The 263,415-nt window shown below is 44.9% G+C and overlaps 3 protein-coding genes across 9 annotated transcripts; 1 reads left to right on the forward strand and 2 right to left on the reverse strand.

Annotated features, from left to right (window-relative positions):
* Window positions 1–846: 846 nt before the first annotated feature.
* ADPGK (ADP dependent glucokinase) lies at window positions 847–39,630 on the forward strand. 2 transcript variants are annotated; one of them, XM_084642397.1, is made up of 7 exons: window positions 847–1,984; window positions 19,713–19,938; window positions 22,033–22,095; window positions 23,534–23,654; window positions 26,880–27,076; window positions 27,894–27,992; window positions 29,980–39,630. In XM_084642397.1, exons 1-7 carry the CDS (start codon window positions 1,785–1,787, stop codon window positions 30,529–30,531), a joined length of 1,458 nt encoding a protein of 485 aa, XP_084498523.1. In that variant the 5' UTR covers window positions 847–1,784; the 3' UTR covers window positions 30,532–39,630. The 2 variants fall into 2 exon arrangements, with proteins under 2 accessions (XP_084498523.1, XP_084498524.1); XM_084642398.1 differs by having other exon boundaries at window positions 848–1,984; window positions 29,983–39,630.
* A 665-nt stretch (window positions 39,631–40,295) lies between these two features.
* BBS4 (Bardet-Biedl syndrome 4) lies at window positions 40,296–138,134 on the reverse strand. 5 transcript variants are annotated; one of them, XM_084642392.1, is made up of 16 exons: window positions 138,035–138,134; window positions 128,612–128,663; window positions 81,588–81,667; window positions 68,128–68,191; window positions 66,997–67,108; window positions 66,218–66,290; window positions 63,705–63,758; window positions 58,847–58,974; window positions 57,252–57,306; window positions 55,775–55,843; window positions 54,424–54,576; window positions 54,101–54,272; window positions 52,795–52,864; window positions 47,583–47,724; window positions 46,287–46,497; window positions 40,296–42,984 (listed from the first exon to the last, which is right to left on the reverse strand). In XM_084642392.1, the coding sequence occupies exons 1-16, from the start codon at window positions 138,107–138,109 to the stop codon at window positions 42,830–42,832; spliced, it is 1,665 nt and encodes a 554-aa protein (XP_084498518.1). In that variant the 5' UTR covers window positions 138,110–138,134; the 3' UTR covers window positions 40,296–42,829. The 5 variants fall into 5 exon arrangements, with proteins under 5 accessions (XP_084498518.1, XP_084498519.1, XP_084498522.1 ...); XM_084642393.1 differs by having other exon boundaries at window positions 40,296–42,981; window positions 138,035–138,133; XM_084642396.1 differs by lacking the exon at window positions 81,588–81,667 and having other exon boundaries at window positions 138,035–138,133.
* Window positions 138,135–147,749: 9,615 nt separating this feature from the next.
* Window positions 147,750–261,045, reverse strand: ARIH1 (ariadne RBR E3 ubiquitin protein ligase 1). 2 transcript variants are annotated; one of them, XM_084642399.1, is made up of 14 exons: window positions 260,491–261,045; window positions 220,809–220,876; window positions 201,554–201,698; window positions 185,187–185,279; window positions 184,768–184,823; window positions 180,199–180,265; window positions 178,178–178,284; window positions 176,483–176,525; window positions 174,460–174,531; window positions 162,563–162,693; window positions 162,399–162,457; window positions 153,511–153,782; window positions 152,511–152,623; window positions 147,750–148,502 (listed from the first exon to the last, which is right to left on the reverse strand). In XM_084642399.1, exons 1-14 carry the CDS (start codon window positions 260,857–260,859, stop codon window positions 148,418–148,420), a joined length of 1,680 nt encoding a protein of 559 aa, XP_084498525.1. In that variant the 5' UTR covers window positions 260,860–261,045; the 3' UTR covers window positions 147,750–148,417. The 2 variants fall into 2 exon arrangements, with proteins under 2 accessions (XP_084498525.1, XP_084498526.1); XM_084642400.1 differs by having other exon boundaries at window positions 153,511–153,771; window positions 162,400–162,457; window positions 260,491–261,040.
* Between the last annotated feature and the right edge of the window lie 2,370 nt (window positions 261,046–263,415).

Consider the following 263,415-nt stretch of genomic DNA (forward strand, 5'->3'; position numbering starts at 1 on the left):
GTAACTTGGACCAACTTAGCTCGCCCCTCCCCTCCCCTCAGTGTAGACCAGGCCTTAGAGGCTCCCAGAGGGTGGTGTGTAATTGTCCCAGAAGGGGTGGGGGCTCAACCTGGTTTTGTGTTGTATTGTTGAAGAGGAACTGCTAGATACTGAACCTGGCCCTTGTTGCTGCCAACTCTGACTGGCAGAAGGGTTACACCTATATTTACCAGTAAAAAACTAGTCTTTCCAAGCCTAGGTATAACTTCCTTTCTTCCACACACTAGCCAGCCACTGACAGTCACCCACTTGCAATTTGTCATCACAAGTATCAAGTTAGTCCATGTTTTTTACATTTCCCATCATTTCTGACATGACTTGTGAATTTTGCCCTTTGTTACAACAGCCACTTCTTGGTAAAAACACACAAATTATTCTTAAATCTATTTTTAAGCCAGTCTCATGACTTTGGGGGGTTGGACTCATGATCTTTGCAGGTGTGCAGTTGGTTATCATGTGAATGAGTGGTTTGGGGTGGGCAAGGGTTCACTGTGGTTTGAGGCATTGTGGCCTGCCCTGATGCCCATGAGACATTACACAAGAGCACACAAGACTAGCCCTAGACCAAATTTGTTAAACCTTTGAGTACGTTATTTTTTATTGCATTTGTATCCCATTTCACGACTTTGATGCATGATTTGCATGTGTGATTTATCCCTGTCATATAAGATGATAAATTTGCATGCTAGCATCTGTAAATCTGTATTTAGTCATGCCACATATAAGCAAATAAAAAAAATTCGTTTTCTCTAAGCTTATAGAAACTTTTTAATTTTACAAATAACTGAAATGTACTAACTCAAGAAACTGAACTGTGCACCAACTTTGGGTGGATCAGTATTACTGTTACAACAAGTGATAGCCTGAGACTGTTAACCTTAGTCCTTCCATTCAAAAGGTTGCTTTTCTCACCTTTGTCCTCGCGAACTGAAGCACAGCATAGATAGTGGTTTAATGGATATCTCTGTCATCTCATTAAATATGTCTTTTATTATTTGCTACTTATACTCTTCAAATCTTAAAACACAAGTACACTTTCATAATTAGACAATAAAACAAAGTTCACAATACTGCAGCTGGACGTGAGTCATCTCACTTCATTCTTTAGATCTCATTGACTGACGGGCACAGCAACCCGAGCCTGGCACCCCCCCAAACCTGGCACCCCAGGTGGTCACCTGCCCCTAAAGCTAGCCCCGGGGGCACAGAGCCAGGCTGCTACTAGAGGCCTGATCCATGTGCACGTCTTGGACTGTCCCTCATCTCCAAAGGAAATTTCTCCCCGGCCCTCCCTCCTGGTGGTATATTCTTGTTCCCCTTCTCTCTATTCCCCTGTTGGTACATGCACGCTGGTTGTCGTATTCCGCGGCCACTGCCGTATTCTAGATGCGCGGCTGCGCAGCCGGAGCCCGTCTGGGGTGACTGGGAAGTTACGTACATACCGGTGGGACGGGTTGCGCTGTTTCTATAGAGCTGGTCGCTATTCCCTAAACTGTTTAAGGCAGGTCGGGGCGCGTCCCGGAGTGGCGTTACGGAAATAGCGTAGGGAGGCCCCGCTGGCCGTCCATTGATTCCTGCTCCTAGGACGTGGCGAGTCCCAGGCAGAGTCGCCTGATCGAGAAGGCAGGTCGCCTCCTGAGGAGACGCTGGGCTGGGGCCAGACCCGCCTGCCGGGGGCCGCCGCGCCCCGAGCCGGACAGCTAGACCCCCGGCCGCTGCTGCCGGGCCGGGCTCGGGACCCCGCCATGTGGCCCCGGGCGGTGTGCGTGGCCCTGCTGGCCCTGGCCGCGGGCTACCTCTTCGTGCGGGAGCCGGAGCTGCCCGGCGCGGCGCTGCGCTACCTGGCCGGCAGCCTGTGGGCCGAGCCGGCCGAGAGCAGCATGGCGGCGGCCTGGGAGGCGCTCATCACTCGGCCCGCCCGGCCGTGGAGCAGAGTGGCCGTGGGGTGAGTCACGCCGGACGGCGCGGTTCCCTTCCCGGGCGGAGTCCTGAGCTGGGCCCTGGGCCCGGGTCCCTGGGGCTGGGCCCTGCCGGCGTCACCCCGCACCTAGTGCCGCGCCCCCCCGGCGCCCAGCTGTTGGCGGCAGGGCCGTGGTCAGGGCTAGCGCCGAGGCGGAGACGCTCTCGCCGGAAGCCGGGGCGACGTGCCGGGCGAGCTTTGCCTATCAGGGCAGACTCTCGCGGGGAGCCAGCCCAGAGGCCGGGCAGCCGCTGTGAAACAGACGCAGGCCTGCTGCGTCGTGTCCTAGTTTGTGCTTTGTCAGCGTGTGGGGCCTATTTCCTCTATCACCGCTCACAGCTGCTACGTTGCAGGACTGCAGACCTGTTAAGAGGTTATCTCAAAATGCAAGCTAAAAATAGAAAATAAAGCTAGAAGTGACACTGGGACCAGTGTCCATCCCTGGGGCTTACTGTATTAGAAAGTAAACGTGAAGGGCATAGCGTATTACATTTATAATCAGGATTTTCCTGCTTATGGGTGTTTTTTTGGAGAGCTTTATTGAATTTGTTTATCAGAAGTGAAAGTTGTTTGATTTCATCCTGATCTCACAAATTTACATCAGTATTAAACTCTGCGCAAGAGATCTGAAAGGGAATAGACAAGTAGGCTGTTAACTCTTGGTCAGGTGTGTTGGCAGAGCTGTGTGAGAGGCCAAGACTGTACAGACTAGTGTCTTTCTGCTTTTAGAGACCACTTGTGCAGAAAGCTTCATGGCTTTTCTATTTTTGATCATATTTGAGAGTATATCTTGGGTATAGTGCAGGCGGATAAGCCATCGGTTTACTTTCCTGTAAAAGGATTATAAAAGTCACAGGACTACTGAGAGATCATTAGATAAAAGGATCTGTAGAATCATATTTATCAGGGGTTGAAAACCCCTCTCGCTGAAAGTGAGTGCAAAACTTGGACATATTAGTGGGCTGAATGGCTGGTTAAGGAGCTACAGGCTCATTCCCTGGAGGTAGGAGGTGAGAGCAGAGAGTAAGGAACATGTGGGGATTAGGATGACAAAGTAGAGCACTGAATGAGATTTTTGTGGAAGCAGGAAGGAAAGAAGTTCAGAGATGGAGGTAAAGAACTTGGTGTAGAGCAGGAAAAAGGAAAATAAGGGATGGAGGGAGAAAGCAAAAGGAAATGGATATAGATGCAAGAAAATGCAAGAAAACTCCCTGCTAATAAAGACGAGAGGGTATAACGAGTTCAGAGGTATTAAATTATGTTTAAATTAGGGCTATTAAGTGATTAATAGTGCAATTAATCAAGATTTAAAACAATAATAGAATACCATTTATTTAAATATTTTTGGACGTTTTCAAATATTGATTTCAATTATAACAATACAAAATGTACAGTGCTCACGTTATTTTTTTATTACAAATATTTGCACTGTAAAAAACAAAATAGTATTTTTCAATTCACTTAAGTACTGTAATGCAATCTCTTTACCATGAAAGTTGAACTTACAAATGTAGAATTATTTTTGAATGCAGTTATTTTTTGTAAATAAAATATAAAACTATAGAGCCTACAAGTCCACTCAGTCCTATTTCTTGTTCAGTCAGTTGCTCAGACAAACAAGTTTGTTTACATTTGCAGGAGATAATGTGGCCCTCTTCTTGTTCACAGCATCACTGAAATTAACAGGTGTTTACATGGCACTTTTGTAGCCAACATCGCAAGATATTTATATGCCAGATGCGCTAAAGATTCGTATGCCCCTTCATGCTTCAACCACTACTCCAGAGGACATGTGTCCATGCTGATGATGGGTTCTGCTCAATAACAATCCAAAGTAGTGCGGACCGAATGCATATTCATTTTCATCATCTGAGTGAGATGCCACTAGCAGAAGGTTGATTTTCTTTTTTGGTGGTTCGGGTTCTGTAGTTTCCGCATCCGTGTGTTGTTCTTCAGAAAGCATGCTCCACACCTCATCCCTCTCAGATTTTGGAAGGCACTTCAGATTCTTAAATCTTGGGTCGAGTGCTGTAGCTATCTTTAGAAATCTCACTTTGGTACCTCCTTTGCATTTTGTCAAATCTGCAGTGAAAGTGTACTTAAAATGAACAACATGTGCCGAGTCATCATCTGAGACTACTATAACATGAAATATATGGCAGAATGCGGGTAAAATAGAGCCGGAGACATACAATTCTCCCCCTAGGAGTTCAGTCACAAATTTAATTAACGCCCTATTTTTTCAATAAGTGTCATCAGCATGGAAGCATGTCCTCTGGAATGGTGGCTGAAGCATGAAGGGGCATACGAATGTTTAGCATATCTGGCATGTAAATACTGTACCTATCAATGCCGGCTGCAAAAGTTACATGCAAATGCCTGTTCTCACTTTCTGGTGACATTGTGAATGCAATGGGAAGCTGTTTCTCCCATAAATGTAAACAAACTTGTTCGTCTGAGCAATTGGCTGAATGAGAAGTAGGACTGAGTGGACTTGTAGGCTCTAAAGTTTTGCATAGTTTTGTTTGTGAGTGCAGTTATGTAACAAAAAAATTTCTACATTTGTAAGTTGCACTTTCACAATAAAGAGATTGCACTACTGTACTTATGAGGTGAATTAAAAATACTGTTATCATTTTTACAGAGCAAATATTTGTAATAAAAATAAAAAATGAGTAGTATACACTTTGTATTCTGTGTTGTAATTGAAATAAATATATTTGAAATCATCCAAAAATATTTAATAAATTTCAGTTGGTATTCTGTTGTTTAACAGTGAGATTAAAACTGCGATGAATCATGATTAATTTTTTTCAGTTAATCACATGGGTTATCTGCGGTTAATTTACAGCTCTAGTTTAAATAATCAAGTTCAAAGCTCACTGTACAGTACGTGTTTGACTCACCAGACCATGAACCCCCTTGTTGCTGGGTGTGGCATAGCATACTGTCCTCCTTAGGCACCCCCTGTTGACAGCCGCTTTGGCCACATAGTGGTTAGCTTCTTCATGTGACTCAGCCCTTTGGCCTGGTAACATAGAGTCCCACCCCTTCTGGGGTATACCAGTAGTCCAGCAAACAGTAGTCCATCCACCTTGTGTTGGGCCTTTAGTCCAACTGTGGACTCACTAGTCCTTACCGCATATACAAAACAGAGTTTTAGTAGTCCATACCCCTTAGAGGGCTGGTAGAGGATCCCAGGTCCTCTCTCTCCCCTGGATTCCAGTCTAGGGACCCTTTAATAAGCAATCAAAGCCAGACAAAAAAGATTCCCTTGCTGGCTCCCTGGATCACTTCCTATCTTAGGCCTTTGTCAGAGCCTCTTCCAGGGCTCCGAGTGTATCAGCTCCACTGTAAGCTTCTTCCACAGGCTCACTGCAGAGCTTCTTAGTACTTTATTCCACCTAGCTGGTTCTGCTGCTGCTGGAGAGTTTTTACTCCCCTAGAAGGGCAGGCCCTGGCTCCACAGGGCCCTTTCAGACTTCCACCACCATCAGTACAGAGAATTCTTGGCAGACTCACTTCCCTTCCCAACTACCTGGGGCTTCCTGTTCCAGGCCAGCCTGTCTGCCTTCCAGGAGGCTCTGTATGCTAGCAGTCCAACTCAGCTTCATGATTGTAGCCAGCCTTCTATCACTGAGAGCCTGCTCTCCTTCTCATCAGCCCCCAGCTGAGCTGCATTGTTCAGCTCTTTTAACTCCTCCCTCCAGGCTTGATACCTACTGGAGGTGTAACAGCAGGGTGGTGAGGCTGATTGAGCCCACAGGCTCTCATTAACTCTTTCCAGAAATCAATAGGTGGGTTTGGTATGCCCCATCAGACTGACTGATGAAGTTGCAACTCAGGGCTTGTCTACACTAGTGCTTTAAAGCACTCAGACTTGTTGGCTCGGGGTGTTAAAAATCACCCCCCTGAGCGCAGCAAGTCTGAGCGCTTTAAAGCGCTAGCTAGTATAGACAGGCTCTGAGCGCTGGGAGCAAGTGGAGGTGGATTACCAGAAGCGCTGGGAGAGTTTCCAGTGTATCCATGGCCCAAATCAATACTTGATTCTACTTCCTTTACATTTCAGGGCATGACAGCACAATTAGACCTTGGCTAGTTGACTAATCCTCAAGTATGAAGTAATTTCTTTTCTAACCCTAAATTATTATTTTGTGGCTGGTGTTAAAACAGTTGGGCAGGGTACAGCTTGGTGATTTGAAATTGTATCAGAATGAAACTTTTCACAATGATGCAGATATTCCCTAAAAATAGTAAAATAGTTGACGTTGACAAATACAGTGTGAGGTTATTTTTGGTGTCTGATTTTTTTTTTTTTTTTGCCATGCTTAGAGTGGAAGAAAACATCATTTTATAAACCACTTAGTTCTCAGTTTGAGTCTGCTTTAAAGAGGCTGATCTATTGATGCATACACTGAACACCTGTGGCCTCAAATTTAATAGTGCTCAGACTATACAGAGGCATTAATGTTAAGGGAGTACATTAACAGCATGGAGGGTGTGGTAGAGAAATGGGGTGGGAGGCAGAAGGAAGATATCTGGAAAATTATTAGAGGTGTAGGAGCAGCTCTCACTTCAAACAACATAACTGGTTCATGTCCTTATTGCATTGTTAATGGTATAGTAAAACACCAGGCTGCTGACCTTTGCTCCGGTGGCTTTGACGTAGAAATGTTGGTTGATCTTACTGTTTCTTCATTTCCACCCGCCCATTGTGTGTGAGGACTGTAGCTTCTATCGTATATAAGCTCATTGCAGGATACAGAGGAAAGGTTTCTGATAGTTCACAAAGTATTTCAGCTCATACTCTGAGAACTCGCCAGGCCTTTAATGTCCTTTAGTTTGTGTCTTGCCTGATTTGCACTGCCCACAAGCGAATGCAGCAAGAAAGGTCACTGAGATGGCGCAGTGCTTAGTGAGTCTGCCTACCACTTTTATCCTTCTCATTCTTGACTGAAAGTGCATGTGTAGGAGCTCAGGTATCCAGGTAATTAGGGCCATGTAAGAACATAGTGTAAACTGAATGTGCTGCAATAGCTGTGTGGATGGCTAGAAATCCTGGTATGGGGAAATGATGTGATTGAAAGCTGCGTTCAGAGAGATGCTAGTATAGTAATTGTTGAACTTGCCCCAGTAATTATGTCCTTCCTTGGTATCTGAGAAATGCTGACAAACATAATGAATAAAAATGTTCACATAAACATTCCTTAAAATATGCCAGTGATCTATGCAAGGCTCTTCTCAAGGGCTGGAACCATCGTGGGGGTAGAATGTGTGTTCCCTCAGCCCAGCAACCCATTCTGGCCAGTCAGAGGTGTAACACTGATCATGCTGGCAGCAGTCTGGAGAAGTGGGCACTGTGTTGTGTGTAGTTTTTTGTTTTCCATATTTTTCCAGGCCTTTGAGATGAAGCTGGGCAACGGGGGCAGGAGAACCTTAAACAAATGGGAAAGAGTGAAAAAAAAGAAAAGAAACCTAAGGTTGTGGGGCTGGTAGAGGAGTCAACAGAACCAAAAGTTCAGGAGAGAGACCTTGGGGAATGGGAAGCAAATTGTTTAATTTTAAGGTGGAGATTGTATTTGCATGACTTTCAGTTAATAATCAGTTTAATGGTACTTCTCCAGTTCCCTTTAAACCTCCCCCACCCCCTTGAAAAGTGTGACCATGGGTGCGTCTGGATTTTTCTTTTTCACCTTCCCCACCCTATAGAAAACAACGAAAAACAAATCCCAGAGTGGCAACTATCCTTGAATTTGGGTGTTAATCTTTGGTGGTACCATGCACTGTCTTACCAAGAGTGACAGATTTGTAACTACGAATCTTACGGTTGTCTACACTTAAAATGCTACAACAGCACAGCTGCACTGCTGTAGTGCTTCAGTGTTGACACTTTCTATGCCAATGGGAGGGAATTCTTCTGTTGACCGAGTGCTCTCTACACGGGGACTTAGGCCTTGTCGAAAATACAACTTTACAGCTCTGCAACTTTCTCGCTCAGGGGTGTGGAAAAACACCCCCCATAGCACTGCAAGTTTCAGCGCTGTAAAGTGCCAGTGTAGACAGTGCACCACCGCTGGGAGCTACGCCCCTCGTGGAGGTGGCTTTTTTATAGCTCTGGGAGAGCTCTCTCCCACCACTGGTGCTGCAACTACGCAGCCATGTTAAAGCACTGCCGCATTAAGTCGGTGGAGTGCATCCACAATACCGAGGCTAGTGTCGACTTTCGGAGCGTTGCACTGTGGGTAGCTATCCCACAGTTCCCGCAGTCTCCACCGTCCACTGGAATTCTGGATTGAGCGCCCAATGCCTGATGGGGCAAAAACATTGTCGCAAGTGGTTTTGGGTACATGTCGTCCCTCCCTCCATGAAAGCAACAGCAGACAATCGTTTTGCACCTTTTTTCTGTGCGGGTGCCATACTGATTTCAGCAGATGGTACAGTAGGACTGCTAACTCTCGTCATCAAACAACGGCTTCCACTGTCACTCTGCTCTCCTGCTCTGGTAACAGACAGTGCAGTAGGTCGGAAAAACTGGTCTTCCGACCACCGCATCTGCTGCCACTCTGCTCTCCTGGTGGTCTCGCAGGTCCTCTATCTGACCGTCGTCATCCGCCGCTTCTGCTGCAACTCTGCTCTCCTGCTCTTGTCTCACCATACCACGGTAAGCATGCTGTCTGCTCAGCTGTTGTGTCCTGGCAGCAGACAGTGCAATAGGTGTGCAAAACTGGTCATCCAACCTCCGCTTCCGCTGCAACTCTGCTCTCCTGCTGTCCTGCCGCTGCCATACCATGACAAGCATGGAGCCCGCTCAGATCACCAACGCAGTTATGAGCATTGTAAACACCTCGTGCATTATCATGCAGTATATGCAGAACCAGAATCTGCAAAAGGAGGCAATGGCAGCGTGGTAACGAGAGTGATGAGGACATGGACACAGACTTCTCTCAAAGCACGGACCCTGACAATTTGGACATCATGGTGGTAATGGGGCAGGTTCATGCCGTGGAATGCCAATTCTGGGCCTGGGAAACAAGCACAAACTGGTGGGACCGCATAGTGTTGCAGGTCTGGGATGATTCCCAGTGGCTGCGAAACTTTCGCATGCGTAAGGACACTTTCATGGAACTTTGTGACTTTGTATTCCCCTGCCCTGAAGTGCAAGAATACCAAGATGAGAGCAGCCCTCACAGTTCAGAAGTGAGTGGTGAGAGCCCTCTGGAAGGTTGCAACACCAGACAGCTACCGGTCAGTCGGGAATCAATTTGGAGTGGGCAAATCTACTGTGGGGGCTGCTGTGATCCAGTTAGCCAATGCAATCACTGAGCTGCTGCTGTTAAGGTTAGTGACTCTGGGAAATGTGCAAGTCATAGTGGATGGGATTCCCTAACTATGGTGGGGCAATAGACGGAATGCATATCCCTATCTTGGGACCAGAGGACCAAGGCAGCCAGTGCATAAGCCGAAAGGGGTACTTTTCAGTGGTGGTGCAAGCACTGGTGGATCACAAAGGACATTTCACCAACATCAACATGGGATGGCCGTGAAAGGTAGATGACCCTCGCATCTTCAGGAACTCTGGTCTGTCTGAAGAGCTGCAACAAGGGACTTACTTTCTAGACCAGAAAATAACCATTGGGGATGTTGAAATGCCTGTAGTTATCCTTGGGGACCCAGCCTACCCCTTAATGCCATGGCTCATGAAGCCGTACACAGGCACCCTTGACAGTAGTCAGGAGCTATTCAACTGTAGGCTGAGCAAGTGCAGAATGGTGGTAGAATGTGCATTTGGACATTTAAAATCGCGCTGGCGCAGTTTACTAACTTGGTTAGACCTCAGCGAAACCAATATTCCCATTGTTATTACTGCTTGCTGTGTGCTCCACAATATCTGTGAGAGTAAGAGGGAGACAATTATGGTGGGGTGGGAGGTTGAGGCAAATCGCCTGGCTGCTGATTACATGCAGCCAGACACCAGGGCGGTTAGAAGAGCACAGCAGGGTGCGCTGTGCATTAGGGAAGCTTTGAAAACCAGTTTCATGGCTGGCCAGGCTACGGTGTCACAGTTCTGTTTGTTTCTCCTTGATGAAAACCCACCCCCTTGGTTCACTCTACTTCCCTGTAAGTCAACCGCCCTTCCCTCCCCTCCCCTCTTCGATCATCACTTGCAGAGGCAATAAAGTCATTGTTGTTTCAAATTCATGCATTCTTTATTAATTCGTCACACAAATAGGGGGATAACTGCCAAGGTAGCCCGGGAGGGGTAGGGAAGGAGGGAAGCACCGGGTGGGGTGGGGAAGGAGGGAAGGACAAGGCCACATTGCACTTCAAAACTTATTGAATGCCAGCCTTATGTTGCTTGGGCAGTCCTCTGGGGTGGAGTGGTTGGGTGCTCGGAGCCCCTGCCCCCGTGTTCTTGGGCATCTGGGTGAGGAGGCTATGGAACTTGGGGAGGAGGGCGGTTGGTTACACAGGGGCTGCAGTGGCAGTCTGTGCCTTCCCTGCACCTCAACCATACGCCGGAGCATATCTGTTTGATCCTCCAGTACCCTCAGCATTGCATTCTGCCTCCTCTCATCACGCTGCCGCCACCTCTCCTGTTGCTTCAGCCATCTATCCTCTCGCACGCCCCTCCTGTCCTTGCGTTCATTTTGTGCTTTCCTGGACTCTGATGTCTGCCTCTATGCATTCTGCTGGGCTCTTTCAATGCGGGAGGACTGCATGAGCTCAGAGAACATTTCATTGCGAGTGTGTTTTTTTTTTTCACCTTCTTATCTGCGCTAGCCTCTGGGGTGGAGATGATAGTGGCAGCATTGAAACATTTGCAGCTGAGGGAGGAAAAAAGGGAGAGTAGTATTTAAAAAGACACATTGGCCATTTAAAACAAGGGGCTGATTTTTTGGGTTAAGGTTGTAGCACAAACCCAACTAACCCCCCCCCCCACACACACACAATTCTCTGGGATGAGCACTTCACCCCTCCCCCCACCACGTGGCTTACATCGGAGGTGATTTCTTTTCAGCCACAGGCAAACAGCCCAGCAGGAACGGCCACTGAATGTCCCCTTAATAAAATTCCCCTATTTCAACCAGGTGAGGAGGAGGGAGTTGTTGGGAACACTGGGGCATGGCCACTAGGTAACTCGAGGGGATGGAAGACCATGAGTGTCGATGAAGCCCCCTCGCACTAGGCCCCGGTGTCCTTGGCCCCCCCCCCTCCTGCCTGGAGGCACTCGCAGCAGCTCTGCGTGCTAGGCCCAAGTGTCCTTGCCCCCCCCCCCCCCCCCCCGCCTGGAGGCACACACAGCAGTTATGCTGAGAATCTGCAACAGTATGTTGCAGAGTCAGACTGCCTGAAACTAAGCAAGGCCAAATAGGGGAGATATGGAAGAACAATGCTGAATAAAGCAGCTTTATGTATAGTTTAACAAATGATACAGAGAATCAGGGAACTAGCTGGGAACTGGATTGGCTGGCTATATGGATACTTGGAGCAGCTTGCTATTGGATAAGTATGCTGGGAAAAAGGATGTATAAAAGCCTGTGTAACTTCCTGCTCTGTTGTACAGGATTTGAGATTCAAATCTCCCTGTACCTTTTTGAAGCTTCAAATAAACTTTTCTGCTTCTCCACCCCGTTGTGATTATTGGGTGTAGCACACCGGGTAACGAACCAACTCAAGCTGTTGTTCAGCCTCTCGGCACTGGGTGCCGGTAACAGCTTTTGGCGTCCCTGGGTGGGCTCGAGGCTGCAATTTAGCCTTGCCCGGACCCCTCCTGGAGGTCGAGGATTGCGGCGAGAACCGACGCCCAGCGCGCACCGGTGAGTTCATCGGGGGCCTCGGAGGAGACGCGATTTGATCGACCCCAGAGGGCACAACGGTGCAACGCACTCATATAGTGGAGAAGCAGTTGTGGACGGCGGTGAAGAACCGGTCCCTTAGACGTGGGGGAGGAGCAGCTGCAGGACGGCGGTGAAGAACCGGTTCCTTGGATAAGGTAGGAACCTTTTAAAATCTGGATTATATGCTCTGTTGGAACCTGGGGACGCCCAGAGTTACCCTGTAGGTATGGGACAGGGACAGAGCTCAGGGGTTAGGGCACGGTGTATGCCCCTAGAGTGCATTCTAGCAAACTGGAAGGTATTTGGTGCGGATCCGATGACTAAGAGCCAATTAAAATGATTCTGTACAGTTGACTGGCCTCAATATCAACTAGAGGACCAGGAGTGGTGGCCACCAGGAGGGTCAATTAATTACAACACGATCCTTCAGTTACTCCTGTTCTGTCAGAGAACAAGGAAATGGAATGAACATATGTATGCGCATTTGTTTCTGACTTTATGTACTCGACCAGATATTTTACAGCGCTGTAATCTGACTCCAACTGGTTCGGTAGCAGCTAATGTTAGTCCCCAGACCCCCACCCCCACTGTAATGGCAGAGCCGGTGTCCCCTTCGGCCCCTACACCCACACCTTGTAAGTCCCCAATGGTTGGCCTATACCCCTTAATCACCGAAACTAAAGTCGCCCGGTCTGGATCAGACAGGCGTCCTGCCACAACTATGCAGGTTTATACTCATGTGCCCTTTAATCCTGTGGATTTGGCTGCTTTCAAAGCACAGGCAGGATAGTTTTCCACCAACCCAAGCAGGTTTATATCAGTCTTTGAGGGGTGCCTCAGTAGTCACAAGCCGGACTGGGACGATTGTAACGTCCTCCTGCGAACCCTATTGTCTGAGGTTGAAAGACAACAGGTTGTGTCCAAGGCAAGGGAGGAGGCACAGAGACGGTACGACCGGGATCGTATTAATGTCCCTGACCCGGATGCACAAGTCCCCCGAGCAGACCCCAGGTGGGATCCAAATGATCATGGGGATATGACCCGCCTTACCTCCTATAAGGAGTTGCTTTTACATGGACTCCGTCACTCGGCTGTCCGACATAAAAATTGGGCAAAGCCATATGAAGTAATGCAGGATTTAAAAGAAAGCCCAGGGGCCTTTCTACAGCGTATTCGGGACACCATTCGACAGAACACTAATGCAGACCCCGATGATCAGGCAACTGAGTCAATTATTAAGGGAATTTTTACAAGCAGAGCAGCCCCTGCTATTAAGAGAAAGTTACAGAAAAAGGAGGATTTAATGGGTATGACCATGGCACAAATTTTAGAGACTGCAAACCGAGCTTATAGTCTGAGAGAGACAGAGAAGGAGAGAAAGCAAGTGAGATTGATGGTAACAGCGGTACAGGCCGGCACTAAGAGAAGTGGCCGGGGAGGAAGGGGCCGTGGACACAACTGTCCGGGCCTGCAGGAGAGACGACTGGGTCGCAACCAGTGTGCCCTGTGTCAACAGGAGGGACACTGGAAAAATGAGTGCCCAAAGAGGAAAGAAAAGGGGGGTGCCCCTATGATGGCGATGGTGGAGCAGGAATAGGGGTGTCAGGGGAGATGGACCACCCTACCCCCGGAACCCCGAGTAAAGATGCGGGTGGGAAGCTCAGAAATAGATTTTTTAGTGGACTCTGGAGCGGCCCGAATTGCCGTAAATCAGCCTCTTCAGTTGCCAGTAGCAGATTCCCTTACTGTGGTGGGAGCCACAGGCAGGGACACCAAGTGCCCAGTGTATGCCCCAGCGGAATGTGCTTTGGGAGACAGGACTATATCCCACAAGCTGGTATACCTCCCTGAGTGTCCAACACCTCTGCTGGGACGGGATCTACTTTGTCGCCTCGGTGCCACCCTGCATTTTACTGAGGACGAAATAACCCTTACCTTACCCCCTGAGAATGCCTGGATCATGACCCTTGCAGTTGAGCCCTCAGCCATGCAAGCCCCAGAATGGAGTCCGTGGGAAGACCAGGTGTACCCCCTCGTGTGGGCATCAGGGATTTCAGGAAAGGCCACCCACCAGACCCCTATTACTATTCAGCTCATACCAGGGAAAGGCCCAGTGCAAGTAAAACAGTATCCAATCAAGAGGGAAGCCAGAGAAGGTTTACAGGAAACTATAGATCGATTCCTAATGTATGGTATTCTCCGGGAATGTCAGTCAGCCTGGAACACTCCCATTCTACCCGTACAGAAGCCTGATGGCACGTATCGGCTGGTACAGGACCTAAGGGCAGTCAATGAACGGGTTAAGACTCTGCACCCTCTTGTCCCTAACCCGTACACCTTATTGGCTTCTATAGGGGGACAGTATACCCATTTTTCAGTCCTTGATCTAAAAGATGCTTTCTTTACCATCCCAGTTGCCACCCCATCACAGGAGATCTTCTCCTTCGAGTGGGAGGACCGAAAAAGGGTTAAAAAGCAACTTTGCTGGACAGTGTTGGCCCAGGGATTTAAAAACTCTCCCACCCTTTTTGGCCAGGCTCTGGCCAGGGACCTACAGGAGTGGGATAATGAGGAGGCTCTCCTTCTGCAGTATGTAGATGATTTGTTAATTGCCACTGTGGGCCAAAAACCCTGCCTTAAAGCCACCGTGAGCCTCCTGAATTTTATTGGACTCCGGGGATATCGTGTAGCACGGAGTAAGGCTCAAATTGCCCTCCCAGAGGTACGGTACCTCGGGTTTCACATACGGCAAGGGGAGCGTCAGCTTTCAAGCGAAAGAAAGGAAGCTATCTGTCAAGTTCCTACCCCAAGTAACCGTAAGCGGCTCAGGGCATTTCTGGGTATGGCAGGCTTTTGCAGGATATGGATCCCAGAGTTTGGACTGTGGGCTAAACCCCTGTACGACTGTGTAAAAGGAGCAGATCATGACCCCTTCTATTGAACCCCAGAGGCTGACAGGGCATTTAAAATCCTAAAAAGAAAATTGATGGAAGCCCCGGCTCTGGGCCTGCCAGATCTCTCTAAGCCATTTCAGTTGTATGTACATGAACGAGGGGGGGTGGCCCTAGGAGTGCTTACACAGCTGTTAGGAGCATGGAAGTGTCCTGTGGCTTATTTTTCTAAGCAATTGGATCAGGTTGCAAAGGGTTGGCCGGCATGTTTACGGGCGGTCGCAGCTACTGCCCTATTGCTTGAGGAAGCTGAGAAGCTAACATTGGGAGGGGTTATGCAAATCTATACTCCCCATATGGTCCGAGCCTTATTAGATGCAAAGGGAAGGCTTTGGCTCACCAGGCTCGGATTGCTCGGTACCAGGCTAAGCTGTTAGAGAACTCTGAAGTCACCCTACAGCCTTGCCCCTCCCTTAACCCAGCCACTCTCTTGCCAGAAACAGAGGAACAGAAACATGACTGTTTAGAGATCATAGATGTCCAGTACTCCAGCCGTCCGGATTTAAAGGATGTACCTCTCCCAAATGCAGATTATGAGTGGTACACTGATGGTAGCAGTACTGTAATAGATGGGCAAAGGAGGGCGGGTTATGCTGTTGTGACCCTCCATGACACTGTGGAAGCTGAAGGTTTGCCTGCTGGGACCTCTGCCCAGCTTGCCGAACTAATAGCCCTGACCCGTGCACTTGAACTGTCAAAAGGAAAGCGGGTCAACATTTTTACTGATTCAAAGTATGCTTTTGGTGTGCTGCATGCTCATGCTGGCCTATGGAAGCAAAGGGGAATGCTGACAGCCCAAGGCTCCCCAATCAAGTACGGGCCCCAAATCCTCCGGCTCCTAGAAGCCATACAACTCCCCTCGGAAGTGGCGGTGGTACACTGTAAAGCCCATCAAAGGGAGGATCAAGATGTGGCCAGAGGTAACGCCCGGGCAGATAGAGAGGCTAAGCATGCTGCCACCCTGCCATCCCCTCAGGCTGAAAACGCCCATATACATGCCCTTATCCCATCAGTAGGGGAGCTTCCAACCCCTCAGTACTCTGGGGGGGAGAGACAGCTAACTGACAAACTCGGTCTCCGGGAAAAGGAGGGATGGCTTCATTCCCCAGAAGGGAAGGTCCTCTTACCAAAGGGCCTAATCCGGCCAGTGCTGCAGAAACTACATCAAACCACTCATGCTGGCAGGGAAACACTTATCCAGCTAATGGGAAAATACTTTATCACTTCCGGACTCCGACCCCTGGCTGCCCAGGTACAAGCAGACTGCTTAGTCTGCCAAAAGAATAACCCCCGACCGGGACATCCTGTGCCACCAGCTGCCCTAGAACCCACTCCGGGCCCCGGACAAGTGTGTCAAATAGACTTTACTGAGTTTCCCCGGACCCAAGGGTTCAAATATCTCCTTGTTATAGTGGATCGGTTCAGCGGATGGCCAGAAGCCTTCCCATGCCGTAACTGCACTGCCAGGACAGTGGCCCTCAAGTTTGTTAAGGAGCTCATTCCTCACTTTGGACTCCCCCTGTGGATGGAATCTGACAATGGGACACACTTCACGTCAAAAATCATTCAAAGCATCTCACATGCCTTACAGATCCCCTGGAAACTCCATACGCCCTGGAGACCGCAAGCCAGTGGTGTAGTGAAGCGTACCAATCAGACCCTTAAACGGCATCTCTCAAAAGTGTGCCAAGAAGCCTCACTGCGATGGCCTGATGCTTTGCCCCTCGTCCTACTCCGTATCCGCGTTCTCCCAAAGGGTAGATTAGGGCTCAGTCCCTTTGAAATTATGTTTGAAAGGGCATGGCCCATGAATGGCACCCCGGTTCTGTCAGGGAAATGGGAGTTGGGTAATGTTTTTTTGTCACAGTATATGTGTTCCCTGTCTGCTGTTCTCTTGTCTCTTCACAGGTATACCAAGGATTCCCAGCCTCTCCCCTTGGACTCTCCCGTTCACTCCTTACAGCCCGGTGACTCTGTGCTTGTTCGCACCTGGAAAGACGAGCCTCTCCAGGAAAAGTGGAAAGGACCCTATACCGTCCTGCTGGTCTCCCATACAGCGGCAAAGATCGAGGGACACAAGAACTGGATCCATCACTCTCATCTGAAGGCAGTACCTGCCCCCTCGTCAGCAGAACAGTGGACTGTCCAACCTGCTGACTCCTCATCTAGTGACGATCTCGGGCTAAAGCTACTGTTTAAAAGACACAAATAGCGGGCTGGGGTTTGTCGTCTTGGCTTGGTGGTTTATTTAGCCTGCTATTGAAATTTCTCTTTCCTGTATTGCTTGTATTACTGGTATTATGCTGTGCGGTATCATGTGTCAGGGCCCTTTTGCAAAAGTTAATAAGTCATTCTCTTCAGAGCTATCACAAAGTGCTTATGCAAAGTCATATTGTAAAAAATAAGTAGCCCAAGTGAGAAAACTCAGAGCCAAGGCTGTTGAGTGTTCTCAAAGGGGGGAGTTGTTGGGGTATGCTGGGAAAAAGGATGTATAAAAGCCTGTGTAACTTCCTGCTCTGTTGTACAGGATTTGAGATTCAAATCTCCCTGTACCTTTTTGAAGCTTCAAATAAACTTTTCTCCTTCTCCACCCCGTTGTGATTATTGGGTGTAGCACACCGGGTAACGAACCAACTCAAGCTGTTGTTCAGCCTCTCGGCACTGGGTGTCGGTAACACCATGAATGATATCACTCTCCTGAAGATAACACAGAGAGATAAAGAACAGATGTTGCTTGAATGCCAACAAACACCAGGATCATACGCTGCTATGCTTTCTTATGCAATGATTCTAGACTACATGCTACTGGCCTGCCATGGTAAAGTGTCCTACCATGGAGGACGGAATAAGGCTACCCTCCCCAGAAACCTTTTGCAAAGGCTTTGGGAGTATCTCCAGGAGAGCTTCATTGAGATGTCCCTGGAGGATTTCCGCTCCATCCCCAGACATGTTAACAGACTTTTCCAGTAGCTATACTGGCCGCAAATGTATCCCAAGTCTTCAGGGCAAATTAATCATTAAACACGCTTGCTTTTAAACCATCTATTATATTTACAAAGGTACACTCAACAGAGGTGCCTTTTCTGCCTTCAAGGTCCTGGAGCCCGAGTTGAGAGGATACTGTCTCCAGGGTGATCAACAGTTCCTGGCTGTCGGGGAGAATGGTTTCTCCACTTGCCTGGTATGCGCTATTTTCAACCTCCTCCTCCTCCTCATGCCCAAAATCCTCATCCCTGTTGCGTGAGACTCCCTTGCAGGAGTCCACGAACAGGAGTGGAGTAGTTGTAGGGGCACCCCTTAGAATTGCATGAAGCTCATCATAGAAGCGGCATGTCTGCGGGTCTGACCCCGAGCGGGCATTTGTGTCTCTGGTTTTTTTGGTAGGCTTGCCTGAGCTCCGTAAGTTTCACGTGGCACTGCTGCGGGTCCCTGTTATAGCCTCTGTCCTTCATGGCCTTGGAGATTTTTTTTCAAATATTTTGGCATTTCGTCTTTTGGAACAGAGTTCTGATAGCACGGATTCTTCTCCCCATACAGTGATCAGGTCCAGTATCTCCCATTCAGTCCATGCTGGTGCTCTTTTGCAATTCTGGGACCCCATAGTCAACTCTGCTGATGAGATCTGCACAGTCACCTGTGCTGATCAGCTTGCCACGCTGGCCAAACAGGAAATGAAATTCAAAAGTTCGCGGGGCTTTTCCTTCTACCTGGCCAGTGCATCGGAGTTGAGAGTGCTGTCCAGTGGAGCTCTCTGGGATAGCTCTCAGCAGCCAATACTGTCAAATTGTGTCCACGCTACCCCAAATTCGATCCAGTGATGTCAATTTAAGCACTAATCCCCTCGGGAAGGAATACAGAAATTGATTTTAAGAGCCCACTAAGTCGACAAAAATGGCTTCGTCGTGTGGACGGGTATAGGGTTAAATTGATCTAATGCTGCTAAATTCAACCTAAACTCATAGTATAGACCAGGGCTGGGTGTTACTGCTGATCTCCTGAGCCATCTAGTCTCCCTTACAGATGTATTTTGGAATACTCATTTTTAAAATGAAGGTTTTGTATTTCTAGGTATGAGTATACGTAAGTATAAGCACTGTTACTGATTCTGTTCAGGCTCTTGCACCATCATCGCCACAGTATCAGAGTGCCTTTTAGAATGGCAGAATTCTCTGGGGCTATAAACAAGTGCCTGCTCCATGCTTACATGTCAGACATTTTGCATACGTATGCTCGTCCATCTGTATGCACCATTGAGATCTTCATATCCCAAATAGATTTTCTCACGTGTAGCAGAGAGTTGACTGACTTCTTTGGGGGTTGGAACTGTGAGCAAATATAAAATGGTAAAACCAGGGTCAGAATGGAAGACCAGTGTCCTCAACGCTCCTGAGAAGTAAGAAACGTTCCTTTATTCTACACTGGAATGTGATAAAGAGGGAAAGTCTTTATCAGACAGAACCCAGTTCCAATCCAGTCCAGTCTTGTTTCTTTTCCCACCCTGCATCCATTAGCAGGTAATAAGCGCTGCTATTTTGCCCATTTTGTGTTTCATGCCTGTGTGAGGATTGAATAAAATACACAACATGGCATTATTAGAGGCAACAGCTTTGTTGCACACAAGTACCTAAAACAAGGAGTGTTACTCCAGTCCCTGTTTTAATTTGAACACAGAGTTGAAAATCTGTCCCTAGTCCACAGTCTTTTAGTTGAATAAAAATGGGTCAAAAGCAGGCCACTTTGTCAGTTAAAGCAATGCTTGATGCATTTCTTGAAGCTGCTTGTAAAATTCTCCAGAATCCGAGTGCTAACAAATTCAATAAGCCAAAACACAGCAACTTTCTCCCAAAACTTTTAGAAGTCCCCCCCAAGTCTTTCTTTCTCTGTTTTCCCAGCTCACTTTTCCTTTCTGTCCTCTTTTCCCAGAGTCAATGCCTGTGTAGATGTAATCCTCTCCGGTGTGAAGCTGTTGCAGGCACTTGGTCTTGATCCTGGGGACGGGAAAGATCATGCTGTCTTGAATTCCAGGAAGGACCTTAAAGAAGCCTTCATCCTTTTCATGCAGAAGGGGGCAGCTGCTGAGCGCTTCTTCAGTGATGCGGAGACCTTCAATCACATTGCACGAGCAGCCTCAGAGTACCCTGGGGCACAGGTGTGTTCTCTATTTTAGGGCTAGTCTGAGAAGACTTATCCTTTGTACATTGACAAATTGTATAGCAGCTTTCATGTCCCTTTTCATCCTTCAAAATGATAGTGCAAGATGTTCAGGAAACAAAAGTTTACACTGCTGCTTTACTATATTAGTTGGCTTTAAAAAAACTTGATCACTTTATGTGAAGCTGCTGAGAATCTAAACACTCTGCTAATGTACAAATTCTTTCTTTGAAAATGTAATTCTTCTCTAACTCTGCTTATCTGGTCGGATCCTAAATTGCAGAATGTTGAGTTGTCTTTTCTTTCTGCACATCCCAGCCTGCCAAAATCTGCATAGCATATACTTTGGCTCTGATAGTTTAAATGGCATTCACAAGAATGCTGTTGAATATAACCTAGGCAACAAATGAAATGTCTGTTTTATGACAGAGGGGCAAAGCTGATACCACAAAGAAGGCTCTAACTTTTTTAAATGGTGCAGGTGGTGAGGGGGTGGATCCAAGAATAATGAACTGAAAACATTTCCATAAATTTCAGAAGCTCCATGATATAAGGCTTGGAAATGCACATCTCTCTGGCATTAGAGCTAAAGAGAGGAGGCAGTCTTTGTAAAACACCCGTCTCCTAGTTGGTTCATCTGCTCTGACGTACATTAAGACTTCTGGAGTTTTTTGCCATGTGTCCATTTGACACTTAGTGTTAAGGTAGATAATTTCTGCAGATTGTTTATGCAGAGTTTTACAAATGCTCTTCCGAGCCAGGAAAAGCTCTGAATTCTTTTGCAGCTGACTTCTTATTCTAGGTTTCCATGGTCTTCTGACCGTTTTGCAACTTTGTCTTTCTGTTGCCTGTTTTGCACCTTGACTCTCTTGCCCAAGGTTTGATTTGTAACTGAAGTTTTCCTTTGTCATCACTCCCTCTTTCCCTTCTGTTTTTCATTTTCTGTCACTCCTTTAAATTGTTAACTCCAGTCATTTCTCCCTGTCAAATGCATTACATTCTCCAAGCTTTCCCAACCATTGTTTGAACACTATTGTGATACCATGGGTAGTACATATTGTTCCGGTCTAGCATGAGCTGTGAAACCCAGAGCACCATTTTGGATTTGTTCATCTCAAGAAGCTTTACAGGCTTTGCTCCCTATATATAGGGTCTATCGAGCATAGGTAGCAGGCTCAGGAATGTTCAGATGGAGTCCAAGTAGAAGCCAAGCTGTTTGTCTCCATAGGGCCCATTTGTGTGGAGGGAGTTGATGGGTTCACTAGACTTTCAAGTGATCCTTTATCTAGATGGTTCAATCCTCTTTATTTCATTTTTCTCTAGTCTCTGGCTTTCCACCTGTTTTTCTCTTAAAACTAGTTCTCATAATTCCTATAGCTTTTGATGAACTCCCTGATTTCTACACTGCAAGGTGGGGAGAAGTTGAAGATAAAAAACAAGCTCATATTGTGGTTTTGGTGCTTTGTGGATCTGGTTTTGTACATGTTCACAGTGACTGGATTATGAATTTCACAACCTTTGTCTTGTGGTGCCAGTGGTAGTAAATTTATCTGAAGAACTCCATATCTAGCAAAATGGTATCGATAGAAAGTGTTAATCACAATAGCTCAGTAAATCTTGCTTTATTTTTCAATTACTTGGAATTCTGGCACCGGCTTGGCTTATGATGTCTGTCAGAGTCTCTCTCATTTGTGTACATTGGCCTTGAGCTCGATAAATCTTTTTTATATCTTAAAATGATTGTTTGCACAGCTCACTAATAAGGATAGAACATATCCCCCCCCCCCCCAAATAAAAATAACAAATTAAATGGACAGCATTTGGGAATGCTTAGGGGGTGAACAAATTGAAATGTATGGTCCAGTGGTCTATCAGAAGGCTAATACTGGCTAAATAACAACATCCTGGGACAAAAATTGTTAAATTGGAGAAAACTGTGTTGGACAGTGAACTATGGAATTATTCTGACGCAGTCCCATCAAAGCACATGGTTAACTTCATTTGTTCTGACAAAGTTATTGCAGATATGTAGAACTCCATCTATAAAACTGTTAATAAAAAGGATTACATTCATATGCTTTATCTCTTACAGCTCTATGTGGGAGGAAATGCTGCCCTAATTGGTCAGAAACTTGCAACAAATCCAGACCTGAAGGTAAGTGTCTCAAAAACTTGGTTTTATTTAATTGTTTGTAATCAGGCTCCAAACCACTTGTAAGTATATTCTGGGGATCACACCACTAGATTATGTTCCTTAGTGGAAGCCGAGTCTGACCCAGAACAACTGCTTGTTACGCTACACAGAGAGGAAATAATTCTGGTTTGTAAGCTTCTCTATATCCAGTATATTTTGTCTTAATTATAACATTCTTTTTGCTGCATCCCATGAGTTAGTCTTTCTATCACCACTGGTTATATATTGATGTGATCTTTAATAGACAAATATGCATGATTGGGTGGTCTTGGTCCTCCTTTAATTTCTGCTATTCTGTATGAAATTCTATGAAATTCGAGAACTCTTTATGGTGCAGTGAGTGGGAGTCAGATGGTTTGTCTGAAACAAATTCACCCATGGGTGTATTTGATGGCTCTCGGTATGGTACTGTGGAGCAACTGCCACACTTCCTGTTTTAATCCTGTGATGCCTGAAGGTGGGGTTTCCATACAATACAAAATACAGATATTCATTCTAGGCAATATTGTTTCATATAGAAATTTAGCTATATTAATAAGCAAATCAAGTCACTGGGTGAATGTACTAGCAATTCACCATGGTTTCAAGTCTCATCTAAGGAAACGCTTCAACTTTAGAAGATATTTCTAATAGGCATTTTTTCTTGTCACAGTTATTGCACAGTTTAGCAGTCTTTGGAGAGTGCCCCTCCCCCACTCTCTTTCTTAGCCCTGGTCTACACTGAGGGGGGGAATCGATCTAAGTTACGCAACTTCAGCTACGTGAATAACATAGCTGAAGTTGATGTACTTAGAGTGACTTACTGTGGTGTCTTCACCGCGGTGAGTTGATTGCTGCCGCTCCCCCGTTGATTCTGCCTGCACCTCTCATGGCGCTGGAGTACAGGAGTCAACGGGAGAGCGCTCGGGGGTCAATTTATCGCAACTAGACTAGACACGATAAATGGATCCCTTCTGGATCGATCACTGCCTGCGATCAGAAGGGTAGTGAAGACCATACCCCTAGACTGTATTGGAATATTAAGGGTGCTGCAAGTAGGAACAGATGTGCATTATTGGAATAGTCTTGAGAAGCTTGAACAGCAGTTGATCATCAGCCCCTCACTTTAATGGCTACCAGTTTCATTATTCAAATCTTCAAAAAAAATATTAAAAAATTAAAAAACAAGCCTTGAGAAAGTATTGTGCACTGTCTGCATACATGCCCCTCCTGCCCTCCACCATTACTGCTAATCAGACAGGTGAGTCAATCTGGGAGCCGTCCATGGAGTGACTTTGTTATCTTCAGAAAAATATGAAGAGTGCTACTTAACACGAGTACAGAGACATGCTTGCAGATTTTGCTCATCAAGGACATGCCACTGCATCCTTATTTAGATTGTGTTTTGTTTTGTTTCTAGATCCTTCTTTGTGGTCCAGTTGGTCCTAAACTCCATGAACTACTTGATGATAATGTAATTGTCCCACCAGAATCTATGCAGGAAACTGATGAATTCCACCTTATCTTGGAGTATCAAGCAGGTACTTTGAATATTGCAGCACATTGAACATTAAAGCGGTAAAAGGCTTATTAGGTCTAGTTCATTGCCAAATATTTTCCACTGCCGCCCAATCAAGGATTTCCAGAGGTTTGTTTGACTCATCAACTCAAAAAAACAACTTAAAAAAAACCCCACCTCCACCAAAACTCTGTGTAGCTGTTTCATTAATCTTTGGGATTTCTTTCTGGTGTAAATTCAACACCAGATATACAGATTCCAGAATTGGAGTGGTGGTGACAAGAGGAGAGAACCAAACTGTAAAATGAGCTAGAGTAGAGAAGGCAAGGAAAAATGGTCCCATTCTAAAAGTCCTACTGTACACTGAGGAAATGGTGGGAATGGAACCATATTCATTGCATCAAAGCAGGCGAGTCATCTTGTCTTTTCATACTATCTTAATTTTATCTTTTCATACAATCAAGTTCTACATCTGCTATAAGATGGTTTCCTTATTAAATAGTTCACTTAGAGCATGAAAACCACTGCATTAACCGTACCTTTCCCGTTGCATGGTGATCCCCCATAAATTGGAAGATTGTATTTAGTCGTTTGGGAGACCTTTGAGGAAAACCTGGCCATGGCAGTAAGTAGCACGGACGATTCACTAAGTGGCACTGTGTCCCTGAACCAGATGCCCCAGATGCCTTGGGCACTGTGTTCCTAGAGAGTGCCATCTTTGGAATGCAGTGTAAAACCAAACTATTGACCCTTTGTGGTCACTGTATCATCTGGTAAATATGCTGATCAGATCCTAACCTGGGGGAACTACATCTTGCCTCTTAAACTTCCACCTATGGTTTCATAGCTATTCTTCACTTTCCTTCCTAAAACCTGTTGTGCATTTTCACTGATTCAGAATAGCTGCCATAGTCCATTCCCAGTGTTGTTGCATCAGATCCCGCTGTAGTCTATAAATTGTTTTAGGATCTTTCTGGATGAAGGGGGCTATGCAAAGAATACTTGATTGCACCTAGTTATTAACGTTATCTGTTCTCATTATGTTTTCCTCCCTTTCTAGCTCTTTGTATGTCCCAGTAGTAAGTCTGTATTGGTAGGTGATGGCCACTTGCATAGAACCGGACATCTAGCTACCTGTGAATGTGTCTTCTGACAGAGGAGATCACCAATCCAGAGCTTCCTTATTTGTCTTTTAGATTGTCTTTAGCTTTGGAAATATTTTCAGGAACTAATGCTGTACCATAGCCTGTCAGATTTAGCTGTAATGAAAAATATACTGGCATAAGCCTGCCTCTCAAGTTGAAGTGGCTTTGGCTTTACAGTAGTAGATCTGACTTAGAAGTCTGTTGTAGGACACCAATTTACAGGTGAAATGATTGTCCTGGTTTTTACCAAACTTTCAGAGATTTTAAAAAACCAAAACCTATGCACTGTGGTGGTGAAGTGTCAAGGTGATAGATACCTTATTCAAAACTCAAAGCTTTTTCTGATTTTATAATTTATTTTTAAGCTTTCTGCACATCACTAAACTTGAGAATTGTGTAAATTATCAGGATTAACAGCTGTCAGTGTCGGAGCTAATCCGTTAGCTCCATCCGTTCTGTGAGCGGTGGTAGCCTGCTAGGTGAACAAACGTCTTAAACTGTTTTGAAACTCTCTTTTCCTTTGAACTGTGGTCCCTACAAATGCTATATCCTGCTCCAGTGCTGCAATATTGCTATCCTATCAGATTTCACCATGAGCTATGTACTTCTGTTTGTTGTAAGCTGAGGAATGTAAATAGTCTCACCATTGCCCTAAAACAGTATTAGCTTAGAAGGTTTGATTAGAAGTGTGTATCCTAAGCAATGTCTATGGGTATAATTACAAAACACCTGGACTTCTATGTTAACATTAAAATAGACTGATAGCCTTCCCTAAATTCAAAAAGAGGCACCATATAGTCTGAACTCTTTCTGCAGGTGGCTAACTGTAACCCAAGGACTAAGAATATTTGGCTTTCTTTTGCATAGTGGCAGTGAACAAGACGAGTGACAGCTGTCTTTTCCAAACAAAAGCTGAGCAGGACTTTCATAGGTATCCGAAATGCTGTATGTGTGGTTAAAAAGTTTACTTTGTCATAGCAGCAGGTTCCAGAATGACCCCAACACTTACAAAAGCCTAGGCTAATTAAACTCTCTAGTACTTCCCTTTTTATTGCATCCTGTTTGTATGAACTCAGAGCTTTCTTCCTCAAAGTTTTTTTTCTTCCTCCAGAACTCTCGATATGGGCCAACTAACCACAGTTGACATGTCTTTGTCTCACAGCCAATGGAAAACATGCTGCTTGCTTTGTGTAGATCTTGTTCTTCCTCTGTTCCGGGAAGCATGTATGAAGTACACATTCCATATGGATGATGGGCACCTTTTGTCTTCTCCTAGACGCTGCTTTGGTGTGAAATGCACTGCTTTGTAGTTCCCTTGTGTGAACCAGTTGAGCTATGGATATTGTGTCCTCCGTAGACCTTAACATACTGCACTGTGAAGCTCTTTATAACATTTTCCTGATGGGCAACTTGAGTTAAATCCAGTGTTGTTGACTAGACGTCGGCATGAAAACAGTCTAACCAGACTCTGATTTCATTCTCTGTCAGTCTGTAAGATCTGAGCGAACAAACTCACTCACTGGCTCTCAGGCCTGGAGGTTCTCTCCCTGATTACCTCATAAATGCTCCTGCTTGGGCAACTTTCAGTTTCATGACCTTTTCTCCCTTCAAATTCAATACAAGTAATGCTTTTTGGTCCTTCCGCCCAGCTCTATCCCTACATTCTCCATCCCCTTCAGACTGCCCCACCCTGCCACAACCCATTTACCATAGCTGGTGTATGGATTTTTTGTGTGTACTCCAGTGTTGAGGTTATATCTGTAGATAGCTGGGAGTTAGTGCACAGCTGACCAGTAAGACTGTGGTTTGTATAATCTGTGTCCCTGTTAGACTCTCACAAAAATTTACCTAATTTTTAACTTTTCCTCAGTGTCCAGAGGTACCCAGTGGAGATGGGTGGAACCATTTTGTATATATTCAGGCCTAAATATGATGCACAGCTCAAGTGTCAAGTATTGATTAGGTGGTGAAACTCTGCCTAGCTAGGCCTCTAGGGAGCCATGACAGCTCTGATTGGTGCTGGGATTCCAGTGGGGATCCAGAAACTATCCTCTAGTTATTTGGCTTAATTGTTTTGTTGTTGATTGGGGATTTCGTCCTAGGTGAAGAATGGGGACAGCTGAGAGCTCCTAATGCCAACCGCTTTATATTCTCCCATGACCTATCAAATGGAGCCATGAACATGCTGGAGGTGTTTGTGTCCAGCCTGGATGAGTTTAAGCCAGACCTTGTAGTGCTCTCAGGGCTTCACATGATGGAAGGGCAGAGCAGGGAAGTGCGTGAGAAGAGACTTCTGGAGGTAAGAACCTGAGCATTGTACCATCTCCTTAATTCCAGCCCCAATAAACACTGTAGCACAAGGTGTTGACTTCCTGAGATTTCAGCATGCAGTTACAGGATGTCTTTGCTCGATTCGCCGGCTGTTCTTCCTGCTATTGTGGGCCAAAGGCTTGTACTCTAAAACCATACAACTAATATCATGAGCTCTAGTCTTATGGGTTGGTTGAGATCCTCTAACACTGACATTACTGTTTGTTGAATCCAGTGGAGTCTTCAGAGAAGAAGCTGCCACGCTGGTGGGTAGACTGTGATGGATTTATCTCGTTATTGGAGCCTCATCCGGTGGCTGAATGCACTGTGTTCCATCCCACTTTAGTATAGTCAAGGCTGCAGCTGAGACCCTTGTAGTCTGTAGGCAGTAGCTGTGTCAGGTAATCCAAAAGGGATTCTTTCCTGCTTGAAGCAGAAGGAGTTGCACTGAGCCTCTCTTGTGTGGAAGTTGCTCTTTGTTTATCTTACAGCTGACTGCCTCCTGATTCAGTGTGTTCTCTTGTGCTTCAGGAACAAGCAATTGGGGCTCCTTAATGTCAGGAAAGTCTTGTGCATTGGGCAGTTAGACGAATGTGGGATTGGATCTAGATTACAGTCTGATGCTGTTGTGCTCTAAGATTCAGAAGGCTAGAGGCTACTCCTGTTTCTTCCTCTGATCCTTTTGCCAGCTAGATCATTTAGAAATCTGACTACATCCAGACATGAGCAGGTTAGGGTGCCTATATTTGAGCCCAAAAGCTTTTATTCTTCTGTTTCTTAAAGATGTCTTGCCTTTCCTTCTCCAGGCTGTGACTTCCATCTCTGATATCCCCACTGATATCCCCATACACCTGGAATTGGCCAGTATGACTGACCAGGATCTCATGAGCAAGATTATGCATCAGGTAACAAAAATGACAGGACATGCCCACTTCACTCCCTGTCTGTACTCCATCACTGGTGCAGCACACAGACTAACTGGTGGGTGATCATAAGTGGAAATTTAGGATTGGAGTTGCCTCTTCTGAGAGCAATGAGTATCTTAGGTATAAAACCTGCAGAGCCATTTTGTACTTGTATTCCGGCCGAAGTCACTGCTCTGCTGAGGTTCCCACACTCAACAGTGCATTAACAGGAGATGTGTAACAATCTATGATTTCATAATTGGTAGTAGACCAGAGTGTTTTCTTTAGTATAAAGGGAATATCTGTCTTGGAAACACCTTAATGGAATATCCCACTGAGAGGGTATCAACCGATGGTCTCAGCCAGTCAACTCTGTTTTCCTAAATGTGCTGAGGTCAGCGTTATGTGATGTGTGCAAAAATGAATGTGCGCAGCAGCTGAAGTTGCATGATTTACTGTAGGGAAACACTTGGATTCTCCTGCCTTGTTGCTCACAGCCATAAACCTCCTTTGCAACTGCTGTAGGGAAATGACCCAAGTCATGATAATTCAAATGCACCCAAGAACTCTCTGTAGATTCAGATGATTTGACATGAGTAATCTCAGACAGTTGTTTCAGATTTAGCAGCCCCATAGCTTTCTGATAGAACCATTATTTGAACTGGAACTGGTTTTAAAAAAATACTCAGGCTTCTGAAGCTTCTTTCAGATGTTGTTGCATACATACCACTCAATGCTCCCTCATTTAGAGAGATGTCATGCCTTTTAGTCCCCAAATTACGTATGTTTTAGCTTGGAAGGATTAGATTTTTATTTTTAAATGTCAATAAACATAAATTTGACTGTGCGTGCACAAACCGACATATTTCCATCAATGACCATCAAAATTTACAGACAGGCAAAATAAGAAAAATGCTGCTTGAGAAATTATTAGTTTGATTTAAGGCGCTGTTTACTTTGTATATTTGAACATGTGATGTTGACAATTTGTGTTTTAATGGTTATAAAGCTTTAACTTTTTTGAATCTCAACATCTGCTGTGATTAAATAATTGTTTGAGCCCCCTCGTAATTTTGTACAACTGTGAAGATTTAAATCGCTGAAGGTAAAAATAAATGTTTAAAACCCATAATTTTGCACAATTGTGAACATCTAAATAGATAAAAATCTAAAAAAGCTTAAAAATAAACATTGATATTATCTGTCAAAATTATAGGGAAAAAACTGAATTCTGCCAAGCCTACCTATGTTTCATATGGATTTCGTATTCTGTTACTTTCATTGTTGAAAGTTATTTATATTGGAAATAAAATGACGAAATTGAGGCTACAGAAAGTTATCTACACTGAAGGAATGAATTCCACAGCATGTTACATTTCTTGCATGAATAATTATTTTGTGTCCCTTATTTTGGTTCTTTGTCAGAGGTTGTGTCCCACATTTGGGCCTTGGCAGATTGATCCATCTCTTCCAAACTGCTGCACAGCTGTATTAAGAGGAGTGAATTTGCATTTTTTTTGTATTCATGTAGTAGAAGTGAGTAGAGTTTTGGGTGGATGTTTTTTAGTTGTATTCTGTTTTTGCTCCTCTTAGATAAGGGCAAAGCTAACTCATCCCAGTTTAGACATGATTTCTGTCCCGTTCACAGCCTCTGTTGTCACTGGAACCTTTCCCCTTCTTTCTCCACAGGTATTCAGTTGGAAAGTAGAATGACTGCCTTCTTCTGTTGCCTTAGCATAAATCAGTTGGATAGGTTGCTTGTGCAGAGAAATATGCTTCAACCTTCCCAAGAAACCAAATTTATTTCCTCCCCATGTGCATGCAATCTGTGGCCCGAAGGGCCAGGAGCCCCCCACCCCCACTCCCTTATGCACAATAGCTAAAAGTGTACTGTGACAACATAATATTTTTAAAATTAGGAAGCTGGGAAATCTGAGTCTACCTCTAAGCCTGAAAAAAAACATGTAGTTCACTCTGTTTCTGTTAGCAGGTCTTCCCCCTGGTGAACTCTGTCGGGCTAAATGAACAGGAGCTGCTGTTCCTCACCCAGTCGGTCTCTGGTCCTCATGCCTCCCTTGCTTCCTGGAATGGAGTTCCAGATGTGGGCATTGTCAGTGACATCCTTTTCTGGATCCTGAAGAAGCATGGAAGGACCACGGACAAGGCATCTGATCTTACCCGGATCCACTTCCACACACTGGCCTATCATGTTCTGGCTACAGTGGATGGGTATTGGGGCAACCAGATAGCAGCTGTGGCTGCTGGAGCCAGAGTGGCAGGGACACAGGCTTGTGCAACTGAAACCATTGATACTGACAGAGTCTTCCTTAAAGCTCCCTTGGAGTTTGTGACCTCCCACACAGAGGCACCCTCCAAAATCTCTTTAAATCCAGGTGATCCAGTGGCACAATGGCACAGAGAGGGAATTTCATTCCATTTCACCCCTGTTTTGGTGTGTAAAGATCCCATCCGGACCGTGGGACTTGGAGATGCTATTTCAGCTGAAGGACTCCTATATTCAGAACTATACCCTCAGTAGCCTATGGAAACGAGACACCTTTTTCTCCAAGAATATAGTGTCTGAGGAAATATGGTGTTCTTCAGGGGATTTCAGACAGTGTGGTGGTGGGTGGAATTTGGGATATTAAACAATCTCTGGATATTATCTGAGAAGAACCAAAGAATACATTCCAGCCACTTGGCAGTGACTTGAGAGTGTTTCTCATGTTAATGTAAAAGTTGTAGTATTTTAATTCAGAGCATGGCTTTTTGTCTTTGTCTTAAGCATGTCAGGAGGAGGGAAACTGATACTAAAATCCCTCTTTGGAGCAGAGTTGTTGATTGTTAATTTAAGACAGTCTTGTCTATAGTGCTTGAAAGCAAGGCAGCCAGACAGAATTTCATGCTTATGAATCCCAGGGAATACACAGCAGTCCTCAGCCCTGTCTTGCTTCTGATAAAGCAAAAATAAAAGGCTCTTGCATTATCTCCTAGCAGCATATTGCTACATGGCAAGAGCAACCCTTCCACTTGCTCAGTGTTGTGATCAAATTGCTTATTGACAAAATTACCTCTCAACCTCAGCACCCGAAGCGTAGGAGGGAGCAGAGTAAACAGTGCTGAAATGTGATAGGTCCTGTACATATTCACTAAATGCACAGAGCTGGAGAGCGCTTTACTGGAAGCTCTGTAAATTGTTTTGGGTATCTGTGCAGGTGGGGATGCTAGACTGAACACACACAAGCTCCTTTTTAATTTCTGGGTAGGTCAGAGTAAGATATTGAAGACCTGTCTTTTGGGAGATAGCTTAGGTGCTTGTTTATCTTAAAATGAGCCTCAAATATAAGTGTGGCTTAGTTGCACAGAAATTGCCCTGTTTTTCAGCTAGCAAGGCTCACCATTTATGCTTTTCTTTTTGGTGTATGTTCATGTCAGCCTCATCCTTCAGTTTATGGATAGGCTATTGCTGATGATGACTTGATTTATTTTTATGCTAGTGCTGTTGCATAATTTTCTTGGACACGCATATCTTTGATTTGGAGGGGTCTTGTTCTTTCGGGTGGTTTCTGGATAGGTAAGTCATTACTGGTTTTAAGGTAGCTGAACTGACCTGTCCTTCACATGCTAGAAATCCTCCTCGGGTACAAGTGAGCAATGCTAGGAAGACGACTTCCAGTAGAGATTAGAAGGTTTTTTTTGGGGTGTGTAGCACAGTTAGTTTATTATGAATCGCCTATCTGCATATAATTCCACTGCTTTGGGCAACCTCAGAAATCACAGGAACAGAGCATGGGCTTCTTACTATCAGCACCACAAGAAAATTGCCTTGTATTGTAGCATATATTTAGCTTAGCATTTTTTTTTATTAAACATGTTGCTAAGAGGACCATTTTTCTCTTGGTAGCACTTGTCTCTATAGTATTGTGCTAAGGCTTTCTCTGTTGCCTGCTTCCCTTTGAGAATTAGCTGAAACTGTAAGCCTACAGTTGCACAGAAGCAAAATACAAGTCTACTTCAGTGCTGATTGAAAACTCAACATGACTGGCATGTCTATGTAATCCAGTTTCTTTCCCCTGCTACTGGTATGTAAGACTCACAACTGCAGACCCTCTGCATTCAGGAACTGATTTGTTAAGTTTAAAAATGCTGGACTCCAAAAATTTTGGTAAAGGTACAAACAATGATTATACCAAGTAGCTGCAAAATTTGCTGTGTGTGGAGTCTGAAGAGACTATGCTAGGGAGAGGATGTTTTTAGTTGCCCTATGAATGAAAAGTGAAACAGATTGCTGCAGTCAGAAGCAGCTTTAATGAGACTTTTTTTTTTTTAAAGGGAAGTCTCTCTGTCCTTAATCTGTCTCAATCATTGGACAGAATTCTACTCTTACAAACCACAACCTGTTCAGCCTGGACATGCATTTGTCTCAGCTATTTAGGCCTACCACAAACATCATCAAGAAAACCAGAATATCTGTAGTATCTAATGGAGACAGGTTAGGACTTGAATCTTTCATCCCTGCAGCATAAAGCTTGGTACAACTGAATGATTAAAAATCTTCCATCCGTAACAGTTACCCTCCAAGCCATGTCTCCTGTGTAGCACAGTAGATCTAAGTTTTGTAGCAGGGACCCTAGAGCATGTAGCCCTGTGGGAATTGTATAAGTCAGCAGCACACCTATTTCAGGCCAAGTCTGTAAAAGCATCCCTGTCCTGTAAGGGGACCAGATTGAATTTCTCAGAGTGAATCAACCTGATATAGTTGGCTGCAGTCATGGTTGGTTGAGTCTGGCAGCACAAACCTCTTCCCATATATTGTAAAACTAGCAGGATGTGGCTAATGCCATTCTCTCCTCATATTGGTATTGCTGTCTATGGAGTTTTTCTGTAGGGAAAACCAGAGGACTGATGTAGTGTGGACTTGTGGCTCACACACATTTAAAATCAGATAAGCCCCATAGGGTGCTGTGTGAGGGTATAAATTAGGAGCTGTTGCATGCCTTCCTGACACCACACAAAATGGTGTCCAGTCCACTTATAACTACTGTTGGCTTGGGGATTCAGAGAAAACCCAGAATGGTGGAAAATTCTCTCAGAGGAAAGAGTCTGCAAAATGTGAGACAAGATGAGCATGATGGTCCCTACTGGCTTTAAAGTCTGAGTCTGTCAAGGTTCCTTCCCCACTCTGAACTCTAGGGTACAGATGTGGGGACCTGCATGGAAAACCCCCTAAGCTTATTTTTACCAGCTTAGGTTAAAACTTCCCCAAGATACAAACTATTTTACCTTTTGCCCTTGGACTTTATTGTTGCCACCACCAAGCGTCTAACAAATATATAACAGGGAAAGAGCCTGCTTGGAAACTTCTTTCCCCCCAAAATCCTCCCAAGCCCTACACCACCTTTCCTGGGGAAGGCTTGATAAAAATCCTCAAAAGCACAAAAATCCTCACAATTTGCATAGGTGAACACAGACCCAAACCCTTGGATCTTAAGAACAATGAAAAAAGCAATCAGGTTCTTAAAAGAAGAATTTTAATTGAAGAAAAAGTAAAAATCACCTCTGTAAAATCAGGATGGTAAATACCTTACAGGGTAATCAGATTCAAAACATAGACAATCCCTCTAGGCAAAACCTTAAGACACCAAAACAGGAATATACATGCCATTCAGCACAACTTATTTTATCAGCCATTTAAACAAAACAGCATATCTAACTAGATTACTTATTAGCCCTTTACAGGAGTTCTGACCTGCATTCCTGCTCTGGTCCCAGCAAAAGCAACACAGACAGAGAGAATCTTTGTCGTCCCCCCCCTGCTTTGAAAGTATCTTGTCTCCTCATTGGTCCTTTTGGTCAGGTTTCAGCGAGGTTATCATAGCTTCTTAACCCCTTTACAGGTGAAAGCGTTTTTCCTCTGGCCAGGAGGGATTGAAAGGTGTTTACCCTTCCCTTTATATTTATGACAGAGTCTCTTCTGCATCACCAGGGCAAGAGGAAGGAACCAGCTCTGTAGTGCACATCCTGCAGTTGGTGTCTCATTCTAGCTTCACCTTGCGGTTTGACATTCATTTCAGTCATGGAACTTGAATAAGAGTTCATTGATATCCAAACTCCTCCTCCTCCTTCAGTAAATTGTATCTTCAGTTTTGAAGGACAGCGCTTTACTATTTTTATAAAAAAGGCCAATTTGCTTCTTTGACACTAACAGGTCTGAGGCACCTGCCATTAGGAGAAATGTACATTATTGTGCAACCTTTGTGAACATAGACTGTGGGCACAGAAGCACTAGCACTACCAAAGACCGTGCATCCTGCCAATTTAGGAATTAATCCTTTGCTTTGGCAGGTGCAAATTTATTCAAAGCCAGCAAAGCTATATGGATTTTTGACTTAGAGACAAAAGAAAAATATGTACAGGCTGTTGGTTACAGAGCAAGCCTGACTACTGTGATATTTTACATGTGTCTTCGAAAAACTAGTGTCAAGACCTTAGATTTTCAGGACAAAACCCAAGATTGCATGGGCATAGGGCAGATTCTGGCTTAGAAAGTGTATATGAAAATCCTGGAGTTTTAAGATTTATTTTTTGAAAATATGTTTTAACTATTTTGACTAACCTCATTAAATAGGCAGATCCCACAGACCAAAACGAACACTTAAAATTCTACCCATCTTAAAGACCCAGAACCTGAGTTTCTTTCCATGTAGAGGAGTTCGGCACTCAGGTCATTCCATAGAGACACGACCGACTTACACCCAGTAGGGTCTGAACTTGAGTGCGTTTGAATTTAGAAACAAAACCCTGGAAAATGATAAACTACTTTTTACTCCCTTGTTTTTTGATAGTAAGATTCTTTCTGACCCACTAATATTTCTTCCTGGGCTTTCTTGTGACCTGGCATAACTGTGTTGTGTTTCCACTTTAATATGTGCTTTGAATTAGAGCAGCTTATGATGGAACTGATGGTGCTCTTGCCATATTATGAAGCAGCCACATGATACTTTAAGGTTAGGCAGCTTGACTTAATCTCACTGGTTCAGTTACCAAATTTCCTTAGTGAGAATAATCCTTAATCAGTAGGACTTAATGGTTGACAAATGTTGCCACTATCTTCCTGGCTACCTGTTGAAAGAGCCCACACAGTAACCAGCTGAAACTGGAAGGCAGCATCCTGCAGTTCTTCACTCCATGCTTTCTGTGCCCCAAACCAGCTCCACTTAACTCAAATGTGCCTTTCCAGGCCAAACAATGGAATGCACAAAACATGAGTTTCAGCCAGAACATTTCTCATACACTTGTAGGGCACTGTATGTCCACGAGCGTCTCCTTCCTATATCTGATGCAATAGTGCTAGCTCTTCACTGCTACTTGGTATTTTGAACTGCCTTTGTTGAGTAATAGAAGTGGAAAAATTACTCTCACTATTCCCAGTGCTATTTCAGTTATCCCAGCTGCAATGCCATTGTTACCAGCTCTAAATTATACTCAAAGCTGTCTTATTGCTATGAAACTTTGAGCTAGAAAATGAATCAGCAGAGTTAAATGCTGGGGTTTTTAAAAAATTTTTTATGAGCATTAAAAAAAAATCCCCCCAAACCATAGCTTGATTTTTGTAGAAGATTAAGCCCTGTATTGTGGGCATGTGAATGAATTTCTTAGCCCAAAGGGCTGTAAAAAATCCAGTACTTGTTTCACTTTTGTGAAGGGAACGCTAACGTATCAAATATGCTTTAAAATAATTTTGAAACTGTTCTCACCGGCATTTCTCTCTCTTCTCTATATTACTATGAATCATACTATGAAACCCACATAGGTAGATGATCCAAACCTTGATTAGCGTTAGGCTCCTGAGCAGGACTTTCCCAGCTATTCTGTAGGCTAGGGAGTGTCTTACCTTCCAACTGCTGCTGACACAATACTTGAGCTCAACAGCATGGTATTAAGCCAGCAGGCCTGTGGCTGTTAGTTGCTGGTTAAGGGCAGCTGCATTTGTGATGTGTTCATTTCTATCAGTATCCAGCACAGAATTTGCTTAGCCATACAGCTGCAATATTTACCCTTATCCTTTCCTAAGTTTGATAAAACAGTCATTTAAACTTTGCTGTAAATTGTTAAAAATAAAGTCTGGCAAAAATAGCTTGTGGATCAGTTCAGGGCAGATAGCCCTTGAAGTTGCTTCGCAGTGTCCTTGGTGCTGTGATGCCTGCCCTGCAAGGATAGAGCTGATTCCAGACTCAGCCATTTAAATTCTAGAGCTCCATTTTTAAGGGCTGTTTTCTTGCCACATGAAGATACCTAGAAGTGTCACTAAACTACTTAATTTTCTTCCTGTGTCTCAGACCTTTCCCTGTGCAATATGGGAAAGCTGGCTAAGTCCACTCTTTGCTTGCTAGGCCTTTCTTTTAAAAGGAAGGGGGGGAGGGGGAAGCAGTTCCTGAAATTGTCCTGTCATTTACCTTAGCCTTTAGTACCTTTCAGTAGAGACTGCATCAGCTGATGGAACCTAGTCTACTGATTTCACTTAGTCGCAGTTGTGGAGATGCCAATTCTGTGTATCTACAGACACCTGTGGTGCAACCTGCAGTGTATGGGTTTGTCTTTTTGTCTTTCTCTCAAGAAAGTTATTTTAAGACTGGTTTGCTTAAGGTATAGGCTGCTGCTTCTGGCATGTGTAACACTGCAGTACAAGGGATTATAAGCGAAATAAAAGGCATGTCCTGTGTTAGACTGTGAAATCCATTGGCAATGGCTGTGCTCTGCCTTGCTGATTTACCTGTTGTAATTATGTGTTGAACTTTCAGGAACAACTGAGTAATTATGTGCCACAGGCAGTTTTCCAATCATTTTCTGAAATATGGTGAAGTGGCAATTGGGAACAGACTCTTGAGAGAATGGCAAAAGCATAGCATAAGCCAGCCTGATTACATGAGTAATCTCTACCAATTTCTGCATATTTTTTTCTCAGAGCTTATTGCGTAGTGGGGAAGAGAACACTCTTCATTTGTAGCTATCCCATTGGTTCTTTGCATTAATCTTGAGATATCTGGCATAGGTGCTGGTATACATGCATAGAGCAAATTCTTTTGAAGTGGTGCTGTCAAGTACTTCTGGCTCAAAACCCAGCTATTGGAGGAGGCTGGCAGTGGTGGTGCTTCCGTTTTGAGAATATAGGTAACTACTCACTAGCTAACAAACATAATACAGTGCTATTAGACCGTAGTCTACTGAAGAGCATGAAGAGCACACATGCAGTAGCTGTACTCAGTCTGGATACTGCACCAGGCAGTTATCAGCAATAAGAAATGGCTGAGCAAGACAGGAACTGGTGCTTCGCAAAGCAGATCCACCTCCTTTATTTTCCTTTGCACTGGGTGAGACTTACTGTTTACAGCCCTTTGTCTTTCACCAGCCAGCTAAAGCAGAGGCTACAACAAAGTACTGTGTTTGAATGACAGATGTGAGACTACAGCAGAGAGATTACTAAATAGATGAGACAAGCCCCCTTCCAGCTCTGAGTGGGCTTGGGAAGTCTAAACAGGATATATGAATGGTGTTGGATCCCTTCTTGCTGCCTTCTCTCTCTTTTCTTAATAGAATATACACCCACACAGGGGCTTGGCTGAATTTGATTTTTTATTTTTATTTTTTATTTTTGACAGATACTGATTCTTAAAGCTTTTTTTTTTTTTAGATTATCAATTAAAATTTTCATGGTTGTGGGAAATTACTGGGCAGGGGGGGGTCAGAGTAATAATTTAATGACAATATTAATATTAGTTACTATTGAGATTCAAAAAGTTAGTTACCTAAATGGCACTAATGCAAGCAATACAATATGTTTGATACACATTAAGGTGGAACTTTAAGTAATTCTCAGGCAGTATTGATTTTACTTGGGCTATCTAAATATCCATCATCGGAGCTGGAATTACTTTTTCATGGGTTTCTGTGTGTACAGTGAGATCAGTGTTTACTGACATGTACAGATAAGACTAATCCTTCCAAGCCTAAATACATACATGGGGCTGGTGCCATCTACATTGGGTTTATAATAGGAATGTTCTCAAATTAAAATATAACCAAACTACATAAGAACAGCCATCCTGGATCAGACCAAACATCCATCTAGCTCAGTATCCTGTCTACTGGCAGGAGCCAGTGCCAGGTGCCCCAGAGGGAATGAACAGAACAGGCAATTGTTGAGCAATCGATCCACTGTTATCCACTCCCAGCTTCTGGTGAAGTGAGGCTAGGGACACTCAGAGCATGGTGTTGCATCGCTGCCCATCCTGGCAAATAGCAATTGATGGACCTGTTCTCCATGAACTTATCTAGTTCTTTTTTTAACCCTGTTATATAGTCTTGGTCTTCACAACATCCTTTGGCAAGGAGCTCCACAGGTTGACTGTACGTTGTGCGAAAAAATGCTTCCTCTTTTTTGTTTAAAACCTGCTGCTTACTAATTTCATTTGGTGACCCCTAGTTCTTGTGTTATGAGGAGTAAATAACACTTCCTTATTTACTTTCCCACACTAGTCATGATTTTATAGACCTTTATCATATCCCCCCTTAGTCATCTCACTTCCAAGCTGAAAAATCCCAGTCTTATTAATCTCTCCTCATATGGCAGCCATTCCATACCCCTGATCATTTTTGTTGCCTTTTTCTGAACCTTTTCCAAGTCCAATATATCTTTTTTGAGATGGGGCGACCACATCTGCACGCGGTATTCAAGATGTGAGCGTACCATGGATTTATATAGAAGCAATATGATATTTTCTGTCTTATTATCTATCCCATTCTTAATGATTCCCAACATTCTGTTCACCTTTTTGACTGTCGCTGCACATTGAGTGGATGTTTTCAGAGAACTAGCCTCAATGACGCCAAGATCTCTTTCTTGAGTGGTAACAGCTAATTTAGACCCCCATCATTTTGTATAGTTGGGATTATGTTTTCCAATGTGCATTACTTTGCATTTATCAACATTGAATTTCATCTGCCATTTTGTGGCCCCGTCACCCAGTTGTATGTTCTAATGAAGTTTCTTGCATAATAGCTCGAGATATAACCCTTGACCAGACTGAAATCTCAGGGAATTGTGGGATGTCAGACTTCTGTCTGTTGGGTTTCCCCAAGCAAAAGGAACAAACACAGGTTGGCCATTGTGGACACAGCATCTGCTATCTCAGAAGCAATGGGAAAGGCATATATGAAACTAGCTGTGATTTTTTAAAACTTAATCTGGGGTCATCCTGCTTCGGGAGTGGCAGCTGAAGAACACAAGCCATGGCACCTAGGGGTGAATGATCTTGTTAAAATGCAAGAGCCAAAAAGCTTCCTTAAGAACTTCTCAGGAAAGCTGCTGTTCAACAATACAAACTAGTGTCTGAGCCTATCTTTTTTTCCACTGTACAATATCTGTGAAGCATGGCACAGGAAATTCTGTTTCTGTGCAGTTTGACTTGGGGGAGGGGAGAACACACGGGGGAACCTTCCTTGAGGTAAATTAATGTGTCTTTTCTATTGTAAGCATCCTGGGACTTTTTATATGCTATGCTTTGATTTTTGTAGTGCATTTCTGTATATAGTTTGTTACGCTATTTCAGTAAAGCTTTTTTTCCAATCAGCTTACAAAGTTGTCTGTCTTCTTAGAAGGGGCTCTGCCAAGTGCAAATCCATCTTCCTAGTTTGGAACAGCATGTGTCTGACTTAGTTCTAGGCTACTTTTGTCTGAAATGACAGCCTTTCCTGCATGTCCTTTCCCTTAGAGCCTATTATTAGAGCCCTATGTGGGCACAAAATTTGTATCTGCAGCCACTCCGCAGACATGGTCCATGGATATCCTCACGGGTGGAAATAAACTGGTTATCTGCAGATTTGCAAGGCTCTATTTATTATAGCACATGCTCTTATGAGGTGGCTTAGCACACCTGGCTTTTGCCTACGCGGAAACTAGACGGGACAAGGTAAGCTGGTCTGTGGTGTGGATGTGCTCAAAAGAAGCCAGGGGCACCAATGGCTCTAGAAATCCAACTCTCAGCTCTTTCTGACCTGCTGTTGTTTCCCTCTTACGTACCTATTTATGGAAAGAGAAGGAAAACTGTCACTTCAGTATTATGTTTCAGCCAAGCAGCTTGTTTTGGGGGGAAGGAGAACAAAAACAGCATAAATTCCACTGAAAAATCCCTACACTTACCTTTCTTTCATTACCAGTCTAGCCTCACTCTCCATCAGCCAGGTCAAAGTTGGAGAGTACAGGGAAGCGACTACTGTGAATCCATTGTATACAAAACCACGTCCTGCGCTCCAATTCAATTTATTATCCTCATCATCTACGGTCTCTATTTACACATTTAAAAATTTCCCTCAAAGTTAAATTCCCTCTTCCCCTAGCCCAAGTCTAGAGACTAACAAGGTCCCACAGTCTGATTCCACAGAAGGAGAATGCTGTCCCCAAAGGTTATTTAAAACACCTCTACCATCCATGTGTGTACTCTGTAAACATGAAATCCTCGTTGTAAAAGCATCAGACGATCTTAGCATCCAGGAGCCTAAAAAAGGGGGCTACACACTTCTGGGGACAGGGCAAGTAGGGTGTAGCTCTTCAAGTATCTCCTCTCTCCTGAAGATCAAGGTGTATGGCTCCTCATGAGCCACACGACATTGTGAAACTGTCAGTGGGGCAGCAGCTGCTTGAATCAATTAAGTGTAGCAAATGTATTTCATAACCTGCTAGAAACAGGCCTTTCCCCACCCCTTTCTTTCCTCTGCTTCCACAGGCACTGTTCAGAGTAAGATTAAAAGTTCAACCAAACAGTTCACTACCAGTAAGACTAGTATTTGGGACAGTGGGAGAAGCCCCAGTCTTCCTGCTTCAGTGGATCACCTTCCCATGGGCATAGGCAGTCACCATTCCATGGTCTGGTCACCTATTTTATGTACTAACGCAAGGGGCTGTTCCCTCCCTAGTCTGAAAGGGGTTTTAATGTAAGGTACAAAGCAGTACATCAACAAGAGGGATTAAAGCAACTTTGTTTTGCTTATCAAGTCTGCCTCTGCCCACATTTAACTATTGCACCTAAATGCTGAAGAAACTGCACAGAGAGGTTTGAAGGGGGATGCTGAAGCTGAAGCAAACTGTTTATTTAAAAAAAAAAATTCTCTCCATACTTTAGAAGTGAAGAAAACTCCTTGCCCCAGCTTTGTGCTCTTCCAGTAAAAATCAGTCCTCTCACATGCACCCCATGGAAATGACAGTGACATTCAGCATGACTATTTCAATATAAAACTGCAACTAACAAGATACTAGAATGATCAGTTATGATTTCGGTAAGTTGCTTCCCGTTTGTCTTGTCTACTTAAATTGTAAGCTCTCCAGAGAAAGAACTCTGTTTTGTACAGCCCCTAGCCCAGGGGGGCTTTGATCCAGGGGGATTTAACTTATGTGGGAGGGATGGAGGGAGGACATCAGAAGGTAAGTGACTCTAAAGAAATAGGCTAATTCTCAGTTCCAACACATCCTCATGCCTGCTACCACCCGGCTTTCCTGAGACCATGAATCTACTTTTCAGGAAGAGAACTCTCCACTGGTGTAAGTTCCCAAAAACTGTAACTTCCCCAGGGATGCTGGAAAAGGCAGAAATTAAATCAGCCACTATTTCCAATTCTGTTTGGCTCTGTCAGCCTGTCCCTTCTCACTTAGTGACTGTGGGAATGGAATTGGTTCCAGCCCATCACCAGCAGAACAACCTGCTCAAGGTGCTAGTAACTTCCAGGAGAGCTGGGTGTTGAAGGCAAATTACTCCACACTCTTTAAAACTCCCACCAAACTGAGGCAGCGTGTTAGTAGGGTATCAAAGTGCCCCCTGCCTGCTGTAACTCTGCCAGCCAGAGCGCCCTGGAGTGAAACCAGCAAGAGACTTACATTGTGGATGAAAGTCCAGTCTCCTTTCATTTGCTACCAGCTAACGGGTGAGTCATTTACAGAGAAGTCTGCTCCCTCCCAGTCCCTGTCACCTCTACCTTGCAGGACTGACAGCACTGCAAACAGCTCTGAGGGAGGGAGCTCCTCTCCCAACGTACCAGGCAGGTGGCCTTGCAGCTAGCTGCCTGAGGAAAGGGGGCTGGAAATGCTTTCCCCAGGTTTATGGACAACCCCGACCAGAGGCTGGGCTTTGGTAAACAGGCATGCAGGTTGCACACATCTCCCTTTGAGCAATGGAGAGTGGCCTCTCCTCCAGGCCTGCGTTCAGGGTTGTTTCACTCCTTGGACTGATCTGGCTTCCACTCACTTGTCCTGTTAATTTTTCTAGCTTCTCCCCTCCTTCAGTTCTTCCACTGACCTTACTACAAGAGGCTGGTAGAGCTTCCTCTGAGCCAGCTAAAAGGCTCACTTGCCAAAGGGGCATGATCCTCTCTCGGTTCTAATTAGAGAACTGATCCAAGCTACTGCTTTAAAAGCTGCACAGTCACCGTAGTTGGCCCTCGCTAAACCATCCTATTGACTCAGCCCATCTCAGTGACTCAGCACCTACGCGCTGTGTGCAATGCTACAGCAGCCCCTCCCTCAAGGAAGTAAGGGATTGCACCTCTGTTCTCCCATGCAGTAGCACAGCAGCACGAGTGGGCAGCTCATCAGAACCTCTTCTGGGTGCCATGGAGCAAAGAATCACTGAGACAAGGATGAGGCCAGGTGGTAATGTCACTGTATCGGCATCCAGCTGCATTTTGCCTAAGCTCACGGTATGCTTGAGTTAAGAGGTGGCAGCGAAGATTTTTGCTCCCAACAGCCCAGCAGGCCCCCATGCCTGCCCATCCCATCCAGTGCTGCTGTTCTATTCTGTGGTCAGCCTGCTTTTGCGCTTCTCTTTTCTCCGTTCTTGGGGCTCTGTAGGGACTGTGGTCTCTTCGGGGCCTGTTTCTGAGCCCGGTTCAGGTTCCAGAGGCAGCGACGGGGGCTTTGCAAGGGGAGCCGATGCTCCAGCACCTGCTGATACAACACAGGGTTACAGCCACAGTCCCATACACTCCTCTTTATGCCACAGGAAACGGCAAATAATTGTTGAAGCAAAAGGCTGTGCCTGTGCTGGACCTAGGCATGTTGTCTGAATTTGGATGGATTATATGGACTAAAGGCATTAACACAGCCCAGTCACATTAACACAGCCCAGTCACTGTCCAGCACTGGCCAGTGTTAAACAAGGCTTGGCACACAGAGACCTCAGCCTGCTCAGTACCATGGCAAACACCATTAAAAACCCTTTGTACCCTTTCAGTACAGAGACAGTAAAAGAAGGAAAAACAGTGAAAGCCTTGGAAATGTAAAGCGTTAAGTGAGGCTTTCATTAAAATCCCTTGTTCCCTTTCTCTTCAGCTGGAGGGAGGTTTAAAAGGACTCCTCCTTGGTTTGACAGTCTCTTTGATGGTATCACAGATGATAACAACTCCTTGTTGGGAACAGAGAAGTTAGCTGAGGTGAACTGGAGCTCTTGTTATTGCTGCTGTTGGTAAAGTCCTCTCATCCCTGGTGGTGGCTGGGTTTCAGCTGGAGCTGGCAGAGGTGATAATATTGTCTGGGTCCCTCTCTCTGGCCTTCTCTCAGGAGCAGGATAAAGAAGGCCCGGGGTCCCATGATGGTTGGGCTCGCTCCAGTAGCCTCTGATTGTTCTTCCCTGCTTCTTTTTGTTCCTTCATACTCTTCCCACAAAATCTTTCTTTTAAGGACTCCGAAAGGGAGGAGTGGGTGGAATACCCCAGCCCAGCCCCACATTATTGTGTCCACCAGTTAGGCCTAGTATCCGACACATCAGTTGTGGTTCATTAATTTCCAGCTCTGCATCTTCTGTTCTTAACAAGCACCATTTCAACAGTAAGCGGGGAAGGAGCTGTAAGGGGAGTGGGGGTAAGGTGGTGCTGGCTTAGAGTGGGTTTGGGAGGCATGGGGGGAGTGGGAAAGGCCAGAGGCAATGCATGGAGTGGTCACGTGCCCCCGCAACCTTTCACTTGTGCTCAAATGTTACATGTCACCTCTTGTGTGTTCTCTTCCTTCTTCACATTATTTCTTCTCTTTCCTATTCCTCTCCTTTTCTCTTCTGTCTAATAAGAGTTTGGCCTAGCTGGCCAAGACTGCATATTTTGCAACACTGCTGTGAGCCTGTGCCCAGAGAGGCAATGAAAAGCAATGCCCTGAACAGCCCGAGGCTGGTACAAGTTGGCCAGGTATCAGAGTGTCTGATGGGACCATGTGCTGGGCCTGTGTTTTTCCAGCAATGAGTTTGCAAGTGAAAGTCAACACCAGAGACAGAAGTTGCATTTTTATCTTTGCTGTTCTTTTCTGTCTCCTTTTGTCTGTGTTTGTCCTGTTTTGTCTTCTTAGGAAACGGGGTCGGACTTTAGCAACAGCAGCAGCTGCACCCCAGCTCAACTAACTTCTCTTTTCTCCCCAAAAGACAGTTAGTACCATGTTGATAACTCTTCTAAAAATGCTCTCCAGATAAAGGGAAAGGGCTATTGTTAAAGTGAAAGCCTTGCTTAATGCTTTACAATTCAAAGGCTTTAACTGTTTTTCCTTCTTTTTCTGTATCTTTACTGAAAGGTTACAAAGCCATTTAATGGTGTGTTTGCCATGGTACTGGGCAGGCTGAGGTCTCTGTGTGTCAAACACTGATCCGTGTTTAACGCTGTTTCATGTTGGACAGTTTCAGAGTCATGTTCAGACCTTTGACTCTTTGGGACCAGTGACCAGGTAGACCCTGAGGCCCCCTGCTGGAGGCCTTGTGGCCCTGCTCCCCAGAAAAGAGCAACAGAAAGGTCCTCCAAGCTGCCTAGAGTGGCAGCGGGCTGGATAGATCAGTCTGCTGACAGGGACTGGGGGAGTGAGGAAGGAGTAGCTTCTGGCTGGCTGCTGGGATTCAACTACTATGGGCCACGGGGAAGTGGCCCAGGGAAATAGAGCAGCAATTACTAAAGAGACGCAACATGGGGCTGCTATACTTAACAGGTTCCCTGGGTTGGGACCTGAACACTGGGTGGGACTGGGTTCCCCCCACCAGCCACTGAGGAAAGTGGCTACACCATAAGGAAGGGAATTAGAACTGTGGCACCCCAGGGAAGGGAGCTGCACTGCGACTGACTCAGCAGGGAGCTGTGGTCAGTGAACTGAGCCCAAAGGGGTGGCTCAGCAGGAAGCTGGGGTCACTGAGGACTCAAGTTGGGGCAAGAAGTCCCCAGGGAAGAAGCCCTTGGGGCACTGCTTAGTTCCAGAGTAGGAGCCTTGCAACCTAGCCGGATCAAGCGAGGGTACCGTGATGAGCCCTGCTGGACTGATTAATGACTGAGCCCAGGGAGGGCTGCAGAGGACACACCAACTGAGGGTACCACAATGGGCCCTGCTGGACTGTTTTAGAAGACTGATCCCAGGGAGGGCTGCAGGACACTGGGGATTGTGTACCCTGGAAGGGGTTTTGTTGCACACATGGACAGTGTGAGACTCGGCCAGAGGGCCTGAGGAGCACAGCAGCCAACGGGGCACTGTGAGCAGAAGAAATTGAGAACGCTGCAGGCACACACACACTCAAGCAGGGGTGCTTGTGAGAGGTGAGTGTACGCCATTTCAGGACCAACTGTTCCATCCACATTAACAGAACACGCCCCAACAGCTTCAACAAGGAGTAGCCTGGCTCGCTGTCGCCCATTGACTGATGATGATTTTATTCTATTTTCTATCTGCAGTAGGATGGAACTCACTAAAAGGGAGGGGTCTGGCTGCTGCTAGTGTCACCTGGAACAACTCAGTGTTTGTTTTGTGAATGAGAGGATGGCCCTCCTCCTTCTTCTCCCCTCTACCAGGAGCCTGCCTCTCTCTTCTGCCCCCTCCAATCTCAGCCATCTGTTTTCTAATGAATGAAGACAAGGGATCCCACTGTTCACACCACCTCCTTCCCAGAGCCAAGGGAGGAAACTTATCTCATGGTAACACACTGGCCAGCATGGCTGGGGCAGGAAGAGAAACGGTTAGATTTCAGCAACCTTACGGGAGCACTACGCTATAACGCAATGCTCGTACTCGATAGGAAGAACACACTTGTTCCACACAACTTAACTCATGGAGTTGGTCTTGTCACATGCTAAGTTCTTGTGCCTATATGTGCCACCATGTAAGTGTCTTGCTAAATATACTCCATAATCCAGGGTACAGGGAGTGGGACAGATGTGCCCACTTGGCAGTGAATTCTTCCGCTAATCCCAACACCCTCTCCTCTCATGCCATACAGAGATGCAAAAGAGACCTACCTGTAGAAAGCTGCATAGTCTTCCCATACCCAGCTGCTGAAGACATGGCCTGACCCAGGGCTTGGTTCGAGCCCAGAGGTTGCTGAGTGCTGGAGGGTTTGCTAGATGTAGCGTTTCGCTGCTTTGATTTGGAATCTCTAACAGGTTTAGTCCAGACTAGACTCTCCCCTGCCTGAAGGGCAGCTCCCACCTTCTGGGCCACATCCACCATCTTCTCGTGCAACAGAAAGAAAGAGAGGAGAAAATCACCACCAGGTACACTTTCGGCAGGAGCCAGGGCAGCAGCGCCTGTCCAAGCAGGGACCACTATGCCTCAGCTTCCATCTGTGGGTTTTAGCAGCGGCTTCACCCTAGAGCTGGGCTTACAGCAAGGACGGTGGTCAGCTCGAAGGGAACATGACACACAGTGTAAGGGTTTCCCAACAGGAGATGGCAACTCACAGTGGCCTCCACTCTGATGGTGAGCACAGGAGTAAATGATGCCCCTCGCTGAAGGTGCACAGCCTGCCTTTCTTGAAAAAGAATGCACTACCCCACAGCTCTACACTCAGCCCTGAGAAACCTGGGTGAGGAGGAGCTGATTGTGAAGTTTTCAGATGAGGTAACCGACCTCTTCCCCAAATCTCACAAACTCAGAGGATGGGAGCCAGAAGTAGACACTGCATTTTGTTTCTTACCAGGAGCTATGAGCTCAGATTCCAGTGTCACAATACATTGCGGAGTTACACATAACTGGTTAGCGCAGCCACAGTGCTGTAGTGAAGCACAGCTCTGATAATCTATTTGTTTCAGAAAGAATCCTGACTTTTTGTTCATAGATTGAAAAGCCTATTTTAATAGTAGAGAGGAAGCAAGTAGCTTTCACTGGGTACCTGGTCCGGCTAGGTGTGTCTAGATAACTGATCCAGTCTCTATTAACTGGACTCAGGTCCCAAAAGGTATAGGGACGCTCCTGCTCACTGGATGCCACTCAGGGCTTGTTTACGTGGTGGGTTAACATACTGTACGGAGGTGTGGTTTCTGAAGAGCACTGAAAGGTTCACATTAATTGGGCCATGCAGACCGTCCTGAGGCACAGTGAAGGTTCCCTAACGGTTCTGACCCAGCAAGGGTGCACTCCAGAACCGTTAGGGACCCTTCAGTGTGCCCCAGCAGGGTCTCCACAGACCAATTAATGTGCCACACATCAGTGCACTCCATCCCCGTACAGCACATTACGCCACCAGGGGGACAAGTCCTCTTACAGCACGGGATCACCAGCTACTTGCTTCCAGCTGGCTGTTCTTATTAACATACTTCAGGGTCAAAGTCGAGAGCGCTGTTCTCCTTCAGGGAGTTGACCTTCTTCTCCATCTCGTGGTACTGGCATAGTGCTCCCTTCTTATCCCCTTGGTTGTAGAGCAGCACAGCGTAGTTCAGATTGACCAGGGGATTGCACCTGCAGCAGACAGCCCACAGGATCAGTAACATACACTGCCAAGAGTAACATTCTTAAATCTCAGGTGAGAACTGATTCTGATACTACCACTGTGCCGAGCTGGCTACACCCAGCAAAGCTGGAGATCCCACACTACCAAACAGCCTCCAGGTACTCTGCATATGACCATGGCAACCTTCCTGGGAAGCAAGTGCTCAGAGCGATGCAGTGAGATTGCTCTAGTGTTACTGTTAAGGTTGTTCAGCTGTTCCTAGTTGAAGCCCCTGGTTTCCGCTGCTCCTAACCTTTCAGGCTGACATGCTCTATGCTTGATCTCTGCTGGAAAGCAAGTTGTTTTTGAAAGACCGAGCACATTTGGTTCAGCAATACTGAAGTAGGAAAAACAATACACTTTCCCCACCCACAAAAAAATTGTGCAACATTTGGGACCAGCTCGACAGACCAAACAGCTGGGGCGGTCACTTACAGTGGAGTGCAGGAATGGCCCCAATGAGATGCCATGCATGAGTGTGTTTTGGCTAAGAGGGGGTTTGCTGCAGAGCTGCTAGAGAACACCAGGGCAGGGTGAGCTTCTGTGCTTCTTGGCAGGTGTGTAGCTATGGAAGCAGCTGGGGAAGCCTGGCTGACAGGGGAGCCATGAACACAAACTGGGTTTGTGTGCACAGTTGTATACAACTTGCTCTAAAATGGCAGCAGGCACCCACCAGTTTGGTGGGGAAATTTGTGCTCAGTGAACTTTGTGTACCGAGCAAGTGAAGTATTCCATGTAAACCTGGTTTCAGCGTAACAGCCGTGTTAGTCTGTGTTCACAAAAAGAAAAGGAGTACTTGTGGCACCTTAGAGACTAACCAATTTATTAGAGCATAAGCTTTCATGAGCTACAGCTCATGTTGCATCCGATGAAGTGAGCTGTAGCTCATGAAAGCTTATGCTCAAATAAATTGGTTAGTCTCCAAGGTGCCACAAGTACTCCTTTTCTTTTCATGTAAACCTGGTTTCAATGTTAATGGCTCCTTCGACTGCTTAGCCTCCTGCTAAAGTCCCTCTCGCCAACCTAAACCTGGTTGGCCAAGTGTTTGTGTGTCCAGATCTGCAGCTGGAGTAAGTGCCTGTAAGTGGCACTTCGAGCTGCACTGTGCAGCACCTCTGCACAAATCTCCTCCATGTCTCCCATCCCCTGCCCCGGGGGAGCTGGGTGAATTGGCAGCTGTGAAGTCAGTCTGCTTGTCAACAGGGGGAGGTAGAAAGCATCCTATGGACCCCTTGTCTGAGCACCCACAAATCTTAATGTGCACAGTGGTTCAGTGGTGGGTGGGTCTTTACACTGTGCTGGGAGAGCCCTACTCTGATCCATATAAGGCTTCTGCCACTCTGAAGATCTGCAGGAGAAGGGCTCTCTCCTCACAACTGTGGGACAAGACAAGCTGGTGGCGTGAAGCCGCACGGTTCCAGGTTCTGGAATTGACACATGCCACTGACAGTGTCTGACAAGCCAGCAGAGTCTCAGGATGCTGCAGAACAAAGCTCTCTCATCCCTTTTTCCCATCTTCCTTCCCTTCTACCCAAAAAGTTGAAGTTCCATGCAAGGACTATGTTAAGAATGTGGCATTCCCCGATGTTGGAGTGCTGTGCTGTGCTGTGCGGTCCTATCACTCTCTGGATGCAATGCTGAGTGTTTATTTCAGAAATGCAGTTTGGCTCCCAAAATTCTCATTTTCCAAAGCTTCCAGGCTCTTAGGTAACGCACAGAAACCCCATGCAGTAGCTTTCCCTCTAGCAGTCCCTGCAGTGCTCTGACAGTGCCAATTGTGTGGGCAAGCTAAATGAGCAAGACAGTTGACTCCCTCTGCTCTCTGTTGGTGTATGGACATCAGTGGCCGGGTCCCCTTTCTTCCTTGAATAGACAACATGGCTTACATTCTAACTGAGATTCCCATATTTTGCCTGAGGGATGCACTGAGAACTCACTAGGAGTCTGAACACGGCACTATCTTTGTAGAAAACTGAGTAAAGTGTGTCTGCCTCCTCTTGGGTACAAACAGGTGATCCACTGAGACAACAAGTCCCAGCAGGCAATGCTCTGTCTTGATTCAAGTGGTCTGATGCTTGCAGTTCATTCTGACTTGCAGGCTGAGAGGTAGAGGGCCATGGGCTGTGTTTGGCCAGGACTTCTTTAGAATCAGAACCACCTTCCAAGGGGAGGAACACTAATAAGTGAGTGCATTAGAGGCACAATTTATAGTTGTACTTCTCCTCCAGGGAGGATGACCTTGCATGTAAGAGCAAGGATGAACCATCTGCACCTATCGCAACAGATGCAGAGCAAGTGCGCAGTGCTTCTGAACACTGATCAATAAAGTCGTGTCAGGAAGCTGGCACCCATTCCTGGTGTGAAAAGAGGCTGTTGGTGCCGGCCAAGGAGACCAGTACCTTTACTCTCTTCTACAAGACAGAGGCCGCGCTCTTTGTGAAAGGTTCGAGTGCTGGAGACTGAAGCTTTGAAGATTGTCTGATAAGCAGCAAATCAGACTGTGTGCTGACCATGACCAGTGTTCCCTCTAATTTTTCCTACCCATGTGCAGAATAAATTTTGTTATGTGCACCAAGAGGGAGGTGATGTGTGACACATCACCTTCCTATTGGTGCACATAACAAAATTCATCTTGTGGGGTGGGGCCGAGGGTTTCGGAGTGTTATAGGAGGCTCATGACTGGGGCAGATGGTTGGGGTGGGGGTGTGGGTTGGGGTGTGTGAGGGCTCTGGCTGGGGGTGCGGGCTCTGGGGTGTAGCCGGGGATGAGGGGCTCTCGGCTGGGGCAGAGGTGTGGGGCAGAGGGCTCTGACTGGGGGTGTAGACTCTGAGGTGGGTCTGGGGATAAGAGGTTTGGGGGTGCACTAGAGCTCCCCAGGGCTACAGTGGAGAAAGAGGACTCCCCTCAGCTCTCTCTCCTTGCAGCAGCACCTGGGATGGCGGGGAGAGGCGCCTCTCCCCCGGCCACGGCAGGGCTGGGCTTGCTCAGGGCTGGGGGAGGGGCACATGTCTCCTGGACACGGCAGGTCCAGGGCCAGGCTGGGTCGGGGCTGAGGCGCCTGTCCCCCGGCTGCAGAAGGTCCAGGGCTGGGCTGGGTAGGGGAAGGAGGAGGGGCGCCGCAGCAGGGCCGGGGCTTGGGGAGAGGCATCTCTCCCTGGCACAGTCTTGAACGCCAGCACGTCACTTAATAGGCAGCTGCGCAGCCACGCAGCTTAGAGGGAACATAGGCCATGACTATGGGTCATGGGTAAGCAATGCGACAAAGCTGTAGCGAAGGAGACTGTTAAAAAGGTGATCTGATTGCGTTTAGGACCTAACTTATTAATTTCCTTTAACACAGAAACTATTTCTAAAGCACTGATCCCACATCTAAAAACCTCACTGCCTCTGTCAGAGCCCAGGAAATAGATACACCCTGGAGAACAACCTTTATGCAAAAAACACTGGGGTGGGGGTAGGCAAGAGCTGATTTATAAGAGCTGTCCCCAAAGAGCAGAGAAGGAAGTGGACAGGTAGGACAATCATTACTTAAGGAAGCAATGGGAGAAAGGAGACCCATATATTAGCCACTGTCAGAAAGAGGAGACCTCTTTTATAAAGACACCCACAAGGTCCTTTTCTTTCCAGACTTCAGTCTGGCACCCAGAGGAAATATCATATGCTGCTGCTATAAAAATTATTTATGGAGATGGAAACAGAAACTGTAGTCATCTCCCCAGCCAAACTGTGTGAGATATGCCAGAAGAGAATACCCATGGGAATGGGATAACTGGAGAAAGTACAAGGGATGTCAACTGAACAAACCACAGAGATCCAACGCTTAAACAGCCTGAGTTTGCCTCCCAGCAATCAATGGCCGTTGGTTTGAATGTCAGCTTTGATGCGGTTTTGTTTTTCTGCTAATTCTACATGGCTGCGGCATCATGAGAGTGCCAGGTAGTTAGGCAGCATTTGTAAAGCTGAATTCTAATTCATGCGCTTTGATCTACCCACAAAACACAGTACCAAGCAGCCTGAATGCGCTCCTTAACTCATCTGATCCCCTGACAAATCACAGAGGGCTTAAATTCTGAAAGCTAGGAGAAAGAAAAAAGGACTTGGTGGGCAGTGAATTTGGTGTGAATGTTTGTTTCATACATGCAGCATGCTCCCTTATTGTAGGGGTGTTCACAAGTTACCAATGACATGTTATTGGCAAAGGTGCAGTTTTACTCTGAAAAGCAACTCAGTAAAAAAAGCACAGTGGGGAACTGTGTATCTTGTCTCTCAATAACTCCTGTCTAAACGTGCTCAGTTTATGAGCTTTCAAACAGTCTTGGGTTCCCTAAGTCAGCCTGAGATTTTCCTCCCTACACCTTTTCACAAGTAACATTATGCAGGCCCCATTTCTTCAACGAGATTGCATGGTTGTAGTGGAAACTGAGGGCAGGATTTGTCCACATGATTTGACCACAGTTAACAATTCTGCTGATGCATGAGTGGGAAGAGACTCCAGCTCTCTCTCCCAGTGCTGTGTAGGGCTAACAGGAGTAAGAACTTTGCTACTAAAGCGAGCAGGTCAACTCTCAATATGTATGTGCTGAGTGAGGGGCTGTTTCCACGGTCACTTTGCAGAGCACAACTGCACTAAAATATCAAACGTGTTTAAAAACCTGCTGTTCTTTTTATAGGCTTTGGAACTTCCATCATTGCTAAGGCTCCATAGAGGAAAACTACCCGTCACCACTGCCATCCGGCTGTAGAGAGAAGAGACTAAAAGACTGGTGCTGTGTGGTTCACCTTGTTGCCATTACAGATTAAATTGTTTACCATTAGTGAAGGCTCTCGTTATAGCCCTATTATCAGTATTATCATAATGTCTAGAAGCCCCAACCAAGATCAGGGCTCCATTGCACTAGGTGCTGTACGTAGACCTAATGAGAAATGGCCCCTGCCCTGAAGAACTTACAATCGAAAGAGACCAGAGGGACAAAAAGGGAAACAGATGAGCAGTGGGGGGGAAGTGGCTTGCCCAAACGACCATCAGGATTAAGACTTACTGGTCCAGCGCTACAGCTTGCTCATAGGATCGTTTTGCATTCTCAACATCTTCGAGGTTTGTCAGAGCCACTGTCCAAAGAAACACAGGAACACAAATAAGCTCGCTAGCAATGCAAACCCTCCAATTCACTCCTCTGAAATAGACTTTTCTGCTTTCCCAGGCATAGAGCCTATTTGCAAAGGATAGTTCTGAATGTCAATGCTTTATTCCACTGCTCTTGGAGCCCCTACATCTGAATCAGGAACAGCAATGACACCTCCACAGGAACTGATTTTAAACTCTTTAACTAGCATGGGACATACATTCTTGAGTTGGAAGGTTCCTATTAAACCTGTCAATCAAGATTTTTGTAGCCAGCTGTGCCTACTCCACGGCATGCCTTGCTTGTATGCAGAAATCAACACCACTATGAACACTTCCCACACCCAGCCAACTGCAGTAAAGAAAGTAAATGGTGAATTCTCTGTAATTTGAAGTCTTTAAACTATGATTTGAGGACTTCAATAACTCAGTCAGAGGATATGGATCTATTTCAGGAGTGTGGGGGGAGGGGTTTGAGGTTCTGTGGCCTGCAATGTGCAGGAGGTCAGACTAGATGATCACAATGGTTCCTTCTGATCTTAAAGTGTATGAGACCAGAAGTTGAGTCCCAGTCCCAGAAAGAAGAGAGACATTAGCGATCTGTCTGGATTTTAGGAATCCTGCAATTAAGGTACCTGCTCAAAGTCAGGGCTTCTATGCAGGTTACCCAGATCGTTTCATCTCCCAGTGCCTCTGCCAGAGTAGGGAGGAGAACAAGGTGAATCCCCCTCTTGAATGTACACAATCCCCTTACCACTGGAGTTGCAATGCCTAGTTTCTAGTTTTTCTAACCTTGGATTTAGTGCTGGTGAGGAGTGCCAGACTGAGGATACCACAGAAACCCCAGTGCTCTAACCCAGAAGTCATTGCATGAGCAGCACCAGTGCAAGCTTCTCTGCATCACCCCACAATGGTCCTCCCATAAAAGCTGGGACCAGCCATGGTGGTTTGGAGGACGTAGTCACTAGCCTATAGCAAGAACTGTATTTCAGTGAGTGAGAAGGCGTTGACTTTTGGTCACTGAAGATCTGATTTCAAACCAGTCCATGACCTGCTGGTGAAAAACTTCTGAATACCAGAATGCTGAGTTATCCAGTCTCAGATAACAACTTGCACCACCTCTTGCTTTCCCACCTTAAAATCTGATATTTCCCAAAGATGATATTCATGCAGCTCTGTGGGGTAGGAGGAAGGGGAGAGGGCAGGAGGGAAGGGTCATTTACCTGCCAGAAGCATGTAGAGATCTCCCATCCGGGGCTGGAAATTGACAGCGGCGCTGAGAAAGTGGAAAGCAGATGCATACTGCTGCATTGTCAGGTGGACTAGCCCCAAATTGTACAGAATCTTCCAGTCAAAGGGAGCTAAGTAGTTGGCTCGCTTCAGGCAACTGATAGCCTGCAAAGAGGAACAACACTGCTAGTAACATACCCTGAGTGGACAAGACTTTCTCCAGTCTCCGCCACAGAGGGAGGATCCTTGTTTTATATTTGTTCTTACACAAATCAAATTAAATATAGATGGAAATGGAAGGGAACCAGGCACTTACTGCCACGTATTTCTTCTTGCCGAAGAAGCACATTCCAATGTTGTTCCATAATGGGGGGCTTTCAGGCATGGTGTAGGCTACTACCCTGTACTTGGTGAGGGCTACATCAAAATCTCCGTGAGTCTGCATCATACTGCCAGCTGCCAAGATAGCCTTCAAAAGAGCTTGACAGTGAGTGGTTGAGGCACTGGGCTTCCCCAAACATGGTGAGGAGAAAATGCTACAAAGTTATTAAACTAAAAACAAGACCAATGGTCTGAGCGGAGATTCTCTTTGGGGAACTCTCTGCTAGAGGCTTCCAAAGTAAGAACAACTGGGAAATCTACATCCTGGCTGGGAGAGGGCAGGGCATTGGGAAAGGGTCCCATGCTTTCCACATCCTCTTTCCTGATCAAGGTGGCTAATAAACGCTGCATCCTGACTAGCTAATTCTCTTTCAGTGATTCACAATAAAAGCTTCCAGAAGTCTGGGTTCTGAAAAGGTCCAGATACTAATCATTTCTTTCATATGACAAACTGGAACAGAAACCTTCCCAGGGCAACTTAAGGGGAGATGAAAACATTCCTTAACTCCAAGGCATGTACAGCAAACCCTGGACAGTTCACACTACTGGCTGAGGGTGACACTGCAAACTACTGAACGTATGTGATTAAAAAGAAAATCAAAGATACTGCACCAAAATTAACTTAGTTTAAACTAAACTACATTTGTCCAATAAATTATTTGTAATACTTCACAGCGAGCTAGCGTAGAGTCTGGAAAAGTAATGTAGTCTTCATCATAATAATACTTGGTTTGTATTTATTCATTGCTTTTCCATCCATAGATCTCAAAATGATTTACATTATCCCCATTATTCAGATCTCATCCTCAACTAGCTAGACCAAAGTTACCCTCCATTATAGCTGGGAGAGAGACCATGTATGAATTACGATCTTTGCAGACTAGCAAAGGAGTGATGTTCCACCACACCATCCTTATTCACTTGTGTCTGTGCTCTGCTCCAGAAAGTCGCAAAGGTATACTGAATTCCCAGGAATGTGGTGCACAGCGCTCGTGATGAATTGCAACAGTTTGAAGTAATAGGTTAGAGAAAAGTAATTTCCATTTGTTAAAAATTCTTCTATGAAAAATATATGAAACTTTCCATTAAAAGCAAACAGGCCCCATAGATAATATCCTCTATCCCCATCAGATGGAGGTCACAGAAATGCATTTTGGAACAAGCTTTTTAGGAGCTTGGCCTCCTTCTCAGCCCATGCTCTGGTACTGGGGATATTTTACACAAGAATTAGTTTTTACAGGCCTAATGTCATCACTAAATTGGCTAGTATATATTCCTCATGGTACCTTATAATTGGTGGGATCATATGTAAGTGCGTTTCCAAGATGTTCAAATGCCTTCTGATAAACCCCAAGCTGGGAAAAAACAAAGGAGTGTCAGAAATGCAGGCCCAGAAGGGTTAAATGTGCAGATGATAAACAGTGCTTTTGGTTATCACTTAAAGTAAGGGATTCATAAGAGTTAGCTTTATTCTGTTGCAGTTACACTCTCACATGTGCAGTGTTCTTACTTCACAATCCACAACCAGCTGGAACAAAATGGATTCCTCTGATAACAGAGGGAACACAACTCAACCCAACGAAGACTGTCTAGCCCAGAAACTAGATTTCTATATAGTTTGTGTTGGGGAATAAGAACCATCTGGAGAGTTTTTTCTACAATGGAGCAGGGACTGACTTCCTGAGCACTATAAGCCACAGCACAGATTCCCTGACCACTTTTTCTCCCTCCCCATGCCCTCCACAGCACCCTTCCCTGGACAGAAATGCCCCAAAGTCTATCTGCTTAGACTGCCCTCAACAACTGAAGTAAATGGGACTTGAGAGTGCTCAGCAGCATTGTAGGCCCATACAGAAGTGAAGCTAACCCTGACCACATGCTTAAGTCCCACTGGCTTCAATGGAGATACTCAGGAATTGCACTGGTATAATTAAGATATAAATTCAACCCATGGTGTCTCATGTTGGTCCATGAATTTATTCAAACTCCATTACCTTCCCCTTCCCCCACAACTGCACCAGTGCCTATTAACAGAAGGCGTCTAACCCCTGCTGTGACTCATGGAGACAATCAAGACTGGCAAGGTATTTGGAATGAATTTTGGAGTCCAGGGATGTGATACACCACAAAAAAGCAAAGTCACAGTGTGGACAGTTGTGCAAGTTTCTGCCCATGCTACTCTGCCCAGGCACCATACTTTGCTCTGCCTCTCCTGCTCCCTCCACAGCTCTACTGATGTCCTTCAATCTTGGCCTGCAGCCCCCTTCAGCAAAGGATGACAGCTGTACCAAATACTGCAATGAGGAGGTAATTTGGGAGACAGATGATCTTTTGCTCATGACCCAAGTCCCTAATGATAAACGTGCCTGTGTTATTTAAATCAATTCCGATTTTCTCCAAGGTGCATTAGTGTTAAACAATTTCATGGCTGCTTTTCTAAGAGAATAACTCGCTAAGCTCCTTCCCCAGAAACAAGGTAATGACTAGTCATGTTTTACTGTACTTGGAAGAGTGAGTGACACAATTAGGGCAATAGCCAAATAGAATTCCTGCTCTGGCTCAGAACTAGGAAATCAAGTTACTTCCCTTCAGGAGACAAATGAGAAAAGAAGAGATAGAGGAGCAAGCTCCATCTTGTCTGATGTGCCCTTTTGAGAAATATGTCAAACTCACATGGAGATGAATAGAAATTTACTCCATATGCAACTGCCAAGCCATTTAAAATATAATTAGGTCCACATAGTAGCCAGCAGTGTTTTGTACCTGCAAATAGAGTAAACCCAGGGTCGTAAGGAGCTCTGTGTTTTCTGGAGAAAACCTGAAATACAAAACCCAAAGTTTTACAATTCTTGGCAGTACTAATACAAGGTGAAGTGTGGAACCCCTGAGACTCCACTCAATGTAAGAAATATCCCTGTTACTACTGCAAATATAACCAACTAATAATATCACCTTCACCACCACATGTTATATCTGAGCACCTCAAAATGTTTTACAAAAATTAATCACTCCTCATGCCCCTCTGGGAAGTAGGTAATATTTTATGTGGGTAAACTGAAGTGCAGGAGGTTAAATGACTTGCTTAAGATCTCAAAATCACTGTCAGAGCTGGAAACAGATCTGTTTTAACCACAAGATCACCTTTCCCAAGGCAGAATGCAGGCAATAGCTTTGTGGCTGATGGGTAACTTACACTACCCCATTCAGCTGAACTGAGAACAAGACAGACTCACCCCAAATGGACACTTACAATGAATGTGTCATGTATTTTCAATTGCAGTTTATGATTCCCAAGCCCTCATCTCTAACTCTACCTCATGTACAGTTTTGTAGGCTCTTTAAAAAGGCTCCACATTTTCAAGGCCTTTCAAGCAAATAATAAATAATGAGCAGCAAAGAGAGAAAAAGCAGATTGGGGACACCACATACTAATGAACTAGCTGCTTATACAGAGAGTTAGGTTCCACACCCCAGTTTGGAAGGTGCATTGTGCTAACACCTAGAGGTCTCAACCAGGTTGAAATCCCGTTGTACAAAGTGCTGTACAAGGATAAAGCAAGGACTGTCCCTTCCTCAAAGTTTGGAATCTACAACAGGCAAGGCATATTAGGTTGTAACGTCTTTTGTTCTCTGTTTGGGTATGATAATACAAATAATAAATTACACCACCGCCAACGGGGATGAGAAACAGGAGAGGATGGGGATGGGGTAACAAAACTAATAGGATGCTTTAGCTCAGACTAGCTGTATGCACAGTTCCAATGAGCAGCAGTAACTGCCAATTTTCTTTCCTGGACATCTGTCCACTATGCAAAACCACTGCTAATTTAGCTGGTGTGGGACAATGCAGATCAGGATTGAGGGACTGGGCTGGAAAACTTACAGCACCAGCCTGGCTCTAGCCAGGCTATTAGATCCTCACTTTCATGCATCAAAAATTCACCCAGTGAAGTATATAACAATCCAGTAAGTTCAAAATAGCTGTTGATTGCTCACTGCTCTTGCCAACAGTAAAGCTGTGACAGTCGTGAGCAGCAACCATTCAGCTCTGTGTTTCAGGCTTTAGCACATGAATCATGGGACTGGAGAAGTGGATTTTGTATACATTTGCTCCCAGCACCTCCATTCATTTCTTGGCAAGGGCTCCACTCTTCTCTTGGCAAGGGCTTCAAAGAGGTACCTCTATCCCTGACACATTGTCAGCTGGAGTAAGAGCACTGCAGCCAAGAACAGAGATGGTCACACAGATGGGAAATCCCAGATCTGCCCAGGAGCATTGTCATTTTAAAATCATCAGACACATTCCTGAATTCACCAATCAAAATTCTCCTAAAGAGGTGGGGGGATGAAATTCTTACTCCACTGCTTTCTTATAGACTTCGATGGCTTTGTCGGTCTCCCCTTGCAGCAGGTGAATTTTTCCCAGCATCATGTATGTCAGATCATGCCTGTTGAGCTGCAAGGCATCGTTCAGCTGGTCTTTTGCCTACACACAAAACCACACACAGAACAGAGAGAGTAAAATCAATGTGGTTGCAGAGTTGACAGTGAAGCAATGACCCAAAAGCTGTCAGCTGTGAGAACCAACCCTCGTGTTACTACATGGAGGGAAAAGGGATCAAAGGCTCCAGCCAAGTTTGAAGAATCTTATTATAAAGGCCCAACCTATGAGGTGGTTGTTGAAATGAGCTCTGCAACAGGAGTCATGGGTTTTTAGGGAGAGCACTTCAAAGCTGAGCACTTGAAGTCAAAGCAAAACATATTGATCTGCCAAGAGAGATACAGAGGCCCATTTGTTCCTGTACAGTATCCGAGATCCCTTGGGGGCTGCTAAGTTTGTTCCCTTAAAATATGCATTTACAGTTCACTTCACTGCAAAATGCTCATGCTAGCAATGAGCCAGGATTGCCATGTAAATGCAGAAAGAATTCAACAGCTCTAGCCAGGCACACGTAAATCCCCTCCAATGGGGAACACTTCCAAACTCTTATTACTGTAACATCTTCCTCTTCCTCCCAAGTTGAGCCAGTGGGAGGGCAATAAAAGTTTGCAGCTTTCTAGCACATGGCACATTAAAAGAAGAGATGCTGACAAGGTAAAAGACAGAAAAGGATTTATGCAGTACTGGATATTCATTACCAGCAAATGTTAAACAGCCAGCCATCTCCACAGGCTTCATTATATTTTATAGGTCCATGTGATGTTATGTAAAAAGTATGCACTCCCCAGAGGTAAGGCTGTCAGACTAATGGGACACTTTATAGGCTAACTGGTCCCCAATTTGAGATACCTTTTTCTTTCAAAAGTATTCTGATATACTTATATTTTCCCCATAAGCCAAATGAATGAAGGGACATCATCACAGATGGCAGGTCACAGATATGGACCTACCTTCTAAACATCTCGCTGTTGCTTTGCAATGATAGGGAAAGGTGTATGAGTAGAGCCCTGCAAATCTCTGGATGCAGATATCCACGGACCATATTTGCAGATTGTGGATCGGATGCAGATACAAATTTTGTATCCATGCAGGGCTCTAAGTATGAGCTCAATACAAAGACTGCAGTATTCTTAACAGAAGCAGTTTTAAAGGAGGCCTGACCTAACTACAACCTTGCTGTGATGTGGACTGTAACAGATACAGTGAGTCCACCACCCTGGCTTGATGGTGCACTTAGATTGTGTAATTCAATACTGATTTTAAGACGAATACAGCTCCCACTTGAGGCAGCAGACAATATTTTCTCTCTGCCAGGGATTGATTAGTAAGGGAATTTTTACATTTTTAGAGGCAGGGAGTGGGGAGATCAAATTGGGAACCAATCGTTCCCTTGAAATTCTGTGTTTTCCATCTAAAACAGACACCTCACAAAATCAACACCAGCAGCTCAGTTCTCATCAGGGGAAGCTATGCAGTGACACCTAAGTGAGTAGCATGAAATGACATATTTGGAGGGAGTGCAAGGGGATCAAGAGTCCAATTTCAAATTTCCTAGGTGTTCTTTTATTAGTTGCTAAGCCCCAAAAGCACTGCCAATGCATCCACCCCCATCCAGCCACTCCACAGCAGCAGAGCTGCTCTGTGACCTCTGCTCCAGGCTTCCTGTGGGAGTAGCTTCTGCACCACTAGCAAGCCTGCCATGGAGGCAGGGAAAAAGATGAGCCCCTCCAGCTCAGCTGCTCTACAGTGCACAGGACCCCTTGCTACCTCCAACATGGAATCTCCAAATCCTGCCCTCAGCCCTGTGCAGAGCCCTTTCTCAGCCCCTGAGAACTTCCCACCACTGAGCCCAGCTGCTTGGACCATATGCTGGGGCCAGGATTTGGGCCTTACACCATTTCCATCTTCAGGAAGGTACATCCCATGAGTTATAACCACCTCCATGAGGCTAGAAACTCATCTACACCTTTGTAAAAGGTTCCAAGACAGGAGGAGCATCCCCTGGTGTCAGAGCATGGTTTGTTATCCAGCTAGACAGGCAAACTCTAGGGGTCATCTCAGAATGGCTAGAAGACTTCTTTGAAAAATGGAAATACTCTCTGGAAAATCCTAGTTCAGACAAGACCTGTCAGATCCTGTCTAGACTAGAGTTCTTGGTCGTTTTGTAACCCAAATTCACTGGTTGCCAGTTTACTCAAGTTAATTCCCACAACTGCAATGGCAAATATAAACACCCCACATTGCTTTTAAACAGGAAATGAAGTTTATTCTATGGCTTAGCCTAGAGTGAGCCACCAACATTTGGGAAGATGTCCACATTTTCATTTATAGTCCTGTTGGTTAACTTGAATGAAGTGTCAATCTTGAGTTACAGCATGACCAAGAAGTCTAGTTTAGACAGGGTCTAAGAGGCTTACACCATCCCCTTTTGGCCACCTCCAAACCTCATTTCACTCTGCACACTGCCAGGGGATACATCTGTTAGTTACGGACTCATTAGTGGCTGATTTGTAAAGGGCTGAATGCCAGAATTTTACTGATGTAGCTGCTCTTGTGAGTTTATAAACAGAGAGCTCTGTTGGATTAACATAGGTGGAATAAATAGGCCCAAAGAAACAAAAGTGTTAACATGACCTTCAGAGTATGTCTACACTGCAATTAAACACCCTCCCCACTCGCAGGGTCCCAGAGCTCAGGCTTCAGCCCAAGCATAAATGTCCACACTGCAATTTTATAGCTCCGCAGCCTGGGCCAGCTTGCATGGGCCAGCTGTGGGTGTTTAAATGCAGTGTAAATATAGATTCATAGATATTTAGGTCAGAAGGGACCATTATGATCATCTAGTCTGACCTCCTGCACAACGCAGGCCACAGAATTTCACCCACCACTCCTGCAAAAAACCTCTCACCTATGTCTGTGCTATTGAAGTCCTCAAATCATGGTTTAAATACTTCAAGGAGCAGAGAATCCTCCAGCAAGTGACCTGTGCCCCATGCTACAGAGGAAGGCGAAAAACCTCCAGGCCTCTTCCAATCTGCCCTGGAGGAAAATTCCTTCCCGACCCCAAATATGGCGATCAGCTAAACCCTGAGCATATGGGCAAGATTCATCAGCCAGATACTACAGAAAAATATACCCTAACCGTGCAACATTAAACGGTTTTAAACAAGGTTTGGGGTTTGGTATAGAGCCTGCTTAGTGCCACGGTAAACACACCATTAAAAATCCTTTGTAACCTTTCAGTACAGGTACAAAGAGGAGAAAAAAACAGCTAAAGCATTAGAAATGAAAAGTATTAAGTGAAGCTTTCATTTTAACATCTCTTGTTCCCTTTCCCTTTAGCTGTAGAGAGTCTTTAGAAGAAAACTCTGCTTTGTTTGACAGTTGTCTAGACGGTATTAAAGATGGTAATAACTGTCCTTTGGGGGAAAAGACAAGTTAGTTGAGATGGACTGGAGTTGTCATTAAAGTCTGATCTTGTTTTCTAGAAGGCAAAACAAGACAAACACATAGAAGGGGAAATAAAGAAACACCAAAGATAGGAAATACAATTTCTGTCTCTGGTGTTGACTCTCACTTACAACCTCACTGCTGGAAAAACACAAGCCCAGCACACAGTCTTATCAGCCACTGAGAGAGTTGGCAAACTTGCACCAGCATCAGACTATTTAGGGCATTGCTTTTACCTGCCTCTTTGTGGTCACAGATTTACAGCAATGTTGCAAAATATGCAGTTTTGGCCAGTTGAGCCAGACTCTTATTCGACATAAAGCAAAAGGAGAAAGATAGAAAAGAGAAGAAATAAGGTGGGTCAAGAAAAGAACACACAAGAAAGGGTGTGGGGCAGATGAAGTCTCACATCCCAGGTAGAGATTTAGCCGAGCCGATGGAGGTGGCAGTGTCATCCGGCTCCCTCTTTCTGGCTCAGACTGGTCAGGCATCTCTCAGGATTAGGATGAAGAAAGTCTGGGGACCCCGGAGACAGTGGGGATGGCAGCCATGATAGTGAAACTTGCTCCTTCCCTGTCTGTCAGCCAGCATTGTGGTAGCCACTCTGCTCATTTTCATCTCTCAAAGTCTCTTTTTGAGAAACCCAAAAGTCAAGTGATGGGCAGATTAGCCCGTTGTTATTTTGTCCACCAAATAGGCCTAATTTCCGACAGACCTATTTTGGTTCACGGATTTCCAGTCCCACACTTCTCTTGTTTACTAGGCATGATCTCAACAATCCTTGAGGTATGTCAATAGGCCATTTTGTGTGGACTAATTCAGATTTGTTTCTCCATTTTGTACCTTTTCCCATCAACATTTATTGGTATTGTGACATTTTATAAAACTTTCACTCACTTCTTATAGTTGAGCTCCAATTAGGGTAAATTTGTAGACCCGATTATCACAACAGATCAAACATTTGAAACAGCTAAGAAACTAACCTGACTGTACGTGATCCCTTTATCAGTAAAACTACTGAAAAGAGAATCAGGTCTCTAGTGATGTGTTAAGGCTTGTCTATATGGTGGGATAATGTGCACTAGAGGGGTGTGAATTCTACAGCACGTGAATTCTGTTGCACACTATCTGGCCTGTGTAAACCCTGCTGGTGCTAAAACTTCCTTAATGTGAGAAGTTTTAGCGCACACCAGCAGGGTCTACATGGACTAGTTAGTGACAACACGTTGGCGCGCATTAGAATTCACACCCATCTGGTGCGCATTGCCACACCATGTAGACAGGCTCTCAGTGATTTGTTTGGACAAGACAAGAACTTGAGTTACCTTGTTGAAATGCTTCAGGTACATGTAGCACACGCCCAAGTTGTGGCAGATCTCCTACATATAAAGGAAAAAGCTGCATAAGGGTGAACTTGGCACTGGATAATCAGAAAGAGACTAGTAACAGTTATTGGTTTGGATGGGAACCTCCATGGACTTTGTAGTTCAGAGAACTCGCTACACTTCAGCCATTTTGATAATCTATTTGGCTTTATCCTCAGCATAAAGAAGTGAGCATCCCAGGGGAGGTGACAGCAAGAGAGCAGTGAGGACAAAAGAGGGAAGGCCTGTGCAAAGGGATATATACTTGGCTGAGACTGCACTGGATTCCCAGTGGGGAGATATGAACCTATCACATGTGACCTCTATTATACCAAGAGGCGTTCTCAAAACATCCCTAGCCTATGATAAACCCCATGATTCAGGGGATGTGTGTGAAATTTTGGCCCAACTGGACACAATTGGAAAGTGGGCCTAGCTGACCAGAATACAGGTCCTATACCAGAGAGGCTGGGATCCTTTCAGCATCCTAGCTATGCTGGTGGCACCATAGGAAACATTTACACCCATCCAGTTCATGGCTAAGAATTTGTTAACAGACAAGCTACATGCTGTCTTTTCGGGGATGGGAGGAGCTATGCCAAGCAGCAGAGCACCCCCACAAGTTTCCCTTCTTCCTCTGCTAATAATGTACCCCACTTTACCAGTGTAGAAATTCTCTACATGCACTAGGTAGATCTCTAGCAGGGAGAATGCAGTCTATGAAATATTTTACCCTCCTATCACAACAGAATGGCCCTCTCCTACATACAACCCCTCCAGTTGTGAAGAATGGTAAAGACACAAAGCGCAACTCAAGGCTGGGTTAAGTTGGTAGGGTGCTTCCATACAAGGAAAGTGGAAGTATCAACTCTGACTCCAGCACTGAGCATGTTATGGAGATACCTGTCGATGCCTGCCAGACGGGGTAGTAAACCATAGGTTTAAAGCCATGCCCAGCACACGCCACAGATAGTTTGTTTACTTAGGGCAGGATTACACTGCAATCAGGAGGTATATTTGCAGTACTTGGAGACATACTCAAACTAGTTTTAATTTAGCTAGATCAAAGCCAGCTCACGGAGCGACAGCTGTGAAGCTGCAGCAGCATGGGCAGCTGCATGAGCTAGCGCCACCCGCCTAGGATGCAGCTGCCGTTCCTACTGCCGTGGCATCACTGCTATTGCTACTCGAGCTAGCTAGGCCAAAGATAGCTGGGGTGGATCTACACAGGCTGCAATCACATCTCCCAACTACAGTGCAGACCTACCCTTAGGAAAGAATGGGGTTGAAAGGCAATCCATTTGATAAAAGCAGAGCTGGGTGACAATTTTTCGCCAAAACATTTTCCAGGTAAAAATGCAGATTCGAAGACCCCAAAATGTTTCCCAAATTACTGCTGGTTTTGCCAAATCATTTTGGTGGGAAAAAAACAAACAAAATTTAAAAAAAAATCAAAACGTTTTGATTTTTCAGTTAGAAACAACTTGCATGTAGAAATTTCCTTTATTTTTATTTTAAAACAAACTATCAAAAAGGTTTAATATTGGTCTACGTCAAAATCTGTTGTTTACGTTGAAACATTGCAATTTTGTCAAAATGAAACACCTTGTTCAACCCCAAATTATTCATTTACTTTTTTAAAACACTCTTTGATTCATCAAAAATTTTTAAAAAACACTTTCGTTTTGATTTGAACTGAAACTATTTTTAGATTTTTCAGAATTGCCAGTGACCTGAAACGTCCATCATTTGCACAGCTCCAGGTAAAAGTTGTACTCGCTGTTCAGCACAGAGTGGGTGGAAGAAGAGAGAGTGGTACCAAATACCCACACATATTGGGCCTAATCTATAGAAGTGCTGAGCACCTAAAGGCACAGATGAAGTCAATGGTGCTTGAGCCTCTGGGAATCAGGCCCGATATACTTTGTTTTAAGCATGCATATGATCAATGGCTTGCAGCATGAGAGCCCATGTGCAGAAACACAGCACTTCCCTTGGAGTCTCTTTCTCAAGGAGCTGTGAACCACAACCTCTCTCTTTCCTTACCTCCCACCAGCTCACTTTACACTCATTGCTCTTTGCAGATCTCTTCTTTCAGCTCTTCTCCTAGTTGGGAGGGTTTTATTTATTATTAGTCCTGTAACAGTGGTCCTGAATTTTGCAAAGACAGACATCACTCAGTGCAGCCCATTGGTTATTTGGGGGTGGTTTTGCACTACTTTGGGTACCGCTGGAACAAGTTACCCAATTACCCATAGGATGTCAGTGGTACTGGAGGGTTTCTGGGCTGGACAGGTGCTTCCCATATCTATCCTTAAAGTAATCTAGCTCAGTGTGTACTGAACATGGCTATGCAGGGTTTGACAAGAAGGCTTTTTTCCTGCAGAATACAAACATGCTGCATGGGTCTATGTTTGACTGTGACCCAAGAAAGATTCTAGTGAACTACGTATGGCAAAAGGCTCTGTACTTACCCAATCCTTCTGGTTGAGTTTAGCGGCTTCATTGTATACTTCAATAGCTGCTTTGTGTTTCCCCAACAGAAACCTGTGAAAGAATTTCAATTTTTACTTTTCTCTGCCATTTAAGCATGAGGCCACACTGTGCAGCCACCAACCTACCAGCCAAGGAGATTATTATTATTTACATACCCCATAGGTCTGCACACTGCTTTGCAGTCTACCAATGACATCTCTCTGTCTTAAGACATCTACAATCTAAGTAGGAAGAAGATCTCTTTGTAGTGAGTCAATGCTGATCTCTAGCAAGCCAGAGGATCACTGCTGAGAGAAGTGAGTGCTCTCTTCATGGGCATGAATGCACTGCTTCTGCAATGCTCCCTTTGACCAAGGGAGAAAGGCGCCTAACTATCTTTGCAGATCTGGGTCTAACTCCCAAAGAGACAGGTGCCCAACACACAATCACATGCACACAGGCAGGGCTTGGTGGTACAAACCTGCACAGCACATACCTGCATTAACAGCTCTTGATCTAATCATCATTATTACTTGTCCCCAAGCATTAAAATACAATGAAAAAAAAAGTCATGAAAGAGCATCAATGTTTACAACTAGACAGATGCACTGTGCTAGAGATCCTAATTTAATAGGGAGTTCTCGTCTATGGAAACCAATCCAAGTGCTGATGGTGAGGAAACATACTTGGGATCTAAATGGTATTAACTTTGCATCTGGAACAAAGCTTGCCATGTCCTGTGTGACACTTCAGAGTGTGGGAATAAAATGACACTCACAGTGATCGCGCCACCTGTTTGAGGTTGTCAGCACTCTGAGGATTTAGAATGGAACATGTCTGAAAAAGTTCTAGGGATTCTTGAATCTTCCCTTCTAAGCGAAATATCAAAGCTGCAAAGCAACACACACAAGGCAAATTAGTTCATTACTCTGTAGGGAAGACAAGCTGCATCACTGGCAGGCCTGGACTGTACAGGGAGGACAGATGGACTGTAACAGTTTCCATTCAGATGCTCCCTGTATTACAGCAACATAACCAGAAACTCATATTTGAGTAGGCTGAGGTGCCAGCACTGACTGAGCTAGGGTGAACACAGGACTGTGTTTGCTTCGAGGCTGAAAACCACTTTAGAGGGGAGGGAGCCCTAAGTCTTCAGTAACAGAAAGTCTGAAATTCTCTTAGCCCCTGAAATGTTCCAGTGTACTGCAATTTGAACTGCAGCACTGATGCTCACCAATGACCTTCAGATCATCCCCCTGCCTACATTCTCCAACATGACACAGGGAACGTCAGCCTTCAGGGCCATGTTCCTTTACAAAATAAATCTCTTTCTTTTCATCTCGAGAACAGATTGTGGTACTCTAAAGAATCGAGGGTGGTTTGAGATAATGCTTTTCATTTTCATAACATTCCAAGGCAATGAATGTTCTGACTGTGTAAGCAAACACAGCAGCCACTATATACTGAACATTAATGCATCCTTAAAGGAAACCATAACCAAACAATTACCTTAAAGAATATGGCTCTAACAAAAAACACATTTCACATGACACAGTCAAATGCACAGGGCCAATTATAACCAGAGCCAAGCATCAGCAGTTCCAGGAAGATCTGAAGATATCGGATTACCAAGAAAAATCCATGTACTCACAAGAAGAACCAATCTGTTCATTAAAGTGATAACCATGGATTTGAAAATTAAACCAGGCAAGTAGAAACATTTCAGAAGTTATAGCATGTCTATGCACTCAGTTATAGCATGTCTATGCACTCAAGCACATTTTCATAAGTCCTGCTAGAGTTCACATATGGTATTTATATTTGTGGACTGTTTTTTTTAAAACAGGGAATTGCATTTCAAACCAGAAGTAACTCAGTAACTTATTTACATAGTCTTCATCTGGCATACCTTGAACATAGACTGCATATTCACACATTCCCTGAGTCTCGTGGAGTTGCTCTTTGATAGCAATCTGAAACAATGAAGTGAAAATTATATAAAAAACAGAATTCCTGTCGCAAGAGCATCTCTTGGACGTTGAACTTTATTCCCTTATATTAAAGAAACAGGCAACCCAATAATATAATAGTTTACAAAAAACCCTATAAAAATCTTTCAGATACCAGTATTTCAGTAAAGAAAAACTACATTTAAGGTGATATTTATTTCAGGCTGGCTAAATATCCACCCCTAATCTAGTTGGAAAGCATGTTTTCTATGTACTGTGATTAACTCAACTACACTACACCAGTGCTCATAACACAAAGGCACAATATCTTCAGTCTTTCATTTACCCTGAATTTAACAAACTGAATTTGAAAACAAACACCATACAATGCCTTACTGCACTGCTCTTGCTGATTTCCTTCCACTTATCTGGCAAACATGACACTAGGTAACTTCCACATGCGATATAACAACACTAATGTTCATGCAATCAGAGTTTGTGCTCTGAGCTACCCTGTAAAATGACTTCTGAAAATAAGTGTTTCCACTTCACCCGTCAGCTGTAGCAAATTCCTGGGGATAAACTCCAGTGCTATTAATGTTGTAGACTTCCAGAATTTTAACAATGTTGCTATCAAGAACCATAACTGAAATTCTCAATACTTGTAATTTGCAGAGCTCAGCTTTCCAAGAATGTTTACTTCCATCACACAGCACAGACTGGAACTGAGAAACTGTAGGCAGTGTGTATGGATGTGTGATTTTTTTAAAGGAATATTTTTCATCACTCTTCTGGGTGTGAGGGAAGGTTGTTCACGATAAAGATGGTAACCATACAACAGAAGAACAGGGAGAAGAAGGTTGGGGAGAAGAAATCCAAGACAGAAACACTCTATCAGGGAAAGTTTCAGTAAAAGCCCATTACAGTCTATATGGGAGAACAGCACTGGGAGCACTGTGGTCCTTTTACTATTGCTCCCTACATTCCTATAGATAATTAGATATTCCCCAGAGAAAATCCCACATGGAATTTATAAAAACATCCCGCGCTAACAGAGGCTTCCACTTGAGGAGCTTTGTGAAGAAATGAATAAATTTGGAGCAGCTGCAATTGAGTCAACAAAAGCAGAATGAAAAAGTGATACTTCTTGGAGTAAGGAGAGGAAGGGACTGATAAAAGTGTCAAACCCTTACTGGCTCTGTTCATGTGACTGATGGGTCCGGGATCAGGCTGGAGATACTCCATAGTGCCAGCTGTAGAGTTAATTCTACTATACTCTGGTCATGTAACAGAATGAAAACATTTCAAAAACCAGATTGGACCTTTGATACGACAAGGAGTATGACTAAGAATTGATTGCACTGGTCTGTCACAGAGGAAGGGCTCTGAGGTTTCTCCCTCAGTCACAAATTGGCTCCTTAGGAATGGAGCAGATTGGAGTGGGAGAGGTGGAAAGGGGACTTTGTCTCATTCCAGTCTAGCAGTAACTTGGTGCTGCTCTGATACTCCTGCCAGCAATGTTATCAGCATCAGCAACCCCCACCTCAAGCAAGGAGCTGAATGAAGGGAATGGAAATAAGGGGGAAATTGACCTAAAATCTAGCTCATAAGGAGTTTGAGGGTGTGTGAGTGGGGAGGTTATTACAGTGAAACCTTATCACTGTGAAATGTTTTGTGAAAATGAGGACACTCTCACTTTAGCAGGTGTGGATGGAAGATGCATATGCTAAGATCCAAGGGGAAAGAAAACCAGTGGTGAGAGAGCAAGACAATACAAGAGAAAAGAAACCCCAGGCTGCCCTTCCCCTTGGATTTGCATCTGCTGATCTTTTAACTAACAGACTCCTCCCACAAATCTGCAATGTTGCATGTACAGATTAGATAAGTATTAGATGTTCATAAACAGATCTCTCAGCAATTTCTAGATACCCCATTGTAACACTAGAACTTAACATAACTGTAGTCAGCCATTTTGTGTGTCCAGTCACTGCTAGCTGAAAACCAAACACCACATAGCTAGGAATAATTTTTAGGACTCTAAGAGACAAGGCCAAATAGTTGCATGTTTGTCGTTTTGCTAATTAAAATGGGAGGAAGGGAAAATGTTAACCAACCATAAAAGTAAAAAAAAGTAAATGAATAGCGATCTTGTATTTGGGTGCCTCTAATATATAAGTTTATTATGACTAGAAATATTAGGATTTTTTATTAATAAAAATAATAAGCAATTTGCTAAAACTAGAAAAACTGGTAATGCACTAGGGGTTACTATAATTTATGTGTTTTGTAAAAGTTAGCTATAAAAAAAGTAAAAGTAAACACCTCGGAATAGCCCGAGGAAGCGTCTCTTTGGGCAAGGAGCTGACACCTAAACTCCCCAGCAGCTGGACGGAAGGAGGGCCCCCAAAAGTCTAGCTGTTGATTACTCAAAGCCATTTCAAACTTTGGGTAACTATGAAGTTTTGTAATGCTCTAAAACCTACTGCTACAGCATGAGTGTATGTATGTGCTTGAAAGCTAATAAAAAAGTAGTTTTGGGTAAAAGAACTCATTTGTACCAATCCTTTATCAGACAGAGGAGCTGTGTCCCCATGGATTTATTCCTGAAGAGAAACAGTTAAGTTACCACTGCTTTGGGTTCAGAAAGCCCTCTTTGATTATGGAAAGCACATTTTTCCATCCACACCGTATCAGTCTCAGATCAAGAGAGAGCAACAGATAGGTCTCTTTTAGAGACATTTGATTAATTCTTTAAGCCCTGAAAAATCACATAGCAAAAGTGCTTGTGCTAAAGACAATGAACTATAATCCCAGTTTTTCCTCCCCAATTTTCCTTAACTTGCTGACAGAATTTAAGAATCTTGGAAGAAGATCAAACAATAGGGTGAATTTAATGAATTAAAAACGTGTGGTTATTTTAATTATTCCTTCCTTGTGTGTAACAGAAAATGGAGGGGATTTTAAAAATGGATGAAGGGGGAAGAAACTGGATTTGAAGCTGCAAAGTAATCTATGAAGATGCACACATGAAGAGCTGGATTTCAAAGTGAAGTCTTTGACAATCTCTGTTTATTCTCGAGTAAGTGTGTATCTGCATCACAAAACTACTGCACATAGTCTGGCACCAATGCCTATGCTACTGACTGTATAGGAAAAGCAGAGGGTGTCGCAGCCTAGGGCTTTGTACAGAAGTTTGTCTTGCATCTGGCCAGCTCCAAAAGCATCAGGATTTAACAGCCAGTACCATCAGTCTCTTATTTCAACAAGCAGTAAAATTCGCCAAAAAACTCAGAAACACCAAAACAAAATTGGAGGGAATGGAAGTGTAAAAGTACTAATTAAGTTAACCCTTTCATTTCTGGAAGGTGTGGGTGACGGAACAAGTCATTCTGCATTGATGATTAGCATCATTGGTAAATACGGGGATTTAAAAAACTCTTTAATAGACAGAAGTCAGGGGGGAAAGTCAGGCAGAATTCAGGTCAAAGTTATGAAAATCAAGAACTAATGCACAGGAGGATGCCTCTCTCTGAGAGCTGATTAAAGGAATGACTTGCCATCAGAGTTTACTCTGGTGTTACAGAACAGAGTCACTTCTTAGCTAACCCTTGACAGGGCAACTGTTCATTCAATAAACATTGGAGCAATAATGGATTTTTAAGGAATAACCCAAACTATATTTAAACCTCGTGCTCTGCAGTGGACTAGATCACAAGGGCCCATGACAATGGGAGGGTCTGATCCACTTATTTCCTCATTCTTTAAGATGCTAGACCTTCATATACTTCTTTCTGGAGTCTGCTTTGTGAGTGTGTACTCACAAGTGTGTGCACATGAGCACATATATGAGCAAGACAGAAAGGGGTATCCTTTTCTATGCTGTGGCCCTGACCAACCCTTCTGACTTTGTTCTCAATGTTTCATTTTGGGAGCCACCAGGAAGGACTTTACAGACTATTGGGGCTTCACAGACCAGCGTGAGAGCTACTGCTTCACATCTGATCTACAAAGGAAAAGAAAGTTAGGTTCCTCTTTAAATGCAACCAGATTAATAGAGAGGGGAAGTGATTTTTATTCAGACTGTCAGCACTGATTTTGTTTATACCCATTTATCTCCAAGATTTGAGAGAAAAGCTTTCTGTGTTAAGGATTCAAAGCGCAACTTCAGTTAGTAGCTGAGTGAGCTCCCAGTCAACCAAGAAGTTCTCCAACAAAGATAAGAGAAGCCAAGACCTGACATCCCTGACATTTCTAAAGGGATGGAGAAGGGGGGAAAACAAGCAGGAGTAGCAAAAACCAATCCAACTGCCAATTCCCCTCCTCCTAGCCTTTTGCAGGTCCCCTTTAATGAACTGTGTTAGTCTTGTCTAAAGAACATACTGTTTAAATGACTTAGATAATTTTTTTTCACTTCAAGGTCCAAGAGACACAGACAAGGTTTTCATCTCAAGGCCAAAAGACCAAAAACATCAAGACACTTGATAACAGCCTTTGATAGGCCAAGAGACTATTTACACTTGATCTTTACTACACTTTTTGTCTGCTCTGCATTACAGTTCTGCACCACTGAACAGTTCCAACCTATTCACCAAACTGAAGACATATCAAAAAGTGCAACATATGTGTAAAATGAATGACCTGCAATCAAGCAAAGTCAAGACCTTTCCTCTCATTCTCTTATGGGAGATGTTTGCTCAATGCAATGTCTTTCTGTTGCCTCTGCAGTACCTTTGAGAGACTCTGCACTATGCAATAGAGTTATAATCATCTGGGAAAACCTATTTGTCACTAGAGAAAAAGGAAAGCCTGTATTCATTTTGATATTTGAGTTTTAAAAGGCAGTAAGGAGAATCAACTGGGAAAAAACACAGTTGAAAGTAACTGTTGTTCTTCAAGATGTGTTGCATGTCAGTTACACTACAGGTGTGTATATGCCTTGTGCACCGGTGCCAGAGAGTTTTCCTTAGTGATACATGTGGTACCTGCTCACTATCTAGCTCTTTGTGCTATGAGTAAGGGTATAAAGGGCGGAGTTGCTCCACCTTCAGTTTCTTCACACTAGAACCTGTTAGTAGGCTCTGATGCATCAGGGAAGGAGAGTGGGTCATGTAATGGACATATGCAACACATTTTGAAGAACAGGTAAGTAACTGTTTTTTAGTTATTTGAGTGCTTGCATATGTCCATTACACTGTAGGTGACTACCATGCTGTTACCTCAGGAGGTAGAACTCAGAGCCTCATTGGAAGAGAGACTGTAGGACCAACTGGCTACATTTGCATCTTACCTTGAAGCGGCAGGGAACGCATAATGTCTGATGAAAGCATGAACTGAGGACCACGTTGTTGCTGTACTGATGTCCATGATTGGGACATGTGCCAGAAACGCCATTGAGGTTGCATGTGCTCTGGTTGAGTGTGCTGTGAGTCTATCAGGAAGCATTACTTCTTTAGCAGCATAAGTCACCACGATGCAGCTGGTGATCCATTTAGAAAGTGTCTAAGTTGTGACTGGATGACGCTTCATATGTTCTGTGTATGGCACAAAGAGCTGGGAAGAGGCCCAAGAGGGCTTTTCCTATGCAGGTAAAAAACCAACAAGCGACAAACATCGAGAGTGGTGAGCCTTCTCTCACCCTATGCACATGCAGCTTTGGAAAGAAAACTGGCAGATATATAAATCGGTTCATGTGGAATTCATAGATCACCTTGGAGAGGAACTGAGGGTGTGATCTAAGTTGGACCTTGTAGAAAACAGCATACAGTAAATCAGTGACCAATTCATTCAGTTCACCTACCCTCCTGACAGAAGTGATGGCCACTAAAAATGACACCTTTGCTGATAGGTGTAAAAAAGAGCATAACACCAAAGACTTGATGAGAGGTTCCATAAGTGCAGACAACAACAAATTCAAATCCCAGGAAGGTGTTGGTTCTCAGACCGGTGGGAATAATCTCTCCAGACCATTCAAGAATCTGGTAGTGATGAGGTAAGCGAAGACAGTCTTGCCATTTATTAGAGGATGGAAAGCTGAAATGGCCACAAAATGTACCCTAACAGAGCTGAATGCTAGATTGAACTCTAAGTTTCAAAAGACAATCTAGGATTGACTGAATGCTGGCCTGAGTTGGACACACATTATGGGAGGCTCCCCACATGAAGAAATGTTTTCACTTAGGTAGGCAGCTCTGGGGGAAGGTTTTCTGCTATTAAGAAGAACGTTCTGGACAGCCACTGATCAGTGCACTTCCTCTGCACTCAACCACTGATGAACCATGCTGTGAGGTGCAGTACCAGAGGATTCAGGTGCAGCATGGATGCATGTTCTGCATTAGGAAGTCTTTGGTCACTGGCAGTGGTAAGGGTTCCTGAGAGGACAGTTTGTGGAGGTCTGAATACTGCGTCTGTCTTGGACAAGCTGGAGAAATAAGGATCATTCTCCTGTGATCTTGCTTGAGTTTGATGAAGACCCTGGGAATCAGAGCACTAGTGAGAACACATAGAGGAGGTCCTCTTCCTCCAGAAACAGGAAAGGTTTCAATACTGACCGACGGCTGTGACTTGCCTTAGAAGAGAAATGGGGACACCTCCTGTTTGACGGAGTCATAAATAGTCCCATGGACAGAAGGCCCCCTGTGTGAAACACCCAAAACTAGAACGTTCGTGTTGAGAGACGTTTGTGATCCAAATTGAAGGATCTGCACAGACAATGCACCAGGTCATTTTGAACTTCTAGTAGGTGAGATGCCTTGAGAGTGACCGAGTTCCAAATAAACAGGTTCCATAACTTGACTGCCTCCTGGCAAAGGCTGTTGGACCTGGCACAACCTTGCTTGTTCCCATAAAAACACTACTGTGGTGTTGTCGGTGAGAACCTGGACAGTCTTGCCTTGGATGTGAGACTGGAACTACTAACATGGATAAAATATCACTTGCAACTCTAAAACATTTATGTGGAGCCTGGCTTAGTGGGCAGTCCACAACCCCTGGGCCTGGACGGGGCTTGGATGTTGTCATGGCTGATTCCCCACTCTGGCACTTTGAGTGAAGAAGTTGGGGGCCCACAAGGACTCTAACAATTTATACTGGCCACTCCAGGCTGGTATTAAACTCCCAAGGTTACAGCTTCTCTCTGACCTTGGATGGGTAAATGCTGCCACTACCCGAGTGCGAACCCCCTCCCCCCCCCCCCCGGCCTTTTTGAGAACCTAGGAAGGAGCACTTGGGAATTCCTTCCTGTGGGGTACCCTCAAGCCCTTTCACCCTCCCTTTGAGGAAGAGCGGAGAAAGAAAACAAAGGAAATCAGCTGTTGCCACCAGCTAATTAAACAACATATGCACAAACCTCTTAGGACACAAAAACCCCATCCTGTTCTTAAAAAAGGTAAATTTTATTAAAAACAAAAAGAAAAAAATACATCTGGAACTTAGGCTCTTGCTAGATTTAAAAAAAGCAAGTATAATAATTAAACATCACAAATGGTTTTCTTGAGATCCAGCTTAAAGGTTACAAGCAAAACAAAAGCACCTAGGGTTAGCACAGAGGAGTCCACAAGCCATATAGAAATAAAAGAGATAAACCTAATCGCATCTTCCTAGACATTTCTTGGTCTACTTATATAACTGTGGTTTCAAATTAGGAGTTTCTAGGTATGACCTGATGGTTTTCCATACCTGGCTGCATTGCTGCTCTGTGTCTCCTCTCTGGGAGAACAACCACAGACAAACAAAGGGAAAGTTTTTCCCAATTTAAAAAATTCTACCACTCCCATTGACTCTTTTGGTCAGGTGCCCACTCCCTTCCTTTTACCTATGGGCTTTTTTAACTCTTTACAGGTAAAGCATGTAGAGAACAGCTATTAACAGGGATTTGGTAGCTAACTGGCTGGTTGAGTTTCCATAAAAGGGAGCTATCTCCCCCACTTCATTTATCACAGAGGTGCTCCCCATCCCATGACTAAGGCGTCTGTTAACATAGTCATGGATGGGAGAGGGGGAGAGAAGGGAACTCCTTTGCACACATTGGATTGGCTCATCCACCAGTTCAGAGAAGACAACACAGTGTCTGAAACACAAACCAGCTCGTCTCAGTGGTGACTCTGAGGATGATAGACCAAGCTGAGCCATGCCTGCAGCAGTCTGAAGTCTGGTGTGTGGGGTGACGTATATACATGCTGCCTCATGACCTAGAATCCTGAGGCAATCCCTTACAGTGGTCTGGGGATGCTCCTTGAGGAAAACGCATAGGTCCTGCAGAGTTTGAAACCTGGAGAGAGGCAGAAATGCCCTGGCAGATGTTGAAATAGGTATACTGTAAGTTAAGGGTAGTATACCAGTCTCCTGGACCTAGAGAAAAGATAATTGTGGCCAGGGAAAACATCCAGAATGTCTTCTTGACATACCTGTTCAGGTTCCAAAGATTTAGGATTGATATTAGACCTCCTCTGGCTTTGAGAATGAGAAAGTGTTGGGAACAAAAACCCCTGACCACTGAAGAGGGGGCATGTCTTCTATAGCTCCCATAGAATGTAGAATCTGCACTTCTTGCCTTAGCACAGACTTGTCAGAGGGATCCCTGAAGAGAGACTGGGAAAAGGAGTGGGAATAGCAAGGAAATGCAAGGTGTATCCTGATTCCCCCGTGCTTAACACCCATTTGTCCAAGGTGATGGACTGCGCCAGGCATGTAGGAAATTAGATAACCTGACCTGGAAATGCAGGGAAGGGCCAGAGAGATCTAGGTTGGGTGACATGCTGTCCTCAACATAAAAGAGTCAAATCTTCTGGTTCAAGCCCTTGGGATGACTCGAACCTGAAGGAAGTGGAAGGCATCTATGTCCTCTGCAATCTTTGCTTTCTTTTAGATTGGTCAGCCTGACGGAAGAGGTAGCATTGCAGTCTAGACTGGTATGGAGAATAATATTTTGTCCTCCTCATTGCCAGTAGAGATTCAAGGATTTCAGAACTATTCTCGAGTTCTTCAGGGTATGCAAGGCTTGATCTGTTTTGGATGAGAACAAGGAATACCCTTTGAAGGGGAAGTCCTCAGTTGTCTATTGCAATCCTTCAGAGATGCAATCAGGAGGACTGGTGCATTCTTAAAGTTGTCACCATGACCTCGGCTGCAGTCTACCACATCCCGGAAAGCCTGCAGAGATGAATGAGTGATGAAGCAATCCTCAGCCATGACTAATTCAAACTGCTCCCTTGAATCTTCAGGCAGCTTGGTGATAAAGTGGGATATAGCTTCCCAGTTGGACAAGCCATAGCACAACCAAAAGGCATGTTAGCTGGCAATCTAGAGTTGTAGACTGGCAGAAAAAATTATTCTATGGCAAAAGAGCTCAAGCTTTTTTAGTCTTTTTTGTCCTGGAGGTAGGCTTAGCCTGGACCTAACGACTTCTCTGATTCACTGTGGCCATTGTTAGGATGTAGCTAGAACTACTCAAATCCCGGGGATGGAGCCTGGTATTTCCGATCCATTCATTTGGCCACCAGAGAAATGGAGGAAGAGGTCTGGCATATCGTTTCAGTTGGCTGCATGATGGCATTGTTCACAGGCAGGGCTACCTTCCCTGCCACAGAAAGATGGAGAATGTCAATGAGTGTGTGTGTATTCTCCTCTACAGGTTCCAGAGAGGCTGCCATTCTCCTGAGTAACTCCTGGTGTACTTTAGTCATCCAGTACTGGGGATGATGCCTCCTGTGCCAGGACCTCATCATGTGATGAGGAAGAGGTATGAGGTGTTTGCCCCCAAGGCAACTATTAAAGCCAACCCCGGTACAATATCAGGCCCCAGGCTTGTCTGACCCAAGTGTCCCAATTCTTGGACAATCTCTTCTCAAAGCCACAATAATGATAGCAATGACGAGAGTAAGCTTTAGACTCTGGGTACCAGGACACCTGAGAGTTGACTTATCTTTGAAAACTCGTGGCGAACCGGGGAAGTCCCGGATGACTGGAAAAAGGCTAATGTAGTGCCAATCTTTAAAAAAGGGAAGAAGGAGGATCCTGGGAACTACAGGCCAGTCAGCCTCACCTCAGTCCCTGGAAAAATCATGGAGCAGGTCCTCAAAGAATCAATCCTGAAGCACTTGCATGAGAGGAAAGTGATCAGGAACAGCCAGCATGGATTCACCAAGGGAAGGTCATGCCTGACTAATCTAATCGCCTTTTATGATGAGATTACTGGTTCTGTGGATGAAGGGAAAGCAGTGGATGTATTGTTTCTTGACTTTAGAAAAGCTTTTGACACGGTCTCCCACAGTATTCTTGTCAGCAAGTTAAAGAAGTATGGGCTGGATGAATGCACTATAAGGTGGGTAGAAAGCTGGCTAGATTGTCGGGCTCAACGGGTAGTGATCAATGGCTCCATGTCTAGTTGGCAGCCGGTATCAAGTGGAGTGCCCCAAGGGTCGGTCCTGGGGCTGGTTTTGTTCAATATCTTCATAAATGATCTGGAGGATGGTGTGGATTGCACTCTCAGCAAATTTGTGGATGATACTAAACTGGGAGGAGTGGTAGATACGCTGGAGGGGAGGGATAGGATACAGAAGGACCTAGACAAATTGGAGGATTGGGCCAAAAGAAATCTGATGAGGTTCAATAAGGATAAGTGCAGGGTCCTGCACTTAGGACGGAAGAACCCAATGCACAGCTACAGACTAGGGACCGAATGGCTAGGCAGCAGTTCTGCGGAAAAGGACCTAGGGGTGACAGTGGACGAGAAGCTGGATATGAGTCAGCAGTGTGCCCTTGTTGCCAAGAAGGCCAATGGCATTTTGGGATGTATAAGTAGGGGCATAGCGAGCAGATCGAGGGACGTGATCGTTCCCCTCTATTCGACATTGGTGAGGCCTCATCTGGAGTACTGTGTCCAGTTTTGGGCCCCACACTTCAAGAAGGATGTGGATAAATTGGAGAGAGTCCAGCGAAGGGCAACAAAAATGATTAGGGGACTGGAACACATGAGTTATGAGGAGAGGCTGAGGGAGCTGGGATTGTTTAGCCTGCAGAAGAGAAGAATGAGGGGGGATTTGATAGCTGCTTTCAACTACCTGAAAGGGGGTTCCAAAGAGGATGGCTCTAGACTGTTCTCAATGGTAGCAGATGACAGAACGAGGAGTAATGGTCTCAAGTTGCAGTGGGGGAGGTTTAGATTGGATATTAGGAAAAACTTTTTCACTAAGAGGGTGGTGAAACACTGGAATGCGTTACCTAGGGAGGTGGTAGAATCTCCTTCCTTAGAGGTTTTTAAGGTTAGGCTTGACAAAGCCCTGGCTGGGATGATTTAACTGGGAATTGGTCCTGCTTCGAGCAGGGGGTTGGACTAGATGACCTTCTGGGGTCCCTTCCAACCCTGATATTCTATGATTCTATGACTTCAGAGTCTGATGATGACTTGGATAACCAGGGTGGCGTGGTGCCTGAAGGAATGTTTGGCAATCTTAATCAGGACCTATGTCAGGAGCACGGTACCAGTGACAGCATGGATGGCTTCCTGGCTGCTGTTAATATGTGGTGTAAGGAATCCAGAGCCGGTCCCACACTAGTGGGCAGTATCGAGCCTAAGGCAGACAGTTCCATGGATGAATGACGTGCTGCCAATGATCTATTCTAGAAGGCTACATTGGTACTGCACAAGGTCTTTGCTTTGAAGCAAAGGCAATGGCAGCACTGACAGGCATAGTAAGTCTCTAGCCGTGATGTAAGCCTCCTTCATAGTTGATACCAACATGAGCTGCTGATCTGTAGTGATCAGGGAAGACTGTTCTGTAACCATCGAAGTAGCCTGTCTTGATGGTCCCTGAGAGGGCACCGGAGCTGACGACTTAGGTCTCTGAGTGACCCGGTACCGGGGAGTAGCAAGCCACAGGGCATCCTCTACCTTTGGTACCTGACTGACACCCTGTGGAAGAATCCTGCACCCTAGATGTTGAGAAGCCGGATGCAGACTTCTGCTTGGGCTTTTGAGACTCTCTAGGCCTTGAAAAGGTCGGACCCAGAGATGGGGATCTTCTGAGACCTCTTTCAGCTGATATGACCAGGAGAGCACTTCAAAGAGCTTCCTCTAGATGATCAAGGTGGCTTTAGTGTTTTAGTTCTAGTCTTTAAGCCATGAAAGATAAAGCACCCATCTCTGATGTGGCCCTCACCCAAATACTTGAGGCAGTAGGAGTGAGGGTCATTAACAGGCATAAACTTCTTGAATTCTAGGCAAGGTTTGAATCCCAGGGACCCGCCAGCTGGAAAAATCCCAAAAGTAGGGCTAAATCAAATGAAATAAACTTAAAATTATAAAGGAATAAAAGAAAAGAAATCCAAAGACTTTTGAGAAACACTAGTTAGATCTCAGAGTGGTAGCCATGTTAGTCTGTATCAGCAAAAACAACGAGGAGTCCTTGTGGCACCTTAGAGACTAACAAATTTATTTGGGCATAAGCTTTTGTGCGCTAACACCCACTTCATCAGATGCATGGAGTGAAAAATACAGTAAGCAGAATATATATTATAGCAGATGAAAAGATGGGAGTTGCCTTACCAAGTGGGGGGTCATAGAATCATAGAATATCAGGGTTGGAAGGGACCCCAGAAGGTCATCTAGTCCAACCCCCTGCTCGAAGCAGGACCAATTCCCAGTTAAATCATCCCAGCCAGGGCTTTCTCAAGCCTGACCTGTCAATGCTCACGTGCCAATTCAATTAAGGTGGAAGTGGCCTATTCTCAACAGTTGACAAGAAGGGATGAATACCAAGTGTATTTTTCACTCCATGCATCTGATGAAGTGGCTTTTAGCCCATGAAAGCTTATGCCCAAATAAATTTGTTAGTCTCTAAGGTGCCTTGTTGTTTTTACTAGTTAGATCGAGTAGTAGTTCACAAAGAGCACTAATGATCTGACCACCAACGGTAAAGAGGCATGTGGCCAGGGACGGGACCGTCCCTATGGTTACTGCTAGGGTAAACTCTCTGGCACTGGTGCACAAGGTGTGCCCATACCTACTGTGAATGCACATACGCAAGCACTTGAAGAAGAACTTAAAAGTGTACAGATTTGTAAACAAGGCTAAATATAGCCAAAGTAGTTTTCACATTTGCTTTACCTATATTTTCTCTCTGTCAATTCAGGAAAGAATGTAGTTAGGACCCATACTACTCTCTACCTAAGAAGACTAATTCGGCAAATACCATTTTTTCCCCTTATGTTTTATACCTAGAAATGCTAACCAGAGGTCTAGATCCTTAAGTACTATAAATTGTTGTAGCTCCATTGAGGTCGATAAGAGCGACACATATTAACACCAGCTGAGACTCTAGCTGAACACGTTTACCACAACTCAGACTTCCTATAGAAAATACAGATCTGGCTTAGGAACTAAACAATGAAACCAGTAAACCATTTCCCACTGACCAGCTCTTACCTTACACGCATCATAATCTTTGCAGATATAGTGCAGGTGTATCAGCCAGTTCCTTCTCTCCAAGATTGGCAGCTCTGGCACTGTGTGGAAAACATTAGCAGAACACACATAACATTGAGAAATGATCTGGCAGAGAACACTCATGCATGTAGGGTAACCAGATGCCCCAATGTTATCAAGACAATCCCGATTTTAGTGACTGTGTCTTATATACGCAACTATCTCCCGCCCCCCCCAAAAAAGTGTCCCGATATTTCACACTTGTTATCTGGTCACCCTACACACATCAGGCCAGAAAAATATCTCTTTGGTAGGGAAAGTCTCCACATGCAGGACAACCTAAACTAGAACTGCACCAGGGAGCGCTATTAGTCTCTTGACTCAAAACCTGGAGTCTGCCCTTCAGTGTTAGAAAGCAAAAGGAGTTCCAAACTGATGGATAGAAAATACTGTTCAATAAATAGTCTAAATAAGCCTCTTTCACTGAAAACTCAAACAATAGCACTTCATAAGACGTGAGACATCTGCTCCTTCCAGCACAGCTTGCTGGAGCAAACAATGCTAACACCCTGCCTTTGCATACATTGTAGTCTAATGCAGCAGTTCTCCAACTTTAGCAATCCGAGGACCCCCATTTTGATTCAAAAAATTTTTGCAGACCCTGAAACCCCCGCTCAGCCCCAGACCCTGCCCCTACTGCAACACTTCCCCCAGCTGTGAGAAGTAGGTGATGGGAGGGAGAGGGAGGAGATGAGGGAGGGAAGGAGAGCAGCTGATCAGCAGGGCCCGCAGACCCCTGGAATACCCTCGTGGACCCCAGTTTGAGAAATGCTGATCTAATGCCAACAATAGTTTGTTGGGTTTTGGGCTTCCACAGATGCAGAAAGAGCTTTGGGAATGGACATGCTAGGGAAGCTGATAATAATTTAAAGAAGCCAAATTTACTTCTTTGAAACTGTGCAAGATTACAAAATGTCACACCTTTGTGGGATATGGTGAAGCCACTGATGAAAAATCTCTTTGATGTAGTGAAGAAGAAAGAGAAATATGCTCCACTACATCAATTCTAAGGAGCCTGCAGCAGTCATGGCAAGTCACAAATGGGTATTGCTTGGCTGGTAATGCTCATGTTGGGTTTAAAAGTTTAACCCATTCCTGTGCATTTCTTTAAGACTTGAAATATATTATTTGTTTGTCATTTCTGCAGTTCAGATGCTGGTAGCCCAGACGTAACCATAGCAACTGGCAAAAAAGCTAAATGCTTGCAAGTCAGTATAATGACAGAAGAGTAGAAGCAAGGCAAGACAAAGATTGTTGCAGCAGCAGGAAGGATGATAGAGCACTAGGACACCTTCCTCCCTGTCCCCACCCCGTGGAATGCAGACCCATCTACACAACTGTCAAACTGAGGTGTGCACTTGGCTTTCATAATGACAGCACAGACAGATAGGAATACCACTTTAAATTTTCCATAGCAACTGCCACCAGCTTTCAGCACAGGTCAAGATCAGCTAGGAGAAAGAGGAAATCCAGCAGATTTCAGAAATCCAGAGTGAGTCAAGGCAGGAGATCCAAGTATCATCATCTTTTAGAAACTTTTAACTTAACTAATGTAATTTACTAATTTACTTTTAACTTCATGATTTGCAGCGAATAGGAAACATGCATTCTGTACTACCACTGTGGCGATCTCTCACAGCTCATTCCTTCAACGTGTGAGAAGCAGAGTACTTAAAGAATGCAGGTTAAAAACAAGTAAAAACAGCACCATCATCCACCTCCCGCACCCCCGCAACTTTAGCTGACAAGTTTCTCCAACTGTGTTACAAACATCACTTTGAATAATTGAAATGGAAAGAATTTTTAAAAGCCAATTTGTTTTTCACACTGCATTCCCAGACAAATCTATATTAAGATGGCAGTACAGTTAAGAACAGCAAACATCAGTAATTTATGATAACACACACTACAGGGATGATTTAATTATGGCAAAAAAACAGCATTTTAAGGCCCAGGAAATTCAGAGTTAGACTTAAAAGAAATCAAAATATGTTAAGGTGTGGAAATGCACAGTTGGGCTCCCAAACAACCTTAACTCTGCCCTGTTGTGGCACTATGCAATGACCCTATAAGTATGTTTAAGATTAAGGTTTTTTCACTGTTATTTTTAGTAAAAATCACGGACAGGTTGCGGAGAATAAAACAAAAATTCATGGGAGCCCAGGACCTGTCTGTAACTTTTACTGAAAATAAACAGGGGGAGGGCTGGGGATAAGAGGGGAGAATGACAGCTGATTGCAGAGCCAATGGCCATTATCTTTAAAAACTCATGGTGATCGGGGGAGGTCCTGGATGACTTGAAAAAGGCTAATGTAGTGCCCATCTTTAAAAAAGGGAAGAAGGAGGATCTGGGGAACTAGAGGCCAGTCGGCCTCACCTCAGTCCCTGGAAAAATCATGGAGCAGGTCCTCAAGGAATCAATTTTGAAGCACTTCAATGAGAGGAAAGTGATCAGGAACAGTCATCATGGATTCACCAAGGGCAAGTCATGCCTGACTAACCTAACTGCCTTCTATGACATGTGATATAGCATGACCAGAGGGCAACAGGAGAGTACTTTTTTTTTTTTTTGAAGCAGAAAAGAATTTTATTTGTGTAACACTTACAAGGAATCACCAAAAAGGATAAAGCAAAACTATGCAACAAAAGCAAACACAAGGTATAACACAGCAGCCTTCAGGAGGGAGAAGTGTTCAGGCCAGCCTGGGCCCAGAGCGGGGGGGCTTCCTCGACACTCGTGGTCTTCCACCCTCCTGAGTTACCTGGTGGCCGAGAGCGGGGGGGCTTCCTCGACACTCATGGTCTTCCACCCCCTCGAGTTACCTAGTGCCACGCCCAGTGTCACCGATTATTCCTCTCCTGAGAGTGCCCGACAAGATGGGGCACAGCTGCGGGGTGGGCGGTTTGGGGGGGATGTACACCACGTGTGATACGACCCCTCCTAGGTGACAGTAATGATGGTATCCACAGCGGCAACGGCTGGGACTGGGGTCTCTCGCTCTTCCCCTCAATCAAAGGGTCAGACGGAGGGAACCGGACGGGGTCACCGAGCAGAGAACCTCGGACAGCGCCCACCGCTCCTCGAAGGCGTCAAGGGAGTCGGTGGACGCCGCCCAGAGGAACTCCGCCCGGATACGTGAATGTACTGAGGATCGGAAAACGGCCCCACAATCGCAGGACGCTTCATTAGCCAACCTCCTCTCTCTGGTTTTATAAATGGCTGTTTTAGCTAGGGCTAGGAGGAGGTTAACCAGGAGATCTCGCGATTTTGTGGGGCCACGGATGGGGCCACGTGTAAATAAAAAGGTGAGGGGAAAAGTGTAGCCAAAAGCATAATAAAGTATTCGTGAGGAGCCGGAAAAGGGGCTGCAGCCTGGCACACTCTAAATATACGTGCGCCAGGGTTTCCCTCACGTTGCAAAAAGGGCAAGTATCCGGGATGGGGGTGAACTGTGTCAAAAACACGCCCGTGCTCACAGCTCCATGAAGGAGCCGCCAACTAATGTCCCCGACAGGCCTCGGGAACAAGGTGGAAATCAGGCTGGCCCATCGGGGTTGTTCACCCTCCAAAGGTGGCAGGAGGTCCCGCCACTTTGTATTGGGGCGGGACACCAGGGTGTGAGCGTGGAGGGTGTGAAGCGTGAGTGTGTATAAATATTTCCGTGGCGCGATTTGGAAGCTGACCGGCTGCAGTTCATGCAGCTGGCTCGCAGTGAAAGGGTAAGGGGTTTGTTGGGATCTACAGGGTAGGGGCCCAACTGAAAGATCCGGCGGGCCTGGGCTAGAGGGTGGGCGGGGTGTGCCCTCGCACAGGGCTCGGTTGAGATAAGCCTGAGCAGCGGGCGTCAAGGCGGCCATCACCTCCTGAAGTACGCGCTGGGGGGTACGAGGTCTGGAGAGCCCCATGCGCCCAGCAAGCGTCAGGGGATCCAGCCAGTCTCCCCAGTCGTAGTCCGGGAGGTCTCCGATTCTCGTGACTTCTGCCAGGACCAAACTCTGGCGCACCGAACGGGACTCCGCTGCCTGCACACGGAGCTGGGGGTTGTGTAGCACGGGCTCCGCGAGGAGATCTGCTCCCACGGTGGCCACCACGGACCTGGTCGTTGAAAACAGTTTCCAGGTCAGGAGGAGGTCCTGGTAGAAGACCGGCAGCCCGGAGAGGTCTTGCGGAAAACCTCTCCGACAGAGATAAAAGAGCTGCCAGTCGTATCGGAGCCCTTGGAAGCGGTGCAGGAAGGCATGCACCAATATGCTCCATGTCGAACTACCTGCACTATAAAGGAGCCTCTGCAGGGCCTGGAGGCGGAAGACACGGACCTGAGTGTGCAGACACTTCAGGCCCTGCCCTCCGTCCTTCAGGGGTAGATGAAGAACCCCAACAGGGGCCCAGTGCATTCCTGACCAAAAGAACTCTAGAATCGATGTCCGGAGGTCGGTCAGGAAACCTGGGGCCGGGACCAGTGTGTTGAGCCAGTACCAGAGCGTGGACAGGACTAGTTGGTTAAGCACCAGTGCTCTCCCTCGGAGGGAGAGACATCGGAGTAGCCTCGTCCATTTCCGGAGCCGCTCTATCACCCTGCCTTCTAAATTTTGCCAGTTCTCCGGCGGAGAAGGGTGCGTGGTAGAAAGGTAAACTCCTAAGTAGAGCAGTGGGCCCGTGTTCCACCGGATGGTCTGAAGCGCGGGTGGGAGGGAGCTCACCTGCCACCAGTCCCCCACCGCCAAGCCAGAGCTCTTGACCCAGTTGACTCGGGCAGAGGAGGCTGCCGAATAGATGGCCTGGCAAGCCTCCATCCGCGCCAAGTCCCCCGGGTCCTGGACCACGAGGAGCACGTCATCGGCATACGCCGACAGGACCAGCCGCAGCTCTGGCTCCCACAGCACCAACCCCGTCAACCTCCTGCGGAGGAGACAGAGGAAAGGCTCGATCGCCAGAGCGTACAGCTGGCCCAAGATGGGGCACCCCTGCCGTACTCCTCGCCCGAAGCTGACCGGTTCGGTAAGGGTCCAGTTGAGCCTAACCAGACACTCCGCGGAAGCGTACAGCACCTGGAGGAAACTCACAAACTGAGGTCCGAATCCAAACGGCTGCAGAGTGCCCAGGAGGTCCACTCTATCGAACGCCTTCTCTTGATCAAGAGACAGGAGGGCGAACGACAGACCGTCTCTACACCCGAGTTCCAAAAGATCTTGGACTAGAAATAGGTTGTCAAAAATGCTGTGACCCGGGACAGTATAGGTCTGGTCTGGGTGGAGCACGTCCGCCATCACAGACCCTAGCCGCAGCAAGATTGCTTTCGCTACGATTTTGTAGTCCATGCTAAGGAGCGAGACAGGACGCCAGTTTCGTAAATCGCGGAGGTCCCCCTTCTTCGGCAACAAGGCGAGCACTGCTCGCCTGCACGAAAGGGGGAGGACCCCACCCTGCAAAGACTCAGCCCAGACAGTGGCTAGGTCTGGGCCAAGGATGTCCCAGAACGCGCGGTAGAACTCCACGGTCAGCCCGTCCATGCCCGGAGATTTATTGGTGGGCATGCGACGGATGGCTTCCGAGAACACGGCCAGGGTGAGAGGCAGCTCTAGTTGGTCTCGGTTGCCCACACTGACCGTGGGAAGTTCCTCCCAGAGCACCCTGCAAGCGCCAGGATCGGTCGGATCCGGGGAGAAAAGGCTTGTGTAGAAGTCACGGGCCCTCCCACACATCTCCACCAGATCCGTGAGGGGGGCGCCGTCTTCTGCTAGAAGGCAGGTGACGTGTTTCTTGGCCCCCCTCATTTTTTCCAGGGCGTAGAAGAAACGGGAGCCGCGATCCATCTCCCAAAGGAGGCGGATGCGGGATCGAACAAAGGCACCTCGGGCCCGATGGTCCTCGAGAGCCTGGAGCTCCTCCCGATTCTCCCGGCACGCTCTGCAGAGGAACGGTCCTCAGGGCTGGCGGCCAGACGCCTCTCCATCTCTAAGACCTCCCGTTCCAACTGCTCTATCACTCCATTTCTCCGTCGGCTGGTGCCCCGGGTGTAGTCACGGCAGAAGAGCTTGGCACGCACCTTCCCTAGATCCCACCATTGCCGCGCCGAGGGAAAGGCATGCCGCTGCTCTCGCCAGGCCTGCCAAAACTCCCGGAAGGACGTCACGAAGCCCTCATCCTCTAACAGGCTGTTGTTAAAGTGCCAACAGGCTGGTCCCGGCCTCTCTGCACGGAGGGAGGCCGTTATCGTGGCTAGATGATGGTCGGAAAATGGGGCCGGCCAAATGTTGGAGGAGTGGGCCTGTGAAAGATGGAAACGGGATAAATAAATATGGTCCAACCGAGAGTGGTGTGACCGACGGGCCTTCACCCGGACAAAGGTGAACATGGAAGCATCATCCGGGTGGTGGTCACGCCAGACGTCTACTACGGAGTGATGTTCGACTATTTCTCGGAGAATGTTCGCAGCGGCCGGGCTCAGCTTGTCCCCTGAGCGGTCCTGTTCCTCGAGGGTGGTGTTAAAGTCCCTTCCCAGGACTAAGCACTCGTGAGAATCTAGGGTGCCGAGGAAGTCGGACACCCGCTGATAGAATTGCGGTCGCTTCGGGCTCGTTGTCGGGGCATAGATGTTAACGAGATTGACCACGAGCCCCTCCATACGGACTCGGAGATGCAGCAGGTGGCCCGGCACGGCCTCAGTGACCCCTAGCACCTCAGGCCGTAGGTTGGGGGAGAACAGGGTCGCCACTCCAGCTTGTCGGATCATGAAGTGGCTGAAGTAGACCCCGTCCCCCCACTCCAGCCGCCAGCTATCCTTGGCGGTCGGATCCGTATGGGTCTCCTGCAGAAAAACCACAGAGCACCCCCCCTTCCCGAAGGTAAGAGAGCACCTGGGACCTGCGGAGAGCCATCCTACAGCCCCTGGTGTTCAAAGTTGCAATAATGAGGAGCGTCATGCGGAGGGCTGGGAGGGGTGGGGGTTCCTTGTTGGCGGGGGTGTTTGCAGCCCCCGGCGGGTAGTGCAATAATCCGTGACCCATCCCGTAAGTGAGTAAATAGTCACGGAAGCTGCGGGCCCGCCCGTAGGCCGCGGCACTGTGCCTTCCTTTCCCTTTACCCTCCTTTATAAGGGCCCTTGTGGCCTGGAGGATTTGATCAAAGTCCCCCCATAGCTGGAGAGCTAGCTGAACCCTGTTGCGGGAGCCACGGATGTCTTCTAAAAACTGTCGCAACGCTTTTCGCAGCTCATGGGGGGGTGGGGTTGCGATTTCCGGGTTATTCCCTGGTGGGGCTCTTGGTGCAGCCTCGTGGTCCGTTGAGGTGGGCAGGCAGGGTGCAGACCACCGACGGGGCGTCTGACAGGCTAAAGTTATTAGGTCCGTCTCAAGCCTTGGGGTAAAAGAGGATGGCGGAGGGAAAATTGCAGCTCCTAATGGGTCGCGGCAGGAAAATGCGAAGACTGCTCCTTGCGGGGGATCCGCAAAAAAAGGGAAAGAAATAACCCCAGGGGCGGCAATAGCATTGCAGGAGGAGGTGGATTGGGCAGGGACAGGGGCGGGGGCGGGGGCAGAGGCGAGGCTCTGGGCTTCAGGAGGCAAGCAGCTAAGAGGTGGTGCCTCCCGAACAGATTCAAGGGTTAAGGGGGTGGGGAGGGGGCTCCCAGTGGTGCTAGGCACAGGCTCTGTGGTGGATTTGGCAGCCATGGCTTCAGGTGGTCGACCACCTTCTGCAGGGTGCTCGCCCGGGAAGGCGGTTAGGTGGAGGGAGCATGGGAAAAGGGGGACTGAGGTAAGGTTGCCCAGATCGAGGCCAGCCGGCAGTAGGTCATTCTCTCCCTGGGTGACCGGGGTCAAACCTAGGGCCTCGATCTCCTCATACATGGAGGAAAGGTCGTCTTCTGCCACCCCGGGGGACTCCCCTCTGGAGCCCGCTATGACGGTCGCTTCGTGGATCGCGGGGGGTTCGGGTGATATTCGGGCAGAAGGGGCTTCCTCAGGGGTCTCGGAAGGGAGGGTCTCCCGTGGAGGGGAGATTCTACCTTCCAGTGCTATTTTGTCTTCCCCTCCTGACACCGGTGGATGGATCTCTCTCGTGGGCATAGCGGAAGGCTCAGTGTCAGTGCCTCCCTTCCTGGTCTTCCAGGGGGCCTCTGCATCCTATGGGTGCAGCGGAGCTCGAGCCTTCCGCTTGCCTCGCTTTCCCTGGACTAGGGTCCAGCCCTCCATAGCATCCTCTGGGGGCTGGTTAGCAGGGGTCGTGTCAGGGGGCAGAGGCGATGGTTCAGAGGCTCGGGGGGGTTACGGTGAGGCAACATGGGGGGGGCGGTTCTCCTTGGGGCGGGCCGTCTCCTATGCCCGGTAATATCTTTGCTGCACCCTCCTCCATAGGCTCTGCTGGATTGTTAACAGCAAGGGCGGGGCTCCCTCACTTGTCTGGGCGTTGTAGGGGAGGTGTCTCTTTGGCCCGGGCAGGAGAAGCAGTGGATCGAGCAGGAGGAGGGGTGGTTTCAGATGTCGGGTGGCCAGGGGCGTCGGCAACGACAGAGCCGATGTCCTGCTGGGTCTCGGGGGTCTCGGGTGCCCCTCCCCGCCGGGCCAAGGGGCAGTCTCTTCGGACATGCCCCGCTGATCGGCAGAGGTAGCACCGGGCATAGTAGACCCGATAGCGGGCTCTCTGGTAAAGGACTAGGAAGGACCCCTCGAGTGCCTCTCCGTCACGCACCGGCGGCGGCGGAAGAAGCTGCACTTGCCGGAGGAATGAAAGGATGTGACGGAGGGTGGGGTCCTTGCAGCCCAACGGGAGAGGGCTGATGACAGAAACGGGTTTCCCAAGGGTGGAGAGAGCGGGTTACGGGGCGGCATTGGGTAGAAAAGGAGGGATGGAGGTCAGGACTAGGCGGACACCCAGGTCTTCTAGCGGCTCCAGGGGGACAAACACACCCCCCCCCACCGCCAGGCCCTTCTCCACTGCCTCCTGGGCGGCAACCTCCGATGCTAAGAAAAAGACGACCTTCCCGTACATTTTGGAGGCTGCCAGAATAGCCGTGGGTCCTACACCCTCGCCAACACCTGCACGTATGTCTCCATGTGGGGCAAGGCGGGCACCAGGAGGCAACGGACGCCATGCTTCCTGGTCATGGTGGGAAAGGAGCCCCGGCCGCTATTGATGGTAGTGGAGGCGGGGGGTGGGTGAGATGACGAGGCGGCAGGCGGGGGGGGGGGGGCTGCCACCGCCCAGGCATACGCCCTGGAGGCCGGGGGAGGTATGCTTGCAGAGCTGGTGGAGGGAACAGCGGGGAGGGACGCCATGGTTGATGATGAGGCCACAGACTTGGGGGCAGCCTCTGCCATGGAGGGCTTGGTGGTTGTGGCGGGGCCCTTCCCCTTCTTCGCACCCTGGCCTTTCCGGCTAACCAGGGGGGCTTTCCTAGAATCTGGGGGGGCGGTGGGCGTAGCAGCGGTAATAGTCGCCCTGGTGCATCCAGCTGCCGATGCCCCAGCGGGGGCGGTGGCAGGTGTTTTGGCAGCAGTGGTGGGGGGGAGACTTGGGGGTTGGGCAGGGGGGTAGGTGGGGGAGGGGCAACTGAGGCTGTTAGAGGGGCCTCACCCCTCTCATTCCCCGCCATCGTGAGCAGGGAGAGACGGGGAGACACCAGAAGGAGGAGGAGGGAGGGGGAAGCAGATTAACCACTTCTCCCTGTTGGGCTGCAGGCAGGGGCAGGGACAAATGGGTCGGACTGGACAGGGGAAGGAAACAGGAGTTGGGTCAGGTAGTGGGGCAAACTGTGGGGTTGGCAGTCCGGGGGGCGGGGAGAAACGCAGACCCACACGTGTTTATCCAAAGAGTCTTGTTTGGTCGGCTGTTGTGTCTGGTCCGGATGATGGAATTCAAAGCAAGCAGTTGAGGCTAGAGGCAGATGGCAGGTTGCCAGCAGGGACTGACGGCGGGCAGCCATGACGGTTGTAGTAGTGTTGGGGGGGACACTGATGGATTGGGGGGCAGCTCCGTGCTACACCCCCTGTGCCCCTACAAATGCAGTTAAGACACAGTCAAACTCCCCCCACACGAGAGTACAGTTCAAAAGTTACTCAGTCTTACGGCCCCCTCCACGACAATTTGTAGCTTCCCAGGGTGATGTCTCTGTCAGCTGTCTTCTCTCCCCAAAAAAAAAACAAAACGAAGAAAATGAGTCTGGCCAGGTCGCGGGGGGGGGAACACCTGAAGCAGGGGCAAAAAGCAAGGAAAGCCCAGGTCAGAGGACAGCAGGAGAGTGTAGAAGGGGGCCTTATTCCCTGTAGAGGGAAGAAAGTTTGCTATAGACTAATTAAAGCACCTGAAGCCAATTAAAGCACCTGAAGCCAGTCACATGATAAAAACAGCCCTGCTTAATTCAGACCAGGAGGAGTTGGAACAGAGAGTAGTTTGGAGAAGTGCCATGGCTGGCTAGAAGACCAAGACCCTAGGTAAAGAGACATCAGGCTTGTGCAGAGAGAGAGAACAGGAAACCCCACAAGCTGAAGAGCAGGAGAGGGAAGTAGCCCAGGGGAAGGAAGCACTAGTTCAAGTGGTTTACCACTATCGCTAGGGCCCCTAGGCTGAGACCTGGAGTAGAGGACGGGCCTGAGTCCCTCCCTCTCCACTACCCTTCTCTGTGTTACTAGTGGGACAGTAGATACCCTAGTTCTGGGGCAGGAAACTGTGCCCTGAACCCCCCTCACCCCTCAGAAGAGGAAGCGTGGGACCCATCATAATCGTACTGGCAATTTGCCACAAATGAGATAACTGACTCTGGATGAGTGGAAAGCAGTGGACGTGTTATTCCTTGACTTTAGCAAAGCTTTTGATATGGTCTCCCACAGTATTCTTGCCAGCAAGTTAAGGAAGTATGGGCTGGATGAATGGACTATAAGGGGGACAGAAAGCTGACTAGACCATCGGGCTCAACAGGTAATGATCAATGGCTCCATGTCTAGTTGGCAGCCGGTATCAAGCAGAGTGCCCCAAGGGTTGGTCCTGGGGCCAGTTTTGTTCAATATCTTCATTAATGATCTGCAAAAACAAAAAGGAGCCTGGTGGCACCTTAAAGACTAACAGATTTATTTGAGCATAAGCTTTTGTGGGTAAAAACCCCATTTCTTCAGATGCATGGAGTGAAAATTACAGATGCAGGCATAAATATACTGACATGTGAAGAGAAGAGAGTTACCCCACAAGTGGAGAACCAGTGTTGACAGGCCAATTCGATCAGGGTGGATGTAGTCCACTCCCAATAACAGATGAGAAGGTGTCAATTCCAGGAGAGGCAAAGCTTCTTTTGTAATGAGACAGCCACTCCCAGTCCCTATTCAAGCCCAAATTAATGGTGTTAAATTTGCAAATGAATTTTCGTTCTGCTGTTTCTCTTTGAAGTCTGTTTCTGAAGTTTTTTTGTTCAAGTATAGCTACTTTTAAATCTGTTATAGAATGTCCAGGAAGACTGAAGTGTTCTCCTACTGGCTTTTGTATGTTACCATTCCTGATGTCTGATTTGTGTCCATTTATTCTTTTACGTAAGGACTGTCCGGTTTGGCCAATGTACATGGCAGAGGGGCATTGCTGGCACATGACGGCATACATAACATTAGTAGACGTGCAGGTGAATGAGCCCCTCATGGTGTGGCTGATGTGGCTGGGTCCTCTGATGGTGTCGCTAGAGTAGACATGGGGACAGAGTAGGCAACAAGGTTTGCTACAGGGATTGGTTCCTGGGTTAGTGTTTCTGTGGTGTGGTGTATAGTAGTTCAGGTTGGAGGGCTGTCTGTAAGCGAGGACTGGCCTGCCACCCAAGGTCTGGGACAGTGAGGGATTGTTTTCCAGGATAGGTTGTAGATCGTTGATAATGTGCTGGAGAAGTTTTAGATGGGAGCTGTACGTGATGGCCAGTGGTGTTCTGTTATTTTCCTTGTTGGCGTGTCCTGTAGCAGGTGATTTCTGGGTACCCTTCTCGCTCTGTCAATCTGTTTCCTCACTTCCCCAAGTGCATACTGTAGTTTTAAGAATGCTTGATAAAGATCTTAGAGGTGTTTGTCTCCGTCTGAGGGATTGGAGCAAATGCGGTTGTATCTTAGGGCTTGGCTGTAGACAATGGATCGTGTGATATGTCCTGGATGGAAGCTGGAGGCATGTAGGTAAGTATAGCGGTCAGTAGGTTTCCGGTATAGGGTGGTGTTTATGTGACCATCACTTATTTGCACTGTAGTGTCCAGGAAGTGGATCTCTTGTGTGGACTGGTCCAGGCTGAGGTTGATGGTGGGGTGGAAATTGTTGAAATCCAGGTGGAATTCTTCAAGGGCCTCCTTCCCGTAAGTCCATATGTTGAAGATGTCATCAATGTAGTGCAAATAGAGGAGGGGCACTAGGGGACGAGAGCTGAGGAAGCTTTTTTCTAAGTCAGCCATAAAAATGTTGGCATACTGTGGAGCCATGCGAGTACCCATAGCAGCGCCACTGACTTGAAGGTGTAAGTTGTCCCCAAATCTGAAATGGTTGTGGGTGAGGACAAAGTCACAAAGCTCAGCCACCAGGTGTGCCATGGCCTCATCAGGAATACTGTTCTTGACAGCTTGTAGTCCATCTTCATGTGGAATATTGGCATAAAGAGCTTCTACATCCATGGTGGCCAGGATGGTGTTTTCAGGAAGATCACCAATGCATTGTAGTTTCCTCAGAAAGTCAGTGGTGTCTCGAAGACAGCTAGGAGTGCCGGTAGCATACAGTCTGAGGAGAGAGTCCAAATAGCCAGATAATCCTGCTGTAAGTGTGCCGATGCCTGAGATGATGGGGCTTCCAGGGTTTCCAGGTTTATGGATCTTGGGTAGCAGATAGAATACCCCTGTTCGGGGCTCTGGGAGTGTGTCCACGTAGATTTGTTCCCGTGCTGTAGTAGGGATTTTCTTGAGCAGATGGTGTAGTTTCTTTTGGTACGCCTCAGTGGGGTCAGAGGATAGTGGCCTGTAGAATGTGAAGTTGGAGAGTTGCCTGGCAGCCTCCTGTTCATAATCCGACCTGTTCATTATGACTACAGCACCTCCTTTGTCAGTCCCTTTGATTATAATGTCAGAGTTGTTTCTGAGGCTGTGGATGGCGTTGCGTTCTATATGGCTGAGGTTATGGGGCAAGTGATGCTGTTTGTTCACAATTTCAGCCAGTGCACATCTGCGGAAGCACTCTGTGTAGAAGTCCAGTCTGTCATTTTTGACCGTCAGGAGGAGTCCACACAGAATTCTTCTTCTTGTAGTGTTGGTAGGAGGGTTCCTGTGGGTCAGTGCACTGTTCAATGGTGTGTTGAAAATATTCCTTAAGTTGGAGACGACGAAAGGCTTCCAGATCACCGCAGAACTGTATCATGTTCATGGGGGTGGTGGGGCAGAAAGAGAGTCCCTGAGATAGGACAGACTCTTCCGCTGGGCTAAGTGTGTGGTTGGATAGATTAACAATATTGTTAGGTGAGTTGAGGGTACCACTGTTGTAGCCCTATGTGGCATGTAGGAGTTTAGATAGTTTACTGTCCTTTTTCCTCTGTAGAGAAGTGAGTGTGCATTGTAAATGGCTTGTGTCATTTTTGTAAATGTGGAAGATTGGTTTTGTATGAGAGTATGTCCCTCGATACAGTAACACGGCTACCCCCTGATACTTGACACCATGCAAGGCACTAAATTTAGCTGTATGGCATGGAAATCCATCAATCTCAACAAAAAACTCGCACAGATACAGACAAACATCATCTTCCTCTCCAAGTACAAACAGATGGACATCATACCAAATGGACTGAAGGTAAAAAATCCATTGCAATCATCATACTACACCGACTATGGTGAGAGACTGTGCCACACACTCTCAAGGAAACTGAGGAACCATCTGAACAGCACCCTGTACCACAGACAGAAGATCAAGAATGAGCTCTCAAAACTGGAGACCTACCAACACTACAAGAAGAAGAATTCTGCGTGGACTCCTCCTACTGGAAGGTAACTCCCTTCTCTTCATGTGTTAGTATGTTTATGCCTGCATCTGTAATTTCACTCCATGCATCTGAAGAAGTGGGGTTTTTACCCACGAAAGCTTATGCTCAAATAAATCTGTTAGTCTTTAAGGTGCCACTGGACTCCTTGTTTTTGTGGATACAGATTAACACAGCTACCCACTGATACTTGACATTAATGATCTGGAGGGTGGCGTGGATTGCACCCTCAGCAAGTTTGCAGATGACACTAAACTGGGAGGAGTGGTAGATATGCTGGAGGGTAGGGATAGGATAGGATACAGAGGGACCTAGGCAAATTAGAGGATTGGGCCAAAAGAAATCTGATGAGGTTCAAGAAGGACAAGTGCAGAGTCCTGCACTTAGGACAGAAGAATCCCATGTGCTGCTACAGACTAGGGACCGAGTGGCTAGGCAGCAGTTCTGCAGAAAAGGACCTAGGGGTTACAGTGGATGAGAAGCTGGATATGAGTCAACAGCGTGCCCTTCTTGCCAAGAAGGGTAATGGAATTTTGGGCTGTATAAGTAGGAGCATTGCCAGCAGATCGAGGGACGTGATCATTCCCCTCTATTCGACATTGGTGAGGCCTCATCTGGAGTACCAAGTCCAGTTTGGGGCCCCACACTACAAGAAGGATGTGGAAAAATTGGAAAGAGTGCAGTGGAGGGCAACAAAAATGATTAGGGGGTTGGAGCATATGACATATGAGGAGAGGCTGAGGGAACTGGGATTATTTACTCTGCAGAAGAGAAGAATGAGGGGGGATTTGATAGCTGCTTTCAACTGCCTGAAAGGTAGTTCCAAAGAGGATGGATCTAGACTGTTCTCAGTGGTAGCAGATGACAGAACAAGGAGTAATGGTCTCAAGTTGCAGTGGGGGAGGTTTAGGTTGGATATTAGGAAAAACTTTTTCACTAGGAGGGTGGTGAAGCACTGGAATAGGTTACCTGGGGAGGTGGTGGAATCTCCTTCCTTAGAGTTTTTTTAAGGTCCGGCTTGACAAAGCCCTGGCTGGGATGATTTAGTTGGGGATTGGTCCTGCTTTGAGCAGGGGGTTGGACTAGATGACCTCCTGACGTCCCTTCCAACCCTGATATTCTACGATTCCATGAAGCCCCATGGTGGGAGGGGGGACTGACAGCCCAAGTCCTGTCATGGGGGAACTGACAGCCCAAGCCCCAGCTGCAGGGGCGCACAGCCCTGGTTCCAGCCCCAGCCACGGGCACACAGCCCCGGCTCCAGTTGCAGGTGCACAGCTGCAGCTCTAGCGCAGCCGTGCACAGCCCCAACTCAAGCCCTGGGCGTAGCCATGCAGGCGCACAGCCACTGATAACTGAAGCCAAAAAGTCACAGAGGTCCGGTAAAGTCACAGAATTTATTATTTCTGTGACCGCCATGTTAAATCATATCCTTAATTATGTTTAAGGCATTTTAGCGTTTGTGGTACCAGATTAGATGAGCCTAAGTTTTGAAGTGTTTCCTTTTTCTTCTCCTTTGGGTTGCTATAAGGGCAGAGTTAAGGTTCTTGCTTAAATAGTTCTTGATTTGTTCAAAGTTGTAGATTCATCAGGAGGTCTGGCAGGATACAGCTGTCACTTTGCAATCCTCTTCAGTTATGCAGGGTGCCTACAGTTCTATAATGTCCTTCATGTGCAAGTTACCTAGGCTGCAATAGTCCAACAAAAGTTTCTCCTTATAGGACATTGTTGGCAAGGTTATAAACTAAGATATTGTAAATCACAAAAAGTGTAGTAAATTGGCCACTACCCAGTTCTAAATCCCTATACATATTAGACTGATATGGATCATCAATATTTCAGCCATAGTCAAAACTGTAATATACTTTGCTAGTGTTGTACTGCACTGAGCAAGAAAGCCTAGTAATACAGTTTAAAATTAGAGCATTCTAGTCCTCCCATCTTTCCAAGGCCACAAAAGACAGACCACTTTAAGTTAGGTTTCCCACCTTTCCAAACAGATAAGAGAGCTAATTTTCTCAAAGATATTTTGATAAAGAGCATAGTAGTACGATAGATAAAACAAGGAAGAGTAACTATCTTGATTATATTCATGTTTACAGTTAACAGAGATCCTTCCAGTGCAAGGGGTCAGTGGGCATTTTCTGAAGGAAAGGGAGATAATTTACAGATACAAGAGAAAAGGACATGAATTCCTAACTGTTTCAGTGTCCCTAACTACAAAGAAAGGGCATACAGCAATTGTTTTTTCTATGCCTCAAGGACTACTGGTTCAATAGCCAGGTATTTTTCTATATTGATGATTACCACAGAACATCTGAACTAGAGAGAGCTGGGCTGGCAAGCAACAGCAGTGTGTCATCTCACATACAGAGACTTTGTAATAGCCTAAAAAGCACGGTTTGACCAGACCAACCCCTGGGGGTTGCAGTGAGAGGTCAAAGAGCAGAGATGCATGAGGGCACCATGTCTCAACCCTCTAATGAGTTTGAAAAAAGATGATCTGGAACTATTTATTATAGCAGCACATTGAAGACCTATACATGGCATACTATATATTTGGAATCCCATCCTAATTAGAGACCGAAACATATACTCTCACTTGACTTGATCTCATGGTATTCTCAGCACTGACAGACACTATTGAATGTGGCTGGGCCCTTGCCAGGTTCAGTGGAGTACATTTATCAAGCTACTCATGCAGGTTCTACACCATTCCAGCCAGACATAAAACAGACTTATCTGTGAAGCAGTTTGTCCAAGACTCAGGTCAGAGTTGGCCTGAATTTTTACCTCTGTGTTAAGGAGGGAGACTGCTCTGTGACTTTCACCCTAATCTTCTCTCTTATGGGATTACAATAGTGCAAGTCTCATTCAGCGAATCAGGCAGCGAGTTTGGCATCAATGTATGCTTGAATACTTCAGTCAACACAGATGCCAGATTCTCCAATGTGGTTTGATGGAATCCAAAGGGGAATCCATCCAGACTCACTGCTTTCCTGGTGGCCAGTGATTGATTGCACATCCCACTTCCACCTATGTGATTTTTCTTTCTGACAGTGCCTCTTTAAGGAACTAATTATAGTGGAAAACACAGACAGAACAGTATAAGATGTCCAGGACTGTGTGTCTTTGCAGCACTGTCATCTCTCTTTATTTTGCTTGCCCTATTATAGATTTTTCTCCAAGGACTGAAACTCAGAATTCATACCTTCTGTGAAAACATCCACATGAAATTAATTTTGTGATTCTTCATATTGTGTAATTGCAGCATATATATATATATATATATATACACACACAAGCCATTAAACAGCATTCTTCAATTTTAATTAAAGGCTTATGAAGCCATTGGAGTGTTAGAAATATCTTGAAAGGCCCAAATACAGGGAATGAGATATCAGAAGAAATGATTCCAAGAGCAGCAATCATTCTCTAGAAGAAGAGGATGCCAGGTGCCAAAAAGAACTGCCTTTATACTGTGAACATGGCTAAAGTACACAGGCCTTCAAATTGACTTTTCATTTGTCCCTACATTTTCTCAGTTGTGCCAGCCGAGTGGGGGACCTTAGCATTGCTCCAGCTCAGAGCTTTGATCAATGGATGGCCAGACATTCCTCTTGGGGTGGAGAAGAGATTCACAGATGCCTCCTGCACCCAAGCTCTCAGCTGCTGGCCTCACTAGCTGAAGAACTGAACTGGGGCAGAGTCATGCTCACTATGCTCATCTCTCCTAGCACCTCTGTTTATCTGAGATACTTTGAGCCCTGCTCCATTTCACCTTCCCCCGCAAATGAGCTTTAAAAGCCAAGCTTTAGTGGATTGAGGTGAAACTGGGAGGAAGACCACCAACCATGACAAGAGGCAAGTAAACAGGAGTCACAAGGAGATAGGGTCAAGAGGAAGAGAGAACCACCACACAGAGGACATGTTAAAAGATGGGGACCAAAACCCAAAATCTCATAAAATCCCAGAACGTGGACACTGGGAAGAGAGAGAGAGACAGTACAAACAGAGGAGAAGAATTTCATTTCAGAATCAGGATTCCTTATTAAATGTATTATTTGTATGCAGTAGCACCCAGAGACCCTAATCTGAGCCCCATTGTGCTGGACATGGTACACACATATAAAGAAAAGATCATCCTTTCCCTAAAGCTTACAATCTAGACGTATGAAGAGACACAGCCGGTGAAGATAAATGAGGAGGAGGACAAGATAACAGGGAAGCCATCCAATTTATTTATAATGAGCAGCAGTCTTAGTACGCTCACTTCCAGCCATCATCAACAGGGGATTGTACCTGAGTTTCTCTCAGCTTCTGATTTAACTACTTATTGCAATAAACTAGGCCAGTAGCCAGAAGAAATTCAAAAATAAAACCACTTCATTAAATTTTTGAATCCTCTCATTTAAGGGTGGGTTTGTGCATGTGACTCTACCTTGAAATTAAAGCCCTCTGTACATTACTTACTGTACTGTCTCTAACAGCATCTCTGTAATGGAATGAAACTTGGCAACTCCATTAGAGATCTTGGATAAATCGAGATGGGCTAACATTGGGTATACACTTTGGTACCAAATTTTTTTTTTTTTAGCAAGAGAAAAAATAATTGAAAACGATGGATCTGTTGTACTATTAGAGAGAATAGGAAACATTGAATTTGGAAATGGATTCAACTGCTTTTTGCCAAGTTCTAACTAAAAAGGCTACATTTTAAAATAAATCATGCAATCAATCCCTAGTAGGAGCATGGGCTTTTAGGTGTTTTTAAAATTAAGAGAAATTGACATAATTGGCCAAGTCCATCCCTCTTTAACTACTTTTTTTTTTTTTAAATTAATGGGATTATAATAAGGATGAATTTGTCTCCAGTGTATTTTAGCTTGAAATTCTAGCCCCATTGATGTCAATGGAGTTTTGCCACTGACTTCAGTGGGGCCAAGATTGCACTCTGAATGTACTGAATAGTTCTTTTGTCAGAGATTTTTTTTATTTCTAAAATCCTAGCTGCCAACTGACTTTACAATGAACTCATGCCAGTGTATGGGCAAGTGCATGGAGAGTACATTGTCATATCAATAGAAGTCCATGGAGGCTACGTTGAGATATCAAAGTAGTAACAGAAGTCACATTACTCTAAGGGGCAAAAATTAAAAATCAAAAAGTGGCAAAAATTAGTGCTGGTGGAAGGTGCTGACAGTTCTTGAACCTGAAGACCTCCGTGTACCTATTGGGGATTTACACAATGGATAGTGACAGTAAAAGCTTTTCACATACTGCCTTGCACCAACATGCCTCAAACCACTTCTGCAGCAAATATTAGCAGAGAAAGGAAAATTCAGTCTCCACCACCCATTTGGTCCAGACTTTACTGCAGCGGTTAAAATTAATGCCACTTGTAGCGGGGTGAACAAGAATCCAAGCTGACCTTAAGAGTTATCTGCAGCTTTTATATACCACTTGTCACCATGGCAGCCAAGTGCTGCACAAAATTAATAACAAAAACCTGAACAAAGAGGTGGTTTTCTCTCTCTGCTCCTTTAGGGCAAACTTTGTGTAGGGTTTTTTAAATGAATTGGAGCATTGATGGTATGGGAAGGCTCTGTTAAAAAGGTAAGTGCTATACCTTGATCTGACCATCTCCAGAGTTGAGTGGATGGACCAGCTCAGGGATGGCACAGGAGTTCAGTCATTGTGGCCCATTAAGCTTGTGGTCTCTCTGTTGACACTGCCCACAAAGGGCGGTGGGGAACTAGTGTAGTGGTGATGCTGACATATTACAAGTCAGTAATAAAAAGGGATGCCATAATCCAGTGTTTGTGTCATATTGACCAATTTAAAAGCTTCCATTTATACAGATACCCCCTCCAGGGATCAAACATGGTGGGGAAAGAAATCTTATACATGCTCATTTAGAACATTAATTATTTTAAACTAAGTTTGGAATGTTGCAGTAATTCCATAAGCATTCTGAAATTCGAGAGATACTCTAATGCCTTATAGCAATGATTGTAATTTCTTAATCTACTGGAGCAAGACAACTGCAGTTTACATTATTTTCAGAATTGTCATGTAGTTAGGGGATGGTTAAGTACTGGGCAGGACTGTTAATAACATTCCAGATTCAAGCCTCTTGCTTTCATTGCCATGTTTATTTAAATCCTGGAGGGAAAGAGGGTTGCAAACATCTGTGCATTTCTCCTTCTTGCTTCATCTTCCAAATCTGCCAGTGCAGTGAATTAAAATACAATTTTATAATAGTGGTAATAATGGTAACAAGGATCTTTTAAAGAACTTTAACATAACAAAATAATAAGGCACAAAATCAAAGAGATACAATGAACTCCTCAAAACATCCAATGGATTGCTTTCTCATCAGTAAAGTACAGACGGTGGATAGAAAATATTCTTTAACTCTAATACTGAGATTTTTAGATTTAGAAACAAATCTACTGCTTTGCAGGTGGTGAATGTTTTGGGAATCCCTTGCTGGGCAGGTAAGCAGATGGACTTAACTCAGAGATTCAGCTTCTCTCCCAAAGGTTTATAATCAGGCTATAACAATACAGTAAAAGCTTTAAAAGAAAACCAATACAAAAACACAGCCCATGATATACAGAGACCCATCTTTGGGGGTTCTTGTGGCACCTTAGAGACTAACCAATTTATTTGAGCATAAGCTTTCGTGAGCTACAGCTCACTTCATCGGAAGTGAGCTGTAGCTCACGAAAGCTTATGCTCAAATAAATTGGTTAGTCTCTAAGGTGCCACAAGTAATCCTTTTCTTTTTGCAAATACAGACTAACACGGCTGTTACTCTGAAACCTTTGGGGGTTGAGGACCTCATAATCAAGGGCACACTGTCTTCAGAAACTCATTAACGCGATCAGAAAAATATCTCAAAATATAAAAACACTAAACAGGACATTTTAGATACTGCACACCACACAGTGAGTATATTTGCATATAAAATTACACACACAATGCCTATACAATTGCACACACATGAAAAGACGAGAAATCTCTTTTAAACCTTTCTGCTCCTTGACCTGTAGCCATCCTCTCTTTGTTCACTTCCCCCTTCTTTCTATTTTGCAAACTGAAGCCAGAGCAGCTTTAAATCAAACAATAAACCTGTATGGTGTTTAGTTATTTACAGTCAGATGGGGTTAATAAAACTTGTCATATGCAATTTTGATGCTGGCAAGAAAGCCATATTTCAGAGCTGTGATCTCACTATCATATATTAATAGCTACACTTTACACAGAAAACTGGAATGAAACTAAAAAATAATTTAAAAAAACAGTTTTAAACAAAAAGCAAACTTTCCTGACTCTACACCTCCCCCTAGTGGAAAATAAGTCATAGTTAAATACAAGAGCTTTCTGTTGCTGTAAAATAGTATCTTCAGACTCCCTCAGTAAGCTAAAGGAAAAAATTGCAGAATTTCTATTGTTAGGCTACTTTTCATAACTAACAAGATATTAGCCCAAAGTTAAATAGTCTGTGGCTCATCTAAGACAATTACAACTCTGATTTACTCCAAATAAAAGTGTTTTTATTTGTAATTTGCAAATAGCTCCATTGATTATTTTAAAAGGAACATTTTGGCAACAAATACTGCTTACATTTCACCCATTAAAGGGGGATAGGGATGATCTGAAAATAAAAAACCTTTGGCCACCTAGCCCTTCACAGTTGCCACAGCCATTTGAAAATTCACAACATTAGAACTCAGTGAAAATAGAACCACTGGAGTTACTGAAGAATCTCCACTAGTTGTTAGCAGCATAGGGCTGGACAAGTTCTGATATCATTCAACAAAAGTCAGTGGCACACATGCACTTGCCTGTGTATTACAATACAAAATACTATTTCAGATTCAAAAACATTAACATGGGTGAAACTAAATTACAAACATATGCATCTTAAAATAAAAAATTTGAAAAGTATTTGCTTTTTCACTTTCCTGCCAGAACCTGAGCTCATAATTCTGTGTTTCCCTGCCCGAGCCAATGAGATAAAAAACAAAACTGCAGTGCAGGGAGCTGCATTCGTAACACAGAAACAATGAACTTGAGCATTATCAGTAAGAAAAATAAGAATCTAAAACAAGCACTGGCATTTTTTTTTTAAATGTCAAGTTCATCTGGAAGGAGAACGGTCTTTACCATGACAGTTAGCTCCCACCATTCTTGAGGGTCCTCTAAATCCTGAGCTCAGCCTTGAAAACATCTCCTCCTATTTAAAGAATTCTATCCTCAGATCCTGTCTCATGCTCACCATCTTGCTAGCCAAAAAATGGGTGGAGCTCCCGTTGGGCTTCCCTTTTGGTCAATGGTACTGCTAAATTGGACAGAGAAGAGGGGTCACTGCTGAGTACTCAGGTTCTATTTATTTCATTAAGAATAAACACAAGGTGATGGTACTTTTAATGTTACCAAGCATCAAAGTATATCTTACTTACGTCTTTTCTTTATTATTTCCTTAGGCTATGGCTGTACTACAGTTTAAGTTGAAATAAGTTATGTTGTTCAGGGGTGTGAACTAGCTACCCCTTGAGCAACATAATTTATGCCAATTTAAATACCAGTGTGGATAGTGCTATGTCAGCAGGAGAGCTTCTCCCACCAACACAGCTACCACTGCTCGTGTGGGCTGAAGTAATTAATAGGAGAGCGGCTACACAGAGAGCTTACAGCTGTGCAGCCATACACTCTAGTGTAACCTTAGCCTTAGACTGTGATAGTACCTATACTATGCTATGTGTTTTCTGAGACATAAAAAAAAGACACAGTACCTATCTCAAAGAGCTTAGACTCTTAAAGACAAAATAACTGGACAAAGGTGGAGGGAAGGAGATGAAATATGCATGTAGAATGGACAGAAGGTGGTTGGATGCTGTGTAGTTGTAACCATGTTGGTCCCAGGATATTAGAGAGACAAGACGGATGAGATAACTTTTATTGTATCAACTTTTGTTGGTGAAAGACAGACTTTCGAGCTACACAGAGCTCTTCTTCATGTCTGGGAAAGGAACTCACAGTATCACAGCAAAATGCAAGGTGGAACAGATTGTGTAGCATATGTAGCTGGCACATACTGTAAGGGACTGATCAAGGTAGAATGGCCTGTTAACACCTCTGCAATGGATGCATCATTATTTTTGTATTTACTTGCATAAACTATCCCAATTGCCCTCCAACACATCGATTATTAGCTGGCTTATTTATTGTAGGTTTCCCAGCAGAAAAGGTTCTTGAGGAGGGTTTTGAATTATCAGAGGGTAAGTTGCCTGGTGCATTAACTCAGACAGAGTATTCCATGCATGGCGGTAGAGTACAAGACACAGAAGGTGGCTGTGGGAGAAATGGATGAACGGGGCAACAAGATCAGCATCACTGGCAAAGTGGAGGTCTGAAGAGAGATACAAAAAAAGACAGGCTCAGGTAAGCAAAGAGGGGTGGAGTTACACTGTGTACTGATGGTAAGAACAAGAAGCTTGATGTGGTGGTGGTGGTAAAGTTAGAAGAGATAGTTTAAGAGTTGGTTGACATTGCCAGAGCACTGAGCAAGGAGGATGATCTTGGCAGCTGTGGTTTGAATGGACTGAAGTGGGGGCTAACTGGTGTTAGGGAGACCAGAGAGGAGGAGGTTGCAGTTATCCATATGGAAGGTTTAATAGGGCTTGGAAGAAAGCTTTGACTGTCTGAACAGAGAGGAAAAGTCAGATATTAGAGATGCTGTGAAGCAAAAATGGCAGGATTTAGACACAGTCTGGTTGTGAGGGAGGGAGCAGTCAAAAATGGCTTCCTGGTTGTGGGGTTCAGTGACAGGAGGATGGTGGTGGTGTTGTCAGTAGTGTTAGAGAAAGAGGGATGGGGAGAGATTTGGAGGAAAAAATAAGGAGTTCAGTATGGCCATGTGTGATGGATTTGGTCACAGGGACCCTCTTGGGACTGTCACCTATGTGCTGAATTTACCTCTGAGCCCATTTTCCCTGCCAGCTTGGGACTCCAGAACTCTGCCTTGTTGAGCCAGACACGCTAGTCTGCTGCAACACAGACCCAGGTCTGGGCCACAAGCCCAAAGCTGCAGACTTTAAGCAAAAACTGCTCAGCAGGTCACCTATCTCCAGCACCCAGACACCCAGCTCCCAATGGGATCCTAACCCCAAATAAATCTGTTTTACTGTGTATAAAGCTTATACAAGGTAAACTCATAAATTATCTGCCCTCTATAACATTGATAGAGAGATATGCACAGCTGTTTGCTCCCCCAGGTATTAATCACTTACTCTGAGTTAATTAATAAACAAAAGTGATTTTATTAAGTATACAAAGTAGGATTTAAGTGGTTTCAAGTAATAACAGACAGAACAACAAAAGTCACCAAGCAAAATAAAGCAAAAACTTGCAAGTCTAAGCCTAATACCTGTAAACAGTTTCTTAATGTAAAATCTCACCCTCAGAGATGTTCCGATAAGCTTCTTTCATAGACTAGACTCATTCCTAGTCTGGGCCCAATCCTTTCCCCTGGTACAGTCCTTGTTAACAGACATCTTTGGTGGAAACTAGGCTTTTCTCATGACTGCAGCCCCCTTTGTTCTGTTCCACCCCCTTTTATAGCTTTGGCACAAGGCGGAAATCTTTTGTCTCTCTGGGTACCCACCACCCCTTCTAAATGGAAAAGCATCAGGTTTAAGATGGATTCCAGTATCACGTGACATAGTCACATGTCCTGTGAGACCGCATGCACCCACGAAGGTTTGCAAGTAAACAGACCATTTACAACCAATTGTCCTAATCAATGGGAGCCATCAAGCTTCCAAACAACAATTACAATAGGACCCCAGAGGTATACTTTGTTCCTAGTTTCAGATACAAGAATGATACATTCATACAAATAGGATGAACATACTCAGTAGATTATAAGCTTTGTAATGACACCTTACGAGAGACCTTTTTGCATAAAGCATATTCCAGTTACGTTATATTCACACTCATTAGCATATTTCCATAAAACATATGGAGTGCAACGTCACACCATGTTTAGTTTAATTTGGTGATGTGACATTCATGAGGAGATGTCGGAGAAATAAGATGAGATCCAGGACTGGCTAAAGAGAGATAGGTGAAGAGTGAACGGGAGATTTCTGCGTCATTAGCTGCAGTTGTGAGATGCGATCGCCCAAAGAAGGACAATGACAACCCTGTCACATCCCTATGGAAAGTGGAAGAGGAGAACAGCGCCTATTCTATAAAGACACTGAAGGTATAGCTATGCAAGGAGAGAACCAGGAAAGGAAAGCAGCAGAGAAGTCAAAGCAGAACAAGCTAGCAAGAAGGAAGGTATGATCAATAGTGCTGAAAGCAGCAGAGAGGTCAAGGATGAGGATAGAGAAGAGGCCCTGTGATGTGGCCAGGAAGGAGTTATAAGAAATTTAGATGAGAGCAGTTTCAACAGAGTAGAAAGGGTGATAGGCAGATTGGAGAGGATCCAAGATGGAGGTGGAGAAGGGAACCTGAGTCAACAGTTTGATGAGCCGTGTATTATGGGAGGCAATGTGAGAAAAAGTGTAGTGTTTTTTGACAAAGAAAATGGGAGAGTGAAAGAAGAGAGGACAAATTGGTGGGGAATAAAATCTGCATGGTCTGTAAATCACAGGTAGGGAAATGGAAATGGACAGCTAAGCACTGTCCCAAGGAGCTGCATATTCCTTTTCAGGATTATTTTTGCAATACTGATTCCAAAACTCATTGGTCATAAAATCCTGCTTGAAGAGTGGTTTGAAATGGAGATCACCATATGGAACCACACCAGCAAAGGGAGACATCTTGCCTGTTCAAAACTGGCAGTCTTTACTACCACCTTACAGTGAGACACTTACTGTGAAAAGGGCAGCTTTGTGTGATAACGGAAGCAGCACAGGCTGTGCAATGAGATCAGCAGTAAGGTCTAAGTGGTGCAGTTTTGGACATTAATATCAATAGATGATTACCATGTAGACTATCTCCCTCTTGAAAGAAACACCTGTAACCCTGAATAGATATTACTATTGTAATGGGCATAATCGGCTTATTATTTATACTAGCCGGAGTACTGGATTTGATCAGTGTTGCAGAAGTGTCCAGTCTAATTCTCTGTTCCCTTTCAGAAAGATTCATCCTTTGGCCTGAATTCTTCTGTGCTGGGTCTCTGCTGAAAGGTCTTTTTTGTGTGGTGGACCAAGCTAACGCCATTAAGCCATTTTCCAGTTATGATAAAAGAAAGAAGAGGTGTGGTCATTCAATAATGACTTCTTTGAAAGTCACATCTGATATGTAAATAATCCCCAGTAAACTATACTTGCTTTGCTAAATGTAAAAAAAAGAATGTGTAACAGTGAGGTTTGGCAGCAGTGCCTATAGTTTAAGGTGTCTAACACTTTCCATTATAAAACCCAGTTTTCAGTTGTTTATCACTGTGCCAAACTTTAATCATTCCAGCTAAAATGTTCCACATCACATGTCCGTCTCAGGCTGAACTTTTGCCTGTGCAACCTTTTTTTCTCCCCCTTGTGTGTATGCATTATGATACAGTCTTTAATTGCATGATTACATACGTCCCATCCCACCCCCACCGGCAATCTGCCCCATTCAGTGCACAAGATAGACTGGGCTCAGGCAAATGAATCACGACTGTGCAGTGAATAAAGCTGTTTACAGGACCCCTGCCTCACCGGTTGCAGAAATTGGAAGGCATACACTGAATGATGCAGGAAACTGCAGGAAGAGAAAGGGTGGTTTCTTTTAAGACAGTCCAGTGCTACCCTAGAGAACTGGATACTATCCCTGACTCTGCCACAGAATTTTTATGTGCTGCTGGGCAAGAGAGCTCTCCTGTGAACATATAAAGTGCTATAAAAATACTAAGTTCTCTGAAAAATCACACCGTAGGTATCTTAAGTTGAGCACCCAAATTCAAGGACACTTGACAATTTTGCCATTCATCTCTCTGTACCACAGAACCCCCTTGTAAACTGAAGATAACACCATTCTACCTAACAGGGGTGTTGTGAAGATAAATTCTTTAATGTTTGTAATGCTCTCAGACACCTCACTGATGAGCGCCATAGAAAAGCCCATGAGGAAAGTAATAATTCTATAATCAACACAGGATTTGGATAGTATAAGATAAATAAGGCTTAGGCCACACACTGAATGATGAGGATAAAATATTGAATAATTACCCATTCAGGGAGCACCTTTGTGTCTGTGCACTGATTGAGGTTGTGGACATGGCCAAAAAACTGAATATGAGCACGTCATTGAAGACTGTAGCATAACACATATGTACAAGGGTGGTGAACTACGGTTGCAGTGCAATCTTAATTCTGGCACTTCCTAACTTCTGAGTTTGCAACGTTAATGTTCTCTCAACATAGGGTTTTTTGTTTAGCTTTGTATGTAATTAAAGTTGTGAATGTTTGAAAATGCAGGCTTGAGAATGCAGACTGGGAAATATTGTTTACTTTTAAATGGTGCACATAAAGGTAGATGTAAAGCTGGTAGGGTTTGTAAACTACACAAGGGAATTTTCTTGGGATTAAGGATTTTTCAAGGACATTGAAAACCTGGGAGACTAAGGCTCCTTCTTTGTACCCCCTCACTTTTCTCATTCCTATAACAAAAAACAAATAAAACAAAACAACTTAGGAAATTGCATAAAATAAATAAATAAAACCTTTTATGAATTCAGCAATGGCAAAGTTGCACACTTAAACAATTAAAAGCCAGGAAATCATCCTTAACTCTGCCACCTGCTGCTTATATATTACCATATACTCTTTGATTATATGATAAGATGTTATCTGAGATTCAATGTTTATCTAAAGTTGTAAAAGTAGGAAGCCTCAATCATTATCTAAGTATACCTCTTAACAGACCTGCGATGTAGATACGGATCTTCATTTTTACAAGTTGGGAAACTGAAACAGAATGGCTAAGTGAGTTGCCAACAGCTGCAGAGTCAGGATTACAACTCTGAACTTCCTGATTTCCAATCCTGTGCTGAAATCACAAGGCAACACCAACCTCAGCAGAAAAAAAAAATGATGCTACATTATTTGAGAAACAGTACTTGATCATGTAATTACAGATTTTAATGTACTCGCACAAGAGTGCACAGGTATATTGGCACAATGAACCTTCACTTTGACATTCCCTGACTTTTGAGTAGTTTATGTTACAACCATGACTTTTTCTGCATTTAAATCTATGATAAAACCTACAGATTTACTGTAGTCAGGAAAATGCAATGAAAATACTCTAGATAAGAAATATTCTACCAGGAAAAAAACCACCGAATTTAAATCTCTATTCCACATGGTAACATTTACATCAGATGTAGAATCAAAGTGCACAATTTCAGTAAGGTTAAAAGAATATTTCATATATATTATACCAGAAGCATTTACTCATATTTTAAATTATTTCCCCCTCCAGGATTATGAGGTCCGGATCGGCCAAAATCTTATTTCAGTTTGTAACTCACAAAAAGTTGGATAATAATTTGGATGATGATAATAGTGAGCTCTTATAGAGCACTTTTCATCACCAGATATCAAAGTGCCTTTCAAAAGGTCAGTATCATCATCCCCATTTTACTGATTGGGAAACTGAAGCAATGAGCAGTAATGTGACTTATCCAAAATTACTCAGCTGGCCAGTGGCAGAACCAGGAATAGAACACAGGGCTCCTAAGTTTCCCTATTCCCTAGCCCAAGATACTGTGTTTTGCAGTCACATTTCTTTCTGATATTTCTTCTAAGAAGTTCTTTTCTATTTAGCACACTTTACAAGCATTAATTAATTTAATTCAGGGTGGTCATTTTTATCTGGATTTTTCAGGCAGAGTTTCACTCTCAGAACTTCAAAGGCAGCTTTGAATTTGATTCAAAGAATGGATTTATATTGATTTGAAAGTATTAGGAGTTCAAAAATGACAAGCTCTGCAATGCACAAAGTCAGCTTATCAGGGTACTAAACCATTAGTGATATTCAGTGGGTTGGTGGGTCTTACGCTTACTGGTGGATTTGCTCACCTTGGAGCTTCACGGTGGCCCTCAGTTTGGCCGTTTTTGTGAACCCACAGTCCAGGTCAACTCCTTCTGTGTCTGATCAGGAGTTGGGAGGTTTGGGGGGAACCCGAGCTTGCCCTCTACTTCGGTTTCCAGCCCAGAGCCCTGTGGAATACAGTTGTCTAGAGTGCCTCCTGGAATGGCTTTGCGACAGCTACAACTCCCTGGGCTACTTCCAAATGGCCTCCTCCCAACACCTTCTTTATCCTCACCATAGGACCTTCCTCCTGGCGTCTGATAATGCTTGTACTCCTCAGTCCTCCAGCTGTCCGCGTTCTCACTCTCAGCCCCTAGCGCCTCTTGCTCCCAGCTCCTCACACGCGCACCACAAAGTAAAGTGAGCTCCTTTTTTAAACTCAGGTGCCCTGATTAGCCTGCCTTAATTGATTCTAGCAGTTTCTTGATTGGCTGCAGGGTGTTCTAATCAGCCTGTCTGTCTTAATCGTCTCCAGAAGGTTCCTGACTGTTTCAAAACATTCCCTGTTACCTTACCCAGGGAAAAGGGACCTACTTAACCTGGGGCTAATATATCTGCCTTCTATCACTCTCCTGTAGCCATCTGGCCCGACCCTGTCACATATCCCCCACCCTCTGCTCAACACGACGGGGTTGGGCAATTTGGGACTGTCATAAATATAAAGGGAAGGGTAATCACCTTTAAAATCCCTCCTGGCCAGGGGAAAAATCCTCTCACCTGTAAAGGGTTAAGAAGCTAAAGGTAACCTCGCTGGCACCTGACCAAAATGACCAATGACGAGACAAGATACTTTCAAAAGCTGGGAGGAGGGAGAGAAACAAAGGGTCTGTGTCTGTCTGTATGCTGCTTTTGCCGGGGATAGAACAGGAATGGAGCATTAGAACTTTAGTAAGTAATCTAGCTAGGTATCTGTTAGATTATGATTTCTTTAAATGGCTGAGAAAAGAACTGTGCTAAATAGAATGACTATTCCTGTCTGTGTGTCCTTTTTGTAACTTAAGGTTTTGCCTAGAGGGATTCTCTATGTTTTGAATCTAATTATCCTGTAAGGTATCTATCATCCTGATTTTACAGAGCTGATTTCTTTACTTCTATTAAAAGTCTTCTTGTAAGAAAACTGAATGCTTTTTCATTGTTCTCAGATCCAAGGGTTTGGGTCTGTGGTCACCTATGCAAATTGGTGAGGATTTTTACCAAACCTTCCCCAGGAAGTGGGGTGCAAGGGTTGGGAGGATTTTGGGGGGAAAGACGTGTCCAAACTATGTTTCCCAGTAAACCCAGAGTTTACTGTTTAGAGTTTGGTGGTGGCAGTGGAGATCCAGGGACAAAGGATAAAATTAATTTGTACCTTGGGGAAGTTTTAACCTAAGCTGGTGAAAGTAAGCTTAGGAGGTTTTCATGCAGGTCCCCACATCTGTACCCTAGAGTTCAGAGTGGGGGAGGAACCTTGACAGGGACATTAGCCAGTGTACTCGTGACAAGGCATCTGCATTGCTATGGTGGCTTCCAGCCCGGTGTTGTATGGTGAATTGGAAAGGTTGTAGGGACAGGAACCATCTGGTCACCCTTGCATTCTTCTCTTTATTTTGCTGCATCCACTGGAGGGGTGCATGGTCGGCCACAAGGGTAAACAGCCATCCCAGAAGGTAATAAAATAGTGTTTCCATGGCCCATTTCATAGCTAGGCACTCTCTTTCAACCACGGCATACTTCTGCTCTCTCGGGAGGAGTTTCCTGCTGAGGTAGAGGATTGGGTGTTCTTCATCTCTGACCATCTGCAATAGGACAGCTCCCAATCCTACTTCAGATGCATCTGTTTGTAAAATGAATTCTTTGTTGAAGTCTGGGGCTATAAGCAAGGGGTTACTGAAGAGGGCTGTCCGTAGATCCATGAATGGTTTCTCTACAGCATCTTGTCCACTTCACCATGTCTGGACCCCAGGCTTTTGTCAGGTCTGTCAGGTGACTCGCTCTGGTAGCAAAATGGGGAATAAATCTTCAGTAGTACCCCACCACACCCAGGAATGCCCAGACTTGCTTTTTCCGATTTGGCCGGGGCCAATTTTGGATAGCCTCTAGTTTGTTTAGTTGGGGCTTGACCATGCCCCTTCCCACAATGTAGCCAAGGTATTTAGCCTCGGCTAGCCCTATAGCACCCTTGGCTGGGTTGGCTGTGAGGCCAGCCCGTCGTAGCGTGTCCAGAATCGCTTCCACCTTTCCTAAGTGGGTTTCCCAGTAGGGGCTGTGAATAATCACATCATCCAGGTATGCCGCTGCATAACTGGTATGGGGCCATAGGAGCTTGTCCATAAGATGCTGAAAGGTGGCAGGTGCCCCATGCAGTCCAAAAGGAAAACCAGAATATTGAAACAGACCCTCTAGTGTAGAGAATGCCATCGTTTCTTTCACATCCTTGGCAAGAGGAAACTGCCAGTATCCCTTTGTTAAATCAAGGGTGGTCAAAAAATCGGGCATTTCCCAGGCAGTCAACTAACTCATCGATTCAGGGTATGGGGTATGCATCAAATTTGGATATCTCATTCAGCCGGCGAAAGTCATTACAAAACCTAGTGGTGCCATCGGGTTTGGGCACCAACACAATCGGGCTTGACCCCTGACTTTGGGACTCTTCGATGACTCCCAGCTCCAACATCCTTTTTACCTCTGCCTTGATCTCCTCCTTTTTTGCCTTAAAGTTACCTTTGCCCCAGGGTCTGTGATAATGTGGTGATATGCTTCGGTGGTCCGACCTGGTTGGTTGAAAACACGTCCTGTATCGTTTGATCATCTCAGTTACCTCCTTCTTCTGGTTTGGTGTCAGATCAGTGGATATCCTGATCTGCTCCTGCATGTTATTTCCCTGGATCGGGGTCTCTTGGGCCACTACACATACCTCTCGTTGGTGCCAAGGCTTTAAGAGGTTAATGTGATAAATTTGTTCTTGTTTCCGGCGTCCTGGCTGCCGCAACTTGTAGGTTACTTCCCCCACAGGTTCAACCACCTCATAGGGCCCCTGTCATTGCGCCAAAAGCTTGCTTTCTGCTGTGGGTACCAACACCATCACCCGATCCCTGGTTGGAACTGTCAGACTTTTGCCTGGCAATTGTAATGGGTTTGCTGGACCTCCTGTGCCTTTTCCAAATGTTCCCATACAATAGGGGTGACCCGGGCTATCCATTCTTGCATCTGCAACACATTGTCAATTATATTTCTCCCCTCATTGGGTTCCTCTTCCCAGATTTCTTTTGCGATATCTAGTATGCCACAGGGGTGACGTCCATATAATAATTCAAAGGGGGAAAACCCAGTTGAGGCCTGAGATACCTCCCAGACTGCAAACATAAGGTAGGTTAGTAGGGTGTCCCAATCCTTCCCGTCCAGACTTACCACTTTCCTTATCATTGCCTTGAGGGTTCGGTTAAACCTTTCTACCAGCCCATCGGTCTGCGGATGATAGACTGAAGTTCTTAAGGGTACGTATATGGAGCAGCGTATACAGGTCCTTCATTAGCTTCGACATAAGTGGGGTACCTTGGTCTGTTAATATCTCCTTTGGTAGCCCCACTCAGGCAAAGATCCCCACCAACTCTTTAGCTTTCGTTTTGGAGGCCGTGTTCCGCAGGGGGATGGCTTCTGGGTAGTGAGTAGCATAATCCAGAATGATAAGTATATATTGGTGGCCCTGGGTTGTCTTCTCCAGGGGTCCCACTAGGTCCATGACTATTCGCTCAAAGGGGACCTCTATGATGGGAAGGGGTACTAAAGGTGCCCTCAAGTGGGGACGGGGACTGTGTGGCTGACACTCCGGGCAGGACGCACAGTACCTCCGCACTTCTTCATGTACTCCGGGCCAGAAGAATCGTCGTAGGACTGGTGCCAAGGTCTTCTCTACCCCCAAATGCCCCCAAAAAGATAACTATGGGCCAGACTTAATACAGCATTCTGGTGTTTTTGAGGTACTAGGATCTGCTGTACCTTCTGCCCCTGTACTGGTGCAACCCGGTATAAGAGATTCTTCTTCATTATGAAGTAGAGTCCTGGTCCCTGGGTTTTCCCTTCCATGGGGACTCCATCTATTTCGGTCACCTCTTTCCTAATATTGTCGTACCTTGGGTCTTCAGCCTGGTCCCGTCCAAAATTTCGTCTCCCGGGGCTAATCTGCCCAAGATCTGGGGGCCAGTCTCCATTGCCTCTGGTTCAGAGGCGTTAGGGTGTGGGTCAGACTCGGGTGCTTCTCCCTTCTGGGTGCCCTCCTTTTCAGCAGCTCGGGTCCGCCTAACTACGAGAGTGACCCTCTGGCTTTGGGCCAGTGTTCGGGTTCCCAAGGCCTTAACTGCCCTTCTTTCCCTTTTCGTCTTTCTACCCTGTCTGGCAGTGGAGAACAAATCTGGGGATATTTCAGAGAAGATCGGGGGTTGACAGTCTACTGTGGATGCCTCACTAACTTCAGGGCTTCCCCCTTTCTCCGATTCCCCTACCGGGAGTAAGTCTCCAAACCCTGGGAAGTCCCTCCCTATGAGCACTGGGTATGGGAGTTTAGGGACTACCCCTACTGCTACCTCAGTAGTGTTCCCCTGAATCTCGATTTTTACTGGGATGGTGGGGTAATAACCAACTGTCCCATGGACACATGTTATCCCCGTACATTTAGCCCACAGCAGCTGACCAAGCTTCACGAGCTTCCCCGAGACAAGCGTGATAGCACTCCCCAAATCAACCAGTGCCGTGGTCTCTATCCCATTTAGCTTCACTGGTCTGGTGTACATATGTGGGGTTAGTGAGACCCCCACAAGGTGGATTAGGGAGCATGGGTCTGCCCAGTTCCCCAGGTTACACTGCATAGGGACACTGTGCAGCTATGTGTCCCCACTCCCCGCAGGCATAACATCTGTATGGAGCCCTAGGCATTCCCCCATCTCTTGGTTTGGGCAGTCTAACATCACAATCCTCTTCCCCCTCAGTGCTCCGACTCTTTGTGGCTTCTGGTGGGCCTTCAGCCCCTCTCTTTTTCCACCTGGGCTCTCCTTGCAGCCCAGTCACCTGAGCTCTAGGGCTTGGTGCTGCTAGTTTAACCTGGGGTGCTTCTTCCTTAACTGGTTGGGTCTGCCGCAGCCTCTTCAGGCAAATCATAGTAGGCTTCTGGGCCTCCCCACACAGGAATGGAGCAAGGATGCCAGACCACTGTTCTCGGGGCCAAGCCTCCCACAGGGCTGTCCTCTCAAAGACCAGGAGATATGCCTCTTCATCATCCTCCCACGTCATTTTCTGCAGCCAATTGCTGGCCCGCATGAGCTGCGTCCCACCATGGCTGCGGTTCAGCTCTGTAAGGGCCTTTACCTGGTTTACCAGTTCCCGCAACATAGCCCGGTCTAAAGCAGCCTGGTCCATCAGCAGGCAATTAGTCTCTTGCTGCAGCCGCCCTACCTCCTGTTGGGCGGCTGCCTGGACACGGGTAGCCTCCTGCTGGGCAGCTGTGGCTTGCATCAGTGCCCACACTACGTCCTCCACTGTGGTGAAAAAAAAAAAAAACCCCTCTCCCTTTCCCCCCACCCAACACCCTCCTTTTTCCGCTGTGCTGTGCACACCAGATCCCACTTCTGACACCAGTTGTGACAAAGTTCCTCCTCTACCTTGGTGGGTCTTGCGCTTATTGGCTGATTTGCTCGCCTTGGAGATTCACGGCAGCCCTCAGATTGGCCGTTTTCGTGACCCACGGTCCAGCTCAACTCCTCCTGTGTCTGATCAGGAGTTGGGAGGTTTGGGGGAAACCCGGGCTTGCCCTCTACTTCGGTTTCCAGCCCAGGGCCCTGTGGAATGCAGCTGTCTAGAGTGCCTCCTGGAATGGCTTTGCAACAGCTACAACTCCCTGGGCTACTTCCCCATGGCCTCCTCCCAACACCTTCTTTATCCTCACCATAGGACCTTCCTCCTGGTGTCTGATAATGCTTGTACTCCTCAGTCCTCCAACAGTCCGCGTTCTCACTCTCAGTTCCTAGCGCCTCTTGCTCCCGGTTCCTTACACGCGCACCACAAATTGAAGTGAGCTCCTTTTTTAAACTCAGGTGCCCTGATTAGCCTGCCTTAATTGATTCTAGCAGTTTCTTGATTGGCTGCAGGGTGTTCTAATCAACCTGTCTGTCTTAATTGTCTCCAGAAGGTTCCTGACTGTTCTGGAACATTCCCTGTTACCTTACCCAGGGAAAAGGGACCTACTTAACCTGGGGCTAATATATCTGCCTTCTATCACTCTCCTGTAGCCATCTGGCCTGACCCTGTCACACTCCCCTTCAAAGACCAGCTCTATGCCTGTCCAAAAAATAATAGACTATCAATACTGCTGTGTGTTAAATGCTGACACAGACAATTTAGCTGGACAAAAACAACAAATTGCTTGAGAAGATTTCAACATCAGAGTCTAAAAAGCAAACTATATTCTGACATGTTAGCATTAGCTATGAAAACTTTATAGAGGTCATCCAGGTGTGAATCATATCTCTCCATGCTGAAGAAGTAACAGTTTTAAGCTATACATAAGGACAGTTAAAGTACCAGTTAGTGTACAAGTAGATTAAAACTACAGTTTTAAGACCTTTTTACATTACATGCTTCCCATATTCCCATTAAATTTATCCACAACAGCTAGTTCCTACTATACGGTGTTATTACTTACACATAGGACACTGGATCCTAGTATTTTATCTCTGATAAACCTGTTTTATCAATTGTTTTAAACATAGTGCAATAACTTGCTTTGTCTCAGTGATGGAGAATACATTAAGGCAGAATGAAATTCAGTTCAAGCACTAGTGGCTCAATGAGGTGTTTTGACCAGCTGCCATGTAAGCTGTACAGAACAGAAGCAAAATTTATCTAATGATAATGATTTACAGGACCTGAAATATCCAGACACACCCTTTATTCTAAAGAAACAAACCAATATCCAAGGCCTATAAATAAAATTAGGCCCCAATTCACAGCAAAGCCATTCAGCAAAGTTTAGCTTATGCTTAGTGTTTTGCTGAATTGGGGACTTAGTGAATGTCCAGGTCCCTAGGTGTGATGTTTGGAAAAATCTTAATGTTAGTTAAGGATGCTAAGTAACAATCCAGGAGTTACCAATTTCCCTGAATCGAAAGGGTTAATACAGTTATTTCTCTGTATATTTTTGGGTGTTGGATTTTTTTTTACTGGGTTGGAGTCCTTGTGAAAAAAGGATGTTGAGAGAGCTCTAAACTGTGATTCCCTGCTGTGATGAGCATGGTATAAATGCCTAGCTAGATAGATTTTATTGCATCGTATCAGATTGAAACTCCCCTACATTGCTATGCCCATTAAATCTGCCTCCACCCTGCAATACCATATGCTACTCCGTTAGCAGCAATTGTATAGGACTTAGTTCTAGATTATAATACTTACATTATATAGCATCCTTAATCTACAATATCAAAGTGCTTTGCTAGCATTAGTGAAACCCTACCTCATTTTTGTGTGGTAACTAAATATTATACCTATTCTGTAGATGGGAAAATAAGAGGTGAAGTGATTTGCCCAAGGTCACAGGAAATCAGAAGCAGAATTAGGAACAGAACCAAATCCCCCGCTCTAACCACTAGAAAACACTTCCATAAACTATCGGAAAGGCTAGAAATTGGGGGAACACTTCAGCTTTTATATCCACTGCTTCCTTGAAATTTATAATAGAAGATGGTCACTTAGAAAATGATCTACAGGAATCCATTTTGAGTAAGCACAGCTCAAGGAGGGTATCTATGCAACAACCTGCTTCTTCATAATCCAACAGAAGTGTATGCTCAATATTCACTGTAACGTAACTGGACGTATACTGTATCTACTGCATTCAAAAACACATTCATTCAGGTTCCCGTTTAAAGCTTTTCTATCCTGCTGTAAAATGCCATTGATATGTATGAGCCAAAGCCTGGATCAAACATTGTTGTATGACTCAAAATGTATTTAAAGTTAGTCCACAAACCTATCAGCCGTGACTAGACTAACAGGAGAGGCCAAACTTCATTTTCTAAATAACCTTTTCCATGACAAAAGGAAATAAATTGGAGTTATGTTCCGTAAGATCAACAATACACACTGGGAAAAGTGCCTTCTCCCATATAATATTATCAGTTACTGTAAAATGATTTGATTGGACTGCTTGAGGAAAGGAAATTGGAAAGATGGGAGCCAGTCAATTTCAATTCAAAACCAGTAAAGCATTTCAGAAAATATCTGATTAACTTAAAATGCAGCAGGGAGATTAAAATCCTGTCTCAGCAGGCTGATATTAACTCCATCCTGATTTGAGGAGCAGAGCTCCCTTTATTCTATTACCATTTGCTTGGGAAAAATAAATAACACAGAGAGTTATTGATCTTGATGTGGCAACAAAGGGAATTGATTTTCAGAGCAACTCTCCCCATGGAGGATAAAAGACAAAATAATGAATAGTTTTAACTACTAACACGTCAGTTCCTGAATAATGGTTGCCACAGAACACGGCTCTGAGTTGTTCACTTCCCACCAGTCTCTTTAGGGTTAGATTTAGAGATTTCTAACCTGATTCCAGCATCAGCTCCCAACCCCAAAACCTGCCCCAGACCATTTATTTATACACTCACAGAATGATCTCATCATTTCCTTTTTAGATTGAACTATCTGTAAAAGAGACACCCTTTAATCTCAACCTTCAAGTCTTCTGCTGTCGAAGAGCCATGTGACAGGTTAGCCCTGACAGGCAGATAATTCAAACCACAATTCTTTCAGCCCAGGGTAAATCTTTTGTAAAAGGAACGTAAAAGCAGGTTGGAAGATGTTGGTTCCAAGTTTCTTACTGCTCCTGTCTTGTAGCACAAGTTTGCAAAGACAGGAGCAAACTTTAAACTTTGCATCAAAATGAGGAAGCCATCGCAAAAACACCAGGGGGAAGTCTCTGGATTCTAAAGATCTGTAGTAACAGTATTCAATGGAGCCTTATCTAGGACAGTAGTTTTCAAACTGCGGGTCGCCACCCAGTACTGGGTCATGGAACATAAGGTACTGGGTCACCACAGCTCTGGCCAGCACCGCCGACTGGGCTGTATGACAGGTGCGGGCCAGATGGCTACAGGAGAAAGATAGAAGGCAGATATATTAGCCCCAGGTTAAATAGGTCCCTTTTCCCTGGATAAGGTAACAGGAAAGGTTCCAGAACAATCAGGAATTTTCTGGAAACAATTAAGGCTAGAATCAATTAAGGTAGGCTAATCAGGGCACCTGGGTTTAAAAAGGAGCTCACTTCAGTTTGTGGTGTGTGTGAGGAGCTGGGAGCAAGAGGTGCAAGAAGCTGAGAGTGAGAAGGCATACTGCTGGAGAACTGAGGAGTACAAGCATTATCAGACATCAGGAGGAAGGTCCTATGGTGATGACAAAGAAGGTGTTGGGAGGAGGCCATGGGGAAGTAGCCCAGGGAGTTGTAGCTGTCGCACAGCCATTCCAGGAGGCACTCTAGACAGCTGCATTCCACAGGGCCCTGGGTTGAACCCAGAGTAGAGGGCGGGCCTGGGTTCCCCCCAAACCTCCCAACTCCTGATCAGACACAGGAGGAGTTGAGCTGGACCGTGGGTTCATGAAATCAGCCAAACTGAGGGCTGCTGTGAATCTCTGAGGCGAGCAAATCCGCCAATAAGCGCAAGACCCACCAAGCTAGAGGAGGAACTTTGTCATGGTTGTTAGAAGTTCCATTGGCGGTGCTGCCTGGCTAAGGCAGGCTAGTCCCTGCCTGTTCCGACACTGCACTGAGCCCCGGAAGCAGCCAGCAACAGGTCCGGCTACGGGGGGAGGGGGGGAGGGGGCGGCCTGCGGGGCTCCATGCAATGCCCGCGCCCAGAACACTGGCTCCACACTCCCATTGGCCGGTTCCCAGGGGGCGATGCCGGCAGGAGCCAGAAGTGCTGTTGGCCGCTTCCAGGGCGCAGCACAGCCCGCAGTGGCAAGACAGGCAGGAAGCCTACCTTAGCACCGCTGCTGAGCGGGAGCCGCCCAAGGTAAGCCAATCCCCTCCCCCAGCCCTGAGCCACGCCCCAAACCCGGAGTCCCTTCCTGAACCCCAAAACCCTCATAGCCAGCCCCACTCCAGAACCTGTACCCCCATTCCAGAGCCCTGACCCCCTCCTGAACCCCAAACCTCTGCCCCAGCCCTAAGCCCTCCCCAAACCCAGATCCCCGTCCTACACGCCAAACCCCTCATCCCTGGCCCAGCCCACCCCAGAGCCTGCACCCCCACCCCAGAACCCTGACCCCCTCCAACACCCCAACACTCTGCCCCACCCTGAGCCCTTCCCACACCCCAAACCCCTCATCCCCAGCTCCGTTGCGTCGCGGGCATCAACAATTTTCTTCAACTGGGTCGCCAGAAAAAAAGTTTGAAAACCACTGATTTAGGACCAGGTCACTTGCACACTGTATGTAGAAATAGCTAATTTATAACCAGCTTTTAAATTGTTTCACAAATATGATCCACAGTCTGGAAAAGAAGTTTAATAGCAGTCTTCTACCCAGCACAAACAAAAGCAATCTTATGATGTCAATTCAGCATAATAAATAATAATAATACTTAGCTCTTATGCTGAACTTTTCACAAGTAGATCTCAAAGGGGAGATCCCCATTTTACAGATGGAGAAACTGAGGCACAGAAGGGTAAGGACTCTCCAAAGGTGCCATAGCAGGACAGTGGCAGAAATAGGAATAGAACCCAGGTTTCCTGAGTCAAAGTCCAGTGCTCTGCCCATCAAGCAACACTGCTTTTATTAGGCATTGATAGTCAGACTGCATATATTGGTATGTAAAAGAAGACATTATTTCAGTTCTTCCTTTCTGTATCTTTAGTCCCAAATGGATGCAGCCAGCAACCATTATTGTGCAGGCAGAGGAGAGGGAACTGTGCTCTGAAACCCATTCCCTGCCTCTGCTCTTCTGGAGAAGTGGATTTGCTCAGCCAAGTTCCGCTCAGATACTAGGAGTGCCTCATTAAAAAAGTGCAATGTTTCTGATAGTGCCGTTCCCTGAAACTTTCCAAGAACTGTACCATACCTGAGGAGCAGCAGCCTTAAGTGGAAGAAAAAAAAAAAAAAAAAGACTGGGAGGGACAGATGTCTACAAATTGGAGAAAGTTCAGAGGAGAGCAACAAAAATTATTAAAGGTCTAGCAAACATGACAAAAAAGGAAAGATTGAAAAAATCGGGTGTGTTTAGTCTGGAGAAGAGAAGAGCAAGTATGTAAAAGGTTATTATAAAGAGGAGGGCGATAAATTGTTCTCCTTACCACTGAGGACAGGACAAGAAGCAATGGGCTTAAATTTCAGCAAGGGAGATTTAGGCTAGACATTAAGAAAAGCTTCCTGATTATAAATGTAGTTAAGCACTAGAACATATTACCTAAGGAGGTTGTGGAATCTCTGTCACTTAAGGTTTTTAAGAACAGATTATACAGACACTAATACTTAGGGCTGGTCTACACTAAAGATGTAAGGCAACGTAACTTAGATCGACTTACAGTTGTGTCTACACTGCACTATGTCGACGGGAGATGCTCTCCCAACTACTTACCTTCCGCCTCTGGGGGAGGTGGAGTACAGATGTTGACGGGAGAGTGCTCTGCCATCGACTTAGGGTATCTTCACCAGACCCGCTAAATCGACACCACTGCATCAATCACAGCAGTGCAGATTTAGCCATAAGTATAGACAAGCCCTCAGTCCTGCCTCAGTGCAGGACTAGATGACTTGAATGAGAATACCTACTACAGTAGGGCTATCTTAGGGCAACAGAGTAGAAAGTAAGGTCACTCCTCATTCTTGCAAAATACTTGCCCCATAACACAAAATAATTCACATTCACTGAGGTGACATAGCCAGGCTCAGCTACAACCACGTAATAAATCCAGTTATGTGATTACCATATCTGGCCAACCCAGAGAAAACTTCCCGATGGGCACTGTACAACTGTTAATGCCCTGAGGCCCTAAACCAAAATCAGGGCCACAGTGTATCAAGTGCTGAACAAACAGCTGACATTCCAAGGCCCTGATCCCGCAAGCTGCTGTGTGCAGGTGGATACCAGAGCCCTACTGAAGTCAGTGAGGCTCCATGTGGGTACAGAAGTTCACTCAGTCAGAGCAGCTTGCGGGGCTGGATCTGTGATTAACAAATTAACTGGTCTCCATCAATTTGTAACTCTGCTTGTACTGATGTTGATTTGATTGGGAAAGTGCCACAAGGTAATGTCACCTTTTCAGGCTTGTGTATCTTGACAGCAGTGCTCCTTTAAAACAAGTACAAACACCTCTTTATAGAGCAAACCTTATGCACATTTCTCTAGCCCCTGAATTTAAATCATCATCTCTTCAGCTGAATTAGAATAGGTTTCTTGGTTAATGCAGGAGCCTCATCAAGAGACTCTAGTAAAGTACTAGAATGAATCACTGAAAAGTAATATTGCTGTGCTTCCCCTCACGTAACTCCTCTCCATAAAAGTACACACCATATACCACTCTCCCTTCCCATCCTTACCCGCCCTCACAATCACTCTCTCTCTCTCTCACACACACACACACACACACAGAGAGAGAGAGAGCACACACTGTTATGTTAATTCCCATTACAAATCTTGCTCTTGCCCTCATTTTCCAGAGATTAACAAACAAGCTGATCAAATAGGCTTCTGCTCACCGCACTAAAAGCAATGCAGGCAAACAGTATCTGGCAAACATGGAGCCTTCCAAAGCTTTCCACTCAAACATTACCTGAGCCACACCATGTATTGCAGTGAGGATGCCCACCTTCAGCGCAAGGGACACTGCCATGATGAAAAAAAGAGGCACAGGCCTGATTCTCCTCTCCCAGCAGCATACATTCTGCATAACTGCTGAAGTCAGAGTTACCCTGGTGTGGAAAGGAGAATCAGGCCTATAAACAAGAGGAGAATGTTCCTGTTTTTCTTTAGTTGTCACTTAGCCAAGCTACATGTATGTTGATCTCAAATCTTTCCTCCCAATTCCATTGATCCAGCCCTCTAATCAGAGATAAGCAACAAAAGTAAATTCCCCCTCATTTCTCAAGATCTTCCTGACAATGAGGTGCCCAGAACTGAATACAATGTTTCAGGCAGGGTGGATAAAAATCAATGATTTAAAAAAAAAATTGGATTTTTTAATTTAAATGAGATTTTTCTGATAAAATGGTTTTTGAGGGAAAAACCTATCTAAAGATAGTTTTAATTAAGATACATTATAGCTCAAAGATATCTCATCCTGGAATAGGGATTATAAATTCTAATTCTATAGTATGAGACAATATATTCTTGTAATGTCTAAGAAAAGTTTTGTAAATGAGTTCCAATAGTTCATGGATTAGGGACCCAATCTTATGGGGTTCCAGCCACTTCTGTATAGATTATTTAGGTTAATCTTTCTGTCTATCCAATGGGACTCAGTGATCAGTCTAGAAGATACCATCAGAGATACTTAGTTTTGCAGTTCTCAAACTGTGGATTTATGTCTCCAGAGGTAACATGCTTGTTAACAGCAAAAATGTTTTAAATAAATATAGAGAGGTGAGAAATAACAGACCTCAACCCTATTGTCCCTCTGCAAATTTGTGTACACAGAGTCAATCCCTTACCTCTCTCTAAAAGTGCAAAGTTTCAGAAAGTTCAATGAATAGAAGATTGTTGGGGGCAGAATAGAGCTGGACAAGGAGAAGTAGTCTGGAGATAAATGTGAGAAGGAGGGACAGACAGTAGAAACAAAAGTGAAACTGTTTGAGCAGCATATTCCAGAAATCTTGAGATCTTTCTGCATGTAACCTTCATTGATTTGAGATCTACCATACCATTCTCTCACTAGAAGGGAAAACCTATAATGGCAGCAGGCCGTAAGAGAGACCCAGTTTGGGAATATTTTTAATGAAGTTCCTCTACCTGTGGGTAAGACAGGCATGCGTGCAAAATGCAAACAGTGCAACAAAGAAATGCAAGGCCTGGTTGACTGAATGAAACAACATCATGGGAAGTGTTCCTTCTCAGGAGGAAGCTGCATTGAAGATGATGAAAGGAACATGTCTGAACATGCAAGATCTTCAGGTTGGTACATTTTTTATTTCATACTTCTTTCTTAAGGACTGCCTGTCTTCCTTCTGGACTATTCTTGAATTCTCACGTTTGAGCAAAAAATATAGTTGTTACTCTATGGTACTGTCATTTTAGATGTAGTTGTGGTAAAAAATAAATAGCTGAAACAGGCAGATCTTCCTTTTACGATTTCACCTTTAAAGTCGTACTGAGTGTTAGTGAGTGCAATGAGTAATACTAAATGAGCAGTATTGTAATAATAATTAAATAATTAAATAACTGCACTGACTTATTTTGTTTAGGAGAATCCACCCTCAGCATACAGGATTCTGAAGACTATCTACCTTCAAGATCACCATCATTTTCTATAGTTTCAGAGTTATCTGCCAATGATAGTGTTTCAGTCACATCATGTATGTCACATAGCCACAGTATATCATCACCTGTAGCAAAAAGAAGAAAAATTTCCATCATCCAGAAATAACCATAGATACATTTGTGATAAGAACCAGCAGATTACAAAAAGAGGTAATTGATGAAAAAATTGCCCAGCTTGTTTATGCAACAAACTCTCCTTTCCGTATGATTGAGAACCCACACTTCATTAGCATGGTTCAGTCATTAAGACCAGGATACAGTCCACCCAACAGAGCAGATGTCGCAGGCAAATTGCTGGATAAAGTGTCTGAAAGAGAAATTGAGCAGTGTGCAAAAGGTCTAGAGCAGTGGTTCCCAAACTAGGGGCGCCGCCTGTTCAAGGAAAGCCCCGGTGGGCTGGGCTGGTTTGTTTACCTGCCGCGTCCACAGGTTTGGCCGATCGCGGCTCCCACTGGCCAATGGGGGCTGCGGGAAGGGCAGCCAGCACGTCCCTCGGCCCGCACCGCTTCCCACAGCCCCAATTGGCCAAGAACGGCTAACTGCGGCCAGTGGGAGCTGTGATCGGCCGAACCTGCGGACGCAGCAGGTAAACAAACTGGCCCAGCCCGCCAGGGGCTTTCCCTGAACAAGCAGAGCCCCTAGTTTGGGAACCACTGGTCTAGAGGGTGAAATTATTAACCTGAGTCTTGACTGGGTGGAGCAATGTCCACAATGATCCTGTTGTTTGTGCTCGTGTGACAACAGACGAAGGGAATGTCTTCCTTACAGAAACAATTGATACATCAGGAAATGCACACACAGCAGAATACTTACAAGAAGTAACAGTAAAAGTTATAACAAACTGTGGGGAAAAAAAATCAAATGTCTAGTATGCAGCTTGGTCACAGAATGCTGCAAATGTATCCAAGATGAGAAGAAATTATTTAGAAGGGAGCGAAGAGAGTCCCAAGATAACAACATACGGCTGCAGTGCTCATTTGATGCACCTCCTAGCCAAAGACTTCAGTGTTCCAGAAATAAAGGCTAATGTTGTTGAAATTGCAAAATACTTCCGTAACAACCACTTTGCAGCAGCTGCTCTGAAAAAAGTGGGAGGAACCAAGCTAACTCCCCCACAAGATGTGTGACGGAACTCAGTAGTGGAGTGTTTTGAGCACTATATCGAGAACTGGTCTAAGCTGATGACAGTTTGTGAACAAAATCATGAAAAAATAGATGGCACTGTCACAGCCAAAGTTCTCAACATTGGGCTTAAGAGAAATGTTGAACACATGCTGAGCACCCTGAAGCCTATTTCTGTAGCCGTGAACAAAATGCAGGGAAACAGCTGTTTTATTGCTGATGCTGTTGAAATTTGGAAGGAACTGGGTGAGATCTTAAAAAGAGAAATATGCGATGATAGAGTTAAATTACAAGCATTAAAAAAATGAATGGGACAAGCACTATCTCCAGCTCATTTTCTTGCAAATATTCTCAATACTCGGTACCGGGGTCAAACTTTAACTGCTGAAGAAGAGGAGTTAGCTATGACATGGACATCCAGCAATCATCCCTCCATAATGCCAACTATCATAAACTTCAGCGCTAAGGGTAAACCATTCAAGAAATATATGTCTACTGATGATGTTTTAAAGAAAGTCACAACAGTCAACTGGAGGAAGTCACTTAAGCACTCAGATTCAGAGACTGTTGAAGTGATAATCTCACTTTTAACAGCAGGAGCTGCTTCTTCTGCTGTAGAAAGAATATTTTCTTCCTTTGGACTAATTCATTCCAAATTGAGAAATCATTTGGGACCTGAAAAAGCAGGAAAGCTTGTTCTTCTTTTCCAGATTATGAACAAACAGGAAAATGAAGGTGAAGACGACTGAGTTAGCTGCAGAAGCCAATATTTTAAGTTTCTCACGTTGACCTGGCTGACATAGTCGATTTAATTTTTTTTTTAATATTTCATTTAACTATTTTAGTTTAAAACAAGTTTAACAAAAACAAACCTGATTTTAAAAAACTTGAATGTTTAACTAAATTCAAAAATTCATATGCTTGTTTTGTTAAATTATTATAAGTTTGCTGTTGAAGAAAAAATCCAGAATACATAACGTTGTTTTAGTTAAATAAAACAATTTAAATATCAGTCTGGTGATGTTTTCCTCCTAAAACAGCATGGCAAGAAAATCCTCTAAATATTAATGATTAACCTGTTGAATTGGAGATAGTTCATTTCTCAATAACTTCATAAATATCTGCTTCAATTACCTTTGGTAAATGAAATAACCAAACAATCATTCATTTTCTGATATAGCTGTAATACTAATCTGAAAAGTTTTCAAAATAAATCACTTTAAAAATGTATAGTGTGTATCTTCTAAAAATGAAACGTACATCTATCTCTGAGTTGTGAACAATATGTATTAAGGTTATAACAACCAACAAGAATGCACTTTCATGTAGAAATCCATGATTAAATCAAGTCTTCCTGACTAGTGATTTAAATCAAATCCACCCCGGTTTCAGGTGTGTTCTGACCAGAACCACATCGACTATCCACCTACCTGCTGCCCAAACAATTTATTGTAAAGTCCTATCTGAGTATTTGGCTACTGTCACCCCTACATTTCTTTCACTATCACTGCTCCAAGTGCTTCCCTCATTTGAATTTTCACTAAGTTTTCAGAAAATCCCTTAATTATTAAAAAGCTCATTTCCAATTCCACTTTAAGTTCATATAGCAGACTGAATGATGTTGGGTCTTCTGGGACTGAGAGGTAGGCTCTCAGTTGACACAGAGTAGTCTCTTACCCTCAGCAGTTCTCCCTGCAACTCCCAGGTGTTTGCCACTGCCTCTCCCCATGACTGCAGCTTCCAGCTTGCCAGCTCCAGTAGCCACTGTGCAGGGAGGGGGCCCAGTGGCACCATGTGACCAAGCGTGGCCAGCAAATCCTGGCAAAAATCTGGGGGGCAATGTGACCCCGCATGTCGCCTCTGGCTTCTGCCCAGCAGGGATGTGGGGGTCTCAGGGCTTCAACCACATGGGACATGCCTGCCAGGGCTCAGGGATTCAGCAGAAGCAGGGCTGAAGTCCTGAGATCCCCCTCCCTGCAGGGCAGAAACCCTAACCCCACCACCCTGCCACAAGGCTGAAGACCCAAGCAACTGGCAGGCGAACCCCAGCTCTTGAACTACGGAGGGTCAGTAAGTTTGGCCAACACTGCCATACACACAAGTGATTAAAGACCAGATGGTGCAATAAATGAGTATACTTGCTTTTCACCTCTGCAAACAAATGGTTCATATACAGATTGGTTGTGTGCTTCTCAGACAGGTTCACACATTACGGAGCAATCTTTTTACGTTGTCCTACCTAAGTAATACTATTGTAAGTACATCCTTAAACAAACCTTTTCTTGGGCGGGGTTTCTGAGGTTCTGTAGCTATTGGGAATGGTGAAGCCTGAAATGATAGAAAAGGACAGTGTTAAAATGGCAAGGCTTCTTCAAGGAATTGCCCCCAAAAGGACATCTGGCAAATGTCAAAGCAAAAATAGCGGCATCTCTGCTAAACAGAATCTACTATACCAGCCAGATGCTAGTCATTTCTGTTGGAAGCTCAATCCAGATTTTTGCTATTTGTGTAGATTGAGAAAAATCTCTGATTTTAATAAGTACAAGTGTGTTTACTGCTGGCTAACATCAATATAGTTAGTGAACCTACATTTATTAGGGTTTGGGAAGTGAGAATTACATGGGCATATTTTGCTTATTGAAAATACAACCATATAAAAAGCTCCTTAAAATCAAAGAGGGAATGGCAGAAACCCATTACACAAGAACAATAGCTGCTTACACAGCTAATTACAGCACTGGGTATGAAGTGATTTGGGGAAGGAGAATAGAAGGTTCTCTGTAGTAATGAGTAGTCCCATGAGACTCACTGGAACTACTCACATGTGCAAGGATTTTCAGGATTGGGCCCTAAGGAAAGCAGTCCTAACATCAACTGTGAGAGGCATTTGATTAACAGGGTATTTCAAAACGCTCTCTGTGCTGTTTTGAAGACATCACTGGTAGGGTCTGGTGCTGGAATAGGGTGGTCTCATTCTTGTACCCTAGCATACCTAGCATTTTCTGGATCAGGAAAGGTAAGCTGTGGGAACTACTCTGCTGTGATCTGGTGGGGAGATCTAGTAACCCCCTTTCTATTCTTGGCACTGGCAGATGGAGGATACATTCTTAGCATCCCTAGCCATTTAGAGACATCCACGCCCACTGCTTTTGATGCAAAGCTAATTGTGAAATTATTGAGCCTTAGTGAAGATGAGATCTTTTCTACATTGAGAGAATATACACTAGGATCATAGCAATGCACTGGAGCAGATTAAAGGCACACCGAGCCCTGCACAAAAGACAGTACACCAATGTTTGATTCTAAACACGTCAAAATCTCAAGCAGAAGAGTGCTGTTTGTAGCAGACCTCACAGATAATGTAGGTATCCTGTTGACAGCAAAGAGGAGATAATTATTCATATAAAGATCACAAAAATCCTTTTGCTGTTCTTACATTTGACTCTCACCATGGAGAGAAGGCAGACACTTAGGAAGTTAAGGCAGCCATTGACAAAAGGGAAACATCCTTTAGACAACAAAAAGCATAACTGACTCAAAGTAGGTTTTTACAGTCAAAACACTGAACAGATCTACTTCCTGTTTGCATCTAGGATCAGATCCGCTATTTTTAGTAATCAAAGTTAGGAGTAAAAAAGCAATCAAACCTACAAGCCAATACAACTGAGCTAGACGGGGAGGAGGCATAGCTCAGTGGTTTGAGCACTGGCCTGCTAAACCCAGGGTTGTGAGCTCAATTCTTGAGGGAGTCATTTAGGGATCTGGGGCAAAAATTGGGGATTGGTCCTGCTTTGAGCAGGGGGTTGGACTAGATGACCTCCTGAGGTCCCTTCCAACCCTGATATTCTATGATTCTATTCCATCTCATGCATCACCAAGAGTTAAGGTTAAGACCAGCTTTCTGTTTAAAGCTTGACTCTAAGTGCTCTAAAATCTGCCTGTTTACTTTAATTGCTGTGAAATCAGATGTCTCAGGGTTCCGTTAGTGATCAAATTTTGGAATCATTTGATCAAGAGGTTCTCAAAATATAGCCCCTGGAAAAAACCTGCTTTTCTTAAAGTTGACACATTCTGACAATTTGAAGTGTTGTTGTAGCCATGTTGGTTCCAGGATATTAAAGCAACAAGGTAGGTGAGGTCATTTTTATTGGACGTACATCTGTTGGTGAGAGACAAGTTTTCCAGCTACACTGACCTCTTCTTCATTCTGGCAATGTTTTTTGAACAGCCCCAGAAGAACAGCTGCCATAGGGATTAAACCAGGGCTGAGATCACGCACCCTTCCTCCAATACAGTGCCTGGCACCCACCAGCCTTTTGGGAGAAATCAAATTCAAACATTATTCGAAGAATTTGCTTCTCCAGTTAGGTGCATAACACGCAGTTCTAAGGCTCATGTGCGTAACAGATCAGTGGTTTTCAAACTGTGGGTTGTGACCCAGTACTGGGTCGCTGAATGTAAGGCACTGGGTCACGGCAGCTCTGGTCAGCACCGCCGACTAGGCCATTAAAAGTTCTGGTGGCGGTGCTGCCCAGCTAAGGCAGGCTAGTTCTTACCTGTTACACCTCACTGCACCCCGGAAGCGGACAGCAGCAGGTCCGACTCCTAGACAGGGGGGCCACAGGGCTCCGCACACTGTCCCTGCCCCGAGCACCATATCTGCACTTGCCTCTCTGGTAGTGTCTGAGCTGCTCTCCCTGCAGTGGAATGCGTCTTCCACAGCAACTGGCAGTAGCTAGGTTGATGGGAGAATTCTTTCACTGACCTAGCCATGTCTACACCAGGGATCAGGTTCATTTAACTATGATGCTCAGAGGAGTGAATTTTTCACACTCCTTTGCACCGTAGCTATGTCAACCTAACTTGTAAGCGTAGATCAGGCCTCAATCTAGGACAAATTTTTGCCACTTACAACACTGGAGACTGTGGCAGCTCTTTTGTAAATCTCCCTTTGGCATGCCAGTGCCTAGCTGTCTTGGGATGGCAGGTCTACAAATTGTTAATCAGACACTCAGAAAAGAGTTAAACAGAAGTATAGATATAAAAGTAGAAAAGCTTGCTTGCTCGCTCTCAATTGACTAACAACTCCTTTCACTTCCATAGTTCAGACATTCAGTAATGCAAAAAAATCCACACACCAGTCTTTCCTATTAGGCATTTTCTTATAGACTCACAAAGGTGGGTGAAGAAAGTGATTTACTGTGCCATGTCCTGCCACTTCCCATGGCCCAGTATAAGATCAATCCCTACAGTACATTTTCTACTGGTTTGGGGAGTCCGGGCTTAAAGCGTCTGAATCTCATGTTTATGTCATGTTACTACTCCCCAGCACACTTGTTGGAAGTGCTGAATCCATTTAGATTGGAGTATGGCTATTCTTCTCTTTTACACTGGAAGCAACTCAGTGGAGAACAAGCAATACTGCTGAAGCTTTGTGTCCCCCCTGAGGTGATTAAAAACTCAGAATTCCAATGATGCAGCCTGCTTGTCAGGTGATATTAAGAGACCTTCTCCACCTCCCTGGGGCAAGGCTGACAGATTCTATCTTCGGGAAAGTCTTAGATTCAGTGAGGAAACTAATTATGGTGACTAAATTTCTATTCTAATCAGTTCATAAATCTCTTTCAGGTCTCCAAAGATTAAAACATAAGCTGATTACACTGACAGCAGACGGTAACGGAGTTGGACTCCTGTCAGGTGTCAAGGCAAAGGAAAATTCTCCAGATAAAGGAGAATACCCTTGCCCCTGTTGAAAGCTAGAGTAAGACTGAATGCCTATTACATTGTGAATATTACTGTCCACAAAAATAGCACAAAGATAAGAAACCTTTTTGGGACATTTAAATAAATAACATGGGAGAACAGATCTAGCACAAGCAGTGAAGCGACACGTTTAAGTTTTGATGCTACTTTGTGATAAGCATTGTATTTTTCATAGACCAAAATGTCAGTAGTTTCAGACTGTAATGCCAAACTCAAACATTTTTAACGACATGCTCAAGTGATTTAAATAAAACTAGGTCACTCTCAGAGCATAATCCTTTTACCAGGTGTGTCATGCTGAGCTGAAACACAGCAATCAAACGATTAAAGACTCAAAATTAAATTGATTTTCCGATGAAAATCAATCTTGGGATGAATTCTCTGAGAGCCACATTTCTAGACAAACTCTGCAGCTGTGCTTACCAAAATGTCTATAACGTTTAAGATCAGTGGTTCACTCCACCTCTGAAAGGAAGTGGGGATGGATGCCCTCCTTACAAACCAACTGCTACAGCACAGTACTACTCTATTGACCAACACCTTACTCCACCAGTATCCCCCAGGTGTATTCAGAACCTGCTCATTCCAGTGACTACATTTTATTTACAATAGCCTGGCAGAGCCCTGAGTGAGCAAGCTGGATTCTGTTCTAAATCACTCATCATGAACAGAATTGTTAATGGACTTCACAGAAATATAGGCCTGGAAAGGATCTCAAGAGGTCATCTAGTCCAGAGCCCCTTGATCTGAGGCAGGACCAAGTAATCCTAGATCATCACTGACAGGTGTTTGTCTAACCGGTTCTTGAAAACCTCCAATGACGGGGATTCCACAACCTCCCTACATGACCTATTCCAGTGCTTACCTCTGCTTATAGCTAGAAAGTTTTTCCTAATACCTAACCTAAATCTCCCTTTGTGCAAACTAAGCTGATTACTTCTTGTCCTACCTTCAGTAGGGGAGGACATCTGATCATGGTCCTCTTCCAAACAACCTTTTACATATTTGAAGATTGTTATGTCCCCAACTCCTCTCCCCGAGACTTCTCTTTTCTAATCTAAATGTGTCCAATTCTTTCAACTTTTTCTCATAGGACAGGTTTTCTAAACCTCTTATCATATACGTAGCTCTCCCCTGGACTCTCTTCAACTTGTTCACATCCTTCTTAAAGCCTGGTGCCCAAAACTGCCAAGTAGAGTGGAACAATTACCTCCTGTGTCTTACATACAACACTCCTGTTAATACATCTCAGGATAACATTTTGCTTGTTCATAACAGTGTGAACCGAATGAGCCCACCTTGACTTTCAGAGCTGAGGCCGAGAATGAAGTACTGCCAGAACAAACTAACAAGAAAAAAAAATCAAATAAAATTTTACTAGCAAATTGTGTTTACTTAATCTAGAGATTAAAACATAGAGCCCCAAAATGTGTTTTCAGAGCAGAACCACCCTTTAATGAGAGATTACTGTATTTTCAGGATCATCTATTTAGTTCTGTAATGTACCCACTGTTTTACATGTCAGTGCAAAAGCTACTCATGAACAAGATTCTGTATGGGAAGTTAAGTGATAACAGCAAGGTTGAGAAGCTAAAATGTAGACGAACTTCGGAAAGAAACAGTTATTACCCTTTTATTATTTTAAAGACAAATAAAAAAAGAAAGCTTGCAAACCCCATTTACATACATTCTCAAAACAGAAACTGTATTGGTTGCAGCTGATAAGCTGCATCTTTCATAGCCTTTCTTCTGCTATCACCACTGTCAGCACAGAGTTCCCCTCTGTCCATTCTTGGGAAAAAGTAGAAATGGAAGGAATGTGGGTAACTTGATGCCTCAGTGAGAGACTTTGGCTAGTTAGGAAATTAATAATGGAATAAGGAGAGGCCTTTCACATCCAATTCACCAATGTAAATTTGACTCAAATTAAAGTAGCTGTTATTTGATGACTGTTTGGTGGCCCATGTGAAACAAACTGGGTGATCTCCATCTAGTTCCTAGTGAGCAAATGTTCACATAGCAGTAATTGTCCCCCTTGTTGACTGTTCCACTAGAGAGGTAAAGAACTGAATGGGTCTTGGAGACTGAACTATTCCCTCACTCCTAAACATGGTCCCTCCAGGTCAAAGCTGAGGAACATTAATACGGTAGCGTGGAAGCTTGTATTAAAGTTGTCTATTTAGGTTTTGTAGATAAGGAGTGTTTTGATCTACAGAGCTACCAACCAGTCACCGGACAGAATTAAAACCCATCTACACTAAAAAAATTATTACCTATATCACAGAATCATTGGAAGAGACTTCAGAAGGTCCAACCCCCTGCTCAAAACAGGAACAATACCAACTAAATCATCTCAGCCAGGGCTTTGTCAAGCCGGGCCTTAAAAACCTCTAAGGATGGAGATTCCACCACCTCCCAAGGTAACCCATTCCAGTGCTTCACCACCCTCCTAGTGAACCAGTGTTTCCTAATATCCAACCTAGACCTCCCACACTGCAACTTGAGACCATTACTCCTTGTTCTGTCACCACTGAGAACAGGCTAGCTCCATCCTCTTTGGAACCCTCCTTCAGGTAGTTGAAGGCTGCTATCAAATCCCCCCTACTCTTCTCTTCTGCAGCCTAAATAACCCCAGTTCCCTCAGCCGCTCCTTGTAAGTCATGTGCCCCAACCCCCTGATCATTTTCGTTGCCCTCCACTGGACTTTCTCTAATTTGTCCACATCCTTTCTGTAGTGGGGGGCCCAAAACTGGACACAGAACTCCAGATGTGGCCTCACCAGTGCCAAATAGAGGGGAATAATCACTTCCCTCGATCTGCTGGCAATGCTCAGACTAATGCAGTCCAATATGCCGTTAGCCTTCTTGACAACAAGGGCATGCTGTTGACTCATATCCAGCTTCTCATCCACTGTAATCCCCACGTCCTTTTCTGCAGAACTGTTGCTTAGCCAGTCGGCCCCCAGCCTGTAGAAGTGCATGAGATTCTTCCATCCCAAGTGCAGGACTCTGCACTTGTCCTTGTTGAACCTCATCAGATTTCTTTTGGCCCAATCCTCCAATTTGTCTAGGTCACTCTGGACCCTATCCCTACCCTCCAGTGTATCTACCTCTCCCCCCAGCTTAGTGTCATCCATGAACTTGCTAAGGGTGCAATCTAGCCCATCATCCAGATCATTAATAAAAACAACGAGGAGTCCAGTGTCACCTTAAAGACTAACAGATTTATTTGGGCATAAGATTTCATGGGTAAAAAACTCACTTCTTCAGATGCATGGAGTGAATATATATATATTGGCACATGAAGAGAAGGGAGTTACCTTACAAGTGGAGAACCAATGCTGAAGGCCAATTTAGTCAGGGTGGATGTAGCCACTCCCAATAATTGATGAGGAGGTGTCAATACCAAGAGAGGGAAAATTGCTTTTGTAGTGAGCCAGCCACTCCCAGTCCCTATTCAAGCCCAAATTGATGGTGTTAAATTTGCAAATGAATTGTTGCTCAGCAGTTTCTCTTTAAAGTCTGTTTTTGAAGTTTTTTTGTTGAAGTATGGCTACTTTTAAATCTGTTATTGAGTGTCCATGGAGATTGAAGTGATCTCCTACTGGCTTTTGTGTGTTACGATTCCTGATGTCTGATTTGTGTCCAATTATTCTTTTACGTAGAGACTGTCCGGTTTGGCCAATGTAAATGGCAGAGGGGCATTGCTGGCACATAATGGCATATATCACATGAGTAGATGTGCAAGTCAATGAGCCTCTGATGGTGTGGTTGGGTCCTATGATGGTGTTGCTAGAGTAGATATCAGGACAGAGAAGGCAACAGGTTTTGTTAAACGGATTGGTTCCTGGGTTAGTGTTTTTGTGGTATGGTGTGTAGTTGCTGGTGAGTATTTGCTTCAGGCTGGGGGGCTGTCTGTACGCGAGGATTGGCTGGCCTGCCTCCCAAGGCTTGTGAGAGTGGGGGTTCGTTTTCCAGGATAGGTTGTAGATTGTTGATGATGTGCTGGAGAGGTTTTAGCTGGGGGCTGAACGTGATGTCCAGTGGTGTTGTGTTATTTTCCTTATTGGGCCTGTCCTATAGTAGGTTACCCGTCTCAATCTGTTTCCTCACTTCCCCAAGTGGGTATTGTACTTTCCCTGACCATTTTCTTGTTGCTAACATACCTGTAGAAACCCTTCTTGTTACCTTTCACATCTCCTGCTAGCTGCAACTCCAGTTGTGTTTTAGCCTTCCTGATTAACCCCTGCATGCTTGAGCAATATTTTTATACTCTTCTCTAGTCATCTGTCCAAGTTTCCACTTCTCATAAGCTTCCTTTTTGTGTTTAAGCTCACTGAAGATTTCACTGTTAAGCCAAACTGGTCACCTGCCATATTTGCTATTCTTTCTGCATATTGGGATGGTTTGTTCGTGCATCCTCAATAAGGCTTCTTTAAAATAAAGCCAGCTTTCCTGGACTCCTTTCCTCCCTCATATTAGCCTCCCAGGGGATCCTGCCCATCAGTTCCCTAAGGGAGTCCAAGTCTACTTTTCTGAAGTCCAGGGTCCATATTTTGCTACTCTCCTTTCTTCCTTTTGTGAGGATCCTGAACATAACCATCTCATGGTCACTGCTGCCCAGGTTGTCACCCTCTTCTACTTCCCCTACCAACTCTTCCCTGTTTGTAAGCAGCAGGTCAAGAGGAGAATGTCCCCTGATTGGTTCCTCCAGTAGTTGAATCAGGAAGTTGTCCCCAACACTCTCCAAAAACTTCCTGGATTGTCTGTGCACTGCTGTATTGCTCTCCCAGCAGATGTCAGGGTGACTAAAGTCTCCCATTAGAACCAGGCCCTATGTTCTGGAAACTTCAGTTAATTGTTCAAAGAAAGCCTCGTCTACCTCATCCTCCTGGTCCGATGGTCTATAGCACACGCCCATCACGACATCACCCTTGTTGCTCTCACTTCGAAATGTAACCCAAAGACTCTCAACAGGCTTTTCTCCAGTTTCATACTGGTGCTCTGAGCAATCATATCGCTCTCTTACATACAGTGCAACTCCTCCACCTTTCCTCCCCTGCCTGTGCTTCCTGAACAGTTTATACCCATCCATGACAGTGCTCCAGTCATGTGAGCTACCCCACCAAGTCTTTGTTATTCCAATCATAGTTCTTTGACTGTGCCAGGACTTCCAATTCTTCCTGCTTGTTTCCCAGGTTTCTTGCGTTCATGCTCATGCCCCTAAGGTAACTATCTGATTGCCCTACTTTCTCAGTATGAATCAGGAGGCCCCCTCTGTTGCACCCTCCTCCTTGTGTTTCCTCCTGGTATCCCACTTCCACATTTACCTCAAGGCTTAGGTCACTGTCCCTGTCAGAGCAATAGTGCACCTGGGCCGTTTTCAGCACTGGGTTAGGCAATCATCTAGATAATGTGGTGGGAGAATGCCAGCACCCTGTGTCTCCAGCAGAGCTTACACCAGCATTAGTACCGGTGCAGCTGCCCTGTTGTTGCGTCACAGGTACTAATGTTGCATCTGCACCCCTATCCCCATCCCCCCTTGTAAGGGTCCCTCATTTGGCGCCTCCCACCCCTCGGGCTGGCTCCCCCACGAGGGCGCTTCGATTGGGTATGAAATCTAATTTCCAGGCGCAGCCAGGCCGAGCGGGGCCCTACGACGGCTAACGCCGGGGGGAGGGGGAGCCTCCTTACAGACGAGGCTTTGTCTGATCTTTTCAGCTCTGCACCGCTGAGCGCCGAGGGCCCCGTGCACAGCAGAGCCCCGCGAACCAAGGCCCCCGCTGCCGGAGCGGCGCTAACGGGACTTCAGGGCTCGGCGGGGAGCTGGATGCAGGGCCCCGGCCGCGCCTCAGGGAGCGGAGAAGAGGAAAGAGGGCCCCGACAGCAAGCTCCCAGCAGGGAAGGGGGTTCCTGAGGGTCCCCGGCCCCCCTCACCTGCTCGGCTCCGAGTCTCGGCTCCGCCATTGCTCTACCCCAGGATCCCGCGAGTCGGAAGTTGTCAGTTACCATGGTTACTAGCTGACCCGGAAGAGCTTAGAGGAAGAACCATAGAGAGGAGTGAATCGCTGACCCGACAATCCGCAGCGCGCGCAGGAAGGAGCCCCAGAGAAAGCCCCGCTCCTTGCAGAGGCTGCGTCTCTCCGCCTCAGGCCGGGAAGCCCCGCCCCTACCCACACTGGCCTCTAGGGGCGGGGCCGGTAGGGGCTTCACCGCTGCGTCCAGCCAATCGCTGAGCCACCCCTGGGGGCTGCCCTGGCAACAGTCCCCTACTGGGTGCTGCGGCTGGTGCTCGGCCCGGCTGGCTGGGAGCCGCCAGCAGACACCAGAGCTCGCGGGCACTAGGGGGCTCGGGGGTGACAATGTAGCGCCGCCGAGTGCTCGCCAGGGCGGAGCGTGTCCTGAGAGCGCGTCCGCCGGGAGCCAGTCGCGGGGAGTCCCCGCCTGGGGGCGGGGCGGTGAAGTGAATCCGGAGCTGGTTGCGGGACCGATCCCCAGGCTGGCCGGGGGGAGGGAGAAGCCCGGGCTGCCTGGGGGAGCGGAAGTGAGCCGAGGACTTTGCTCAGCTGTCCCTCCCAGGGGAAGGGGCGGGTAGAGGGCGCAGGTAACCCGACTGTGGCACAGGGCCCGCGGCCCTGCCTGTCAGCGCGGTTGGGGCAGGCGTGGCGCTCGTTATCAGTTTTCGCTTCCAGTTCACTGCAGGGTTGATTATTCCTGTGTAGTTTGTTATGTAAAGCCTAGGTCTGTGCTTTCCCGCTGTTTGTATTCAGCGGGTTGTAGGGGCTAAGGCCTCAGAGCACGAAGGCAGCACTTCTAGCCCACTGATTTGAATGAAGGGTCCTAAAGCCCTGATTTGAATGAAGGGTCCTAGAGCCCTCTGAGGAAGTGAGCTGTAGCTCACGAAAGCTTATGCTCCAGTAAACTTGTTAGTCTCTTAAGGTGCCACAAGTACTCCTTTTTCTTTCTGAGGATCTGGGTCTACCTTGTTTTGCCTTAGCTAGTGAAGACTACATTATTTAGAATAGCAGCATAAAAGAATGGGTAGGGCAACAGAATTTAAAATGTAAAGTACTCTAGTCAATGGGTGATCCTATGGCAGTGGTAAAGCCTGGGTGAACTTAAACCAAAGCTGATAACAGTAAAAGCTTGAATTATTCTACCCTCTGTGGACCCATTTCCAATAATGATGATACAAAAATTTCCATGAACTTCAGGGAATGCAGGATCAGCTCATTATACTCAATGGAGCCACATCATTGGCTAGAATTAAGGCTAGAGTAGTAATTTTCCTTCTGATTTTGCACATGAGCAAGTCTGAATAAAGAACATAAAAGAACTAATTAAAACCGAATCTTCACACTTAAACTGAGTAAACTAAACAGCATAGATAGAACTCTGAGACAGTCGCTTCAACCAGTACCGGGTTTACAATGGCGCAGGGGCGCCAGGTTCACACTTGGAAGAGGCCCACAAAGGGTTAATCCAGCCTGGGCCACAGCCCAGCAATGTGAAGAGTCAACAACTTCCTTGCAGCAGCTGAAACACTCAGCAGCCTAGGGAGCGCAGTGCGCAGGTGCAAAAGGGACCGGGTGTTGCAGGGTTTGCTGGGAGTTGTAGTTTGCATGCCGCAGGGACTCTGGGACCAGCGCTGGAGCTGCACTACTAATTCCAGAATGTCCCGTGTCATGCTACCAGCCACCCCAGCTGAAGTGGTCACACCGGACCGAAAAGAAACCCCAAGCAAGGAAATGGTCTGGTGCAGGGAGAGGTTCCTGGCGCTAATCACGCTGTGCTCCCCTCCCCCTTGGAGCTCCTGGCTCCCCCCACACCTGAGTCTCCCCCACTATCCTGGGGCGGTGGGGAGCGAACGTGATGTCTGGGGTCTCCTGGGCACTGTCCCGACCCTGCACTTCAGGGTGGTGGTAGTTGTCTGTGGTCTCTGGGAGGAGGGGGGGTTGTGATAGGGGGGCTTGTCAGTGCTGGCTGCTGCACCCCCTGCCAGTGGGAATGCCCAGAAACTGCCCCCCTGCACTCTGGGGAGGGGAGGGAGCACAGCCCAGTTTTGGGGGAAAGGGCAAGTTAGGGTGCAATGGGGGAGCTGGCAGTGATTCTGTGTGGGGGCTGTAGGAGAAGAAGCGTGTTAAGGTGAGGGTTGGCTTGGCAGATGGAGGAAGGGGAAAGTCTGGGTTGAAGGTGGGGGTTGGCTCAGTGTGGGGGAGGTAGCAGAAGAAAGGGAGGTGACAGCCCTGGGGTGAAAGTGTGTGTGGGGAGGTGGGCAGTAGCAGGGAGATTGAGAGCCTTTGTTAGGGGGCAGTTGTGTGGGATGGGAACAGTAGGAGGGACCGGGGGGAGCAGGAGAGCCCAGGTGTGAAGATTGGGGTAGGAGCTTGAGGCTGGATTGTGGTATTCTTTGTGATAAAGTCTGTGTGTGTGTGTCTCTCAATGGCCCTTTCTCCCTGCAAAAGATGGGCACCAGCAATTTACCTTCTCACACTCTGCCCCAAAGTTTTGTAAACATTATTGTACCAAAGTAGAAAATGCAGCTTTCAAAAAATGTATTTACGAAACATAACTTTGGGTGGAGCAGGTGGTGATGGGGAGATGCAGGTGCGACACCACTGACTGCTACATCCAGGCTTAACGTGGCTCATAAGTGTGCTAATTAAGCACTTGTGTTCAGGGCCCCAAGCAGGTCCTGAGTGTTTAAAGAAAAAAGAAAGAACTAACAAACAATCCCCCTCCCACACAAACCAAATTCGGTGGTGTTCTGGGTACATTGATGTTAGCCAAGTTTGTTCTCTGTGGGCTGAGTGGAGGTCTCAGTTTGACTTCAAATATCTTGTTTTTGAATAAATGTTTTCATTCCCATCCCAGCAATACCACATTTACTATGGCATCAATGGTGCTGTCATGCTGGGCCCACACTTGGAAGGGGCTGATCACAACCACATAGAGGCCCACAAATAAGTTTGGTGCCAGGCCCACAAAAAGTTAATCTGGCCCTGACTTCAACTGAGGCCTGATCCTTAAAAATTAGCTTGAGCTAGCTATGTTATTCCATGTTATGAAAAATTTATAGTTATGTGGACCTAACCGCTCTCATAGAGAAAGCTTATGAGGAGAGGCTGAGGGAACTGGGATTGTTTAGTCTGCAGAAGAGAAGAATGAGGGGGGATTTGATAGCTGCTTTCAACTACCTGAGAGGTGGTTCCAGAGAGGATGGTTCTAGACTGTTCTCAGTGATAGAAGAGGACAGGACAAGGAGTAATGGTCTCAAGTTGCAGTGGGGGAGGTTTAGGTTGGATATTAGGAAAAACTTTTTCACTAGGAGGGTGGTGGAACACTGGAATGCGTTACCTAGGGAGGTGGTGGAATCTCCTTCCTTAGAAGTTTTTAAGGTCAGGCTTGACAAAGCCCTGGCTGGGATGATTTAATTGGGGATTGGTCCTGCTTTGAGCAGGGGGTTGGACTAGATGACCTCCTGAGGTCCCTTCCAACCCTGATATTCTATGATTCTATGAAAGCTGACAGAATAATTCTTCCCCCATCTAGCTACCATATCTTGAAATGGATTAATTGCATCGACACATAGAAAAAAGCTTCCCTCCATGTAGGAAGTGTCTATACTACTGTGCTGCAGTGCCGTTGTAGTAGCTGTAGCATAGGGATGCCCAAACTCTACCATTAAACAGCAGGAAAACTAAGTTGTAAACAGTTCATAACAGCCTGTAGGAGCCATGTGTATCCTATAGCTTGCAGGTGCTAGTTAGAAGAGAACACCTACAGACCTTGGCAGAAATGGCTGTGAAAGTCTTAACACCTCTGCTGTTGGCTGCCTTTCTATTCACAGAACTGGGTATCAGCTCTGTGAAGAAAAGGTAGCATTGCCATGGAAACCACAGCCACCAGCTGAGTTAGAATCTGTTGCCAGGATCAGCTGCTGGTTTACAGGAAAATGCCTCTCTCTACCTAACCCCTAACACCCACCATGCTGTTAGAACTTAAGGGAGGAGAGTTTACAAAAAATATTCAAGCAGCTGAAAGGAACGAGGTTTTAGTAGAGCTACCCTAGGTTTCCTTCATAGGAGGCTAGTTACCTGGCACACTAGCAATCCCAAGGTGGCTGAAGGCACATATCCTAAACAAAGTGGAGAGAGTACCAATACCTGGTACAATCAGCCATGAGTTACCGGCAAGCTATATAGTAAGTTATTGCTTATGTATGAAGTATGGCTACTTTTCACACTCACCAGTAAAACCAGCCAGACTAGTAAGAAATAGAAAGCACTATCAATATGCAAGTTTGGAGAGGCCAGCATAATACAGGGAAATTTGTTCTGCTCTGAAAAGTGGCTATGTGAAAATAGCACCTTCCTTGACAGTTGCCTCCTATGTGCAACCATAACTTCTAAAATGCCTCCTCCCACGCCCTTTTTGGGCCTGTGTAGCCACCTTAGCATCCTCGACAACCCTAAAAGTGGCTGGATTCTAGTCTTGTTTATCCTTTCAGAATTGCTTACCAAGTTTTAACTACAGGCCCAAAGTCTGACCTCAGTTACACTACATAATGCTGCTGAAAGCAATGGGCTCAATTGGCTGCACTATATGCAGAGTGACCTGAACAACCTCTTGCAGGTGGTGATGTATTAGAACAGGGGCGGCCAACCTGTGGCTCTGGAGCCGCATGTGGCTCTTCAGAAGTTAATATGCGGCTCCTTGCGTAGGTGCCGACTCTGGGGCTGGAGCTACAGGTGCCAACTTTCCACTGCTCAACCCCAGGCCGTGCCACCCCTTACCCCAAGGCTCCTGCCCCTTCCTGCCCCCTCCCCTGAGCCTGTTGTACCCTTACTCTTCCCTGCTCCATCCCAAAGCCTCCTGTACACTGCAAAACTGCTGATCACAGTGGGCAGGAGGCACGGGAAGGAGAGGGAGGTGCTGATCAGCAGGGCTCCCTGCACACAGGAGGTGCTGGGGGAGCTGATGGGGGCTGCTGACGTATTACTGTGGCTCTTTGGCAATGTACATTGGTAAATTCTGGCTCCTCCTCAGGCTCAGGTTGGCCACCCCTCTATTAGAAGATAAACCATCTTGACTCATGCATCCCCAAGCTGGGATTGCTGGGCTAGCAGTTAGAAAATCTTTTCACTTATAAAATGAGCAAGTTCAAGCTGCTATCAGACATAAACCTAGAACCCCATAAGGGCACGCAGTCACTAAGGGCCAGATTGTCAAAAGGTACTTGGCACCTAACTCCTATTGAAATTCATTCAGGCATGTAAATACCTTTGAGGATCCAGGCCTAATTAGAAAGAAAAAGTGGCTAGTCAAACAAACTAAATCAGTGGCACTATAGACAACTGAAAACATGCTTGTGACTTCTTGTCAAAGATTCCTTTACAGGCTAGACCTGGACTGAGACAAAATTGAAAGCCATTAAAACCAAAAACCCACAGTGAGTGGGCTCAAGTTGGCTAACTAGTGATACTCTAGTAGTGTTAAAAGCTAAGTGGCCCCAGCAAGCTCGTTTAAATGGCTTGTGTATTCTTATTGTATGGTTTACCTTGGGAGAGAGGGGTTCACATGTTCTGGCAGGGCAGTGATTCCATTGCTCTCTCCTTTTGGAGCTTACCGAAGGTGGGTCTTTCAGACAGAGAACAGTATATCACAAAAGCACACAGGGAATTTTTGTGATGTTTTCAACCAACTAGGGACATAGGATTTTTAAATTCTGAAATGATGACATTTAACATTCAAATTTTCTCAATTTAAAACATTTTTGAAAAAAGGGTTAATTACCTCACCCCAAAGTTTTCATTGCTTTAAGCTCTTATAAAAGAATGAATCCCATTTCCCCATCTAATTGTTTATTCTTTTGAACTCAGAAGTCATTACACCATTTCCCCTACCCCAAGTAAAGTAGAGACAAATGAAAAATCAGTAGTCAATTCATAAGAGGGGAGGATGATACCCAGACACTGGCATTTCATGTAAATACAAGAACTCCAGCTTTGGATGCAGAGGCTAAACAGCATTATTATTGAAATCTGTAGTATGAATGCCATGGCTCTTTGCAGCCAGATGTCAAACATCAATCACCAGGAAGGCTAATCAACTGCAAGCTTCTCCAACTACTGGAGGCTAAAAAAGGCCCGTTTCTAGAATGACAGTGCAATTTGTTCCTGTTTTGCTCTAACTGTTGGAGGAAGCCACCCAGCTCTGACACACACATGCCTCTTTCCGCACATGCGGGTTTCAAGGAGACCGGCACTACTGATTTTATGGGCTGCCACCATCTCTGTGACTGGTAGTATGTTTATAATATATGGATGTTAAGAAACTTAATTGTACTGGACAACTCAGCCATGGGACTGACATCAGTATCTGAGTGGACACTTGTGATGAAGTAGGAATGTTCTTAACGTTTTCTCTGAATACTGTGTGGGTGCCTCAGTTTCCCCTAGGCATTTCTTAAGTATCTAGGTGGTGAGATAAGGGGGTGTGATTGTTGCAGAGCCCTACAGGGCCAGTGTGATGCTGTCTGCACAGAGAATGGCCGACACCCTGTCTCTTGGCAACTAATGGCCTGGGCCCCTCCTCTGCAAAGGTGCCAACTGAAGGTGTTGGAGAACAAAGAGATCAGGTGGCCTCCTGCCCCAGGAAAGAGACAAAAGCCAGAGGAGGGGCGGGAGAGTTTCAGTTTGGAGCTGGCTGGGGAAATGGAGGGAGGCCCAGATGGGGCTCTGGCCTCCCTGCCCCCCAAGCCAGACCTGATTGAGGGGTCCTGTTCTCTGTACCTACAAGCTTTGTTTTAGACCATGTTCCTATCGTCTAACAAACCTTCTGTTTTACTGGCTGGCTGAGAGTCACGTTTGACTTCAGAACTGGCTTCCCAAGGAGCCCCACGTGGGTGGACGTGCTGTGGGAAGCGCACGGTGTGGAAGGGGCTGCTGAATGCTCCGAGGTCAGACTCAGGAAGGTCGAAGCTATGTAAGCTTCTTGCCCTGGAGACAGTCTGCTCTCAGAGAGGAGGCTCCCCCAGAGTCCTGTCTTCGTATGGAGTAGTTCCAGAGCATTGCCCAGGATCTCTGTGACAACACTTTAATAAGAAAAATCCAGACACATATACTGTGATGTCAAGGTCACTATTTTAGATAGAGATGTGTCATTCAGTAGCTCACCCAGGCAAGCTACGAATAGGGCACCCTACCTACACCACCACTCAAGGTACCTGAGGAATTTATGACAAACACAAAAATAACTAATGAAATAACAAAATAAAAGTTTATTAGCATTAGGAATGCTTTCTCTCCCTCTGTAACCTTAACATGGAACAGTCCAGCAGTTACAATGAAATTGCCTAACGGTTATTTCCACAGCATGAGGTGCTCTCTCTATGGAAAATTGGAGGTTAGGAGTCCTGGATCAATCCACCCACCAATCTGATTGTCTCACCGTACGCAAGTGCTTAATAGGGCCCGGTCAGCTGAGAGCTCAGTTAAGATAGTGTGTGTGTGTGTGTTTTGTGGGGGTGGCTCTACAGCACTCTTAACTAACTTCTAATGCAACAGTTGTACTAAAACAGTCATTGATCCAGATAGTATAGAAACCACTAGAGCGGCAGTGAGTTACAGGGGATTTAGGGTTCTGAAGGCAAGCTACTAGTGTTGCTGTTCTGCTTTCTGTTCGTAGGACCCTGTCATGAAGTTAGCCCAGTGTAATTTATTGAGGCCCATTCACAATTTTGCGTATTGCTGCTGTCAAGCATCCAGTCCATGCATCCTAATTGCAAATATTTGCCCTTAAAAGAAGGGAAGGGCCTGCCAGCTGATGTGAATGATCAGTCTCAGACTGGGCAAGGGACTCTGCCCAGCTGGCATTACTGAAAAAGATAATTTTCAATAAATATGGAGAATTAGAGTATTGAAAGCTGGGATAAAGGGTCAGCAAGTGAACAGTGACAGACAGCCTATGCAGAACTTAAACACTACATGGGAGATGGTGGTTTTAATCAGTTGTCTTAAATGAGGTCTACAGAGATCAAGATTTAAGAACACAATAAATCCCTTCATCTTTAGGAGCTGAAGTTCTTATGTGTACAGTGGGTTTCAGGTGATGGGACAGTAAGCAAATAGGATAAAACCTGACCCCTGGAAATTTCAACAGCTAACTGAGGAACATTTCTTTTCAGGGGACCCCCCACCCACCCACCCACCCAGCACAGCTACTTGTGCCCCTCAGTTAGCTCCAGGTGGAGATGCTATTTTAGGAAACATTTTGATTTACATTTTTAACCTGAAATATAGATTTTGGGTCTGATGTTTTCAAGAGCCAATCAATAAAGTTTGGGTGGCAGAAAGCTGCAAGGATAGAGCAGTTTTAATGAGAAGTGAGGCCAGATGATGTCCTTTAGTGATGTCCTCGTTGTTGTGTGCCCAGCCTGTCAGAACAGAGCTCTTCGCTGTACAGACATACACCCTCGGATTAATTTCCCTCAGAGCAGCCTTCTAAAGAAAAGGGTACAGGACACAAGTTGTGAGGGTGCATGTGGTCATTCTGCTTCAGTGCAATTCTACAAGAGGGCTTGAGGAAAACAAGCCCTTTCAGGGGAAGCTGATGCACAGCAGGAGTGGAAGTGCAAAGTTAACCTGCTGCAGGTGTCAGCATTTAGCAGCATCCTCTCCAAGGGCAAGAAAGTTGAAGGAAATGGCTAACACCACCTCAGCAGAAACTGGTGTTTTATATTAGGGACCTCTCTGTAGACTGCCTCAGCTACCCCTCTTTATTCCTTCCCCCTTCACTTGGTAGGTTATCAGCAAGCTTTTAGAACACTGGCCTGGTGAAAAATACCACAGAAGGGATTCCTATACAGAAGTAAATTTAATAAAACCACCACCAATTGTGTACTTTAACATAGCTCTTGTTACAGAAATAATAAAAATGGACTCAGTAGCTAAAACTCATTAGTTCTTACCCCTTTTAATTGAAAAAATATCCCAATGATTTCAATTGCTACTGCACTAGATGGAGTGTTTAATACTTGCCAGGACAGTTTGCCCAATAACTGAGCCCAAAACAAACAGACAATTCCACCATCTTCCTTTTCAACGTCACGATTTGTAATAGTGTAAGTGAAACTTAAAAACAGCAAGGAATGTTCCATTTGATAGCTAAAGGGGGAGGGAGAAAAGATCCACAGTTGAATTCTTTCAATGCTCTTTAAGAAGTGGCGTAAGAGAGAATCCCCCTTTTCCTCCATCAAAAGAAAAATTCCTAACACACACTTCCCATGGATTTGAACATCAGCCAGGTTCAGAGCGCATGTCCTGGGTGCATGGGAATGGCTAGGTCTGATTTTGGTAACATTCTGGGTGAAAAAGACAGCATCCTGAATCATAACATACATTCATCTCTAATGAAATGCACACCAAGTTAATCAGTTTGCATTAGGAGCTGGAAATTTGAAGGGGTGGTTCCGTTGCCAGCAATGGACACACAAACCATGGAGGCCAGGGAATCAAAGATGCAGGAAGAGGAAAAACTCAACTTTTCAGATAAAAGCCTTCAAAAGAGTCACTACACCAGCACACGCTTCCCCCACCCCAATCCCAGGGCTAAAAAAAAGCAAACAAAGAAAATGCACAGCAAATAGACATAATCTTGAAGATTTTTAAAGAATAAATATTTTTTTGTAATTAAACATTATGCAAACACGTGCCACGCTTGCTCTTTGTCCATGCATATGCGCTATATACAATTTTGAAAAATACTGTGTTGTCCTCTTTTTGTTTTAAAAGTCATATACAAAGTTTTTTCCTTGCTGTGTACCCCCCTCCTCCCCTCCCCGAGAATCATCTTTACAATGAGCCAATCAACATTCATTCATGAACTTGGGTGTGTGAGAGGAGGGGGGAGAGGGAGAACCCCTTACCAAAGTACATCAAAATGGCTGGTTTGGACATGAAAAGCGGTGTCAAGAAACTGGTTTAAATTTCATCTGTACTACACACAGGAAAAAAAGAAAAAGAAAAAAAGGAGTCGGCTTGGAGAATGAAGCTACGTTACAAGTTAAAGTTGGAGGGTTTTTTTAGTGCGTCTGTCACACTCTTATTGGCCGCCTAGAATACTGTTGTACAATGGTTTATCTACCTTTTTTATTACAATATAATTTACTTAAATTTTCTGTTAGCAAAACAGAATCCCGGTACTACAGACCCAGCGGTGTAATAGGCATAGTGCCTCTTTTTGTGTGTGTTTTGTTTTAATTGCATGAGCACTCTAGATGGTAAAAGTTTTCAGAGTTCATTTTATGCAGGGCCAGTCTCAGTCCTCAATGTACTCCCACAGGTCCTTCTCATAGCCTTCATGCACATGCTGCAACAAAACCCTTCGTCGACTCTCGCAGTATCTGCAGCAAAGGGGGAGAGCACATTGAGATGCTGGTTAGGAACTGCATGTACACAAGTGACTGTCATGCTTTGACATGGTTTGACAAGGCCTGGGAGTCAATCAAGATGTCTGTGAGGTACACATTATAAACATGCGTAATATAGTGCTTTGATCTGCAGAGAAGGAAGTCATTTGCAAAGCTAGCTCAGCATTATCCCTATTTTACAAGCTGAAAGATGGACACATGGAGGGGTTGTGGCATACCTACAAGCACAGCACAGGTTAGTGGCAGAGCTGGAAACAGAAGCCAAGTTCTGCTGACTCAGCATGGTGCCCTAGCCACTGGACCACGTTACAATGACAGACGAGAAAAGCCAATATAACACAAAGACAGGGTCCAATTTTGTTCAGCTCCAAAACAGTAAAGATGGAAGCAATAAAGACAAAGCAATGGCTGGTTACCCTAGCTGGACCAAGAGAGTCTGTCCTAGGAATCACAACCACATGTGCCTGAAAAGTTTACACACTATGTCTTAAAAAGACTCTCCAATCTGCACACATTCAAAACAGGATGTTTTCCCTGTTGGTGAAGCAGCAGTTAACACCGATCCCAGAGCTAGGTACACTCCTACCAATATCAATGGCATTGGGGCAAAGCAATGAATCAGAAGGAATCATGTTAATTTCAGATGTAGTAGCCAACTAGAAAGATAAGAAATAAGTCTTCAGTGTCATAGAATCATAGAATATCAGGGTTGGAAGGGACCCCAGAAGGTCATCTAGTCCAACCCCCTGCTCAAAGCAGGACCAATTCCCAGTTAAATCATCCCAGCCAGGGCTTTGTCAAGCCTGACCTTAAAAACCTCTAAGGAAGGAGATTCTACCACCTCCCTAGGTAACGCATTCCAGTGATTCACCACCCTCTTAGTGAAAAAGTTTTTCCTAATATCCAATCTAAACCTCCCCCACTGCAACTTGAGACCATTACTCCTCGTTCTGTCATCTGCTACCATTGAGAACAGTCTAGAGCCATCCTCTTTGGAACCCCCTTTCAGGTAGTTGAAAGCAGCTATCAAATCCCCCCTCATTCTTCTCTTCTGCAGGCTAAACAATCCCAGCTCCCTCAGCCTCTCCTCATAACTCATGTGTTCCAGTCCCCTAATCATTTTTGTTGCCCTTCGCTGGACTCTCTCCAATTTATCCACATCCTTCTTGAATTGTGGGGCCCAAAACTGGACACAGTACTCCAGATGAGGCCTCACCAATGTCGAATAGAGGGGAACGATCACGTCCCTCGATCTGCTCGCTATGCCCCTACTTATACATCCCAAAATGCCATTGGCCTTCTTGGCAACAAGGGCACACTGCTGACTCATATCCAGCTTCTCGTCCACTGTCACCCCTAGGTCCTTTTCCGCAGAACTGCTGCCTAGCCATTCGGTCCCTAGTCTGTAGCTGTGCATTGGGTTCTTCCGTCCTAAGTGCAGGACCCTGCACTTATCCTTATTGAACCTCATCAGATTTCTTTTGGCCCAATCCTCCAATTTGTCTAGGTCCTTCTGTATCCTATCCCTCCCCTCCAGTGTATCTACCACTCCTCCCAGTTTAGTATCAAAATTCTATGATTCTATGACATTGACACATTTCTGGAGATAATCCCTTTTTACTGGCTATGCCAAGTTTTGCCCTCTGCCCCCTCCCACTTGCATGTTAGGGACAAAAAAACCTTTACTCCATTACTTGCTTCCCAGTACAGCAGGTATGACCATGTCACTAATTCCATGGCTAATCAGTGCAGCTTGACAGCACAGGTGGAATACCACCAGCAGAAAAACAATTAGCTGAGCCAAATCCATTCAGCTGCACAAAAATGTTGAGCTGCAGTATGAAAAGCTAGAATTTAGGAACCAACTCATGAGTTAAAGGCTCCCACTGAGGGTAGAGAGGCATGTGACAAGGGCTGCAAGTTCAGTTTCCAGGCACATTTGTCTGTCAGTGTCATCTGAAGGGCTCTCACAGCTGAGTCTTCTGCTCCGCAAAAGCAAAATACCTGTCGTCCTAGCTAAGGCAAGATACACATTAGCAGAGGGGAAAAAAGTTGTCTCGTAGGTCTATTGCAGGAATCTTCAAAGAGCCAACAATCCTTGATTACATATGCTACCATACCTAGGAACAAGAGGGAAAGCCACAGAGCAGCAGCACTCAGAATTGTCTTGCTTTAAATTACAGCCTTAACATTAACACTCAGCATCTGATCCAGCTGACAGATTTATTTGAATGAACCTATTCTAGTTCTTCCCATTGGTATCAGCTGTTGGAATGTAAATCATAGCACAAAGTCCCACTGATTTAATGGAACATGTGATAATGGAACATGCACAGTAATTGCTTTCCAATCTTCGGTTATTTTGCTGGCTTTTTCTAACTCCTGTTTTCCAGAAATGTCATGGGCATCACAAGCTGATAGGCCAAAAACAGCTAGAGCTGAATGAACAAGGTGGACATTCATTGGAATTCCCCAAAGAATTCTTTAAAGCTGCACGATTAAGGTAGTATCTGGTTAATCAAGGACCTGTGCGTGCTTGGAAGGCCACACGGTCTCCCCAGAAATATAAAGGCAGGTTTGGATGCTGTGTTTTCAGGCAATCCAGACCATGTTTAGTCTTAATTTGCCTGTCTGTTTTGGATAGTTGATAACAGAATAAATTTTAAGAGCAACTGCATCAGAGCCAAAGTAAACAGCCTAATGACAGAACAAGTTAAAAACTACTCAAAACCAGAGTCCAACGGAAATGTTCCATTCTAGTAGTGCTGCCAGCCACTACAGGAATGGGCGGAACCTCCATCATACGATCATTAGTATTTATATTCACAGGGGAAACTTCCTAATCAGTAGAATTCCTTTTACTTGTGCAGTGGCTTGCTTTTCCTGCTAGATGTATCAGACATTTAGTAACTCTGGCCTGTTGCCTTAGAACTGAAGCCCATAATACTGTAACCCATCTATGTTTACAGTTTTTATTTTTCCATATTGTAGGAGCACTTCCCAAGGACTTTCAGGAGCAGTGGGATAATGTGCCCTTTAAGCCCCATCTCTCTAAGAGGCAGTAGTGAGGGAGTACATGACTCACCCCCTTTTCTTGCATGTTGCTCTTCTCTCACTATAGCCTTGAGGGGGAGGAATAGCTTAGTGGTTTGAGCATTGGCCTGCTAAACCCAAGGTTGTGAGTTCAATCCTTGAGGGGGCCATTTAGGGATCTGGGGCAAATATTGGGGATTGGTCCTGGGGTTGGATTAGATGACCTCCTGAGGTCCCTTCCAACACTGATATTCTATGATCCTATTCATTGGTTAGCTTACAGTCAGGGAGAGAAAAGATGCAATGGAGTCTAGCTGCCCAACTACAAAAACATTTTGGTTGACTCATCTCAGGGCAAAATTATTGGAAAACAACATTAAACCAACTCATCCCTCTCCCTTCACTACATATGAATCTTCCTTGATCTTTTTCAGAGCCTCCTTCCTTGCAAAAACTGCATGGTCCAAAGGCAACCACACTTTACAGAGGAGCCTTATCTACACTAGGAACACTCTGAAAGTTTCCCACCACTGCTCAACAGAAGAGGAGTTAACAGTGCTGAGAGTCCTGCTGTGGGCTTCCCACCAGCATCACAGTCAGTTCAACTTGCTCCCAAGAGGGCTAGATGACTATGCTGTAAACTGTGCTGGCAGCCTGTCTTCACTAGGAATCCCGCATTGCTAATGCTTGCTTGGTTTGTGTGTGTGCAAGAGATCAGCCTTCTGCTGCTTGATTAGCTGCTGGTAAGAGATTGGCTGCTGATCAAGAAACAGGGCAGAAGGCCAATGAGTGAGACTCTCGGAAGGGATAAGGTCTGGGAGAAACTTGCGGCCTGGTTGTTACACATGCACTCTCCACAGGCTCTTACCTACCAAACCAAAAGTGACCTACAGAGGGATGATGTCAGGGTCTGTGCAATATAGGACACACACTCATTTCAAAGTGTACCTGTACTTATCTTGTACTTTCTGCTTTATGTCTTGCAGCGAATCTTGGGATATATCTCTCTCCAGGTACCCAGAAAGCACCTCCGTAGCATTCTCTAAGTCTGCTTGGTTATTCTGCAAAGACAAAGAGACCAGTTTTTTGTAGACACTTCTTCAAATAGTCTAGAAATCCTGACCTAAACGAGAAACAGGTGGAGACAATTAGATTGGATAACACTTCAGAGAGTGCCCCTCTACAGATCAGAGGTGAGAAGGAGAATTCATTTCACAATTCAACCAAAAGTTACTACAGATATTCAAAATTTCCTTTACATTTTTTGACATAATGCTTGTTTCCTGGTTTGGTTTTTCTTGCAGGGCAAGCAGAATCTCCCCCCTCCCATCCTTTATACATCTAATTCCGCTCAACGCTAATATCCTCTTTGCTGATAAGTCCATAATCAATGACAAAGCACAGCTTTGAATATTGGTCTTTACGCTCCTTCCACGGACTGTAGGGCCATACAGCATTTTGCTTAGGTCCTGCATGAATAATGGTGTATGGTTTTAAGTTAACAGCCACCACTGCTTCTATCTATGTAGCATAGACTCAGGGACTGTTTTGGCTTTTGACCACTATTTTACTGCTACTGCCCTGAAACCAAGCAATATTGGATAGATAAACAATGTTAAAGCGAAGATCTAGGTGACACTTTCAACAGATCAAACCTAAAACTTGCTTTTTGTAGGTCTCATAATACAGTGATTACTGTATAGCATGAGACAGCAGTTAGACAATGATTTACAGTGCCAGTTTACTTTACTTTCCCCTTTCCTCAGCAGGGAATGCTTCATGTGATACTAAATGACCTCTGATTATTACAGCCTCACCAGCACTCAAGAATACTCAATAAACCCACATCTGTATGGCCTCTGAGTAACTCCTTTCATTGGATCAAGTCCCCCCCATGGTAGTAGTGTTGCTTGCTGGGAGTAAGGAGCACAAAGTGTATTTTCCCTACCTCGAAGATAATGGACTGATTATTCTTTTTGAGGTAGAAGGCAAAGACATAAGTGTACATGAGTGTGGCACGACACTGGCAGAGGACGTCAACTGCTTTCTTCAGGAACTGCACCTCGATCCACGACATGTTGTGCTGCTGCATCTCCTCCATTTTCTGCTTCACCTGAGCATAGAGTTTGTGCTCAAAGCGCAGGCTCTGCATGTGGTTCATATAGCGGTTGCAGTAGAACAGGTACCTCTGCAGGGCTGCTCTGGATCGCTGTGTTAATTCCCATTAGGGAAAATAAAATAAATAGTTACAACAAAGTAATGGCTGAAAACTAGGAGAGAACAAATAGTCTGAAGGAATTCAAGTCTGACCAACAGAACAGAGTTTCCATTCGGAAGATGTTTTTGCGCCTTTCAATAGATCAGGCTCAGATGGGACCCTGGCACCACTGAAACACACCCAGTCATTGTGCAGGTCTGAGTAAGCAGGTCCACACCCTCTGGGGAAAATCAGGTCAAAGAGGGCGTTAGCACTGCAGGAGGAAATCCCAACCCATGGCATCTAGAAGAATAATTAAACCACATTCTAAAATACAATCCATTTACAGTACACAGGCACACCTGGGTTGTCATGCCAAGCACTGAATGAGGCAGGGAGAAGAGAGGAGAGCATGGAGGAATGTGCTACTGCATATGCACAATAGCAGGTTTAATTCTGACATTTACTAACTGCTGAGTGCTTGATTTTGCTTTAACAATCCAATGTAGATTTTTGTAGGTTTTTAAAAAGAAAAAACATTCTATTTTGCGCAACTAACACCCTAGCCCAATTATCAACAAGGTTTGAACTCTGGACCTTCTGCACCTGAGCTAATAGAGTAACTTCAGTAGCTGTCAGCAGGAGTAGGTTGTTATCCTCTATGGAACAGCCACTGAAGGACAATGAACACCACATTGAAGGCAGTGGGTTATACATGCAAGAGCTGCCCCATTTTACAGACAGCACAGCCAAATGCAGATATGGCAGCTTCTGGGAGGCAGCATGGTTAAGCAAGTGAGACTTCAAAGTAACAGCCGTGTTAGTCTGTCTTCGCAAAAAGAAAAGGAGTACTTGTGGCACCTTAGAGACTAACCCATTTATTTGAGCATAAGCTTTCGTGAGCTACAGCTCACTTCATCAGATGCAAGTGAGACTGTGTTCAACTATGTAGGAGATAACAGGTCTCTTCCCAGTTCTGTCAGAAGTGACCTTGTGTAATCTCAGGGGAGTATGAGGCTTTGCTCTTAATAAAGTTTGTGAAGCGTTCAAAATTAACACCAACAACAGTCAGCAAGGAAAAGACAGTTACCTTTTCCGTAACTGGTGTTCTTCAAGATGTGTTGCTCATGTCTATTCCACAATAGATGTGCATGCTCGCCACGTGCACTGGTGCCAGAAGCCTTTCCCTTAGCAGTACCTGTATGGGAGCGCCCCATCCACCCCTGGAGTGGCACCTCCATGGCGTAGTATAAGGAGAGCTGCGTGTTCCCCCCACCCTCAGTTCCTTCTTGCCAGACAACTCCAACAGAGGGGAAAGAGGGCAGGATGTGGAATAGACATGAGCAACACATCTCGAAGAACATCAGTTACAAAAAGGTAACTGTCTTCTTCGCGTGATTGCTCATGTTTATTCCACAATAGGTGATTCCAAGCTATATCTGTTGGAGGTGGGTAGGAGTTCACAAACTCTCGGGACAGAGCACAGCCCTGCCGAACCCAGCGTCCGGGAGACAATCACACAATGTGAGGTGAATGTGTGAACTGAAGACCATGTGGCATCCCTGCAAACGTCCTGAATGGGGACATGGGCTGAAAAGGCAGCCGACGAGGCTTGCACCCTAGTTGAGTGTGCCCTCACAATCGATGGCGGAGGGATTCCCACCAGATCATAACAGGTATGGATGCAAGAGGTGATTCCATTTGGAGAGCTGCTGAGTGGAGATCGGCTGACCCCTCATGTGTTCTGCCAAGGCAATAAACAACTGCAAAGACTTCCTGAATGGCTTAGTCCGCTCCAGGTAAAAGGCCAGAGCCTGTCTCACATCCAGTGTGTGGAGGCGACACTTCTCACTGGGTGCATGGGGCAGAGGCCTGGCAGGAAAATGTTGTGACCCATGTGGTAAGCAGAGACCACCTTCGGGAGGGAGGGAGGATGTGGGCAGAGCTGGACCTTATCTTTATGGAACATCGTGTATGGGGGCTCGGAGGTAGGGCCCTGAGTTCCGAGACCCGTCTAGCAGATGTGACCACCACCAGGAAGGCTACCTTCCATGAGAGGTGCGACCAAGAGCATGTAGCTAATGGCTCAAAGAGGGGACCCGTCAGCCAGGCCAGCACCAAGTTCAGGTCCCACTGACGGACTGGGGGCCTAACATATGGGAAGAGACTATCCAATTCCTTAAGGAATCGGCCAGTCATAGCATGGGAGAATACCGTGTGCCCCTGTACCAGCGGGTAGAAGGCCGATATGGCTGCCAAGTGCACCTTGACCGATGAGGGCGCCAGGCCTTGGGCTCTAAGGTAAAGGAGATAGTCTAAAATGAGCTGGATTGGGCCAGCCACAGGGGAAACGCCCTGCTCAGTCGCCCATTGGGAAAACCAAGATCACTTTGCAAAGTAGGCTCGATGTGTGGAGGGTCACCTGCTTTCCAAGAGGACGCACTGCACCCCTTCTGAGCATGCCCTTTCCTCCCAGCATAACCATTGAGCAGCCATGCCGTGAGGTGTAGGAAGTGACCCTGGTCCTGGCCATGGCGGAGTGACCACCAGGCTCGTGAGGGTCCAGTACCAATGTTACCTGGGCCACGCCGGGGCAATCAGGAGGACCCGGGCCCTGTCCGTCTTTATCTTTTCCAGGACCTTGCTGATCAGCAGGATCAGGGAGAAGGCATAGAAAAGCTGGCCTGACCAGGATACGAGGAAGGCATAGGAGATAACGCCCATTCCCAGCCACCCCCCGGGGCAGAACTGGGGACACTGGCGGTTCTGCCAAGTTGCGAACAGGTCCACCTGGGGAGTTCTCCACTCTTGGAAAAATCTGTGCATCCCCTCTGCGTGTAGAGACCACTCGTGCTGAGAGGCGAAGTCTCGGCTTAGGCCGTGAGTTCTGGGCATCCAGTAGGTGGCAGGACTGTATGCAAATATCATGGGCTATACAGAAGTCCCACAGCCTGAGGGCTTCCTGGCAGAGGAGCGGGCCCCGCCTTGCCTGTTGATGTAAAACATCAAGGCCGTGTTGTCTGTGAGAACTCTGACCACTCTGCTCTCCAGGTATGACAGGAAGGCCACACATGCCAGCCGGACCACCCTGAGTTCCTTAACATTTATATGAAGGGCAAGGTCTTGCGCAGACCACAGACCTTGGGTCTGAACATCCCCCACATGGGCTCCCCACCCCAGGTCCGAAGCATTGGACACCAGCTCCACTGACGGGGGCCTGCCCCTGAACGGGACCCGGCGGAGCATGTTCCCCGGGGAGGACCATCCGTGTAGGGAGGCGATCACCGGCTCGGGCACAGTGAGGACCTTGTCCATCCTGTCTCTGGCCTGGGAGAACACTAAAGCCAACCAGAGCTGGAGGGGCCTCTTCCTGAGTCTGGCGTGGTGAACCACATATGTGCATGCCGACATGCGACCCAGGAGCTGGAGACACATGAAATTTTGTGACTGTCGACAAGCCCTTTCAGGGTCTCGAATCTGTCCAGTGGGAGGGAGGCCCTGGCCAGCGTCGCGTCCAGGACCGCCCCGATAAACTCTATACCCAGGAGGGATAGGGGTGGAGGGTGGTTGGACGGGGTAGAGGTAAATAGGAGGGCGTAGCCCCAGGAGATGGTGTTGAGGACCCACCGGTTCAAGGTCAGCCGCAACCACTCTGGGAGGAAAGCACACAACCGGTTGGAGAAGGGTAGCTTTATTACGCGTGGATCCCTGGTGTGAACTGGTAGGTCGCCCCCGGACATCCCGTCAAAACTGACGTTTCCCCGCCTGTTTACCCTTGGAAGACCCAGGCTGTGGGGCAGACCGGGACTGCCTCTGTGGGTGTTTCTTATAGTCCTGCGACTTTTTACAAGTATTTAGAGTATTTAGAGTGGATGGCCTGGGTGGGAACCTGCTGTGGCTTAAACTTAGGTCTAGCTGGAGCTGGAACAGAGGCCAAGTGTCTTAAGCATAGTGTGGGAATCTTTCAGGCTGTGCAGCTTTATGTCTATCTGTTCCGCAAACAGGGCCTTGCCATGAAATGGGAGGTCCTGCAAGGAGTTCTGCACCTCACTGGACAGCCTAGACAGCAGAAGCCACAAGGAGCTTCCTCATGGACACCGCAGAAGCCATAGACCATGCAGCTGTATCTACTGCATCTGACACTGCCTATAGGGTTGCCCTGGCAGCCGTCGTACCCTCCTCCACCAGAGCTTTGAACTCCTTCCCATCACGCTTCTGGAGGGAGTCCTCCAATTTGGGTAGAGCGCCCCACAAATTGAACTCATACCGACCCAGGAGAGCCTGATGGTTCGCCACCCTTAACTGGAAGCTCAAGGACAAATAAACCCCTCCCCCAAATAAGTCAAGCTCCCTGTGGTTGACTGACTTGACCACCGGGGAGTTGGGGGCAGGGTGGGTGTACAGGTATTCATACCCCTTGGCGGGCACAAAGTACTTCCGTTCAGCCCTGTTAGAGATGGGAGGCAAGGAAGCCAGGGTTTGCCACAAGGCGTTTGAAATTTTTGCCAGCCCTTTGGGGAGTGGGAGAGCCACTCTGCCCAGTACCGAGGCTGACAGGACACTGAAGAGGGAGTCTGAGGGTTCCTCCAACCTCCTCGGCCTGAAGGTTGAGGCTTGATGCCACCCTTTTCAGTAGTTCCTGGTGGGCTTTAGAGTCCTCCTGAGGGACAGAGGGATGAGGGGCCATAATCGCCTAATCAGGGGAGGGTGAGGAGGCAGGCGCAGTACTCTGCGTACCCACCGGAACCGGGGGTCCCACCACTTGGTAGCCTTCTGGTCATGGATGCGAAGATGCACATCCCACTGACTCCTTCCAAGGAGGCTGCGAGAGAGAGGTCAACGGCTGTTCCAAGGCTCCGGCCACTGAGCGAGCCCCGACCAGGGGCTGCGTCGGGGCCACGGGGCCCATTGGTACCATGGTGCCAGCCAAGGAGCCCGGTGCCACTGCACATGCTCTGGTACTGGCGGAGCAGGCTGTTCAGCCTGACTGGCCTGTCCTATCGATTGACGGCTATGAAGGGAGGCCGGGATGGCATACGACCTGTCGCTGTCCCTGTCACTGGACCAGGAGGAGAGTCGTCGTTGGGAACGGTGCCGACCATGAGACCGCAATCCCAACATGGAGGAACGGTACCGCAGGTAGAAGCTGCTCCACGATTGGCTCCAGTGGGCGGATCCGTGACAGCGAGGTGCCGGTGATCGATGCCCAGGACTGCAGGAGCGGTGCCATGGTGGGGTCCTGGAGCGAGACGATGAATGGGAACAGAGTCGATGTTTGTGTAGCGACTGGCTACAGCAGCCCCTCGGAGATGAGGGCTTTTGGTGCCATCTGTCTCAGTCTCAACGGGGCCCGCTCCTCGAGGCAGAGCGGTGCCTGGAGCCCCTGTTAGTCAGAACCCAGCCAGACAACCTGGTAGGGGTCAACGATGACCGGCGTGGACTACGCACGGGGCGGTCGCTGAGCAGCGAACAGCGTCGGGAACATTCCCTCTACCGCAAACAGTACCGAGCAGGGGCGACTGTAGAGATCCCAGTGGTGGCTTGCCTTTGGACTGGGGAGCCAGAGTTGGTGGTCCCCGTGGTACTGGCAGGGACATAATGTCCTGGACCACTTGCAGGGCCTCCGGCGTGGAGGGCATCTGGGGAAGCCTGCTCCAAATGGGCTGGGCTACTCCGCTCAACCTGAGTTGGAGGCCTGGAGGCCGATGGGGACCAAGGACTGCCCAACATGGGTTTAGCCTCTCCCCTGGTCTTGCTCTGGTGCCGCAGCGGAGAAGGCCTCTTCTTAGCCTTCTTGGCATGCCCCACTGATGGGGAGTGGTGCCGACTGGTAGATGGCACCGAGGGGTTGCCGTGCACCGACACCGTAACTAGTGCTGACTCGGAGCGGCGCACTGGAGTTGGTTAATGCCGACTCCATCAAGATAGCCCCGAGCCGAATGTCCCTTTCTCTCTTGGTCCAAGGCTTGAAAGATCTGCAAATCTTCCAGCGATCACTGAGATGGGTTTCCCCCAGACAGCGCAAACAATCTGCATGCAGATCACTCACTGGCATCGGCCACCTACAAGTGTCACAAAACTTAAAGCCCGGACCCAGGTGCACTAAACTAAACTAATCTGACTCCTTCAACTACAAGTGCTACAACGAATGAACGAACGAAGAGTTCTAGAGGAAAGCTGCAGACAAGCTGGAGCAGAGCAGTTCCAAAGCACCTTCACTGGCAGCAAGAAGGAACTGAAGGTAGGGGGAGTGCGCAGTGCCCCTTATACAGTGCCATGTAGGCTCCACTCCAGGGATCGCTAGGGGCACTCCCCTTTGGGTACTGCTAGGGGAAAAACTTCCAGCACCAGTGCACGTGGCGAGCATGCACACCTATTGTGGAATACACATGAACTATCACTCAAAGAAGAACATCACTCTAGAACCTCACTTGCTCCCAGCCAAGTGTATCTTCATTTAAGTCAGTGGTTCTCAACCTTTTCTAGGTCATGACCCACTTCAGAGTTTCAGAAGGTGCGGGAATCAAATATATATATGAATAAGGGGGTGGGGGGGGGAACCCCAGGTTACAACAGAAGTTTTGGGCCTCCCATTCCCATCTAGTTATGGGAGAGGGAATGCGGTCAAAGAGTTCAGGCCTTAAATCAAAAGATATTGAGATCGACAAGGAAGAGGCCATGTCAGCAGCAGGAGAAGGAAGAGCAGGGGTGTGTCCCCAGCCAGAGGTTTTGTTGTATGCACATGTGACCACAAGAAAATGTGGGGAGTAGAAACCAGGAGTGGGAATTTTGTTCAGCATTAAATATTAAACAGGCACCCACCTTGTCCCTACAGCATTAAAGACGCTCAAGAAAGGCAGGCTAGCCCGCCAGGGTTGGCCCTAAACAGTTTACTATCCTTCAAAGCTCATTTTATCCAATCCCTTAGTGGATTTTTGCCAAGCAGCAAAAGGCACCCCTTTGACCACAGGGCCATCCCTTGGCAGATTTCAAATCCCTGCTGCAAACCAAGACGACATTAGAGCAGCTCAAAAAAACTGCCAGAAAAGTTTTAATAACGGGAAGAGTTAGGCAACTGTATCAGAGGAGTTGTTACAATTCATCTGTATTGATCTGTATTGTATTGTTATGGGTCATCTGGTATTACATACCCTTTAAATGGCACTTGAGAAGTAGGCATACAAGCTAAGACCTTAGTTAGCATGCATGTCCTTACAAAGCCAGCTACCTGTAGGGAAGCACAAGACTGCGTGCATGCTGGCACCCAAAACACAAAATCTAAGGAAGAACTTTTTTATTATTTATTTTTTAAAGGAGGCCCTCTGTTCCCATTGGATACCTGAAGATATCTGCCCCCATTTCAACCTTCGATCCTTTGTGGCCACTACTGCTTCTAAGTGGAAAATAAGATTGTCACTCAAAACCCCAACCAGACCAGAATGGTGATTAATCTCATCTCTGTCTCAGCATCACTGCTAATCCCTGCCATTCCATGCTGTTAGACCCACAAAGTAAACCCACATCTTCTGTAAAGTTGTTAGACACTCGATAGACCATTGGGATGGTCAAAATCATCTCCTTATGGACATTCAACAATTGTTTTCAGGAATTTAACAGGAAGCGATACGCTGTGGGGTCATTTCATTCCAGTATGTGTGTACAGCGCAGCACACAAGGGCCTTATCCTGACTGCAACCTCTGGGTCCAACCCACAAAGGAAATTAATATCCTAATTAGAACACTGATTTACACCCTTCCAAGTTAAGTGCTGGTTATAGGTTACTACAATGTGGTTGTAAGAAATAATACTTATGACCAAGATTGATTGTACAGCCAAAAATATTTTTTTAAATTACATTTTCAGATTAGCAGCTAGAGATAAAAAATTAAATAGTTTCACTATACTGATATTTACACTATATCAAGGAAAAACCTAATCTCAGAGTATGGGAAAGAGGTGCATATATTTAGTATGGAGAAATGCATCACTGATGAATAATACAAGCATGAATCACATGCATCCTAGTGTTCTTTTCACTGGCAGATTAGCTGAGGTACTAATGACATGCACAGGATAAATATGAGGTACAGAAGACGGCTTATTATATACTTCAGTACATGTTACAGCCATTTGTAGTACAGGGTGTTTCAGGAAATATGCTAGTTACCAGCTATAGGAATACTTAGCCAAAGTGGGTGAAATGAATTGCTGCAATCTGCTGTACACAGGGTGCAATCCCTCCCTGTTTGTGAGAGTCCTCCTGGTTGTACTACCCATATTCACACTACAATGTTTAACTCAGCTGCATGTATACCCAGGACTTCTATTCAGTGAGCCTGCCTTTCACGAACATCTCAGTGAATGTGATGCATGCAATCAGCAAACCAGCAGGCAACAAGAATGACAAATAGCACAGTTTAAAATGTTCTGAGGACATTGTACATTGACCTTATCCCAAAAGGAAGATTTCGTTGTGATCAAATTTAAATGTTTTTTGGAGGTTAACTGTCAACCTTCACTATTTGTGTATTTTAACAAGAAGTAACAATATATGGTAGTTAAAGGTTTACGAAGCCCAAAAGAAAATGTTCCTCAAAACTAGATGTTCTTTCAATGCCCACCAAGAGTTATGTACTCACCTCCTGTGCATCTCTTGCTGCCTTTGCATCATCCTCATTGTAGCGATTACAGTTGTACCTGAAAAAAAGACAAAGACTGAGTTCATGGACTGAAGTTAAAACATGTAGAATGTTGGCAATATAACTGCCCTATCCTTCCACCAGATTAAGGTTCTAAACCTACCAGGCAGATCCATGTGGCTCCCAAGGGCCAAGACACACCCAGCAGAACTCTGCTTTACAGTTCTGGTTCCGACAGACCATGTGGTTGCAGCCTCCATCTTTTTCAATGGTCACATGGCATTTTGGGCATTCCTGTGAACAGAACAGATACTACGATCAATGTTAGAAGCAGGCCATCTGCTCAAATCTTTCCGATCTTGTTAGAACACAACACAAATATGGAACCTAATACAGCCAACTTGGTTCACAACAGAGCTGTGAAAAATTACACACCCTCAGAAATGAAATGGGCAGGAAAAAGTCAATATGATCCTCTTCCCTCCTGAGTCAGGCCCCAAGAAACTTTCAAACACTGGAAAAGGCATAACTATAAAGCTTGAAGAATGACTCATCTGGTTACATGACTAGTCACTGTAAGTTGACTTGCCAATATTGCCCTGGTACTTCAGGGGAAAAAGGTAATTTTATGATCATTAGTAATATCAACAACTGCCCTACTACTACCAGCAACTAATAAAGTGGCTCAAAGTAGACTAAGTGTGCTTCACACATGTTGGGAGATTTACCTTTTTTTTTTTCTTTTAAACTTTGAAGACCAAGGCTCAGATAGGCCAAGATAGACTTACACCAGCAAGACTTTTTGGATTGGCTGAAAATTGTGAAGTATTTAACATTTGGCTGCCACTTATAGAAGCCAATCTGTGTTGATGTAAACTGTTATTTTTTTTAAAGTTGTCCCCAACATGTAAAGAGCTACTGTACTCAAATGTTTCCTCTGTTTGGGCAGAATGTCTCAACATCCCAATTTAGGCAGTGGAATTTGTTTTGCAGACAGTTCTTGTAATGAACACCAGAACTGCTTTCGCAGCATGCTACTTTCTTCACAGCAAAACTTTTGGTCTACTCCAGCATGTACACTCAATATCAGAGATCAAAGTGCCCTGGAGGCGGTCTTGGATCAGTGACAACAACTGTGATCACATTTCATCTAAAAAAGTATCTGAAAACCTCAGAAAAAGAAAAAAGTTCCTCCTTCTGAAGTTCAGCCTCCCCGCCCCATCAACTAAACAGGCCATTAGTTCACCTTCGCACAATATGCCTACAATAAAATAGAATGGAATTAATGATTTCCACCTCATACACACTTTCCCCGTGGTGATTTTCACATTCCTGTTGTACTCTCCTCTCCCCCCACATGCCACCCCAATCAAGGCCTTGCATTACTGCAAGGGATTGGATGGTAATCCCTCTGGAGTCTGCCGACAATTTTCAGTTGGCTATCAGGTAAAGGGGTGCCAGGAATGCAGCACTGACCGTGGCAACCCTTTCCAAAACAGATTTTCCTAAACCCAGGGCCCAGCCACATAAACCATCAACATCATTAGTAAGACACAGTCTCATCCTTCATTGTATTCATGGGCTACCTTCCCTCTTACATGGTATTGTCAGGAAACCAAACACATTTCTCAGTGTAATTTAATGATTGCTACATTACACACACACAATATTTGCTGACTTGCCTATTGTGTGGTAAACAGTTGAAGCAAGACCCAGAGAAAAACATTTCCAGGGCCTCTCATAAACCAATATGCAAACTGCTATGTGGCTGTAGTAATAGCGAGAGTGAGAGTGTGGGTACAGTCAGCATTATCAGCTAGGGGAACATCTCTACACTTTATTTGCCAACCTGCAAAAATACCAAGAATATGATTTCTATTTCTTGCACTCTTGGGGGATAACTGTGCAGTAGAGAGATGCTCTACAAGGGGCTAAAATAGATTTAAAATTGGTTTACAGTTATTATTCAGCAGTCACTTCATTTATTTCAGAACACAATTCCACACACTTTGTGCAAAGCCACTTTTACAATCTGAACTTCAGTTTTGCTCATTTACATTTCAGGATTGGAGTCTTGAGACAGAAATAGGATGTTTCTAAATGTAACTCCTGGCTTGGGAACAAAGAAGAGAAAGTTACTCACCTTGCAGTAACTGAAGTTCTTCAAGATGTGTGTCCCGTGGGTGCTGCACTCCAGGTGACGGTGCGTCCCGGCGCCGTTGATCGGAGATCTTCAGTACCAGTGCCTGGTCGGGATGCACGCACTCAGTTGGTATCTCCCATCTCATTGGAATCTTCCTGAGTGCGTGCGTCCCACACCCTCCTCAGTTCCTTCTCTACCGTGGAGAAATCATACTAGTACTCCAAAGTAGAGGGGAGGAGGGCATGGAGTGGAGCAACCACAGGTACACACATCTCGAAGAACTTCAGTTACTGCAAAGTGAGTAACTTTCTCTTCTCCTTCGAGTGCTGTCCCTGTGGGTGCTCCATTGTAGGTGAATGTGTAGCAGAACCCACTATGGTCAGTGTGACTTTGGAGATGCTGCAGTGAGTACTGTAGAGAGTACTGTATGGCCTACTATGGTGTCTGCCATGGTATCTTGCGTGATAGCACAGTGTTTGGCAAATGTGAGTTCAGAGGACCATGAAGCTGCTTTACAGATGTCAGGAACGGTAACGTTATGTAGGAAGGCAATGGATGTCGACATAACTCGAGTGGAGTGAGTTCCAATGCCTTTGGGAGGTTGAATATTTTGAGTACTATAACAGGATCTGATGCAGTTAGAGATCCACTTGGACAGATGTTGCTTAGAGATTGTCTCCATTACTGAAAGATCGAAAGGTGCAGCTAAGAGTCGTGGAGACTTACAGAATGGCTTAATCCTGTCTAAATAAAAGGCAATTGCTCGCCTGATGTCGAGAGTATGCAGAGTTGACTCTTGAGGAGTCTAGTGAGCTTTAGGATAGAAAGCAGGTAAGTATATTGGTTGGTTAAGGTGGAAGGTGGATATCACCTTAGGGAGAAATTTAGGATGTGGTCTCAGAGTGACTGTGTCTTTGGAGAAGGTTGTTTAGGGAGGATAGGCCATCAGGGCGCTTATTTCGCCTACTCTCCTTGCTGATGTTATTGCAACTAAGAAAGCTACCTTCATGGACATATGAAGAAGAGACGAGGTCGCCAAGGGCTTGAATGGCAGTTTCATAAGACCATGAAGAATGAGGTTAAGATTCCATGTAGCTGCTGTTGGGTAAATTTATGGGTAGAGATTTTGTAGGCCTGTGAGAAATCATTTTATGGTGGGAGAGTCCGTTTTTGACAGGAGGACATGCGGAGTAGGTAAGGATACCACGACTGTCTGGCCCAAGCCGGGGCAATAAGTATGATCCGTGCATTATCGTCTATGATCTTCCAAAGAACCCTGTGTAGCAGAGGGATTGGTGGGAAGGCGTTCAGGAGAGAGTTGGTCCATGGGATGAGGAACACATCTCCTAGGGATGCAGTCCCGAGTCCTGCTCTGGAGCAAAAACAGGCAACATTTTCAAATCTGGGTTGTGGCCAAGAGATCTATTGACAGGGTGCCCCAGAGGGAGAAGAGCTGTTGAAGTAGTGCGGGGTGCAGTTCCCATTCATGTTCTGTCGAAAAGTGCCTGCTGAGTGCATCGGCAGTGGCAGCTGAGTACGTATGAGGCAATGATTTATACTGATGTTGTGTGCACCAATTCCATAGTTGGATGGCTTCCATGCAAAGGGAATGTGATCGGGCCCCCCTCCTTGTCTGTTGATGTAGTACATACATGCTATGTTGTCTGTTAAGACCCGAACAGATTTGTTCTTTATGAGGGGAAGAAAGTGAAGGCATGCTCGTCACACTGCTCTGAGCTCTAAGAGATTTGTGTGTAGGTGCATCTCTGATGCAGACCACCGGCCTTGTGTTCTGTGTCCCCCTAGATGCACTCCTCAGCAAATTAGGGAAGCATCCGTGGTGAGCATGAGCGTTGGGGATCATTGCTGGAAGGGAACGCCCGTGCAGAGGTTTTCTAGTCTTCTCCATCAGTGTAGGGAAGCTAGAACATTGGGAGGAGGAGTTAGCAGCGTCCCTAAGGTATGTCTGTTGAGTTTGAAGTTGGAGTTGAGCCAGCCCTGAAGACATCTCAGGTGTAGCCTGGCGTGCTGGACCACGAAGGTGGTGGCTGCCATGTGAGCAAGGAGCTGTAGGTAGATTCTTGCTTGTGTCCTGGAACGAATAGAGAGCATGCATATCAGTTGTGTGATAGTGAAGAATCTGCGATTTGGGAGTGAGGCTCTGCTTCAGATAGAGTTCATTGAAGCTCATCTGGACTCAATCTGTTGGATAGGTGTCAGGGTGGATTTCTGGACATTTATTTGGAGGCCTAGGCTGTGAAAGAGAGAGATGGCAAAATGGGTAGCTTGAGGTGTCTCGCCATAGGAGTTGTCCTTGATGAGGCAATCGTCCAGGTAGGGAAAAAGCGCGATTCCATGTCTGTGGAGATGAACCACAACCACGGCTAGAGTCTTGGAAAAAAGACTCTCAGCGCTGTGGAAAGGCCGAAAGGAAGAACTCTGTATTGAAAATGGTCGTGACCAACTGTTAATTGTAGGAAACGTCTGTGAGCTGGATGAAATTGGTATATGAAAATAAGCATCTTGTAGGTCAAGGGCTGTGAACCAGCCCCCTTGATCCAGTGCAGGAATTATTGTGCCCAGTGTGACCATCTTGAATTTTTGTATCCTCATGAATTTGTTCAATCGGCATAGGTCCAGTATAGGCCTCCATCCCCCACTCTTTTTCTGGGTCAGAAAGTAATGGGAGTAGAACCCTTTCCCTCGATGTTGTGTCGGCACAGTTTCCACTGCGCGTAGTTGTAGAAGGTGAGTTACTTCTACGCGAAGTGAGTGCTCGTGAGAGGGGTCCCTGAAGAGGGACAGGGAAAGGGGAAGGGTAGGATATAAAGGAGATAGAGTAACCGGACTGAACTATTTTGAGGACCCAGCAGTCCTGTGTAATCCGCTGCCAGGCATGTTGGAAACTCTGGAGGCGGTGTCCAAACAGGCAAGTAGGCAGTGGATTCAAGGGGAGGTCCTGCAGACCCTCGACCAACGTTTCAAAATTGTTTATTACCCGGTGGGTGGGAGGTGGTTGCTTGAGCTTGATTTTGTCTGCGCTTAGGGATTCTAGCACGACTCCTAGTTATGTCGTATGATTTGGGTTGAGGCCAACAATACTGTTGTGTGTGTGGTCTTTGGTAAGGTTGGTATTGTCATCTCCTGGGAAAAGATGGGTGAATGCCCAGGGTGTGCAGTGTCGCTCTAGAATCTTTCATGGTGTGGAGGAGTTCATCCGTTTTTTTTTTTGGAGAAAAGTTTATCCTTATCAAAGGGGAGGTCCTCCACTTTGGTCTGTAGATCTTTAGGGATGCCAGATGCAGAGCACCATGAAGATCTGCGCATAACCACAGCAGTTGCAGTAGTACAGGCTGCTGTGTCTGCCATGTCTAGAGCTGCTTGTAGGGGCTGTTCTGGAAATTAACTGGACCTCAACCAGGATTGATTTGGAGTCTGCTCTCCTATCCTCTGGAATGTAGGAGGCAAATTCGAAAAGTTTACTGTAATTATTGAAGTCGTAGCTGGCAAGGAGGGCAGAATAATTCGCAATTCTGAACTGTAGAGTGGAGGACGTGTAAACCTTGCGACCGAAGACGTCAAGGCGTTTAAGGTCCTTGTCTTGCGGAGTGGGCTGATATTGCAGCTGTTTTATCCGTTGTGCAACTGCATCCATGACAAGAGAGTTCGGTTGTGGATGAGAAAATACGAAGTCAGCGTCCTTAGCGGGAACATAGTATTTACATTCAGACTTTTGCAGGTTGGTAATAAAGAAGCTGGAGTTTGCCAGAGTGTGTCAGCTGGCTCCAAGAGTGCCTCGTTTATGGGGAGCGCGATCTCTGAGGGTGCAGAGGGTTGAAGCATTCTGAGGAGTCTGTGTTGTGTTTCCTGAACCTCTTCTAAGGGGATGTCTTGATTGATTGCCACCCTCTTGAAAAGTTCTTGGAATTGTTTACAGTCATTCACATTCTGTGGAGGCAGAGGGAAAAGGGCTCGGTCTGGAGCTGATGGAGCGTCAGCGGTCGGTGAGTCAGGATACGGTCCGTAGCTCATGTTCTCAGGAGAGGGTTCGGGCACTATAGAAGTGGACGGAGCTGGAGATCGAGGCACAGAAGGAGGTAGTGGTTCGGTAGAAGAGGTCTGAAGGTGAGTGGTAGGAGGATGTGGCCCAAGGGTACCACTGAGGCCAAGGGTCTGGTGGAGGAAGAGAGGCAGGTGAGGAGAACTCCACCTGCTGCTGTACATCAGGTTCACTATCAGTAAAGGTAGCCAGCTCAGGTGGGGAGAGTGACTGTTCAAAAAAATGAGCCCTGTGTGTCCAGGAGCGGGGAGTTAGGCTCAGGTGGTACTGAGAGGTCACCTTGAGTGAGAAACTGTTGCTCCTGCTCCCTGGGCTGTGCTGAGCCTGAACTGTGCTCTAGCCCATTGTCAATTGAAAGCCTCACTGGTGCCCTGGGGCTTATGGAGGAGCCCCGCTGGGGGTCTGCTGCTGGTGCGGGAGGCAGGTTTAGTGCCAACGTTCTTCCCAGCACGGGGACAGAGTGCGCAGTCGGCACTGCGGCTATTTTTAGCCCGGAGCGGGTCAGTGCTGACGTTCTTGTCTGCACTGGAGCAGGGCGCGCAGTGCGCACCACTGCTATTTTTAGCGCTGAAGTGCTCACTGCCGCGGAAGCCCTCCCAGCACAGGAGGTCGGGTTCCTGCCTCTGCAGGAGCCGTGGCTGGGGTGCTGTGACAGCCTGAGGCGCCTGCCTTCTGCGCTGTCAATACAGAGAGTAAGGATCTTGCGGGAGACCCTTTACCCTTGTTAAAGTCTCTACTCGGAGACTGTTGCACTTCTTGCCTCTGCTACAGAGAGGGTGAAGCCATGCTCCCAATTGGCTCTGATCTGGCCCAGGAGCATGAGGGAGAGGGTTTAACTTTCCCCATCTCCGAAGGAGGCTGCAGAGATTTTTCCATTTTAAGCCATTCAGTCACAACAAAGCCCTGGTCTTGAGGCTTGCACAGTGAAGACATTTTGCAGGGACGTGTGTTTCGCCAAGGCACTTCACACATCATGAGTGCCCATCAGACCTTGGCATGGAGTCCTGACAGGAAACACTTCTTGAATCCTGAAGCCCTGGGCATATTGAATTGGAAATGGCAGGGGAAAGTGTCTCTGCGGAAAACAAGCCTGAGGTGAAAAGGTTTTGTTTGTTTTTTTAAACTAAGTAACTAAACTATGTAACTATTCTAAAGGAAGGGAAACAACTAGGATGCAACTAATAACTATTTCTATGTTCTTTGTTATTGTTTCCTACAAAGACCAGGGAAGAGAAGCAGCACTGCCCCGAGTCCCATCTTCAGCCTTGGACGGTTGAGAAGGAACTGAGGAGGGTGCGAGACGCACGCACTCAGGAATATTCCAACGAGACGAGAGATACCAACTGAGTGTATGCGTCCCGACCAGGCACTGCTACCGAAGATCTCTGATCAACGGCGCTGGGACAATTTGTCACCTAGAGTGGAGCACCCACAAGGACAGCACTCGAAGAAGAAGAAATGTTATTTCTCTGTTTCAGTGCACCGTGCAGCCAGTCAAACTTCCTTAAGCTCCCCGACCCAGGTTAGCCATGTTGCATTAGAACCAAGTGAACAAGCCGGTAACTATTCTCCCCAATTCCTCAGAAGTGTCGGGGAAACAATTTCCTAGGTGCTAGGCTGCCCCCCACCCTGTCATCACGATAGTATCTAAGCACCTCAGCCTTTAATGTACTCATCCTCACAACACCCTAGAGAGGTAAAGTAACGATACAATCTCTGTTTTACAGATTGGGAATTGAGACACTGAGTGTCAAAGGGTAGTGCCCAAGGTCATGCAGGAAGTCTGTGGCAGAGAAGGAAATGAATCCAGATCTCCAAAGACCCAGGCTAGTGCCATAACCACTGGACCTGCCCTCCTCTAAAATGTTAAGTTTAAACTTTCAGACGTTTAAATGCCTTTCCCATCATCCACCTGTGATCCCTCTTCCTAGGAAAAACCAGGAAGAGCAAGCAAACTTTGCAGTGTGACCCAAAGGTCAAATTCTCACCAGAACAGTCTCCTCCTCTCTGTCCTCAAAGTTACACAGGAAGCAGTTAGCTCAAGTGCCTCTGATCTCCATGGTATCACACCAAGAGAGAAGTATCTCCACCAGGCTCTAATGCAACTAAGGCTTTCTAGGTTAAAGACAATGACTTAAGTTGCACCAGAAAGCTATTACAAAGCTAGTGCCCCATGACCTGCACTAGTTTAATTTTTTATTTTTATTACGGTAGCATCCTAGCAGTGGACCATGACATTCGCTCTTCAAGAAATACCCCTCAACTAACAGTCTGCGGCATTCTGCATAGTCCATTTTTAGGTGTTGCCCCACATGCAGTAATCCTATTATGACAATGGCCTGGATTGCTGAGAGGAGGTCACTAGACTAAAATCACTGCCTTTGTGTTAATTAAAAGGTGCTTTACCCACTGTTGGTTCCTGGCCACCTGGAAATAGCTGGAGATCCAGGAGGACACCAAGTTTGCAAAACAGTAATAAGAGAACAGATTTCCTACAACAAAGGAAGCAAACATCAACCCTGCTATTTCTTGCAGTTGGCTCCCCTACAGCACAACCCAACTCTTCCAGGTTGAATCATTGTCAACTTACCCTAATCAAAACCTTGATCCTAGCAGGACGCTGGACAAGCCAACCAACCACACTAGCTAAGTCTAACAAAACAGAAATAGAGCCAAACCATTCAGAAGAAATCTCAGTCCTTCATTATCTCCACATTCACATAAATAGGGTGCGTGACAAGATAGAACCCTGTGGGACCTCACGAGAGCCCACAATGCAGCTGAACTGTTATCCAACACAACACTCCAGGTCATATGAAGGTGAAGAAACTGAGCCACTCAACAGCAACTGTATCCATGCCAGGGTCTCCAACTTAGCAGTAATACTTCACGGTCAATAGTTGAAAAGACAGCTGATAGACCCAGGAGAATTAGACGTTTTGCTTTCTTCCATCACCAGAAACCCAACCAGCCAAGGAAACCAGAGCTGCGTCGGTCACATTCAAGCCTAGAACTAAATTGACCAGAATTAAGGAAAATTGAGTACTCTATGCACAAACAAAGACTCTTCAGCACTTTCTAACCTTCTTTGGGAGATGGTTAGAGAGAAACTGGGTGGTAACTGGTGACACTATCAACTTCCAGAGAGGATTCTAACTGCTACTGTAAGAGAAGCTGGGACTGTGTCACTGCATCCTTCCAATCCCATCCTCAATAAGGGCCCCAATATCTTCACTGGCTGAGCAGCAAAGGGATTCTGATGCTACTCACAGGTGGTGACCAAATGCTCCTATAGCTTCTCCATGAATAAAAATGGCCAAAATTCAGAGTTTCTAAACAGAGATGGAACCATCCTATCCACAAAGAGCAAAGAAAACTCACATCAGTAAGCGAAAGTGATCTAGAAGAATAAAGCTGAGAAGGGCACATGGGAGTCTCAGTATGAATAGTTACGGACAAGAACCTTATGATGCCCTGCCAGGCTATCCACCGGGTGACCATATGGCTAGGAAGCATCCACCTGTAAGGGGCTTCTTATTCCAGTTCTATGAGCCACAGAGATTCAGACAGGTCTCCAGTCCAGGAGGGTATCTAACATTTTAGCTTAGAATGGGGATTTTAATGTCCATTTTTTCCAAGGGAGATCGTATTCTCTCCCTCCTGCCATCTTCCTTTAAATGCAGGAGAGTCAAAATTAGATTTACCACTTGGATACTTTTCACACTTGCGTGGAAGGTCTCAAGACAGCTAAGCCACAATTTTTGCATAATCTTGCTGAGACTTATTAACATATCTGTTTATATTATGCTGCTACATTAAAAAACAGCACATTTTATGTTACTGGTCCAACAATTAACCAAATACTGGTCCTACAGTAGGCTGCTCTAGAGTGGAAGTGGGTGTCTGGTGCATTTTTAAGAGCGCTGAGGAAGACCACCTCCATCTTTCATGATTAGAAGAGAGACAGGAAGTATTTACAAAAGCACTTCATGGTACTACCAATCCTCAATGCTACTTTAGATTAACACAATACTAAGTAGCAAAGTCTGTTGCGCCTGACCAGACGTCCTGATATTAGGGACTTTGTATTATACAGGCAACTATATTTCCCGCCTCCCAGAAAAAATATCCCAATTTCTCACACATGTTATCTGGTCATCCTAATTGTGCATCTAAATCTACGATGCTTGTGTCCCCCTAACCTTTCAGATTAAGTAAAAATATCCTAGAGGAAAACAATATATTTTTGATGATTCCATTAAAGCTACGGAACCAATTTCCTTCAAGCTTGGCTTTAGTAAGCTCTAAGGAGCAAGCAAAGTTTGAACAAAGCGGTGTCTGCTGTTGTATGTTTCAGAACAGTAGTTCTCAAGCAGGGTTACATGTACCCCTGGGGTACACAGAGGTATTTCAGGAGGTAGATCAACTCATCTAGATATTTGCCTAGTTTTACAACAGGTTACATAAAAAGCACTAAAAGTCAGTGCAAACTAAAATTTTATACAGAAATGACTTGTTTTATATGCTCCAGATACTATACACTGAAATGTAAGTACAATATTTATATTCCAAGTGATTTACTTTATAATTATATGGTAAAAAATGAGAAAGGAAGCAATTTGTCAGTAATCGTGTGCTGTGTACTTCTGTATTTTTATGTCTGATTTTGTAAGCAAGTAGTTTTTAAGTGAGATGAAACTTGGAGTACACAAGAAATCAGATCCTGAAAGGGGTGCAGAGAACCACTGCTTCAGAACACATTAGGAAATCATTTTATTTTCCACAGAATTTAAAAAAAAAAATTCATTTTACTGAGAAATTCCTAGAAGTTTGCCGAGAAGCAGAGCACAAGCATACTAAGTTTCAGAATTTGAGCCAGTCAGAAAATGAACAAGGTCTTGCAATGGAAGCACCACTTCAACTGAACATCTCAGTACACTGGGTAGTTCTGCTCCCACTAAATGTAACTGATTCTACTTAAACAGAAAATAAGCAATGCACGCCCCAGACCAGGAGCAGCTGTCTGCAGCAAACAATGCTGTTACCAGATTACACTGCAAAACTAATAAGAAAACAGACTGGCCATTTCCTAACACCCCCGCCTCCCCTATTCACAGCAAAATCTCAAACACATGCACACAGCCTCTTGTCTTCACAGGCAAAGGCCCAGGTTTGCTCCTAAACTACATTCCCCACATGACAGTTACATGTTTTGCCTCCTTGCTACCATGCCAACCCTTGTTTTGACTCCTCACAAAGCACACAAAAACAGACCACTGAAGTTTTATGTAAAGTTGGGCTGGCTGGAACCAATATATTTGCATAATAAAATCTTAACAGCTGGTCTACCAGTCTCCATCTGGAAACCTGCCCAACAGAAATGAACAACTGCTGAAAAGCCAAACACCGTGGGGGGGGGGGGGGGGGGGGGGGGAGGTTAAAGGCAGATGTAAATTAACCCAGCCTAACCAAGCCATGGGTGGCATAGAAGTCTTCCACACTTATAACAGAACGAAGCACAGTTTTGCTGAAGGACATAATCAGTGCTGGACAGAAGCCCTAAAAGCAATAGCTTCAGCTTGCTTTGGGTTTCCAATTAACTCTTTAGTACAAAAGCAAATAACCAAATGCCACTCCCTCAGCTATAATATGAAGAATCTTACACATCCATTAGCAGAAGCATTTTTGCTTGCACCTAGGGTGATCATTTTCATCTTACTGGTGTCGTTAGCGTTTGACGTTGACAACAACACTGTGCTGTGGTGGAGCATACTCCTAGTGCTAAAGGATTACGCTAATCTTCTGGCTTCCATCAGGGCTTCTGTTTAGTATGTTTATGAAGCAAACTGAAACCAACCTTTGTGTTTGCTGCAATCCAATTGGAAGTTTCACTGTCATCATCACACTTCTTAATCCACTTCTTCAACCACTGTTCAGAAAGTGAAAAAATAGAATCCATAGACTTTATACAGTTTAAATCTATCTTGCACAGACATTACATTAAGCTAACACTAAGCACTTAACATAAAAAGGAGAGCTGCAAAGGTACACCTGAATGACATCATTTGCCAAGCAGGGTGGAGTGAGCTTTAACTTGACAATTCCTTTTGTGGCAGAAAATTAGTTTGCCAGAATCACTAGATAAACCCTGGAAAAGAGTATTATAGAACCACAGAATGCCATTGACTAGGGACTGCATTACTTGTGAGTCCAGAACAAGAAGTTTTTGGAAGGTAAGCTCCGGATGTAACTTGCTTCTGTGCAGGCTCTGCCCCAATACCAACATGGTCCAGTTAGTAGGAGCACACAGACTAAAGTCTCAGTTTCCCTTTGCTATTCTACCAGCTAAGAAAAGCAAGAAAAGAGTACTAACGCTATCTTTTTGCTCTTACACATCAGCTGTAATATTCTGGCAGGCTGTACAACAGGGTTGCTTTTCTTCTCTAATGATGTGTATTAACCCGATTTGCTATGTTGGGTCTCTGGGGATCTCCATGCACTACATTCCATCGACTAGCAATGTTCATACATTTCTCTGCATAAACTCAAAGATGCAAAGCTTCCACAGGATAAGTCTCCTACGATGTCCTAGCTACTTTTATGTCATGAGAGAATTACATATTATTCCCTCCCATAAATTGTTTTTTGTATTAAAGCTGCTGAATGTGTTGCATTTGAGATGCACATTGGGGCTATTTGGAAAGCCTCCACACCCTTTGCTTTCACATACTTCCCTACATTTCTAGGAGGAACACTGCTAAGTCAATGGATTTAAATTACTGAAGAAAAAAATGGGACTTCTTATACCGTGTAGATCAGGAACTGATTGAACTTCTCATGGAAATGCTGATAAACTGAGCTACAACCCCACCACCCTCCTTTACTGCTCCAATGGTAGCTAACTGGGGATAGCTCAGTGGTTTGAGCATTGGCCTGCTAAACCCAGGGTTGTGAGTTCAATCCTTGAGGGGGCCATTTAGGGATCTGGGTCAAAAATTGGGGATTGGTCCTGCTTTGAGCAGGGGGTTGGACTAGATGACCTCCTGAGGTCCCTTCCAACCCTGATATTCTATGATTCTATGAACTGCACTCATTCTTCCATTTAAGATCTTAGATTTTATTCTCTTTAGGGTATGGAACAAGTCTTCCTGTGTGTCTGCACAGCGCCTAGCCCAAGAGGGTCCCACAATCTTGATTAGGGCCTCTGGGTGCTACTGTATTAAAATAATCATCCATCTTTTCCACAGATTGTGCTAGATGGCAGGGGCACCTGAAATCAGGACCACTGAGATTCAATATTAAAACCAGAAGCAAGCTATGAGGTTACTAAGGTATTAAAGCACCCACAGGAGTGTTGTGAGAACAGGAATACTCCTTGTAGAGTGAAGCGTTTATTCCGGAGGTCGCCCATCTCTACTGATGTAACATTATCCTACGACAACAGACTCTTCCACATAGCTGCACTAAAACACTCTTTTCATGAAGGCAACGCCGAGTGGTGACCCTGAAGACTGCTAACAGACTTCAAGTGCTGCTTGTTACTTCCTTGATATAAAGAGGGAGAAGCCTACAGTGCCCCTTAGTGTGAGCATAGGCGTAGTTCGACTTCTCAGCTCCAGTCAGGCCAACGGGACCACATGTGGGTGGGCAAATTCTGTGCCTGCCCAAGGCTTGCAGTTTGGAGGCAACGCCCCCTTTACACCTCCCCAAACTAAGCTCATAGGTGCGAGTGGTTATTGTACGGCAGCTATGGGCTCATACCTAGACACTGTAAATACCCACAGTACCACGCTACTTTGCTGGGGGTCCTGCAAGGAGTTTGACTTCCCCCTTTAGTTCTGCAAAGCCATGGGTTCAGCGAGGAAGTTGGACATGCTCACCTTGCACTTAACAGGATCATGCCAATTTTCACCGCAGTTAAAGCTGTACGTGAAAAAGAGAATTAATTCACAGAAGTTTAGCGATCACACTATGTAATTAAATCATAACTCCATTAAAAACTTACTTTTACAGTAGTTTTTGTCTTTTGGGTTACTTCACTGAAAGGGTCTGGGCACCAGATCTTGCTGAAGATAATTACTGTAAGCGTGTTTCAGTTAAACTAAAACGAGGAGTCCGGTGGCACCTTAAAGACGAACAGATTTATTTGGGCACAAGCTTTCATGGGTAAAAAACCCACTTCTTCAGATGCGTGGAGTCCACTCGAAAGCTTATGCCCAAATAAATCTGTTTGTCTTTAAGGTGCCACCAGATTCCTTCTTGTTTTTGTGGATACAGACGAACATGGCTACCCCTCTGATACTCAGTTAAACTAGAATCCCATGCCCCCTGATGGGTGCATGACACACTTTAGAGTGTTCCCAAAGGGGCCTGGCTACTAACATTAGATCTGAAATGGATTAGTTTTCCATCCAGACGTATAAGGCTGCCTTGTAAAATAAAACAGACATCTGGACTCCTAATAAAAAGCATAATGCTGAACAAAAAAACTTCGTCTATGCATAGCCCTTCAAATGGCTAGAGGGGTATAAAAATGGACTCCTTGGTTTATAGGGAGTTTCTATGTCTAACTGTTTTCAGACTCCCCTCCGAGAAGTGTTTCCTCTACTGAACAACATCTGTTTGAATGAGGTTAACTGCCCTAAGAGTTTGCAGACTTCCATGTAATTCAGGTCTCAAGCAAAGTTCCTTCCCAAAACATTTCAAGAGCATTTAAAAACTTGTTTCTTGGCTTTTGGCTACAGCTGTTGATTCTCTCATTGAAAGTGAAAAGATCCAAATTAGGGTGAAAGCCCTTTAAAAGCACTTTATGCACAATATAAATAATAATCCTTTGCTATAGGTGCTCCACATATGAGGCGCTCTCCCACTTGGCAAACGGATTAATTCAACCTTAACCCGCCTGTGAACATGAACTACCTTCACTTTAGATGGGATACCAAGGTAGAGAGAGGATGACTGAATTTTCAAAGGCCATTGAGTGAGTATGGGACTGACTTGATTCTCAGTCCTAGGTTTTACCCACAAGATGACCCTACATTGTTAACATGTTAATTTTGCCATTTCTAAAATGAAATTCCAGTCATTTATCAATACATTTCCCAGCTTTAGCTTTTAATTTCATACATGCCCATCACCAAGTGCTCACAGAATGATTTGGTTATGAGGGAACTGACTTAAGCAGCTTCAGTTTGCTCAACATTACTCCCGTTCCTTCGTTAAATGAATCAATTGAGGGAGAGAATCCAAGGGATTTGGAATTGCCCCAGAAATTTCTCTACAAGAGAGATTTCTCCCCGTCAGCTCCTAGACATTTTCACTTGGAAGACATTTTTATTTTCCAATTAGGAAGATAGGCAAGAACATTTTCAAATGAAGCAAAAGAAAGATGAACCACAAAACTAATCCTTGCTTTTAAAACCTCTCCCCTCCTTCCAAATGGTTACTAAGCTCTCCCCCCTCATACTGGCTCCTCTGGCACAAACAACTTCTCAAAAAGATATTTATACTGTACTTAACTCTTAACTTTTGAATGGTCCTTGAAGCTCTGAATTAATTCACAAGAGTGTTCTTACCAAAACTGACGTCCACATTTGCAGCGAACAGGTTTAGCATCAGGATACTGAACTTTAACAACATGGTGGCAGTCTGGGGCAGGACACCATTTTAACAGTCGATTACACTAGAAAATAAAGTGAGAAAACATGGCACGAAGAACTACCAGGAAAAGGACACTCACCCTAACAAATCATCCTTCCCCCCTGTATCCTGTTGTCTCTGTATCCTTTAACCTTGAGTGTCTTCGGGTATGTTTATGTTGCAATTAAAAAGCCACAGCTGGCTCATCCCAGCTGACTTGAGCTCAGGGGGCTCGAGCTGCAGGGCTGTTTAACTGCGGTGTAGACTTCCAGGCTTGGGCCAGCCACGGGTGTCCAACTGCAGTGTAGACATACTCTTCCTTCTTAAACTCCTATTCACAGTGGCCTCGCGTGTCTGCTTATTCTACATGTTCACTCTATCCCCACAAAACAAGTGACTGAATAAATCAGTCAGTCAATTACTTCACTGTTGCGTCTCCTTTCTGAACAAGCAGTAGTGTGAACAGTTACTGCTGTTCCACTTTTATCTCCTATATTCTGAATGTATCTACTAGGCCACCTGGAAGATACTTTTCATGAGGCAAGTGTTTAAGCTTTCCTTTGGGGAAGTACTGGTCAAACTAACATCTGAGCAGTTTAGCCCCTCTCCCATTCTCTGTGCTGCAGTGATACCCTTTTAATGAAACACTGTCTACCTACAGCCGTGTTCAGGAACTCACATTTACAAGCCATACGTATTCTCAATCCCTCTGGTAACACATCCCACTGCTTTGTTTGCATTTTTACTGCAGCCACCAATGGACTTCTAGGACTTCTTCTAACCATTATAAACCCTTGTGCATTGTAACAACTGTGCATCTCCAATGCTACATCAGTGCAATGTCAAGAAGGCCGATTTAAACAAGAGTCAAGAAGTGAACGTTATTGTTTGACTGCAACCTTAACTTTCCCAAGCTATTTCTGATTACTGAACAGGCCATTTACAGTATATCTGAATATTTGTAACACAGATGCAGTGAGGGAGTTAATACAATGAAAATTTCCCAACTTGCATCTTTAAATCTTAGTTTCTGTATCTAGATTTATTCATTTATTTGTCAGTTATGGAGCCCATAGTTAACAGAACACTGAAATATTTTATTCAAAATAGTTATACATCATCATGTCTTACAGACTGACACTTGGGGTACCCGCTACATTTTAATGCTTGGTGTGTCCTGGTTTTGAGGCTGAAAAAAGCTTACCCAAATACACTGATTACCATATTGGAAAGACAAGAACCATTAAAACCTTCTCAGGACTTCTGTAACACTTACTGCATTTTGCTCATCTACTGTGACAGTAATTTTCTAAATTTTTAAGTAATGTTCCATTGTCTGTCCCACTCACCCGCACATACCTTTCTGGGTCATGTGTCTTCCTGGTACACTGTGTTTAATACTTTCCCCATAATTGCACATAGCTTAAACGGTTTATAAACACTTGCTGCAAGAGCACTACCTTGTTACAACTGATTAGAACATCTCCTGTACAGAAGTCTATAGCCATTAAATTTGGGCAGCTCTTCATTTTCTGCTGACTTGGAGCATACTGCCAAAAAAAGAGTCGATGCATGCTCAGCCTTCAATGAAAAATGCCTGCTCATTTCAAGAAAGTGTTGCCATAGTAAAAGGAAAAATTTTGATTACTAGCTCTCACATGCATATATCCTATCACAATTTAGAAATCTACATTGTCCCCTACCACAAGAGTACCCGACCTAATTAAAATGAAAAGGTGTTAAAATGAGCCTTTAGACTTAAACAGAAGCAAGCCCCCGTCCCGCAACACCAACCATTGAGCCATAATTCAATCAAAAACGTGTCCAACACACCACTATAAATGGAAATAATCAAAGCTAGGTATCAAAGGGGTCTCACTGTATCTGTGTAGAAGAATAAAAAGATTAGAACAGAATTATTTCTTTCATGAAAGAAATTCAAATAAAAAAAACTCACCTCTACAAAACTATTAGTTATTAAATGCTGGTACTTTAATTTAACCTTTGAATCTGTGATCAGACGCCTATGGAAAGGAGAGAAATGCAGAAACATTCATTGTAGTAGAAAACTCGTTTATTTGCACAGTCAACAACTAAAGAGACAGTGTAAGAATGTAGTTGTTTTCCCATATGCTTGCAGTTATACAAACATGTATCAGGATCCACAATCCAGGAACACTTATCTGTTTCCTATTGTGTAACATTACAACACAATACAAACACTTTGAACCTTACTGCTTTCACTTTGGATTCTTAATACAGAAGCACAAATGAAAGTTGTACAGTTCAAGCAAGACTGTTTTGAGGAGCATACCTGCATTTTTCTCAGGCTTTCTTCAAGAGTCCAGGGGTACAGTAAACAATTTTGCTAATTTCTATTAATGTCAGGTTTGCACGTTTCCTATAAACTGCTTTCAAAGGTTCCAGATTGCACTTGCTGCACTGGAGACCAGCACCAGGTATGCCCAAATGTTATTTGGATTTCAACTGAAAGTTAACGTTTAAGCTGATGATCATTAACAGGATATTGCTGATATAGTCATATACAGAAAGGCAACAAGCTAAAGCTGCAAGATCAGCAAAATACATGGTCTTCTGGACAGTGGCAAAAGCAAATAAAAACTCACTAAGTTAATCATTTCAGTTGTTTTAGGGGAGTTTGGGAGCACTTTCAGTTATATTTATTGATCCAATCTGCATGATTCTGGGTTTTACAACTATGTTGTGTATATATTGAGCTTAGAACTGGTGCATTGTAAATAACGACATTAAATTATGTATTACTGGAAACACAGATACAAGACTTTAGGACTGTCAATCAGTTAACTCAAGCGATTAATGCAAAACAACTAACTAGATAACTAGTGCCAATATTTGTAATCAAAAATATGAAGTGACCACTATATACTTTGTACTCTGTGTTGTAACTGAAATCAATATATTTGGAAATGTAGAAAAGCATCCAAAATATTTATAATACTTTTACATCGGTATTCCATTATTGCTTAACCGACTTAATTGCAACCTTTTTTTTTTTTTTGGCAATTAATTGCAATTTTTTTTTAAATCTCACGATTTCCTTTTTTTTTTTTTTTTTTTGGTAATTTGACAGCCCTAATGCCTTCATGTGTACAAGGCAGAACAGTTATGACTGCTTGAGGACTAAGACTGAATTTCTTTTTTAGTATTTAAAATCTCAACCTATGAAGTTGGAATGATTTACACTTTGCACAAGTTATTGTTAAAAACAATCACTTTGTAATCACATACTGGAATAAACACGAAAAAGCTTTGAATGATTTTACTACATACAGTACATGCACACCAACCTGTTTATATCTGGAGGGCCACTTAGAAGTAAGTAAATATTATAGTACCTAGCTCTTATATAGGACTTTCATCCATAGATGTGTGTTCATTTCATGGTGTAATCAAAGGAGCTTTCACATACTCATATTAATAATAAAGATTGAAATGAACCTGCATTGAAGTTCACACCTCTGGGATGAGAATAGGAATGAGAAATTTCAGCCCCAAATTTTCCAAAAGCTGCACATAATCAAAGACAAAATTTAGGATGCAAGAGCCACCCCAAATGTAACTAGAATACAGCTAGTGTGACACTAGAATCCCTTATATGTGTTGTTTACCAAACTAGGCAAAGAAGCCACCTTCACAATTGCACCCTGCTCCTGTATGTAGGATTTGGAAGTGTCACCTTAAAGTGTCAACTACATTTCTATAGCGCCATTCACCTGAGGATCACAAATTCCCATAAGGTGGTGGGTGTTATTTGACAGACAAGGAAACTGAGGCAAACAGGGTCAGTGACTTGCCCACAGTCACAAATCAGTAGTTATTTGGAATAAACCCCATCTCTTTCCAATTCCCAGCCCCCATGCTCTAGCCAACTAGCCAAGCTTCCTTCCTTCCTTAACAAATTAAGTTACACATACAGACTGACCTCACTGAAGGAATCAAGCAGGAGAAGCAGATGCTTGACAATTTGTTACCCACTAACCTCTCCTGGCAACAAAGGGACGGGAAATAAATGCTATATACTGGGGGAATGTTTTTACAACAGCTCCATTAAACTTCACCTAAGTGGTCCTTTAACTTTGTGGTAGTTTTCTTTACCAGCTGATAAGGTTTAAAACATTATTACATTACCAAATTTCTTGCTGTCTAAGGAATTTAAGACCTAGAGCAGTAGAAATATAGCAGGATGCATATGATATGGAAAGAGATAGCCAAATTTGGATCATAGCACCCTATATTGAAAACTCAACTGGTGCTGTCTGCTCAGTAGTGGCCTCCTGACAATACTTTGATGAGGGTTAAGGGGCATGAGGATCACTAGTGACTGCAGACATGGTGCGGATAAAAATAAGGTCCTAAACCTGGAGTGTAAGCACTTCTGACTTGCTGCATCCTCCCCTTTTACAGAGTTCCTCAACACTGTCCTTTCAATTTTGTCTGAACTTTCTTAGCACCAAATGGGAACGAGACCTACTGTCGTACTATAAAGTTGTAGAGAAGCTGAGAAGGCAGATTCTAGCCAGTTGCTACTGGACAGCAGTACTGTATTACTTTATTACTGGCACCAGTAATAAAGGCAGCTTGCTGTGCTTATTAATGAAAGCAACAACACTGCATGTAGGTTAAAGCAATTACCAGCAGCATTAGATAGGGTGAGGAAGGAATAGAACAGATTACCTTTAGCTGGTTTGAAGGTCTTGAAAGATTTAAGACAACCTTCTTCCTTCTCCCCCACAAGATCAATAGCTATAAAAGCCATAGGAAGCATAACTGACAAGAATATAGCTACACAGTGATGGATCTGGGAAAGTCTATCTTCACTGCTGAAACTGGCTTGCTCACAGGTAGCGAAGCTTAGAGATCCCACTCCTTCATAGACTGGGGGAAGGTAGAACTGGGTCTGTGCTTTCTCTGCTTTTATGGTGGTTAAAGCAGCCCCCAAAATTGTTTTTTCTTTTCAATATGCTTGCTTTTAAGAAATAGAAATTCAGGTCCTGTGGAGTCTGGAAGGCTAAGGTTGGAGAGCTTGAGAAACGGTGACATCACATGGCCTAAGAATGGAAGTTGGTAGGGAAGGGCTTTTTAGTCAGACTATTAAAAACAACTTTTGTTTGCAGCTGTTTAATTCTAGTTACTTAATAGCTTGAAGCCTCTTAAAGGTTGAGCATCCTTCACACTTTCAGTTAAGGTGTTACACCTCCAAGACCTTCCAGAGATTAGGGAAGAATGGAAACAACAGGGATTTAAAATCCAAGTACTTGTTCAGCTAAAAGAGTAATTCCTGGGTGGAACTAATATAGACAGCTCCACTGCTACAAGCTCCTAGTGTAGATACATGCCTCTAGGGAAGTCTCATTTTGCACTGCTGTATTCTAAGTCACACTGGTGGGTAAGTTTGGATCCCAGTAATATAAGATCCCTACAAATAAAGTCTACTTAAAAGGTGGAATCTAAAATACTATGCAAAAACTAAAATTAAGTGTCACTGCAACACAACAATGTGCCTCTCTCCCCCCCACCACACACACACACACTATTTCCTTCCCAGTCATGGCTGGTTATGAAGACATTTAAGAGCAGCTTTCCACTTACTGTCAACCCGGTTCCCCTTTATGATTGACTCAATGATGCCTCCATGCACACTGACACTGCAATTCACTACCTTGGAAGCAAGTGATGTAAAACAACAAACTAACATAAATGAACAAGTCTGGCTCCAGGCAGGAGGAGCAGGCTGAAAAGGAGAAAGCTCCAATTCAGATGCTGATCTGGCATGAAAAGTTAGAATGGACGTAACTGAGGTTTAGGATTATGAAGGGTATATCTGTTCAATAATAAAGGTGTCACCTCACATAAAAACAAGAAAGGCAAACCCATAGAATTCATTGTCGCATAAGGCTGCAGTCACTTACTGTAGCTGGTAATTTTATGAGCAACACCACTTATGACACTGGCTAACATAAAAGGGTAATTGAATCTCATGACTCAGGGTGTAATTAATACAATTCCCTATGAAGGGGTCAGGAAGGCATCTCTCACATCTTCCTATGTGGAATGGGTAGCACAACAGAGTTGGCCAAACGCATTACAGGAGTGCTCTTCTGAAGCTTCAAGTATTTTTCACTGCCCAAGGCAGAATACAGGACTTGATGGACCAGCATGTTGACCTGCTGTAGGAAGTTCTATATTCCTAGTCAGATGAGAGGAAACTAACAACTGTACAAGCAATTAACTGGGGTTTTGGTGACAGCGTGCAAGTGCTTTTATTCTACTTGTAAGTTTAAGAAGTGTGGCAGGGATTCTCCCCTCTAACACAGAGCTGAGAATTGGACACCAGTACAGGGCAGTTCCTTGATCAATCTCTTGACACATTCAGACTTTAAAGGAGCTTCGAATGAGCCATTTCATAGATACAATATTTACTGGAGGGGCAAAATGGAAAAACATTAACAGAGGAAGGGTGACATCCTTCAACTGTGGTACTTACATAACTGTATTGTCGTCAACTAAGATATCACAGCCATGAGCAGGGCATGAAATAGTCTGAAAAAGGAACAAACTGATCAAGTAAGGTCTTGGAATGGTTTTTTTGGTGCCCCTTTACCATCATGAGGAACCCCACAGGATTTTATTGCAAACTAGCCATATTTGCTCAACAAAATCAGACCTCCAGATACATCAGCCAGACCCACCTCTTTGAGCAGCATGATTACGTTCAACCAGGGCTGAGATGCTTATACAGAGTCCATACAGTTCCCCATGAAACTCACATGCACTCTGTAGATGAAGAACTCAACCTCCAAGATTTGTTTATTCATTTTTGTTAGAAAAGACTCCTGCCTCCATCCCATCCTTCCCTCTTCCCCAACACAAGACCAGCACAAGTCACACAGATCCAATATTTACCTGTCCCATGCCTTCCTCCATTATTTTGGTAGTTAAATATTCACTCCAGCACTGCATACAGAACTTATGTCCACACTCTAGGCCAGTAAAGTACTGCAACAACAAAGACATGTGACACTGTATCCATTCTGTCCTTCCTGGAGCTGTGCAGTTTTGCTCATTTCATCTCTTACTTGCAGTACAGAATCTGACTGTTCCAACAATACCATATTGTTTACTCTGCATCATTATCACACCACTACATTGTTACAGCAGCTTTAAATGTGCTCTCAATGTAGCTGCAGTCTGCATCCTTAACAGCAACAGGAAAAATGGAGGTATACGATTTGCCCCTCCCTCCTCAAATACCTCTAAGTTGTCCTTCATTTTAGGTTATGTCTACACGGAGCCAGGGGTGTGATTCCCAGCTTGAGCAGACGCACTCATGCTAGCTCTCATTGAGCTAGTCTGCTAAAAATAGTAGTGTAGCCATGGTAGCGAAAGCAGCAGCACAGATTAGCCCCCATCGAGTATAAACCTGCCCAGACCCCAGGGCTATGTTCTTGAGGCAGCTAGACCATGCCTCCATTGCCAGTGCTACCACAGCCACACTACTATTTTCAGCATGCTAGCTCAATAGGCGCTAGTGAGAGTATGTCTACTTGAGCTGGGAACCACACTCACACCTCTATCTAGATATGGCTTTTGATTTATGCACCTGGTATGAGAGAGCTTTTTTCCCCTATCTTTATTACTGTAAGGCTGCTATTCTGTCATGGAGGTTGCAGAAATCATGGATTCTGTGATTTTGGCAACCTCTGGTTACTTTTGCAGCTGGCAGCCCTGGGAACAGTCAGCCCCCGGAAGCGCCCAAGCACTGGTCCCAGGAGCAGCCCTGGAGGCCAGCCGCACCAGCCAATGCTCAGGCGGCCACAGGGAGCCCCCAAGCAGTGGTCTTGGGGGCTGCCTGGAATCAGCCACACTAGCCACTGCTCAGGTGGCCCCAGGGAGCACCCGAGCAGTGGTCCTGGAGGCCTTGCAGCAACAGGTGGTTGGGGGCAGTCAGCCACCGCAGGGGCTAGCCGTCAGCCTCCGGGGCCCCACGAGCTGCTAAGTTTTAGTCAGGGGTATTTATATAGTAAAAGTCTTGGACACGTCACAGGCCATGAATGTTTGTTTATTGCCCATGATCTGTCCATGACTTACTAAAATACCCATGACTAAATCTTAGCCTTCACTGTAAGTCACTAACAAATGCTGCACCATGGAACTAGGGTTAGAGTTAAAATGATACCCACTGTTTTCTTTCCTGCACTCACATCCCTCCACTTGGAGGGCACACTCAGTCGCTCACAGTTCCAGAATGATTACCAACCACATTCTGCCTGAGGCAGATAAGATACTGCCCATGCAGGTAGAAGCAGAAAGGAATAAAGGGGGAATAGGATGCGTTATGGGACTAATGTCGAGTAACAGGAGTTTATAGCATTAGAGGTCTACGTGAACAGACGTATACAGTTAACTTTCAGAGGGGTAGCTGTGTTAGTCTGTATCAGTAAAAACAACAAGGAGTCCTTGTGGCACCTTAGAGACTAACAAATTTATTTGGGCATAAGCTTTTACGGGCTTTCACCCACTTCATCAGATGTATGGAATGAAAAAAAGTTAACTTTCAGTATGTCAACTTGCTTGGTAAACTCTTCAGTCCCTTTAGAACCCAGATGTTCATCTGATCAGAAGGCTGAAGAACCTATTGTTAGAAATAACTTACCAACTGAGATTGAAACAATGTTAATCATGCAGACGGTGATCCAGCAAGGACAACTTTGACTTTGTATGCATTATCCTCTACACCAGTGGTTCTCAAACTTTTGTACTGGTGACCCCTTTTAAATAGCAAGTCTCTGAATGCGATTCCCCTTAAATATATAAAAAGTGTTTTTAATGAATAACATCATTATAAATGCTGGATGCAAAGCGTAGTTTGGGGTGGAGGCTGACAGCTTGCGACCCCCCCCCCCCATGTAATAACCTTGCGACCCTGAGAGGTCCCGACCCTCAGTTTGAGAACCTGCTCTATACAAGGTGTGCCAAAACAACTTGTGGGACTCAAGTGATTATGTTTGGGGGGGGGGGGGGAGGAAGAGAGAGAGAAGAACTAAAGAACAACAAATAAGATTGCTAGAGAGAGTAACTTTGAAGTGACGGTACTATATAAATGAGACTCAGATAGGACAATTATGTTTAAAATCACAGGGGGGAAAATATCTCCTTCACTACCACTGTGCAAGTTCTAATTTCATATCATCTGAGGATTGAACCCTCATTTTATATGCTGCCTGTAAAGCACCATATACTTGCGTAAGGCTATACAGATAATAGGGTGTCTCCTGGACAGCAGGATGATACAATAGAAGCAAGATTTTGTCAATTAAAAGACCTTCAACTTGAAAAAAATCACTTTCAGAAAAAGTATTGTTACGAACAACACTGAAGATTACAAGTTTTATGTTTCTTTACTTTGGGCATCTGACACTGGAGTATAGTTTACCCTTCCTTCACTAGCATGACCACCCTACTAAGGTACCACTCTGGGGGGCACTCACCTATACACTCTTCTCAAGGCCCTGCTAGAGGGTCCCTTGGCCTCCACTAGAGCTGTCTAGATTAGTAGTTCTGCCTGGAGTCATCTCAGGTCCACTCCTCCTTCCCCTCTACTAACCTAGACAGCTCAAGTGCAGGCCAAGGGACATCTACACAGGGCTTTGCCTTTAAGTGGAAGCTTCCTGTGGGAGAATACCTTCATCTTCTGTCAGCACTCAGTTATCAATGATGCAGGCAGCTATAGGGCCATAATCTCCACATGGGAGAAGACCTGCTTCAGTTTTCAATTATTATTTGAACATCTGATTCAAGACGACATCTGAGGCTCTGCGAACATTCCTGTGCTCAAACAATGCTCCCCTGGGGATGGAGCTTCAGTCGATTGGCAAGGAATTCCCCCCGAGGTTTTGAGAAGTCTCTGGTACATTTGGGTGGAACTATGGGAGACCAAAGATTTGAAGATTGTGCTGGTTTACTCCAGATCTATGGTTACCATGGCACAGAAGGTTCATCTGCATGGGGTGGGGGTTCACAGCCTAAAACTATCATTAACAAGGATATCCTTTAACTATCCTTATCCAAGCAACTATACCAAAAGAAACACTGTCCCCAGAAAAGAGATAAATGTGTGTCCTTAGTGCAAGACTGATTTTGATAGCTTCCAGCAAGTAAGCTGATAGCTCCCTATTTCATGGTCAGTCACTGCCTCCTCCCAAGCTGTACAGAACATCTGCTTCTCTATCTAGCCATTTCTTTACTTTGAGGAACTTCCCTTCTTGTCAGTCAGCTTCAGACAAACTGAGAACCACCAATAAAGCTGCCCCCTCCCCACACACCCCTGGCAATTGATACAGCTGATAAATAACTATTCTGTTCCAAAAATGGCATATCATGGGCAGACATTACCTTACTTTCACCTTACCTTGCTATACTGATGAGATTCTAATGACCTCATTTGGGGGGCCAGGAACAGAGTCATTTTCCTGCTTTTTGCTTATGCATATTTGCAAGAATTCTAGCATCAGTATTTTACTACCTTTTGATATCAGTGTCTGCTCTTTTGTAAGCAATAACTGAGCAAACACAGCAAGGACTCTGCTGATCCAAGACTGACATTTTCCCGAGCAGCATTTTTCTTCTTTAGTAAATAGCTCAGTGAAAGGTACCACAGTGACAGATCCAAGGAAGCCATCTATATGTCCACAGAATAAGTGCATCGCCTGGACTACAGAACAAGCTTCCCAGAAACACTACCTGTTAATGCTCCCATCAAATTTGACCTGAAGGGACACTGGGGCGGCAGAGAGGACTGAGTTCTGTCTACATAGTCCTTTCAATTCTTGTCCTCACCTCGAAGACTGCCAAGAAGGGGTCACAGTGCAATTAGTGACTGGCTGACACCTATCCATTAGGAACCAAACAGACCAACAAGTTTCACTTAGGCCACCAAACTGTCACTGCTGGATTCAGACTTGTGATATAGCAGCAAAAGGCTCTTAGAATCAAAGAATATCAGGGTTGGAAGGGACCTCAGGAGGTCATCTAGTCCAACCCCCTGCTCAAAGCAGGACCAATTCCCAATTTTTGCCCCAGATCCCTAAATGGCCCCCTCAAGGATTGAACTCACAACCCTGGGTTTAGTAGGCCAATGCTCAAACCACTGAGCTATAGTCCCAGGACCTCTTCTCCAACCGGTATTCCCCACCATTCTCAAAACATGTATCATGGTGGCCACCATTCTGCCAGTTGAAGTTGGGATTCAATAAAAATCTCTCCTGAACAGGCCAGATGGGTTACTATAAAGGAACACAAAATTTACACTCCCACTAGTCAGAGAAGGCAGAGTGTGACGCCAGCTGCGATCTCTGCACCACAAGTTGTCTCTCGTGAATTTTTAGCACTTCTTAAAATTTAAAACATCTGAAATCCCCAGCATTTTAAAAGCAGGAAGGAATTCTTACCAAAACTGCAGTGTTTTGGATCACCTAGGAAAGAAATCAAAGCTGTTCAAAATTAAGGAGGTAAAGAATCTCGGATTTTTAGGTTAAATGTTCACCTTTTAAAAATATCTATTTCTATCTATATATATATATCCCATAGACTCATAGGACTGGAAAGGACCTCAAGAGGTCATCTAGTCCAGTCCCTTACACTCAAGGCAGGACTAAGTATTATCTAAACCAGTAGTCACCCATCAGTCGATCGCAATCCATTGGTCAATCCTGGAGACTCTCCTAGTCTATCACTGTCTCCGGTGATGCAGCTGGGCTCCCTGGTTGCCCCGCCCGACACCACTCCTGGAAGCAGCCAGCATGCCCCTGTGGCCCCGTGGCTGGCAGGGGTCCCTGCATTGCTCCTGTCTGTAAGCACCGCGCCTGCAGCTCCCACTGGCTGGGCACGGGGAACTGTGTCCAATGGGAGCTGCAGGGGGCTGTGCCTGCAGAGAGGAGCACCCCAGCAGCTGCAGGGGCACACTGGCCCCTTCCAGGAGCGGTGTGGAGCCGGGGCCGCCTGAGGTAAGTGCTGCCCCCTTCAATGGGAAGGTTCTGAATGGCTCTGCAGCATTAAGACCAGGAGTAGCATGAGTACAGCAGACCCAGCTACACTGGACCAGCATTTCTCTTCCACTACCCAACCTGCAGCCTCCCAGAGCCAGCTCCCCATATGCCCTCCTGCACCCCAAGCCCCTGCCCCAGCCCTAAGCCCCTTCCTATAGCCAGCACACTATACTCCCTCCTGCACCCCAAGCCTCCACCCCAGCCATGAGCCCCCTCCCAGAGCACCCCGACACTCTGCCCCAACCTGGAACCCCCTCCTGCACCCAAACTCCCTCCCAGAGCTTGCACCCCTCACCCCCTCCCAAACCCCTGTCCCACGCTCAGCCCAGAGCCCCCTCCCACACTGCAAACCCCTCGACCCCAGCCCAGAACCTGCACTCCCTCCCATACGCCAACTCCTTGCCCCAGCCTGGTGAAAGTGAGTGAGGGTGGGGGAGAGGGAGAGAGGGAGTGAGCGGGGCAGGGCCTCAGGGAAGGAGTGGGGTAGATTCTGGGTTGCCCTTAAATTCAAAAAGTGATTTGGGCATAAAAAGGTTGGAGACCACTGATCTAGACCATCCCTGACAGGTGTTTTCTAACCTGCTCTTAAAAATCTCCAATGATGGAGATTCCACAACCTCCCTTGGCAATTTATTCTCCCAGATCCCTTTCCATAGTACTCCTTCCTAGACAGTCATTTCCAATTTTGTATGTACACATCTGATTGTTCCTTTCTAAGTGGAATACTTTGCATTTGTCCTTATTCAATTTCACCCTTTTTACTTCAGGCCATTTCTCCAGTTTGTCCAGATCATTTTGAATTTTAATCCTATCCTCCAAAGCACTTGCAACCCCTCCCAGCTTTGTATTGTCCACAGATTTGTAAGGGTGCTCTCTATGCCATTATCTAAATAACTGATGAAGATATTGAACAGAACCAGATCCAGAACAGATCCCTGTGGGATCCCACTCAATATGCCCTTCCTGATAACTATTCTCTGGGAACAGCTTTCCAACCAGTTATGTGCCCACCTTATAGCAGTTCCAGCTAGGTTGCATTTTCCTAATTTATGAGAAGGTCATGCAATACAGTATCAAAAGCCTTACTAAAGTCAAGATATACACCAACTACGGCTTCCCCCATCCACAAGGCTTGTTACCCTGTTAAAGAAAGCTATCAGGTTGATTTGACATGATTTGCTCTTGACAAATCCATGCTCACTCTTACTTATCACTTTATTATCTTCTAGGTGTTTGCAAATTGATTGCTTAATTATTTGCTCCATTATCTTTCTGGGTACAGAAGTTACGCTAACTGGTCTGTAATTCCACAGGTTGTCCTCATTTCCCTTTTTATAGGTTGGCACTATATTTGCCCTTTTCCAGTCTTCTGGAATGTCTCCTGTCTTCCATGACTTTTCAAAGCTAATGACTAATGGCTCAGATATCTCCTCAGTCAGCTACTTGAGTATTCTAGGATGTACTTCATCAGGCCGTGGTGACTTGAAGATATCTAACTTGCCTAAGCAATTTTTAACTTGTTTTTCCCTATTTTAGCCTCTGACCCTACCTCATTTTCACTGGCATGCATTATATTAGATGACCAATCGCTACTAAACTTCTTGGTGAAAACTGAAACAAAAAACTTCTGACATTTCCACATTTTCTGTTATTGTTCCTCCACCCCCCATTGAGTAATCCCTACTGTCCACAGCATAGCCACAGCCCCAATGCAAAAGCTTCAATTCAAATCCAAACTAGGTGGTTGACAGTGACCTCAGGCATGAACAGAGACCCATGCCTTTCATTAAAAAAAAGGAGAGTAAAGGGCCTGGTTTTCCTGCACCATTTCCCCTAAATTCTTCATATGCTGAAAAAATGGAGAATCTCCTTCCATTTTGCCTAAACTTTATACCAGGGGTGGGCAAACTTTTTGGCCTGAGGGCCACATCAGGGTTCCAAAACTATATGGAGGGCCGGGTAGGTAAGGCAGTGCCTCCTCGAACAGCCTGGCCACCACACCCTATCCACCCCCTCCCACTTCCCGCCCCCGACTGCCCCCCTCAGAACCCCTGACCCATCCAACCCCTCCGCTCCTTGTCCCCTGACTGCCCCCTCCTGGGACTCCACCCCCATCCAACCTCCCCCGCTCCCGTCCCCATCCACACCCCCGCCCCGACAGGCCCCCGGGACCCCCACGCCTATCCAACCGCCCCCTGTCCCCTGACTGCCCCCCCCCCGGGACCCTCTGCCCCTTATCCAACCCCCCCACTCCCCGCCCTCTTACCATGCCGCTCAAAGCGGCAGGACTGGCAGCCACGCCAGCCGGACGGAGCCACCCACGCCGCTGCGCTGCCCAGCAGGAGTTCACAACCCCACCTCCCAGAGTGCTGGTGACACGGTGAGCTGGGGCTGCCGGGGGGGGCTAGTCTCCCTGGCTGGGAGCTCAAGGGCTGGGCAGGACGGTCCCATGGGCCACAGTTTGCCCACCTCTGCTTAATACCCTCACCCTGGAGGTTTTCCCTAACACTATCCTCTTTCCAGCTAAGCTAAAGACTAGACAGTTCTCCTACTGACCCTGATGCCACTGCTCTCAAGGTACTTTTATATTACAAAGGAAAGCAGAAACACTAAAGGTGAGCACCCAGACTACCCGAGGGAACAGGAAATGGAGCAAATGGAACACATACCAGGGAGCACACGGTTTCAATATAGGTTTCAGAGTAGCAGTCGTGTTAGTCTGTATTCGCAAAAAGAAAAGGAGTACTTGTGGTACCTTCAAGACTAACCAATGCACCCGATGAAGTGAGCTGTAGCTCACGAAAACTTATGCTCAAATAAATTGGTTAGTCTCTAAGGTGCCACAAGTACTCCATTTCTTTTTGTTTCTATATACTGGTCCCAAAATGGTGACAGGGAGGGGACCTGTAGTCCTAAGTTTTACCTTTGCTGTTCATAGCACAGTAACTTTATTTAACCTCAGGAGTTTCTTTGGCTACATGAAAATCAAGAATATTAGGGTTGGAAGGGACCTCAGGAGATCATCTAGGACCAATCCCAAACTAAATCATACCAGCCAGGGCTTTGTCAAGCCTGACCTTAAAAACCTTGAAGGAAGGAGATTCCACCACCTCCCGAGGTAACCCATTCCAGTGCTTCACCAACCTCGTAGTGAAAAAGATTTTCCTAATATCCAACCTAAACCTCTCCCACTGCAACTTGAGACCATTACTCCTTGTTCTATCATCTGCTACCACTGAGAACAGTCTAGAGCCAATCTCTTTGGAACCCCCTTTCAGATAGCTGAAAGAAGCTATCAAATCCCCCCCGCATTCTTATCTTCCACACCCTAAACAATCCCAGTTCCCTCAGCCTCTCCTCAGAAATAATGTGTTCCAGGCCTCTAATCATTTTTGTTGCCCTCCACTGGACTCTTTCCAATTTCTCCACATCCTTCTTGTAGTGTGGGGCCCAAAACTGGACTTGGTACTCCAGATGAGGCCTCACCAATGTTGACTAGAGGGGAACGATCACATCTCTCGGTCTGCTGGCAATGCCCCTACTTATACAGCCCAAAATTCCATTCGCCTTCTTGGCAACAAGGGCACACTGTTGACTCATATCCAGCTTCTCATCCACTGTAACCCCTAGGTCCTTTTCTGCAAAACTGCTGCCTAGCTACTTGGTCCCTAGTCTGTAGCGGTGCATGGGATTCTTCCATCCTAAGTGCAGAACTCTGCACTTGTCCTTGTTGAACCTCATCAGATTTCTTTTGGCCCAATCCTCTAATTTGTCTAGGTCCCTCTGTATCCTACCCCTACCCTCCAGCGTATCTACCTCTCCTCCCAGTTTAGCGTCACCTGCAAACTTGCTGAGGGTGCAGTCCACGCCATCCTCCAGATCATTTATGAAGATATTGAACAAAGCCGGCCCCAGAACCGACCCTTGGGGCACTCCACTTGATACTGGCTACCAACTAGACATGGAACCATTGATCACTACCCGTTGAACCCAACAATCTAGCCAGCTTTCTATCCACTTTATCGTCCATTCATCCAGCCCATACTTCTTTAACTTGCTGGCAAGAATACTGTGGGAGACCATATCAAAAGCTTTGCTAAAGTCAAGGAATAATACATCCACTGCTTTCCCCTCATCCACCGAGCCAGTTATCTCATCATAGAAGGCAATTAGGTTAGTCAGGCATGACTTGCCCTTGGTGAATCTATGCTGACTGTTCCTGATCACTTTCCTTTCCTCTAAGTGCTTCAGAACTGATTCCTTGAGGACCTGCTCCATGATTTTTCCAGGGGCTGAGGTGAGGCTGACTGGCCTGTAGTTCCCAGGATCCTCCTCCTTGGTGCAATCACATACACCAACTCCTCTAGCACGCTCGGATGCAGCGCATCCGGCCCCATGGACTTGTGCTCATCCAGCTTTTCTAAATAGTCCCGAACCACTTCTTTCTCCAGAGAGCTGATCACCTTCTCCCCATGCTGTGCTACCCAGTACAGAAGTCTGGGAGCTGACCTTGTTCGTGAAGACAGAGGCAAAAAAAAGCATTGAGTACATTAGCTTTTTCCACATCCTCTGCCACTAGGTTGCCTCCCTCATTCAGTAAGGGGCCCACACTTTCCTTGACTTTCTTCTTGTTGCTAACATACCTGAAGAAACCCTTCTTGTTACTCTTAACATCTCTTGCTCGCTGCAACTCCAGGTGTGATTTGGCCTTCCTGATTTCACTCCTGCATGCCTGAGCAATATTTTTATACTCTTCCCTGGTCATCTGTCCAATCTTCCACTTCTTGCAAGCTTCTTTTTTTGTGTTTAAGATCAGCTAGTAATTCACTGTTAAGCCAAGCTGGTCGACTGCCATATTTACTATTCTTTCTACACATCCGGATGGTTTGTTCCTGTAACCTCAATAAAGATTCTTTAAAATACAGCCAGCTCTCCTGGACTCCTTTTCCCCTCATGTGTCCATATGTCAAGTGTCAGTATGAAATTTCCAGAACATTATCTGATGCCCCCTCCCCTTCAACCCTGACCTGTGAGAACCCCTAGTCCAAGAGCGATAGGCAATGCAGTTATTACATGGTTTTGACCAATACGCTACTGCCACCTGTGCTGAGCTTGGTGTGTGTAAAACCCTCCACACTTAACTCACTGGTATTCCCATGGTGGTACAGGAAACAGAACTGTCAAATAAAGTCTGTCTTTGTCACTGCTTTAAAATTACTTACGGAAGATTTACTGGAAGCTGAAAGAACTGAAGCAATTACACCCCCCCACCGAAAGCAGAATACTGAGACAGTCTATTTGCCTGGGGAAATGGAAGGCAAGATTTTACTGAATAGGAAGCTTATGAAGAGCTCCGGAAGACATGTATGGAGGCTGACAAACTTATTCCAAGCACAGGTCTGGAAAGACCAGAGAGCCAGGAGTAACACCACACCATATTTCCACACTTTCAGCTAGATCAGCAGTTCTCAACCAGAGGTCTGGGGCCCCCTTGGGGGCCACAAGCAGGTTTTGGGGGTCTGCCAAACAGCGCTGGCGTTGGTCTGGCTGGAGCCCAGGGCAGAAAGCCGAAGCCCCGCCGTGTGAGGCGGAAGCTCAGGGCCCTGAGCCCCACCATCCAGGGCTGAAGCAACTTAGCTTTGCGGGGCCACTTGTGGCATGGGGGCCCAAACAACTGCGTTGCTCGCTGCCCCCCAAAGCCAGTCCCAGCCTTTATATGCAGAAAAACAGTAGTTGTGGCACAGGTGGGCCATGGAGTTTTTATAGCATGTTGGGGGGGGGGGGGGGGATCAAAAAGAAAACGATCTAGAATCTTTGAACTAGGTAACTTCCCACTGTGATATTGAGGAAGTAGTGCCAATCCCTCAGCCAGGAAAACAGTCCAAACAATCCAGGTCCTGAAAGTGTGAAAATATTAACTTCATGGGTACTGGCTAATACCCAGATGTTTAAAAGCAATGTGTAGAGAAGGGGCTATGGCAGATATCACAGTGATGGGCAAGTGTTGTGGGGTAGCAGGCCAGAGCAGCTGCACAGACAGGCAGCCAATCAGAAAGGGCCTGTGGGGAGCCAATCAGGGCTGGGCAAGAGGCAGCCAATCAGGGCCAAGCTAGGCCCTACATAAAGGCTGCCCAGGCAAGAGGCAGGCAGTCTCTCCCGACCTTCGAAGGAGGTGGTCTGTCTCCTGAGTGAAGGAGACCAGCACCCAGGACAGCGCAGTGCTGGGCAGGCTTATGGGAGCTGAGGAGAGCTCCAGCCCAATACCTGCCAGGCTGCAGGCCCTGATAGTAGGGCCTAAAAGGTGCAAGGGGGCCAAAGGGGAAGCAGCCCACGGAGGAGAAGCGGACAAGGGGAGTGAAGGAGGGCAGGGAAGCTGCATCAGAGGGTGCCTGGGTCCCCCCCTTGTGCTACACCTGTCCGTTAGGAGGGGCCATAGCAGACTACACCTGACCCCTGATAGAAGGGATTAGACTTTGGGGATGTGGTTGGCCACTGCAGCTGGGGTGAAGAGAGAAGACTGCTGTTAACCCCCCCCCCACCCCCGCAAGGGGGCGAGGGTGGACTTGGGGGCACTGCTGGAGGGCAGTGTCCTGAAAAGGACACTTGGAGCAACACAGGTCGAGACACCAATTGAGGGTGAGAGACTGATGGGACACCACCAGCAGAGGGCGCTCTGCATGAACTGAGCTAATTCCCAGAGTGAACAGCAGGAGGCGCTGCAGTGGTGAGTCCCAACCCCAGCACAGCAAGGTATAAATATGTAGTGGCAGTAGGGATATGGGCAGGAGGCTGGAATTGAATTTACTATGCTCCACTTTCAATGTAGAACCCTGGAAAGTGTTATTTTATTTTGGGAGGGGTGGGAAGGGGGGGTGCGCATGCGTGCGTGCGCTCTAAGAAGTAAGGTGACCTGTAAAGGGGGGAAGGGGAGATTAGACATGTGCCCTTTCTGTTTCATCATGATAGATAAAAGGTACTCAGTTTGTTTAAGGTGGCTTCTTTGCTTTCTTAGAACTCTGTATTAGGAACGTTAAGTTTGGCTGTCCCTGGCTTTGCTAGACTTGCTGGAACTCTCAAATGAACACAGATATTTAAAAGTAAGTAAAGATGTCCTTTCTCAGTTATTTAAGTTAGGAAGTTTAATAGTCTGAATCAAAATCATTTCGCTCTTAGCCAGGCTTCATTTTCTCAATACTTCAATGTCATAACCCCACCAACTCTTCAGTCCCCAGACTTTTCCAAGGTAGACTAGACATGAATTTCTAATGAAAAAGTATGAATTTCTACTCCCAGATTTTTAAAATATCTTTATACAACAAAGCAGATCCACACACTTTTCTCCCTTGCAGTTCACCTTTAAAGGTGAAGAGGGAGTGCAGAAGGCTCTGAAGATACGAAAATGAAGAGGAATGGGCAAGTCTATATTTCCTCAACCATTTATTTGCATTTCTGGAGACAATGTTCTATTTCTTACTGGCTAGAGTACCCAATGGTAAATTCCTCCAGTGCAGCACAATGCTGAGATTCTCGCAGGTGGTGGAATCTGTACATTGCTCTTCCTTCCACACACAGCTCGCACTGCTCATTCTTCACTGGGGAAAGTCTTGCAGCCATGTCAGTCAACAAAACAGTACTCTTTGTCAAGGCAGCTCATAAAACCAAAGTGCAAAATGGAGACCTGAAAGGTAGGCTAATAAAGACACTCAGTATAAAAATGGAAAGCTCTCATGTGTTGCTTATATAAAGGTTTTGTGCTTTCAAAAAAGATCAAACCAGAGTGCCATTTATTTTTGAAGTTCATTCCCACTTCATATGTAACTAAGTTCAAATAAAGAAAACCAAGTTCCTGATGGATGTTGATTGCTGGCAAAGCCACAGACAAGCTGAGACTTCTGTGTTTCAGAGACTTTTATTTTTCTTCCCATCTTATCCTCCCTCTCCCTGTTAGTTCTGTCCATCTGTAGCATTACAACACCTAAACGGTCAGCTTTCTGGGACGGAAATTGTCATATTGTTTTTCTGCACAGCACACAGCAGCCCTGAAACCTTGATACAGATAGCTTACACTTGGGAAAGCAAACTGCCACAACTTCTCAGGAGGCTGAACTACAGCCACTAGAGAACCATTCCACCTAGCTATTCCACGAACACAGACCCACTGTGCATATAGTGTACAGAATTAGATAATTCCACATCTGCTAGTTTTAGTCACTGCAGAAGACTGTATAATTTTATTTTCCAGACTTTTTATTTTCCCTAGACTCCCCATTTCAGTTTTATTCTGTTATGTACTCTTTTTAAAAGTTTTCCATCATGCCCTATTTTAGTTATATCCATCGGCTTCTCCTCTAGTGGGGTTGGGTTTTTTTTGTTTTTTTTTAAGAACACTGATTTTTAGACTCATGACATTTCTTTGCATGGCTCATTGTATATGTGACCTTTTAAAAAAATAATCTGATCTAATGGTTTGGTCTGTGTTTTACTGAATGGCTTTACTGCATTGCTGCCCACAACCTGACACCACCCCTTGAAGTGTACCATACTTAATCTATCTGCAAATACGCAATTGTCAATATGCAGCTGGAATGTAACAAGCTTAACTCTGGATACATGACAATGGTTTTTAGTGCAACCTTTAATCAGGCTTTGTTACTTAACACCTTGCTTTCATTGCTCAAATGTTCTGCCACAATCTTACCTGAAATCAATCACTTATATATGAAAAGATTTAGTGCATCACAAATTTAAATAGTGCATCTCAAAGTGACTATATTTTAGCTATACAGTAGAACTTAAGAGTTCCAGACACCTCAGGAATAGAGGATGTCTAACTCTGAAATGTTCCATAACTCTGAAGAAGAGGTTAGACTTCAGCTGCACCGGGGGGGGGGGGGGGGGGGGGCGGGGTTCTGCCCCACAGGATCACCAGGGCTCAGTGCTTTAGAGCTAGGGGAAGCACAGGGCTTCAGCCCTGCTCTGTCTTTTGGGGGGACACCAGAGGCTCAGGGCTTCAGCCCCCCAGCTCTGTTCCCAGCTGGGGTGGGGGGAGGAGAAGGAGGAAAGAATGAGCCAGCATTCCCACCTCCTGTCTAAAGCCCTAAGCGCCGGTGCTCCCAAGGGTCAGAAGCCCCAAGCCCTTTCCCTCAGAGCCCTAACTACGCCCCGCCACATTCCCCGGGGCGGCTGCAGCCCCAACCCCCCATGGCTGAAGCACTGAGCCTTTGCTCTTTTTTTGGTTTGCACTGCTGCCTGATTGAGGGCTTACCATTCCACAGGGTGTCTGGTTCACCACTAACTAACTCTGGGGCTCATATCTTTGAGGTTCTACTGCAGGGGTGGGCAAGATTTTTGGCCTGGGGGCCACATCTGGGTGGGGAGATTGCATGCAAGGCCACGAATGTAGGGCTGGGGCAGGGGGTTGGGGTGTGGGAGGGAGTGTGGGAAGGGGCTCAGGGCAAGGGCTCGGGGTGCAGGAGGGATGTGGGGTGTACAAGAGGGCTCAGGACACAGGGTTGGGGTGCAGGAGGGGTGCAGCAGGGGGCTCAGGGCACGGGTCTGGGATGCAGGAGGGGTTTGGGCTCTGGCCCAGCGCCGCTTGTCTTGAGCGGCTCCGGGGTGGCAATAGCGCACTCAGGCAGGCTCCCTGCCTGCCCTGGCCCCGTGCCGCTCCCGGAAGCGTGCCAGTCCCTACGGCCCCTGGGGGCGGGGAAGGGAGGGGGCAGAGGGCTCTGCATACTGTCCTCATCTGTGGGGCTGCAGTTCCCCATTCCCAGCCAATGGGAGCTGCGGGGGGCGGTGCCAGCAGGCGAGGGCAGTGCACAGAGCCCTCTGCCCCCTGCTCCACAGGGACGTGGTCGGTGCGGGGCCAGGGAAGGCAGGGAGACTGCCTTAGCTCCGCAGCGCCACAGGGGTGGCAATCCCACAGACCGGATACAAAGCCCTGATGGGCTAAATCTGTCCAGCAGGCCATAGTTTGCCCACACCGTTCTACTGTATCTGCATAAAATAATCAGAACTGGCATTTGCAAAACTTTGAAGTTTGAAGACGTGCTTGTACCCGTTTTTGCTTCTGATGAATTACCATCCCATCCTCAATTCATGTTCACATTGCAAATATTAGGCCTTAATTAGAAATAACTAATCTTTGTTACCATCCACTGGTAGGAAAAACCTAGATTTAGTCATACGGAGTAGCACAGCAGAATTAAGAGAAAATTATATCCTATAGTCTGAAATCTTTAATTCTCAAGAACAGTCATCCCCCACAAATATGGTCCTATCACAGTTTGCAAACTTGAAACCTGAAAAGTAGTGTTCACTTTAAAAAAATTCATTAGAAACAGCTTATTACACAAGTTATTCCTCTGCAGCGTTCCAAACGCTACACTGCATCCTTGTGCTTGTACATGAGATCCAAAATCGCAAACTGATTTGAAACTGATTTCAGCAAGATGACAAGAAACTATGGTTAATTTTCATTGTAAACAAAACCTGAAATAGTTAATTTTGAATTTGGGTTTATTTTAAAAAAAGTGATTAAGAGGAAAGAAATTGGGTTTTAAACATTCTGTACTGAACTGAAGAGCAGGAATTAAAAGTAGAAGATTCCTGGGGAGAAAGGGGGGAGGAGGATTACATAATTCCATAGTCCCTGCCATATCAATTGGATTTAATGTGCTGCTATAGGATACTGGGGCCTACAACAGATTAGAAGTTTCAACCCCTAGTGCAGTGGTTCTCAAACTGTGGGTTGGGACCCCAAAGTGGGTCACAACCTGTTTTAATGGGGTTGCCAGGGCTGTTAAATTTGCTGGGGCTTGAGAATGAATCCAAAGTCCAAGCCCCACCATCCAGGGCTGAAGCTCTCAAGCTTCTGCACCCCCTAGGGTCAGGGGGAGGAGGGCACGCCTCAGGCTTCGGTCCCCCTTCCTAGGGTCTCAAAGTAATTTTTGTTGTCAGAAGGGGGTCGCGGTGCAATGAAGTTGAGAAACCCTGCTCTAGTGACTTCAATGTCCCTTTGAAAAGGCAATTTTTTGTTTGGAGCAGCTTTCCTATTTCTCAGTGCTTACACAGGTTTTAAGTGGTAACATATTTAAAGTAATCAATTTGCCCATAAAACATGCAATTAAGTTTTCACTCTGACTAAAGGCAATTCTTCAGTTTAAGAAGAGAGACTTCATTGAGCTATAAACAATTGCCCTGTGCCTTGAGCTGCCAGGTACTCACCGAGTTGGGGTAGTTCAGATAGCAGATCTGACAAGGCATGTCCTGGGCTGATGATCTTGTGTTCATCTGACGTGTTCGAGACTTTTTACTTGGGTTAATTACATGACACTCAGCAAAAAGCTTCTCCAGGTTGCCATCAAAATACCTGCATGATGCACACAGGAAGGGGATGAGAATGTAACCACCACACTTAAAAATATGAACAGAAATAAAACAGAGGCAATAATTATCTAATAATTCTTTTCAAAGAATGTAGACCCTAATTTTCGATTAATTAAAGAATTTTGCTTGTACCCGAGGACAATTTCAATTCAAACTCTGTGTTAGTGTCTTTGATCAGGTTGTGCTTTTGAGTAAATTGTATTAAATTTACAGTTATGTCCAGAGTTTCAGGAAAACACTGTTCAAAGCCCTATTATTTTTAAAAAGAATAGGTCCAGACAATAACCCTTCATTTGAACACTGGTCAGGACTGTACTATAAAGACTTAGGAAACTAGCAAATGTATAACTTAAAGGAGATTTGGGGTCCTGAGTCCATTTCCCGTGGAAACGTATGGGTGTGTCACAGGGCACTGCCAAGTCCTCGTGTGCATTCCAGCCAAGTTAGTACACAAATCTGAGGGAGATGAAGACCAAGCATATGTTTAACCTTCACTTCCTATAATAAGGTAAAACTTAGATTGTGTGATTATGAATTTGAGTGACAACTAGGTATTGCCTGAATTGGGAAACAGGAACAAAGGCATCCTTCAATAAAACTGCACAGGACAATTTGATTCATGTCCAGTAAAGTAGAAGTGATGATGTGTTTTGGAGTCAAAACGCTGGTTAGGTTTTCTGACAGTCACCTGCTATTTAAAAAAAGCAAGTTGTTTTTTTAAAATTGATATTGTATAGGGCAATGAGAATGAGACAGGCAAACAAGTTGACAGGACAATTTGATTAGAGTGCTTCAGTCCCACAGACAGCAGTTTCCATCCTCACAGCTGAAAGCCTAATTGGCAATTAGCGTAGAAAGCCACAGATGAAACCACAGAGAAAGTCCAAGTGAATGTATATTCCAGTGCCCTTTGATCAAAAGAAGCTTAAGTTAAAGGGGGAACAGGAAGAGTTCTTCATACAATTCAATTTCTTTACACTAGTTTGTAACACCCTTGGAGCCTTTTGCGCCAGGTAAATAAGACTGAGACAGAGGAAAGGTTATCTGGTTTATTTTGTCTGTGAGCTCCAGCCTCATCCACAGGAAAGCTCCAGAACAGTAATCATGTCCTTATTCAAAGGAACAGGCCTTACTCAGACAAGAAAACAAAAGAGACCAACGCCAGGTCTACGCTACACATTTACCTCAGTGTAACTACGTTGCTCAGGGAGGTGAAAACACACACCTTGAGTAACAGTTATACTGACCTTAAACCCCATCTGCGCCGTGTAGACAACACTACGTCAGCAGAAGAGCTTCTTCAATTGACATACCTACTGCCTTTTGTGGAGGTGGAGTTAAGCTAATGGGAGAGCTGTCTCCCGTTGGCTTAGACAGCCTTCACCATAAGCGCTGCAGCTACCTGATGCAAGTTTGTAACGTAGATCTGCCCCAAGCATGTAACTTCTCTTTAGCTTTTACTGACAAAATCCATCCCAAGGTCTCAGGCAGAGTTTGTACGCTCCATTTCCCTGCATCACTGACCTAACCCGGCATTCAGGTTTGCAGCAAGTAAAGAAACTGTGGGTAGAGCCGGTAGAAAAATATCAAACCTGTCAAAGTTATTTGTTTGCCAAAATCTGATAAATGTTCTGACCAGTGCTAGTTACGAATTAGGCAAAGGTTCTCTTTTCCTATTTTAGGATTGTACTGCAATTTAAATTTTCCAGATAAATATTAGATATTTAATACCACTGTGGAAGTTACTGTGCTTACTTCTGATGGCAGATTGCAGCACCCTACTCTGTCACAGTACCACCATCAGATCAACTCAGGGAAGCGGAGAGCTACTTGATATAATAAAGCAAGTGCATCTGGCTCAGAATTTAGAATCCCCTGTGCAATTCACTACCTTCAGAGGGTTTCCCTAAGTGAAACTGGCCCTATAATTAGAACTTGTAAACAATTCTGGGGCACAAGAAGCAGAATTCTTCCTAAAAAATTCTACAGGGAGCTAAGTTTGAGACAAATGTTGAAAGTCTCTCAAGCCTTCAAATCAATACTGTGACAAATGAACTATGGCATTTATATAGCCCCCCATTATTCTACTATCAAAATGCCTTACAGTCTAATTATTTTATTCTCCCAACACCTCTGAGGTATGGATAAAAGAGGCACAAACACTAAGTAAGTTGCCTGTGATGGACCAGAAAATGAACTAGGTCTCCCAAGTTGTAGGTCAGCACCCTAACTACACCCTCTTTCCTCTCTAAATTATTCCTGGGGGAATTCTGTGCCACTGCACAATTTCGCCAAAATTAACGTGCATGCAGAATTTCCTTTCCCCCACCACGACTGGACTCGGCAGAGCCCAGCTTCCTGGCAGCTGCAGTTCCCAGCATGCCCTGAGGGAAAGAGGACGGTGTGCAGGAAAATCAGTCCAAGCCTGGGACCGAGCATCAAGCTATTTCTCCTTCTAGGACTCTGGGAGCATGAGGGAATTGGTGTAAGTATCTGGGCTAGGGGTCCTCATGGTTGGGCTTTGGAGAGGAGGGGGTTCAGGTGTATTGGCTGGGGGGGCCCACAGGTGGCCTCGGGGGGGGGAGGTTATCTGGCCCCCCAACTGGACTCGGGGGGAGAAGGGGGCAGAGAAACAGGAACTGGGTTGTCATAGAGGTTTCTTTAACTCTCTACTACTGGGGGAATTTGTGTGTGTCTGTACTGTTACAGACACACACACTTGCTGACAGGTATTTGGAAATAAATTACTAAAATAATTGAAATTGGCATGATTATGACAAATAACATTTGCAGAATTTTAAAGTATTGTGCGCAGATTTTTATTTTTATTATTATTTTTGGCACAATGTCCCTCAGGAGTATCTAATCATCATCAACATTCTAATATGAAGTGTTTTATTAGTTAAGTGGTGTCCCAAGCAGAGAGACTTCCATGCTCGGGACAGGTTAAAATACACTAATAAAACAAAAGGAGAAAAAATTTTCCACGAGTGATTTTCAGTTTGCCATTATTCATTCTTCATCTTCATTCCCCACCCCGCTTCCCTTTTAAAAAAAGCACCACTTTACTACCAAGTCTCACAGCCACTGCTACCCGCCCCGCCTCCTCCATCACAAGGCTGGCAAGTTGAAGAGCACTTTGGCAGAAGAGTTCAGGAAGATAATCATTCCCTTCTCTGTGAATTACAGAGCAGCAAGAGGATTTGACTTTGAAAACACATCAAAACATCACAAGTTCTTCCATGAGGCTGTGGCAGTTCCAGGTGACTCACCAAGCCAGACAGATAAACTCATTTCATTGCAAATGGCTCAACATGGGGGAACAAGAAGGGCAATTTGTTGTGACAGCTCTTCCCCCCCCAAAAAAGTTAGACAGTTAAATCTAATCCAGGTGGCGATTGCCCTAAAGTTACCACCATCCGATAGGTTTCAGAGTAGCAGCCGTGTTAGTCTGTATCCGCAAAAAGAAAAGGAGGACTTGTGGCACCTTAGAGACTAACAAATTGGATAGTGATTCAGTAGAACTGGATTTGATTGTCTTAATTCTATTCCCAGCAGACATTTGTCCATGTAGCTAGGTGTGTGGAGAACCAGTCATGGTTAAAGAAAATCTTTAAAAACCACATTATTTAATTTGCCCCAAATCAAGGCACCAGAATGCTGGTCTCTAGTGGGAACTACAAAGCCTCCTCTCACTGGGCAGTCCAAGGTTCTTGCTGCAAAGAAACAGCCTTCTCACACAAAATCTTCTCACGACAGCCGGAAGAGTAACTAGCTAACCTCTCCTTCCTGTCAAGTGGGGCTAACGCTGCTTCAATTGTTCTAGAGCCCAGGAGTTTTCAGCAATTCTCCTCGAGCTGTACATGTATTAAAAGGCTTTACACACCAAATTAAAAGCCTATTAATAGTTTGTAAATGAAATTCTATTCTCTACCACCATTAAGGGTAGGAATTCTGCTTCTTGTGCGCCAGAATCATTTGCAAGTTCTAATTACAAAGAAAGGATGTAAAATGAGAACCAAAATTGATTCAATGAGCCCAAAAGGGATGTCAAAACATTCACAAAGGAAGAGATACTAAGGACATGAGCAAACGTCTTATGGTATAATCATAGAATTGGAAGGGACCTCAAGAGGTCATCTAGTCCAGTCCCTTGAACTCAAGTATTATCTAGATCAGAGGTGGGCAACCTACAGCCCGCGGGACTGTCCTGCCCGGCCCAGCCCCTGAGCTCCTGGCCCAGAAAGCTGTCCCCCAACCCCCGCAGCCACGCTGCTGTGCTCTGGGCAGCAGGGCTGCAGAGGCTGGCCTGACCCGCTGTGGTATGTGGCATAGCTGCCTGTCCTGGTGAGGCTGTGCTGCCAGCCACCAGTGCTCCAGGCAGAGTGGTAAGGGGGCGGGGAGCAGGGCGGGGCTGGATAGAGAGCAGGGGAGTTTGGGGTGAGGGTCAGGGAATGGTGGGTTGAATGGGGACAGGGGTCCCGGTGTGGGCAGTCAGGGGACAGGGAGAAGGGGTGGTTGGATGGGGCAGGGGTTCCAGGGGGGGCAGTCAGGAAGGGGAGGGATTGGATGGGGCAAGGGGGGGGTCCAGGGGACCAAGAGTGGAGGGGTGGATAGGGCAGGGGTCCCCAGGGGGCCATCAAGGAATGGGGGATTGGATGGGGCAGAAGTCCCAGTGGGGCCGTCGGGGTGAGAAGAGTGGCGGGGGGGTGTCAGGGGCAGACCATGCCTGGCTGTTTGGGGAGGCACAGACTCCCCTAACCAGCCCTCCATACAATTTCAAAACCCTATGCAGCCCTCAGGCCAAAAAGTTTGCCCTCCTCTGATCTACACCATCCCTGACAGGTGTTTGTCCAACTCTCTTAAAAATCCCCAATGATGGAGATTCCACAACCTCCCTAGGCAATTTATTCCAGTGCTTAACCACTCTGACAGTTAGGAATTTTTTCCTAATATCCAACCTAAACAGCCCTTGCTGCAATTTAAACCCATTGCTTTTTGTCCTATCCTCAGAGGTTAAGAACAATAATTTTTCTCCCTCCTCCTTGTAACAACCTTTTATGTTCTTGAAAACTGTTCAGAAAACTAAGTCAGAAGCGTCCTCTTAGGGCTCATTTATTCCATGTCCCCAATGTAGTATCACCTATAACAATACAATACAGCTAAGCTATTTTCTCAGCGTGTAGAGTACCTGAGGCAAACTACAGAGGACCCTACCTACAAGCTGGTCATAAATGTTGCAGCAAGGACTCTGATTTGTAGCACTGTGGTGCCAGAGATTCAGGTAAATTTAAGAATGGAGTTTTAATGAATTACACTTGTGTGAGATGGCATTCCAGCAGTGGTGTTGGAGAACGGGCTTTTGATCCCTGGGGAAGTGCTGGAGATATTTTAGGGATCTGTCCCCTCACAAGAAGGTATTGAGGCTTTTAGGAGTAGGATGGGGATGTCTCTCTCCCCCACTCTCCTTTAAGGGCAGGCTGGAGACATGAACTTCTAGTTTCCCCATCCCAACAGCCAACTGTTACCCCACTATTCCAATGTCAATATCCTCCATTGCACCCAACAAATGAGCATATTAATTTGGCATTACTCCACACCAGTCAGCAATTTAAATCATGCTGACATTTCAAATGTCATTAGGGTTATGAGTTAACATACCATTAAGATAATGGGGACAATTCACATCTGTTACAGCAGTTGTTTGCAGCAGTTTGCAGACTCAGATAAACACAGCGTAGGCATTAGAGCTCAATGTAAAATTTCTGAATTCTGTAGGAAGTGGTAAATTTGGGAACAGAATAGATTGGGCGTTGGCATGGTTCTTTGATGTTAGTTGAGAGACCACACAGCTTGTAATTCTCTTCAAATATAGTAAAGATATGGAGCCAAAAAATCTAGAATGCTTTAATAAATAAAAACTCATTGCATACCCATTATATTTGTTTATTTTATCAATGTCAAGTCAACTAGCAAGTCAAGTATTAGGCAGGCCAAAAGAATTCGAAGAGCAACTAGCGAAAGACAAAAAACAGCAAAAAAAATTTCATGTACATCAGAAGCAGGAAGCTTACCAAATAATCAATGGAGCCACTGGACAATCAAGGTGCTAAAGGAACACACAAAGAAGCCTAGGCCATTGTGGAGAAATTAAATGAATACTTTGCATCCATCTTCATTACAAAGGAAGTGAGGAAGATTCCCACACCTATGCCATTCTTTTTAGGTGACAAATCAGAGGAACTGTCCCAGATTGAGGTTCTGGAACAAACTCAAATTATACAGTAATAAGTCACCAGGACCAAATGGTATTCACCTGAGTTCTGAAGGAACTCAGATATGAAACTGCAGAACTACTAACTGTGGTTTAAAGAAAAGGAGTACTTGTGGCACCTTAGAGACTAACAAATTTATTTGAGCATAAGCTTTCGTGAGCTACAGCTCACTTCATTGGATGTGATGAAACTGTGGTATGTAACCTATCACTTTAATCAGCCTCTGTACCAGATGACGGGTGGATAGTTTATATGACACTGAATTAAAACAAAAAAAGGCTCCAGGGACTCTCATGGCAATTCAGGCCAGTAAACCTAACTTCAGTACCATGCAAATTGGCTGAAACTATGGTAAAAAACAGAATTATCAGACACATAGATGAACATGTTTTATGAACCCAGTTATACTTTGGGCCTTCACATCCCCCAACAATAAGTTCAACAGCTTCATACAACACGCAGTGAAGTAGTACTTTATGTTGGTTTTAAATCTGCTGCCTATTAATTTCACTGAGTGACCCCTGTTTCGTGTGTTATGTGAAGGGGTAAATAACACTTCCTTATCATTTATTAACACCTCCACATCATTTATGATTTGATAGACCTCTATCATCTTCTCCCTTAATATTCTCTTTTTCCAAGATGAACAGTCCCAGTCTTTTTAATCTCTCCTCATATGGAAGCTGTTCCGTACCCTCAGTCATTTTTGTTGCCCTTCTCTGCACCTTTTCCATTTCTAATATATCTTTTTTGAGATGGGGCAACCAGAAATGCACACAGTAGTCGAGGTGTGTGCATACCATGGATTATATTTTCTGTCTTATTATACATCCCTTTCCTAATTGTTCCTAAGATTGTTAGCTTTTTTCCACTGCTGCTGCACATTGAATGGATGTTTTCAGAGAACTAGCCACAATGACTGTAAGATCTCTTTCTTGAATGGTAACAGCTAATTTAGACCCCATCACTTTGGAAAAAATATTCCCAACTAGATTTACAACGCAGATTTTGCAATTATCAACAATGAATTTCATCTGCCATTTTGTTGCCCAGCCACCCAGTTTTGTGAGATCCCGTTGTAATTTTTCACAGTCCCTGTGGGACATCACTGTTTAACCTCTCTCCACTGTGAAAATGGACCATTCATTCCTACCTTTTGTTTCCTAGCCTTTAATGAGTTACTGATCAATTAGAGAACCTTCCCGCTTATCCCATGAATTCTTACTTTGCTTAACAGCCTTTGGTGAGAGACCTTGTCAAAGGCTTTCTGAAAGTCCAAGTACACTATATCCACTGGCTCAGCCTTGTCCACATGCTTGTTGACATCTTCAAAGAATTCTAATAGACTGGTGAGGCATGATTTCCATTTACAAAAGCCGTGCTGACTCTTCCGCCCCCCCCCAACATATCATGTTCATATATGTGTCTGATAATTGTGTTCTTTACCATAGTTTCAACCAATTTGCCTGCTACTGAAGCTAGGTTTACTAACCCATAATTGTCATGAGAGTTCCTGGAACTTTAAAAAAAAAAACTGTCATATTTATTATCCTCCCATTATCTGGTACAGCGGCGGATTAAAATGGTAGGTTACATACCACAGTTAGTAGTTCGGTTATTCCATATTTGAGTTCTTTCAGAACTCAGTAACCGTTCAATTGATCACTTTGTTCCAAAACCTCAAGCTGGGATGGTTTCCTCAGATTTGTCACCTAAAAAGAATGGCTCAGGTGTGAGAATCTCCCTCACATCCTCTTCAGTGAAGACTAGTGCAGATAGTTCATTTAGCTTCTCTGCAATAACCTTGTATTCCTTGAGTGCTCCTTTAGTACCTCGATTGTTCAGTGGCCCCACTAATTGTTTGGCAGGCTTCCTGCTTCTGATGTACTTAACATTTTTGCTGTTAGTTTTTGTTTCTTTTGCTAGTTGCTCTTTGAATTCTCTTTTGGCCTGCCTAATTACATTTTTATACTCTACTTGCCAGAATTTATGCTTCTTAATATTCTCCTCAGTGCAATCTGATTTTTAATGGATATCTGTCTCTAACTACCTCTTTTACTCTGTTTAGTCGTAGTGGCATTTTTGGCCCTCTGTTTTTATTACTGTTATTATTTGGGATATACATTAAGTTTGAGCCTCTATTATGGTATTTTAAAAATGTTACTATGCCACTGGCAGGCATTTCACTCTTGTAACCGTTCCTTTTCTGTTCAACTTTCTTCATTTTTGTGTAGGTCCCTTTAAGGGAAATATTATTGGGTGGGTTTCATGGGTATTCCCCCCCCCCACAAGGATATAAAATTTAATTTCATTATGATCACTAGGGTTAAGATTTGGCACAGGGATTTTTATTAAAGTTCACAGCCCTGCAGCCTGAGCCCCGCCACCCGGGGATGATGTGGAAGTCAGAGGTTTGTTAAAGTCATGGATTCCATCACCTTCGTGACCAAATTAAATCCTTTATTACTGAACTGTTCAGTTATATTCACCTCTTGGACCAGAGCCTGTGTGCCATTTAGAATTCCATCATGAATTGCCTCTCCCCTTGTGGATTCCAGGACTAGCTAGTCCAAGAAGTAGGCATTAATGGTGTCTAGAAATTTTATCTCTGTATCCCATCTCGAAGTGACATGTTCCCAGTCAATATGGGGATAACTGAAAACCTCTACCCTGTTATTACTGGGGTTTCAGTTTTCGTAGCCTCTCTAATCTACTTTAGCTTTTCACAGTCACCGTCACCATTCTGGTCATGTAGTTCATAATATATTCCTACTGCTGTATTATTATTCAAGTATGGAATTTCTATTCATAGAGATTCAATGGTACAGTTTGATTTATTTAAAGGTTATTATTATATTTGACTGTTTTCTTTCATATGTAGTGCCACTCCTCCAGCAGTATGACCTACTCTGTCATTTGTATATGTTTTGTACCTTGGTATTACTGTGTCCCATTGATCATCATCTTTTCACCACTAGCCACTACTTTTCACCTGTGGTTGTCTTCCTCCTCTAACTGGCAAATTAGTAACAATTTCAGAGCAACTATTTCCCCTCCCTCCTTCCTTTCAATTTTTGCCAACAGCAGTTACTACACAGTTACAATGTGAAAAGTTTAAAAATGATCCTCAACACGTCATACTACACTAAAGGTTGGGGATAAAGCTCACTCAGACACACAAGTAAACTGGAATTCCTTGGCAAATTTCAGAGCAGATTTGGAAGTACTGAGATACCTCCAAGTACAAGTCACATGTTCAACTTTCTTCAAATCAGTTTCAAGCATTTTGGTAATACATGATCCTCAAAAAAAGGGTCAGGGATTTAGTACTGCCAAAAGGAGCCTACCGGAGTCAAAATCATGCACTGGTGGGATTGACAGAAGGGAGATTCTGTAGGCCAGAATTTGCTCTGACAGTTGTGCACCCCATTAGGTTTCAGAGGATTTGGGTGAGTAACTACCCCTTTAATTGGAGCTTTGTAAACAATTCTGATGCACAAGTAGTACAGTTCAGCTCACTCTCAGCTATGCTGGGATCTGGAAGGCTCAAAATAAATGAAATTTTTATTCCACCTATTTCCTGCTGCAAGACTTTTAGCCACATCATTTTGAAGAAACTGATGTGACTATTTAAATACTCTTGGATGCTGCGTGAAGAGAATTACAGAAATATGCAAACAGACAATGAAGATGTATGACACGGCAATTAGTTACAAGGATTTGGTAAAAAGGAGTACTTGTGGCACCTTAGAGATTAACCAATTTATTTGAGCATAAGCTTTCGTGAGCTACAGCTCACTTCATCAGATGCATACTGTGGAAAATGCAGAAGATGTTTTTATATACACAAACCATGAAAAAATGGGTGTTTATCACTATAAAAGGATTTGGTAGACAGTTTGGATATCACACAGAATATCAGAGTTGGAAGGGACCTCAGGAGGTCATCTAGTCCAACCCCCTGCTCAAAGCAGGACCAATCCCCAATTTTTGACCCAGATCCCTAAATGGCCCCCTCAAGGATTGAACTCACAACCCTGGGTTTAGCAGGCCAATGCTCAAACCACTGAGCTATCCCTCCCCCCTAATCCAGGTCAACGTTTTTGAAAACCACATTTTCCTAGTATAGGATTACTGTATTTGTGAGTCTCTCACTCTGGAAAGTGACTATGTAAAAATAGCACCTGCTTACTGAAAGAGATCTGCTCCCTGTACGCATTCAGTGATATCCATTTGTTTTAATGACATTTTTGCTTGTTGCAGAAACATAACTAGAACAGAAGATAATGTCAATCCCGGAAGAACAGCACAATTTACATTCCACTGTAAATAGCAACGTATCAGACAAATTTGTATGAAAGACCTTCAGGCTAGGGCATTTAGTCATTTCTCAAGCTCTGAAAATCTGAGTAGAAACAGTCTGACATGAAGTAGTAACTTGAGTCCTATGTAGTGTCTCCAATTGAGTGTTTCTTACAAAGCTGTAATGCTGTTTATTACAATGTTGTATTTTTAAGTTTTTGCATTAACAACTATCAGAGCCAGATTCCTGTGCAACGGAATTATATGAATTCTAATTTGGGTAAGCGTCCATAAATATAGTAAATGAATTCCCACTTATGAGTATGTAGGATATCAGCTATCCAGCACTGAATCATGGTTTTAATATCTAGTTTTAGAACTAGAGAATTTAAATCAAGTCCATTCTTCACACTTGATAGAATTATGCTCGCTGGGGAGTACAGGCATTAGGGAGTCCATCTTTTAACTAAGACATTCTTGTTGCCCGTCTAGTCTATATGAGGTTCAAGGACACTATTAGGAAAAACTATTTTATATTAAGAAAAACTACTTCACTAGGAGGGTGGTGAAGCACTAGAATGGGTTACCTCGGGAAGTGGGGAATCTCCATCCTTAGAGGTTTTTAAGGCCCAGCTTGACAAAGCCCTGGCTGGGATGATTTAGTTGGGGTTGGTCCTGCTTTGAGCAGGGGGTTGGACCAGATGCCGACCTGATGTCTCTTCCAACCCTAATCTTCTATGAATCTATGATCCCCTTAGTAACAACAAGGCTCACTCTCAGAACTCACATGCTATTAAGCAAGTCCCATTAAATCAGGGAAGTTATTAGCAGATGATAGTGTGAATGAATTTTCAAGTTCCCGTTTCAACTAATCTTTAGTAAACAGTCATTCTGATCACAATTGCACATGACAAGTTTTACATTCAAAGATATTTTCTTCCATGTAACAAAATTCTGTACTTAGACTGGAGATCCGAGTACCGTAAAAGCTTTTTTAACTGGCATGCTGGGGGAATGGGGTAGTACCAGTAAATTAAAAATGCTGGTTAACTCAGAGGGAGGGGTTTTGAGTGTGGGAGAGGTGCGGGGCAGGGGCATGGGAGGGGCTGAGGGGAAACAGGCTCTGGGAGGAAGTTTGGATCTGAGATGGGCCTTGAGGCGTAGGCTCGGGGTGCCAGATTGGGGGGAGGGAGGGGTTGCTCACCTTCAGTGGCTCCCCGCCCCTGCTGCTCCTGGTGGAGCAGGCTGCCTCCGTCTGCAGACACTGTCCACCACAGCTCCCATTGGCCGTGGTCAGTGCTCGGGGCGGGGGGGCGGCAGCATGGCTGCAGAGCCTCCTGGCCACACCTCCGCCAGCAACAGCAGGGATGGGGAGCTGCCAGAGGTGAGTACCCCCCCCCCAATCTGGCATCCCAAGCCACTCCTGTGTCCCAACCCCTATCCCCTCCCAGAGCATGCCCCGCAGCCCCTCCTATGCCTCAGCCCCCTGCCAGTCCCACACCAACTGGACTTTCAGTGCAGAGCAGAAATGCTGGTTTATAGAGCTTGCCGGTTGGTGAAGTGCCGGATAAAAGAGGTTTTACTGTAATATGGAAACATGCCAGAGGCATTTGGAAAATTATCTCAATGGGTATTAGTTGTTCCAGCAGACAGTTTTTTTTTTTTTTTTAAATGACACAGATTTCAAGTGATTAAGGGGAGAGAGTAGGTGCCCACTACCAATGACTTTCAAAAGGAATTAAGTGCCTAACTGTCATGTGTGCCTTTGACAATCTTAACATTCCCAGACAATAGCTGTATTAACATGAAGTTAAAATTCAGAGTATCAATAATTGGAAGTAAAATGCATTACATGGACACTGGAATTACCTCCAAAACAAATATTACAAATCCAAGAATTCCTTGTTAAGGTTAAGCTTCAAAGACATTAAAACATTTTAAAGGTTTGAAATCTAGAAAAATTAGATCTACATACTCCTGAAAATCTCAATAGTTGATGCAAGGTTATAGGAGGAGATCGTGGCCGCAACTGCTATCTGCTGCGTGCAGAGTACAGTAAACATGCAATGCCACAGCTTATTACATACAGCCAACACATCTTTCACTGAGTCAACTATGCCTGCCCCCAGAGGCTCCTTACTTTTATGGGCCAGAGAAGACTGGTTCTGACGCAGTCACCTACGAACCACCCTAAAAGATCAACCATCAAGCCACCCAGATTTCCGCTTTCTTTGGGAACTGTGGGTAAGGAGTTAATACATTATCCCTTCCCTCAGCCCAACCTGACTTTTCTGCAACCAAGAATGGGGGGATGCAGGAGATCCCATCTGGGTGCCCCTACAGCCACGTCACTTTCCTCGGATATCTTACCAGACGACACAACAGGACACCCCGTTCCCGACCCGATTCTGTACAATTTCAGATATTTACCCGTTTGCCAGAGGCTCTGGAAATTCAAGCTGTTTGACACCTTGGAATTCAAGGAAAGGGCACAAGTGACTTACTGATTAAGATAAATCAGAGCGGGCAATGGGCCTGTGGGCTATCCCATAGGTTGTCAAACAGGTCCAAGCAGATTGCAACCATCTTCCTTTTTTTTAAATGGTTAGATGGAGGACCCTAACACTTTGTTGTAACATGAAGTCTTAATACTGAAGAGGTTGAAAATCATTGTCTTCATCATATTTTGATTTCTACGGTGGCAAACCAAGGCAACCATTTCTATAAAGTGTCAAAGCAAGGATTTGAATACTATAGTCAGCCTTCCCTGAAGCCCTTAACGGACTCAATTGTGTTAAGGACTATGGCTCTGTAGAAGTACATGCCGATGACCTTTATAGATGTGATGTATTCTCATGTATCGTCACAATATTTGGGTTGCAAACATAATAGGGGCATTTATGTTTAAAGTACTTTCATTGGAATTTGTAAATCTCATGGAAGCACTTCAACTGGAACTAGGTATTTTAAAAGCTCATCTTTACAAAAAAGTTGGGCCAAATTTGACAGCGCTATCATTAATACATACTGTAGAATCTCTGAGGGCAGCTTCCACAAACCCATTAAACTAACTAGATTTTTCTGCTGGACACTAGATTGGCCTTTGACAGAGAATTGAAGAAAATCCAAACAATTCATTCTTCTTTCATTGTCATGACTCAAAACTCCTGGTATGAGACACTAACTGGCACTGAGGCTAAGTCTACTGTCACCACACTATTTGCTACTATGCTTTGGGGTTAAATAAAGAATGAAGTACTGAATCACAGAGTTTTCTGCTGGAGGAAAAAATATCACTAGCGTTTGCCTTCACTGCAACAGATGGGTTGAGTTACTACATTCAAGCTAGCCTAGCCTAGCTAGCTCAAGTGAGAGCAGACACTAAAAAAATACTACTAGAACTACACAGAGTGATCGGGTTAGCAGATGTGCTGTTGCATCCCATTGCATTACTAACTTGAGCATCAGCAGCACTCAACTTCAACCCACCCTCCAACTGACCAGACAGCTGGAGCTGAAAGCACGAGCTAACTCAAGCAAGAGATGTGTGTGTATGAACAGGAGGAGTCTAGCAGCACTACTGAAGTTAAAGACAAGCCTTAAGATAACGGACCTACATTCCCTATCCTGGGAAAAAGACCATGTTCGTTGCTGGTGATGTATGAGGACAAAACCGAGCCCGACTTTCACATCCCAGGCTGAGTTTATATAGTGGGTAAACAGTGATTTTTCCTTGTCAACCACAAGCTTTTGCCATAAAAATCATTGAGGCATGAACATAGCACCCCACACAATACCATTTTACCAGTCATTTTCAGACCAGTGCTGAGCTTGAAGACTATGTAACAAGTATACCCTTTTTCAGTATTCAAAGAAGGGATGTCAGTCAGTGGCTAGAAAGATATGAAAAGTCATGAAAAGTTCACTTAATAAACTTCACACATGTACAGATGGACTAACTCAGGCTGACCATTAAAACTTTGAAGAGAGGTTGAGCCAAGGGCTGGAAGGAAGAGGGTTTAGGATCCTGAGAGCTGGTGTCTGGTAGTCTTGATCCCATGCCAACTCATCTTCAGAAGTAGAAATATTAGAAAACAACTAAACATACTACTCCATAAGCTGAAGACTACCACATCTGATCATGGAAAGTAAACGTTTAGAAGACACTTCAATGGAAAAATCCTAGATTCATCTTTCTGATATGCTCAGCAGTGAAGGGATTCAGATGCCACAGCTATGAGCTGCTACATAAGAGTAAATTATGGAAGGTAGCAAAACTTCAGTTCCAAGCACATTTCTGTCTTTTCCAAAAATATACACCCTTATTCTCTATATGATATTTTCCTGTCACAAACTAACTGGTAACGTTTATGCATTCAGAGGCATGTTCAAGCTTTGGGGAAATTTAAGCACCAGCATCCTGCCAACTGCAATGACAACAACATAAATCATTGAGATCAACAGAGGGAAATAGCGATACTTGAGCATTTTTTGTTCTCCTGGAGTTGTGCAGCATGTTGGGCATCAAATATTAACTGCTGCTATCTAATATTACTTTCATGCAAGCCTCAATCCTCCAGCGATCCTTTCCAAACACAAATTTTGCTTTCAGACACACATGGAGGACAATGGATGCTTAGTCACTGGATAAAATTGTTTCTCGACTAAATGTCTTGCTAATATCACTATACAGAATCTGCTCTGAGTATAAGAGAAACTCACAGACCATGATTTGGACTCTACATAATGCCACACCAGAAGTGTCATCACAAAGGTATAAAAATTAACCTGTTCAATATAAAATGTGCATGACAATTGCAAAATGTGCCAAAGGAGAGAGAGATCTCCATGTTCTGAGAAAAGACTATATCATGATAGCTTTCACCCATGTTACTGACTTCTTATAATTTAAGAGGAAGTGTTTTATACCAGTGAAGGCAGGCAACAGGATATGTGGGTACTCAGTATCTATGAAAAAAAATCAAGCTTCTTATTTATGCGCTTTATATTAGGCACCCAATTTTGATAATATTAAGAACCAGTAAGTGCTACAAACATTGTTCTGTCTGACTCCCCAACACTGCAGAGGGGGGATGTTTAAATGGACAGTGTGTGGTCAAAAGTTACTTTCTTTAAAAAAAGGTATAGTGCTAAGGAAACATTTTAACAATTTATTTTCCGTTTGTTGGCTGACTTCTGGATTCCACTCTCCTCAGACAAGGAAAACACTAGTCATTTTCAGTATCATCTACACTAGCACAATGCCAAGTGAACACTTGCCAGAGAATATTTAAGCTAAACAAGACTTTAAAATATGCATTTGGTTTTGTAAGACTACCATATCTAACCATATCTAACCATATCTATATTAAGTAGGTGGCCACATTCTTTTAAATAGAAACCGCTCACTGAAATAGAAGGATAAGAGCAGAAGATGGGTTTTGGGACTCTGGGCTCATTTCCAGCTCTGCCACCAACTCACTGAGGCAGAATTAAATTTAAACCCCTGAATGCTCAAATGACTCTCTCCTCACCACTATATTATACAACAGCAGCTCAAGTCATCAGAAGTGCTCAAGCTAGTCCCTTGGTATAAAAAGAGGTGTTCAGCTGGGTGTTCTCTATGAAGAATGAATACAAACTTTCTCGCAACCACCCGCTCCTTGGTTTCACACATCTGAGCTTCAGGGGAGTGCTACAAAGCTTTGCTGTGGGCTTTTCTGGGAAGAGAGGGTTGGCGGCATCAATAGTGGCTTGGGAGGAATGGTTTTAATACCCTTGCTATAGTAGGAAATATTGTTAGCAAGCCGTTAATATTGTTTACTAGCATTGGCTGGCAAGGATCACTTTTACAGAGCTTGTTTTATGGTTGTAGTTTTCAAATTTTGCAGAAAAACCTGGAGTTAAAATAAGCATTTTAACAATAAATGACATTACCCAAGGTTGATATTTACCCAAGGAGGCTGTAAGTATACATGTGTATTTAAAATCTTTCTGTTGGGGTTTGTAAAATCCTCTTTAAAAAATGCCTAATTTAACAGCAATGTCCCCTTAAAATCTCACTTGTGGTGTTCCTTTCTCAGACTGATGCTACTTTATACTGGCCAGCATACAGGTGGTAAGTGAGAAAGCCAAGAAAAAGGGTTGATGCTTAAGCAAGCATATTTACGTGTTCCACTATTGCAAAGTGAAAACTCCAGGATAGCAGCCAGATTAGAATTTGACCTGGCTTAAATAAATACTCAACATGGGAAATTCAGACAAATAACACCGCAGAAAGAGACATCAGCTTTATGTAGAAGAATCCAAATGTTACTGCTTGCAGTCAGCAAGTTAAGTGACTTCAACAGGAGTGCATTCTTCCAAAACAAAAAACCCTTCAGTTATTTTCAACATTAGCTCTCAAAATATTAAGACATTTGAAAGTCAGGAATCTAGAAAGTTGTACCAGTAGTTCAGAAAACCTCAATGTCAAAACTTTGGGAATGGCTAAGGTTTTAATACCAGCCTTAACTTTTTCCCCTTAGCCTTGACTACCATATATGATTCAACTACTGTTACAGACCTCTACTATCCTGGAGCAAAGCTATATAAGAGCATCTGAACTGCAAACCCATTCACTAATTAGCTAAAGTCAGACCCCTTTCATACCCCCATTATGGGCCACATGAGATCCTGCCTTATTCCATTATATGGAATGGACATCCACCACCATCACTTCTCCAATTAACTGAACCTGTACTGATCAGTGACCACATGCTCCCAACACATACCAAAGAAATGGTTTCCACATGTACCCAATATAACAGGCCATGGATCACCCTATTACTACATATTCTAAACAGCTTCATAGGCCAGAGATCCCCCTGTAATCAATACAGGACAGAAAAAGTAGTTATCCTACAAGACTCCATAGTACTGCAATGCACATGCACACACACTCTCTGCAGTTACATTTTTCTTGTCTGAATTAGTGGAGTTCTGACATCAGCAAGGAGGAGATAAGCGAGGCCATGGAGGTCAAGGTAAAGAACCACCACGGCCGTCTAACCAGTGTTTCTAGACTGATATCCCTATGTTTAATCAACTTGTATAAGAACCCTGATTTTCTTGGCTCCCATATTCTTTTACAGAGACTATCATATTTGGCCATGTTATCAATCTAGCTGCTGGAGTTGGGCTCAGAGGTTATACAGCAAAATACACCACCACAACACAAACTAGCAAAGCACTCTTTCACTCCAGAAAACACAAAGATTTGTGTTTTCAGAAGAAACATTTTGTTCTGGCAACATTGACTAGAAATCAAAAAGGTGGCAGCAAAATACTTTTCCATAGAAAACCCAAGATTCAAACCACAACCCCAAAAAGACAAGACAAAAAAAATCAGTGTCCAGAAGATGAAAACAAGGCAGGCTAGCACATACACATATACTGATGCCCTGTATCAGTCAAGAGCAATTTAGTCACTGCAGGATTAATGCAGAGTTTATTTCTGGCCACCCAAGACTCAACATGTTAGACACAAAAAAAGATGAACAAGCAAGGATAACATGCAGAAGGCACCCAATTTAAGTATCTGCAAGATAACAGGAATGTGTTTGTGCTTGCTTCTCTTAGGGAAGAGGTCAGCAAACTTTTTGGCCTGAGGGCCACATAGGGGAATAGAAATTGTATGGTGGGCTATGAATGCTCATGAAATTGGGGGGGGCCCCTTTGGTTGTGGGTGCGGGCTCCGGGGTTGGGCTGAGGATGAGGAGTTTGGGGTGTAGGAGGGTGCTCTGGGCTGGGACCGAGGGTTTGGAGACTGGGGGGGGAGGAGAAATCAGGGCTGGGGCAGAGGGTTGGGGCGTGGGGAGAGGCTCAGGGGTGCAGGCTCTGAGTGGTGCTTTCCTCAAGCGGCTCCCAGAAACAGTGGCATGTCCCTTCTCCGGCTCCTACCTGGAGGCGCAGCTAGGCAGCTCTGCACACTGCCCCATCTGCAGGCACCCCCCTACTGCTCCCACTGGAGTGCTTAGGAGCCAGAGTGGGGCCATGGCATGGCTTCCAGGAGCCGCACGGTCCAGAGCAGGGCCGCATGGTGCAGCCCCTGACCCAGCTCTCCAGCCGGAGCGGGGCAAGCCGCAGACCCCACTCCCCAGCAGGAGCTCATGGGCTGGCTTAAAATGGCGATAGTTTGCCCACCCCATTTTAGGGGCATTTGGAATCCTTGCAGAAATACAAAATTCCCAGAGCATATACACATGAAACTGGAAGGGAATTGGTGATGGAAAAGTCAAGCAACAAATGCCCCCTCAAAAAAAGCAGGTATACTTCTCATGGGTATTTACTTTCCCCTTTAGCTTCTGAAAATTAGCAGTGCTAAAACAATAGCTAGTGTGCACTGCTATGTAAAAAGGAAAAATTTCCTCTACCTCACATAATAGATTTTCCACATACGAAAATCTCCACTTTATCTCCACTTCTCATGGGTTTCAAGTGAAAAGTGTCTGTCTACCAAAAAGGTGGCTACTTACCTTTCCATCAGCTTCTCTTTATCCCAGTTGAAATGGCTAAGTAGTATTCTGGTGATAGTTGCCGGATTCTAAAGAAAGAGAAAACAAAATAATGTACAACAAACTGTAAACTCTTATCTCAGTCCATTGGTGATCAGGGACCTGAATAAGGCTCTTGACAAGCAAACATGGAGGCCAAGGATACTAAATGTTTATTGACAAGTTGTACTGTCCACATTATCTCCACACTGGATGAACTATTAGTCCAAGTAGACAAGCACATTTGAAAAATTAAATAGGCTTAACATTTGTTTGAATAAAAGCATTTTTCGTAAGTGCTACCCTAAGAAATTCATTTAAGCAAAATGGAAAAAAAACTGTTGTAGACTCAATGCTCCGTATAAGTCACCACAGCAGTAAACTTCATGTCTACTGCGTATCACTAAAGAGACACGGCAGGTTAGGTAGTATCTTTTATTGGATCAACTTCTGTTGGTGAAAGACAAGCTTACAAGCTACACAGAGCTCTTCTTCAGGTCTGGGAAAGGTACTCAAGAGTCACAGCTAAATACAAGGTGGAACAAGGTGTTTAGCCTGAGGAGTTAACACATTCTAAGGAACCAATCAAGGTGAAGTGGCCTGTTAACACCCCTGCAAGTCACAGGACAAAAAAATGGGGATAGTGGGTTATAGACTGTTGTAATAAGCCATACATCCAGTGTTGTTAAGACCATGATCTTTAGTATCTAGCAAAATTTGAATTAAAGCTCCCAAGCTTGTCTTTTGAAGGCGGTGTGCAGGTTTCCTTTGACGATGAGGACTGAGAAGTTAGAGGTGGAGTGTGTAAAAAGTGTTCACCCACAGATGAGACAGTGTTTTTGTCTTTTAGCATTTTCCTGAGACTGTTCATTTGAGAGCATAATGATTGTTTGATTTCACCCACATAGTTATGGAGCATTTAGTGCACTGTATGAGGTACACAACATGTTGTAATAGGCATGGGTAGGACCCAGGGATCTTAAAGTATGTTGTGGCAGGTATTGTTCATCACAGCAGTGGAGATATGTCTGCAGGCTTTGCATGTATTATGGCAGGGTCTGGTATCACTTTGAGTTGGTAGGTCCTGATTTATGTGGAGCTTATTTCTGATGAACTTGGCAAGGTTGGAAGATAGTTTGAAGGCCAGAAGAGGGGTTTGGGAGCCATTTCTTTAAGGATGTGGTCCCCATCACGTATGATTTGTAATTTAATGATATCCTACAGACCAGGATCCACCATCCACCAGGCATCTGAAAGCATACCTTGGCTGTTACAGAAAGGACAAGACTCATCTTGTTACACTTCCCTTCTCACATGATCAACTCAGAGGGGGGAGGGATAGCTCAGTGGTTTGAGCATTGGCCTGATAAACCCAGGGTTGTGAGCTCAATCCTTGAGGGGGCCATTTGGGACCTGGGGCAAAAATAGGAGGTTGGACTAAAGGACCTCCTGAGGTCCCTTCCAACCCTGACATTCTATGATTCCATGACCCTAGGTATATAAACTCACAACAACCCAATCATGTTTCTTCAGGAAGCTCTGGACAACACAGTTATATTAACATCCCACAGATGTTTTCCGTTTAGTGCAAGCAAAATCAAAGTGGGTTAAGATCCATAACTCAGTGGATGGGAATGACAGGAAAAGCCACTGAAGTGGTGCAAGTATTGAACAGATTGTAGATAGTCACATAATTATGTCTAATATAACCATAAACATTTCCTGTAGTAACTAAACTGAATATTAAAATAGAGACTGTTACAGCGTAAGTGCTTGCCCTCAGAGCATCTGTGTCAACACTGGCATTGTGCTGCACACCAGAGTCAACATGGCCTTTGTAAAGTGAAATCATGTCTCACCAATCTATTAGAATTCTTTGAGGTCTGTGAATAAATATAATCCAGTGGATATAGTGTATCTGGACTTTCAGAAAACCTTGGACAAAGTCCTTTACCAAAGGCTCTTAAGCAAAGTAAGGAGTCATCAGATGAGAGGCAAGGTCCTCTCAGACCAGTAACTGGTTAAAAGCTAAGAAAGAAAGGGTAAGAATAAATGGTCAGTTTTCACAGTACAGAAATAGCAGGGTCCCCCAAGGATCTGTGCTGGGACCAGTGCTGTTTAACATATTCATAAATGATCTGGAAAAGGTGGTAAACAGTGAGCTGCCAACTTTGGCACATGACAGAATTACAAAGCATACTGCGAAGAGTTACAAAGGGATCTTCACAAAACTGGGTGACTAGGCAACAAATGGCAGATGAAATTCAATGTTGATAAATGCAAAGTAATACACATTGGAAAACAATTGCAAATATACATACAAAATGATGGGGTCTAAATTAGCTGGTACGTGTCAATATCTTGAAAAAAAAATCATGTTTTCAGAGAACTATCCATCCACTCAATGTGCAGCAGCAGTCAAAAAGCCAACAGAACGTTAGGAACCATTAGGAAAGGGATAGATAAAGACGACAGTAAATATCATAATGCCACTATATAGATCAAAGTATGGGCATACCATGGATTACTGCATGAAGTTTTAGTCGCCCCATCTCAAAGAGAGATATTAGAATTGGAAAAGGTGCAGAGAAGGGCAACAAAAATGATGAGGGGTACAGAACATCTTCCATATGAGAGATTTAAAAGCCTGTGACTGTTCAGCTTGGAAAAGAGATGACTAAGAGGGATATGATAGTCTACAAAACCATGACTGGTGTGGAGAAAGCAATTAAGGAAGTGTTATTTACCCCTTCACATAACACAAGAACCAGGGGTCACCCAACACAAGGAAGTATTTCTTCACACAATACAGTCAACCTGTCGAACTAGTTGCCAGGGGAAGTTGTGAAGGCCAAAAGTATAACTGCATTCAAAACAATATGATAAGTTCATGGAGGATAGATCCACAAACAGCTATTAGTGAAGATGGTCAGGGATGCAACCCCATGCTCTCCATGTCCCTAAACCCTGGACTGCCAGAAACCAGGACTGGATGATGGGATGGATCACTCAAATTGCTCTGGTCTGTTCATTCCCTCTGAAGCATCTAGCACTGGCCACTGTCAGAAGACAGGATACTGGGCTAGAGGGACCACTGATCTGACCCAGTATGGCCATTCTTATGTTCTCCCAGCAGCCCAGTGTGGAGCAGTTAGTGTCCCTGCCTTAGTTTCCCCTTGTGGGCTATCAGTAAATTCAGTGAGATTTGTATACAGCTAGCGGTGCCCCTTCAGCGGTGCAGTTTATTTAATCAAAGGCCAAACAGACATGCAATCAAGCCTTCACTCCCTGCATGCTAGCTCGGGGGGGCTGGAAAGTTACTATCAGTCAGTCTTCTCCACATGAGTCCTCTAGCCAGGCTCTTCACCACTAATGCCCTAAACCTGGGACCCTCTTCTGGAGTAAAGTCTCCTGCCGTAACCTTGGGAAGAGTTCCTTTTGTGGACTCAGGATCCTTGCAGAGGTCAAGCTGATGCAGCTCTTCTCTGGAGCAGCATGTAGTTCCCCAGCGATCTTGGCCTCCTGCTACTGTCTGGCAAGATCCTGTTATTGGGACTAGGCTTTCCTAAGGCTTTGTCGCTTGTAGCCCTTTTGGAACCTGCTAACTGCAGGAGTACCCTTTCTAGGTTCCCTTTTTCTGATGAGCTCTCTAAGAGATCCCCTGAAAAGTTCCTTTTCCCAGGGCTTCCCCTCTGCATTGTGGAGATTTCTGACAACCCTTGTAAGCCTTTATTAGGCCCAGGTGTTCCTTAATGAGTTAAATGTTATCCAGTCACCTGGGTGGGTCTGGATTGGCTCATTCCCCTTAACAGAGCCCATGACAGAAAGACTGGTCCCTAATTCCCTTGAAAGGGCCACACCCTGGGACAGTGCCCTTTTGGGATTTGAGCTGATTTTACCGCCAGACTACCTAGGTCACAAGTTACAGTTTCAACACTTACAATCACAAAAACTTGTACTTTAGGAAAAACTCCCTTTCTATTTCAATAAGGCAGTATTTGTTTCAGCGTCTCAGGCAAGTCCTGCCAAGCATATAGGACAAATGCCATATATGGGTTTCTCCAGCTAATCATCCCAGCACCATCACACATTAAAACAAAACACACTGATTTAAACAAAGAGAGTTAGCTTTGCCTTGCACTAGAATTCTAAGCAAATCTCCAACAAGCAAATATGTAGCTTTTTACAAATGTAATCTACGATATTTCTTGTTGCAGTGAATTTGCCAGAAGGATGCACAAGGAAGCAATGTTTTCCTAAAGTATTTTTTCCCTACTAAGGTGTTAAGTTGGTCTTAATTACCTTGAAGTGCTGCCCTCCCTCTGTTGCAGCAGCCCACCAGGCCCTTGAACCACTAAATTCACTCTTCTGCAAGTTCCCATTAAGCACTTCAGAGATCAATTGGGCACAGCAGCAGTGGACTGGTAGGCCCTTTTTGTAATAAACTGTGTAGCACAGGAGGGAAAGCAGGAAGGACAGGGTGGATACAGAAACATCAGACATCTTAAGACCAGTGATTATGCTATTTTGAAGATCAGCAACAATTTTTAGTCAAATGGTTTGGAAACAGATTGCACTTCGGTGAATATTTTGTTTGACTTGACATTTTACAGTATTTTGATAGACTGACAGACGAATTAGTTTCATTTCTGTATTCTGCTGTTTTCCCAGTGAAGAGATACTGCAGCTTTCTACATCAAATTCTCTGAGTCAGGGTCCCCAAGACATCTTCAGCAATGTAACCATAAAGAGAAACTAAAGGAAACTATTTTCCTCTCTTCCTTCGATGGTGGAAGACTTCAATGTCACAGAAGGGTATGCTACACCAGAATTATACCTGTGACACTGATGTCACATTATAGGTCCAGTAATTTGCAATGTGTTTGTGGTCAGGAAAGTGGCTCACTTCTAGAAGCCTGCTGGGGTTCAGTTTCCCTTAGCTACTTCGCTACCAAATTAATTAAAACTACCAAATTAATTAAAAGTGTAAGTCAAAGATTTGATAACATAGTTCCTATTTTTAAGAAAGGTAAAAAAAGCGATCCAGGTAACTACAGGCCTGTTCGACATCTGTAGTATGCAAGGTCTTGGAAAAAAATTCTGAAGGAGAAAGTAGTTAAGGACATTGAGGTCAATGGTAATTGGGACAAAATACAACATGGCTTTACAAAAGGTAGATCGTGTCAAACCAACCTGACCTCCTCCTTTGAGGATGTAACATTTTTTAGACAAAGGAAAAGCAGTGGATCTAATTTACCTAGATTTCAGTAAGGCATTTGATACGGTTCCACATGGAGAATTATTAGCTAAACTGGAAAAGATGGGGGTCAATATGAAAACTGAAAGGTGGATAAGGAACTAGTTAAAGGGGAGACTACAACGGGTCACACTGAAAGGTGAACTGTCAGACTGGAAGGAGGTTACTAGAGGAGCTCCTGAGGGATAGGTTTTGGGACCAGTCTTATTTAATCTTTATTATTGACCTTGGCACAAAAAGCGGGAATGTGCTAATAAAGTTTGCAGATGACACAAAGCTGGAAGGTATTGCCAATACTGAGAAGGACCGGGATATCATACAGGAAGATCCTGATGACCTTGTAAACTGGAGTAATAGTAACAGAATGAAATCTAATAGTGAAAAGTGCAAGATCATGCATTTAGGGATTAACAACAAGAATTTCTGTTATAAACTGGGGATGCATTACTTGGAAGTAACAGAGGAGGAGATGGACCTCAGAGTATTGGTTGATCACAGGATGACTATGAGCCGCCGATGTGATATGGCCGTGAAAAAAGCTAATGCGGTCTTGGGATGCATCAGGCGAGGTATTTCCAGTAGAGATAAGCTGGTGTTAATACCATTATACAAGACACCAGTGAGACCACACTATTCCAGATGAGTGCAGTTCTGGTCTCCCATGTTTAAGAAGGATGAATTCAAACTGTAACACGTATAGAGAAGGGCTACGAGAGAGTGATCTGAGGAATGGAAAACCTGTCTTATGAAAGGAGACTCAATAAGCTTGGCTTGTTTAGCCTAACTAAAAGAAGGCTGAGAGGAGATATGATTGCTATCTATAAATATATCAGAGGGATAAATACCATGGAGGGAGAAGTAGTATTTAAGTTCAGTACCAATGTGGACACAAGAACAAATGGATATAAACTGGCCATCAGGAAGTTTAGACTTGAAATTAGATGAAGGTTTCTAACCATCAGAGGAATGAAGTTCTGGAACAGCCTTCCAAGGGAAGCAGTGGGGTCAAAAGACATATCTGGCTTTAAGACAAAGCTTGATAAGTTTATGGAGGAGATGATATGATGGGATAGCCTAATTTGGGCAATTAATTGATCTTCGACTACTGGCGGTAGATATGCCCAATGGCCTGTGATGGGATGTTAGATGGGGTGGGATCTGAGTTACTACAGAGAATTCTTTCCTGGTTGTCTGGCTGGTGAGTCTTGCCCACATGCTTAGGGTTTAGCTGATTGCCATATTTGGGGTCGGGAAGGAATTTTCCCCCAGAGCAGATTGGCAGAGGCCCTGGGGGTTTTTCGCCTTCCTCTGCAGCATGGGGCACGGGTCACTTGCTGGAGGATTCTCTGCACCTTGAAGTCTTTAAAACACGATTTAAGGACTTCAGTAGCTCAGACATAAGTTAGGCGTTTGTTACTGGAGTTGGTGGGTGAGATTCCGTGTCCTGCATTGTGCAGGAGGTCAGACTAGACGATCATAATGGTCCCTTCTGACCTTAAAGTCTATAATTCTTTGATTTACTGGCAGCACATCAAGCTCTTACCAGATCCAAAAAAGTAGGTTATCTGTTTTCCACAAAGATTCAAGATTTAAAACTTAGCTGGTTGTTTTGTTGATACAGAAGGCAGGAAATAACATCTTTGCCCCTTTGTCCCTACTGTACTAGCAGAAGTAAAATCTTTGTCCATGAATTAAGCAATACAGCGCCCTGGAAATCAGGGACTAGAAAAGTTTAAAAGGCCTAATTTGGTAAAAATCAACATGTGATTTTAGCCACAATTAACTGCAGATGTGAAAATCTTTGGCATTAAGGATTGTGCTTTTAAAAGGTAACTACTAGCAGCCCAATATGAAGTGACAAAAAAAAAAAGATCTGTGCAATTGATGTCAGACTACATTTTTGAAGGAAGTTAATTTAATTGTGAAACCCTACTGCACAATGCTTTAACACTGCTACTACTGTATGAAACATTTGCTACAGGCAGGCTGTGATGATGCAAAGATAGGATTTAGTCTGAAGCAGCAGCAGGAAGAACTGGGTTATAAGGACATCTCCTGTTTATAAAAACACATTTTAATAACCAAATAAAGCAGCCAGAAACAGATGACAACCAAGGGAGAAATTAACTTGTGTTCCAATATTAGATTTTCATTCAAACAATGTTTGAGAGGACAGCCAAAATAGATTATCACACAAGACTAATCACCTGTTAATTGTACATGCTTAAACCTAGAAAGAAGGTTGCCTACTGCTCACTAGAAGCTAGTCAAAAAGCTACTGATATCTTGATAGTAAGGGAAACCTAAGAAAGAGGAAAGCAGCCATTTTGTTGAAACAAATTCTAGCAACACTTTAAAGACAAGCTCTGACAACTCTAGTAAAATACACATACAGTAAATCTGCCTATGGAGGAAGGGAAGAAAATCCAAACTGCTTCACAGAATTTGATGAATTGTCACTTGTCTGAAGACTCAATCTGTTCTAAATGAGTATCTCTAACCTTCCTATCTCTGGAGTTTAGTTACAGCAGAAGTAGAGAGCAAACATGAAAAGAATGCAGGAAAGAAGTGGATGAGGATCCTATAAACTTCAGAATGCAAGTTTGGTAGAGTTTTGGAGAGAGTACTTCTACTGGGAAGTGATAGTGATTGAAGTTCAAACTCCTTAATTTTGGGGGTTGATTGTATTTTTCGCTAAGATACAAATCCAATTAGTGTTAGATTCATTTCTTTTGGCTACCAAATAAAACCTTTCTGCATATTGTTGGCCAAACCCCATATGGGGAGCACGAAAGAGGAAAATCTCTCTCAAAGAGAAAAGTTAAAACCCTGGATGTATATTAAAATACATGAATTGCGAACTAGTTTAGGAGAGATTATGAGAACATTTAAAACGGGGATTTTGAAAACTGCATTTGAGTGACATTTTGCAGTATTTGGTTGGTCACTGCATTCAATTTCAAGACAAGTTTTCTAGGCAGTTTAACTCTTTTAGCTGATGACAGACAAAAACGCATTTGAAGAAATCAGCTTCTCACCATGCAATAGGGAGAACCTGCTGTTCCAATCTGAGTGTTCAGTACACATAAATAGCCTTTTAATAACTCAGCTCCTGCTTAGCTCCCCAGCAAAACTCCTCCACCCTCTCAAGACAGGGCATTGATAAGTTCCTTATCTTGGATATTGCCATTATACAGCAGTTATTTAAAATATGGCAGCTTTTGCATTTCTACAATTTGCATCAAAGATTTAAATTGACAGCCGGGAATAGAACCTACATGCCACTGTTAAGCCTTATTTGGACTCTACATGGTCAAACCTTTCTAATACAACTTCTGATTGAACATTGATTCTGATTCTGATTGAACATCTGATTGGGGGAGGGATAGCTCAGTGGTTTGAGCACTGGCCTGCTAAACCCAGGGTTGTGAGTTCAATCCTTGAGGGGGCCATTTAGGGATCGGGGCAAAAATTGGGGATTGGTCCTGCTTTGAGCAGGGGGTTGGACTAGATGACCTCCTGAGGTCCCTTCCAACCCTGATATTCTATGATTCTATGCAATCTATGCCTTTTGTCATACTTCTGCATATACATGAGTCAACCATGCAGAGACCCTCAAAAATGCTTACTCTTCCTGAACCTTTCTACAACTCTTCAAATGGCTCAAGTATTTGAATGACAGGCTCAGGTACATTCCACTGGCATACACACTAAGAAAGGTTTCAGAGTAACAGCCGTGTTAGTCTGTATCCACAAAAAGAAAAGGAGGACTTGTGGCACCTTAGAGACTAAAATTTATTTGAGCATAACCTTCCGTGAGCTACAGCTCACTTCATCGGATGAGAGGTGGTATTTCAATTCCTTGGCAAGTGGCAGCCAGCTGGTTTCAAAGTAGGTGTTTGAGCATACAGAATGCAAAGTTCTACTTAGCAACACCTTGTATAAGCTGGTGTAAGGCAGGCCTCTGTAAGATGAGCAGTTTAAAAACTGGAAGTTAAGCGCTTGAAACAGCCCAGACATGCCAAACCTGTGGAAAAGAACGCAGAAATTGGGCTTGTTTTTGGCTTAATTGGCTTGTGAGTTGCTTGTTGGCTATTTTTTGGCTTGTAGCTCGATGCAGCTTGTTGCTGTTTTTTTTTTTTTTTTAATCAGCTCCTGGCAAGCAGGGGCAAGGGGGGAGAGAGAGTCAGGGGCGCATAGCGTACCCACCACAGTCCCAGACTGCACGCTGGGGGGGGGGATCGAGTCAGAGTGTTGGGGTTCTTAGGGATTGGCTTGTTTTGAAATGGGATTAGCTTGATTTTTGGTTTATTGTGAAAGTCGGGGTGCTTATTTATCACATGAAAGTTGGCAACTGTGCCAACCACACGTACAACCACCACAGACATCTTCCTCTAATAAAGCAGCATCAGGGTAGTGCTGCAGTCATCCCATGCAGCAAATATTTAATCAGTCAAAACTTTTAACAGGTTTGCCAATATAAGCATGCCAAGCATTTTTAAGCACGTGTAGAATAGTACTGGGTGGCTCATCCTAAAATTCCCTCTGCCAAGTCACTGATCTGTCTTATAAAACTAGTGTACAGGTCAGGTCAGTGTTGTGCAGTGTTGCTCTAGGTCCACATATTGATCTGAAATGTTATACCTAGGATATTTTAGCAACATTACCACTAAAAGGTAAACTCATATGTATAAAAAACTATAAAGCTTTATCAAACTCTCGATTCCCTGAGCAATATAATAAAGCCTGTCCCCTTCCCAGCCACTTGTGCACATTCACAGTCCAGTTTGAGGGTAGCTCTCAAGCTTCTTGACCTCCAGCTACTCGTTTCCAGGACCATTTCTTGGTTGTACACTCTTCCATAGCTCTCTGGAATGGTCTAAATTAATGGGGTGGGGGAGTTAAACATGGGAGTCAGGACTGACTGATACAAGTCTTCACGAACAAGGTCAGCTCCCACACTACTGCACTGGGCAGCATAGCACGGGGAGGAGGTGATCAGCCCTCTGTGGAGAAAGAAGTGGTTCGGGACTATTTAGAAAAGCTGGCCGAGCACAAGTCCATGGGGCCGGATGCGCTGCATCTGAGCGTGCTAAAGGAGTTGGCGGATGTGATTGCAGAGCCAGTGGCCATTATCTTTGAAAACTCATGGCGATCCGGGGAAGTCCCGGACGACTGGAAAAAGGCTAATGTAGTGCCCATCTTTAAAAAAAGGATGATCCTGGGAACTACAGGCCAGTCAGACACACCTCAGTCCCTAGAAAAATCATGGAGCAGGTCCTCAAGGAATCAATTCTGAAGCACTTAGAGGAGAGGAAAGTGCTCAGAAACAGTCAGCATGGATTCACCAAGGGCAAGTCATGCCTGACTAATCTAATTGCCTTCTATGACGAGGTAACTGGCTCTGTGGATGAGGGGAAAGCGGTGGACGTGTTGTTCCTTGACTTTAGAAAAACTTTTGACACGGTCTCCCACAGCATTCTTGCCAGCAAGTTAAAGTAGTATGGGCTGGATGAATGGACTATAAGGTGGATAGAAAGTTGGCTAGATTGTCGGGCTCGACGGGTAGTGATCAATAGCTCCATGTCTAGTTGGCAGCCGGTATCAAGTGGAGTGCCCCAAGGGTCGGTCCTCGGGCCGGTTTTGTTCAATATCTTCTTAAATGATCTGGAGGATGGTGTGGATTGCACCCTCAGCAAGTCTGCAGATGACACTAAACTTGGAGGAGAGGTAGATACACTGGAGGATAGGGATAGGATACAGAGGGACCTAGACAAATTGGAGGATTGGGCCAAAAGAAATCTGATGAGGTTCAACAAGGACAAGTGCAGAATCAGAGTAACAGCCGTGTTAGTCTGTATTCGCAAAAAGAAAAGGAGTACTTGTTCGTCTCTAAGGTGCCACAAGTACTCCTTTTCTAAGTGCAGAGTCATACACTTAGGACAGAAGAATCCCATGTACCGCTACAGACTAGGGACCAAATGGCTCAGCAGCAGTTCGGCAGAAAAGGACCTAGGGGTTACAGTGGACAGAAGTCAACAGTGTGCCCTTGTTGCCAAGAAGGCCAATGGCATTTTGGGATGTATATGTAGCGGCATTGCCAGCAGACCCAGGGACATGATAGTTCGCCTCTATTCGACATTGGTGAGGCCTCATCTGGAGTAGTGTGTCCAGTTTTGGGCCCCGCACTACAAGAAGGATGTGGAAAAATTGGAAAGAGTCCAGCGGAGGGCAACAAAAATTATTAGGGGACTGGAACACATGACTTATGAGGAGAGGCTGAGGGAACTGGGATTGTTTAGTCTGCGGAAGAGAAGAATGAGGGGGGATCAAGCTGCTTTCAACTACCTAAAAGGGGGTTCCAAAGAGGATGGATCTAGACTGTTCTCAGTGGTAGCTGATGACGGAACAAGGAGTAATGGTCTCAAATTACAGTGGGGGAGGTTTAGATTGGATATTAGGAAAAACTTTTTCACTAGGAGGGTGGTGAACCACTGGAATGTGTTACCTACAGAGGTGGTGGAATCTCCTTCCTTTGATATTTTTAAGGTCAGGCTTGACAAAGCCCTGGCTGGGATGATTTAGTTGGGGATTGGTCCTGCTTTGAGCAGGGGGTTGGACTAGACCTCCTGAGGTCCCTTCCAACCTGATATTCTATGATTCTATGAAATATCCAATATAAAAGTGCACCAATGCCAACAAGAGCGGCTCAGAAAAACATGCCAATAAATCTTCAATTTCCTACCTAGGCAAGTAGAGGGCTTTAAATCTCCCTATTGATGGCAATGGCTCAAGTCCCATACTGCTACACAAACACACAAAAAAGGCAACTGATAGGAGGCATTGAACATTGTATACCCGTTTCTACTGTTTGGTTAGTAACTGACTTGAAACCTACACTATCAACTACTAACAATAACCTAGTCATCTGTGCTATTTTAGCCTTCCCCTATTCTAACCACCCCCATCACTGAATTAGAGCTTAAATATTACATGCACTTGTTGTTCGGTATGTTCACACCTTCTTTTAGCCTGAATCATACTAACACAACATCACCAGAACAAGGCTCAATTTGTTTTACACTTCTACAGTGTGACCTCTGATTGAGAAAGAGGCGATTTACAGGGGATTTCTACAGAAAACACAGTGACAGGAATCTCTCAGCTTACCTAACAAAGATCTTATGCCTTACAGGTGAGTAATTCCTGGACTCATGGCTTTGAAATGTTCAAACTGTCCAACAAACTCAGACTGAGTTATCCAGGAGGCTTCTGCAATAATCACCAGTCATTTAGCTTACGCCAGCATCACTTATGTCGGTCAGGGGGGTGAATAAAGCACCCCCAATCAATGTAAGTTACACCGGAGTAAGTGTTCGTGTGCACAGCACTATGTTGGTGGGACAGCTTCTCCTGCTAACACAGCTTCTGCCGCTTGCGGAGGTGGTTTTTTTATGCAGATGGGAGAACTCTCTCTCGCTCTCTCTCATCGGCATACAGGTCATCACCACACATGCAGCAGTGGTACTGTACATATAGATGTGGCTTTTGTACCATCCTAATCTTCATTTTCCCTTCCCTCCTATCCTTTTGTCAACTCTTCATCATCCCCTTCACAAGAGGCTCTCCCACCTCCTGCAAATCCACCCTCACCACTATATTCTCCTTTTTTGCCATCCTCCCCTCCCCGCCCCCCACACACTTTGGTGTCATTTCTCTCAAGCCAGCATTCCCTCCGCCCCAGCCAACCCTTGCCAGCCACCAGTCCAGTCTATCTTGCCCCATAATCTGCTTCATCTAAAAAACCCAATACCATTCAGATCTTATTTTTGCTCCCCCACCATCTCCTTGCCCTCGCTGAAGCCAGGATTTCCCCACCTCACGTTCCCTCTGCAGCTGTACTCTTTGTGGCTTCTCCTCACCCACAACCCACTGTGAATTACCCCCAGATATAGAAGGCATGAGTCTCTCCCACTCCTGTCATCTCTTCCCTATTCCAAGCAACACTGCATCAAACGTCCCTCCCTCATAGCTGTCAACTACCCTCTCTGCCCCAACACTTGGCTCTGCCCTACAGTCAGTCTGCCACCTTAATCCACATGGGCTCAGCTTCCAGTCTTATCCCTTAATTTCCCCACATTTTACCATCATTTCCTTAATTGACTTTCAAACCCCATCAGCTCCCCCACTCACCAAAATAGTGAAGACAAGGCTGCGTGAGTGGTTAATCACTGCCCCTGCGCCCTTCTACATGTCAGAGTTTCCTCTCACCAGCCACTAAGTTATCTCATTTAACATTTACTTGGCCCTTTTGTGACATCAAATCCACCAGTCTCACTTTTCTGCCACCTCGCTCGCCTCTGCAGACTTGTCAAGCCCTCCCACTCCTCTCCCCTCCACTGACTCTTTACCCTTCTTTCAGCACAAAGCTCACCCTACTAAAATAAATCCCAACCCTGGCTCAGTTCCAAATTCCAACAGCTCAACTACTGTTGCATGACTCAGTCTTCAGTGATCCCATGGACTTCCTCCACCACAAATTTGTTCTCTTCTGTAGTTCTGCCTTTTTAGGGTCAAACATGATTTCACCACCCTCAAAGACCCTCCACTGGGTTTCCATGATGATATTCTCTTCTGCTTCTATTTCTCAAGGCTCAGTTATTCAGTGTCCGCTGGCTGGTCCTCTTCATCTCTCCTATTGCTCACTGTGCAACACAGATCTGTACTCATCGCCACCACCTCCTCCTTAGTCTACACCATCTCTGGGTGGTTTCAGCTGCTCACAGGTTTTCAACTATTATTGCCGTACTGATTACCTGTAAAGGTCTCTGCACTCCCGACTCCTCTTTAGCCATTCTGCCTCTGTGCTAAATGAAAGGGGCGGGCGGGGGGGGGAGAGAGAAGAAGAGCTCCCTTTTAAGGGCACCCAGCCAGCCAGCCGCCATAAAATCCCTCTTAGTAGCTGCTCTGTAATTGTTCTACCTGTAAAGGGTTAAAATAAGTGAATGGGCACCTGGAGAAAAGAGCCAATGGGAATGCTAGAATTTTTTAAAATTGAAATAAGACTCCCCATTTGTCTGTCTGTTGCTCTCAGGGAGAGGCAGACAGGGCTGCAATTATGCTGTAAGAAGCTTGGGGCCAGGTATGAAAAATCATCGGTATTATCCCTAGAAACTACTCATCTGAAACCCCAGATATGTAAGTAGACCAAGAAATGTCTAGGAAGACGTGATCATGTTTATCTCTTTTATGGCTTGTGAACTCCTCTGTGCTAACCCCAAATGCTTTTGTTTTGCTTGTAACCTTTAAACTGGGCCTCAAGAACATTATTGTTGATGCTTAATCCTTGTAAGGGGCTGTTTTTGTTTTTACATCTAGCAATAGCCTGAGTTTCCAGATGTATTTTCTTTTTGTTTTTAATAAAATTTACCTTTTTTAAGAACAGAATTGGATTTTTGTGTCTTAAGAGGTTTGTGCATATGTTGTTTAATTAGCTCTTGGCAACAGCTGATTTCCTTTGTTTTTCTTCTCAGCTCTTCCCCAGAGGGGGGGTGTAAGTGCTTGAGGGTATCCCACAGAAAGGAATTCCCACGTGTGCCTTCCTGGTCTCTCAAAGGGGTTTTGCACTTGGGTGGTAGCAGCATCTACCAATCCAAGGTCAGAGAAAAGCTGTAACCTTGGAAGTTTAATACAAGCCTGGAGTAGCCAGTATTAATTTTTAGAGTCCTTGCAGGCCCCCATCTTCTGCACTCGAAGTGCCAGAGTGGGGAATCAGCCTTACCAGCCTCTCTGACACCCTTTCCAAAATGTCTCGCTGCCAGTTTAACATGCTGTGACCCCAATTTTCTGCCACTGAACACCATCAGTCACTCAGGCTTGTGACCTGGGGAAAACTCCTCCCTCTCTAGCACAATCCCTCAAGCCATGACCAAATTCTTCCTCACTAAGATGCAGCCTTTCTATCCCTAAAACTGAAGCTTGTTCACATCCTATTTCCCATCTGGATTCTTCTAAGCTCTGCCTTACTGGCCTTCAACTGCAATTTTACCTTCTCCAGTCCACATAAAATGCAATCATTACGAGCAAACACCTTGCCTCTCTTTTTGACCATGTCACCCCTTTTGAATCCCTCCATTGGTTCCTTCTCTTTCCTCCCCAGTTCAAGTTTGAACTTAACACTTGCAAAGCCCTGCTGAACTCCGGGCTTTTCTACACAGCAAGTTGCTCTGCAGCAAAACAAGGTGTGACACTGCCTCCCAGTAATGTCCCTACACTTAATAGCAAGCCAAGCCACACTTTGGGACTTTCTGTGCACCACAGCAGTGTCCACGCAGGAAGTTACTGTACAGCAAGCTGGGACAGTGTAGATAAGCCTTCTAACCTGCCCTACTTACCCTCCTATTCTAGTTTTCAACCCTGCTAATGAGGTCAGTTTCATCTGCCTGCTTTGTCACTTTCAAAACATTTCCAAGCATTCTGGCATGCCACTCCTAAGCTTGGAATTGGCCTTCCAGAGCTCATCATCACTGTCCTCACCCAAGTTCCTCCTAAAGGCACAGACTGCTGCGGTGCCTACGGAAAAAAGGCTGGCTGGTAATGGCGCATCAGAGCAGGGATTTGGAATTCAGTTCAATATTTCTACAAATGATATATAGTGTTATGGCACAAAAAGATAGCCAACCACCAATGCAGCCTAATAATGGACAGAAAGACTAATCAACTGCTTCATATTTTGTTGTTTGAGCGCCCTCTGGAAAGCTTCTAGGTTAACCATTAATAGGCACAACGAGGTTACTTTGCTTCATCAAGCTCCTGAAACACTGAATACACAAATGACAATGCCAGTATGAATTCTCAAGTTAGGAATGTTAACTTCAGCCTCTGCACTAGTAACATTTCTCAACTAGAGATCAGCTTGATTTGTCAAGCTTCTCAAGCATTCTCGAAAATCATTTGCTGTTTCAGATGATTGCATAAGCTATGCTATTGCATCATGACAATTAAAATCTGTATATGGATTGCAGGCAAGCAAGGCATTAAAAAAGGTCAGATTTTGACATCTGTTTTTATAAGATAAGGATCAATGGTCTCAGAATAGGAACAGATTTTCAACAAACATTTACAGATCTGCATTCAGGAATATTTTGACTATTAGCATTTCATTGTGGTACATATCTTAGTATATAAAGCTAAGCCTTTAAAAAACACCAGAAGAAAGTCCCACAAATTTAGAGGCATTTTCAAATTCATCGTGACCAATGCCACTGGACACCTTTCAAGAAATAGAAAACAAAGCATCACTGAACCTCAGTTCCTTGGCAAACAGTTCTTCAGTTTAACCCAGGAGTTCTCAAACTGGGGGTCGTGACCCCTCAAGGGGTCACAAGATCGTTATAGGCGGGTCATGAGCAGTCAGCTCCATGGGGACAGCCCCAAGTCCCCATTAAACTACCCCTCCCATTTTTAATTTATAAGAGGGGGCGTGTCACACTCCGAGGCTTGCTGTATGAATGGGGTAACCAATACAAAGTTTGAAAGCCACTGGTTTAACCCTTTCCAGATTTCTGAAATGGTTAGTACCTGTTGTAGTGTTACCCACAGGGCTGTAAGACAGTACGACAGACTGCCATTAAAGCAGAATATAACCCAGCAGCATCTTAGTATATCCATTACAGGAAAGAACAAACAATTTTTACCCTAGGGTTGTAAGACTCCATACAAGGGTTAATGCACCACAATGAGCCACTTAGATAAGATGCCTCTGAAAGCTCTATACTATATCCCACTTTGGGACCCCAGAGAGTTTTGCAATCCTGAAGTGCAGGAGGCCCTTAGTTTCGTCCAGGTATAATTTTAGTTTCTAGCGAATGCTATTGTTGCCCCTTAGACCCAAGCATTTAACCAGTATTTGGAGCTTTTCAGGTTTGTTTCTGTTAGGATGGAAAATCAATAAATAAGCGATAAAGAATGTGTGTACACCAAGTCTTGTTTCCCTGCATGCAGTAGAAAGAGCAGGCAGTTTCCTTGCTCAGAAATCCCCAAGGATGTTGCCAACTTCAGTGAGCTCTGTTCTCAAGAAGCTCTGCTTCCTCTCACTTTAAAACATTCACCTGCTTCTCCAGGCTCTCTTCTGGCTTTCTCCTTCTAACACATGCAGCCTGGAAAGCCAATATCAAAACCCATGTTTACAATCAGGGAAATCCCCTCAGCCCACAGAACTTGCTCTGACCAGCCTGTGGGGCAGTCCCAGATACAAAAAGGTAGTTAACTGCTCCTTCCAGTGAGCCTGGAAGAATGCCTGACACACCCATTGACCCCCAGGGAATCTTTTCATAGATGTCCACGTTTCTATGGCTGGTCCATAGCTGAGCTTGACAGCTTCTTCTCCCCAGGAGATCCAATACCTCCTGTCTACTCCAGGCAAGCATGCATCCAGTACGTGGAGCCAGCGTGGCCAGTTGGGCAGCCGCACACAAAAAGGAAGATCTTCTAGGTGTGCTCAGCAAGCTGGGCAATCAGGAAAGGACATTTCAAAAATATGTAGGGTATTTTTAAGAGGGGGTGGCTTCCAGTCTTCCTGGCCCCTGGACACTGTAGTTCACAATTGCTACCAAAGCAGTCACAATTGCAGGGAATAGGGCAATGCGAACAACTGCTGGAGGACTGTTGTGTCAACACAGGTCACACAGGGTCTACCCTCACACAGCATGGACATCAGTAGGTTGAACATGTCTTTACGTCATTCAGGGAAGTGGTTTTACTTCGCCGCTGTAACCAGGTGCTTACATTTGCACTCAAATTTGTTTCTGGCCGACATATGCACAAACAGGTCAATGCAAGGACCTCTGTCAGCCTAACTTTTTAGTTTAGACCAGGCCTAGGTCTGTGATTATCTTTGAATCAAAGAGGCATCAGATGGCGACCATTAATAGCTTTCAACATAACACTTACTTTGGTCTGTTAATGGTCTTTTAGAACAATTTCCTCTTGTTGGAAGACCAGGAATGATGATTGGCAGCCCTTTCAATTTCCACATTTTGTCAAGCCAGTATAATAGCCATAGCTATTAAAGCACAGAGTCAGATGAAAAACATATTCCACTGGCTCAGAGATTCACAAGGACAACGGAAACTAGATTTGCCTTAAAAAGGAATGACACAGCTAAGGAACTTTGTCACGTGTAACAATGCCTCTTATACAAAGAGCTATGGGTATGTCTACGCTTAACACGCTACAGCGGCACCAGTGCGCCACTGCAGCACTTCAGCATAGACACTCTACAGCAACAAAAGGGGTTCTCTTGTCACTGTAGTTAATCCATCTCCTGAGAGGTGGTAGGTAAGTCAATTGAAGAATTATTCCATTGACCTAGCACTGTCTACACCAGGGGTTAGGTTGTGAGGTGAAAATCCACACCCCTGGGAGATATAGCTATGTCAATGTAAGTTCTCATTGTAGAGCAGCTGGTGCAGCACAGACCTACACCCTGGAAAACAGTGAGCTTGTTCCTTGTGTGGGATTTCTAGGATGGTAGGGGAGGCCTTGGTTGTCTGATTGTCTTAGCTTTGCACCAGTGGATCTCATTTTTTCCATGTAAGGTAATGTGTACATTAAATTTATTTATATAAAAAGGTGCCAATTCTTAGTTGTACTATAGTTTTGCCTAGTGCACCCAGTTAAGACGGGAGCTGAATACTGCTAAACACTGTACACACTGAGGCAGGTCCTGCCCCAAAGAGCTTATATTCTAAATAGTGAGGGGAAAGTATCAATCTCTTCCCCATCTGTAAAATGGGGACAAACTGAATAAGTTATGGTCCGTGGTTGCACAAGTAGTCTGTTACAGCTGAGAACTGAACCCAGACACCAAATCCTAGTCCCGTGTCTTAATCACAAATGTCAAGCCACACATCACTTATAATGCAGTATTATCACTGCACATTAATGGAAAGGACAGTGGTCATCAGTGAGTTAATGGAGTGAGATAGCCAGTATGGCATCATCGTGGGGAATAGCACTCTTGTTGTGTTTTAATGGAATACTTTGAACTTTTGGGCTCCATCTACAAGGGGAAGCAGACCACATCCTAAAGTAATTCTTGAATGGTTGACTGTAAAAGTTCACATAACTCAGCTAGAACAGCTAGGTAGGGCACAGCTCTAACCAAAAGGTTCTTCAAAATTGCTTTCCAAAACCCATTTAAAAGCAGTTCCCACCCCACTGCTACCAGCCAGCCCAGGCTGTTGGAAGTGAAAACTGTAAAAGTCAGTTGAGTTTCCCAGCATAAGTGGGCTCTGAATCCTCTTCACCATTAATTAAGCCTCAAGCCCCTATGAGGTGAGGATGGACAACCTTCATCAATTGCAAGTTACTGGGATTTTGTCCAAAAATACCATTAATTTGCTCCCAAAAAAGTGTAACACTTGAGTCACAGTGAGTTAGCAGCAGAGCCAGGATTCAAACCCATCCGTCCTGACTCCCATGCCTCTGTACTAGCCACAGGACAACCTGCTTCTCTATTCCTGTTTTTCTTGTTCTGAAGACAATCTGCGGTGTGACCTGGAATTCCAGTGAGGAGGGGAGACTGTCTATTTGGATATAGGATCAGCTGGGAGCCTCGTGTTCCACAGGAGATGATGCAACAATGCATTAATGTCAACAGCTCTCAGCCAGTTGCTGCTAGCAGTCCCATCACATTCTGGCTCCAGAAAGCAGCATCCTGGGGGAGTCAGTGTTAAACATCATTCAAGAATTGAGAAGGAGGATGGAGCCATGTGGGATCACACAGTGAAAAGTGACATGGGGAATAAAGTCTGCCTGTATTTGCTTGGAGACTTTATTTTTATTTATGTTCCCCAGCCCTTGGCATCTGCTGTTTCACCTCTGATACAGACAGCACTGAAGACTCCCACTTCTGCGAGACAACCTGGATCCCAGGGGAGAAGGTGCATGGGGGATCAGGTTCCAAACAGTGCCCCTGCGTATCCATAATCAGGGATATGATGCAGATTAACATCAGGACACAGCACTAGGGCCTAGGGATATGGGACATGCAGCAGCTCAATGCACAACAGACTTTCAAGAAATCCATTCAGCACTGGAATGCATTCCCTTTTACTAGCCAACCCATCCACAAGTTTGGAGGCACAGCCACACTGTCCCATCACAATCTGAGATGAGATGCCCCATCACAATCTGGTCAACTCTGGGGCCACTAGGACAGATATATCCCCTCTTGTCCTTTATCACAGTTAATTTGTGTAGCAGAGAAACTGGAGACAAGGCATCTGTTAAGTCAGATATCCATCAGGTTGACAGTGAATGAACACACATTCACAAGTGCTGCCCTTGTGTTCAGGTACTAAATGCAATATATTGGGGAGATTGTTTTCAGCAAGTGTCCTGTTGATTATCTTGCAACTGGAAAGCCTCTGGATATACTGCCCACCTATCTCAGGCTATGTCTACACTCTGCTGTTTTTAGCAACACAACTGTGCCGCTACAGCTATGCCGCTAAAAGGCGCATAGTGTAACTGCTGTTTGTCATCAGGAGAGAGCTCTCGTGCCGACAAAAAACTTCTACCCCCAACGAGTGGCAGTAACTTTTACAGATGAAAAGCGCCCGAATGAACAGTGCTTTGTTGGCAGGAGTGCTCTCCTGCCGACAAAGCACTGTTCACACAGGCGCTTTTTGTCTGTAAAACTTTGGTCGTTCGTCGGGGTGTGTTTTTAACACCCCTGAACGACAAAAGTTTTGCTGACAAAGTTCCAATGTAGACATAGCCTCAGAACTGCGGATCTCGCAGTTTCATTTACATAAGGGGTAACGTTTCTCTACTAGACTACTCCTTTTTTTGAAGGAGAAAAACAGGGGAAAAAAGATTCCTATAAAAGAAAGATTAGGAAAAAAAATTTTTTCCTTGTTTACTTTGTGCATTTGACAGTTTGCGCATTCAATTTCACTACTTCCCCATATAGTCCGTATTATCCTGATTGTGAGAGTTTCACACAAAAGGCAAGACCTTTAAAAATTGCAAACTACTGAAACTACTGAGTTTGGAAGGGGAAATCTTCTAAACTCGTGTTTCAAATTGACAGTGTCACATAATGGTTCATTACAATGCTCCTCTGGATCATTACTTACTTGTTCGCTAGCACTATATAGTACCATGAACTACATGGCCTAGTGTCAGAGCTATAATTTGAATTTGTAAAGAACTCCAACGGCTTGCATTTTCATCTGGCTGAGACACCAGTATTTTTCAGCTGGAACCACTTACTCTGAGGTCTCTAGTCTATGTGGCACCCACCCATATGAGCTTGGAAATGGGTTGGTTGCCTAATTCAGTCCTAGCTACATTTCAAGAGACTGGCATTGTTTGCCCATGTCTGATGGCAATGCTGCTGTCTCTGCCAGTCGAGGTATACAAGAATTTTTGGAAGAGAAAAAGGAGCAGGACGCATGTTGTCCTGCCCACTGAACTACTTCGATTACTTCCACTCAGCAATAGTGGGAAAGTTTCCATGGATTTTTTGTACTCTGAGGATAGTAAAGGAAAAGTGCTGCTATCACCAACATACTTTGAATGGGATTCAAGATGCCATATTCCAGACTGCATAGTCTACCTGCTCCCTGGACAGTGTCTGGTCAAATCAGTCACTAGGCACTGAATGAATATCAGGCCCTCCTTTCATAGAGTTGCTATTACCACCACCTCCATTTTACTAGATACTACGGATGTGGCTAGCCTGAATGAAAAGCCCATTACTGGAGAGGGACAAACCACGGAGCACTCGGATATCCAAGGAAGACCACCACAAAACAATGCAGCATCTTGGCATATCCAACTTGTTTTAATAACTTCTGTTATGACTAAGGCTAAGATTTTGTTTCAGATATTTTTAGTAGAAGTCATGGGCAGCTCACGGGCAAGAACCAAAAATTCACAGAAGCCCGTGACCTGTTCCTGACTTTTACTAAAAACATCCCCGACAAAATAGAGAGGGAGGAGGATCCAGCACCTGCAGCAGCTGGGCGCTCCAGGGTGCTCCGTCACCCCCATCTCCGCAGCAGCTGGGAGTTCCAGGAGAGGCCTGTGGCAGCTGGGTAACTGCACGTTCCCCCACACCACCTGCGGTGACAAAGAGGTCCACGGTTCCCCCGCAGAGGCTGGAACTGCAGTCCCCCTGCTGCCCAGCGGCTAGAAGCTCTAGGGGACCCCCACCGCCCGTCACAGCTGGGAGCTCTGGGGTCTCCCAGCTGCCCAACAGCTGGAAGCTGCAGGGGTGGGGGGTAGAATGGTAGAGAGAAGGCTGCTGCAACACACCCACATTCATTCCAAGGTCAGTCTTTCTAGGACATGGGGTAAGCAGGACAAGATTTGCTTCAACCTTATTATGCACAAAGGAAGCAACATGCACATTTACAGGAAGATGGATTGTTGGCATCAGAAGGTTCCACGGCAAAAACCAAAGAAAGGCAGCAGCAAAATGTGAGAAAGTGCATTAACAGAAATCTAGAGACCTAGGGAGAAAATGAAGCAAGACTCAAATAGTGAGCTATTTACATAGCCAGTTTCCAGAATGAGACTCCAGGGCTAGTTATAACAACACAGTAAGGAGTTTTCAGATCACACTCCCAGCCAAGGGCAAAATGTCTTATGTTTCTAATAGCCCTCAAGATCTAGACCACGGTACACAGAGCACCTCTGACAGGACAGTCTTGGCTATGAACCTCATTTAACTGAACTGTTAACAGAAAAGCTTATCCCAAACTGAGCTGCATCCTCTATTGTGCACCATCAACTTCCTGTGCCCAAGTTGACAGAAATATATAAGAACCTAAGAGTACACACACAGAATTTTTACAATTCAGCATTAATTTCAGTTATCAGCAATACAGGTAAGGAAATTTATTTACTATATTATTAAGTTAGATCCTTCAAAGCTAAACAAGCTCAGATGTAAATAAGAAAAAACCTATGTATATTTGTCACAGAAAAATAACTTTCAAAAACCCCTTGCTAGTTTGTATCTAAACATAAAAATGGAAAAAACTGACTCAATCCACCCAGAAGTCCTTAAATTCATATGTGAACTGCTCTGGCCATTGACTATGGCTCTTTGGGTGGGTTTGTTCTGCAGACCTTTATGGTAATAGTACAGGAGTGTTCCACCCCTCATTTCCTAGATTGGGGTGGGGAACCTTCAGCCCACGGGCCAAATTCAGCCCACTGCTTCATTTCATCCCACCCACTGAGGGGGGAAGCTAGGTTTGCCAGGCCATTAAAAGTCCGGTTGGCTCCACGCAGCTCCTAGAAGCGACCAGCATGTCCCTGCAGCCCCTAGGAGCAGAAGCAATCAGGGAAGCTCCATGCAACACCCCCAGCCCTGGCTCTGCAGTTCTCCTGGACCGTCCACCTAGGGGCTGGACATGGCGGCCACTTCAGGGAGCAGCACAGAGCCCCGGGAGGCAGGGAGCCTGCCTTAGCCCCACGGCACTGCCGACCAGGAGCCTCCTGAGGTAAGCACTGCCTGGCGAGAGCCCACACCCCAACCCTCTGCCCCAGCCCAGAACCCTCTCCTGCATCCCAACTCCCTTCCAGACCCCGCACCTCAACCCCCTTGTTTCTGGCCCCACCCTGGAGCCTAGGGGAAGCCCGAGGCTCCGCTCCTCCCCCCTGGGGGTGTTTGTGGCCCACAACTGATTTTTTTCTCTGTGGGTCAGTGGCCCCTGATAGAAACAAGGTTCCCCACCCCGTCCTAGATGCTTGCCAGGCAGTTTTAAGTTCTTCCACCATAGTGAAAGCGGACAGTTAAGTTGAAGACAGACCTGATACCAGTTTGGTTAAGTTTTGAAAGATGCATTCAGAACTTGCACTCTGTTTCTGTATGCTATCACAACTTCACAGTTTATAGAATCATGGGAGACATGAAGTTATCCAGGCCTTCTCTGCCAATACAGGACTGTACCCTTTGAAATATTTCCTAGGATTTTGTCCAGTCTAGGTTTAAAACGTATCAAGAAATTAGGCTTCTGACACTTCCTTTGGAGACTGCCCAGGAGTCCAATCTCATTAGGCAGCATTCAGCCTCAATTTCAGTTTTGTCCTACTAGTTCTAGTTACACCTGCTTTCACACTATAAACCCTTCCAGATTCCACTAATCCCACCCCCCACATATTATCTGTCTCTTAACCAAGATTTATATATTTAACTCCTAATCTTTCTTCAAATCATTCTCTCCAGCCCCTCAGCATACTACTACAAGTACCTCAGTGGACTGTAGATTGTGGACTTTCTTCAAATGGAACATCAATATGAAGAGAAAATTTCACCCAGTTACTCTTCCTCCCTACAACAGCATATTGGAAGTGTCAGTCCTCATTTCTCCAGATTATTCTGGCTCTCTCATGTTGTTCCCCACTTTATTTTGTAAATTCCACTGGACGTAGCTTATGTTTGCTTTCTACTGTTGAGAATAGGTGCAATCCGCAATGGTATCAACTGTGATATAAGATTTTAGAACAGCCTTGCAGCAATTCTCCAAAAGGCAGGCACGCGCATGCACTTACATGCTGTGATGTAGAGGCCACAAACCCAAAGATCAAGTCCTATTCTAGGTCACAAGCTTGAGGTAGTTGCTTCATAGCTTTGCATGTTCACCTCACAAACAGAATGCATAGTTTGTCCGGCTTGGTATCCCATGCTTGAAATGCCTAAGTACTGGAACAGCAAGGGTTTGCTAAAAAGTTACAAGCAGAGTTGTAATGGGAAGCGTATCAGTAACTGCCCGTAATCCCTCAGTTTCATGAGCACCGAACTGACTCTAAAGTAAAATTTGAAGGAAAGTTACATTCTTTGAACTAAGAACCTCCTTGTAATCCTGTAAGTATTTTGCCATTTCTCACCACATGGATCTAAAGGATTCATAGGAATGATACTGTCAATGAAATAATCCATTGCGATATCTGTTAAACGGACTTGTTCAAGTGTGCGCATGCATAAGAAACAGAATGTCAACTATCATCTCATTCCATATCACCCTCTGGCACCATTAGTGATGTTGGCCTTATCTATTCATCCGTCAGCTTCTCACACGAGCCTCTCCATACCATGTCACATCCCTATGCAAAGGATGTCCTTCCCAAGCTCATCTACAAGGCATGGACTCAGCTACCTTCACAACATTCAAGTTCCTCCTAAAGGCCTACCTCTCTCAGGATGCCCACAGAAAACCATGACAACTGACAGTGATGAGTTTGAGGAGTAATTCTGGGGAAATTTACATTTCCTTTTGTATTCAAATTAGAATACCCTCCCTTCCCCTCTATTTGTGCTTTTACTGGCACGGACATATCAGTCAGGGGTAATGATGGTGCAATCTGACAGCTGTGTCATCAAAACCCCAGTATAGACACTGCTATTTCATTGGGGGGGTGGGAGAGCTGAAATTTGCCAGCACAAGCTGTATATACACTAAGAGTGCTTTGCCATTATAGGATACCAGTATACCCTAAATTGGCAAAACACTCCTAGCGTAGACATGACATAACACTACCCTAGTGTGCTATATTATTTCCCATTGCCCTATATCTGTACTTTCCATGTTTAAAACAAAAAGATAAAGTTTTGACTTAAATTACAAGCACTACAAAAATCTATCCAGTACCTAACAAGAGTAAAGCTGTGTTTGTGTCATATCATAACCGTTAAACATTCTGGAATTTAACTTCACTGGCTATTTCATTGATGCATGAGGCAGAAAACAGCTTAGTTCTTCAGCAACTATCTTGGCTCTGCAGTACTGACAGCTGTCAAATTTGTCCTCTCAGGGTACTGAGCAGATATAAGTGAAGACAGCAAATATGTAATGTGGAAAGGTTTGGGACGGTTTCATTTTAATTTTTGAAGTAGAGTCTCTTCCTACATTCTCCTGAACTAAGGGATGGGGCAGATCCAAATTTAAAATACTTGAGAGATAAAACACAGAAGTTATTTTGACAGTTGGCATGTAGTTCTGCAGTTGCAGAGTGAGTTTAGCCAATTGCTCACACATTTTTGTTGTGCATCAAAAGGTAAAAACTGCAAGAGGGGTTTTTTTTGCCCCTTGCTCAGCAAGGAACCTTTTAATTCACCCAGCTCAGCCTGCTGGAGAAGTAAGAGCCTGGCTCCCTTACACATGACTATCTGCTTCCAAGGCTTGAAGAAACAGATGAAGAATGCTGCCAACTACAGCCAGGCTTTCAAATTAACGTACATCCCAATGACCAAATCAAAGTCCCTGGTTAGTGCAGTTGCAGAAGGCTTCCTTTGACATGTCAGTCAATTTAGCTGGACCCCCACCTTGCTTTGAACAGCTTCACATGCTGCTGTTGCCATCAGTCCCCTCCCTCTCCCATTTCTTCAAATTTGATACTTGAGGGCAAAGGCATGCTTTTAAGATGTTTCTTATACTTAGAGTGGGCTAGCTCAGACCAAGAAATTAGAGATGGAGTGAGCCAGCTAGTACAAAAGGCTCCTCACTTGCATACTGGATGCTTCACTCTAGCCTTCACATTCAAGCCACAGTTACCCCTAGTACATAGTCTGGGGGAAAGTGGTCCAGAGTCTCACACTGCTCCCAAGGTCTCCAGATAGTAAAGACTAAGTTAAAACATTTTCTTGATATGAGGTTTTTTGTTTAGGACAGATGCAAATGACGTTGCTTGAAAACTGGGATGAGGGAACTCCACTGCTTCAGGATGAAGCCACAGAGTACAGTAGGGGAACACTAAAAGGGCCAAGAGAACTTAAGGAGCAGAATTCTTGTTAGGTGCTCCTTGTATAAAGCAGGTGATCTCTTTAGATATTCCTAGACTGCTGTCAGGAACCAGTCACTTCCCCTGCTGTCAGTGGCTGCAAAATCCTCAACTGCTCCTCTACCCAATGGCAGTATTTGGATTCCTCATCTTCCCCCACAGCTGCTGAAAACTGGAGCCTGCCCCAGCTGCCAGGGAAAATGTGGGACTGCTGTGGCAGCTCCTCGCAGCAGGGGAAGGACACAGCTCTGGCATGGCTGTGCAGCAGCACTGCATGCCAGCAGCTCAGTTTGTTTGACTTCACACTTTTCCTAGAGATGTGCACTAAGATGGGGATACTCCCTCGCTCATAAGTTAGTCCTTTGGGAGGATTCCTCACTACAGACAGAGTCCCAATTCTCAACAGCCAGGAACCCTGCCTATCTGCTCCCTAGTGCTGCCCAAAATAGTAGCACCAGTTGCCCCTGCCTTCAAAACAGAGACTGGCAAAAAGGTTAGTGTTTCCAGAAGTTACCATGATGTGCACGCTGATTCTGAAGTAGTGGTCAAAGTTTTCACAAAAAGGTGCCTAAAGCTAGGCTACTAAGGGTGGGATTTTCAAAAGCATCTATGTGGCTTAGGAGCACAGGTCCCAAGACTTCTTCCTAAGTCACTTGATGCTTTTGAAAATCACAGCGTTAGGCATGTAAATGTGGACTTAAAAATGGTTTTATAGCTGCAAGTTTAGACACTGGCCAAAGTTTTCTCTAGGTTCACCAACGGTGAGAAATTGAAAGTGCAAATAGTTGCTTGAGCCATTGTATTCCGATAAGTTAATTATACTTGCATGCACACAGTATTTTGAATACTGAGAATAAGTACTCTGAACTATGTCATGTAAATAAGATAGCGTTTGAAAGTCACCTGTCTGTATTCCAGGTATGGGCATTTCAAGTGCTTAGGAAACTACACTGAACTCCAGAAAATTACGAACTATACTGGAATGGAGTGGACATGGGAAACGATCAAAAACATTACTGTTGTCTTTGCTCACAGCTCAAGAGCAAAAAATTAAGTTGTGTGGAATAAGAGTGGCAGGTGAAGAAGCCAAATGCTAATCAAACAAAACCTTTGGCGTCTCAGTGTTCTCAACCAAAAAAGCCCAGAATAGTAATGTGTTCAATGGCAAACCATTATGTTCATATCAGACTACAAAACAGAAATAAAATACTTCAAAAGCAGAGTCAGACACTTCCTCTTTTTGATAATGCTCTTTCACCAGCATCCCTATAAGCTTGGTACAGGGTTTTTGTTTTTAATACTCACCTACATGGAATAAAACTTGAATTGGTATCCTGGCCCTGCTCAAATATGCCATTCGTAGTACATAGTATCTACAGTCCCTCTGTGTAAGTTTACAACCAATGAGACTGCAATTTTCTTGCAAACCCAGATGCTATTGTATAACTACACTTAAACCCAACAACAGTCTGTATTTGCACATGCACAGAGATTCTACATCTTGTGCTTTAAATTGTACCAGTCACGAAGTCACTTTGGCTAGTAGAACAAGAAATTATATTCTGCATTAAGAGGCACAATCTACACATAATTTATGGATGGAAGTTTTTAACCCACTGTTGTTACAACACAAAGGTACAAGTAAAAGATTACAGAAAATTTCTCCAGCCTGTTCTAATGCATCTGACACCACTTTGCATAGTCAGTTTCTCCTACTGAGATGGCTCTTTCACTAAGTAATGGGAAAGAGGAACATTTTTCAGAATAGGAAAGTTTAAAAGTACAAGTGGCAAAGGGATTTGAAGATGCAGTTTACGAAGCTACTTTTAATCTGAGTTAATGGTGTCACTTCAGACAAATGCTGTAGTTTTCCAGGTATAACTTATACCAAAAACTAGAGACTGGCTGTCATATCAGAAGTCAGTGCTTCATATTACCAGACTTAACTTTGCACTCTATATAGCTCTGAGCAAGATGTGAAACATTCACAAGTGGGACGCACAATGACTGCCTTACATCATTGCTGCCTTACATAACTGCCATACCATAAAATATGGTAAAGCACCAAGTTTCTTATAGGAAATAAAAATAAAGTAAAATTCCTACAGGATTAAAACCAAAAGCAAACTGATCCTCACTTGTGGCAAGCATCAAAACCTGAGCGATGGTTTCATGCCTCTGAACAGGTAAGCTATGTCCAAGACAACATCTATTGCTCCAAGTTAAGAGTTCCATGAAAACTACAGTCTCAATTGTAATTGGGCAGTGGCACACAGTGAGCCACTCATTTAGTAATACATTATAGCTTGGCATGTTAAGTTCTTTCATTTTCAGCTGGTGAAAACTAGTAGGCAAGCCCTAGTTCATTTAAATGCCCTAGCTATATATTAACTATGTTTCACCTATCCTCTTATTTTTTAAGTTGTGACTTTTGGTGCTCACGGAGGGGAACATTTAACAGGAGCTAGAGCAAGGCAACGTTTTCAGGCACCGTGAAAGCATCTCCAACACGTGAAGTGCTGACCTGTGTCAACCTCCTAGTACAGTCCTGGGTTTCTTAAGTGAAGGCTGCCACAATCCTGTTGATGTGTGATGATTTTTGCAAGATGATGCTAAGGGCAAGAATGAGACCAGCAAATTTTTTTTTTAAACTCATGACCAGAGCTGGAATTTTAACTCACTGCTGGAGACAGAAGTCTAAGGCATTAGCCAAACATGCCACTTAACTCTGAAGTTCAGGTTACTATGTAAACTTGTACAAATATAGTGGACTTGCCTATCCTACTAAAGAAAAGAATTCAAAAATATATATAGAATCATAGGACCACACGGTTAGAAGGAACCACAAGTGTCATCTAGTCTAATCCCCTGCCAAGATGCAGGATCTGTTTTGTCTAAACCATCCTGTAAGAAATTAATCTTTAATTCCAAAGAACAGCTATTTTATGCAATAGAAAATGTCTGAAATTAACTCACAGGTGAGCCAATTGACCAATTTGAACAAACAAGTACCATATAATCATTTTTAAACCTGCACAATAATTACAAGAAGCAGATCTTACAGGAGAGCTTTGTCACAATGAAAGCTGCCCTGCTCCTGGGAAACACAATGCATTCCTGCTATAATGAAACACCTTATAAACACTATATGACAGAAGCATGAAGTTCAATAAAGCATTTCCTTCTAGCATCACAATACTTAGGGCCCCAAACAATATTTCATTATAAGCTAAGTACTCACTGAGAAGACAGACTCCAAGGTGTCACAATTTACCTCATACAGGCTACTAGGCCAGATCAGAACATAATGCCCATTAGATTTAAATGTGCCTATTCCTACAACAGATTTCTACTTAGAATGCTAGCATCAGGCAGTTTTGAGTACTTAACATTTTCAAGATTCCATCTCTGACGTTAGATAAGATTTTTAATACAAGCCAGTATGGTATCAGCATTTTCTGCAGCCACTGGCAAATCAATCCTACTGTGGGCAACACGTTTTGACTGTGTTGCCAGCAATACTGAGTCTAGTCAACATTGAGGATATTTCATAAATCGCATGGCCAGAAATCAGTACATTCTGCACTAACCAGAACATCTAAGGAAAACCATTGTTTTATAGTACCACTTTTTCCAAGCAACAATAGGTTCACACTTGCAGTTAAATAGAGCTCTTTTATAGCCAGAGAGCATTCTGAGGAATTTGCACAGCCCCATTTGTGCTGTACTTGAAAAAGCTGTTCTTCAATACTTTTAACAAACACTGCATTGTAACTTAGGAGCAGCCTGGATATTTTTTCGTCTCTGTGTGAAGGCTTTTATCCAGGAAGTGTCTGACTCTCCCCCCACAGACATCAACAAGACTTGCTAATGTTAATGGAAGCAGGACGAGGTCCTAACGGAGGCACCCATTTTTTCCAATACTACAAGCAGTCAAATATACTACAATTTCATCTGTTCAACTACTGAGAATTTAGGAAATAGTGGTATTTTTGTACTAGGTCTGGATCCTGCATAGTGCTGAGCTTTCCGTCCCAATGCAGCAAAGCACTTAAGCAGATGCTTAAAACTAAGCACATTCTTAAGCACTTCACTGAATCAGGGCCAGAATGCTCAGCATCTTGCAGGACAGAGCACCAAATTACAAATTATGCAATTATGAAACCCTGCCAGACTCCCAACAGTTTTTCCCTTATACCAGGGGTGGCCAACTTGAGCCTGAGAAGGAGCCAGAATTTACCAATATACTTTGCCAAAGAGCCACAGTAATACGTCAGCAGCCCTGCATCAGCTCCCCCCACCCCTGCTCCCAGCACCCCCCATCCACCAGCAGCCCTGCCAATCAGCGCCTTCCCCTCCCTCCCCACACCTCCCGATCAGGTGTGTCGTGGCATGCAGGGGGCCCTTTGTGGGAAAGGAGCAAGGGCATGACAGGCTCAGGGCAGGGGGCGGGAAAGGGCAGAGCCTGTGGCAGAGCCAGGGGTTAAGCAGTGAGCACCCCCTGGGCACATTGGAAAGTTGGCGCCTGTAGCTCTAGCCCAAGAGTCGGTGCCTGTCCAAGGAGCCACATATTAACTTCTGAAGAGCCACATGTGGCCCTGGAGCCACAGGTTGGCCACCCCTGCCTTACATATTGGTGGGTTCTTCATGAGCAATATTTTTGCCATGTCAGCCACCTAGGATTTTTAGTCAAATATTCTTAATACCTTTACCCGTCCCAAGACTGAAAAAGACTAGTTCCGCTACTGGCACCAGCACTACTGATATAATTCAGAGGCTCAAGTAAAGCCTATTTACCAAGATGGGGAAAAGACTGAAGTCACACAAGCCTTTTGCTTGAAAATAAAAAAGAAGAAAGCTATAACAACAAAACTAATTATCCACATTACCAACCAACCATTCTACTGAGACTTCAAAATAAGTAGAAATATGGATCAAAAGATTAAAGCTTAATTTTCACAACTGTATTATTCACAGAAGAGCAAAATAAAACATGAATGCAAATAAATGGAGTCAAGCTGGAAGTAGTGACCTGATACAGAAAAGCCTCAATACTAACATAGTTAGTGAACCATTTATTCAGGCATAATCCTATTAATAAAGATTTGACAGAAGAAAAACTTGGCAAGACAGTCACTTGTATCAGAAGTGTCCCTTTTAACAAGAAAGCCTTGTCTGTTAGTGGATCAAGTCTCAGATATCTCCCAGTGTATGTTTCTTCATTTAAAAATCAGCCCAGTAAGTTACTCTGCAAAAGCCTTGGGGAAAATATGTAAGAAAACTGAATGCTTATTTTGATGATCAAAACCCAAAGTGGTTTGCAAAGTGGTTCAGTGCAGTACACAATCAGATTCTGAGATAAGAGATAACATTCTGACCTGTGGTTTAAAGATTGGTTAGCTGAAAATTCCAGACAGGAACAGCATGAGTTTAAGTGGCTTATTCACATGTCTTCTCCTTGTGTTAGCTGCATCCCACTTGACAGTTCTTCCTCAAAAGACGAGTGAGTTTCTAATCAGATATTAGCAACATAAATGCTGAGTGCTATATGTAGCAAACATTACCAAGCATCTGCAATTCTGCTTATGTCTGTGCAAGCACACAGATATAATAAATGTGTTGTTTTCAGCAGTTCAGAGTAATTTGGTAGTGTTTCCATTAGCTCTATTGCACCAGACTCTAGTGGTAAAAAAGAAGTTGCACATAGTTCTGGAAACAGCCATCTTCAGATTAAAAGGTCAACAAGAATTTACAGACATTGCCGAATCACTGACATTAGGCCAAGAACTTATATAATTTAAGATAATCATCTCCACAATGGTCCTAGAATTGTATGGTCATTCCTGATGGGAGCTGATGAAGCAAACTATGTGATGTTTTAATGCAGCGGTGGCCAACCTGTGGCTCCGGGACCATGTGCGGCTCTTCAAAAGTTAATATGTGGCTCCTTGTATAGGCACTAGCTCCTTGTACGGGCACCGACTCTTGGGCTCGAGCTACAGGTGCCAACTTTCCAATGTGCCATGGGGTGCTCACTGCTCAATCCCTGGCTCTGCCACAAGCCCTGCCCCCACTCCAACCCTTCCTGTCCCCTCCCCTAAGCCTGCCATGCCCTCGCTCCTCCCCCCTAAAAAGCCTCCTGCATGCCACGAAACAGCTGATCAGGAGGTGCAGGCAGGGCGGGGGAGGCGCTGAATGGTGGGGCTGCCGGTGGGTGGGTGGCGCTGGGAGCGGGGAAGGGGAATGGATGGGGGGCTGCTGACGTATTACTGTAGCTCTTTGGCAATGTATATTGGTAAATTCTGGCTCCTTCTCAGGCTCAAGTTGGCCACTCCAGTTTTAATGTAATGTAGAGTATCCAGCCTCAGAAAAAAATGACAGTCAGTCAGCATTTCAACAGCATGACAAATTCTATCATTATGAAATTTGCAATTAAGTTTCCATAGATTCAAAGGCCAGAAGGAACCATTGTGATCATCTACTCTGACTTTCTGTCTAACAGGCCAGGGAATTTCCCCAAATTAATTCCCAGATCATTTCTTTTAGAAAGACATCCAATATTGATTTAAAAAATGGTCACTGATGGGGAATCCACCATGATCCTTAGTAAACTACTCTTAAAAAATGTATGTAATTTCCTGTCTGACTTTGTCTAGCTTCAACTTTCAGCCATTAGATCATGTTATACCTTTCTCTGCTAGAAGAGCCCATTATTAAATATTTGTTCCTCATGGAGGTATTTATAGACTAACCAAGTCACCCTAGAATCCTCTTTTTTAAACTAAATAGATTGAGCTCCTTGAGTCTATCACTATAAGGCATGTTTTCTAATCATTTGGTCATTCTCACAGCTCTTCTCTGAAGCCTCTCCAATTTATCAACATCCTTTATGAACTGTAGACACTAGTCCTGGACAGCGTTCCCACAGCAGTCGCACCAGTGCCAAATATAGAGGTAAAATAATCTCTCCGCTCCTACTGGAGAGTCCCCTGTTTATGCATCCAAGGATCGCATTAACCCTTTTGGCCACAGCATCGTACCAGGAGCTCATGTTCAGCTGATTATACACACCAACCCCCAAATATTTTCCAGAGTCACTGCTTCCCAGGATAAAGTCGCTCATCGTGTAAATATGGCATACAGTCTTTGTTCCTAGATGTATACATTTACCCATATTAAAAACATTGTTTTCTTCCACGCAGTTTACCAAGCAATCCAGATTGCTCTCAGTTACCTGTCCCTCATAATTCACCATTCCCCCAATTTGAGTCACCTGCAAATTTTGTCAGCAATGATTCGGTGTTTTCAAATAAAAATGTTAAATAGAGCAGGGCCAAGAATAGATCCCAGTGTGACCCCACTATAAACACACCTCCTCAATGACAAATTCCCTGTTTACAATCACATTTTGAGACTTCTCAGTTAGTTTGCTATGCTTGTGCCCTATAATTTTATTTCAGTTAAATCAGAATTTCAGCATGGGCTCAGACCAAATCAAATCTGATGATAAACTGTTCCTGTTTAAGATTTACCTTGTTATGCTTTACTTTGGAAGCAAATTGGGGGAGGTTGGAGAAGGTAAATTTACTTCAATCTTATTCATACAGAAAAGAAAATTAGTACTACTAGGTAATAAACTGCTTTCTCACAAATGTTTTAACATGGCCAAAGACCCACTGAACCTGCTAGCACATGAAAATTATACCAGCCAGATCCTGTGTTCATCCATGTGTAGCTTTTCCAGCTTTAATTAGTATTTTTCCTTTGCTACAACTACAAGTTTGTTCAGTCAAAAAATTCTACAAAGTCAGTCTAACTTTTCTACCTAGATTCTGATCAGACACAGGTATATTCACTAACTCTGGTAAAACTGCCAGATAATGCTAAACTTCCTGGATATTGGGCAACTCTGCATAAAAAAACTCACTTTAATATTATACGAATTACCATGCATTATAAAATAGTTGTAAACATGATTTTACCCACTGCTTGACATTGGACACTATCAGTAAGCTGAATGAAGATACAGAGACGCCAAAACACCTAATACTGGATGGAACAAGTGGGACTGCAACAACAGATCTCCAGCAGGATCCGGGCAAGTACTACTATGTGACCCTAAATAAGGTTTACTGAACCTAAAACAGCAGCAGTTCTGGTTGAATGCCACAGACAGAATGCAGACTAGAATCTTTTATCAGAAAGCAAACAGCAACAGAGGAGTAGATAATAGCAATCACTGGAAGAGCAATTTAAAAAAAAAAAGCCTGACTGTATATTTTTATAAGTACCAAATTAAGTTTATTTATCCATGAACAGATTTTAAATCCACGGGCATTCAAATCAACAACTGAAGATTTTATACCCTCTTCTGATATCCTCTAGTGCTTAAGCTGATTTTAGGTCAAAAGTTTACTTGTTACTATTCTAACCCAAGCACTGAAACTGATTTCTGAACTCATGTGCATTAAACAAAAAAAGACTTGCAGACATAAAAATATATAACAGCAGCAAAATGGCTCAAGTTGTTCTGAACTGGCAGACCATAATGCCTGTGGGGAGCCCCAATGAAATTAATGCTCTCTACTATTACATGCTCTAGGATCTATTTTGGGGAAGTTCATGGCCTGTGTTGTCCAAACTAGATGACCACAATGGTCCTTCTAGCCTTGGAATCTATGAATGTAATTAAAGATCAAGGTATCTTTCATGTATAAGAGCAATGGGCTGGTTTTTTTTGTTTTTGGGTTGTGTGGGGTTTTTTTTGTTTTTGTTTTAATTTTAAGTAACTCTGGATGTCTTGTCTCAAGAGGCCCACTGCAGGAATCTAGGTGACCACACACAAAACTACTACTGCTCCAAGAGGCAATATTAAAAAAAGAAAGATATGTACAAAAGACCTTGACTTAGAAATTAATGAATGAGGCAGAGAAGCTGCTGAGTGGTTCACGTTCAAGTCTAGAAAAGCTCAATTTTCAATCTAGTCCTCAATGGCCCTTTAATACTTCTCTAGCACTTTACATACACACTTGGTACAACTGGCTGACTGCTCAGGAATGAATCAGGACTGATTTATATCACTCTGATTTAAATCAGCAAGCAGGAAACCTTATTTAAACCATCAATTTTAATTTTGTTTTGCATTTCTACTTTATTTTCCTAAAGAAAGGTTGGTTCTCTTTGATTGATACACCCACTAAAACATTTGCAGCTAAATACAGCCTTTATAATATATTTGGTACTTTTTGCCTAACCAGAAGATATAGTCTATCTATATGCATTTATATAACTAACATTTATTCAGATTCTTAATTTTTGCATTTATGTTAGAAAATGGTGAATGACATTTATTTAACTTTTTATATTAACACAGATTAACTTTTTACTTGTGATTTGTGTAACAATGCATTTGGATGGAACTTGTAATTAAAATGTGCAAGGAGTATTTAAAAACTGTTTTATTAGTTAAATAAAACTACCTTAAATGCACCGCATACATAAGAAAAAAGTTGATAAAACATGATTTGTATTTAAAACAGATTTATTTAAACTAAGGAAGGATTCTGTCCTTAGGGTATTTAACTCATGGTTACCTGAAACAATGTCCTCCTAGAGTTTAGAACTAGTAGATCTCTTCCTCACACACCGTTTTTATTCAGAGATCAGAATACTAAAACAAGCTTTCCTGCTTCTTCAGCTCCCAATAGGCTTCTCAACTTTGAATAAACTAGTCATTAAACTGAACTATTTGAACAAACTAAAATGAAGATAATATTCTCTCTGCAGCTGCAAAAGAGGTTACTACTTAGGGGGGAGGGATAGTTCAGTGGTTTGAGCATTGGCCTGCTAAACCCAGGGTTGTGAGTTCAATCCTTGAGGGGGCCATTTAGGGATCTGGGGCAAAAACTGGGGATCGGTCCTGCTTTGAGCAGGGGGTTGGACTAGATGACCTCCTGAGGTCCCTTTCAACCCTGATATTCTATGATTCTATACTGCCAAGAGGTGGCTTAGCACTATAACCAACTCTTGGTTCCAGATGCTTAGCCAGTGATTTCCCCACCAGTTCAGCAGTCTCTCTTTAAAAGTTCAGCAGCAAATATGTACTGCTTGATTTTTTTTATTTACATTTTAAGAAATTATAGAAAGTTTGTCAATTTCAAATTTAATTGTAAATAGTTTTAAAATAAAGATGTACTTAAATACAAATATCCAATAAAAATGATTTTCATCTATCCTAATCAGCACTGGAACGGCAGAGATACTACAGGGAAGGATTTAGCTCTCTGTGAGTATGTACAACTGTACAAAAAGCACAGTGCATGGCTGCCTTTTCTCTGGTTCTAGAATAATAATGCTATCAATTAATGGTCACTGCTGTTCACCCACAAAGCCTCATCTACACAACTTATAATTAAACAAAAAAAATTAGAAATTATAGTCAAAATAACTCTGATTTATAACATACAATAGCCTTGCTCTTAAGCTTAATATGAGACTTTATAGGCTTGTGTAAAGCAAATTTGTGTCACTGCTTTGAAGCAGTCAGGAAGCTGGTTCAGATGCAACAAAATGCATCAAGAGAGACTAAGTAATGAGTCATCAGTATAAAAATTGTCATATTGTCTGAAGGCAGTAGATGAAGCAGCCCTTTCAATTAAGAACAACATTTTAACAGTCACCAGAATTTCTACCATTTACTAATTTGTAATCAAAACCTTGGGTACTATGAATGCATTCAGCCCAACTGAACTAGAGTAAGACTAGTCTGTTTCAAGTTGTCAGTGTTTTTTAATTTTACATTAGTGATACAGAGTCATATCTTAGGCAAAGCACCATGCTGAAAGTGGCCTAATAATTTAATGCAGCATAGTACAGTACCAACATAAGCATGATAGCTTAAGCTGCATTTTGTTACAAAGGTAACACAAGACAGAAAGAAAAGGAGTACTTGTGGCACCTTAGAGACTAACAAATTTATTTGAGCATAAGCTTTCATGAGCTACAGCTCACTTCATAGCTCACGAAAGCTTAAGCTCAAATAAATGTTAGTCTCTAAGTTACCACAAGTACTCCTTTTCTTTTTCCGAATACAGACTAACACGGCTGCTACTCTGAAACTTGACATAAGACAGAGACCACCTTCTATGTTTTCAGTTGTTAGTGTTCTGATGTAGAAGATTTTGATACAAGAGGTTTGGTTTGGAAGACAGTTTAATACTTAGACCACTCAATTATATTCTTTAATTTTTTTTTAAATTTCCTATAGCCAGACACGCAGAAAAAATTATCTGTCAGTGCCACATTTATTATTCGCATTGTATGTACTTACTAACTACATAACTTGCTAAATACACTCAGGAAAAATGGAGGGTGACAAACCTGGATGTAAGGAAATAATTCTGTTGAGTAGCAAATGTATCTCCATTTTATTGTATAAAGTGAATAGTGACTCAACCAGAAAGAACAAGCATCTTGCAATGTTAGCTAAAAGGTACGTATACTGGTCTATACAGACCAAGTTCTTTGGATGGACAAAAAAAAAAAAATCTTTAAAAAAAATTTTAAGTAAAGATTATTTTTCCATTTCCCCCCATACTTTCAGCTACACGCCCATTACACAAACAAAATGCCTTCAGTTTCCTCAACTCCAACACAGTTAATTGACTAGAGGTGGGGTTTTTTTAAGAGGCAGTTATTGGGCTCACCCAGTCCTGAGAAAGTAGTTACATTAAAAGAAACAATCCAAATGCACAAACAGGAGACCATGCATTTGAGGAAACCTGTCCTCTTAACCAAATTTTACTTTCTAACTAAGTTAGTAGAAGCAATCATGCTCTCACTCCTCTGTGCATGTGCTACCATCCCCTCTTCAATTAGATTACTAAAATGCTAAACGGAAGTCAGAAGGAGATCGGACAACCACATACTTTAGCTCATAAATTACTACATGTTTAGAAACCAGACAGACAGGTACCCAGGAAAAAAATGCTCTCTTAACCCCCTTAAGACACGGCAAGCAACAAGTTTCTTGAGATATCAAGTATGGAATGGTTGTTATACCAAGGTAGAGCTGAACCCTTAGAGAAATCCAAGGATGATTTTAGCCTCATTCCTCCACCCACCAAATTCCAACCTGAAGCTGAAATCCAAGGATGCTCAGGATACAAAGATCAGGTGGTCCACAACTGAAAGGCTAGTTTGATAGTACAGACATTGGAGACAAAAGAGATTAGCTGTGGCAGAAGATATTTTTCCGCCGGGGGGGTGGGGGGAGAAGAGAGAGAGTCCCTGCTACTGGGGGGATTCAGCCCCCTGTGCCGTTATTGTGGGTGAGAGAAAGGTTATCACCGCCCGCCTCACTGATAATTCTGCAGAGAGATTATTTGGCCTTTGGCAATCCCCGCCAGCCCGGCGGGTGCATCCCACATACCACCCTCCCCGGAGAACGCCCCCCAACCTGCCACCCGCCCCCATTCCGTGTGCCCCTCACCCAGTCAGCACCCCAAAAGAGGGCCCGCTGCTTTCACGCCCCGCCCCCAGAAACCCCCCGGCTAAGGAGCGGGTCCCCCGGGCCACCGATCCCTCCCGCTCCGGCCCGGCCCGCACCTGGATGACCTCGTTGACCTCCCGGATACACTCCACCATGTGCTGCAGGATCTGCTCGGCCGTCAGCACCTCGTAGCGATAGTCCTCCTCCTGCTCGTGGCCGCCGCCGCCCCCGCCGGGGCCCGGCCCGCCGCCCAGCCCGCTGCCGCCGCCGGGGCCCAGCCCGCCCGTCTCCCCGCACAGCAGCCCGTCGCGCTCGCCTCCTACGCCCAGCCCGGGCTCCACCAGCTCCACCTCGCCCAGGTCCAGGTTATCGTCGTCGGGCTCGTCGTCCTCCTCGTCGTCGTCCTCGTCCTCCTCGGCGCCGCTGTCCTCGCTGCACTCCTCGTCCTCGTCGAACTCGTAGTTGTAGCCCTCGTCCGAGTCCATGGCGAGGCGGCGGCCCGGGGCTGCCCGCGCCGACCCTCCGCCCTCCCCCCGCGCGGGCTCCTGGCTGCTCCTGCGCCGCGGCCTGCCTCTGCCCGCGGGACAACAACACACAGCGCCGCCGCCGCCGCTGAGCCAACAAAGGGACGCGGCGGACCCGCTCCGTCACCGCGCGCCGCGGCACGCACGCACGCACGCACATTTGGCGGGGCTCTGCCGTGCGCGCTGTCACATCGCGGCCGCCATCTTGAGTGAGGCCAGAGGGGGTGGGGGTCTGGTCTTCCTCAGTGTTGCGACTGCGGATCTTGGGCGTGGCATAGCTCTGGGTTTCCTTTCAGTTACGGCTGCCATCTTGAGTGTTGTTGTGGACATCTTGAGTGTGGCGAAAGGTCCTGCGACTAGTTTCTTCACCGTTACGGACACCATCTTGGATGTGGCGAAACCCCGCCAAGCTTCTCATTATATCCGCCATGTTGAGTGTGGCCGCCTTTTTCTTTCCCCTCCCGCTGCACTGTCAGTCTTCTCGGTGTTGGTTCTAGGCAATGTCCACTGTGGTACCTAAGCAACTAAATCACCATTGGGTCCCTCTGTGTGCGGGTGGGGGCCCAGTTCAGGCTGTGTGATTCCATGTCAGGCACACGCTGCCCAGCTCCACCAGCAAGACGCAGGGCCGCTTCACCTGCCGCCCCATCCCATAGCATATTGGGAGGGGTCAGCATAGGGATGGTTTATGGTACGGATGGGAAGGCAGTGCTATGGGGGGATATGTAGAGGATTGGCATAGGGAGGGGCAGGTGGGATTTGGGGTTGGTGTAGGGATGGGTGGGTGGGATTTTAGCTGCAAGGTTGACATAGGAGTGGGTGGGTCAATGGGATTGGGGTGGGAAGCTGGCATAGCAATGGGTGGATGGGATTTGGGGTTGGCATAGGGATGGGTGGATGAGATTTGCGGTAGGGAGTTGGTGTAGGGATGAGTGGATGTGATTTGGGGTTAGCGTAGGGATGGGATTTTGGATTGGGAGCTGTTTGGAGTAGGGATGGTGTAATTTGGGATAGGAATGGGTGGATGGTATATGCAACATTGACTCAGTTTCAAGTACTTGTGTCACCTTAGAGACTAACCAATTTATTTGAGCATAAGCTTTCGTGAGCTACAGCTCACTTCATGGGATGCATACTGTGGAAAGTGTAGAAGATCTTATTATATACACACAAAGCATGAAAAAATACCTCCTCCCACCCCACTCTCCTGCTGGTAATAGCTTATCTAAAGTGATCACTCTTCTTACAATGTGTATGATAATCAAGTTGGGCCATTTCCAGCACAAATCCAGGTTTTCTCACCCCCCCTTTGTGTGTGTGGGGGGGGGTGAGAAAACCTGGATTTGTGCTGGAAATGGCCCAACTTGATTATCATACACATTGTAAGGAGAGTGATCACTTTAGATAAGCTATTACCAGCAGGAGAGTGGGGTGGGAGGAGGTATTTTTTCATGCTTTGTGTGTATATAATAAGATCTTCTACACTTTCCACAGTATGCATCCGATGAAGTGAGCTGTAGCTCACGAAAGCTTATGCTCAAATAAATTGGTCAGTCTCTAAGGTGCCACAAGTACTCCTTTTCTTTTTGCGAATACAGACTAACATGGCTGTTACTCTGAAACCTGTCAGTTTCAAGTGAAATTCATGCTTTTCAGAAATACCAGCAGCCCATAGGTATGAATCACAGTCCCATTTCTAACTGGAGAAGGTACTGAAAAATGTGATTCCATGTCAGGCACACGCTGATTTCTCAGTGCAGCAGGGAAATGGCGTCAATTTAAGTAAATCGGTGATGACAATCTATCAGACTGCTTTGCTGCCCACTGACTGCTGGGGCTCCAAACATCATTTAAAAAGCAAACATATGTTAACATAAATGCCTTTAGTGTATATTTGCACAGTAATCTCATGTCAATAGAGCAAATGCCTATAATACTGTGTCAATTTTGATTAAATAGAAATGACAGATAATATACTGTATTTTATGAGTTGAAAGTAAAAGTATTAATGACATAAAATCAGGGTTACCATAAATCCTTTGAAAACATTTCTCAAGGCAAAACTTTCTGCGGGGGCATGATACATACATTTGACAACATTCCATCTCTGCGTTATATAGGAGGAGGAGATGGAGGGGTGCCACAAATATGATATGGAACTAGAGAACCACCATGTTTTTCTGCTTCACACCCTGGCTCCTGCTTCCTAAAGGCCCAATCCTACAAACACTTACTCACAGGCTTAACTCTGTGTATGAGCAGTACCTTTGATTTCAGCAGCACTACTCCTGTATGAAAAGTTAAGCATGTGCATGTTTGCAGGATTGGGATTAAATTAGGAACCTCCATTCACTCCTATCAGCATCATGTATTTGCAAAGACATGTGCTGCACCATGCAGGATGCAATCCTGTTGAAAAGTGGGTGGAGCAAAGTCTGACACCCCAAAATGATTTGTTATACCACATGAATGCCAAGCTGAGGAAGGAGGAATGTTTTGCAGTTACAGCACAGAACT

Source organism: Lepidochelys olivacea, assembly GCF_965140295.1.
Source record: "Lepidochelys olivacea isolate rLepOli2 genome assembly, chromosome: 10".
Taxonomy (NCBI): domain Eukaryota; kingdom Metazoa; phylum Chordata; order Testudines; family Cheloniidae; genus Lepidochelys; species Lepidochelys olivacea.

What these genes read in the sequence shown, in the direction of transcription:
- ADPGK (XM_084642397.1), top strand. Translation starts at nt 1,785, where the DNA reads ATGTGGCCCCGGGCGGTGTGCGTGGCCCTGCTGGCCCTGGCCGCGGGC. An exon ending in TGGAGCAGAGTGGCCGTGGG is followed by an intron (nt 1,985 to 19,712) that starts GTGAGTCACGCC and finishes CTCTTTTCCCAG; the next exon opens with AGTCAATGCCTGTGTAGATG. An exon ending in TGAGCAAGATTATGCATCAG is followed by an intron (nt 27,993 to 29,979) that starts GTAACAAAAATG and finishes TGTTTCTGTTAG; the next exon opens with CAGGTCTTCCCCCTGGTGAA.
- BBS4 (XM_084642392.1), bottom strand. Translation starts at nt 138,109, where the DNA reads ATGGTAACTGACAACTTCCGACTCGCGGGATCCTGGGGTAGAGCAATG. An exon ending in CAAGCTGTAGCGCTGGACCA is followed by an intron (nt 47,725 to 52,794) that starts GTAAGTCTTAAT and finishes TGTCTGCTGCAG; the next exon opens with GTGCAATCCCCTGGTCAATC. An exon ending in CTCTCGACTTTGACCCTGAA is followed by an intron (nt 46,498 to 47,582) that starts GTATGTTAATAA and finishes TTGCACGAGAAG; the next exon opens with ATGGTGGATGTGGCCCAGAA.
- ARIH1 (XM_084642399.1), bottom strand. Translation starts at nt 260,859, where the DNA reads ATGGACTCGGACGAGGGCTACAACTACGAGTTCGACGAGGACGAGGAG. An exon ending in GTTGACGACAATACAGTTAT is followed by an intron (nt 180,266 to 184,767) that starts GTAAGTACCACA and finishes TCCTTTCCATAG; the next exon opens with GCGTCTGATCACAGATTCAA. An exon ending in AAATGTGGACGTCAGTTTTG is followed by an intron (nt 176,526 to 178,177) that starts GTAAGAACACTC and finishes TTTCACGTACAG; the next exon opens with CTTTAACTGCGGTGAAAATT.